The 286,467-nt window shown below is 48.3% G+C and overlaps 6 protein-coding genes and 3 long non-coding RNA genes across 25 annotated transcripts in view; 5 read left to right on the top strand and 4 right to left on the bottom strand.

Annotated features, from left to right (window-relative positions):
- LOC123652266 overlaps positions 1 to 18,361 on the top strand; it is a 29,875-nt gene extending 11,514 nt beyond the window's left edge. The window contains exon 2 of the long non-coding RNA XR_006741497.1: positions 17,982 to 18,361. This is a non-coding gene — a long non-coding RNA (uncharacterized LOC123652266). The remainder of the gene's footprint in view (positions 1 to 17,981) is intronic.
- Positions 2,096 to 3,329, bottom strand: LOC123652265. The gene is made up of 2 exons (XR_006741496.1): positions 2,932 to 3,329; positions 2,096 to 2,901 (listed from the first exon to the last, which is right to left on the bottom strand). It is a non-coding gene; the product is annotated as an uncharacterized LOC123652265 (long non-coding RNA).
- Positions 18,350 to 41,254, bottom strand: LOC123652264. Of its 2 annotated transcripts, XR_006741495.1 has the most exons (6): positions 40,862 to 40,972; positions 26,706 to 26,764; positions 25,428 to 25,598; positions 22,175 to 22,393; positions 20,854 to 21,430; positions 18,350 to 18,457 (listed from the first exon to the last, which is right to left on the bottom strand). XR_006741495.1 is itself a non-coding variant. In XM_045581025.1 (5 exons), exons 1-5 carry the CDS (start codon positions 41,020 to 41,022, stop codon positions 18,395 to 18,397), a joined length of 663 nt encoding a protein of 220 aa, XP_045436981.1. In that variant the 5' UTR covers positions 41,023 to 41,254; the 3' UTR covers positions 18,350 to 18,394. The 2 variants fall into 2 exon arrangements, 1 of the variants encoding a protein (XP_045436981.1); XM_045581025.1 differs by lacking the exon at positions 25,428 to 25,598 and having other exon boundaries at positions 20,854 to 21,014; positions 40,862 to 41,254.
- Positions 41,255 to 59,915: 18,661 nt separating this feature from the next.
- On the top strand, positions 59,916 to 85,173 carry GPR173 (G protein-coupled receptor 173). Its single transcript, XM_036436180.2, has 2 exons — positions 59,916 to 60,870; positions 81,692 to 85,173. The coding sequence occupies exon 2, from the start codon at positions 81,777 to 81,779 to the stop codon at positions 82,908 to 82,910; it is 1,134 nt and encodes a 377-aa protein (XP_036292073.1). The 5' UTR covers positions 59,916 to 60,870; positions 81,692 to 81,776; the 3' UTR covers positions 82,911 to 85,173.
- On the top strand, positions 78,968 to 92,561 carry TSPYL2 (TSPY like 2). Its single transcript, XM_045581023.1, has 8 exons — positions 78,968 to 78,972; positions 87,092 to 87,976; positions 89,042 to 89,119; positions 89,228 to 89,339; positions 89,424 to 89,557; positions 89,668 to 89,765; positions 90,042 to 90,656; positions 91,864 to 92,561. The coding sequence occupies exons 2-8, from the start codon at positions 87,149 to 87,151 to the stop codon at positions 92,015 to 92,017; spliced, it is 2,019 nt and encodes a 672-aa protein (XP_045436979.1). The 5' UTR covers positions 78,968 to 78,972; positions 87,092 to 87,148; the 3' UTR covers positions 92,018 to 92,561.
- A 6,417-nt stretch (positions 92,562 to 98,978) lies between these two features.
- LOC118717929 lies at positions 98,979 to 108,367 on the top strand. Its single transcript, XR_004987661.2, has 3 exons — positions 98,979 to 99,109; positions 99,227 to 99,300; positions 108,231 to 108,367. It is a non-coding gene; the product is annotated as an uncharacterized LOC118717929 (long non-coding RNA).
- A 604-nt stretch (positions 108,368 to 108,971) lies between these two features.
- KANTR (KANTR integral membrane protein) lies at positions 108,972 to 109,202 on the top strand. Its single transcript, XM_045581024.1, has one exon. It carries the CDS (start codon positions 108,972 to 108,974, stop codon positions 109,200 to 109,202), a length of 231 nt encoding a protein of 76 aa, XP_045436980.1.
- A 20,613-nt stretch (positions 109,203 to 129,815) lies between these two features.
- On the bottom strand, positions 129,816 to 163,569 carry KDM5C (lysine demethylase 5C). 10 transcript variants are annotated; one of them, XM_045581021.1, is made up of 27 exons: positions 162,925 to 163,568; positions 158,898 to 158,975; positions 155,969 to 156,091; positions 155,485 to 155,655; positions 154,828 to 154,962; positions 153,671 to 153,794; positions 153,386 to 153,588; positions 152,015 to 152,173; positions 149,920 to 150,039; positions 149,630 to 149,788; positions 148,957 to 149,138; positions 148,702 to 148,864; positions 140,309 to 140,428; positions 140,002 to 140,196; positions 137,295 to 137,476; positions 137,080 to 137,204; positions 136,794 to 136,954; positions 136,030 to 136,137; positions 135,097 to 135,455; positions 134,440 to 134,578; positions 133,668 to 133,847; positions 133,405 to 133,542; positions 132,650 to 133,252; positions 132,289 to 132,364; positions 131,956 to 132,155; positions 131,783 to 131,851; positions 129,816 to 130,658 (listed from the first exon to the last, which is right to left on the bottom strand). In XM_045581021.1, the coding sequence occupies exons 1-27, from the start codon at positions 163,072 to 163,074 to the stop codon at positions 130,653 to 130,655; spliced, it is 4,428 nt and encodes a 1,475-aa protein (XP_045436977.1). In that variant the 5' UTR covers positions 163,075 to 163,568; the 3' UTR covers positions 129,816 to 130,652. The 10 variants fall into 10 exon arrangements, with proteins under 10 accessions (XP_045436977.1, XP_045436978.1, XP_045436976.1 ...); XM_045581022.1 differs by lacking the exon at positions 131,783 to 131,851 and having other exon boundaries at positions 162,925 to 163,569; XM_045581020.1 differs by having other exon boundaries at positions 129,816 to 131,851; positions 162,925 to 163,567.
- A 7,114-nt stretch (positions 163,570 to 170,683) lies between these two features.
- Positions 170,684 to 259,118, bottom strand: IQSEC2 (IQ motif and Sec7 domain ArfGEF 2). Of its 7 annotated transcripts, XM_036436163.2 has the most exons (16): positions 258,133 to 259,118; positions 229,518 to 229,547; positions 215,213 to 215,308; positions 192,328 to 192,589; positions 190,598 to 190,999; positions 187,333 to 188,228; positions 185,856 to 186,017; positions 185,263 to 185,385; positions 183,510 to 183,676; positions 180,522 to 180,661; positions 179,021 to 179,146; positions 176,493 to 176,592; positions 175,758 to 175,919; positions 174,039 to 174,212; positions 173,487 to 173,536; positions 170,684 to 172,892 (listed from the first exon to the last, which is right to left on the bottom strand). In XM_036436163.2, the coding sequence occupies exons 1-16, from the start codon at positions 258,840 to 258,842 to the stop codon at positions 171,927 to 171,929; spliced, it is 4,566 nt and encodes a 1,521-aa protein (XP_036292056.1). In that variant the 5' UTR covers positions 258,843 to 259,118; the 3' UTR covers positions 170,684 to 171,926. The 7 variants fall into 7 exon arrangements, with proteins under 7 accessions (XP_036292056.1, XP_036292057.1, XP_036292058.1 ...); XM_036436164.2 differs by lacking the exon at positions 215,213 to 215,308 and having other exon boundaries at positions 258,133 to 259,117; XM_036436165.2 differs by lacking the exons at positions 229,518 to 229,547; positions 258,133 to 259,118 and adding an exon at positions 217,119 to 217,433.
- Between the last annotated feature and the right edge of the window lie 27,349 nt (positions 259,119 to 286,467).

Below are 286,467 nucleotides of genomic sequence, written 5' to 3'. Positions count from 1 at the left end.
ATCTATAATAATAATTGCATATGAACTATTTCTCAAAATTTTTTTTAAAGAAAAGGAACAGAAGATTGCTAGCATGGATGTGCAGAACAGTGTAGCCTCGTGCACTGTTGGTGGGAATGTATATTGGTACAGTCACTATAAAAACATTATGTGGGATGAACCAAAAATTATATATAGAAGTACCTTATTATACAGCACTTCTATTTGTGGGAATATATGCAGAAATAAAAACAAAGAAAAAGACAACAAAATCTTGAAAAGGTATGTGCACACGCATGTTCATAGCATTATCTTTTAGAATAGCCAAGATAAGCAAGCAACCTAAGTTTCCACTGATGGATGAGTGGCCAAAATCTGTAACACACATACACACATACACACACTCACAATGGAATATTATTCAGCCATTAAAATGAAGAAATCCTGCCATTTGCAACTATATAAATGAACCTTGAAGGCATTCTGCTAAGGGAAATACTTCAGAGGAGAAGAAATCCTGTATGATTTCACTTATATGTGGGTTCTTAAACAAAGAAAAGCCCTAGAAAAGGAGCTCAGACTTGTGGTTGCCAGAGGCAGAGGTGGGGGAAAGGGAAATTGGAGGTGATCACAAGGTGGAAACTTGCGTTATAAGATAAAAAAGGACCAGGGAAATAATGTACACCAGATTACTGCAGCCAGCACTGCTGTTCAATACATAGCAAGGCTGTTCAGGGAATAAATCCTAAGGATGTTCACCACAGGGAGAACATTCTTTTTTCTATATGTTCTCTATTGCAATATTTTGTGAGCAGAGAAGACGGATGCTAGGTAAACCTACTGTGGCAACCATTTCACAGCGTCTGTAAACCACGCCATCATGCTGTGCTCTGTCAAACTACAGTGCTGTGTGCTAGTTTTTTCTCAGTGAAGCCAAGGGGAAAGCAGTGTTCTCAGTACACATTTTTGGAGGAAATGAGCACCTATGAATTTCTTTCAGGTCCCTTTCTTTGAAAACCCTGGATTGTTTCCTCATGCTGGGACGATACTGTGTGAATGACTTCCGACATGGCTCTCCCCCTTCCATGGAGGACTGGATTGTGAGCAATAACCATGTCAGGCCATGCTGTGGAAGTCCCCCAGGTTCTCTGTCCTCCTCCCAGAGAGTCTTTCATTTGCTCCTGGAGTTGGGGGCAGGGAGGCATCCTGCAGAGCAGTGTGCAGCCTGGAGTGTCTGGCTGACCTTTGGGGCCTCTGTGAAGACCCCTGAGGCCCTGACTGTGTGCCTCAGTTTCCACAGGTGTCCAACGAGGGCGGGGACAGCATCTGCTTCCCGGGGGGTGGAGGTGGCCAGCATCTACTCCCCAACAGGGCATGGCTAGCAGTTGCAGAGATCATTGCACCGCTGCCGAGGCTGTTGCCAGTATGCACTGCGATGCGGGCAGCCGGCACAGCGTGCTCAGGCAAAAGCCCACGTGTGACAGAGGCGCTCTGTGAGGGACACACAGCAGTGACCTCCGCTGGCCACGTCTGCTTCGTGGGCAGAAGACTCAATGTGACCTGGAGGGGAATCGACGAGGAAGACATACATGAGGAACGCACATGGATACCGTCCTCAAAGACTGTCCCACGGAACGTGGAAGGTGTGTGTTTGTGCATGCATGTTTAACCGCCTCGGACTGTTTAGTGTAGATACTGGGAAGCAGAGCTCTGGACTGAAGTGTGAACACGGAACAGGCTCGGTGCGCGCTGTGGAAACACAGATCCACTGGCTTGCCCCCCAATCCCGTGAGGAGTCTTGTGTCTTCACACTCACACCAGCACCTACTGGTGTTGTGAAAATACGCAGCACATTTCCTGTGACAGTTGTATGCACAGAAAGAGACCCCATTCTGTCATACATGGTGCCAATCCTTTTCCTGGTGTCATTGTTGTGTGTGTGGTTTGTTGTTGTTTGCCTTTTGGTTATGCCTGTGGCTGTCAGATGCGCGGATACATGCATTTTATGTGGTCAGATCTACAGGGTCACCTGTTCCCCCTGCGTGGCCTCACTCTTCGGTACAAATCTGACCAGCCCTTCCTAACCTGCCTGTGCTGCTGTTTTCATCCCTATGTCTTCTAATTCCATCCCCGGCCCAACTCCCTACTCAGGGAGGACCCAAAGCAAACGAAGGTTCACATCAGAGGGTCTCTCCTCCCAGGCCCAGTGGGCCTTCTCTCCGGGTGACGGGCCACTGGCACTAGTACCCGCAGGCGCTCCTCTCTAACCTTCTCCCTCCACCGTGGCTCTGGCTTCTCTCACCTAAATGTTCCACCGCCGGTTCCGACTCAGAAGGTCGCCAAGCAGGGACATTATTTAAACTCCACACAGAGGCCGAGTTTACCAAGAAAGAACTGGCCGCCATGGAACAGAACGCGTCTGCAGAACAGATGGCAGGGGCGAGGGTTGGAGGGCTGGGCCAGGGCAGGTGAGAGAGGGCTTGACTCCAAAGAAGGAGGTGCTGACAAGGCTCCCAGGACAGAGGTGGATTCCCCCGACCAGGCTTGTCCCACCATTGGGTTTGGCACACGAGGCCTGCACGAAAGCCACTCGTGTGGGGTCTTCTCCCAACTGGCCTGGCCCACGGGAGGCCCACCGCTCCCTGAGCCTGTCCGGTGGGGGCTGGAGTTTACAAATCCCACAGAGATGAGATGACCCCTCACACCCCCCTCCACTATTTCCCTCGGGGTGTAAAGGAAATTCCTCAGATGGGAGTCACTGGATGTACAGTAGGAAGTTGTAACCCACCCGCCATCCTGCCGACATTCCTTCTGTAATGTGGCTGGTAGATAACCAGCGTGTTTGTGTAAGGACCCTGGGAACTGACTTGAAAACACGCAGAGTGTGGCCTTCAGCCTCCCAGTTCCCAGAGACCTGCTGACCTCCAGCCCAGGGGCCTGCATGGTGAGGACCAGCATGACGCACTCCAGACCACCCTGGACAGGTCTCCAGATGCTTATCGGCGTGTTTCGTGCTGGTCTCCACGTACAGCCCTGCCCTGGTGTCCTTGTTCTGCCTTCCTCTCTCTCCTTGTAAATTCTCTGCCTGCTCTGAGCTGGTCACGGGGGAAGGGCTCTGAGACAAGAGGCTCTTCCCAGGAGGCCCACCCGACATGGACCCTTTTGCTTTCTCACCAGCATCTGTCGCATGAGCTCACATAGCCACGGTCAGACGATGGGACTTTAAGAAATGCGAATGGCCCTGACGAGTTTGGCTCAGTGGATAGAGCGTCAGTCTGTGGACTGAAGGGTCCCGGGTTCGATTCCAGTCAAGGGCATGTACCTTGGTTGCGGGCACATCCCCAGTAGGGGTTGTGCAGGAGGCAGCTGATTGATGTTCCTAATTCTCTATCCCTTTTCCTTCCTTTGTAAATAAAATAAAATAAAATAAAAATCAACGAAATATATATTTTTAAAAAGAAATGCAAATGCGATGGGCAAATGCTGACGAAAAGGGCCAAATGAAAAAATACAACACCAAGTTTAAAACCCTTTGTGTGTGACAAACAAGTTCTAGGGAAAAGTGGCTTATACAGATATGGAGAAACGGACCAGGAAAATAAAATAAAATTGGAAAGCATCTCCCAGTATTCCCTGAGCAGGTCTGAGTGCTGGTTCTGCTCTGGGTGCTTAGGGCAGAGGGCAGCTGCCTGCTTTGCCACCCGTGCTCTCACCACGGATGCCCTCACCACAGACACCCCTGCTCTCACCACGGACCCCCTGTCCTCACCACAGACACCCCTGCTCTCACCACGGACCCCCTGTCCTCACCACAGACACCCCTGCTCTCACCACGGACCCCCTGTCCTCACCACAGACACCCCTGCTCTCACCGCGGACCCCCTGCTCTCACACACAGAGGGTGCTGCTTCTGGTCCACAGGGCACTGCGCCTTCCACCTCAGACTCACACACCCTCAGCATCCGCAGTGCGCCTTGCCGCCCTTATTCCTCAGTCACATAACTAACAGAGCGACTTTCCAAAAGGTACACCGGGGTGTGCCAACGGGAGGGGAAGTCCTGATGCAAAAGGACCCTCACTGCATTTAAAACACACCTGGTGTCTGACGAAGCCCCTCTAAGAAATTGCCCACAAAATACTGTTCATGGTCAGTATTGGAGGATGGGACCCTGGGCTGAATAACTATTATATTTTATCCTTCTCACTCCAGTGTTCCACAGTGAGGTGTGAGTGACGGCCATAACGGAATCATCAATAGTGATAAAAGCGCAATGTGTGAACCAATCAAAGGACCGACAGCAGAACAGCCACCCGGAAGGCCTTCCCTACGACCACACCATGACACACACTGGCCTGCCCAGCCAAGGCGGGTGCGATGCGATTGGCCAGGGAAGCCCTAACCAGTTTGGCTCAGTGGATGGAGCGTCAGACTGAAGGGTCCCAGGCTTGATTCCAGTCAAGGGCATGTACCTTGGTTGTGGGCACATTCCCGGTGTGGAGGGCAGGAAGGCGTGCAGGAGGCAGCTGATTGATGTTTCTCTCTCAGTGATGTTCCTAGCTCTCTATCCCTCTCCATCTCCCTTCCTTTCTGTAAAAAATCAATAAAAATATATTGAAAACAAAGAAGATTGGCTGGGGCCCTGGCATTGCTTCACCATTGCCCTCAGAGGGAGGCCCCGGCCACCAGGCAGCTGTGCTGTGGTGTGCAAGGCTGGCCAGCCATTGCCTTGCAGAGGGAGGCTGAGGCCTGCCAGGGGATCGCACCCCATGCCTGTGGCCCACAGGGGCAGCTCGCAGATAACAAGCCATGGCAGCAGCGGGGGCGGGGCCGGCTGCTGGCAGCCTGGGGAAGGAAGGCCCAGATAGGCCCTGATGGCTGGCCAGGCCTAGGGCCCCTACCCGAGGGCTCCTGGATTGCAGAGGGCCCAGGCCGGACTGAGGGACCTGCCCCCATGCAGGAATCCCGTGCACTGGGCCTGCAGCACATACATAAAGGCCCATAAAACCCACAAGGAGTTGGGGAAAGCCAGTGAGGACCTGCTGCAGAGAAGCAGAAGTAAGTGCTGCTGAACACCCTGGCAGCAGCTGAGAGGAAAAGGCGATCTGGCCGAAACCGGTTTGGTTTTGTGGATAGAGTGTCAGCCGGTGGACTGAAAGGTCCCAGGTTAGATTCCAGTCAAGGGCATGTCATTGGTTGCGGGCACATCCCCAGTTGGGGGGTGTGCAGGTGGCAGCTGGTGGATGTTTCTCTCTCATCGATGTTTCTAACTCTCTAGCCGTCTCCCTTCTTCTCTGTAAAAAATTAATGAAATATATATATTTTTTTAAAAGAGAAGGCGGTCTGGAAGGCAAAGTGCTGAGGTGTGTGGATGAGTTTTCACCTGTGGAGCCCTGAGGCAGCAATGAAGTGCAGGGGGTCTCTAAGGCAGCTGAGGCTGCTGGGACAGGGAAAGTACCTTACAATTCAGAGAGGACTCGGGTCACTTTTTTCAGGCACAAAGGGCGGGGGAGAGGAGGCCCCGTGTGCAGCACGATGCGCCACTGCCCTCTGCTGTCCGGAGAAACTGAAGTTAGCTTTGTAACCACTTATGCCCAGCCAGGTCTAACCGCCCCGCCCTCCCAATATCCCCTCACTGCCCCTGCCCCGCTTCAGGTGTCAAACGCGCAGGTGAGAGATATCAGTAAATTGGAAAGAACCTGCCCACAAAGCCCCAAGCAGACTACTTCCCTAGTGCAGTTCTCGGAACCGCAGTAACAGGGCTTAGAAGTCCAGGGGAATCAGGTAAGTTGCTAACAGGACCTCGTGCTGTGCTCAGATGGCCGGGTTTGGGGCGTGAGAGCAGGAGCCCAGTGAGGTCGCTGCCAGAGGCTGCTGGAGGTTTGGTCTCAGACCAGGATGAGGAATGGGAGCAGATCAGGAGGAAGAATGGGAGCAGGAGTGAGGACCCAGTGCTCCCTGAAACCCCTGGTCCTCCGCCCTCACTAAAGCATCCCCTCTGAGGCCCGGGCCACGTCTGGAGCACTGTCTGTGCTCAGGCCCCTCAGGGTCTTAGGGGTGTCTGCTGCCTGCATTGGGGGCGCGCTCTCTTGTTTGGGGAACAATGATGAACGCACTGAAAAGCAAACAGCCTCGCTTCTAACACCTGATTCCTAGGAAGCCACGTGCAGGCTCTGTAGACTCCCCCGGGTTCCTCTCCCTTCCTGCTCAGTGAGGGTCCCGGAGGGAGGAGGGCGGTACGTGCAGGAGGAGGGGTGGTATGAGCAGGGGAAGACATGGCAGCCGGGGCACAGGTGAGGCTGGCTGCAGTCAGGGCAGGTGTGCTCGGTGCGGCAGAGACCGTCAGGGCAACAGCCTGGGCGATGGATTTTGGAACCTGTGAGAAGTCACCTCACTGCTGCCGTCTTCTCCACTGAATGGAAGAGGGTGCCGGGGAGTGAGGTAGTCATGGAGGTTGCAAGAGGGTGACAGTGAGAGGCAGTGGTCTCCTGTGAGAGTTGACTCTGTGGTACAGAAGAGCTGTCATTGCTAGGGACAGGGGAGCAGGAGGAGGATGGCGAGGGCATTGGTTAACTGTCCTGCACATGAGGCGGTGGGGAGATTGCCTTTGTTGGGTCACAGCACCTGGGCATCACTGTTCAGTTCCCTCCGCCCAAAGTTCCCACGCAGTCTACAGGGAAACCTCGACTGGCAGGGACCTCACCCGCATTTCCTGCGCGTGCGCACAACTGGCCAATCAGTGCGCGGCGCCTCCGGGAGCTTCCGGTTCGGGCCAAGGGACTTCCTGTCTTTGTTCCTATGGCTCCTAGGGCGGGACTAGGAAAGAGGCCTTGTGGGGGCTGCTGCACTATAGCCCCTTGGCGTGTGCTGTGACTGATTGTGATGTGGCCGTAGTCCGGTTCTGGTTCAGTCACGTGTCCCCCGGCTCTGAGCAGGGAAGTCACGGAAATGACCTTTTCACTGTGTGTTTGCTCCCGTTCTGTTTCTCTGGCCAGCAGGTGGCAGTGTTGTTCCATGCATCCGAGCTGCTCACCTCCTCCCCCTCCCTTCCTGCTTAGAAAAAATGGTAGGGCACGCTTTCTGCATTAAATGGTGCTTTGTTTCAGAGACTGCGCAGTGCAGCCCTATCCTTGGGGGGAAGGGGGGGAAAGGTGCTTTTTCTCCTACCCTAGGGATGTTTGGGGGGAAATTTTGCTATTCGAGGTGTCTGATATTACGCTCCCTATGTGTTATGCTAGGATTTTTATGTTATCACGATTTATATTTAAGTCTTTTATATATTTTGAGTTTATTCTTGTGTTTTGTAAATTGGTGGCTTAGTTTCTTTTTCTTTTTTTTCTTTTTTGCCTGGACCCGCCCACTTTCCCCAACACCAAATGCTGAATAGATTGTCTTAGTCCCTTGTATGCGCTTTCCTCTGTTAAATATTAATTAACCATAATGCCTTGGGTCGACCTCTGGGTTCTCTGTTCTGTTCCACGATCTATATGCCATATAATTGCCCATGGACACAGATAATAAGATGGTCAGTTTGGAATGCCAGTAGGAGGGGCAATGGGGAAATAAAGTAATACTCTCAACAATAAAGATTGAGGGAGGGGGGCAAAAAAATCAATAAAATATATTAAAAAAATAAAAAATAAATATAAATAAATAAATAAATAAAATTATTAGATTAAAAAAAACAATAAAGATTGAAATAAGTATCAACTGATGAAAGCTCTTCAGGTTTTCCATGACTTCCCCTTTTCCAGGAGGAGACAATGTAGATTAATTAAAATAAATCCCAGTTTTCCTTGCTTCAAGCTCTGTCCCCTTAAACTTTTATTCTCTTCCTAGTTTTATCTTTTGTTTTTAGTTCCTATAACCCTCAAAATGTAAAAAACAACAAGGCCAGAAAAACTTCTCTTGCTGTAGCCCAGTGGTCAGCCAACTGCAGCTCATGAGCCACATGCGGCTCTTTGGCCCCTTGAGTTTTAGCAAAGGCCAGCTTAGGAGTACCCTAATTAAGTTAATAACAATGTACCTACCTATATAGTTTGTTTAAAAATTTTGGCTCTCAAAAGAAATTTCAATCATTGTACTGTTGATATTTGGCTCTGTTGACTAATGAGTTTGCTGACCACTGATCTAGCCAATTTGGCTCAGTAGATAGTCTGTGGACTGAATAGTCCCTGATTCAATTCTGGTCAAGGGTAATGGTTTTGAGAGTACATGCCCAGGTTGAAGGCTCGATGCCCAGTGTGGGGCGTGCAGGAGGCAGCCAATCAATTATTCCTTCTTGTCATTTATGTTTCTATCTTCCTCTCTCTAGCTCTCTGAAATCAATAAAAATATATTTTTTGAAAAAAAGAATTTCCCTACATTCTTAGATTAAAAACAAAGGATGTCTGTGCCAAAATAATAAAACCACACATGCCATTAGTTAACAAGTATAGGAAAAATTATGACTTGCTCTTTGGAAATGATATTTTGTAGAAGATTCAAGGAGCAAAAAAAAAAAAAAAAAAAAAAAAGGACTGAATTTCTATAGTTTCATTTTTTAGTAATTCTGCAGTCATTGTACTTATAATAGGTACAGAGTAGTCTTTTGAATAAGATGGCAAAAATACATTTACTTTAAAAAGATGGAAGTTTTTCTTTCAGATAATCTTTTCATTACTATAAGAACAGGTATAGCACCCTAACCAGTTTGGCTCAGTGCACAGAGTGTTGACCTGCAGATTGAAGGGTCCCAGGTTCGATTCCTGTCAAGGGCATGTACCTTGGTTGCAGGCATATCCCTAGTGGGCAGTTTGGAATGCCAGTAGGTGGAATGCACACACTAGTGGGGTGTGTGCAGGAGGCAACTGATTGATGTTTCTCTCTCATTGATGTTTCTTCTTTAAAAAAATATATTTTTGCTGATTTTTTTTACAGAGATGAGGGGAGAGGGATTGAGAGTTAGAAACAAAGAAATAGTGACAGAAAACTTCCCCCATCTGGGGAAAGAAATAGACTTACAAGTTCTGGAAGTGCACAGAACCCCAAACAAAAGGAATCCAAAGAGGACCACACCAAGACACATCATAATTAAAATTCCAAGAGCAAAAGACAAAGAGAGAATATTAAAAGCAGCAAGAGAAAAGCAGGTAGTTACCTATAAAGGAGCACCCATACGATTGTCAGCTGATTTCTCAACAGAAACCATGCAGGCCAGCGGGAATGGCAAGAAATATTCAAGGTGATTAATAACAAGAACCTACAGTCAAAATTACTCTACCCTGCAAAGCTATCACTCAGAATCAAAGGCCAGATAAAGAGCTTTACAAATAATAATTAAGAAAAGCTAAAGGAGTTCATCACTGCCAAAGCAGAATTATATGAATTGCTGAAGATGGTTCTTTAGGAAGAGGAAGAAGATAAAGATAAAAATTATGAACAACAAATATGTAACTATCAACAAGTGAATCTAAAATCCAAAGGATTTAAAAAACCTGATGAACAATATTAACTGGTGAATATAATAGAATCAGAGATATGGGAGGGGAGTGGACTGACGATTCTCAGGGAAAAAGGGAGTGGGGGTACGGGAAGAGACTGAACATAAACTGTGCACCTATGGATGAGGACAATGGAGGGTCGGGAAAGGGTAGAGGGTGGGGTGGGAACCTGGTGGAGGATAGCAATGGAGGGGGGAAAAAAGAGGAACATTTGTAATAATATGATCAATAAAGATTTATTTTTAAAAAATATAGGTTTCTGGTTAAAAGAGAGAAAGAGACAGAGAGAGAGAGAGAGAGAGAGAGAGAGAGAGAGAGAGAGAGAGAGAGAGAGAGTTAGAAACATTGACTGGGATGTGCCCGCAACCAAGGTGCATACCCTTGACCAGAATCAAACCTGGGACCCATCAGTCTGCAGACTGATGCTCTATCCACTGAGCCAAACCGGTTAGGGCTCTTTTTAAAAATTATATATATATATTTTTTAATTTCAGAGAAGAAAGGGGAGGGAGAGATAGAAATGTCAATGATGAGAGAGATGCTCCCTATTGGGGACCGAGCCCACAACCTGGCATGTGCCCTTGACCAGAGTTGACCCCAGGACCCTTCAGTCTGCAGGCTGACACTCTATCCACTGAGCCAAACTGTCTAAAGCTCATCGATGTTTCTGACTCTCCCTTTCCCTTCCTCTGAAAAAAAAAAAATCAGTAAAATATATTAGAAAAAATAAGAACATGTATAGTAACTTGGCAGTGTTGGGAACCTTAGCTTTGAATTTATTTTTTATTTTTAAAATATATTTTTATTGATTTCAGAGAGGAAGGGAAAGGGAGGGAGGGAGGGAGGGAGAGAGAGAGAGAGAGAGAGAGAGAGAGAGAGAGAGAGAGAGAGAGAGAGAAACATCAATGATGAGAGAGAATCATTGATCACCTGCCTCCTGCACACCCCCCACTGGGGATTGAGCCCACAAACTCGGCATGTACCCTCGACTGGAATGGAACTTGGGACCCTTCAATCCACAGGCCAATGCTCTATCCCCTAAGCCAAATGAGTTCATTTTTAGTGTGTGGTGGTCCTGAGGATGGCCCAGTCTATTCATATTTATCATTTCATTCCTCTCCATGCTCCCTTTCCTGTCTGTGGACTGAGCACAAAGGAAATCTGAGAGACCATGTAGACCTCAGGATATCAAACTCTGTCAATGCAAATTAACCCTTTCCTGGAATGAATTCCCATACTTGACTCTCCTTAAAACTGTGGAAAAAGCAGGCCCAGAAAAGAGAGGCTTAGAGAGAATCATTAGGGAAGGCTGGTAGAACCCGAACTTGGAGGGAGTTCTCTGGAGCCCCACCCCAAGGCCCTCCAGGAGAACTACAGGAAGAAAATATTAGGGAAGAACTGCATGTCCAGTGAAAGGAAGCTTCTGTGGGAAAGAAGTTGTCAGTATAAATGCATTCAGATTATTTGTGTACATTGGTCTGTAAAATGAAACTTTGGTTAAAAAAATCATATGATTTTCTTCAGTTATGGGAGGCCTGCCAAAGCAGCATTAGCAGGACTTGGGGAGAGACAGACCTTTGCAGTCAGATCAGGCTAGCCCAGTGGTCGGCAAACTCATTAGTCAACAGAGCCAACTATCAATAGTACATCGATTGAAATTCCTTTGGAGAGCCACATTTTTTAAACTTAAACTTCTTCTAACACCACTTCTTCAACATAGACTCACCCAGGCTGTGGTCTTTTGTGGAAGAGCCACACTCAAGGGGCCAAAGATCCGTGTGTGGCTCGACAGCCGCGGTTTGCCGACCATGGGGCTAGCTTCATACACACTGCCCACTGCCAGGTGACCATGTTCCCAATCCCAATAGCATGTCATTCATTGGGCCCATAAATAAGAATTCCCTGTATTCTTTATGCACCCAGACATTCATTACATGACCCAAACCAACCCTCTAAGGTGGCCGACTAGGCTGACTAGTTTTTATTTTTATTTGTTTTAAAAATATATTTTATTGATTTTTTTCATAGAGAGGAAGGGAAAGGGCTAGAGAGCTAGAAACATCCATGAGAGAGAAACACCGACCAGCTGCCTCCTACACAGCCCCTACTGGGGATGTGTCCACAACCAATGTATATGCCCTTGACCAGAATCGAGCCTAGGACTCTTCAGTCTGCAGACCAATGCACTATCCACTGAGCCAAACTGGCTTCGGCAAGGCTGGCTAGTTTTTAAACACTGCACCAAATCACTTAAGGATGCGTTGTAGGACAAAAGTTCTATGAAGTGGCCGAAACTGGTTTGGATCAGTGGATAGAACGTCGGCCTGCGGACTGAAAGATTCCAGGTTCGATTCCTGTCAAGGGCATGTACCTTGGTTGCGGGCACATCCCTGGTGGGGGCTGTGCAGAAGGCACCTGGTGAATGTTTCTCTCTCATCGATGTTTCTAGCTCTCTATCCCTCTCCCTTCCTCTCTGTAAAAAAAATAAAATAAAAGAGAAACCAAGATGGTGGCATAGGGTAGACATGCAAATGCAGCCTACCACAACAAATTTGAATTTAGAACTGGAAAACAGGGGAGGCATTGCCCTGAAGTACTGGACGGCTAGCTGAGAGGAGGCTCTGCCATCTGGGAAGGAGAGAGAAGGCAGGCTGACCCTTAGAAACTGAAGGTACAGAGAACTGTGCACGCGAAAAGGTGCTGGCTTAATCCTGGCACACGGAGAGGAAGGGCCTAGATTGCTGCTGGCATACTCCTGGCACATGAAGAGGCCAGGCCGGGCTGAGTTTGCTACTGGCTTACTCCAGGCATGCGGAGAGGGCGGACAGCTAACGCGTGGCTGGTTTTCTTGTTAGGAAAACAGAACCACCCTATCGCTCTGATAGACGGCCCCAGACAGGGAGAGGACAGACTGTCAGGCAGTGGGCAGAGATCTCTTGGAGATGTGTGAAGCCAGAGGCCATTACTGCGGGGTTTGGGGAGGAGCCAATGGGAAAACAAAGCTTGTCTGCACCACCCCGAGACTCCGTCCCATCCAAGCTGAGCACAGAAGCTCTCCCAGAGGCTGGCTTTCTCTAAGGAGGGACTGGCCAGAATCCAAAGCTTGTCTGCGCCTTTACCAAAGAGGTGTGTGAGCCTGTACCAAGCTGGTGAGACTCACCGTGAACAGGACTTTTCTAAGGTGAGACTGATAGGGAACCAAAGATTGCCTGCGCCACCCCAAGACTCCGCCCCATCCAAGCGGAGTACAGAAGCCCTCCTAGCTGAGACACTGCTGATCCTAACAGCCAATTGGCTTGGAAATCAACGTTTCCCAGTGATAAGCAAGGCTTAACAACAAGACTGCACACACAGCTCACAAAGGGCTACACCAAGACTGTCTGCCACAGGTAACTGGGAAGGCTGTGCTACTGGGCTCTACCAGAACACCTAGCACACACAGCTATTCCATCAAATCAGGGAAACAACTAAAATGCAGACAAGAGGCAGGACACAAAGGAAGAAGATGGAGGAAAAAAAAAAAGAATGGACATGAGTTCAAAACCACTGTTATAAGGCTTTTCAATAATATCCTAAAAAAGGCCGATAAAATAAATGAGACCTATGAGGATATGAAAAGGGAGCAACTAGAAATAATAAGGGATCAACTAGAAATAAAAAGGGATTAACTAGAAATAAAGAAAACATTGTCTAAAATAAAAAATATTACACAGAGTCCTAAAAACAGACTGGAAGATCACAAGAATCAATACAAAGATTTAGAACACGAAGAGCCATAGGACACTCCTCTACAAAAGCAAGAAAATAAGAGAATCCAGAAAGTTGAAGATAGTGTAAGAGACCTCTGGGACAATTTCAAGCGAACCAACATCAGAATTATGGGGATCCCAGAAGAAAAGAGAGAGCAAAATACTGAAAGAATACTGGAAGAAATAGTGACAGAAAATTTCCCCCACCTGGGGAAAGAAATAGACTTACAAGTCCAGGAAGTCTGCAGAACCCCAAACAAAAGGAATTCAAAGAGGACCACACCAAGGCACATCATAATTAAAATCCCAAGAGCAAAAGACAAAGAGAGAATATCAAAAGCAGCAAGAGAAAAGCAGGTAATTACCTATAAAGGAGCACCCATATGATTGTCAGCTGATTTCTCAACAGAAACCATGCAGGCCAGATGAGAATGGCAAGAAATATTCAAAATGATGAATAGCAAGAACCTACAGCCAAAAATACTCTACCCAAAGCTATCACTCAGAATTGAAGGCCAGATAAAGAGCTTCACAAATAAAAAAAAAGCTAAAGGAGTTCATCACCACCAAACCAGAATTATATGAATTGCTGAAGGTGGTTCTTTAGGAAGAGGAAGAAGATAAAGATAAAAATTATGAACAACAAATACGTAACTATCAACAAGTGAAACTAAAAACCATGGCAATTAAAAAATCTGATAAACAATATTAACTGGTGAATATAATAGAATCAGAAGTATGGAAGGGGAGTGGACTGAGGATTCTTGGGGAAAAGGGGAGTGGGGGTGCGGGAAGAGACTGAACAAAAAATGTGCACCTATGGATGAGGACAATGGGTGATGGGGAAAGGACAGAGGTTGGGGTGGGAACCCGGTGGAGGGGAGCAATTGAGGGGGGGGGAGAGGAACACATTTCTAATAATCTGAACAATAAAGATTTTTAAAAAATATTTTTATTGATTTTGTACAGAGAGGAAGGGAGAGAGATAGAGAGCTAGAAACATCGACGAGAGAGAGAGTCATCGACCTGCTGCCTCTTGCACACCCCCAACCGGGGATATGCCTGCAACCAAGGTACATGCCATTGACCGGAATCAAACCCGGGACCTTTCAGTCCCCAAGCTGACGCTCTATCCATTGAGCCAAACCGGTCTCGGCTGAACAATAAAGATTTATTAAAAATTTTTTTTAAAAAATTAAAAAATCAATAAAATATATATTTTTAAAAAGAGTGCAGCCCAGCTGCACTACAGCCCCTGCTCTCACACACGGACTGTGCTGCTTCTGGATCATAGTTCACTGCATCTTCAACTTCAGACTTACACACATTTTCAGTAGTTTGCAGTATATCTCCCTTATTTTTTCAGTAATAAAACTAAAAATCTACAAATGACTTTCCGAAAGAAATAACTGAGTTTAAAAAGAGGAGGCTGAAGTCCTGATGCAAAATGAGCCTCAATATATTTAAATTTCTCCTTGTGTTTGATGAGCAATCTCTAAGAAATTGATCACAAAACACTGTTAATGGTCAATATTGGGAGATGGGACTGTGGTTTGAATTACTTTATTTTTATTATGTTTCCTAAACACTTCCTAGTGAGGTTTGAGTGACTCATTATTGAACACTATATTGAAAAAGGCCCATAAAACCTAAAGAAAGTTGGAGAGTCCTAACTGGTTTGGCTCAGGGTTCAATTCTGGTCAAGGCATGTACATTGGTTGCGGGCACATCCTCAGCTGATCATGTTTCTCACTCCCTATCCCTCTCCCTTCCTCTCTTTAAACAACCAATAAATAAATAAATAAATAAATAAACAAACAAACCAGTAAGTAAGTAAATAAATAAATAAATATTTAAAAAAGCAAGTTGGGGAAAGCCCGTGACTATGGCCTTCTGGGGAGCATGAATACAAATTGCTAAGTAACCTAGGAAGGACTTTGCTAAGGAACCTAGGAAGGACCTTGGTAGAAGAGTCCATTTGAAAACGACGTGTTTCTGTTCACAGAGGGAACTGCGCCCTGGCCACTGAAGGAACAATTGGGCCCCAAGAGCTGCCTGGTTCTCTCGGTGTGGGAAGACAGTGCAGACGGAAAGGGCTGCTGGCCAGAGAAACGGGGTGGGTGGGGGGGGGGGGACGACGACATTGCGGAGGAACAGCCGTGGTTTCCGCCCAGGGCCGGGGAGCCAGAGGGACCAGGCCCGGGAAGGCTGACTGGGTCGCGAGGAGGGTCCTTAATGGAGGGACCGCGGAAAAACTCGGGGGAAGTGGCCCTCGGAACCCTAAACTCGGAGACCTATATCCTAAACACAGAGAGCAGCGGAACAGGCGCACAGGAATGACGTAAGAGCCCGTTCTGCGCGTTCATTGGTGAGTTCTGGGCATGCGTACTGACGCGCAGTGAGGTTTCTGCCAGCTTCTCTGCCAGCACCTGTTGGAGTTCAGTCTGGATCCAGCTGCAAACTATCAGCTGGGGGACCGGGCAGGCGTTTGGAGATTCCTGTGGCCCTGGCCGCTGCTCCGCCCACCAGGAGGCTTGTCCCCGTGCCTGGCGGCACCCTACCGCCGCCCCAGCTTGTGACACACTGGTCTCCCGTGGCCCTCGGTCCTCTCAGCCCTCACCCTCAGAACCCCCTGGGACCTCAGGGCACAGGAGCCCGGCATGGACAACCTGGGGCCCCGCTGCCCTTCAGAAGCGCTCCCGCCGCCCAGCCGAGCATCTCCCTGCCCAAGGTCATGCCCGGGTTCCAGGAAGCTCAGGGCCCTCCATGATGTCCTTTCTAGCATTCCCCTCTCCTACCACTTCAACACCCTCCCCTGGAGGTCTAGCGCCTTCCCTTCCTCCAATGCATCTGCTTAGACAGCCCTGACCCTCTCTGGTGTCTCCGTGCAGAGCCCACAGCCTCCTCCGCCTTCCACCGGGCCTCTTCTCACCCAGCCCACCCCGGTACACATTCGCCCCAACACAACTCTCCTGCTTCCTTCACCACCCTTCCTGCTCTCCTCTGTACTCCATAGGGACACAGCCCTGCTTGTACCTGAGCATCGATGAGAAAAATACAAACCTTAGTGAACTGTTTATCTCACTGCGTAACCAGCGGGCATTGCCTCTCACGTTCCCTCGCATTCTGCCTACACCACTACCTTCCTCACTAGCAGTCCTGCTCCATCCCAGTGACCTCCCCTACGACTGCCAGCCATACACAGGTGCCATGAGGTCGAGCTTCTCAGTGTTTCCCAAACCCTGTGGACCTGTTATTTCGGTGACCCTGTCTGCTTCCCCTGAGCACACTGCTCCGGAGTGCAGCAAGACCACCTGTGCTCGGGGTCTGTGCCTCGCACCTGCACAGGGACTTTGCTCCTGGACTTATGAGTCGTCTCCTAGTGTCACCTGCTCTTTGCTCACTGGACTATCCCACACCCAATGGGGGAATCCCAACCTCTGTCCCACGCGTCATTTTGCAGCTTTTCATTTCAAAGCCAACTGCTTTCCTGAGACCATTTACACCCTCTTCAATACCACTCCTTTTGCCCATCATTCCACTGTAACCGTCTACTCAAGGCCACCGCTAATTCTCATAGTTTCTGACCCACAATCCCATTATCGTACTCACCTCAGGAAACTCATCAGTCGGTCACATTGGCCACCTGGGACCACTGCATTCTTGGTCATTCTGTTGTGTTTAGTGTTTTTGAGGGGAGGGTTATGTGGCCACGGTGCTCACATTGTCTGGGACAAGGCAGACATTGCACAGTATGCCACTGACCTGACAGCGCGTGTGAAGTCTTCAGTCAGCATGACAGACAATCCCCAGAGGAGAGTGTCCATTGCAGTCCCAGGAGCACGGCCCACAGAAGCAGAGACGGGGAAGGAGCACAGCTCAGACAAGGGAGGTGAGTCAAGACGCAGAGAGGCTCCACGTAAATGGACCCAGAAGGCGTTGTGCTCAGAGAAATAAGTCAGAGAAAGACAACTACCTCGGACTGCACTCACATACGGAATCGAAAGCACAACACACATGAAAAAGCAAAGCAGAAACAGACTCAGACACAGAGAACAAGATGGATGGCTGCCAAGGAGGGGGGGGTGGGACTGGGTGAAGAAGGGAAGGGACTGAGAAGTACAAATTAGTCGTTAGAGTCATGGGACTGTACTGTACAGCACAGGGATTATACTTCAAAATGCTGTAATGAGTGTGTGTGGTGCCAGGAAGGTGCTGGAGATTGGGGAGAACACTTTGTCAAGTACATGATTGTCTGACAGCTAGGCCAGTGGTCAGCAAACTCATTAGTCAACAGAGCCAAATAACAACACTACAAGGATTGAAATTTCTTTTGAGAGCCAGATTTTTAAACTTAAAATTCTTCTAATCCCACTTCTTCAAAATAGACTCGCCCAGGTCGTGGTATTTTGTGTAAGAGCCACACTCAAGGGGCCAAAGAGCCACATGTGGCTTGTGAGCTGCAGTTTGCCAACCACGACACTAGGTGGCAGACCTGCGACTATACCAAGCCATACTGAATGTGAACTGTGAGGAAAAACAAATGTAAAGAGGTGTCCTTCCCACAGAGACCACCTGGGGCGCCGTGAGCCACAGAGGTGCGTCCTGGTTCCCCTTCCCCATCATCACAGACTCACAGGCACACAGGCTCCTTCCCCATGTGGGAGGAAGGGAGGTGTGGAGGAGAGACCCGAGAGCGAGCATTCTCACTGAGGTTCCTGAGCATCTGTACACCCGGACCACTCCCATTCTGCATGTTAGCTCAGCCAGCAGGTCAGAAGCAAGGGCCGGGGCCTTTGTCCCTCACACACCTGTTCAGAGGCGGCACTGCTGGTGAAGACCAGCACAGCCGGGCAGAACACACAGACCAAAGGGCCGGTGCCCTCAGAGCAGCACCTGTGAGTCTGGGTTGTCAGCACGCCTGCCCCAGCCTGCCCACGGGCTGCCCTGAGCCCACCTCGCAGTCGGTGCCCTGAGAGAGGAGACCTGGGGGCCTGGCCTCCTCCTGCCTCTGACCAGGACAGCTTGTAGCCTGCCATAGACGGATCCTAAAACAGATCCCAGCCAGAGGAGAGGCCGCACAGACTCACCGAGGGCAGGAGCTGGTGAGGGTGCCACCGAGGGCAGCCCGGCCTCCTGCAGGCCGTCCCGGCTTCCACAGGCCACGCTGGGCTCCTTCTCTTCCATCACGCCAAGGCGGCGTCCTGGAGCTGGGCTGCAGAGCCGGGTTCTGAGCCAGGAAAGGGAGCCTGGGGAAGGCGCATACAGTCAGCCTCTTGTAGGAAGAAAGCACGGTTTCCCTCCTCATTCCTCGTTGGGTGAACCGTGCCCCGTCTTCCCTGAGCGGAGGTCCCTGGGAGCAGGGCCCGCAGAAGCAGAGATGTGGGAGGACCGCCAGAGCTGCACACAGACCCAGAGCGACTCCCAGGAGGTCCTGCCCAGCCCGCTGTCCTGGGGGAACCTGTTATGCAAGGGGACCTGCCCCCGGTCCCTCCACATCCCGGCCCGAGCCCAGGCCCTGCCTTTGGTCCGGGGAGAGCAGCCACCGAGCCCTCCCAGTGACTGACAGGGCAGGTCCCAGGGCTCCTTCTGGGCAACTCAGGTGCCCCCCGGCCCCCAGAGTGCGTTCCCACAGAGGAGCGCCCACAGAGTCCTGCCCGGAGCGCCCACGGAGTCCTGCCCGGCCACCAAGTGAATGCCACAAACTGTGCCTGTGGCAGCTTCCTGTCCCTGGGATCCTGTGGTTCTCGCAGCTCAAAAAACCGTCCCCTCTACCCTGTCCCCTGCTTAAGGGGACAGGGGTCTGAGGCCCTGGAGTCTTTCAGCTGGAAAGCAGGGACGTGTCCCAAAGAAGCTGTGGAACCCTGCTCTCTCTGCCTGGAGGCTGAGGGCCCATGTGTAGGAAGGGCTGGGGTCTTCCGTTTTCAGTCGCAGTCCACCTCATCCCCCGCCCCCATGTGTCTCAGCTCTTCCTACCGCCCTCAGCTCCCAAACGGGGAAGAAGCCTGGGAAGAACACGGCTCCTGCAGATTCCTGAGTTCTTAGGGTGCCGGCTGTGGCCAGGTAGCAATGGCGAACACTCAGGGACTGGACCCTGTGCCCCCAAACCTAAGAGCTCCTGCCAGTTACCCCGGGTGGCCTGGGCCTGTGGCCTCAGGAAGATGCTGCAGCCTCGCCTCATGTTTCTGCTGCACTCTGGCCAGCCACCAGGCCGCTGTGAGGTCTGTGAGGAGATGCCCGCCGGGACCTGACTCACAGGGAGCTCCTCTCTGCTGCCCCAGGGCGCCCTCTGGTCCTCGTCTCAGGGCCCCGAGCACAGCCTCCTCACCCGCAGGTGGGAGTGACCGGGCCAGTCTCATGCGCAGGCCCGAGACTGACAGACGCTCTACATCACCCGCAATCAGGTCCCAGGCCGGGCAAACCTGCCCAGCTCTCCTGGCTCCCTGCGCCGCTCTGGTCCTGAAACTGGGAATGTCTTTGAGAAGCCCTTCTGTCTGAACTCGGTGGCCACTCAGGCCCATGACGCCAGCTGCCGCCATCACCCCAACCCAAGCCCTGGACCCCCTGCCCCCATCACCGGCCGGCTGTCTGGTCCTCCGTATAAGAGCTTCCCTCTCACGCACCTGTGCCCAAACTGTCCAGTTCTCTCCCCTTGCTGGCTAACCCAGTCTTGGTCTCCCTGATGGACGATGGCAGCTTTCACTTGGAAGCTGCTGTCACTCTCCCCACAGAGCCCCATGGGCACAGCGGTGAGGCCGGGAGCAGGAGGGACATGGTGTCTTCCCGCAGACCCAGAGCTGCCTGAACCCTGCTGTGCACGCCTCACCTTCACCCCCCTCCCCCAGGCCCCTCCAATGTCTCCTTCACAGTCTCCCCTGCACCGCCTCAGGGTCTCAGGGCCTGGGACTGCGTCCTGTGCTCTCGCCTCTTGTCAGGGGGACACACCCTCACAGCGCGTCCCTCAGTGCACCCCCCTCTGCGTCTATGGCCAGGTCTTGGTTCCCTGAAGCCAAGCTTCTGGGGAGTGTAGGCTCCAGGAGCCGTGTGTTTGCTCACCTCTCATCTCCTCAGCGTCCCCCACCTGGGAGCAGGCCCTTGTAACTTTTCCAAGGCATTCATGTTGCCAAACCAAGTACCCAAGGCTGCCTCGGACACAGTAGGCACTTTCTATCCTCACAGCGCTCTCCTTTCTCATCGTCCTCCCCCTGCCCCCATTTGTTTCCATCTGCACCCCGAGTGCTGACAGCCTGTTGCATCACCAAGCCTACCTGAGGGGTCTCCATGGGACCGCAGCGCCCCTCAGGCCGAGACCTGTGGCACCTCCCTCAGATGGCGCCCAAGCCCCGCCATTCTACCAGTGGCCCCAAACCAGAGTTCCCTGTCTCATGGGCCGCCCTGCCATGTACCCGTCCTTACACCTCAGTCCTAGGGGCACCACTCGGTGTGAGCCCACTCCCCCATGCCTCCCTGGCCCTGCTCTGGAAAGGCCAAACCAGGGTCCCGTGTTCCCACAGGCTGTGCAAATGCCCCGTGAGGGCTCCCTCTTCCCAGTCACGGACAAGACTCTGTCCTGGTTGGGCCGGCCCTGCAGGAAGCACAAGGAGAACCTGCACCTGTAGCGTTCCTGACGCACCCAGATGCTCACCTTCTCCAGGAGCTGACACTGTTTGACCTCCAGGGAGCAGGACGCAGAAGCAGTGCCCCTCGGGGCTGGAGGAGAAGATTGGCTGTGACGTGTCCATGGCTGTGCCTGGAACAAGCTCGGCTCACCTTCCGTTTTCAGCATCAACGTCTGACCTACTTGGTCTGTCCCAGAGAAGAGCACGCATGAACGTAAAAACATCGGGACAATGAAACATGACAATGCCACTCAGCGATGTGAGAAGCCCGAGAGCTGGTCCTGCCACATGGACGGGCATCGTCTCAGCTTGTGGCGGCCATTCCCACAGAACCCTGTGCTCCGCCCCAGACGTGCTCTGCACACGGCCTCACACACGGTTAAAGCGACTAAGCTCAGGGGCCGTGACAGGGGACAGATGCAGTACACAGGTCCTCGGGCCACGTCGGAGGTCCGCTCCTACCGCACGACGCAAACGATTGTCGCTGCAAGTGGGAACCCAACTGCATAGGCGCCTACGTCACTCACGTGGAGCGCACACACAGCAGGAATGAAGTGGAACAGTAAAAAAATTAAAAGAAAGGTAGCAATTCCTGACCTTTACCTGTGGGAAATAAATAATAAAAAACATAAAGAACATATGTACATATGTCGAAATGAAGCAACTTTTTAAAAATAAGTAAACTAGAGGCCCAGGTCATGAAAATTCACGCACTGTGAGGGGGCGGGTCCCTTAGTCTGGCTTGCCTCCTCTCTCAGTCCAGGAGACCCCCATCACACCTCTGCTGCTGCCACTGCCAGCAGGATAGGCTTCAGCCAGCCCTGGGTAGCTGGGCAGCCGCCATCTGAGCCTTGCCTGTGCCTCGGACTGGCCCTAGGTGGCTGGGCAGCTGCCATCCACAGCCAGCCATGGGCTGCTTAGGAGCTGAGGGGACTAGGGGAATCCAGAGGTAGGTGTGTGGAGCAGTGCACCTGCCACCCTGTGGGGCTGGGTGCTGCTATAATATATTGTGGCTGTGGGCACCGCCATCTTTGAGAGTGTGGCAGTCCATTAGAATATGCCGTCCTTATCCGCTGCGAGTGCCATGATCTTTGAGGGCGGGTCATCAATTAGCATATTCCCTCCTTATTGGCTGTGGGCGCCACCACGTCTGCAGCGGTGTGAGGGTCAATTAGCACATTCTCCCCTTTACTAGATAGGACGGGAGATGCCGAAGTAACCTCAAAATGACGCAGGTGCTCCCACGAAATCTGAGGACTGCCTGTCTGTCTGCTAAGCGAGTGCAAGGTGCTATCCTCACAGTTTTGGTCAGGACCACAAGTACAGGCGGCTTTAACACACACGTACCTGGACCGTGGCTTCCTCCTTCCGCGTGCGGCTGAGCTTCAGGAGGAGCACCGCCTTCTTCCGCAGGACGGGTCTCCCATCTCCAGGCCAGGCCTCCTCCCCCGTGCCGGTGGGCTGTGGGCCAGCAGCAGGTCAGGAGGGCAGGTCTTCGGAAGGACTCCCCGTTCCAGGCCAGGCCTCCTCCGGGAGGATGGCCTTCTCCACAGCAGCAGTCTGGGCCTTCAGGGGAGGGAGGCACCAAGGCTCCTGCAGGGGCCCAGCCCAGACCTGCCGACTCAGCCTCAGGGCGGGAGGGGGCACCAGCACCTGTTCTTTTGTTTCTGTATTTTTGAGCTGTATACGTTACGTATTTTTTTATTGTGTAAGTGTTAAAACAGAGGATCCGACAGGGGAGGCACCGCTGTGGAGGGGAAGCCTGAGTGCCCAGTGCCTCCCCTGTCCCGGGTTCAAATCCGACCCCTGACAGAGCAGCCATGCCTGCTGACTCTGTGTGATGTGTCCTGCCTTTGGACACTTGTCCGTGCACATTGCTTACCCTGCCCTCACACCCGGAACCGCCGCTGGGACTGAGGGTGCTCACTGACCACCCTGCCCTCACACCCGGAACCGCCGCTGGGACTGACGGAGCACACTGACTACCCTGCCCCCACACCCGGAACTGCTGCTGGGACTGTGGAGGGTGCCCACTGACTGCCCTCCCTTCGAACCCAGAACCACTGCTAAGGGTGAGGAGGGTGCACACTGACTGCCCTGCCCTCGAACCCCGAACCGCTGCTAAGAGTGAGGAGGGTGCACACTGACTGCCCTGCCCTCAAACCCGAAACAGCTGCTGGGAGTGAGGAGGGTGCACACTGACTACCCTGCCCTTGAACCCGGAACCACTGCTGGGACTGTGGAGGGTGCACACTGACTGCCTTCCCTTCGAACCCAGAACCGCCGCTGGGAGTGAGGAGAGTGCACACTGACTACCCTGCCCTCGAACCTGGAACCGCCTCTGGGACTGAGGAGGGTGCACATTGGACTGAGGAGGGTGCACACTGACTACCCTGCCCTCAAACCCCGAACTGCCGCTGGGACACAGGGTGCTCACTGACTACCCTGCCCTCGAACCCAGAACCGCCGCTGGGACTGAGGGTGCTCACTGACCACCCTGCCCTCGAACCCGGAACCGCCTCTGGTACTGAGGAGGTGCTGTGCCATGCGGTGTCCTGGCTGCCCCACACCCGGCGGCAGAGCAGGGAGAAGGCCCGGCTGGCGGGAAGGGGCAGCGCATCCCCCTCGGTGCAGGCGGGGGCAGTGCGCTGGGTGAGGGGAACGCGCCCTCCCTCGGTGAAGGGGACGGAGCCCTCCCCTGGGTGAGGGGGACAGCGCCCTCCCTCGGTGAAGGGGACGGAGCCCTCCCCTGGGTGAGGGGGACGCGCCCTCCCTCGGTGAAGGGGACGGAGCCCTCCCCTGGGTGAGGGGGACGCGCCCTCCCTCGGTGAAGGGGACGGGGCCCTCCCCTGGGTGAGGGGAACGCGCCCTCCTCGTTGTCTGAGCGCCTTCCTGTGTCATAGGAGCTGAGGCTAAGGGCAGTGGTTGCCAGGGAGACGGGAGCTGGGCCTGCGGGCGGCGTGAGGAACAGGAAAGCCCGGAGTGGACTGTCAGACGTGGGCAGGACAGTGGAGCCTGCCTGGGCTGGAACTGCGAGCTGCCCACCACGTCCACCCGAGGGCGCTGCGCAGGGACACACAGCCACACACAGGGGCACCAGCCGCACACAGGGGCACCAGGCACACACAGGGGCACCAGGCACACACAGGGACACCAGGCACACACAGGGGCACCAGCCGCACACAGGGGCACCAGGCACACACAGGGGCACCAGGCACACACGGGCACCAGCCGCACACAGGGAAACCAGCCACACACGGAGACACCAGCCGCACACAGGGGCACCAGCCGCACACACAGGGGCACCAGGCACACACAGGGGCACCAGCCGCACACAGGGGCACCAGCCACACACAGGGGCACCAGCCACACACAGGGGCACCAGGCACACACAGGGGCACCAGGCACACACAGGGACACCAGGCACACACAGGGGCACCAGGCACACACAGGGACACCAGGCACACACAGGGGCACCAGGCACACACAGGGGCACCAGGCACACACAGGGACACCAGGCACACACAGGGGCACCAGGCACACACAGGGACACCAGGCACACACAGGGGCACCAGGCACACACAGGGACACCAGGCACACACAGGGGCACCAGGCACACACAGGGACACCAGGCACACACAGGGGCACCAGGCACACACAGGGGCACCAGGCACACACAGGGACACCAGGCACACACAGGGGCACCAGCCGCACACACAGGGGCACCAGGCACACACAGGGACACCAGGCACACACAGGGGCACCAGCCGCACACACAGGGACACCAGGCACACACAGGGGCACCAGGCACACACAGGGGCACCAGGCACACACAGGGGCACCAGCCGCACACACACAGGGGCACCAGGCACACACAGGGGCACCAGGCACACACAGGGGCACCAGGCACACACAGGGGCACCAGCCGCACACACACAGGGGCACCAGGCACACACACAGGGGCACCAGGCACACACAGGGGCACCAGGCACACACAGGGGCACCAGCCGCACACAGGGGCACCAGGCACACACAGGGGCACCAGGCACACACACAGGGACACCAGGCACACACAGGGGCACCAGGCACACACAGGGGCACCAGGCACACACAGGGACACCAGGCACACACAGGGGCACCAGGCACACACAGGGGCACCAGGCACACACAGGGGCACCAGCCGCACACACACAGGGGCACCAGGCACACACACAGGGGCACCAGGCACACACAGGGGCACCAGGCACACACAGGGGCACCAGCCGCACACAGGGGCACCAGGCACACACAGGGGCACCAGGCACACACAGGGGCACCAGGCACACACAGGGGCACCAGGCACACACAGGGACACCAGGCACACACAGGGGCACCAGGCACACACAGGGGCACCAGGCACACACAGGGGCACCAGGCACACACAGGGACAGCAGCCACAGGCAGGCACACCAGGCACACACAGGGACAGCAGCCGCACACAGGGGCACCAGGCACACACAGGGACACCAGGCACACACAGGGACAGCAGCCGCACACAGGGGCACCAGGCACACACAGGGACACCAGGCACATGCACGGAGCGGGCAGGCTGCACTCGCACCTGCTTCCTCCTGGCTCTGCACGGGCCGCCTCTGTGGAGCATCGAGGCCTGCAGGAGGCAGGGGTGTGGACAGCACACAGGGCACGGAAGAGGCAGGCAGGGGTCCTTGTCAGGAAAGCAATGGCTGCCCTCGGCCTCCACGGGGGCACATGTGCAGGCACTGGTAACCACCTATGGGGGGCCTGACCGTTAGTGGGCAGTCAGGGCCTGGAGGACATGTGAGGGGCTGTGCCCCTCCCCTCGCTCCAGCTGCTGACCATCTCCACCCCCACGGAGACCTGTGCTCCTGGACATTTCCTCTGCCCACAGACCCATGCTCCTGGGCACCGCAGCCCCCTCCCTGACCGCCCAGCTGGCCGCTGCCCCCGGTTTCCGTCTCCAGATGGACGGACTCTGGGCAGTGGAAACGCTGGCTCGTGTGTGAGGTCACCCGCTCTCCCCAGCATTTCCCGCCCCGGTGCCCTGAGGTCCGGCCTGGAGCCTGACCCGCTGCATGTGTCTGCACATCACAGCTCTGGCCCCTCGGCTGTCCCATGGACCGTCCGCCGTCTCACACGTGGCCCCGGGTCTGCTGTGCCCACCGTGGGTGCGAGGACAGGCCATTAGGTGTGGAGACAAAGGGGTGTCTGCTGACTCCCCGTTCCCCCTGCGGGCCCCTTCCTTCTCTGTGCGCCCCCGTGGGGACAGGTCGGTCGGAGCACCCCCTCAGCCAGCCCCTGGCACCTCCCCAACCCTGGTCATTCCAGCCGTGGTCTCCTGCCCCCCAGCCTCTCAGGGCCCAGGAGGCGCTGTCCATCACCGACTGGGTGTCAGGTCTCCTCTCCCTGCCCACAGCCAGCGAGCATGCAGGGAGGGGCGGACACCTGCAGAGGGCACACGGGGATGTGGCTGGCAGGACAGCTGGCGTGGCTGCCCGCGTGAGGCCATCCCTCTCTGAGCCCTGCCAGCTGGGCCTGGGCCGCCTTCTCCACAGTGTGGCCTGCCCTCCCGCCTCAGAATCCTGCTCCGATGGGCCTTGGGGAAGGAGGGAGTCGGCGGGCAAAGGGCAGCGTGGCCACACTGTGTGCTCCCAGGAAAGACTCCCCGACAGAGAAACGCCATGGTGGCCCGGCTCGTCACCCCACCCCCAATGGCCAGGCGGAAGGCAGCCTGCTGTTCAGGAGGGACAAGCCCGGCTGCCTGACCCCCTCCCCTGGGGCCGTGGGACCAGCTGGCCGGGCCCGGGGCCCCCGCCCTCTGCTCTGCTGCGATCAGAGCCTCAGGATCCAATGACCGTACCTGCCCGCCAGCCTCTTCCGTCTGCAGACGCGGGCGTGTGTGCACGGCTCTGGGCCCACCTGCAAGCACACGGGCAGAAAGCAGAGTTCATTTTCACTCAGCGAACAGGGGCCCCTCCCCATTAGGATCAGGTGGGGGGTGGGGGATAGATTTAATCATTCATGCCTCCTGACACAGAAGGCATTCTGTCCAAACCCCGACGCTTAGTGCCTCCATGACACTTAGTGCCTCCATGACACTTAGTACCTCCATGACGCTTAGTGCATCCATGACGCTTAGTACCTCCATGACACTTAGTGCCTCCATGACATGCAGTACCTCCATGACGTGCAGTACCTCCATGACACTTAGTACCTCTATGACGCTTAGTACCTCCATGACGCTTACTGCCTCCATGACACTTAGTACCTCCATGACGCTTAGTGCATCCATGACGCTTAGTACCTCCATGACGCTTAGTGCCTCCATGACATGCAGTACCTCCATGACGGGCAGTACCTCCATGACACTTACTACCTCTATGACGCTTACTACCTCCATGACGCTTAGTGCCTCCATGACGCTTAGTGCCTCCATTGCAGCAGGCAGGCAGCTGCTGTTCCCCTGCACCCACCCGGGCACCCGGCAAGAAGCAAGAAGGCGTCCACCTGCTCCTTTGATACACTGGGATCTGCCGCTCTGGGACTTCAAGGTGGTGGTCACAGACCTGACCAAGAACCAGCCAGTGTGGGTGAAGAAACCTCAGTTTTATAGTTAGCTTCCTTTAACTTTAGTTTCATTGGGTCCCAGGAGGAAGTTATCCATCTGAACTCCCCCTAAGCAGTGGTCGGCAAACTGCGGCTCGCAAGCCACATACGTCTCCTAAGCTGCGGTTTGCTGCTCAGTTGACTGATGAGTTTGCTGACCACTGGGATAGGGGCTTACTCACAAGGAACAACAACAGCCTGTAATTATTGGAATTGAGAGTCTAGGTCAGTGGTCAGCAAACTCAGTCGTAAACAGAGCCGCAGCTTGCCGACCACTGTCCTAGGGGCAATGCCACTCAGTGGCAGGGAGCAGGGAACCTGTCCCTGCATGTGGGTCCCGTTCATAATGGCGCACAGAAAGACCAACGGTGAACCCCACACCCCTCTCCACACTGCCTTTTCACTGTCTCTTTATTGTTAAAAGTATTGCAAGTGGCCGAAACCGGTTTGGCTCAGTGGTAGAGCGTCGGTCTGCAGACAGAAGGGTCCCAGGTTCGATTCCAGTCAGGGGCATGTACATTGGTTGCGGGCACAGCCCCGGTAGGGGGTGTGCAAGAGGCAGCTGGTCGATGTTTCTCTCTCATCGACATTTCTAGCTCTCTATCTCTCTCCCTTCCTTCTCTCTGTAAAATATCAATAAAATATATTTTAAAAAAAGTATTGCAGGTGCCCCTCCCCCTTTTCCCCATGGACCCCTCCCCACTCCTGGCGATCCCCAGGCCTTCACCCCACTTTATCTGTGTCCCTGGTTTATGCGTATTTTCATATAAGTTCTTTGGTTGATCTCTCCCCCTTCTTCCCTCCGAGGATCGGCAGTCTGCTCCATGCGTCCATGTCTCTGGATGTATTTTGTATGTCAGTTTATTTTGTTCATTGGATTCCACACATGCGTGAGATCATGTGATACTTGTCTTTCTCTGACTGGCTTATTTCACTCAGCATGATGCTCTCCAGGTCCCTCCATGATGTCTCAAGGGTAAGAGACCCTTCTTTTTACTGCTGCACAGTATGCCACAGTGTAAATGTACCAAAGCTTTTTTAAATCCATTCATCTTCTGATGGGCACCTAGGCTGTTTCCAGATCTTAGCTATTGTAAATTGTGCCGCTATGAACACAGGGTACATATATCCTTTCTGATAGGTGTTTCAGGATTCTTAGGATATATTCCTAAAGTGGGATCTCTGGGTCCAATGGCAGTTCCGTTTTTAACTTTTTTTAAAAAATAAATCTTTATTGTTCAGATTATTACAAATGTTCCTCTTTCCCTCCCCATCAATTTCTCCCTTCCACCAGGTTCCCACCCCCACCCTCTGCCCTTTCCCCAACCCCCATTATCCTCATCCATAGGTACACAGTTTTTGTTCAGGCTCTTCCCGCACCCCCACTCCCCTTTTCCTGAGAATCATCAGTCCACTCCCCTTCCACACCTCTGATTCTATTATATTCACCAGTTAATATTGTTCATCAGGTTTTTTAATTCCCTTGACTTTTAGTTTCACTTGTTGATAATTACGTATTTGTTGATCATAATTTTTATCTTTATCTTCTTCCTCTTCCTAAAGAACCCCCTTCAGCAATTCATATAATTCTGCTTTGGCAGTGATGAACTCCTTTAGCTTTTTTTAAAATTATTATTTGTAAAGCTCTTTATCTGGTCTTCATTCTGAGTGACAGCTTTGCTGGGTAGAGTATTTTTGGCTGTAGGTTCTTGCTATTCATCACCTTGAATATCTTTTGCCATTCCCGTCTGGCCTGCATGGTTTTCTGTTGAGAAATCAGCTGACAATCATATGGGTGCTCCTTTATAGGTAACTACCTGCTTTTCTCTTGCTGCTTTTAATATTCTCTCTTTGTCTTTTGCTCTTGGAATTTTAATTATGATATGTCCTGGTGTGGTCCTCTTTGGATTCCTTTTGTTTGGGGTTCTGTGAGCTTCCTGGACGTGTGAGTCTATTTCTTTCACCACGTGGGGAAGTTTTCTGTCACTATTTCTTCCAGTATTCTTTTGGTATCTTGCTCTCTCTCTTCTTCTGGGACCCCCATAATTCTGATGTTGGTTCTTTGAAATTGTCCCAGAGGTTTCTTACACTATCTTCAATTTTCTGGATTCTCTTATCATTTTGCTTCTGTGCAGGAGTGTCCTCTGGCTCTTTGTGTTCTAAATCTTTGACTTGATTCTTGTGATCTTCCATTCTGTTTTTTAGGACTCTGTGTAATATTTTTTATTTCAGACAATGTTTTCTAGTTGATCTCTTTTCATATCCTCATAGGTCTCGTTTATTTTATCGGCCTTTTCTAGGAAATTCTTAAAAAACCTTATAAGCGCAGTTTTGAACTCTATATCCAGTCTTTTCTTTTCCTCCATTTCCTTTGTTTGTGATCTATTTCCTTGTCTCGGCATTTTCACAACTTCCCTGAGTTGGTAGGGTGGCTTTGTGTGCTAAGGTGTCCTATATGGTTTAGTGAGTCAGCCTCCCAGTTACCTGAGGTGGACAGTCTTGGTGTGCCCTTTGTGGGCTGTGTGCACAGTCTTGCTAAGCCTTGCTTGTTGTTGGTATCACTGGAAAGCATTGATCTCCAAGCCAATTAGCTATGAGGATCAGAAGTGTCTCAGCTAGGAGGGTTTCTGTATTCCCCTTGAATGGGGCAGAGTCTCGGGGTGGCACAGACAAGCCTTGGTGAATCCCGCAAGATTGGTTGCAGGCATGCGCACCTCTTTGGTATAGGCACAGACAAGCTTTGGATTCCTGTCTGTCCCTCCCTAGGAGAGTCCTATTAGCGGCAAACGAGAAAGCTAGCCACTGGAAGGGCTTCTGTGCTCCGCTTGGATGGGCTGGAGTCTCTGGGTGGTGCAGACAAGCTTTGGTCAGCCCGTCCCTATGAGGGTCTGGTTTCTGAGTCCCACAGTAATGGCCGCTGGCTTCACACACCTCCGAGAGATCTCTGCCCACTGCTTCCGTTTTTTAACTTTTTGAGGAAATTCCACCGTTTTGTGTAGTGCTTGGACCAGGGTTCCTGTTTCTCCACCTCCTCACCAGCACTTGTCGTTTGCTGGTTATTGATGGTAGCCAATTTGGCAGGCTGAGGTGGTACCTCACTATTGTTTTAGTTGCATCTCTGACGATTAGTGATGCTGAGCATTTCTGCATGAGTCTCTCGGCCATTTCCATGGTCTCTTTGGAGAAGTGTGTACTCAGGTGCTCTGCACATTTTTTTATGGTTTTTGTCTTCCTTTCATTGAATTATATGTGAACTTTATATAGTTTGGAAATTGGCCCCTTATCAGATGTATCACTGGCAAATATGTTCTCCCATACAACGTGCTCACAGTGATTTTGGTCCCGGTTTCTTTGCTGTGCAGAAGCTCTTTATTTAGACGCAGTCAGTCCCATTTGTTTGTTTTCCCAGGTTTCTCTTGCCCAGTGGATTGTAGCAGTGAAAACACTGCCAAGTGAAGTGTCTGATAGGATTGCGGTCTATGCTTTCTCCAAGGATTTTTATGGTTTCTCGTCTTATATGCAAGTGCTCTGTCCACTTTGAGTGAACTCTTGTGTGTGTGTAAGCTGGTGGTCTAGCTTATTTTTTGCACGTGGCCGTCCAGTTTCCCCTCATCATTTCTCTGAGAGATTCGTGAGACCAATCTCATATTGGCACACGTGCCTGCGAGCAGGCCCAGGGCTGCTGCTTGGAGGCCGTTGATGCAGTGGCTCCACAGGCACGGGCATGGCCAGGGCCCTCACACTGCAGACATTTCCGTCCCAGGAGAGCACGTAGGGGGAGACAGAGCCCGGCGTGAAGTGACCGCTGCATCACGGAGCGCTGACTCAGGAGCTGAGCACCAGGGCTGCACAGCCTCCCGGCCTCCGAATGCTGAGGGCATCCCGTTCCTGGCAGACGGTCAGGTCCCTCCTGGGGTCCTGCAGCGCTCCTGCTGAAAGGGTTTCAGTCACAAGCTGGATGAGTGAGTCCTTCGCCCACTGCTTCCGGTTCGGCCCCAAAAGCAGCCCGCCCGGCATTGGTCAGGTGAGGCGCCATGGTCAGCTGTCCTTCAACCGCCGTTCGAGGAGCCTCTGGAACATTCTTCTGCTCTCCTGCCCCCCTCCAGGTGGTGCTTGTCCTCCCCCTGCTGCTGCCGGACAGCCCTATGGCAGCGGGCCGTGCCGTCTGGGACCCAGGCTGAGCCCCAGCCCACAGGGCCCGCAGGAGGCTTTCCCGGGAGGGAGGAGGTGGGGCCCCCTTCCTCTCCTGAGGCAGCCCACCACCATCCGCCCCGGGACCGGCAGTGCCCACAGTCACGCCTAAATCGAACCCGATCTCCACCACCTGAGGACGAGGCTCTGGCTTCCCCCTGAGCCCGATACGTGGGCGGGAGCACCGTGTCTCCATCTCAGGGTCCGAGAAAGCGTTCTTGCTCCGAGGGGATGCTGACCCTTTCTCGGCCCTCTTGCAGGGCGTCCCCCCCTGTGCTGCTGCTGGAGCAGTCCCTCTGGCAGGTGGGCAGGCAGGGGCGCCAGGACTGGGGCCCCTCACTGAGCCCCCTCACTGAGCCTCCTCACTGAGCCCCCATTGGCAGTTCCGAGGCAGGAGGAGGCTGCCGAGACTCGCGGGAAGCTCTTCTGGCCATCGGGGAAGATGTCGGCATCCTCGCCAAGCTGCGTCCTGGAGCGGACCCAGGAGGCCTGGTCCCTGCTCTCAGCTCCGGGCGCCCTCGGGTCTGGACAGGAAGGCGAAGAAGGTTCTCAAAGGCCCGACGAGCCCAGACTGCACCACAGGTGGTGAAGGAAGAAAGCAAGCCAGCACTGTTCACCCTCCCTTCCGCCCGTGTTTCCAAGCTGTACGTGGGGAGAATAGCGAGCCCAACCCCGGATCCTCCTGCGTGTTACCCGGGATAACACACCTCACCACCTCCCGACACTGATGGCTCCCGGGCAGGGGTCTAGAAAAGCGTCCAGCACTTATCCAGATGGGACCTGGAAAGCCCAAGGGCGGGCATGGAAATGCCCTGCGGACTTGTTACAGACTGTTCCCAGCCACAATGAAAAAATATATATATTTTATTAATTTTCCACAGAGAGGAAGGGAGAGGAATAGAGAGATAGAAACATTGATCAGCTGCCTGCTGCACACCCCCTACTGGGGATGTGCCTGCAACCAAGGTACATGCCCTTGACCGGAATTAAACCTGGGACCCTTGACGCAACAGGCCAATGCTCTATCCACTGAGCCAAACCGGTTTTGGTTCCCAGCCACAATGTTAACAGCAATCAGTGTGACTAACAGGTGTTCTCCTTGTAAGCACCCCAGACTTTCAAAAAGTAGACTTCTATTAGTTCTAAGTATTTTCACCATGCTGGCACACCCTGGTATTAAAAAAAAAATAGTCTTTTATTGATTTCAGAGGAAGGGAGGGGGAGAGAGAGAAACTTCAATGATGAGAGAAAATCATGGGTCGGACGCCTCCTGCAGGCCCCCCTCCCACTGGGGATTGAGCCCACAATGCAGGCATGTGCCCTGACAGGGTCGTGACCTCCTGGGCTATAGGTTGATGTTCAATGCTTGAGCTATGTTGGCAGGCCTGACCCACCCTTTTAATGTTAACCTACATCCTAATTGGTTGTTCGTATAGGTTGGTCAAGACTATGGGAATAAAAATGTACTGTAGCACAAATTTATTTTAGTAAAAATAAGAACAGAAATGAATGACATTTCTAGCAGAACAAATGAACTCAATTACATCAGAACTGGTTCTTTGAAAGGATAAATAAACCTCTAGTTGGTGAGAGGGAAACAAGTTACCAGTAGGAGGAATGAAATTGTGGTTTTTCTACCAGACCAACAAATATATCCAACTCTACATATACAAAAACAACAACTTAGAGCGAGTGACTCATTTATGCGAAACCGTAAACTACGAAAACTCCCGGGTGAAATAGTGTGCACTGTCCAACATCTTTTACAGAAATCTAAGCGGTAAAGTCCTTTGGAAAAGGTCCAGAGTCAGTACCAGACACAGCAATGCATATTTTTCAAATGGCACATCATTCCGAATAGCGTGGAGCCATCTCTCCCCATCACAGTCCACATCCCACCCCAAGTGACGCGTCCCTTTGTCCAGGGTACCCATGCTGTACGCACGACCCCCACCTGCTGGTCACTTGGCAACTCAGTTACGAGATGGGCCCTGGAGGCCGCCCACGGCTGTGCTGAAGTAATGCTACGTTACCGACAACCAGTTCTCCATGCACTCATGGGGAACGAGGGCACAGACGCGTTAAGGAACGCGCTCAGTGTCGCCCAGCGGGCTGTGTGGAGCCACGGGCCTGTGTGTGCGACCTTCACTGTGCTGTGGGTTTATTCCATCAAGGCTCAGAGCAAAGGGCCACGCAAAGGGTTTCCATTCATGGCAAACGGAACACAGACTGACTGCACAGTCCATAGACAGCGGATGGCATCGGAAATCCTTTAGGTGAAAGCTGGACAGGACGGGAACCTGGGCCCTTTGTGGAAGTGCCGCTCTGAGAGCCTCCTTCGTGCAGCTGACAGCACGGCCGCCGCTGGCCTGAGTGTCCTGCCTCGGGCTCGAGCATCGGAGAGGCCCAGACGGTGGTCACTCTCCACCCTCACGCCGGACAGGGAAGCCTGGAGCAGGACAAGACCGTGGCCCGTCCCACTCGTTCCCAGACGAGCTGTGCACATAGTGGGAATGGGGGAGCGGGAAAATGCGCACCCCGCGATCCACACCAGGGACGCCACCACGTGTGGCCACCACATGCCCTAGAGACGGCGAGGTCTTACCCTGCCAGGAAGCTCTGAGAACATCATTAAATCCTCTGGTAGCCAGCAGTCTCTAATGTACCGAGTCTTCCCGGTGAGAACACGGCCGAGGAGACCAACCGGAAGCCTCCGAGGCAGAGAACATAAGGAACACGAGAGCCGAGGGCAAGGCAGCGGTCTTTAATGTACCGAGTCCTTCCCGTGAGAACACGGTTGAGGAGACCATCAGAAGCCTTGAGGCAGAGAACATAAGGAACCTGAGAGCTGACAGCAGGGCAGGGGACCTTTGAGGAGACATCACCACCCCACTGGCCTTCCTCCTGAAGGAAGGTGCACTTTATCTCTTATGCATTCTCTGCACGGCCGGCGGATGGAGGTAGGCACAGAAGGTTCAATTTAGACCCCAGACTGGCACAGGCTTTTCTCCCGGAACAGGGAAGACCCACGGAGTGAGATTAGGGAACCCATTATCCCCATCCTCTCAGCCTCAACCAGGAGTTCAACCAGCAGGCAGGCTGGCCAACCACCCCTGTCCCCTCCCCCTTGCCAGACCCCACATATGCACGAATTCATGCACTGGGCCTCTAATTAATATATATCTTTTCCACACACACACACACACACACACACACTCAGTGAGTGACCAGATTATTGTGTTCTCTGAACGTATAATAATTTGGCCACTCAGTGTACATTGAAAGTAGCTAAGACAGTGGACCTTAAATGTTATCATCACACAGAAAATGCTAATTATGTGAGGGGATGGAGATGTTAACACACCTTATTGTGGTCATCATTTCTTGATATAAATGTGTATCAAATCATCATGCTGTACACTCTAAACTTACACATGGTAAATGTTAATAACTCAAAATTGAATAAAACAAAATTGCCCCCACCCTGTCAAGTGGCCATCCCTTCCAGCCAGCTGTGTGCCCTCTGACATCTCCTCATCATTCTTTGACTTTACTCTTATTGTAAATATTGGCACCACACGTTGAGCCAGATTCTTTCATCCTCTCAGTCCCACAGCGCTGGCACCAATTATTTAGTGCAGAATCGTATTTAGAAGCCAGTACCTGGGGGGAAACACCAAGATGGCAGTATAGGTAAACACCTCAACTTGCTGCCTCGAACAACCACTTCAAAACTACAACTAAAAGACAAAACCGATACCATCCAAAACACAGGAAGGCTGGCTGAGTGGAAATTCTACAACTAGAAGGGAGGAGAAAAGCACACTGACACTCAGGAAGTACGGAAGTAAAGTGCAGAGGTACGGAGGCGTGCACATGGAAAGGGCTGGCAACTGAGTAGTTGTCCTTTTCAATCAGGAGGGAGACAAAAGCTCCCGACTGCTCTGAACTCCAGTTCTGGGTGAGTCTCTGGGGACCCAGACTCATATGGGGAGAAATTGGACTGTTTGGCATTGGTTGAAACTTGAGGGTAGCTTTTTCTCAGAGGTGCTTGCAGTGATAACCATGGGATACTGAGACCCAGGCCTCTTAGGGCAGGGCTGACGGGAAGCCATTGCTGTTTGCTCCATCCTGTTGATTCCCTGAGACCTGCCCACCCAAGCTGTGTGCAGAGGCCTTTGCATATGAATGGCTTGGCCCTTTGCAGTCTCTAAAATTATCTCACAAACTGCTGCTGGGTCAGAAAGACCCAGAACATCCAAAAGAAGTCCCAAGGCCCCACAGCAGCTTGCATTGCTTCACAGTTGGGCCTCAAGTGGGCACCTCCAAACCCCAAACAAAGAAGAGGAATCTGTAGATCTATCCTTATCTCCAGCTGGGTGACCTCAGACAGAGGCTAAATTAGCACCTCCTTGGAGATCCAAGAGCCAGTGTACCCAGTTGTCAGAGTGGGACCATACAGATTACAACTCCTCACATCCATTGGGACACACTCAGGGGGCAGACTCAGTGAGCACTAAAAACCCACTTAAGCAAGTCTTGTCTCATAAGGGTGCCTCCAACAAAGAAAATCTCCCATAGTAGACACAATTGATCTTCACAACCAATTGGCCTGGAGGTCAATTCCTCCAAGTGATACCAACAATGATCAAGGCTTAACTATAAGACTATGCACGCAGCCTACAAAGGGGTTCACCAAGAGTGTCCACCTCAGGTAACTGGGGAGGCTGAGCCACTGGGCCCTATAGGACACCTAGCACACAAAGCCACTCTATCAATACAAGGAAGCAGCCAAAATACAGAGAAAAAGATACAGGTCACAAATGACAGAAATGGAGGAAAGCAAATGACTGGACATAGAGTTCAAAAACCACGGTTATAAGGTTTTTCAATAATTTTTTAGAAACTGCTGATAAATTTAGTGAGACCCTTGAGGATATGAAAAAGGATCAAGTAGAAATTAAGCATACACTGACTGAAATAAAGAATAATATACAGCCAAAACTTGTTTGGCTCAGTGGATAGAGCGTTGGCCTGTGGACTGAAAGGTCCCAGGTTCGATTCCGGTCAAGGGCGCGTACCTTGGTTGTGGGCACATTCCCAGTAGGGGGTGTGCAAGAGGCAGCTGATCCATGTTTCTCTCACATCGATGTTTCTCTCTGTCTCTCTCCATTCCTCTCTGTAAGAAATCAATAAAAAGTATATAAAAAGAATAATATACAGAGATCCAACAGCAGAGTAAGGATTGCAAGAATCAAGTCAACAATTCGAAATACAAAGAAGCAAAAAACACCCAACCTGAAAACAAAAAGAACAAAGAATCCAAAAATCTGAGGATAGTGTAAGGAGCCTCTGGGACAACTTCAAGCGTACCAACATCTGAATAATGGGCGTACCAGAAGAGAGAGAGCAAGATACTGAAAACCTATTTGAAGAAATAATTACAGAAAAGTTCTCCCACCTGGTGAAAGAAATAGACTTACAAGTCCAGGAAGTTCACAGAACCCCAAACAAAAGGAATCCAAAGAGGACCACACCAAGACACATCAGAATTAAAATGCTAAGGGCAAAGACAAAGAGAATCTTAAAAGCAAGAAGAGAAAAACAGTTAGTTACCTACACGGGAGCACCCATATGACTATCAGGTGATTTCTCAGCAGAAACTATGCAGGTCAGAAAGGAGAGGCAAGAAATATTCAAAGTGATGAACAGCAAGAACCTACAACCAAGATTACTCTACCCAGCAAAGCTATCATTCAGAATTTAAGGTCAGATAAAGAGCTTCACAGATAAGAAAAAGCTAAAGAAGTTCATCACCACCAAACCAGTATTATATGAAATGCTGAAAGGTATTCTGTAAGAAGAGGAAAAAGAAGAAAAAGGTAAAGATAAAAATTATGAACAACAAATACACATCTATCAACAAGTGAATTTAAAAATCAAGTGAATAAAAAATCTGATGAACAGAATAAACTGTTTTTTAAAAATATATATTTTATTGATTTTGTACAGAGAGGAAGGGAGAGAGATAGAGTTAGAAACATCGATGAGAGAGAGTCATCGATCAGCTGCCTCTTGCACAACCCCTACTGGGGATATGCCCACAACCAAGGTACATGCCCTTGACCGGAATCGAACCCGGGACCCTTCAGTTCCCAAGCCGACGCTCTATCCATTGAGCCAAACCGGTCTCGGCATAAACTGTTGAATATAATAGAATCAGGGGCATAGAAATGGAGTGGGCTGAGAATTCTTGGGGGGAAAGGGGTGTGGGAGGTGCAGGAAGAGACTGAACAAAAATCGTACACCTATGGATCTATGGATTAAGACGGTGGGCGGGGGTAAAGGCAGAGGGTAGGGTGGGAACTGGGTGAAGGGGAGATATAGGGTGGAAAAGAGGAACAATTGTAATAATCTGAACAATAAAGATTTATTAAAAATGAATAAATAAATGAGAAAAAAAAAGAAATAGAAGCCAGGACCTGGGGCTAGGTATACTACTGCCATTGGAATGTTGCTGTAACCAACAGTACTGGAATGTACGTATGTACACAATTGCACTCACACAAACTTATGCATCATATCTATCACCTTTCTCTTGCATACATGTGCACACACACTGAAAACGAGGAGTTACATTGAGGCCTCTGATTGCAGCACAACACTGCCAAGTTTGCTTCATTCCCCCACTGGAAACTCCCCTTTCTAAAGCAGAGTCATGGCTCCCATTGCCCCTGTACATTCCCCGAGGTAATGGGTCACGATGTTTATGAGCCAGCCCTTCCCACAGAGAGCCCTCCTCACACGCTGACGGTGCCGAAGCATCCCCTGCACTGGACCTCCTCCACCCCCAGCACTGCATCCCGGAGCCAGCTTGCCTTCCAGTGCCCAGCCCTAAGGGCAATCCTCCTCCGCCTGGGCAAATCCAGGTGCTGGGCTCTGGCCCCCCAAGGTGCAACCCCGCTCTGCTGCACCTGTGATGGCAGCTGCAGGACAGAATTGCTCTGGTCCAAAAGGGAAGGGACGTGGGACAAAGAGAAGGGGAGTGGAAAAGGTGAACAAAGCTTAGGACAATCAGTTACTCAAGGAGAATCGGCCCAAGCATGGCAGCACTGGGAAGCCCCTGTCCTTTTTCTCACTGGTCCCCAGCTGCCCTTTCCTGCCCCTCTCCTCTGCCCTCTCCTCTCTCATCCACAACTTTCTCCCCTCCATGGAGCCGAAAAAGGCTATCCTGGGTGTGATTCCTCACTATCATTCGCATAAGCCGCTCGGCTGACCTTCAGAGTGATGGTGTTCTCCCTGAAGCTCTGGCCCTCAAACCCTCTGCCTCTCTTGCTGGACTTGAATGTTTCCCTCCTCTTTTAGCAATTTCAGGTGTGAGCAGGAGAGCACGCTCACAGCCACTTTTTTTTTAATTGATTTTTTTACAGAGAGGAAGAGAGAGGGATAGTTAGAAACATCGATGAGAGAGAATCATCAATCAGCTGCCTCTTGCACACCCCCTACTGGGGATATGCCTGCAACCAAGGTATATGCCCTTGACCGGAATCGAACCTGGGACCTTTCAGTCCACAGGCCGATGCTCTATCCACTGAGCCAAACTGGTTTCGGCCACAGCCACTTCTTGGAGCCTCAGGTCCTTGGTCTGGAGGATGAGCGTCACCACAACCCCCTCACGGGCTGGAGGAGGAACAGAGATTGCAACACCAGGCACCTCCCAGGAGCGCCGTGTGATAACCCAGCGGTGAGGGCTTGACCAGCGACACAGGACTCCTGGACCTGTAGGAACACGCCGCGTGCATTCCCCCTCAGCACTGTTGCCCTTGCTGTTCCTTGTGCCTGGCCTGCTCTTCCCTCAGGCCATCTACGGCCTCTCCCTCCCTCCCGCCCAGTCTCTGCCCCATCAGCAGCCCCTTTCCAGAGAGACCTTCCCCATCACCCCGAGAAAATGCTCTTCCCCCTCACCTGGCTTTTCCTTCTCCTTAACACTCCTCACTCTTACAGATGTTACAGACTTACCGACTGACTCCGTGAAATCAGAGACTTTGCCAATTATTCTCCCATTGGACCCCCAACTCCCAGAACAGGGCCTGGGCACCTTGGCGGGGCTCCGAAGTCGGACTGTGACCCGGGCTCTGACCCACATCGCTCTGGTAGGGCACTGGGCTCACTGTATTGATTATGATCCATGTCGAGGCTCAGGAGACAAGGGACTTGCCCAAGGACTCACAGCCAGGCCTTGGGGCTCCAGGCTTCGGAATCACAGCCGCCAGGTTCCAACACCCTCAGTTCCTGGACAGAGACCTCCCTCACAACCAAAAAGAACAAAGACTGAACCGGGAACCGGAGCCAGAGACTCGTACAGCTCACTGAACACAACCCACAGCGGATTCCAAAACTCTGTCCAAGAGCTCACAGCTGGAGGCACAGACTCCCCCACAGAGCAGGGACCGTGCCCACTGGGACAATCCGTCCCCGAAAAACCAACGTCCTCAGCCCGGGAACCTACACTGCGGACACTGCACGTCCTAGAGACAGCTCCCAAAGCACGCAGACACCCCCTCCCCTTAATACCAGGACGGCACAAGCAGAAGGCAGAAGTGCAAACACCGCAGAAACACCACATGACCTTCAGATCGTGCCCCCAGACGGACCACAGGACACAGACCCCAAACAGCTCAGGGTCTGCACACCTTAAGGTGAAACCTCTCCACCCACAACCAGTTCAGGGCCGTCCCAGCTGGGGGCCCAGCCCACACCAGGCTCTGGGCCATCAGGAGCTCCAGCTCTGCTGGGAGACCTCCCACCTGGGGCTGCGCCCCCCACAGAGACCTCCCTTCCCGGCACAGATGCCCCCAGGTATTCACACACCGTGCACAGGCACACGAAGCCCAGGAGAGCTTAGCCCCTGGGAGCACCAATCCACTCCAACAGCCCCTTCCCTCAGCCCCCAAAGGCCAGGAGAGAGCACCCGCCCAGACAGCACCTGGGTGTCTCCTGCATAACGCTGATCCCAGAGGCCTGGCACCTGACCGCCCAAGTAGGCACACAGCTGTCCGAGGCCCCTCCCTGGCCCTCAGCCAGGGCATCTGCAGAACTGAAGCTGCGGTGCCCGAGGCGCCCACCAGGCTGGTGATGGAGCGGAGGCGAACCGAGGCCGCAGGGACAGCCCGTCCCCTCAGGCACCGACCCCCCCCCCCTCCCCCCTCCGCTGCTGACCTGGCGGCCACGTAGGCCAAGCGTGGACAGCGGCGTTGCGGGTGCAGCTGCACACAGTCCAGCTCTGACAAGCACGGCCCTCGCGCCCAGGCCTCACCCTCAGCTCCGGCGCTGCGACCCCTCGGGCGGGCGGCAGGCGGACCCCCAGCGGACCTGGGCATCGAGCAGAGGCCCAGACCAGGTCCAGCCGCGGCCGGCCGCGCCCTGGAAGGGCTTCCAGCCTCAGGCTGGCGGAGGCCAATCAGCGCCCAGCACGGCCCGGCCCGCCCTCGGCGCTGGGAAGCAATCGCTCACCCAGTAGCCGCCCGGCTGGACGGCTGGACGTGACGGCGTCAGACCCAGGGGTGGAGCTCGGGAGGAGAAAACGAGGGGCGCAGCCTCAGACCAGGTAGCGCCCCGAGTGGTTGGTCCTGCCTCTGAGCCCAGAAGGAACGCTCCCCTCTGGCGCCCCTTGGTGGTGGGAACCGGGAAAGCTCCTCGATGCAGATGCTCATGGACCACTAAGCTGGGCAGTCATGATGAGAACCCACAGTCCGCTGTAGTCCTGCACTCTTCAAGAAGTCTGCGGAACTGAACTTTACCTCCCGCAGCGGGCAATAGCATAACAGGGGCGGGACCAGCGTTCCCTGTGAGCTGGGCATTGAGAGGGCTTGTGCCTCCCTGGGGATGCAGAATAGATGGGGGGGGGGGGGGAAGGAAAGGGGGGCTGGTGCAGCCAAAGTCCCCCAAGGGGCAGGACAGCTAGAGCTCCTGACTGGGCCAGAAGCCTGGTGAGGGGCAGGCCTCGTCCTTAACTGTTAGTGATAGGTGAGACGGACAGAAGGACCACAGGACAGCAGGATCTTTGGTTTTGTTAGGGAAGGGGCCATCTCCCAGAGGCCCCAAGGACACTATTGGTGAGGTAGGACAAAGGCTTTGTCACCATTTTGTCACCCCTGAACATGTTCGCTAGAGGAAACCTTGACATGTCTAGTTATGCCTCTTGCCACAACTTTGCATTTATTTGGTCATTCTCTCATTCATTTGTTCACCAAAGGAGAGCTTCATGCTCAATCAAAGACAGAAAGCATGTGTTTGAGCAGAAAGAGCTGCCACCCCGGACATGCGGATCTAGGTAGCGACCCAAACCGCACTCTGAAAGAACAAAGGAAGTTGGGGTTTACAAAGCAAACCACACAAAGTGTAATTCTTTTTTCAATTTATTTTATTTTTTTCAATTAAATTATTATCTGTGTATGTATTTTAACATTGTCCCCCCTCCCATACATCCCCTCCCTCCCCAGAGTTTGGTGTCCATTGGTTGTACTTATATTCATGTATACAAGTCCTTCGGTTGATTTCTTATCTCCCCTAGATCTCCCTACCCTCCCCGCTTTAATTTGACAGTCTGCTTGTTGCTTTACTGTCTTTATATCTGTCTTTTGGTTCATCAATTTATAATGTTCTTTAATATCCATAAATGAGTGAGGTTATGTGGTGTTTCTCTTTCATTGATTGGCTTATTTCACTCAGCATGATGTTCTCCAATTCCATCCAGGTTGCTGCAAATGATGAGAATTTCTTCTTTTTTATGGCAGCATAGTATTCCATTGTGTAGATGTACCATAGTTTTTGGATCCAATCATCTGCTGATGGGCACCTAGGCTGTTTCCAAATCCTAGCTATTGTAGATTGTGCTGCTATGAACATAGGGGTGCACATATCCTTTCTGATTGGTGTTTCTAGTTTCTTGGGATATATTCCTAGGAGTGGGATTACTGGGTCAAATGGGAGTTCCATTTTCAGTTTTTTGAGGAAACTCCACACTGTTCTCCACAGTGGTTGCACCAGTCTGCATTCCCACCAGCAGTGCACGAGGGTTCCTTTTTCTCCGCAACCTCGCCAACACTTGTGGTTTGTTGATTTGTTGATGCTGGCTATTCTGACAGGTGTGAGATGGTACCGCATTGTTGTTTTGATTTGCATCTCTCACAAAGTGTAATTCTTTCATGCAAATGAACCCTAGCTGGCTAAGTTAGCAAAGCTGCTTCGTCACAATATGCACATGAAGAAGGCACCAACTACAAGAAGGAGGCACTGCCCATGTGTGTTCTTACAGAGGTTGTTCAGCATCAGGTTAGCACCTTCACTGCAGCTCTGAGGCCCGGGGTGTGCATGAGGCTCGCTTCCCTGTTAGGCTCCAACTCTATTTTCAGTGACTTTCTTAGCAATGCTCCTTCCATGTCATTTATTTTCCATCTTCACATTCATTCTCTCCAGCTTCTGTCAGGCACTATAATGGGAGTTAGGAATCGAGCTGTGAGGAAAGAGAAAGAACCTGCCGAAACCTGTTTGGCTCAGTGGTAGAGCGTCAGCCTGCGGACTGAAAGGTCCCAGGTTCGATTCCGGTCAAGGGCATGTACCTTGGTTTCCGGCACATCCCCAGTAGGGGGTGTGCAAGAGGCAGCTGATCAATGTTTCTCTCTCATCGATGTTTCTAACTCTCTATCCCTCTCTCTTCCTCTGTGTAAAAAATCAATTAAAAATATTTTTTTTTTTAAAGAGAAAGAAATTGACCCCCCCCTCTCCCTGGAGCTGTCATTCTGTTAGAACAGAAAGCAGAAAAATGCAAGCCACTTGTCAGGTGTTGTTAATGGTTATGATAAAAATTAAATGGGAGAGGAGCGTTTCTAGAGAGCATGGCCCAGAAAAGTTTCTCTAAGATGGTGACATTTGAGCTAACACCTAGAGGAGAGCATCCCAGACGGAGGTCAGGGCCAGTGGGGAAGTGGGAGTGGAACTCAGGCTAAGGTGTGTGAGGTGGGGGCTGGTGTGGCTGAGACCGCATGATGAAGGGAGAGGTAGAAGTTGAGGTCAGAGAGGTGATGGGGACAGGACGCATAGGGGCTTCTGGGCCACGTGAGGACTTGGACGGACTCTGAGTGAGCCATGGGAGGCCAGTGGCTCAGGTCACTGATGTATGGGGAGGAGCTCCCAGTTTGTTCCAAGGAAGAGCCCTACCCCCAGCCCCTTTCACCTGAACACATCTTCCCCGGATGGCCCTTGAGGCCACAGGGCTCCTTCAGTCATAGGTGTCACATGTCTCCCCACAGGGTCTACAGGCTGCCCCCAGGAACAGAGACTCAAATCTCAGCTCAGAAAGGCTGTGAGGGCAATGACAAGGAACCTTTGATCTGTACTGTGTGGGTGAGAGGCCTGGGGTGCCGCAGTCCCCACTGTCTGCAGTCACCACCACGTCCCTGTAGGCAGGGCAGGTTCAGTCCAGGGATGGGGGCTCTGAGGCTGAGTGGTTCTGAGAGTGGCTGATTCCTGGGATAGGCCATGGTTTGGCCAACTCTGCCCTCCTCTGGAGTTTTGCATCCTGCCCCGTAGCTGCGGTCAGCGGGTGGACCGCCCAGAGCGGGGTTGAATTCCTATTCTTCTTGGTCCTATGGCCAAACCCTTGTCCTGGCCACTGACTCCCCTTTTATTCAAATCTGACGTAGATGAAGGTGGTTGAAATGGGAGGGGAGCGGCCCCTCGGGGAAGTCAGGAAAAGGGTGTCGAGTATGGCCCGAACAGGGGCCTGGGGTACAGCATTATCCCCACTTCTGTCAAACGTTTTGTTAAAAAATGAATGGAGCCGGGACCGATTTGGCTCAGTGGATAGAGCCTCAGCCTGCAGACTGAATGATCCCGGGTTTGATTCCTGTCAGGAGCATGTACCTTGGTTGTGGGCACGTCCCCAGTAGGGGATGTGCAGGAGGCAGCTGATCGATGATTCTCTCTCATCGACGTTTCTAGCTCTCTGTCCCTCTCTCTTCCTCTCTGTAAAAAAAATCAATAAAATATATTTTTTAAAAATGAATGGAGCTACAGTGGGCTGTGAAATAACTTCAAGTAGCCTAATATACATTGAAGTTGCTGAAGGGAGGTGGACAAAAAATATTTACAGAATCCTGAGTGGTGTGGCTCAGTTCGTTGGGCATCATTTGTTGCACTAAAAGGCTGCTGGTTTTATTCCTAGTCAGGGCACATGCCCTGCTTGTGGGCTCCATCCCAGGTAGGGGGTGTGCAGGAGGCAGTCCATTGATGTTTCACTCTCACATTGATGTTTCTCTCTCTCTCCCTTCCCTCTCTCTCAAAATCTATAAGCTCTTTAAAATATCTACAGAAATTCTTTTTCAAATTTAATGCAAACTGTAAACCCACATGCATGAAGCTCAGTGATTCCCAAGGATAAAAAAACAAAATCAAAGCTCATTAAAATGAAAATGTTTAAAAGCTGCAAACACACACACACACACACACACACACACACACACACTCACAGAGACAGAGAAAAATTTAAAAGCAGCCAAAGTGGAGGCCGGGGGAGGACTCATTATGTAAGGTGGAACAAAGATAAAATGTAACAGAAATAATGGGAACTAGAAAACAGTGAAGTAGCATCATTAATGTTGTGCAAGAAAAGAATTGTCAAACAAAAATTGAAAACTGACATTAAATAAGTTTTAATAACGAAGTTTTCGAAATACAAAGGCTCAAAGAATTCATCAGCAAGCCTGCATGATAAAAAAAAAAAAAAAAAGGTTTTCAAAGTCCTTAAGACAGAATGAAAATGATATCATATGGAAATTAGGACTTGTACCAAGAAAGAAAAAGCACCAGAAATGATAAACATGTGTGTAAATATAAAGCATCCTATTTATGTTTTATTGAATTTATTGGGGTGACATCGGTTAATGAAGTTCTATAGGTTTCAGGTGTACAACTCTAGAATACATCACCTGTATATTGTATTGTGTGTTCACCACCCCAAGTCAAATCTTACACCAGCATTTATCCCCCCTTTACTCTTTTCAACCCCCCCTTCCCTCCTTCCCTCTGGCGATCACCATGCTGTTTGTGTCTGAATTGTTGGGGTGGTTGTTGTGTTTCGTTTTGTTTTGCTTAATCCATTCACCTTTTCACACAGTTTTCCAACCTCCCTCCCCTCTGACAGCTGCCAGTCTGTTCTCTTTATCTCTGAGTCTCTTTTGTTCATTACTTTATTTTTGTTCACTAGATTCCACATATAAGTGAAATCAGATAGTACTTGTCTTTCTCAGACTGGCTTATTTCACTTAACATAATGTTCTCTAGGTCCATCCATGCTGTCACAAAAGATAAGATTTCCTTCTTTAAAAGTTGACAGTACTTTAAGCCTAAAATAATTATATATTGTGGGGTTTATAACATACATAAAAGGAAAAAGTAAAATGGAATTATACAGTTTAAAATTCTTATACTCTAGCCCTGGCCATCGTGGCTCAGTGCTTAGTCAGCCTGCACACTAGAGCAGCGTTTTTCAACCGCTGTTCCGCGGCACACTAGTGTGCCGCGAGATGTTGCCTGGTGTGCCGTAGGTGCAGACAAGACAAGAATTTTATAATTTTTCACTATTTTGTTTACTTAATATTTCATAATAAAGTAATTATAAAATACTTTCTTTGTGTTTATTTGATTCCTATTCAAGAGAATTACTTTATATATAGTCAATATAGGCACAGAGTTAAATTTTTTAACATTTTCTAATGGTGGTGTGCCTCGTGATTTTTTTCATGAAACAAGTGTGCCTTTGCCCAAAAAAGGTTGAAAAACACTGCACTAGAGGGTGGAGGGTTAGATTCCTGATCAAGGCCATGTGCCTAGGTTGCAGGTCTGATCCTGGCCTCCAGGTGGGGCATATGTGGGAGGCAGCCAGCCAATGGATGTATCTCTGTCACATCAATGTTTCTCTATCTAGCTCTCATTCTCTCTCTTTCTCTTTCTTTCTCTCCTCCCTCTCCTCCTTCTTTTTATCTCCCCTCCCCTCCCTTCCACTCCAAAATCAACAGAAAAATTTCCTCACTCCTCAGGTGAGGATAAAATAAAATAAAATTCATATGCTTTATTCAAAGTGGTATAATATTACTTAAAATATATTGTGATAAATTGTAGACATATGTTATATATGAACCAAATAAAAGGAATGAAAACATTCTTTAGTTTTATTGAGGTATAACTGATAAATGAAATTGTAGTGTATTTAAATTACATACACAATGTTATGATTTGACATAAATGTACATGGTAAAAGTGATCCCACCATGTCATCCAGCACCTCACATCTTAACTCTGTTTTTTGTGAGAATAGCCAAATCCCACTCTCTTAACAAATTCAATTATAGATCCTTAGACCTTATTCACCTCATGACTGAAAGTTTATACCCTTTCTTTTAAAATATATATATTTTATTGATTTTTTACTGAAAGTAAGAGAGAGGGATAGAGAGTTAGAAACATTGATGAGAGAGAATCATTGATCAGAAGTCTCCTGCACATCCCCTTACTGGGGATATGCCCACAACCAAGGTACATGCCCTTGACCGGAATCGAACCTGGGACCTTTCAGTCCGCAGGCTGATGCTCCATCCACTGAACCAAACCGGTTTCGGCTGAAAATTTATACCCTTTCCATTTTCCCCACTCCAGCCTCTCCCATTTCCCCCACTCCAGCCCCACCTCTTGGCAGCCACCATTCTACTCTCTGATTTTAGGTTCCACATAAAGTGATGCCACACATAATGGCCTCCAAGTTCATCCATGTTGTCACAAATAGCAGAACTTCCTTTTTAAGGCTGAATATTTCAGTGTGTGTGTGTGTGTGTGTGTGTGTGTGTGTGTGTGATATACATCACATTTCCAATTTCCTTTATTCATTCATCTTTTGGCACACACTTAAGTTGTTTCAATACCTTGACCACTGTGAATAATGCTGCAATAAACAGAGGAGTACAGATATCTCTCTAAGATAGTGATTTAATTTCCTTTGGATATATATGCAGAAATGGGACTGCTGAATGATATAATAGTTCTGTTGTTGATTTCTTTAGGAATCTCCATGCTGTTTTCCATAGTGGCTGTACCAGTTTATATTCCCATCAACACTGTACAAAGATGTTGCCTTCTTACATCCTCTCTAGCATTTGTTATATATAGTCATCCTAATAGGATGAGGTAATATCTTATTATGGTTTTGATTTGCATTTCCCTGATGATTAGTGATATTGAATATCTTTGAAAAACCTACAGCCAGCATCATACACTATGGAAGGAAGACTGAATGCTTTCTCTTTATGATTAACCATAAAGTAAGAATGTCTAACCCCACTGCTCTTCAACAATGTACTGGAGGTTCTAACCCTTCCACTATGGTAAGAAAAAGAAATAAACAGCATTCAGATTGCAAAGGAATAAGTAAATGCTGCCTTTTTCACATATAACTCTATTTTCTATAGAAAATCTTAAGAAATCTGTAAAAATCCTACCAAACAAGTATAACAAGCTTACAAAATAAAAGTCTATATTCAAAGTAAACTTCATTTCTATATACTTGCAATTAGAATTTGATTAACCAATGTCACCCCAATTTAATAAAAAGGTTAAAAAATTATAATTATTCTTGAAAAGTGAATATATGTACTAGAGGCCCAGTACATGAATTTGTGCATGGGTGAGGTTCCTAAGCCTGGCTGGTATCAGGGCCAATTGGGCCCTGCTGGTGGGGGTGGGCATGAAGGGATGGTGTGGAGGGACTGCTGGAGGTTGGCCAGCTTGGGAGAGGGATGGGACACGGGAGGTTGGCCGCTGGCCCCCCACGGAGGGAGCTGGCCCTCAGCCCCCCTGGGAAAAGGGACATGTCTGCTGCCACCCATCCCCAGTTCCCTGTCCTAGTCCGGGGCCTGCAGGTTCCAGTGGGGTTGGATGAGGAGGCGACAGTAGCCAGGCTGGGCGCAGAAGGAACGGACACCAGACACCAATGCCACGTATTCTATTTTACCATTAAAATGTTTTTATAAATACATATATTTCAGTACATATTTGTAAAGAAAATAGTACAAAAGCAAAGTGCAATAAAGTATCTGCATTCATTATCTTTTGTGTAAGAAAGAAGTAGAAATTTAAAATATTTATGTTCATTCGTGCAATAAGAAACACAGTATGGGTAAACTAGAAATGAGTGAGATTTACTATCAACAGAGGATGGGGAGAAAAGGTTTAGAGAATGAGAATGGGGTATAGGGAGTGGGCAAATGACTCTTCTCTGGGTATAATTTTTATATAGTTTTGACTTTTAAAATCATGTTGATGTTTTACATAATCAGTCAATCAACAAGGATGGAGGAAGAACTAAATGGAATACAAACAAAATAAATGAGACTATTTCAAATGAATAACATTATACTGAAGGGGAAAAAACAAAAAGGACTATAAACAAATACTAAATCCTAGTTAGTGCCCTTATTTTTCACAGTGGTATGGGCCGGCAGTTCTGAAACTACTGAATGTATATCCTAATATTGAACAAATAAGTAAATATATTGTGGATAATGATAATCTGATTTCTCACGGTCAGAGAAGGGAAAGGGGGAAGGCTAGAATGAACCTTGTGGTTTGGGATTAGAATTGGAGTACCAGTATGAACTCATTTTTAAGATGATACAGAGATTAGGTAGATGACAGACAGATAGATAGATAGACAGACAGACAGACAGACAGATAGATAGATAATGTGTGTATATGTGTATGTAGAAATGTATATAAGCGCCCTAACCAGTTTTCTCAGTGGATAGAACATCGGCTTGTGGACTGAAAGGTCCCTGGTTTGATTCCGGTCAAGGGCGTACACCTTGGTTGCGAACACATCCCCAATAGGAGGTTTGCAGGAGGCAGCTGATTGATGTTCCTCTCTCATCGATGTTTCTAACTCTCTATCCCTCTCTCTTCCTCCCTGTAAAAAATCAATAAAATATATATATTTTTAAAAAGAAATGCATATAAACTTTGCCCACCGAGGTTGCCTAAAAACAATGACTTCCTGGTTGGAGCATTTGAACACACCTAGTGCCTATATCTTGGTATCTCTACCAAAAGGAACCAAGGCTGGATTCTTAGAGAAATGGCTGATTCCAGAGCTGGGACAGGAAACGTACAAGATGAACCTGGAGCCCTAACCAGTATGGCTCAGTGGATAGATCGTTGGCCTGTGGACTCAAGGGTCCCAGGTTCAATTCCGATCAAGGGCATGTACCTTGGTTGCAGGCACATGCCCAGTGGGGAGTGTGCAGGAGGCAGATGATCAATGTTTCTAACTCTCTATCCTCCTCCCTTCCTGTCTGTAAAAAATCAATTAAAAATATTTTTTTAAAAAGAACCTGGAATAACTCACTGTTCCAGAAAGTAAGGAAGTGCTCAGAGAATGGTGGGCATATGGAAAGGACACAAAAGCGAGCTTGAAAGACTCCATTTGTGAAATTCTGGGACAATTTTGGCATCGAAATAAGTAATGAGTGTAGCAGTTTATAACCCATTAAATAAAGGAAGAATCCACAAACCCACATGACAAAACTAAATATATAAATGAATGAATAAATAAATGGAGGAGAAGAGAAAGCGCTTCTTTATTGCAGATGAAGTAACGTAGAAGGAATAATGGAATTAGAAAATCACCACTTGGCAATCACCAACAGAATAATTGCTTCAGTCGAGTGCAGTGGGATTGGGCGAGAGAGAAGGCAAGCTATGGCTTGTTATTCCACACACTTCTGTGTCATTCAGGCATCTTGCAATGTGCATGCTTTCATGCATTACTTGTGTAATTAAAAATATGTTTATTCTTTTGACATGCTGAGGGACAAGTGTTTGTCACTGTCAGTGCTCACTGCAAGATAGAGGGAGATAGATAACTTGCACTGAAGCGACACCCAGGAGCACTGTCTCCTGAGAGACAGAGATAAGAGCAGCAGCCCTAATTAACTGTAATGCCGAAAAACACACTAGAACATGGTGATAAGTGGAATTGCTCTTGCCTGAGTACCTTAGCACAGTGCTGGGAACATAATAAGCACTCGATAGACGCTTGCGGAAAGTATAAAACAGCATATCCAGTCCACTAACTCTGAGTCAGAAAGGGAGAATGCAAAGTATAAGTATTATGTAGAAGTATATATAGCCCTAGCCGGTTTTGCTCAATGGATAGAGCACCGGCCTGCGGACACAAGGGTCCCAGGTACAATTCCTGTCAAAGGTACGTACCTCTGTTGCAGGCTCCTCCCCGGCCCGGGTCCTGGTTGGGGCTTGTGCGGGAGGCAACCCATTGATGTGAGAGACACATTGATATTTTTCTCTGTCTTCCCCTCTCTCTAAAAATCAATGGAAACATATCCTCAGGTAAGGATTTAAAAAAACAAAAATTAAACAAAAATCCATGAGTTCATAATGACACCAAGAACAAGAAGAACCTCATTTGAAACTTTAGACCCATAGAGCATCAATTTAATCCTCTAATATTGGCATCTGTAATGACAGCATTATATCTTTACCTTGTCTTCCCGGTGTGAATTGTATTTTGGATAGCCTGAATTGATGAAGGAAAGCTTTTACTTACATAAGAATTCTGGTTAATAAATGTAGGAAAGTGATAAAAATTTTAGAAAAATTACTACTTTGCAAGTCCTAATAAAATAACTGATTCAGGAAATAATCATCAATAGATGAAAGGTATATGGGGAAATTTTCCATGAAGGGATCAGGAAATTATCACCGTAACACAGTGATGAATCTTAACATCATTAAAAACAGAACCGCCGAAACCGGTTTGGCTCAGTGGAGAGAGCGTCGGCCTTCGGACTGAAAGGTCCCAGGTTCGATTCTGGTCAAGGGCATGTACCTTGGTTGCAGGCACATCCCCGGTAGGGGGTGTGCAAGAGGCAGCTGATCAATGATTCTCTCTCATCGATGTTTCTGGGTCTCTATCCCTCTCTCTTCCTCTCTGTAAAAAATCAATAAAAATATATTTAAAAAACACACACACACACAACAGAACCACAAGATATTATATGCTTCCTGGTGTGATGAAATAGGAAGGTCACAGCACCACCTTTGAAGTGTTCTTGAAAAATACATACAATACATACACATGTCCACACATAAATAAATAAATAAATAAATAAATAAATAAATAACTTGAATGCAATAGAGTCCTCAGCACTAACTTCCATATCCAGGAAAGATGGGGAGTAAAGAACATGTTAAATGATACAAGGGAGCAAACAGACAAATTCAGGAGATGAGTTCTTGCATAACTGCAACAAGTCAAGGGCATGACACCAAAACTGAGAAGAAAGGACCTGCTCTAGATTAAGGGACCCTTAACAGACATCAAACAATGCAATATACACACACACACACACACACACACACATATATATATATATATCCCGTTGCAGAAAGATTCCTGCAAACGGCAGCCCCGCCCTCGCTTTCCCTCTGGCAGCCACCTTCGCTTTCTGCTTTTCCGCCCTCTTCCTTTTATGCTGTCTTCAATCTTCACTCCTCTCTCAGCTTATGCAAATTAACCACCATCTTTGTTGGGCTGATTTGCATACTCACTCTGATTGGCTGTGGGCATAGCGAATGTATGGTCAATTAGCATTTTCATATGTGTGTGTGTGTGTGTGTGTGTGTGTGTGTGTGTAAAAAGGACATTTATCAATAATTATGAGGACAACTGGGTAATTGTGGACTTGCTTATTATTAAACATTACCAAGGACATTATTAGACATAATAATGCTTAAGTGTAATGTCATAGTGGCTTTATTAAATTACTAGAGGCCCAATGCACAAAAATCTGTGCAAGAGTAGGCCTTCCTTCCCTGGTTGCCGGCACCAGCTTCATTCTGGCACCAGGGACCTGGGCTTCCCTTCTCCAGCCGCTGGCAGGCACTTGGGACCCAGACTGGCTTCCCTCCGGCCACAGCTTCATAAGGAAGGAAGTCCAGAATGATGTCTGGAAGACGTCTGGTCTAATTAGCATATTATTATTTTTTTATTATAGATGTTCTTTTTAAGAAATGCATGTTTAATTATATAGGAACACAATATGGTGACTGGGATTTGCTTTGAAATACTGCAACAAAAGGAAAAATGGAATTGATGAAACAAACATGGTGGAATCTTATTTCTTGTCCAATCATGGTGGTGGTGGATGTGTTTGTTCATGCTACTACTCTCTGCTTTGTGTGTTTGAAATGTTCATAATAAAAAAAATAGTTTGTTGAGAGAATGACAGGGCCGACTAAGAAAAATTCCAGAATAAGTTGGAAAGAAGCATTTTTATTCAAGCTTAAAGTAAAAGCCTTGTTTAGATTCAGTAACTAGGACAGTTAAACATGGGTGAGAAGTGTACTAAACATTCTCAGCTGTTGAGACACCAATCTGGGACATGCATTATGATCGAAATGTAGTCTTTTGTTTTGTTTTTTAAATAAAAGAATATTTAATCTGACGAAACCGGTTTGGCTCAGTGGATAGAGCGTTGGCCTGCGGATGAAAGGTCCCAGGTTCGATTCTGGTCAAGGGCATGTACCTTGGTTGCAGGCACATCCTCAGTAGGGGGTGTGCAAGAGGCAGCTGATCGATGATGATTCTCTCTCATCGATGTTTTTAACTCTCTATCCCTCTCTCTTCTTCTCTGTAAAAAAATCAATAAAAATATTTAAAAAAGAATATTTAATCTATGAGCTTCTGGATATTGTTAACACCTATTTCTTGAGCTTGTGACAGCAGAGAATTGTAACCCACCCAGCCATCTTTTGATATTTTTTCTGCAAATGCTTACTGAGAGTAATACGAAGCTTGTAGATAAACAGCATTTTGTATAAGAATCCTAGGAATTAACTTTGGAAAATACAGACTCTGACCTTTAGTCATCCCAGCTCTAAGAGAATTGCTGATCTTCAACCATAAAACCAGAATGTCAAAGACCAGGATGATGCATAGCAGACCACCACTTGAGATCCTTATCAGAAAGGATTGTGCTGGCCTGCACATAGAGAACCTCTCAACCCCTCCCCTTGATTTCTTTGTTCTGTTTTCCCTCTCCCTTCTCATAAAATCCTCTGTCTGCACCAACATGTGGAGAGGAGCTTTTGGACAAGAGTTCCCCATTCCTCGGGTGTCCAACATTTGAAGAAATCTCTTTCCTTTTTCTCTAGCATCTGTCTCATGAGTTTGGTTTTTGTGGTGGCAGGCAGCTGAACTTGTGTTCCAGTTACAAGCTGGACAGTGGTTACATGGGTATATAGTTTATTTGTGAATTATTTGTGAATCTGCATGTATAAAACTTATGCACATTTCTATCTGTATATTACATTTCACACTTGAAAATGTTCTGTTTTTTTTTTGTTTGTTTTGTTTTTTTTTAAGACTAATTGAATGCTAAAACGTGGCACTCTTTCTCCCAATGCAGTGCAACCTGGACTGGTTAAGTAGAACACAGTAGCCTCACAAAGGTGGTGCAGTACTGTCATTTCAGAGAAAGAAACAGGAAGAAATAAGGAACTTTTAAAATCCTCTAAATGGGCTCATCTCCCCACTGTACAGGGGGGTAAATAGAGGGGCAGAGGCAAAAGGGAACCAAGGATTTCCCATTTCTAGAATGTTGGTTCAAAATAAGGGACTGCCCTAGCTAGTTTGGCTCAGTGGATAGAGCGTCTGCCTGTGGACTGAAGGGTCCCGGGTTCGATTCCAGTCAAGGGCACATGCCTGGGTTGCGGGCTTGATCCCCAGTGGTGGTGGTGGGCATGCAGGAGGCAGCCGATCAATGATTCTCTCTCATCATTGATGTTTCTATCTCTCTCCCTCTCTCTTCCTCTCTGAAATCAATACAAAATATATTAAAAACAAAAACAAAATAAGGGACTGTGGCTACAAATGCACGACTCAGTTTCCCCCCTCTCCTCCTGCTGCAGCTCTGCCTATTGGTTTCATTGTGCATATCTCATAGAGACAAGCCTTTTCCCAGAACCCTTTCTTCCTCCTGTCAAGAGAAGAAGCTTGCTTCAGAGAGGAGGGTGGGGTGAACGGCTTGAGTCTAGCTGGCCTCTGCTGCCCTCCCTTCCTCATTGCTACTCCTTGCCATCCCAAGGTTCTCACCAGAGCAATCCTTTCTCCCAGGAGCTTTAGAAGGACGTGGGTTGGAAGCTAACTGAGGGTAAACCAAGAATAACAGGAGTCTCAACTATAGAAAAATAGCCTGAGATCCTGAGCCTGTCATTTAGGGTCTGGCCTGCACCGGAGGAGCGTGCCTCCCTCAGGCCACAACAAATTGCCAGAAACATCTGGCTTTCTGGAACCCTCACCCCACCCCCAAGCTTTTGTATGAGCTGTTTCACTCACGTAGGCATCATTTTTATTTAATCAAGATGTGCCTGGTACTCATTATATGGCTTGACATTATTATGAACACTTTACAAAGATTACCTCATATATCCTCACAGCTCTCTACTGTAAGCACTATTATGACCTCATTTAATAGAGAAGGAACTTGAGTGGAAAGGAGAGGAAGAGGGATGGATTAAAAACCAAAGCAACCTGGAGCCAGAGTCCATGTTCTTAACCATTACACTGCATTGCCTCTTAAACATCTTGCAATTCCCTCCCACTTCCCCCTACCTCTGCCCACATGGCCCCTGAATCCCTAAGCTCCCACAGCTCCCAGTTGCCACTTTTGCCTCCCGTTAGGATGAAACAATTTACTTATTTGACATTTTCATTAAAACATTTTTTTTCTTGCAGTATAATACACACAAAGAAAAGTACACCAGGCCTAAGCGCACAGCTCTCAATGAATTGTTACTAAGTAACCACCTGTTGAAATGATAGCATCATTTTCCTCCAACTCCCTGGAAATTTTTGTGCAAAATTAGAAAATCAGTGTTATCTTTTTCTTTAAATATTTTGTAGAATGCACCATTGACAGCCTCTAGCCCAGTGGTTCTCAGCCTTCCTAATGCCGCAACCCTTTAATACAGTTCCTCACGTTGTGGTGACCCCCAACCATAAAATTATTTTGGATGCTACTTCATAACTGTCATTTTGCTATTGTTATGCATCATAATGTAAAGATCTGATATGCAGGATGTCTTAGGCAACCCTTTTGAAAGGGTCATTTGACCCCTGAAGGGGTTGCGACCCACAGATTAAGCACCGCTGCTCTAGTGGTTTCCTTGTGGAAAACTTTTTAATTATAAATTCAACAACTTAATAGTTATAGGACCGTTCTGATTTAAATTTTCTTATGTTTTAGTGAATTACATTCTCCCCATTTTATCAAAATTTTCAAAAATCAAGAAACAGAACATTTCCGGCATTCTGGAAAGTCTCTTAGACCTTCTACTCAGACCCCAATGACAATTCTGATGTGTATCACCCTAGATTAGTTTTACCTGGTCTAGAAATTTACCTCAGTGGAAATATATAGTATGTGCTCTTCTGTGTCTGGTTTATCTTGCTCAGTACAATATTTATGGAATTCATCCTTATGGTTGTATGTGGTTGTGAGGCATTTCTCCTAGTCAATGTTTAGTATTCCACTATGTAACTATACCAAAACTTATTTAGCATTCTTCTGTTGATAGCATTTGGGTCATTTCCAGTTTGGACTATTACAAACAATGCTTTTATGAACATTATTGCATATGTTTTGATAGGCATAGCTTTCTGTTGGGCATATACCTAGGAGTAGGACTGCTGGGTTATGAGGCGTATATATGGTCACCTTTTGTAGATATAGCTGAACAGCTCCCAAAAGGTTATATCAGCCGAAACCGGTTTGGCTCAGTGGTAAAGCGTCAGCCTGCGGACTAAAAGGTCCCAGGTTCGATTCCGGTCAAGGGCATGTACATTGGTTGCGGGCATATCCCCGGTAGGGGATGTGCAAGAGGCAGCTGGTCAATGTTTCTCTCTCATGGACATTTCTAGCTCTCTATCTCTCTCCCTTCCTCTCTGTAAGAAAAATCAATAAAACATATTAAAAAAAAAAAGGTTATATCAATTTATAATCTCGCCGAAGCCGGTTTTGCTCAGTGGATAGAGCGTCGGTCTGAGGACTGAAGGGTCCCAGGTTTGATTCCTGTCAAGGGCATGTACCTTGGTTGCAGGCACATCCCCAGTAGGGAGTGTGCAGGAGGCGGCTGATCGATGATTCTCTTTCATCGTTGTTTCTGGCTCTCTATCCCTCTCTCTTCCTCTCTGTAAAAAAACCAATAAAATATATATTTTTAAAATTTATAATCTCATCAGCATTGTATGAGAGTTCCAACCACTCCACATTCTCACCCACATTCAGCATTATCTTTTCCTTTTTAGTCACTCTAGTGAGTGTGATTTTATATCATATTTCATTGCCTACAAATGAAGTTGAATGTTTATATCTTCCTTTCTAATCATCATATCTTTAAGTTATTTTTCTTGCTTTAGTGCACTAGCCAGGACTTCTAGTATAATTTAAATAAAAGTCATTATAGTGGGCATCCTGGCCTCATTTCCAATCTTAAATGAAAAGCATTCAACATTTACCCACTAAATATGATATTTGCTATAGGGGTTTTTTTTGTAGATAATGTATGTTACATTAAGGACTTTCCCATATATTTATTGCAAGTTTAAGTTTGCTAATTTTTTTTGTCATGATGCGTTTTTTGCACCTGTTGATCGCATAATTTTTCTCCAACTCCCTGGAAAATTTTGTGCAAAATTAGAAAATTGGTGTTATCTTTTTCTTTAAATATTTTGTAGAGTGCACCATTGACAGCCTCTGGATGTTTCTTTGTGGAAAACTTTTTAATATAAATTCAATAATAACTTAATAGTTATAGGACTGTTCTGATTTTTTTTCTTATGTTTTAGTGAATTGCATTTCCCCCATTTTATCAAAAAAATTTAAAATATATATATTTTATTGATTTTTTACAGAGAGGAAGGGAGAGAGATAGAGAGCTAGAAATGTCCATGAGAGAGAAACACCGACCAGCTGCCTCTTGCACACCCCCCACCGGAGATGTGCCCACAACCAATGTACATGCCCTTGACCGGAATCGAACCCGGGACCTTTCAGTCCACAGACCGACGCTCTATCCACTGAGCCAAACAGGTTTCGGCCATTTTATCAAAATTTTCAAAATGGAAGGTATAAAGTTTTTCTTAATACTGTCTTCATGTATTTTAATGTATCTGTGACCTGTATCGCAGTATCCCTGTAGTGTTTCTCATACTAGTTATGTGCTTTCTACATATTTTTTTTTCTGGATCAGTCTCAGGCATTTATCTTTTTTTTCTTTTTTTCTTTTTTCAAAGAAAAACATTTAGCTTTGCTGAGTCTCTCTGCTATAGTTCTGTTTTTCTGTTTCATTGATTTCTGTTCTTATCTCTGATATTTTTTCTCCTCTACTTTTTTTAAGTTTAATTTGTTGTTTCTAACTTCTTGAGATGGATTTTCATATAAAAAATAATGTAGAGCCCAGCCAGTGTGGCTTGAACATCGTCCCATGCACCGAAAGGTTCTCAGTTTGATTCCTGGTCAGGGTACATGACTGGGTTGCAGGCTCAATCCCCAATAGAGGGCGTGCGTGAGGCAACCAATCACTAATTCTCTCTCATAGATATTTCTTCTTCTTCTTCTTTTTTTTTTTTTAAATATATTTTATTGATTTTTTACAGAGAGGAAGGGAGAGAGAAATAGAGAGCTAGAAACATCGATGAGAGAGAAACATCGACCAGGTGCCTCTTGCACACTCCCTACTGGGGATGTGCCCGCAACCAATGTACATGCCCTTGACCGGAATCGAACCTGGGACCCTTCAGTCCGCAGACTGACGCTCTACCACTGAGCCAAACCGGCTTCGGCTCTCATCGATATTTCTATCTCTCCCTCTCCCTTACTCTCTATCTAAAAATCGATAAAAACATATATATTTTTAAATAATAATATATAAGTATAAGCCTATAAATGTCTCTCTAAGCACAGCCGGAGGAGTATCCACAGGCTTTCAGACATAATATTTTGATTAACTGCCAATTCAAAATAAATGTTAATTTCCATTGTGAATTTATCTTGGACTCATTGGTTTCCCCCCTCCTCCAAGTATGGTGTCCAAACTTCAGTGGGCATAAACGCTACTACCTGAGGACCTTGTCAAAATAGGGTTTTATCCCAAACCTGCTAGATGAGTACCTCTAGGAGGTAGGCCTGGGGACCTCCAAGGGATTTAGATGCAGTTGGGCTGCAGGACCACAGTTGGGTAGCAAAGCAGGGTTTCTGTTTGTCAGTAACCACCTTGGAGCCTAGCATAAAGCATGTTTAAAAAGTGGGTGAACCAATGGGTGGGGGGAGAAAGGAAGTAAAATTGCTTATATTGAGAGAATTGGGATTCTTGAAAGCTATTAGGGGATCCACTGTGGCATCATTTGGTCCCAATTTAGTCCATTCAGGTCGGAAATATTTTCCTTGTCTTCAAATCTCTGCCTACCAGGCTGTCTCTTCACCTGCCCCGTTCTGCTGTCCTGGAGCATGGACTTAGGTACGGGTGCCAAGAAGGTAAGGGTGGCACCGGAGATTTCCTGAGAGGGGTTGTACAGAGCTGGGCAGCATTCCCTGCCCTGCCCACCCCACCCCACCCCCACCCCCAGCCCACCTGCAGGTCTTGGCTGGGAAAATGCCCATAGAACCCATTCTAAATAAGGTTACCCACCCCACCTCTCAGAGCTCTCAGCATCCCTCCCATCCCCACGCCTTTGGAAAACTTCCACACCCCAACCCCAGAACCCCACCCCTGTCTCCTCTGCACTTGTAGGCCCGAGAGAGTTCCTCAGTTCCTCTCTCATCAGCCTCTTAGGTACCTCTCCCCACCTCCACGCATGCCTCTCTCGAGCATCTCAGAAAAGCCCAGTCTGACTTCCCCAGCCAGCTATTGTCCTGGCAGCACAGCCACCACGCCAGCATCCCCACCCAGTCGGCCAGCCAGCCAGCAGGCTGCTCCCGGCCTCCCCAGCCCCCCCCCCCCCCACTCCCCGCCCCGCCCCAGGGAGGACCAGGCTGGCGGCTGGGAGTCTCCCTGTCGGCTCAGCCTCCCTCCTTCCCTCCTTCTCTCTCCTTGCCTCCCTCCCTCCTCCCTACTCCGCCCGCCCCTGAGGTAGGGACCTTGCAAATCGAGGAGAGGGGGGACGGACAGCCAGAATGGGGTCCAGCTGAGGGCCCTGGGCTCCCGGTTGATGCTCTATTCAGGCTGAGTGTCCCGGAATCCTAGAACCTGGATTTGTGGGCGCCGCGGTGGTTCCCGGACCTGGAGGGTCCCTCCGGCAGGCCCGTGGTGCCCCCGTTTTGCATCAGGACCCCCCCTCGGATGCTCTGAGCCACCCTCCTCAACCCGGATCTGAAACCCGGGACACAGCTCTCAGGCCAGCCTCTCTCTCCACCCCAACCCCCTTTCTGGCGTCCATCCCCTCCCCAACACCACCTTTGCTGCTGCCTCTGGCTGTGGACCTGCACCTCTTCCCCATCCCCGCCAGGCCCAGGGAGCAGGGGGAACCTGGATGAGAGCCCCCTCAACCTGGGGCTCTCCCAGGCCATGGCCCAAGTGCTCCCAGGGAGGAGCCCCGGACCCTGAGCATCTGCTAGAGGCTTGGCAGAGGCTCCGCGGGGACTGTGTCTTCTGAGGACAAAAGGCGGCGGCCAGCAGGCAGACAGGGGGGGTTGGGGGGGGGCGGAGGGACCGGCAGCCAGACGGGCAGACGGGCAGCAGGGGCCAGCGCTGGCCCCCTCCCAGCTTGGCGGTGGCATGAAGATGGGGGTGGGAGTGTGCAGTGGGGGAAGCACCTGCCCGGACCCCCACCTGCCAGCTAGCTGGGCACCCCAAGGCTGTGTGTTGCCCACCTGGTGTTCCCCAACACCCCCAGCCCTGCTCAGTGCACCCCGCCGGTGCCTGCTTCCCCTGATGTCTGCGATTTAGACCAGCCCAGCTGTATCCACGGCAACAGAAGCAGGAGTGTCAGTGGCCGCCAGATCACGGAGGGTCCCACAATGTGGCCTGGGATGTGATTTATCCTGGGCGAGACAGCTTGAGCTCCCTCCCTGGATTCCAAGACAGCCCTGCTGAGAGGAGCCCAGGTAAGTAGTCAGCATCCTTCCACCAAGGATGGGGGCTGGGTCTTCTCTTCTGTCTCCCCACACAGATTTCGGAGTCTCCATCACTGCATGCTCTCTGTCTCTCTCTCTGTCTCTAGTCTCTCTCTCTCTCTATCTTTCTGCTCCATCATAAGGGCTACTTGGACACCCAAGCCTGGAGATTCCTCTAGCCATCCTCATCTTTCCCAATCCCAAATGTCCCATGAGAAAGGGTACCACCACCTGTTTCCCCCGCACGGGGTCCATTATCATCATGGTCGCATTCGGACAAGAAGCTGTGCTAACATTTCCTTGTGTGCTAGCTGTGGAAGGCATGCCTGGGAGCCGGTGGTGCTTTCCTCACAATGCCTGCACCCTGAGCAGCTCAGCCTCCTGCAGCTGCTGCCTCTCCCTCTCCCTCCTCTTCTACTCTCCTCCAGCTTCCGTGGCCTGCATGCAGGGTGTGTGTCTGTGTGAGCAGGCAAGTGGGTAGACATGATAGAGAAGCTGCTCCCAGCCTAGATCACCCCCCACTCCTTTTCTACTTCTCTCCCTCCGTCCATTCCTTCCTTCCCTTTCCCCCCTGTTTCTCCCCACAGGTAGTAGACTTTTGCTCACTCACTACCGAAAATATTGCTGCGATTCCCAAGATAGGGGGAGGAAGCCACACTGTAGGGCTAAAAGGAAGGTGAGGTGGGGGTGGGGAGCATTTCCAGGCCCTAGGCTGTCTGATGGCTCTGTGGGCACAAGGACCACACCACACATCCACCTGCAGGGGCCAGACACAGGGTGGTTGTCCCCACAGGGCGGACCCCAGCCTCCATCACAAGGCTGTCTGTCTTTGTTTCAGACATGCATGTTGTGTCTGGGACCCCAAGATCTGATAGCCTTGTGCATGGTGACCAGTGTTCTCTATGTCTGGAGGGGCAAGAAAGCCTGGTACATGGAGAGTATGGATTCTCCAGGGGGCACTTCCCCAAACTGCAACTTTAGTGAAAGCGCACCCCTTATTAAACCCCAGCTTTCCCATCTGACAATGAGACTGGTAATCCTTCCATCATGGGTGTGTGCAGTGACTAACTGAGTTGGTGCATGGAAAGAAAAGATGTGTATAGAAGTGGCTCTGAAACATTGCCAGCAAAGCTCATAGTCAATACTGTTGCTGATTATTCATGATTACTGTTGTTATTGATTGTTCAGGGGAGACACTGACACCTCTTCTCCAGGGTCTTGGTAGAGATCTGGAGAGGGCAGCAGGTAGGCATATGGGGAGTAGTAGAGTGGAGGCAGATCAGCTTGTTATAGCTCCTCATTTGTAGGGAGTGATCAGTGGTGGCTGTGGGCAAAGCTTTTTGCCTCCTGTCCCCACCCCATTCCAGGTTCCTTTTTTCTTGCACATGCCCTGTCCCCTGTCTTTGCATAAACACACACACACACACACACACACACACACACACAGGCTTGAGCTGCCCCCTCCCCGCTATGATCTAGCAGAGGCCTGGCTTGCAGCCTGCAGCATTCCTGGCCCTGGTGATGTATGCGTCTCCCTGTTGAGGGGAGACTTGGCAAGAGTTTGGCCTGTGGTCAGTGGTTGGCATGGCCTATAGACAAGGCTGAAGCTTCTGAGATCTCAGGGCTTTGGGTAGAGCTGGGGTGTGGCCCATGCAGCAGTCAGACCTGTGGGGGATGAGACCCAGAGAGTTGCTAACCTAGAGCCTGGGCTGGGGAAACAGTGGGATCTTCTGGCTGGTTTTCTGGGTGTGGAGATGTGGGGGAACACTGGGTGGTGGCTGGAGAAGGGTCCTCAAGGCTGGGGAGGAGGAGGATGGGAAAGCCTGAGGCCCAGAAAATGCCCTAGGTGGGGGCAGGGAAGGGTGGGGCTTTGAGGTCTAGAGTAGACTTTTCTGAAGATGCATTTGGTGCAGAAGGGAAAGGACCCAGCTTGCGGTCCAGAGGCATCTGGCCCTCAGTGTGGGTGTGTATGTGCAACTGAAAATATGGCTGTGTGCAGTCTGTTAGTGTTTGTGTGTCTATTCATGAGCACTGTGAATGTGTATGAGTCTGTATCTGTGAGCAGGCCACGTGAAGGTGTGTGCAATTGTGTGCATGTTTGGGTAGGCTTGTGTGTGTGTGTATAGGGGAATGGGTATGACTTTGCATGTCTGTCTGGGTAAGCAAATGGGCATGTTTCATTCTGAGTCTGGATGAGGGCGTGTTGCTCTGAGTCAATAAGCCTGTTGAATGTCTGGTTGTATGTGTGTGGCATCAATTTGTCTTTGAGTGTGCGTGTGTGAGTGTGAGGGTTTCAGAATGCCTGGGACTACATGTCCAAACAGGTGAATGCCTAGTTGTATCTGATTGTGTTTATCTGTATGTGCCCATGTGTGCATATGTGTGTAGGTGCATCTAAATGGTATGTTTGTGAGTGTAAGGCATGTGTATATGTCCATGCATGTATGGTTGGATATGTGTGTGCTTCTATATGGGTGTGTCTGCCATGTATATGTATGAGTAGGCCTCATATGTATGTATGTGAATATCCATGTGGATTCTCCAATATTTTTAATTGTATATATGTCTATGGGCATGCTTTAGTACATTTTGTTTGTAGACAGCTCTATGGGTTTACATCTGATTGGGGAGATGTTAGTGTAGATGGCCACATTAGTATAATGAGAGCTAATTGTGTGGGTAAGGGAGAGTGTGTGAATACATGTTTTGTGCATGGAAATATATTTTGTTTGTGCACATTTGACTATATATATGTGTGGGTAGGGCTGGGGGAGGTGTACACCTGTATGTATATGCACAAAAGACTGTGTGCAAGGTGAATAGATGAATTTGTATATATGTCTCATTGTTTGTGGGTACGCTGTTATGTGAGAATGCATGTCTGATTGTGGTATGCTTGAATAACTACATTTCATAACACTTGAGTGCACATGTCTCATGTTTTGTTTGACTTTCTAAGTGTAAATGTGGATATGTGACTGACTGTATATATGTGTCTATGTTAGTACGTGTGAGCATGTGGCTGTGTGTGCATTTGAGTGAATATTTTGTACATTAAATATTTTCTGTGTCCATGCACGTTTCCTGTGTCCATACACATCTAAGTATATGCATGTGTGTGAATATGCCTGTGTGTGTACCTAGCTGAATGTACAAATATGTGAATGTACCAGTTTTCACAGTTCTATTTGCATATGTGTGTTGTGCTTATATACCATCATTTGTTCTAGAATATATGTTTTGGAACAGTGTAAATGAATGTGTGTCCATGTCACTATTGGCCTATAAGTGTGTTTGTGTGTATGAGGACGACTTAGCATGTGTGTGTCGTGATGAGTGTCACCAATTCTTCTTTTGCAGATGTACAAGTATGTGTGAATATGTGATTGTTCTTCCCTGTGTGCAAGTGTGTGGACATACCTTTGTGTCCAAGTCTATCTGGAAAAGTGTAAATGAATCTTCTTTTGTTTACATACTTCTCATATGGATGTATGAACATGTGGGACCATACACGGTGTGCACATCTGTTATTTTTGTGTGTTTTTTAAGTATATTTAGGTCTCCATGTCTGATTGTGTACATAGAGAAATGAATGCTGTACAAGTTTGTGTGCATGTGGATATGCTCACAGGTGTACATGTGGATATGCTCAGTTGTGTGTATAAGTCTATGTGTGTTAGAATGTTTGTATATGAATACATCATCTCATTGACAAGCATGTACACACCTGGGTATTTATATGTGTAAGTACACTCATGCATGAATGTGTGTGAATATACTTGTCTATATAAATGATTTTCACAAAGAGCACCCAAATTGTGCCATCCAGGTAGAAATCTAGATGTGAATGTGAATGTGTATGTATAAGTGAAAGTATATCTGGGGAAAGCAGGGAGGCAGAAGGAGAGGAAGAGAGAAAGTATTTGCATTGTGTGTATGTAAGAGAGCCTTGGGGTTTCTGGTTAGAGTGTATATGTGTGATATTTGAGTATACAGGTATACCCCGCTTTCCAAATGTTCTCATTAAGCCATTTTCCTTTCATGCAAGACCTATTTTAGTAAGGTAATAGCTTTTATCATAAAAGCAAAGTGGCATAACACAAACTTTCAGAAAGTGGGAGGTACTTCTGACTTTACACCATTTTTGGCTTACAAAAGGTTTCATAGGAATGCTCTAGTTTTGGATAGAGGGGAAACCTTTATTTGGGAAGGATGAGTGTGCGTGTGGATGTACATAAATGGTGTGTTTGTGAGGTACTATGAGAGTATCAGCCTATTTGGGTAGAGTATTATATGACTAAGAGATAGGGTGTGGCTGGGTGGGAACATGTGTAAGGATGTGTATATTTGTGGGGTACGTGAGGATGGATGTATCTGGATGATGCAAGAGAGAGTGGGAGTAGCTGAATGATGTGTATGTGGATATATCTGTGTTGTATGTGTAAGAAGATGTGGGTATTTCTGGGTAGAATATGTGTATGAGAGAGTATGGGTGTAACAGGATGGGAAATTCAAGTGAGAGCATACCTGGATGGTGTGTAGGTGGGTGAGAGCACAAGTGTAGCTAGGCAATGGAAAAGTGTATGATGTAGTATATCTAGAAGGTGGATGTGTGTTAGAGAGAGAATTTGGGCACATCTTGGTGAGGATGGGGGCGTATGTGAATGTGTATATAATTGGAGGGTACTATGGATGGTGTGTGGGGGTGTATTGAGAGAATATGGGTGTAACTGCATTGTGTGTATGGACTATGAGTATTCTAGATGATGGTGATTAAGAGGAGGAGGAGGATCTGGATTGTGTGTATGTGTAAGAGAGTAGGTGTTTCTGAGTGTGGTGGGGGTCTGAGAGCACAGATGTGTTTGGTAGGAGGAGTGTGTGAGTGTATCTGGATGGGGTGTAAGTGTTTGGGTTTAATTGGGTTGGAGTGAGTGTGGGTATACTGGGGTGTGAGTGGGTGTATCTGGGGTGTGAGTGGATGATGGGGGGGTACATCTGAGCTATGTGTGAGATAGTATGTGGGTGTGTTTTGAGGGAACGTGCTTGAATGTGAGTGTATCTGGATGACAGGTGGTTGAGAACACAGGTATGTTTGGGTGGCAGAGTGTTTGCTAAGGTAATGTACATGGCTTGCTGTGAGAGCTTTGATTTTGTATCTGGGTGTGTATGTACTTGGGTATGTATGTGAGTGTGTGTATAACTGGATGGTGTGTGTGAAAGAGAGTTTGAGGGCATATCTGGGTGGGAAGCTTGTGTTTGGAGTGTGTGTGGGTGGCATTGAGGGGTTGAGAGTGTTGGATGTATCTAGGCAGTGGAGTGTCTGGAGAGGTGCACCTGGATGGCATGTATGAGAGTTGGATGTATCTCAGTGGGATGTGTGTGTGAATGCAGATGTATCTAGACTAGGGGTGTCAAACTCAATCAGAGAAGGGGCCAAAATCTAAAATCCAGCCTAAAGCGCGGGCCGAATGGTTTACTGAACAGTCATAAACTGTCATTGTGATGGAAACGCAGCGGAGTGCAGTGATGACAGCGCGGTGCGGGCCACATTGCAAGGCCTGGTGGGACGGATTTGGCCCGCGGGCCTTGTGTTTGACACATGTGATCTAGACAGTGGGATGTATCTAGATGATGTGTGTGGGGAGTGATTATATCTCAATGGTCCATATGGGAGGAATCTGGATGGTGTGTGAGAGGGTGGATGGATCTGGGTAGAGCCATATGACTGGAGCTGTGTTTGGGGAGGGGTGAGAGAAAGACAGACAGAAACAGAGAGACAACGAAAGAGCCAGAGAAAGAGCATGAGAAAGTCTGGATGTATAGGGATAGGATTTGTGTGTGAGTAGGTGTTTCTGGATTATATGTAGGTGGGTATTTGTGTGTGGATTTATTTGGGTTGGGAATTTGTGAATGTGAGTATCTGGGTGGGGTGTGTATAAGTGTAGTGTCTTTGAATGGCGTGTTTCTCATTTTGGGTGTGTCTTTATTTTTTTTATTTTTTTACAGAGAGGAAGGGAGAGGGATAGAGAGTTAGAAACATCGATGAGAGAGAAACATTGATCAGCTGCCTCTTTCACATCCCGCAACCAAGGTACATGCCCTTGACTGGAATTGAACCTGGGACCCTTCAGTTCACAGGCTGACATTCTATCCACTGAGCCAAACCAGTTTCGGCTGGGTGTGTCTTGATAATGTCTGTAAGAGATTGTAGGTGTGCTTGGGGCAGATATGAGGGCTCTGGGTTGGGGGGAGCATGCAAGTGTATCTTAATGTTGTATGTGAGAGTGTGGATATACTGAGTTTGGAGTTTGTTTAAGTGTGGCTGTATCTGGGTGGAGTGCCTGTACCTAGGTGTATTTGAGGTGTGTATGTGTATAAGAGTGGGTATGTTGAGATGGGATGTGTGCAAGAGTGTAGCTGTGTCAGTGTTGAGTGTGTGTGTGAAAGGGAGTGCATGTGAATAGTGTGTGTGAGAAAGAGAATGTGCACCTAGCTGGATCAGGGTGTATGAGATGGGTATATTTAAACAGGATGTGTGGGGTTCTCTCTGGATGGCGTACAAGAAAGAGATCAGGTTATCTGGGAATGTGAAAGAGAGTGTATAGCTAAATCTGTGCAGGGTGTGTGAGTGTGAGCATAACTAGGTCAGGGGGTGTGCTTGTGAGCAAATATGGTTAGTTTGTATAAGAGTTTGGTGTATTTGGGTGGGGAAGTACCTGAGGATGCAGGTGTATCTGTATGTGAGTGTGGACTTATCTGGATGCTGTGTGGGTGGTATATCTGGGTGTTTTGTGTGTTTGATAGTATGGGAGTGTGTGTGTGTGTGTGTGTGTGTGTGTGTGTGCATCTTTCCTAAGGCATCTATACCTCTGCTGGAGTGTTAGTGACCACATACATGTGTATGTGTGTACATCTGTACCTGAGCATGTTGGTACATGGCTTGTGTGTGCACATGCTTATACTAGGATGGTGTGTGTATATGTGCGTGAGGTGAATGCATTTCTTCACAAGAATAAGTTGAATCTGCAAGGTCTCTGGAGCCAGACTCTGGGTTTGAATCCTAGTTCTGCCATTTTTTAGCTGTGCAGCTTTGGGCAAGTCACCGAACCTCAACTAAGCTCCAGTTTCTTATTTGTAAGTAAGGGTAATAATACAGCCTGTCTCCAAGGGGGAGGATTGGGTGTGTTAATATTTGAAAAGTGCTTAGGACAATGCCTGGCACATAACGAGTCCTCTGTGCCAAATAAGGTGTTATCCTGTGCTGTAATTATTACATGTGCTGATGTGTAAGTAACATTATGTGTCCACCTGGGAGTGTGAATGGGATTGTTTCTGTGTGTACATTTGCTACATCTGAATCAATGTGCATCTATGACAGAATGAGCAGATCCTGTGTATATATGAGTGTTTGTACATAAAACTAGGTTTGTATTTTATGTGTCCCAGTGTGTGTTTACAACTGTGGATGTATGAGGAAGGAAGTGTGTGTCTAGTAGGATAATGGCAGGGGTCAGTGCACAGACATCTGGTGTATGAGTGCACATACCTGTATTTGTGGCAGTGTTGTGTCCATGTGAGTGCAGGTGTTACCTTCATTGCTGATGTGCCTGCATATGTGTGTGTGTATGTATGAGAGTATCTTTTGATCTGAATATGTAAACACGTTTGTAGTGGTTAGGATGTAAATGTGTACTTGTGAATCTCTGTTGTGTCTGTAAATGTAAGAATATTGGTATCCATGCTTATATGTGATGATGTAGGGTGTGTGTGTGTGTGTGTGTGTGTGTGTGTGTGTGTAAAAGATTTGTGCCTATCTGGCCATGTGATAGGATACGTATATCTGTGTTGTGTGAATGTATGTGTAGGTGTGAATGGGTGTGTGCATCAGAGTGTTTGTTCCTTTCTGTGTTTATAAGCATCAGTGGCTCAGTGGGTGTAAATGCATGAGTCTGCACTGCTCCCCATGCCTTCCTGCTTCTGTGTATGTAGCAGTAAGCCTTAGCAATGTGCATGTATGTGCAAGTATGTCTGTACTGTGCACATATGTGCCAGGGCTGATTTTTATACTGTGTTGTGTGTATGTGTGGGAGGGCAGGGTTTGTATAAGAGAGTGGGTTTTAATCCTTTAGTGTAAGAGCATAAGGTGGAGAAAAGCCTGGATCTGGAGGATGTGAGTAGGACTTGCCTGTGTCTGAATGTCGGTTCTATGCATTCATGACTGCGTTTGACAGCGTGTGGGTCCATACGATTTGATTTGTAGGTGTATGTGTCTGCATGTGTGTCCATGTGAATGGTGACCGTGTCTCTGCCTAGGCCTATATTTCTATGGAAGGGTGTAAGTATGTGCGAGCACTTCACTGCACTTATCAGCTCATATAAGTCTGAATGGGAATGCAAATTTGAATCTCCATGTGTGTATGTGCCTGTGTACATGTATCTAGCTGTGTATGCTAGTGTGTCTATGCAATGTGACTCGATGTAATGTGCTGGGGCATTAGTAACCCACCACACAGAGAAGGTGAAATATGTGTATGGCACACTGGAGTGAACTGAAGAGGATTTAATTTAGGGGTACTGGGGTTTGATGAAAAGAAAATCCTAACATTTTCTTGATATTGTACAAATTGGTAAGAAAAACAAAAATGTAAAGTTTTAGGGAATTTACAAAATTTGATTACAACTTTGAAATTTTCTCATAGAACACTTGCCTCACTTCTGGAACTATAACTTTAAAAAAATATATATATTTTATTGATTTTTCACAGAGAGGAAGGGAGAGGGATAGAGAGCTAGAAACGTCAACGAAAGAGAAACATCGACCAGCTGCCTCCTGCACACCCCCTACCGGAAATGTGCTCGCTACCAGTGTACATGTCCTTGACCGGAATCAAACCTGGGACCCTTCAATCCGCAGACCGACACTCTATCCACTGAGCCAAACCGGTTTTGGCTGGAACTATAACTTTTTTATTCCCTCATGCAAATTAGTAATGGTCAACATTCTTCTGAGACTTTGGTCATGATGGCCATGATTGATTTTATGGCCATTTAAAATTCATTTATGGTCATTTTTATCGTGACTGGTAAATCACTTGGTACTGAGCATAAATCTTCTACATCAAGTTATTTTGTTTCTTGGTAAACACACACACACACACACACACACACACACACACACACCAAATAAATTAAAATGACCAGTTTTGACATGGATATAAGCTTCCATCATGGCCTGCCATTCCTTGGAAGGCATATTGTTGAAGGTAAGATTCATTCCATGGAGGATGCTCAGGCACAATTTGCCCCAATGCCCTCAATAATTAGCCTGAATGTCTGAAACATAGATGCATAGTTCCGCAAGTCAGCAAAGTTCACCTCAAAGGCATGAGCTTTCGAGTCATCAAGTACCATTTTTGAAGCAGCAGATGTAGTTTCTAGTGTTGAATATGGCTGATGATACCAATCTTTCCAGAGAAATAGAACAATTGTTTGTTCGTGCCTCCTCTTTTCACCTCCCTTTGATAACTCACTTGTTCTTGCCATGGCCAGGCAGAGACCTAGGTTTTATGCCTGAAATAGCTACATGATCCCTTCTATCTCTTGGTAGTTACCAACAACAGGAAACTGCTTTACATTAAGCAGGTGGCAGCAAATGGTCAAATAGTATTTTTCCTTCCTCCCTCCCTCCCTCCCTTCCTCCCTCCCTCCCCCCCCCTCCCCCCCCCTCTTTCTTTCTTTTTCTATTTTTTGAATAGTATGTTTTTAATTAGTAAAACTTTATCATCAAAAAGCAACTTTGGATAATTCATAGTCTTTGAATTTTGTGCTTCAAAGGGATCCTTCTTTAAATCTAATGTCTTTTTCTTTTCTTTCAGTCAAATGTAATGTTGAAATTTCTTGCAATGAATGCTCATAAGTTTTGAATCCAACAGAAAATTTTCATTTTGAGTATTTAAAAAATAATCATGAAGCTTTCCCCCTAAGTAGACACAGACATTACTCCACTCATCTTAATAAGTCGTTTTTTAGTATTCAGCTTCTAATGCTAACTAACCATCACCCAGGGAGCCATACTTGATCTTACTGCTTCTAAGTTGAAGTTTAGCTTCAAATCCATAAACCTTGTCATTGTACTTAAAAAAAAAAAAGCAACCTTGTCAGTACACCTTTACATATTTTTTAGCATCATAAAAATTTTTATATAATTTTATTCATGTGCTCAAAAAGCCATTTGTTTAAACCAGTAAGCAATCTGCAAAAGGATAATCGTTCACAAAAAAATGCTGAAACTTCTTTTGGCTCATAAATCTTTTACCAAATCCTTACACACTTAGGTTTAAAGTAGGGGTGTCGAACTCAATCAGAGAAGGGGCCAAAATCTAAAATCCAGCCTAAATCACGGGCCGAATGGTTTACTGAACAGTCATAAACTGTCATTGTGATGGAAACGCAGCGGAGTGCAGTGATGACAGCGCGATGCGGGCCACATTGCAAGGCCTGGCGGGACGGATTTGGCCCGAGGGCCTTGTGTTTGACACATGTGGTTTAAAGCAATAGAGAAGGATGTACTGATCCCACTGCTTCACAGAAAGCTGACATGCAGGTGGGTGGTGCTTTGAATTTAATTAAATTCACCTCGTATCATTTGCAGTGGACATTAAACCTATAGGCAACTTTTAAAAAATATATACACTGAGTGGCCAGATTATTATGTACTCAGTGTACATCCTATGTAATAAAAGGCTAATATGCAAATTGTCCCCTGGACCAGGAGTTCAACCAGCAGGCAGGCTGGATAGCCACCCATGTCCCCTCCCCCTGGCCAGGCTAGCCGTACCCTACCCATGCACAAATTCATGCACTGGGCCTGTAAAACACACACACACACACACACACACACACACACACACACACACACACTGAGTGGCCAGGCTATTATAAGTTCAGAGATAATTATAATCTGGCCACTCAGTGTATATTTCTATTGATTTCAGAGAGGAAGGGAGAGGGAAAGAGAGAGAGAGAAACATCAATGATGAGAGAGAATCACTGATTGACTGTCTCCTGCACACACTCCACCAGGGATCAAGCCTGCAATGCAGGCATGTATCCATACCGGGAATCGAACCCTAACCTCCTGATTCAAAGGTCGACGTTCAACCACTGACCCACACCTGCGGGCTACAGGCAAGCTTTATAAGGTAAGGGCTCCTCGGTGAATGAATCTTGGTGTTTTCAGAACAAATTCCAGACATAAACTTCCTGCCATCACAAAAACAGCACCAGTCCACAGACTTATGCAGTTCCCACAATCTTTCAAAATATGTATCACTTTGAATATTTCAACTTTAGTTTTCTCAATGGTTTTTGCATTTCTCTTCAGGGTTTCTAACTAATTCTATGAACCAAGACAGTTAATTAACATCCAGAGAAGCATCAATGTAAAATGAAAATTCTTTGATTCAATAGTCTTCTGGGTTAATGTCATCTTGATGTCCTTTGACCTGTCCACACTATCTCCTAATAGCAATAATTGACAGTAGCCCCTTTCCTATTTTTACCTCCTGGGTTTCAAATATAGTGTAGACAATTTCCTGGCAGACTGCTAACGTGTGATTCTACTAAGAGGGGCATCTTAGGTTTACTTGTTAATCATGTAACCCTGTCACTAGCTGGTTGAGCTCTATCTAAAAATGTTCTAATCCATCTCATACACTGAGTGGCCAGATTATGATGATCTCTGAACGCATAATAATTTGGCCACTCAGTGTATATCCCATATAATAAAAGGCTAATATGCAAATTGCCCCCTCAACTTGCATATTAGCCTTTTATTATATAGGATTCGACCATCAGGCTGGCCGGCCAACCATCCATGTCCCCTCCCCCTGGCCAGGCTGGCCGGACCCCACCCATGCATGAATTCATGCACTGGGCCTCTAATATACATACTTACATACAGACATACAAGTGGCCAGATTATAATGCGTTCAAAGATCATAATAATCGCCACTCAGTGTCAATGAGCCTGGTTTCTTAATTTGCACTTCCAGTTGCTTTAAGAAGTCTAGATCTTTCTCTGTGTGTTAATGTTCTGTGGTCAGTTGACCAACATAGCCTACTGAGAAATGGGGTTTCTTTTGATAACTTTTCCACACAAATCAGACATTTAGGCTGAGAAAGAAAGGACTAATTGCAAATTTGAGACAATCTTCAGTAGATTGTTTCAATTAGGGACATCCCGAATTTTTTTGGGATGGGAAATTCCTGTGTTTGTCCTATGAGTCTCCTGATTTTCCAGCTTTACTAAAAAAGTCCACCACGATGGGGGGGAGGAAATCTTAACAATTAAATTTACTTGAATATAAAACATTGACAAGCCCCAGCTGGTTTGACTCAGTGGCTAGAGCATTGGCCTGCAGACTGAAGGATCTTGGGTTTGATTCCCAGTCAAGGGCATGTACCTCAGCTGCAGGCTTGATCCCGGTCCAGTCAGGCCACATGAGAGAGGCAACCAATCCATGTGTTTCTCTCACTTTGATGTCTCTGTCTGTCTGTCTCTCCCCTTCCCTTCGACTCTCTCTAAAAATATATAAAATAAAATATTGAAGGGGTCAGCCGAGCTTTAGGACTTCTGAAAACTGAGTTTTTCAATAAACAAATTTTAGGTCTTCCGCAGTCTTCAGAAAGCATCACTCTGAAACAGCCATAAAAGCCTAGCTTTCCCTTTAATGAATCAATTCCATTCAGTTACAGTCAGGCTTCATTCATTCACTGACAAATGTTTTTACCTAAAAACAAAAGATCATAACGAATTAAGAAATCCCACCAAGAATCAGATTTGGCTACTTGTTAGTATTAAAAGCCAATAGCAAGTAAACGAATACTCTAAGAAATAATAAAAACTTGTATTATTTTAATGTTTTTAAACGTGTTCCTTTAGAAATACTAAAATGCTTATGAATGAAATGGTATAATAGATATGCTTCAGAATATTCTGTAAGTAGAGGCAGTGTGTGAGGTTATTGGTGAATCTGGGTGATAGGTGAACTGAGGTTCATTACAGGATTCTTTCTACTTTTTTTTCTTCTTTCAAATGTTCTAGAATAGGGGTGTCGAACTCAATCAGAGAAGGGGCCAAAATCTAAAATCCAGCCTAAATCGCGGGCCGAATGGTTTACTGAACAGTCATAAACTGTCATTGTGATGGAAACGCAGCGGAGTGCAGTGATGACAGCGCGGTGCGGGCCACATTGCAAGGCCTGGCGGGACGGATTTGGCCCGAGGGCCTTGTGTTTGACACATGTGTTCTAGAAGAACACAGTTTCTTTTATAACAAAGCAATGGTGAAGGAAATTACCAAGCTAATTATATTCCTCTTAGGAAAACTTAATACCATATAATAGTAATAACAGCAACAATCACACAACCCTTGTATTTCTGTAGGAAAAAGAGTTGTGAAACAATAAAAACGAGATCAAATGAAAAGAAAACAAACATATATACACTTAGGGGGAAACCTCACAGAAGATGAACGAGAGCCCCATCTTGTTCTGGCCTGCTGCTGTGGCAAGTACCCACCAGCCTGGCAGATCTGCTAATGTTTCCACTTGTGTGTGCAGGGTTTGGCTTGTCTACACATGTGCAGGACTACCTCTTGGTTTATACCTGTTGCAGGATATGTATATCATGTAAGTGTATTTGTATTAGGAGCAAGTTTGTGTGTGCACACATGTCTGTGAGTCTGATTGTATACATGGGCAGTTTTTCTCTTTGTGTTTGTGTGTATGTGTGTCAAGTGCATGTGAGTATGGTGGCCTGTGTAAGTGACTTTGAAGTTGAATGTGAATGTGTGTAATAGTGGTTGTATATGTGATGATATAGGTATGCCACTGTTTGCATACTTGTGTTGCAGGAGCTTGTCTGAATATGTGAGAAGATTTGAATAATCAGGTATATTGATACAAAGGGGATGTATGAGTCTATGTGTGACAGTGAGTAGGTTTAAATGTGTGTATCTGTCAGAATTTGAGAGTTCACGTGTGTGTGTGTGTGTGTGTGTGTGTGTGTGTATTGGGGGTTTATAATTGTGGGTTTATGAACCATTGCACAAGTATACGTGTGAGTGTGTCTGACTGTGTTTGTAATTCTCAGCCCTCCTATACCCAACACCCTCTTTTATGTAACATTTTGCAATGCCCCTTTACTATCTGTAATGAAGTTCTTAAATAATATAATCTTTCTCCACATATAATTTCAAAACAAAATCCACGTAGTATTTTATACAATAGTCATATTGCATTAACTCTAGTACATATAAATAAGAAATACAAGGAAAGTGGTTTATAAGAAAATAATTTGTATTTCAGTGTGTAAGTGCTTGGCCATAACCCTCCCCAGGAGATTCGATGAAGTAGTTAGGGGCATCTTACACTGATTACTTGGATTGAGGAGAAGGGGGAAATCAGAAGCTGCCCTTTGCAGAAACTGCAGGAAAATGACAGGCAGAGGCTTAGGGCTGAGATTTTTCTGAAATAGTGAACAGCTCAAGGAAAGTGCTCCACAAAACAGAATATAGTCACCTGTGAACTTAGCCCCACTCCTAAGTATAGTAAATTCCCGCTTAACATTCATCAATGGGTTCTTTTTTTAGTAAACATATTTTATTGATTTTTTTACAGAGAGGAAGAGAGAGGGATAGAGAACTAGAAACATTGATGAGAGGGAAACATTGACCAGCTGACTCCTGCACACTCCCTACTGGGGATGCGCCCGCAACCAATGTACATGCCCTTGACCGGAATCGAACCTGGGACCTTTCAGTCCGCAGACCGATGCTCTATCCATTGAGCTATACCGGTTTTGGCCATCAATGGGTTCTTGAAACTGTGGCAAAATGACATATAGCAAAACCAGTTTTACCACAGGCTGATTGATGTCAACAGGAGTTAAGTTCCTAAACACTAAACACATCTGATCAACATACGTCACACATATGACATTGTCACACATATGACACACATATGACACACATAAGGTTTCATTCAATGTCATATGTGTGACATTGAATGAAACCTTATTCGAGGACCTACTGTACATTAAAAATGAGGGGGATTGTGTTTCTCTCTGAAACAGAGGTAGATTCTAGGTTCGGTTCATTACAAACCCAAAGTCCCAGAGGATGCGAGACAATGTGTTGGCTGCGTGGGGCTGCCGTGCACATCACTGGATCGCCAGTATCCTTACCTGGGACCCTTAAATGCTAGAATAATACCCTATACCCTAGCATGGTGGCAATCAAAAATGCACAGACAAATTTCGAAAATGTCCTCTAGGGGGCAGTAACGCCTTCATTGAGGACGAAGCACTGGCATTTAGGCAGGGTACACAGTACCTGTGCGACTGAGGCAATGTACGTGGTACACCCTCCGTGTGTGTGTGTGTGTGTGTGTGTGTGTGTGTGTGTGTGTGTGTAGGCACAATGTCCCTATGTGTGAGCTGGTTCCTGCCCATGGGTCTCCATTGCAGTAGGCTGCGTGTCATTGTGAGTGTGCAGGTGTCTTGTGTACCTGTGTCTAAAGGCGTGTGGGCACCAGGCTGGGGCTGTGCTCAGAAGAACCCTCTCCTCGGTGATTTATACAACTGCCCCAGCTTTCCAAGCAACACCAGGGTTTTGTTCCTTTGCTGCTATTGTTTCCCCCCCTTTGTTTTCGTTTAGCATTTGCTTTTGTTTTCATTCTGGACTGTGTACACATTATCCCCCTTCTTGGTCTTAGTATGTCTCCCTGTCTCCCACTCTATCTCTGTATCTTTATTTCTGCCTCTCTCTTTCTCTGCCTCTATCTCCATCCCCTCTCTTCATCTGTCTCTCACTCCCCCACCCCATCTCTAGTTCTCTAAATCTTTCTTTGTTTCCTGGTTTTATCCCTCCCCTGCTATCTCTCTACCTCAATATCTACTTATCTCCCTCCCTCCCTCTCTACATCCCTCCATTCCTGACTCTGTTTCTGTTGTTTTTTATTCTATCTCTTTCTGTCTATGTCTGTCTCTCTCCCTCTATTTTTGTATCTCTATCATATCAGTTCCCAGGCAGGGCACATGCCTGAGTTGCAGGTTTGGTCATTCTGACCAAATGTAACCCATTGTTTCCATTTTTCTCTGTCTCTCCCACTCTTTCATTTCCTCTCTATGTACCTCTGTTTCTGTGGTCTCACTCTCCTTTTCTCTTCTTTCCCTTTCTGTTTCTATTTTTCTCTTCCTCTGTGTGTAAGGCTGTCTCCCCTTTCTTTGTCTCTGGCTCTCTCCCCCCACCTTTCGCTATCTCTGTCTCTCTCTGCTCCTATCTCTTTCTCTTCTCTCTTACTCCGTGTGTCTCTTTGAAAACTCCAGGTCTGTCTCTTTAACTTCCTACCCTGTCTCCTCTCAAGGCTAAGGTAGGTGTGTGTGTGTGTGTGTGTGTGTGTGTACACGTTTACACAGAGCCATCTGTCTGTTGACCAGTCCACAGTTCTATGGGAACTATCAGGCTTTGAGGGCCCGCTGAAAGGGACTTGTCAACCCACTTCCCCTGCGTCCCTGCCCCAGCACCTTCTTGTGGCTTATTGCCACTGGCTCTGAGATTTCCAGGTGCCATCAAACAAGCCTGGCCCCGGGGAGCTGTGGCAGGCCAGGTTGGACTGAGCTGGAAAACAGTGCAGATGGGAGACTTTTTCCTGGGAGAGGAGAGGTTAGAAAGACACCCACTCAAACTCCGCCTTCCCCAATCTCAAGCTCATCCCAGCCTCAAAAGTAACTCTGGTCTTTTCCGGTGTCTGCCTTGCCAACTTTCCTCTTGAACCTTCCCTGTTATCTTATCACACCCCACATCCTCTGCCCCAGCCAGGATTCTTCCTGTTTCCTGCCCAGAGAAGGTTTTATAGAGGTGTCATCTGAACAAAGATCCGAAGGGGGTGAGAGAGTTACTCCTGTGGATATCAGAATGATGGCTAGGCCAGATCATGTAGATGGGAGCCATAGGAGGGGCTGTGAGTAGAAGTCAGATATGCGATGACTAGGGATTCAACAGGATCCTGCTCTCCCACTCAGGCACTGCCCTGCTTTAGTTCTTTTCCTAGAATGCATCACTTTTTATTTTATTTTATTTTTAAAATATATTTTATTGATTTTTTTACAGAGAGGAAGAGAGAGGGATAGAGAGTCAGAAACATCGATGAGCTGCCCTCTGCGCACCCCCCACTGGGGACGTGCCCACAACCAAGGTACATGCCCTTGACCGGAATCGAACCTGGGACCCCTCAGTCCGCAGGCCGATGCTCCATCCAGTGAGCCAAACCGGCTTCGGCTAGAATGTATCACTTTTTAAAAATAAATATATTTTTGTTGATTTCAGGGTGGGAGAGGGAGAGAAAGATAGAAGCATCGATGATCAGAGAGAATCATAGATCGGCTGCTCTTTCAGCAAATCCCACTTGGATGCTTCCAGGCAGCCCTCCCTGAGCCGTTAGCCCATTTCTTCCCTCAGTCAATTGGAGAGTGTGAGAGTCTATACGCCCTGCCCTGGGGCGCTTTTGTTCTCATAGGCATTAAAGCAAAATTTAAACGTAAATTAAGCCCGGCCAGCGTGGCTCAGTGGTTGAACATCGACCTATGTACCAGGATGTCACTGTTCAATTCCCAGGCAGGGCACATGACTGAGTTGCAGGTTTGGTTCCCAGTATGGGATGTGCAGAAGGCCACTGCTCAATAATTCTCTCTTATCATGGATGCTTCTATATTTCTGTCCCTTCTGCTCTGAAATTAATAAAAACATATAAAGAAAATTTTAAGTAAATTAATACAGTGTGTTAAAAGAGATAAATACTAGCCTGACTGGCATTGCTCAGTGGTTGAGTGTCAACCTAGGAACCAAGAGGTCCTGGTTAGATTCCTGGTCACAGCACATGCCCTGGTTGTGATCTCGATCCTCAGCAGGGGGCGTGCAGGAGGCAGCTGATCAACAATTCTCATCATTGATGTTTCCATCTCTTTCTCCCTCTCCCACCCTGAAATCAATAAAAATATCTTTATTTTAAAAAAGAGATAAAGCCAGGACCGGTTTGGCTCACTGGATAGAGCGTCGGCCTGCGGACTGAAAGGTCCCGGGTTCGATTCCGGGCAAGGGCATGTACCTTGGTTGCGGGCACATCCCCCGTGGAGGGTGTGCAAGAGGCAGCTGATCGATGATTCTCTCTCATCGATGTTTCTAACTCTCTATCCCTCTCTCTTCCTCTCTGTGAAAAATCAATAAAATATATTTTTTTAAAAATTTTTTAAAAGAGATAAATTCTAGGGGGGAAAAAAGAACTAAAGCAGGGCAAAAGGCATGGGTGCTCTTATTTTTCACCCAGATTACTGCAAGAGCCTCCTAACTAGGCTCCCAACTTCCACACTTGTCCTCATGGTCTGTGCTCCTCATAGCAGTAACCAGGATCCTATTCAATCCCCATCGCATATCTGACCTCTGCTCACAACCCCTCCTATGGCTCCCATCTCACTCAGAATACAAGCCAAAGCTCTCGCCATGCCTACCTCATCTGGCCTAGCCATCATCTGACCACACCTCACATCACTTGCCCCTTACTCACTCTGTTCCACCCGCAGTGACCTCCTGTACCTCTTCAAATGTACCATCTGTGGTCCCACCTCAGGGCCTTTGCTCTGCTGTTCTCTCTGCCTGGACTTCTCTTCCCCCAGATACCCACAGGAGTAACTCCCTCACCCCCTTCGGATCTTTGTTCAGATGACACCTCTATAAAACCTTCCCTGTCCACCTCATCAAAAATTGCATCTCCCCTACCCCTAACACTTCCTATCCCCTTTTCCTCCTTTTTTGTTTGTAGGAATTTACCATCATCTGACTTACTATACTTCATCCATGTATTGTTTTTTAATCCAGGATGTCAGCTCCACAAGGCAGGGATCCTTTTCTCATTCACAGCTGCATCCACCATGCCTGGCATACAATAGATACTCAATAAATGGTTTCTCTCTCTCTCTCTTTTAATATATATTTTATTGATTTTTTTTTTAACAGAGAGGAAGGGAGAGAGATAGAGAGTTAGAAACATCGATGAGAGAGAAACATCCATCAGGATGTGCCCACAACCAAGACACATGCCCTTGACCGGAATCCAACCCTGGACCCTTCAGTCGGCAGACCGACACTATCCACTGAGCCAAACTGGTTTCGGCAATAAATGGTTTCTCGTAAAGAAAACATTTTATTTATGAGAGAGAGAGAGAGAGAGAGAGATTGAGATTTGTTGTTCCACTTCTGTATGTCTTCATTCGTTGCTTCTTATATAATATGTGCTGTGATTGGAAATCAAACCCGCAACCTTGGCATATTGGGATAATGCTCTAACCAACTGAGCTACCCAGCCAGGGAAATAAATGTTTTTTCAATGAAGGAATACACACAAGCATATCTACATATTTATACTCACACACTCTCTGCCTTACTTAAACTAAAAACCCAAGTCCTCAACATCACCCACAGCCCTCCACGACCTGGCCTTGGACACCTCTACGGCCTTACTTTCTACGGCCTTACTTACTTGCTGGCTCGATGCCCAGTGTGGGGTATGCAGGAAGCAGCCGATCAATGATTCTCGCCCATCATTGATGTTTCTCTCTCCCTCTCCCTTCCTCTCTGAAATCAGTAATATGTTTTAAAAAAAGGGGGGGGGCACATCAACATCCCTGCCCCACAGAAACCCACCAGCATAGCAAACCTAGAGATATGAAGTGTCCTGCCCTATTCCAACCACACTGGTTTTCGCACTGCTCCTTTAGCAGGCTAAGCACTTGCTGATATGAATAAATACACCTATTTAATGAGTGGCCACCAGTATTAACAAGAAAACAAAAACAACCAAAAGAATGAAACAGAGTAGAAACTGAGAGTATATTAGACATAGATGTGAAACTTTTGATTCAGCTGTGTGTGCACACACGTGTGTGTGTGTGTGTGTGTGTGTGTGTGTGCTGTATTGCAATGTAAAATCTTACTGTGGATGGCAATAAATACTATGGGAAGAGTCCAGCTGGCATGGCTGAGTGGTTGAGCATCAACCTATGAACCAGCAGGTCACAGTTTGCTTCCTTGTCAGGGCACATGCCTGGGTTGCTGGCTCGATGCCCAGTGTGGGGTGTGCAGGAAGCAGCCGATCAATGATTCTCGCCCATCATTGATGTTTCTCTCTCCCTCTCCCTTCCTCTCTGAAATCAGTAATATGTTTAAAAAAAAATGGGGGGGGGGGAGCCACATCAACATCCCTGCCCCACAGAAACCCACCAGCATAGCAAACCTAGAGATATGAAGTGTCCTCACTCAGCAAGGATGGGGTAGGGCCAGGGCCAGGGCCTGACACCAGCCAGGGAGTAAGCAGGTGTGGCTACACAGACACGCTAACACTGCCCCTTCTGTTTCTTCCTCACTTTTTCTTTCCATGTTTCTCCCTGTCTGTCTTGTTTCTCTCCCTCCCTCTCTTTCCCTCTCTCCCTTCTCCCTCTCTCTTCCTCTCCCCTATCTTCCTGGCCCTCTCCCTCTCTGTCCCTCTCCCTTCTTTTCCCTTTTCTGTCTCTCTTTTCATCCCCTCCATTTCTGTCTCAATTTTTTTATCCATTTCTATCTTTGTTGTCATTTTCCATCTCTCTTGCCTATCCTTTCTCACTCCTTCTCTGTGCTTCTGTGTTTTTTCCTCTCTGTCTCTCTCTTACCCTCATCTCTCTGTGTCTGTGTCTGTGTCTCTCCCACTCCCCCCACTTGCAGGTGCAGCCCAGCAGGACAACTGATGGAGTCCCCCAGAGCCCATCGAGTACCAGACTGGCTGACTCCATAGGGTTGGGAGCAGCCCATGCCCTTCATTATGGCCAACACCACTGGCGAGCCCGAGGAGGTGAGCGGTGCTCTGTCCCCACCATCAGCATCGGCCTACGTCAAGCTGGTGCTGCTGGGACTGATCATGTGCGTGAGCCTGGCGGGCAACGCCATCTTGTCCCTGCTGGTGCTCAAGGAGCGTGCCCTGCACAAGGCTCCTTACTACTTTCTCCTGGACCTGTGCCTGGCCGACGGCATCCGTTCTGCCGTCTGCTTTCCCTTTGTGCTGGCTTCCGTGCGCCACGGCTCCTCCTGGACCTTCAGCGCGCTCAGCTGCAAGATTGTGGCCTTTATGGCTGTGCTCTTTTGCTTCCATGCGGCCTTCATGCTGTTCTGCATCAGCGTCACCCGCTACATGGCCATCGCCCACCACCGCTTCTATGCCAAACGCATGACACTCTGGACATGTGCAGCCGTCATCTGCATGGCCTGGACCCTGTCTGTGGCCATGGCCTTCCCACCCGTCTTCGACGTGGGCACCTACAAGTTTATCCGCGAGGAGGACCAGTGCATCTTTGAGCATCGTTACTTCAAGGCCAATGACACGCTGGGCTTCATGCTGATGTTGGCCGTGCTCATGGCAGCCACACATGCTGTCTATGGCAAACTGCTCCTCTTTGAGTATCGTCACCGCAAGATGAAGCCGGTGCAGATGGTGCCAGCCATTAGCCAGAACTGGACATTCCATGGCCCCGGGGCCACCGGCCAGGCTGCTGCCAACTGGATCGCTGGCTTTGGCCGTGGGCCCATGCCACCAACCCTGCTGGGTATCCGGCAGAATGGGCATGCAGCCAGCCGGCGGCTGCTGGGCATGGACGAGGTCAAGGGTGAAAAGCAGCTGGGCCGCATGTTCTACGCGATCACACTGCTCTTCCTGCTCCTCTGGTCACCTTACATCGTGGCCTGCTACTGGCGAGTGTTTGTTAAAGCCTGCGCTGTGCCCCACCGTTACCTGGCCACTGCTGTTTGGATGAGCTTCGCCCAAGCTGCCGTCAACCCAATCGTCTGCTTCCTGCTCAACAAGGACCTCAAGAAGTGCCTGAGGACTCACGCCCCCTGCTGGGGCACAGGAGGTGCCCCGGCTCCCAGAGAACCCTACTGTGTCATGTGAAGCAGGCTGATAGGCAGACAGACAGGGAGAGGGTCATGGCCACTACCATGGGGCTAACAGAAACGGAGGGGTAGGGCCCCATGCAGGAGCCTTTCTTTCTGAGCTTCAGCCCCAGCCCCTGAAACCACCCGGAATCTGGGCACCTTTGCCAACACCTCCCCAGGGGTGGGGGACTGGGAAAGAGGTGTTTCTAATTCTAGGGCCTGTCTCTGCTGCCTCCTTTTCCACTTCTACAATCTCTCTTCTCTCTCTCTCTCTCTCTCTCTCTCTCTCTCTCTCTCTCTCTCTCTCTCTCTCTCTTCAGAAAAAGAAAACAAACGTGAAAGTGCAGGTTTTTCTACTATCAGCTGAGGAGTTGGGCTTTCTTGCTTTAATGTCTCTCCTTCTGACACTGTCGAGAATGGGGAAATTTGTCCTGTAAAATAGACTTCCAAGGGCTCTTCCGGCCCCCTCTGCTCCCATGCACCCTCCCCTTCCAAGTCCTCTAGCAAGGCCTGGATATTTAGGGGGAAGCTGATCTGTTGACAAGGGGGACCAAAGGGGGTGCAGGGTCCCCAGGGAGCAGGGATGTTTAATTGCTATGTCGTGTGCAATGTTGTTTTAGGCTAACTCTGGTTTCACGCCCAGTCTCCTCTTGCTACCCATGTCCAGACATCCCAAGTGTTTCTTGAGCATCTGAGAAGCCAGGAGGGGCAGGAGAAGGGCCCTCCGGATGGGCACAGGCTAGTGAAGAGCAGGATGTGAGCCGCACGCCTGGAGCTTGACAGTATTCTCTAGAGCTGCCTCCTGGATCCCCAGCCCCTAACTCTTCTTTCTAAGGGTGGAAATCCACTCCAGCTCCACGAGGGCTGATGTGGGTGCCATACAGGCAGGAGCAAGCCCCCAGGGAAGTATAGGGAGAGAGCTGAACTCCCCAGAGTAGCTGGATTTGAGAGCCTGGCATCAGAGCGGAATGCAATCCCAGAATTGTCTCCTGGGTTCATGCTACTCTCCGAAAGATGAAAATTGTTGTTGTTGTTGTTGTTTTTTTGGGGGAGGGCTTGGTATCTCATAGAGGATTTGAATCCATCCCTCTGTGACCTCTTTTTGTCCTCTCCAAGCCTCAGGGCCCTCAAGCCCTTCTGTGGTTGCCCTTGGCTTCTGGGCCCTCAGCTCCCAACTTGCCACCCTCCGCCCTTACCGCCTCCCAACGTGGAACAGACTGTAGCCACATTCACCAGGTGGGTGACCCCAAGCTTCCCTCCCAGGGCAGAGTCCACTCTGGGATCACACCAAGGACAGTTCTTGTGGCCTGGGGATCCAAGCTGGCACTCCTTTGCCTGGTCTCGCCCAGGTTCTCTGTGGGCAGGGCAGATCTGTATTTATCCACCCCCTTTTCCTTCCCTACTGAAACCCTAGTCCTAAGCCTTGACCCCAGAAGAATGGGGAGGGCACTCTAGGCAGGAGAGGCATTAATGAGCCTGGCTGTGGAGTTGTCCTGGAAAGGCAGGCCAGAGTGGCTGAGAGGCTGGGGGTGGGGAGGGTACCTGTTCTCTCAGTGATAGTGATGGGGGTGCCTTTTCTAGGGGGTGGGGTGGGGGGGCCACGGGGGTGGGGTACATAGGGTACATTCAGGAGGGTTTTCCTCCATTTCTTTTTTCTAACTGCCTGGATTCACCATTGGATTTTGTAAATGGAAAACTGAAATGAACAATGCTATATTGGATGTTTTCTCTTTCTGACTGTGTGTGCGTGTCTGTCTGTGTGCGTCTGTGTGTCCATGTGTCCTGTCTGCATGACCACATGTGGGGATGTATGAGTGAGTGAGACGGTGTGTTTGTGTGACTTTGTATGGGGAGGCACCCCTGCCTGGTACACATGCGTGAGTAAATGCCTGTATGTGGAGACATATATGGCATGCACACACACATACATGTATGCACCTAACTGAGAGGAGACAAACTACAGTATGTGCCTGCGGCAGCAGGAAGTCGAGTGGCCGGAGAGATAGAACTTGAAAAGTACATATGTATATAGCAAGAGGAAGATTCCCATCTCATCAGATCTTCCTCCCTTGGCACAGGTTCTAAACATGGCAGACGAAATACTTGAGAACCCCATTCTCTCCCCAAAGAGCCCCCAAGTAGCACTTTCAACCTCCCAAATCAGTCTCTTCTCCAAAACCCAAACAAGGTGTTCCTGAAACTGGGCCGCCATGGAGAATGGGGACTGGGAATTGGGGATCCAACTTGGGGAGAGCTGATGGGTTAGAAAATGCCCCCCACAAAGTAATGGCTTCTGGAGGGCCTGCTCGGTCTGGGATGGGAGATCTTCTGAAAGGTCTGCTTTATGCAGCTGGGGCTTTGGTAAGCTTTGGCTAAATTCAGAGTGAGGGATGTCACAGGAGGGAACCCACGCCTGGAGGTCTACCCAGCCAGACTGTTGCCTGGGCACTCAATTATTATTTATTTACTTATTCTCTCAGGTGCACAGAATTGAGTTGACCGTACTCCTCAGTTCTTGGCACGGCTATATCATCATTGATCCATGCGAAGCCCTTTGTTTATTTTGGTTTGTTCTGTCCCCTCCATCAGCCATCCCTGATCCCATCCCCCCGCCCACATAGGCACCCACTCTCGTGTATTTAACATACGTCTTTCCAAACCACCATTCATGTGTTTATTTACATATATGTGTATCTGTGAAAAAAATATATGGTATTGTTATGTGTTTTAATTTACATAAACAGTATTGTACTATAAATCTTGTTCTGTTTCTTTTTTCACTCAACATTCTGTTTTGGAGAGATCCAGCCATGTTGCTGTATGTAGATCTAATTCATTCTAGTGGTCATCTTATACACACATATCACATTTTCCTTACCCATCCCTCTGGAGATGGAGCTTTAGGTTGCTTCCAGTTCTCTACTACAAGGCTACAATGGGTAGTTTCCTCCACTTCTCTTTAAGGATATCTCATTTAGAGGAGAGGAAGCCGAAGCTCAGAGAGTCACAAAGTGGAGAAATAAACCCCTGATTTGAATCCTTACCAGAGCCAGAACCCACCACCATGCCCCATCAGAGACCTGTCCGTCTGGCAAAAATATATATATATATATTTTTCAAATACAATTAAATAATCCAGTATATACTGGGGAAAGGGAGAAGAAGGGAGGGGAAGAGGTATTGAGTCCATGGAAAAGAAAGCCCTAGAAAAACCTAGCCTACGAACTGAGTTACATGTTCATGACGCACAGATGTTACCGTTTTATTTATTTATTTTTTGTGTGCGTGATTATGTCTAGAGCCATTTTGCAGAGATGGAAAACTGCCACGTCCAAACCTGGCCTCAAATCCAAGTCCCTAGGTCTCCACTCAAGTCCCGGCTCAGGGTTAGAGCAAACCGAGCCCCCAGGGGCCTCACAGGGGCCTCAGTGGGGTCTGAGGCCTGGCAAAAGCTGGGGGCAGGGCCTGAGACCAGGCAGATTTAAGAAGTGCGTAGTTGCCTGCGGCAGGGAAAAGTGGGGGAGGGAGCGGAGGAGGGGGGGGATGGATGAAGGACAGCGAGGCTCTCCGATTTGATTTGAGCACGACGTGCTCAGCGCCTGCCTTTATTTTTTTGTTTTGATTTTTTTGATCGTCAGAACCACTGGTAACATTGATGAATACCATGACAACGGTTTCAGGGGTACGGTTTTATAATACATCCGTAGAACGTATGGCGTTCTTTACCTCAAGCCCCCCTTCCCTCCCCCCCATTCAATAAAAAATAAAAAAAGAAAAAAAGAACCACTGGTCCGTTTCCCATTGGCCGAAACGTTGGCAGGGTGAGGGAAAGGGGTTTCTTCCCCAGGCTTTTCCCTCAGCCAATCGCCCCTCAGCTTTCTCCCCGGTCGCGCGGGGGCGACAGCCCCCTGATTGGCAGAGCCGAGGGCAGCCAATGGGAACGCGTCGAGGGGGGCGGTGTTGGCAAGCAGATTGCGTGAGAGCGGGCGGTGGTCTCGCGCACGCCAGCGCCGCCTCGGCAGCGGGCAGCCAATGGCGAGGCGGGACAGGCCCCTGACGTCACGAGGGGCGGGGCCTGCGCGCCTGGCGCGGAGGGAGTAGGACGGGCGCCGCGGGAGGGGGCGCAGAGCGGAGGCGCGAGCGAGCGGAGCTGCTGGCGTCCAGGCGCGGCCGCTCCGCCTCAGGTGCGACGGGAAGCGGCGGCCTGAGGGAGAGAGAGAAGCGGTGAGCGCCGGGGCCCCGAGCGCAGTCGCCATGGACCGCCCTGACGAGGGGCCTCCCGCCAAGGCCCGCCGCCTCAGCAGCTCCGAGCCGTCTCGGGATGACGCGCCGCCGCCACCGCCACCTCCGCCGCCGCCGCCGCTCATGCGACTGCCCCTGCCTCCGCCGGAGCAGCGCCCGAGGCTCCAGGAGGAGACGGAGGCGGCACAGGTGCTGGCTGACATGAGGGGGGCGGGCTTGGGCCCCTCTCTGCCCCCGCCGACCCCCTATGTCATTCTGGAGGAGGGGGGAGTGCGCGCGTACTTCACCCTGGGCGCCGGGTGCTCCTATTGGGATACCGATTTCGAGGCGGGGTACGGGGAGGCGGCCCCTACCTCAGAGAGCCTGGAAGCATACTCTGCTGAGGAGGTGGCCGGGGGGAGCGTGGAGATTGATATTCAGGTGACGGAGCCCGAGCCCGAGCCGGAGCCTGAGACCAGCGGCTATAGCGGGCAGGCCTTCAATACCTGTAGCTTAGGGGGACGGGAGTACCAGGTGGTAAGCGGGCTGCCGGGGAAGGAAGAGGCCATTATCATAGTGGAGGATGATGAGGAGGAGGTGAAGGAGAATGTGAGGAAGAAGAGGAGGAGGAGGAGGAGGAAGCAGAGGAAGGTGAAGAAGCCCAGCGGGGAGGTCAATCCCGAGAAGCTCCAGTACATCCTGCAGGCCCTGGAGGGCATTCAGCTAGACCTGGAGGCGGTGAATATTAAGGCTGGCAAGGCCTTTCTCCGTCTCAAGCGCAAGTTCATCCAGATGCGCAGACCCTTCCTGGAGCGCAGAGACCTTATCATCCAGCACATCCCGGGCTTCTGGGTCAAAGCAGTATCCTTGATACCTAAATCCATGGGCTGCGGGGCCCATGACAGAAAGGGGGGAGGTGGGCGGGGGGAGGGAGACGGGGTGAAAGTGTGGGGGCGGGCCTCGATTGAATGACTACGTCTGGTGGAGGAGGGACGGAAGGAGGGGGGCGAGACATCAGCGAAGCTGGATTGGAGATGGGGAGGGGGGCGGGGGCGGGAGGAGGAGCCACACGACATAAAAACTGAATCACAGATGGGAAAGGGGGAAGAAGCACATAACATAAATGGATCATACATATGTAATACTACATGCAATACTGGAAAAAAAATAACTAAAAAATAGAAAGAAATGGTTCACAGGCAGTGAAAAGGGGTGGGCGGAAGAGGGGTACATAGCAGAAACATTGGACCATAGATGGTGAAGGGAGGAGGGAGGGGCACACAGAAAATAAACCCTTCAAGCCTGGGTGTCTGCTTAGATGCTATGGAGAGCCTAATCCTGGAGTTGAATGAAGGAAAGGGGAGTAAAAAAAAATCCCATTCACAACTGGTGATAACCCCATCTCTGAGGGACACACATACAGACATGCAACATGTTAGGAACATGGATTTAACATACTAATAGAATTAAATAGATACAGATCCTTGACACTCCCGTACAAAGTATTCATGATCATAGACCCTCAGTACCCAGTTTATATCATGTGAATAAAGACCCATAACAACCAGATATAGCATCATTTGGACATGGGCCTTCAGCCTCCTGACACACAATGTTTTGTGAACACAAGCCCTCAGCATCCAGAGACACATCACATGGACATAGACCCTCAGCACCCAGACACAACAAGTAAGAACCATGGCAAGGCCACCTAATACGGAGGTTTTACAAAGCATAAACACAAGCTCTCACTACATGGTATCGTGGAAATAAAGTACCCACTGTTCCACACACATCAAATGCACACAGGAGGATTTCTGCTCCAGCTTCTCTTTTGCTTTGCCCTGCCTGACCTGACTTGCTTGGCCTTCCCTCCCTCCTCTCAAAGGTTAGTCACTCCTTAACCTAAACCGCTCCCTCCCGCAGTTCCTCAACCACCCCAAAATTTCAGTCATGATCAGTCCACGCGACGAAGACATTTTCCGCTACTTGACCAACCTGCAGGTCAGGCAAAAGCCGTTTTTCCTAAGACCAGTCAAGGAATCTGGTCCTTGAAGGTGAGGTGGGGGGATGGTGGGGTGGTGATCCCATCATTACCCCCACCCTGAGCAGGTGCAGGATCTCAGACACATCTCCATGGGCTACAAAATGAAGCTGTACTTCCAGACAAACCCCTATTTCACAAATACGGTGATTGTCAAGGAGTTCCAATGCAACCGATCAGGTAAGAGACAGTCCCCAGGGCAAATCCATGGGACCCGCGACTCCCCTTGCCCAGTGCCTTCTCCACAGCTTCCTTTCTTCCCAGGCCGGCTGGTGGCTCACTCCACCCCAATCCGCTGGCACCGGGGCCAGGAACCCCAAGCTTACCTGGGCACCAACTACAGCTTCTTCAGCTGGTTCTCAAATCACAGCCTGCCAGAGGCCGACAGGATTGCTGAGGTGGGGGCCCTCCTGAGAAGGCCTTGCTGGGCTCGCCTCTAGGTGCCTGGAGCAGGCTCTGGGGCTTGTACTCACAGCTCTGTTTTCTTCTTTCTCCCCTCTTTCAACAGATTATCAAGAACGACCTGTGGGTCAACCCCGTGCGCTACTACATGATGGGAGTAGGCGGCTACAGAGCACACAGAAAGAGGCACGACAAGAGAGAAAGGTGATGGGGGTTGGAGGCTGAGAGGTGATGTTTTAGCGTCCCACAGGGTTTATAAAGCCAAAGCACCTTTAAGACACTTCAGTCCAATATGTTTTACCAGTGGCGAATGTTGCCCAGAAATGGGGTGTGATTGGCCTTAGGCTGTACAGTCAGGGGCAGAAATGGGACTCTCCCCACCCTAGCTTGAGCCTTTGTGGCCTACTGCCTCCCCAGTTACTTCCCATCTTTCAGTGTCTTATCTTGTCTCTCCCCCCCCAAACTTATATTCAACCATAGGTTTTCCCAAATTAAAAAGAGAGACAGATATGAGGTGGTGATCATGGATGACTTCGATGACTATCAGCTGATGCAAGAAATTATTGGCGATACCTCAGACAGTGATTTCATCACCGATGACAATGAGACTGTTCACGACGTCAAGATCTCTGACTTCATGGACACCACCGACTGCTTCGAGACCTCGGACAATGACTTTACTGACTTCAGTGATAGTTTCTGTGACAGTGAGAGCGTGTTTGAGTGTGAAAGCCCAGACCACCACTTCACCATCGGAAACAATGACAGCGCCTATGAGCACGTGTATGGTGGTGAGAGCTCCAGAGGTGGCGGCTATAGCAACAACTTCGACGACAGCAGCAGCGACAGCGACTTCAGAGACAATGAGACCAGCGATGATGAATTTAATGATGGCAACGAAGGCGACAATGAAGGCAGTGATGATGACGGCAATGAAGGCGACAATGAAGGCAGCGACGACGATGACAGAGACTTTGATTACTATGAGAATGTATTTGAAGAGCCTGAGAAGAGTCTGCTTCACATCAACAACCTGGGCTACTATGAAGATGAGCTACAGGACGTCTTCATAGAAGAATCATCACTGGAGGAAGAAGATGAGGAAGGTGAGCTGGACCCTCTCTTGTCCTCCCTCCTTTTTCTTTCCTCAGGGCAAAGCTGGCCAGGACCAGGGAATCGAGATGTGAGCACCGTCTGCTCTTGTGGTGAAAAGAAAAAAGCATCTGCAGCTTTCAAAGCAAGGCCAGGAACATTTAATTTACAAATCTAACAAAACCAACGAAATATGTTTCAGTTCTAGCTGATGGATAGGTAGGTTGCAAAATACAAAGAGGAGGGGGGGAAATTAAGGACTGGTAGAGAGGGAGAGGGAGAGAGAAAAGAGAGAAATAAAGCAGCAAACACATTACAATTTAGTACACTCTGTACCCAGCCCTAGCCTTCTGGGAACTCCCGGTCCTGTTTGGGGAGCCGGGAGCAAAGTGAACATTATGCTCTGTGAGCCCCAGAGGAGGGAACAGCTAATTGTACCTCAAGAATTGAGGAAGGGGAGAGCTAGAAAAGGAACTGACACATTTGAATTTGTCTTAGGGGGCTGTTCTGGGGCATTCTCAGGAAAAGCGATCACATGAACAAGGACCTGGAAGGGTGAAAAGGCATATGTTGGGCACAGTTTCCCAAATTGTCTTCTGAGGACCCTTCACCAGTTCTGAAAGCTGCTTCTCACAAAAAAAGGTTCAATGGTTGCATATGTCGGGGGAAATACTGCATACATGAATATGTTCATGTAGTCACATGTACATTAACACCTTAAAGGCTCTGAGAAGTCCTGCTGTAAGAAACCTATTTAAACTTCGTGGAACCCAGCATTTTTCAAGCTTCTTGACCACAGAAGCCATTTTTTTTCCCTCACCAAAGAATGCCTTTTGAGAAACGAGGATGGGGTTTGAGGGAAAAGATGGTATTTCAGGTAACTCCCAGGGGGACCAAGGAAGGAGGCAGCAAGTGAGTACACTCAATCTGGACATTGGCAGCTTGACTGGGGAAATTGAGGCAGTAGCTGGCCCCATTCCCTCCTGAGGGAACTGCCTGGGGATGAATAGGTTTATTCAGCTGAAGTCACACCCCGACACACACACACACTTGGCTGCTTGCTCCAAGCAGAAGTGCTTGGCAAATGGTCCCTGGCCCCCCAGACGCCCTAGTTAGGGGCTATGTTCCATTAGAAGGGACATGTACCTGCCCATCTAACCACCCTCCATTTTCTGTTTTTTTCCTTTCTCTCCCCTGTGCTGCCAGAAGATGAGGACACCGATGACGAGGAAGGAAGTGAGGAGGAGGAGGAGGAAGAAGAGGAAGAAATGGGAGAAGACTGGGACTCTGACTCTGACGTGGAGGAGGTGTTTCCGGTCCAAAACGCTTGGGCCAACCCCCGTAAGAGGGGCACCACCGGCTAAACAAATGTTTTCACCCTTGCCATTGTGGCTACTGCCTCTGTGTCCCTCTCCCCTCCCCCCATTTGCCCTCCCCCTCAGCTAGGGCCTTGAGGCTCCACATTGCACTTCTGGGGGGTGATCAAGTTCGTACACGGGTTTGAAGTTTATTTTTATGGTTTAGTAATTGCAGAGTTCTTATTTTGGGAGGAGGGAAAGGGGTCTCCCCCTTCCTATCAGCCCCCCTCCCTCGCAGGCTTCTGTGTGCTGCTACGTATTTATTGTGATGCCTTGGCCATGGCCCCTCTGCCCCCCTCCTCGTGCTGTGTGGAGTGAACACCCCTGATCCCGAAGCCGGGAGGGCTGCTGTGGCCTTGGGATGGCTGCTGCCTCCCAGTTGTCCTAAGTCTCTCTCCTCCTCACTTTGCCACCTGCTGTGCCCGCTAGCCCGCATCGGTGTCTATGCAAGGCCGCTTCGCCATTTCGGTGTTTCTGTCCCCCACCCCCAGAAGCCCTGCTCATTCCCTGTGAACCCTGTAATCCTAATAAAATTCCCAGCAAATTCAAAGTGCTGCTTTGAGTCTTTTGTTCCGCCCGGTGCCCAGTTCCCAGCAGCAGTCTCCTTTCTGTAGGCCCATCTACGCACTGGCCTCCAAGATGGAGTTGTTAGGGTGGGGGGATTTGGCGGGCAGGGGGGGGTCGAGCTCTGCGGGGACTGCAGAGCTGTGGCGTCAGGCCAATGCGGACCATTCTGACCAATGGCAGGACGAGGCTGAGGAAGCCCCTCCCTGCCCTGGCTGCTGCAGTGGCCTCAGCCAGGTATCAAACAGCTTCCCACGCCTTCCCCTCGAGCATGCGCGCAGAGAAGCTCTGCGCCCTAGAACATCCATTTATCCAGTGATTCATCTTTTAATTTATCTTGCGTCAAATCTTTCTCCGGGCCTAGTGTGAGCTGAGCGGGGGCGGAATGAGCCAGAGGAATCCATTTTTCTCACATGAAGTAGAAAAAAACATCAGTGGATAATGCAGGGGTGCTCTCTGTCTTGGGGAGGGGGTGCAGGGTCCCTGGAGCTGGGTCTGGGAGAGAAGGCAGGAAAGGATGGCTCAGGTTGAGGAGTCTGCAAAGCAAAGAGAAATTACTATGTAGCTGTCTGGTTGGGGGCAGGAGGAGTTGGGAGTTGGGGGTGTGAAAGGCAGGCTTTATCTGGGAGATGTTTTACATTTTGGGATACAGTGATTTTATTTCAGCAGACACCGGAAACAACACCCAGATTCTTTCTGTATCATAATGACAACTAATGTAACAATCAGGGTCAGTGTTCTGCAATATACTTCCAGAACTTTCCATCCAACGCCCTTATTTTGCTGGAAGGATTCAGATTTATGTTTTAGAGAATGCCCTCTCCTGGCTGCCAGCAGAATGGATTGGAGGGAGATCAGTGAATAAAGCTATAACTCAATTTGAGAGGTGTGATGGGGTGGATACAGGTTTTGTGTGTTTTTTTTTAACTTATTTTAGAAATTTTAGAGTTATAGAATTATTGCTAGGGTAAGACAGAGAGTTCCCATATATCCTACAGCTAGTTTCTGCTAGTGTTAACTTCTCACATTGGTACGGTACATCTGTCATAATTAATAAACCAGTATTAATACTGTACTGTTAACTGAAGTCTGTACTTTAGTCATATTTAATTATTTTTTACCTAATTTCCTTTGTCGGCTCCAGGATGCCACCTTACATTTAGTCATCCCTGTAGGCTTCTGTTGGATATGAACAGTTTCAAAGACTTTCCTTATTTTTAATGACCTGGAGTCATCAACATTTGAGGGGTACTGGTGAGGTATTTTATATAATTTTCTCAATTAGGATTTGTCTGATGTTTTCTTCATGATTAGAGTGGGGTTGGGGAAGGAAGACCACAGAAATAAAGTCCTGTTCTCATTGCATCATATCAAGGGTACATGCTATCAATATGCCTTATTACTGTCCATGTTAACCTTGCTGTCATGGCTGAGGTAGTGTATGTCCGGTTTCTCAGCTGTAACATTACTCCCCCTCTCCACACTGCTTTGGAAGGAAGCCGCTCAGTGTAGCTCATGCTTTGGGAATGGAGGGTTATGCTCCATCGCCTTGAGGGCCAAGTGTCTCCATAAACTAATTGGCACTGTCCCACACTAGAAATGTGTCTGTTCTATGAGAGCTTTTTAAAAAATATATTTATTTACAGAGAGGAAGGGAGAGAGATAGAGAGTTTGAAACATTGATGAGAGAGAAAGATTGATCAGCTGCCTCCTGCACACCCCCTACTGGGGATGTGCCCACAACCAAGGTACATGCCCTTGACCGGAATCGAACCTGGGACCCTTCAGTCAGCAGGTTGACGCTCTATCCACTGAGTCAAACCAGTTAGGGCTATGAGAGCTTTTAAGATGCTGGAACTGACAGGCTTTATTTTTTTCCATTTTAAACAAGAAGTTTATTTAAACAAGATGCTGGCCATGAAGGGGAAACTACCTAGGATTCGTTTCTTAGAGTAATGTACCTCTACTTAAAGACAGAGTGCCCTATATGTAACAGCTATGTATAAGAAAGTTATAAAAACTGTCCTTGCCGAAACCGATTTGGCTCAGTGGATAGAGCATCAGCCTGCAGACTGGAAGGTCCCAGGTTCGATTCCAGTCAAGGGCATGTACCTTGGCTGTGGGCACATCCCCAGTAGGGGGTGTGCAGGAGGCAGCTGATGGATGATTCTCTCTCATTGATGTTTCTAACTCTCTATTCCCCTCTCTTCCTCTCTGTAAAAAATCAATAATATATATATATATATTAAAAAAAAACTGTCCTTGGGTTTACTATGATAAATGAAAAACATTAAAATTCTCCAATGGAATGAGGTATGCAAGGACTTTTATGTTCTTGTTGTTGTTAAACAGTGAGAAGTAAAATAACTAACTTGAATAGGAGATAACAGCTAAATGAGCTTCCACTAAAGAAAGGGGGTATTGCCGAAACTGGTTTGGCTCAGTGGACAGAGAGTCGGCCTGTAGTCTGAAGGGTCCCGGGTTCGATTCCGGTCAAGGGCATGTGCCTTGGTTGTGGGCACATTCCCGGTGGGGGGTGTGCAGGAGGCGGCTGGTCACTGTTTCTCTCTCATCGATGTTTCTAATTCTCTATCCCTCTCTCTTCCTCTCTGTAAAAAAAAAAAATCAATAAAATATATTTAAATAAATAAATAAACAAAAATAAAAAAAAGAAAGGGGCTATTTTCACAGAACCAGTCTTCCCCCCATCTCATTTCCATCTGCTGTCAATCAAAACATACCACTGGCCATTTAGTTTAACATGCAAATGCTTGTGCACATACATCAGCTACTTTATGCACAATAAAGGAGCAGGGAAGGGGGAAATGAAAGAACAGAGAACACTGTACTATAATAGTCAGGATGCAATGTATCCACACTGCAGTTTTCTAACTGAGCATGTCTTCTTGGTCTGGAGGAACAGAGTTCTGGAGGACAGTAGCAGGTTCTCTTTTTAGCAGACACCTCCTGTGTGCTGCTGGAACACGTGGATTGTATGTACCCTCATCCTCCATTTCCAGCTGTGTCTGTTTCATTGATTGGCTGCCCGTCAAATCGGAATCTGATCCGCCTCATTGACAAACCCCAGCATTCACAACAGGCTTTCATTAGTTTACTAAGTGTGTGTATCTCTTAGTGTAAACCAGTGTTTCCCAACCTTCTCTCATGATGAGAATCACCTGGTGGAGTTGTTAAAACACAGATTCCCGAATCCCAACTAAGAAGTGCTAAACTAGAGTTTTTGAGAACATATAGGTAAAATTGCATACCGAACTTAGTGCTCTGTATATAAAATCTGTCTTAGAGCACTAGTTAAGTATACAATTTTACCTATATGTTCCCAAAAATTCTAGTTTAGCACTTCTTAGTTGGGATCCGGGAATCTGTGTTTTAACAACTCCACCAGGTGATTCTCATCATGAGAGAAGGTTGGGAAACACTGCTGTAGAGGGCCTCTGTTTTCCCATCTGCAAGCTTAGGCATCTGCCCAGGAGAGGCAACCTGCCTAAGTTCTCAAGATGGAATCCAGCTGAAACCGGTTTGGCTCAGTGGATAGAGCGTCAGCCTGCAGACTGAAGGGTCCCGGGTTCGATTCCAGTCAAGGGCATATACCTTGGTTGCAGGCACATCCCCAATAGGGGGCATGCAAGAGGCAGGTGATCGATGACTCTCTCTTATCGATATTTCTAACTCTCTATCTCTCTCCCTTCCTCTCTGTAAAATATCAATAAAATATATATATATATATTTTTTTTTAAAAAAATATGGAATCCAGACCCAAAGTAGACTTCTGAAGCCTGGCCTTTGTTACACTCTTCTCTCTGATTCCTCTCTGTCTTCCTAAGGAAATCTGTAGGCCCTCATTTTGGAATTTGAGGCTCCGCTCCACCCACCCTGTCAGAGAGGGCCTCTGGCTTCAGAGGCACTATTAGGAGCCAAGTATGGGATTCTAATGTAGTTAGCCAGGGTGCTGATGCCCTGGCCTGAGCCATGGGAGGAGAGGATGTTCTTTGCCTAGAGCCGTGGTCGGCAAACTGCGGCTCGAGAGCCACTTGCGACTCTTTGGCCCTTTGAGTGTGGCTCTTCCACAAAAGACCACGGCCTGGGCGAGTCTATGTTGAAGAAGTGGCGTTAGAAGTTTAAGTTTATAAAATGTGGCTCTCCAAAGAAATGTCAATCGTTGTCCTGTTGATATTTGGCTCTGGTGACTAATGAGTTTGCCGACCACTGGTAGCGTGACATCTCATTGTTGCTTGTGCTCTCACTCCTTGGTGTATATGGTATGGCTTCAGGTCCTGCCCAATCTCGGCCTCCAAAATGAATGGACTGTTCTAGAAGGTCTTTGAGGCCACATCCAACTTCAAAGTACAGTCTTTGCTGAAGACCAGAGAATACAGGCTCCATTTGCTGGGACCCTAAACGGAAACCAGGAGGAGTTGTGGACCCAGTGGGCCCCAGGGCCTGTTCCCATGCTAAAGCTAAATGTCTTTGTGTCTTTCACAGCTCACCCCATTCCTCTGTGGCAGAGGGCTCTGCTCCTGGGCAGGAAGTAAACAATTACAGAATCTCCTGGGGCCAGACCTTTAAAATGCCACCCATTGCTGTGAGCCAAAGATTGGCAAAACTTAACCAAAACTAGATTCAGAAATATCCCTCCTTCTTAGGTCATCCAAAGGGCCAGCACTGGCTCCCTCATTTGGGGGTGTGCAGGATGGTTAGGAAGGAATCCTATTATTCATCCAGGAAACATTTATTGAGCACCTACTATATGCCTGATACTAAACTGGATGATAGATAACAAGGAGACATGACAGACTGAGTCTTTGTTCTCCTGGAGCTGAGAGTTTAAAACAAGGGTGTGTGTGTGTGTGTGTGTGTGTGTGTGTGTGTGGTTTGTTGGTTTTGTGTCCTTTACTGTAATTGTTTACTTTTATTTAAAATTTTCTTTTACTTTTTCAATTACATTTGACATACAATATTATATTAGTTTCAGGTGTGTAACCTACCGGGGATATGCCCGCAACCAATGTACATGCCCTTGACTGGAATCGAACCCGGGACCCTTCAGTCTGCAGACCGACGCTCTATCCACTGAGCCAAACGGTTTCGGCCCAATAAATCTTTTTTTAAGATTTTAAAATTGATTTTTAGAGAAAGAGGAAGTGAGAGGGAGAGAGAGAAACTTCAATGTGACAGGGAAACATCGATCAGCTGCTTCCTTCATACCCCCTACCAGAGATCAAACCCACAACTGGTCATGTGCCCAATATATCTTGTGTCCATCTGACACCATATATAGTTAATTACAATATTGTTCACTACATTTCTTATGGCCCACTCCCATCTTTCAAAAACCCAGTCCTCCACCCCCACCCCCGCAACCACTAGTCTCTCTGTGTAAGACAAGTATTCTTTTAAAAATATATATATTTTATTTATTTTTTACAGTGAGGAAGGGAGAGGGATAGAGAGTTAGAAACATCGATCAGCTGCCTCCTGCACACCTCCTACTGGGGATGTGCCCGCAACCCAGGCATGTACCCTTGACCGGAATCGAACCTAGGACCTTTCAGTCCACAGGCCGATGCTCTATCCACTGAGCCAAACCAATTAAGGTACACTCATTATGAGTGAGAGAAACCTAACTCGGAAACCCCTGCAGTGAAGGTAGAGCTATAGGAAATTTGGGGCAGTGTCATGTCTTTTAAGGGGGCAGTGGTTTATACAAAAGGACTTACAGAGTAAGATGTCACGAAGCAGGATCGCCAGGACGGTGTGGCTCAATGATTGAACATCGACCTATGGACCAGGAGGTCACAGTTAGATTCCCAGTAGGGGACGTGCAGGTGGCAGCTGATCAATGATTCTCTCTCACCATTGATGTCTCGTTCTCGCTCTCGTTCTCTCTCTCTCTCCCCCTCCCCTCTCTGAAATCAATAAAAAATATTTTTAAAAAATAATAAGAAGAAGTCAGGATCTCTGATCATTGGGTGACTGGCTCCAGGCCCCACTTTGGGCTTAGAGTAGGGGTGTCGAACTCAATCAGAGAAGGGGCCAAAATCTAAAATCCAGCCTAAATCGCGGGCGGAATGGTTTACTGAACAGTCATAAACTGTCATTGTGATGGAAACACAGCGGAGTGCAGTGATGACAGCGCGGTGCGGGCCACATTGCAAGGCCTGGCGGGACGGATTTGGCCCGCGGGCCTTGTGTTTGACACATGTGGCTTAGAGTCTGAGTGTTTCCAGCTTGGCTCATCAGCCAATCAAAGACCCCCGAAGGGGCGGGGTTTTCTTCCTCCGGGATCCGGGCCTGGGGGGAGGGAGTTACAAAAAGTGTTTCCGTCTCCAGCCAATCCCAGGGCCGACAGGAGAGTACTCCTCCAATGGGAGCCCGCGGCCGTAGGTAGCGGTGGGGCTAGCCATCCTGCTCGTGCTTCAGCCTGCGGGAGGGACACCTCCTGGGTATCCTCGAGATCCAGCTCCCGGTTCCTGGCATCTGCTCTCGCGTGGCGTGTCCGGCGGAGGGTGTCCGGTGAGAGGCTATAAGGACCGGGGTGGGCGGGGGTCTGGGGGCAGAAAGAGGCCGGGCGGGAGCGCGGGAGGGGTGGGGCCTGGGTGAGCTTTTACCTGGGCGGCCTCTCACCCCTAGGTCAGCGGGTGGCGGAGGATCCCGCAGGTGGCAGAGGGAGGGCGAGGGGCCCTGCGACCCCAGACTGCGACTAGGTGAGTACCCTGTGTAGCCCACTGCCCGTGCTCGCCTTCCCGCGCCCCCTCTTCCCCAATCTCTTGGAAAACCGTTCTGTGCAGGTCTGCAGCTCACGTGATCGTCTGCGTGCGTGTCTGTAAGTCTCCTCGCTTTCTGCCCCGCCTTTCTCTCTCGCAGTCTGTCTCTATCTCCATCTTTCTGTCTGTCTCTGTCGCTCCCTCTCTAAACAACATCCTCAACAACCCAGGCCTAGAAGGCTGAATCCTGTTATAGCTAGCCATGAGACCTTGAACCATCTGCCTCACGGCTGTGGGCCTCAGTTTTCCTCATCTGTCAAATGGGAGTCTCATAATCTCCACCTGAGCCAGTATATGTGCATCGCTTTGCCCAACACCCGGCCCCTAGGAAATATTCAATAAATGACGGTCGTGATGGAGAAGAATATTCTCACTCTTGGTCTTTGGCTTTGTTTACTCCCTGTCTTGTCTCTGCCCCTACCCTCATTGGTTTTCTCTGTTATGGTGTTTCCTCTTTCCACCTGTCTCTTTTCTATCCTTAAATGGGTTAAAGGTGCATTGTTTATAGCAATGAGGTTGGCCTAAGAGCAACTGTGAACTTAGCTGAGGGCTCTAGTCTAGTGTGTGTGTGTGTGGGGGGGGGGGGAGATGGAGCCTCTGTTCCCCAGCCTCCTGTGTTAATCAGGTAGAGACCCCAGGGTGAGGAGCAACTTAAATGAAAAAAGTGGATCTGGCCCTTTATTATTTTTTCTTTTCTTTCTTTCTTTTTTTTTTTTTTTTAAGGGGATCCTGCCTTCTTTTTATGTTTTTTTTTTTCCATGTATTTTATTGAATTTTTACAGAGAGGAAGAGAGAGGAATAGAGAGCTAAAAATGTCGATGAGAGAGAAACACCGATCAGTTGCCTCCTGAACACCCCCCACAGGGGATGTGCCCGCAACCAAGGTACATGCCCTTGATGGGAATCGAACCCGGGACCCTTCAGTCCACAGGCTGACGCTCTATCCACTGAGCCAAATGGTTAGGGCTAGGCCCTTTATTCTATATTGTGTTAGTCAGCACAAGAAGACCAAGGGTCTGCTAGTTACACCCCCATACAGCCCTTCTGCCCCCTCCCTCATACTCTTTGACCACGCCTTCTGGAACTCACCTTTAAGCATCAGCAAAATCCCCTCCATTCTCACCCGGGCTTCTGAGTAGTCTGAGTTTTCTTTCCATTCCTTAGAGGTTCTCATACCTGTTGGCCCCAGCACTCCATTTTAACTGTGTATATTTTGAAATGCCCCTTCCCTATTCTGAAATGAAGTGCATAGATAATATTATAGAATCTATCTACGCACCTCATTCCCCCAAGCCAATATAATGCCCTAACTAATAGAAATGAGAAGTAAAGGGAGAGCAATTGATAATAAAGCAGTATGTGTTGTGGTATGTAAAGCCGGGGATGTCATTCTATGAAGGAGTCATAATGAAATGGTCTTGCATTTAATGGCGCTTAAACCTGGGAATGTGACAGCTACATGTGTGTTGATTGGTGACTCAGAAACCGCAGGTAAGATGATGCAATTTTCCTAGTTGATGAGCAATTCTTCATAAAGTTCTAAACAAAACATAGCGCAGTCTTCTCTCAATTTATGTAGTTGTAGAGTGTCTGGAACAGTCAGTGTATATTAGAATCCATGATGTGGCCTTCATAAACCTCCCTGGCTTATATCCCACCTCTCTCCCCACTTGCTCTCTCTGTGCCACCCATCCTTGCCTCCTTTACGCTACCTGAACATGTTAGGCACACTTCCGCCTCAGGGGTTTGTACTGGGCCGTCACCTGTGCCTAGAATGCTTTTTTTTTGCACAAGACTCACGCCCCACTTCCTTCAGGCCTCTACTCACATGTCACTTTCTCAATGAGGCCTACCCTGACCATCCTTTTCATTTTATCTTTAAAAAAAATACATCTTTATTTCAGAGAGGAAAGGAGAGGGAGAGAGAGAAAACATCAATGATGAAAGAGAATCACTGATCGGCTGCCTCCTTCATGCCCCCCACTGGGGATCGAGCCCGCAACCCAGGCATATGCCCTTGACTGGAATCAAACCCGGGACTCTTCAGTCCGCAGGCCAACACTCCATCCACTGAGCCAAACCAGCTAGGGCTATTCTATCTTTTTTTTTTTTTTTTTTAATATGCTTTTATTGATTTGAGAGAGAGTGAGAGGGAGGAAGGGAGAGAGATAGATAGAAACATCAATGAGAGAGAAGCATCAATCAGCTGCCACCTGTATGCATGCCCCATACTGGGGATAAAGCCTGCGATCCGGCCATGAGCTCTGACAGGGAATCGAACTGAGAATCTTCATTCATGGGTCGACACTCAATCCCTGAGCCACACTAGCCGGGCCTGACCATCCTTTTTAAAATTGCAGCTCTCCACTGGCACATACCCTGATCTGTTTTTTCTCAGTGTTCCTCACCCTCTTACAGAATATAAAATTCACATTTTTATTGTCTGACTCTCCCACTCAATTGTAAGCTCTAGAAGGGTCAACATTTGTGTGCATGTGTGTGTGTGTGTGTGTGTGTGTGTGTGCCCTGACACATCCCTATTATCTTAAACAGTGCCTGGCACATAGTAGGCTCCTCAGTAAATGTGGAATGACTAAGTAAATGAATGAATAATCAGGATTTTTACTACATGGTTGTCTGGTGGGATCTTGTAAAGTTGTATGGAATGGGGTTCAATTCTTTGCTGTGTGGAGCTATCTTGTGCAGATGCTCAGCTGGTCTGTGCCCACTAAATGCCACCAGTGATCTCCAACTATCGTGACAACAAAAAATGCCCCCAGAGCCGAAACCGGTTTGGCTCAATGGATAGAGTGTTGGCCTGCTGACTGAAGGGTCTCGGGTTTGATTCCGGTCAAGGGCATGTACCTTGGTTGCGGGCACATCCCCAGTGCGGGGTGTGCAGGAGGCAGCTGATCGATGTTCCTCTCTCATCGATGTTTCTAATTTTCTATCCCTCTCCCTTCCTGTCTACAAAAAGTCTATATATATATATATATATATATATATATATATATATATATATATATATATATATATATATATTTTAATGCCGTAAACACCCCTTGATTGTCCATCCCCCATACTGCTCCCCCAGCAGCTCCACATAGCCCTCTGACCAGGAGGCCAGGAGACGGGGTCAGTGTCCTTACTCTCATTGCCCTTCCCACTTTCTTTTCCTCCTCCTTAAGCTACGTGTTTTCAATCCTCACCTGACAATATTTTTTTCCATTGATTTTTAGGGAGAGTGGAAGGGATGGTCTTCTTATTGTTGAGTTGTAAGAATTCTTTTTTAAAAACATTTTTTTATTGATTTCAGAGAGGAAGGGAAAGAGAGATAGAAACGTCAATGATTAGAGAGAACCACTGATCAGCTGCCTCCTACATGCCCCACACCCTCCCCCAACTGGGTGCCGAGTCCAGAACCAGGGCTTGTGCCTGACCAGGGATTGAACCGTGACCTTCTGCTTCATAGGTTGGTGCTTAACCACTGAGCCATGCCAGCCGGGCAAGTTGTAAGAATTCTTTATGTATTTTAGATACAAGTTCCTTATCGGATATATAAAATGCAAATCTTTTCTCTTTCTCTGGGTTGACTTTTCACCTTCTTGATGGAGTTTTTTTATGCATAAATTTTTAAGTCAAGATTATGTGTGTGTTTTTTATCCTTACCTGAGGACATGATTAGAGAGAGGAGGGAAAGAGAGAAACCTCAATATTAGAAACATCAATCAGTTGCCTTCCCTAAACTCCCCAACTGGGGATCAAACCTGAAATGCCCTGACCAGGAATTGAACCAGCAACCTTTTGGTGCACAGGATGATGATGCTCAAACAACTGAGCCACTCCGGTCAGGCCATATCTATTTTTCTTTTGTCACTTGACTTTTTCATGTCATATCTAAGGAACCAGTCAATAACCCAAGGTCACAAAGATTTATTCCTGTGTTTTCTTCCAGGAGTTATATGATTTTTTAGCTCTTACATTTAGGTTGATGAGACATTTTGAGTTGATTTTTGTGTGTGGTGAGGTAGGGGTCCAAATTTTATTCTTCTGCATGCGACTATCTAGTTGTCCCAGTACCTTTTGTTGAAAAGAGTATTCTATCCCTCATTGAATTGTCTTGGCAACCTTGTGAAAAATCAATTGGCCATAAATAATAAATTTAAAGATTCATTTCTGGACTCTGAATTCTATCCTATTGATCTGTGTCTGTCATTATGCCAGACTACACTGTGTTGATTACTATAGTTGCATAGAGTAAGTTTTGAAAACAGGAAATGTAATCTTCCACCTTTGTTCTTTTTCAAGATTGTTTTAGCTCTTTGAAGTCCCTTTCATTTCTATATGGATTTTATGATCAGTTTGCCAAGTTTCTGCAGAAATCAGCTAGAGTTTTTATAGGGATTGTGTCGAATCTATATATCAATTAGGAATCATTGCCATTGAACAGTATTGCGTCTTCCTGTTTGTGAACATGAAAAGACTTTCTATTTAGATTGTCTTTAATTTCTTTTGGAAGTGTTTTATAGTTTTCAGTACACAAGTTTTTCACTTTTGTTAAATTTATTCCTAAGTATTTTACTTTGGCTGCTATTATGAATAGGATTATTTTCTTAATTTCACTTGCTGATTACTTATTGCTAGTGTGTAGAAATATAGTTGATTTTTATTTATTGATCTTCCATTCTGCCACATTGCTGAACTTATTAGTTCAAATAGTTTTTAGTGGATTCCTGAGGATTCGCTGTATATTAGATCATGTGATCTACAAATATAGTTTTACTTTTTCTTTCCAATCTGGATGCTTTTTAAAAATAATTTTTTATTGATTTTTATTTTTTAAATATATTTTTGTTGATTTCAGAGAGGAAGGGACAGGGAGAGATATATAGAAATATCAATGATGAGAGAGAATCATTGATTGGCTGCCCTCTGCACACCCCACACTGGGGATCGAGCCTGCAACCAGGGGTGTGTGCCCTTGACCAGAATTGAACCTGGGTCACTTCAGTCCCAGCCACCGCTCTATCTGATGAGCCAAACCAGGTAGGGCTATTTATTATTATTTTTTAAATATATTTTTTATTGATTTTTAACAGAGAGGAAGAAAGAGGGATAGAGAGTTAGAAACATCAATGAGAGAGAATCATCGATCAGCTGCCTCCTGCACACCCCCTACTGGGGATATGCCTGCAACCAAGGTACATGCCCTTGACTGGAATCGAACCTGGGACCATTCAGTCCACAGGTCTACGCTCTATCCACTGAGCCAAACCGGTTTCGGCAAGGTAGGGCTATTTATTGATTTTAAAGAGTGAGGAAGGGAGAGAGAGAAGGAAAGAGGGAGGGATGGGGAGGGGGGAGGAAGAAGAGAGAGAGAGAGAGAGAGAGAGAGAGAGAGAGAGAGAGAGAGAGAGAGAGAGAGAGAGAAATTTGTTGTTCCACTTATTTAGGCATTCATTGGTTGATTCTTGCATGTGCCCTAACTGGGGATCGAGCCTGCAATCTTGGCCTATCTGGATGACACTATAACCAACTGAACTACCTGGCCAGAATGTGGGTGGGTTTTGTTTGTTTGTTTTTTTCTTGACTAATTGCCCTCCCTAGTCTTCACAGTACAGTGCTGAATGGAAGTAATGACAGCAAGTATCCTTATCTTGTTCTTGATCTTAGGGGTAATGTATTGAGTCTTTCTCTATTAAGTATGATGTTAGCTGTGGGTTTTACCTTTTACCAAGTTGAAGAAGTTCCCTTCTCGTAGTTCTCTGAGTGCTTTTGCCATGAATGGGCTTTGTCAAATGCCTTTTCTGCATCCATTGAGATGATTGTGTGGAGTTTACGCTTTATTCTATTAATATGGCGTATTACATTGATTACTTTTCAGATGATAAGCTAACCTTACATTTCTGAAATAGATCCTAATTCATCATGTTATATAATACTTTTTCTATGTTGCTGGACTTGGTTTGCTAGTATTTTCCTGAAGATTTTTACATCTGCTATATATTCATAAGGGATATTGGTCTGTAGTTTTCTTGTGATGTCTTTGGTTTTGTTGTTAGTGTAATACTGGCTGCATAGAATGAACTGGGAAGTGTTTTTTCTCTATTTTATGAGTTTGTGAAGGATTGATATTTGCCTTGTGTATGTCTTATGTCTTTTCTGTTCCATTGTTCTTTAATTCCTCTCTTCTTTTGTGTTAAGTAGATACTTTCTACCTTAACTTTTTAATTTCCTTACCAACTATATATATATTTTTAGTTACTTTCTTAGTGGTTGCTCTGAGGATTACAATTAACATCTTAATTTGAGGCATTCTACTTTGAATTAATTCTAACTTTCTTTTCTTTTATATATATATATATATATATATATATATATATATATATATATATATATATATATATATTTTATTGATCTTTTACGGAGCGGAAGAGAGAGGGATAGAGAGTTAAAAACATCGATGAGAGAGAATCATCGACCAGCTGCCTCCTGCACACCCTCTACTGGGGATGTGCCCACAACCAAGGTACATGCCCTTGACCGGAATTGAACCTGGGACCTTTCAGTCCGCAGGCTGACGCTCTATCCACTGAGCCACACCGGTTTCAGCTAATTCTAACTTACTTTCAGTGGTTTGTAAAAACCTTTGCTCCAGTATATCTCTGTTTCCTCTCCCCTCCTTTGTAGTTTTTTTTTTCATGCAAATTACTTCTTTATAGGTTGTAAACCCATCACCAAATTTTATTATTATTGCTTTATGCAGTTATCTTTTAAGATAGGACAATAAAGTGGTTTTTTAAAAAAATATATTTTATTGATTTTTCACAGAAAGGAAGAGAGAAGGATAGAGAGTTATTGTAGAAACATCGATGAGAGAATCATCCATCAGCTGCCTCCTGCACACCCCATACTGGGGATGTGCCCGCAACTAAGGTACATGCCCTTGCCCAGAATCGAACCCGGGACCTTTCAGTCCACAGGCCAACACTCCACTGAGCCAAACCGGTCCTGGCAGGAAAATAAAGTGTTTTAAAAATTATTTTTTCATACCCATGTAGTTACCTTCAAGTTACCATTTAGTGTCCTCTAATTTCAGCCTAATGCTAGCAACAAATTCTTTTAGTTTTGTTTATCTTAAGTTCTCTTTCATGTTTGAAGGACAGTTTAGTTAGATGTGGAATTCTCCTTTGACAGACCTTTTCTTTCAACATTTTGAAGATGCTGTGACACAGTCTTGTGTCCTTTGGTTTCTGATGAGAAATCAGGTACTAATGTTATTGAGGCTCTCTTATACGCAATTAAGTCATTTTCCTGTTGCTGCATTTGAGATTTTCTTTTTGTCTTTCACCAGTTTCGCTATGTATCTAGGTATGGATCTCTTTGAGTTTATTCTACTTGAGGTTGTATAGAATATTTTACATCAAATTTGTGATGTTTTGGCTCCTTTATCTTCCTCTTGTCCTTCTGAGACTCCTGTTATACTTATGTTGGTACACTGATGTAGTCTCATCGGTCTGTCAGGCTTTGTTTCTTTCTCTCCATTCTTTTTTCTTTCTGCTTTTCATAATGGATAATCTTTATTTACCTCTCATCAATTTCACCCTTCTCTTCTGCCAGCTCATACCTGTTGTAGAACCCCTCAAAATGTACTTTTCATTTCAGTAGTTATACTTTTCACTCCAGATTTTCTATTTGGTTCTTCTTTATGATTTTTATCTCTATTGATAGTCTCTATTTTATAAGACATTGTTCTCATTCTTTCCTTTAATTCTACATATATGGTTTCCTTTAGTTCTTTGAAAATGTGTATAATAGCTAATTTAAAGTCTTTGTCTATTAACTCCCAAATATTAGCCTCCTTGGGGACATGTTCTTTTGGCTGCTGTTTTCCCTGTGTATGTAATATAATTCACTGTTTCTTTGCATGTCTCACATTTGTTGTTGTTGTTGTTGTTGTTGTTGTTTGTAAAAAACTGGTCATTTTAGATACTCTAACAACTCTGGTATTAGACTCTTCCACCCTCAAAGTTTGTTGTTGTTATGGGTTGTGCATGTGTGGTGGTTGTTATTGTTTTGTTATTTTCCTTGTTGCCCTTGTGAATTCTGTATTCCCTGTATTACAGGATGTGGCAAGAGCAGGTCACAGTTATTCATATGGAAAATAATAATACACAAATAAACTTTTGCGCACTTAAAATTCTAAACCTACTTTTGCCCCACCCTGTATGTGGACCCTGAGTTCTCTGCCAACTCTTTTTAAGTTCTTGTTTTAATTATTTATTTTTTAATCTTGTCTGAGGATATGTTTAGAGAAAGGAAGGAGGAGAGAGAGAGAGAAAAAACATTGATGTCCTAGAATCTAGAGGAACATCAGTTGGTTGCCCCCCACACCTGTCCCCACTAGGGATTGAACCCACAACCCAGTTATGTGCCTTGACTGGGAGTCTTTTTTAAAAAATTAAATCTTTATTGCTCAGATTATTACAATTGTTGACTGGAAGTCTTTCCAGATTTTTAAATGAGAAATTTGAAAACTGCTTGCATAAAGTGTTTATTTTATATTAGGTTTTATGCTTGAAATGGATACACCCAAATTCTGATCAAGAATTTTTAATGATGTGTTCTTTCAAATTTTAGTAGTCACAATCAAGAAAAATTTATGCACAAATAGCTGATAAAGTATTTAAAACCAATTTTTAAAATCTTCAAAAATGTTTAACAACTGAAATGGTATCTGACAGCTTTTCTTTTTGTTTAATTGATGAATATATTGTTAAAATTTCTTGTGATAATGTGATTAGATTTCAAAACAATTGAACTCGCTCATATAAATTATTTCAAAATAATGATGAAGCTCTTATTTGCAGAACATCCATCATTGTTAGCCCCGCAGCTAGCTTGGACACCATTAAAAGGGCTCATCAGCTGCAAATGAATAAAAGTATCTGATATTCGTGAAGACAGAGTTTCAGGGCTTCTACCAGGAGCTACACTCTCTAGAAGCCCCTGCTTGGCCTTCCTGCACCCAACCCCACCCCAACTAGTCACAACTTGGCTGTGTATGGTGTTTCTTGGCAACTGGAACACAGATTCCTCCAGCAGCTCTACAAGTCCCTTGTCCTCAGTGAGCAGAAGACTACAGAAACTGTCTACTGAAGAGGCTGTCCATGTGATTGAGCTCCTCGGTCCTGCTTAATACACTTACCACAGAGCAGTAACTGAGTGCTGGATGTTACTCATTTGTTAGACCACATTTCACTAAGGGTCACCCTCTAAGGATCTCCACTGCCTTAGGTTCTACATGGACACCTTTAGGGCTGAGGGAATCAGTATCTCTTTACTTACCTGTAATCTACATATCAACTAGAAAATTTTGCCTTCTGCTATTTGTTTGCTTATTAATTTATTCATTCATTTATTTTTGGTAGAGAGTTTTAACCGCTGCTTCAGTTCCTTTAATAGAGGACTATTCAGGATTTCTTTTTCTTCCTGAGTCAGTTTTGGTAAGTTATAGTTTTCTAGGAATTGGTCTGTTTTGTCTGCATTCTCAAATTTATTGGCATCAACTTCCCTTACTTTTGATTCTCTGCTGTATATAATCTGTAGTTATGTCTCCTTTTTCATTGCTGTTATTGGTTATTTGTGCCTTCTCACTTTTTTTCATGATCAATCTCTCCAGAGGTTTGTCTATTTTATTAGTCTTTTCAAAGAACCAACTTTTGGCTTTGTTGCTTCTCTCTATTATGTCTTTGTTTTCTATTTCTTTAATTTCTGCTCTTATCTTTTTTGATCTCCTTCCTTCCACATTTTTTGGATTTATTCTGTTGTTCTTTTTCTAATTTCTTATATTGGATACTGAGCTCATTAATCTTCAGCCTTCCTTGTTTTTTGATTTGTGCATTTAAGGATATAAATTGCCCTCTAAATACTGCTTTTCTATAAGTTCAGACATGTCCTGTTTCATTATTGTTCGGTTCCGAGTACTTTAACATTTTCGTCATCATGGTTACTTCTTTGACCTGTGAGTTATACGGAAGTGTGTTTTCAAATTTCTCAGTGTTTGGTGATTTTTAAATTATATCTCTTTGTTATTGAAATCTATTTTGATTGCATTATGGTCAGAGGATGTTGTCTGTGTGATAACAATTCTGAAATTTATTGAGACTTGATTATGGCTTAGTACGTGATCAATATTTTTGAATGTTTCCTATGTGCTTTATAAGAATGTATGTTCTCTAATTGTTGATTACAGAGTTCCACATATGTCTATTATCAAGCTTGTTGTATTGTTCAAATTTTCTATATCTATACTGATTTTTTGGTGTCACTATATAGCAGTAATTGTAAGAGGTGTATTAATATTCAACTACAATGGTGGATTTGTCTATTTCTCCCTGCAGTTCTTTTTAAATTTTTTATATATTTTGAGAATATTTTATTAGGAATATTCAAATGAATAATTGTTATATATTCCTGATAAATATGTAATGACTCTCTCTATTCTTGATAATGCATTTTCCTTAAAGTCTATTTTACCTTATATTAATATAACAACACAAGCTTTTCTTCTTATTAGGATTTATGTGGCATATAATTTTCCAACCTTTCACTTTACAACATTTTCATGCTCTTATGCTTTAATTATACCTCTTGAGAATGGCATATCTCTGGACCTTTTTTCAAAAAAGGTAATCTGATGATCTCTGTTTTTTAATGGGCAAGTTTAATCTGTTTACACTTACTGTGATATATCTGGGCTTGTTTCTACCATTATACTTTTTAAAAATATATATTGTATTGATTTTCTTTACAGAGAGGAAAAAAGAGGGATAGAGAGTTAGAGGCATCAATGAGCGATTAACATCAATCAGCTGCCTCCTGCACACTCCTACTGGGGATGTGCCCACAACCAAGATACATGCCCTTGATCAGATTCAAACCTGGGACCCTTCAGTCCACAGGCCGATGCTCTATCCACTGAGCCAAACCGGTTAGGGCACCATCATACTTTTTTATTTCTGTTTCCTACCAACATCTTTTCTATGCTTTATTTTTACTTATTTATTTTGCTTGCTTTTTTAGCTTTAAGATTTATAGTGTTTGCTTTCTTATTCAATTTTTTTCCTCCCTACTGTTTGGAATTTACATTTTTCCTATTCTTTTTGTGGTTATCCTTGACATTTTACCACACATGTTTAATTCATAAGGTCTAAAGTTAAACAGTATATTAGTCTCCCTCTTCAAGAACACAGGAACCTTCAACTGTAGGCATTTCTCTCTTGTCCCGAGTTTGTTCTTTTTTTTCTAACCTCATAAATTCTACGTCATCATTAGTATTATTTTATATGCATAGTGTTTGGATTTACATGCATACATTCTTGCATCTCAGACCATCATTCTGGAGTCATTTTCCTTCATTATGAATACAGTGTTTAAATGCTCTTTTAGTACAGGTCTCTTGGTGTTAAATTGTCCCAGTCTTTGTTATATGTAAATGTAATTTTATCCTCATCTTAAAAGACAGTGTTATAGGTATTTAGAAGTCTGCTACCAGTCTAATTGCTGTTTTTGTAAGTGTTTTTGTTTTCTTATATTCTAGCTACCTTTAGGATATTCATTCTCTCTCTCTCTCTCTCTCTCTCTCTCTCTCTCTCTCTCTCTCTCTCTCTGATATACAGGGGGCTCTTCAGTATCATTCTAAAATGTTTAGGCATGTATTTCTTTTTCATTTATTCTACTTTAGAACTGCACTTGCTTTATGCCTCCGGATTTATTTTTTCATAATTTCTAGAAAATTCTCAGCCATTATTTTTTCAAATGTTTCTCTCTCCCATTATTTATGTATTTTCTTTGTCAGAATCCAGTCAGTAATATTTTTTACCTCTTCATTATATCTTCCATATCTCATGATATCTTTTTTTTTTTTTTTAATGTTTTCTGGCTTCTTATCATCCTGTACTTCATTCTGGGCAATGTCTCCAGATTTTTACCAATTAACTCTTCAACTATGTCTGATCTGCTGTGTAATCTTTCCACTGAGTTTTTTGTTTCAACAGTCGCATTATTCATTTTTATACATTCCATACATTTCACGTTCTAATTCACTCCTAATAATCTCTTGTTGCTTGCTCATCTTTGTGGTTACATCTCCCATTGTTTTAAAGATTTTTGTTCAACCAATAATCACTGTTTGCATAAGTATGACATTGTAAATATTGTTCATATCTAAACCACATAGTAACTCTGATTATATATCCTTTGTTGTGTATTTTTTTATTTTCCTAATAGTTACGTGTGTTTTTTCTTTGCCTAGTACTAATTCTTACCTGAAATTCTTTTTAAAATCCCTATCAGATGATGTCCCTCCTCTGCTCAAAAGTCTCCCATGGCTCCCAGCTCCTCAGAATAAAAGCCATAGCCCCCACCATGGCCCCAAAGTCTCGACACATCCTGGACCTCGACCCCTCTCTGACTTCATTTCCTGTCATTCTCTCCATTACTCACTCTTCTCCAGCCATGCTGGCCCACTTGCTGTTGCTCAAACTGACAAGGACCCTCCCTCTTCATTGGCTTTGTATTTGTTCTCACTGCCTGGAACATTCTTCTACCCAGATCATCTGAGGACTTGCCCACCCACATCCAGTATTCTCAAATGTTATCTCCTTAGAGAAGAATTCCCTCCCTGACCAGCGTATCTAACTTGGTCTCATTCACCAGCACTGTCTATCCCTTTATCTTACTTTTTATCTTATGTTTTTCTACCAAACACCGATCACCACCTGAAATATTTCATATTTATTTATTGTGATTAGTGTCTGTCTCTCCCAGGTAGACTGTAAGCTCCACAAAGCAGGGCCTTTCGTTTTGTTCACTGTTGTTGTATCCCTGGTGCCAAGAACAGTTCATAGTAATATTTAGTAGATGCTCAATAAATATTTGTGAAATAAACACATTCAAAGACATACCTATATGGCAGGGCTTGGGGAGGGATGGGGGTGTGGATAATACGGAATAAACAAGAAAGGGAGAAAGAAAAAAATAAAGTGTATATTCTCTTGTCTTAGGTCATCCACTCCATGACATTCATTTTTTAGTATCTGCTCTTCGCTAAGGAGAAAACAACACCATCTGTTGTCTGTTAACCCGAGGACAGAATGCTAACCCAGGTGAGCCTGCCTCACAGCACCTGTACTTAACTAACCTTGACCACGTGCTGCCACAGCTCCTGCAAGCCCTCCCTCCAAGCACAGCAGCAGCCCAGCTCCAGAGCAGACAGGCATTTCACCCCACAGAAGTGACCTGCTGTCACCTACTCTTGGGGGTTATAGGGGGTTATGGGGAGATTAGAAGAAGATAGATGGGCCCACTCCCTGTCAACCCATATTGTTACCACTGATGATGCACTGACTGGGGAGAACCACATGTTAGTTCCCTGGAATCTCGTGTGACCTCACCCCCTGACTTCCCAGAAGGGGCTCTTGTAAACCCTGCGGGAAGCTGAAGCCAGACAATGACTGAGGGGTTCTGTTCACTCGTCTCCTGAGCAGCTTCACCTAGGAGTCACTTCAGTAACCAGTGGGGGTGGGGCAGGGGGGGAGGCAGTGTGCTTGCCACTTGGGTTTTCAAAACAAAACCATGTATTGTTTAGGGATACTTACACAGGAAGCAGAACTTTCAGAGAGAGAGAGAGAGAGAGAGAGAGAGAGAGAGAGAGAGAGAGAGAGAGAGAGAGAGAGAGAGAGAGAGAGAGAGAGAGAGAGGGCATCAAGGTCAGGATAATGGTTTCCTCTGGGTCAGGGGAAGAGGTATATGAAGGGAAATAGGAGGGTTCAAAAATACTTTGTTCTAGTTCTTAGCATTGTTGGTAGATGGGCGTTTTATTATTCTTCCTTAAGCTATAAAAGTTTTAGAAACTATTCAGTGCATTTAAAATGTTAACAGAAACACAGTTTTCAAACCAAATAATATGTACAATACATAGAATCAAAGATAATCTCCATAAACACACCAGAATACCTGCCTCTGGAGGGAGAGGGTTGGAAATGGGATTGGAGAATGAGAAAATGGGATGTACGAATAAACAAATAACACACACATTCTACTTAGCAAAGATAATGATGTGACCATGGAGTACAGTTTCCTCTACCTTCTGCACCAGGATATTGAATATGATAAAGAAGATGAACCTTATTAAATCTGATTGGTCCAAAATCAATCCGTACAAAACCAAATCACATGAATACTGCAAATAGTATTATAATCAAGTAAATGGTTGCTACAGGAGGTTTTCCCAGGTGGAGGATTTTGAAGGCCCTTCTGAGTGGTCATTTCTCCAAAAGTTTCATCTGTGTTCTTTGTTCAGCATTCCTGAAAGATTTCAAATGCAGCCCTTGGCTTATCAACCCATCCTATCTAATAAGAGTAATTTGCAGATTGACCATCACTCCAACACACAAGATGGCTGCCCCCATGTGGTCAAAGATCCTGCCTCCGTGTGGATACAATATGGCCACCACAAGATGGCCAGCAGGGGAGGGCAGTTGGGAGGGACCAGGCCGGCAGAGGAGAGAAGTTGGGGGCAAACAAGCTGTTAGGGGAGCAGTTAGACATCAATCAGGCTGGCAGGGAAGTGGTTAGACTCTCGCAGGGGTCCTCAAACTTTTTAAAGTGGGGGCCAGATCACGGTCCCTCAGAGAGCTGGAGGGCCGGACTATATGAACTACTAATTCCTGCTGTAACACCTCGGCTGCGCTCACTGCCCAAAAAACCTGGCGGGCCGGATCAGACTCCTCTGCGGGCCGCATGTGGCCCGCGGGCTGTAGTTTGAAGACGCCTGGTTAGAGGGTGATCAGGCTGGCAGGCGGAAGCAGTTAGGGGCAATCAGGAAGGCAGGCAGGTGAGCAGTTGGGTGCCAGCAGTCCTGGATTGTGAGTCCATGGGATTGGGCCTAAATGGGCAGTCAGACATCCCTCGAGGGGTCCCAGATTGGAGAGGGTGCAGGCTGGGCTGAGGAACATCCCCCCACCCCTGTGCATGAGTTTCATGCACTGGGCCTCTAGTTTCACAATAAAACTTGAAAACCAATAGAGAGGTTCTCAGAGAGGAAGAGGGTCAGGGGAGGTTGAAAAGGGTAAAGGGGGTCAAATATATGGTGACAGAAAAGGACTAAACTTTGGGTGATGAGCACACAGTGCAATATACAGATGATGTATTATAATATTGTACACTTGAAGCTAATATAGTCTTATAACCAATGTCACCCCAATAAATTTAATTTTTTAAAGAAGATAAAGTAAGAGACTAAACTGGTATCCCTACAAGAGGAAAAGACCAAGCCCTCATAACTCAAAAAGAGGTATGTACCTCAAAAAGAAGTATAGTTCCATGTTGGACTGTTTCTTGGAAATTGCCTCTATGATTTAAAAGGAACATGTATGTATATCTCATGGACATGGACAATAGTTTAGTGAAGGCCAAGGGAGGGAGGGTGGAAGTGGTCAAAGGAAGGAAAACACCTACAATGTCAACATTTTAAAAATGTTTTTTAAAAAGAGTCACGTCTTCTTTTTAAAAAATTTAGTGTCTATAGTTATTACTACTTTCTCATTCTGTAGGGTTTTAAATTTTCTCTGTTTTTTTTCTTGATCACTCTTTTTAAAATATATATATTTTATTGATTTTTTACAGAGAGGCAGGGAGAGGGATAGAGAGTTAGAAACATCGATGAGAGAGAAACTTCAATCAGCTGTCTCCTGCACACCTTTACTGGGGATGTGCCTGCAACCAAGGTACATACCCTTGACTGGAATCAAACCTGGGACCTTTCAATCTGCAGGCCAATTCTCTATCCACTGCGCCAGACCAGTTAGGGCATTCTTGATCATTCTTTTCAGAGGTCTGTCTCCCTTATTAGTCTTTTCAAAGACTAGCTTTGATTTGGTTAGTTTTCACTGTTGTTTTTCTTTATAATGGTGGTGGTATAATTTGGATCATAAAAATATTAAAGGATTAGACTTAAAGAATCAAAGATGGCTGCACAGGTAAACACCTAGCTGCAGCCGCACACAACAATTCCAATAAAATACAACTAAAATATAAAATGGACATTACCCAGAACTACAGGAAAGTCGACTGACTGGAAATTCTACAACCAGAAGCAAGGAGAAAACCAGAAGGAAGCGCGGAGGAGCTGTAAAAGCCTAAGGTACGGAGACACGCGGCGCACGGAGAGAACAGAGCCGGAGAGGAGGGAGGCTGAGTGCCTGGCTGGCCTTCCCTAGCAGGAAGGAGATAAAAGCTCCAACTGTGCTGGGCCCCAGTTCTAGGCCAGACCCCGGGGACCCAGGCTCATCCATAGGGAGCTGGGCTGTAAGGTGGAACCCTGGGGGAGCGGCGAATGTAGGTCCCGGAGGCACACACATTGCGCGCAGAGAAGGGACAGTTGGCTGTGCCACAGGATTGCCCTGGTGCGAAGGAGACAGGGGCTCCAGACTTCTCTGAACGCCACCTCCAACCCTACTTCCAACTGAACTGAATCCCAGTTCCGGGCTCATTGGGGGAGAGCCTAGACTGTTTGGTAGCAGGTGAAAATCAAGGGCACCTTTCTCTCAGAGGCGCTTGCAGCGAGTACTGAAGGACCCTGGGATTACTGAGACTCATGAGCCACATAGGGTGGGGCTGACAGAAGCCAAGGCTGTAGGCTCCACCCTGAAACCCCGCCCCATCAGGGAAGCTGTGAAAATGCCGAGACATCGAAATAGCTCACAAATGAAAGAAATGGAGGACAAAAAGCGACTGGATATAGAGTTCAAATCTACGCTTATAAGGTTTTTCAAGAATTTCCTAGAAAAGATGGATAAGACCTATGAGGATATGAAAAGGGATCAACTAGAATTAATAAGGAATCAACAAGAAATGATAAGGGATCAAAAGAGATAAAGAATACATTGTCTGAAATAAAAAATATCATACAGAGTCCTAAAAACAGAATGGAAGATCACAAGAATCAAGTCAAAGATTTGGAACACAAAGAGCCAGAAGACACTCCTCTGCAGAAGCTAGAAGGCAAGAGAATCCAGAAAATTGAAGATAATGTAAGAAACCTCTGGGACAACTTCAAGCGAACCAACATCAGAATTATGGGGGACCCAGAAGATGAGAGAGAGCAAGATATCGAAAACATACTGAAAGAAATAGTGACAGAAAACTTCCTCCATCTGGTGAAAGAATTAGACTTACAAGTCCAGGAAGCACACAGAACTCCAAACAAAAGGAATTCAAAGAGGATCACACCAAGACAATTCATAATTAAAATTCCAAGAGCAAAAAACAAAGAGAGAATATTAAAAGCAGCAAGAGCAAAGCAGGTAGTTACCTATAATAAAGGAATACCTATCGATTGTCAGCTGATTTCTCAACAGAAACCATGCAGGCCAGACGGGAATGGCAAGAAATATTCAAGGTGATGAATAGTAAGAACCTACAGCCAAAGATAATCTATCCAGCAAAGCTATCACTCAGAATCGAAGGCCAGATAAAGAGCTTCACTAATAAAAGAAGTAAAAAAAAAAAGCTAAAGGAGTTCATCAACACCAAATGAGAATTATATGAATTGCTGAAGGGGGTTCTTTCAGAAGAGAAAGTAAATAAAGATAAAAATTATGAACAAGAAATACGTAACTATCAACAAGTGAATCTAAAAACCAAGGGAATTAAAAAACCTGATGAACAATATTAACTGTTGAATATAATAGAATCAGAGGTATGGAAGGGGAGTGAACTGACAATTCTTGGGGAAAAGGGGAGAGGGGGATGTGGGAAGAGACTGAACATAAACTGCACCTATGGATGAGGACAATGGGGGGTGGGGAAAGGCAGAGGGTGGGGTGGGAACCTGGTGGAGGAGAGCAATGGAGGGGGGGGGGGAAAGGAACATTTATAATAAAAAAAAATATTAAAGGATTAGAGTATCATCTGTGTATATCCCGGGTGAAAGAATAGCCATCTAAAAACTTAAAATGTTCAACTGGATTTAAAGGATTTTAAGAATGAAATAGAAATTCTGGCTAATGGGGAAGAAAACATAAATTATCCTTATCCTTTTACCTACTTGAGAGAGAAAAAAAAGCATTTCTCTTTACTAGGCAGAATCAAGACTTTGAAGAGGTCATTAATGAAAAGTCCTGATAAAATCTTAAATTAAAATGTACATTCACAGAAGATGCTCATTTTTGTATTAAAATGTGAAAATAGTTTATCTAGTTATACAAATTAAAGGCTTGCTAATTTTCCTTCACCTTCGCAGTACCTTCTTACCTCCTGCTAGGCTCTACTTATCTCCTCTGAGCTGTAGGTAGTTTTGCTCCAGCTCTGGGAGCCCAAGAACCCGGACTGAGAACATCTATATATTTATATAAAAGCCTAAGTGACCATTTGACTATCCAACCCATAGCTATGACACACAATGACCACCAGGGTTTAGATGCTCAACACAGGAGCTACCAAGGTGTGGTGATTTGGCAGCTTCAGTTCTTAGGTGATGCACCCAGAATCAGAGAGGAGAGAGCTCGATTTTGGGGTATATCACCCGAAAACCACTTTCTTGCAATCAGGACCGCTCAGGGGAATGTCAGAGAGCTAGTTTTGGCCCGACCCCTGCAGGCCAGGTCAAGGAACCCACTGGTGCAGCATCCGTGCACTGGGCCTATGTAATAAAAGCCTAATGTAATAAAAGCCTAATATGCTAAGTCCCTGTTGACTGGTCAGCCATTCAATCAAAGTGTAATATGCTAATGATATGTTAAGGCTACTCAACTGCTTGCTATGACATGCACTGACCACCAGGGGGCAGATGCTCTGAGTCTAACCGGTAGGTGAGCTTGTTGCTGGGCTCTGGCCAATCCAAACTGAGGGAGATGATCTGGACATACCCTTGAGTCCTCCAGCAGTCCCTCCCCAGCTGGCCAACCTCCTATATCCCTCCCCGGCTCCAATCATGTACCAGTGGTGCCCCTTGGCCTGGTCTGCACCCTCTTGCAATCTGGGACCCCTCAGGGGATGTTAGAGAGTCAGTTTCAGCCCGATCCTGCAAGCCAGGCCAAGGGACCCCACTGGTGCATGATTTTGTGCACTGGGCCTCTAATGTAGTAATAATAATGGCAGCTAATGTTTATTGAGAACTTAATTTATTCCAGACACTAAATGTATAATCTCATTTAATTATCTTAATAACCATCTGTGGTAAGTACTATTATTCTATTATCCTTCAATATAAAGATGAGGGAACTGAGACTGTAAGAGATTAAGTAATTTGCCAAAAACCACAGAGTGGGCAATTGATGGAGGCAGGATTTACACCCAGACAGTTCAGCAGCCCCTGAGTAGGTAGTTCTTCCTCCCCTCCCCCCGAGTACCCTTAATGTGCCCACTCCTTCTGGGTCCCTTTCGGCTCCCCTTGGAATCAGCTCTTCAGCTGCAGTGGTAGGTTTTGTTGAGGCTACCAGGGTTGTCCCAGGCCAAACTACAGGTTGACCAGGTGACCACACCAGTCACACAGCAGGGCAGCCCAGATGGTGATGCTGACCACAGTTGGGGAAAAGAGAGAGCAATGGAGGCCTCAGCCCCTGGTCCAGCCTGACCCTAAGCCTAGCCTTTTACTTACCCTCCTGTCTGGAGCTGATTATAGGACAGCACAGCAGATGCCAGGGGTCAGGGAGGTCCTTAGAAGAGAATTAGGCCCCCAAACCAGGAAAGGGCTCAATCCCAACAGTGCACCGGTAGTAGAGGAGGGGATAAAATAGCCTGAGAGGAGACTGGCCCCAAAGGCAACTTGAATCCCTCTACAGCCAGCCTCAACTCCCAACCCTCTGGACTAGTCAGTTCCTTCTGGTTAGACCAAGGCAGACTCCTGGCACTACCTCCAAGCCCCATCTAACTCTCTTCCACATTTTGCCATTATTACCTCTTCAGACCACCCATAACTCCTCTAAGTCCCTCCGCTCTCCTGCAAAGTCCAAGTCCAATCTCACTTCCTCCAGAAAGAACTTCTGGGGTCCATGTTAGGTTTCTTCATATGATCATTTGACTAGTTGGTTGATTCCCTTTTTTTCCCATTTGCCATTCTCAGGGAATCAAGCTAATGTTAAAATATATAACCTTTCGGGGGGCAAAAAAAAAAAAAATCAATAAAATATATTAAAAAAATATATATATAACCTTTGTATGTGTCTGGCAAAACATTTTGTTTGCATGTATTTGTAATATATCTAAGGTTGCTATCTTGTATATTTTCTCTTTCCTACTTGTGTGACACAGCAATATGTGCTTTTAATTTTAAAAAATTTTTAAACCTTTTGTTTTGTAATGATTTCAGACTTATAAAAAGTTACAAAACTATTCCCTACCTGGTTTGGCTCAGTGGATAGAGCGTTGGCCTGCAGACTGAAGGGTCCTGGGTTCGATTCCAGTCAGGGGCACATGCCTGGATTGCAGGCTTGATCCCCAGCAGACGGCATGCAGGAGGCAGCAGATCAATGATTCTCTCTCATCATTGATGTTTCTATCCCTTTCTCTCCCTCTCCCTTCCTCTCTGAAATCAGTTATTTAAAAAGTTACAAAACTAATATAAGGAATTCTCATATACCCTTCACCCAGCTTCCCCAAATGATACCGTTGTACATAATTATAGTACAATGATCAAAACTAAGAAATTAACATTGATATAATACTATTAATCAATCTATTAAAATTTCACCTTCATATTTATTCAGATTTCACCAGATTTTCCCCTAATGTCCTTTTTCTGTCCTAGAATCCCACATTACAATTAGTTGTCATGCCTCCTTAGTATCTTCTCATCTGTTACAGTTCCTCAGGACTGGTCAGTTATTTTGTAGAATATCCCTCAAGTGGGCTTTTCCGATGCTCTCTCATGTTTACATTTTGGCTATGCATATTGGGCAAGAAACCACAGAAGCAGTGCAATGCATTTTTATCAGTTCATCATAACAAGTTACATGATGTCTATATGTTTTATTAATGATTATGTTAACCCTCGTCACTTGGTGACGTAGTGTTGCCACTGTCAAGTTCTATTTTTACCTTTGTGATGCTCTAAATTGTGAGGAGAGAGTCAAAGTATCTAAGTAAACATCCTGTTTTTCCTCAAGCTATTACCCACTAATTTTAGCACCCACTGATGATTCATGCTTCACACAATTATTACTGTGGGTGTTTGCCAAATAGTGATTTTCTGTTTCCACCATTTCTTCTACATTTATTAGATTTTATTAGTTAGAGTTTGACTGTAATGAAGACTTTAAATTCTCCCGCATTCATTCATTCGTTTATAGCTGTATGTGCTCATGAATTCTTATTTCATTTTATGGGTATAATTTATTACATCCATTAATTATTTTGTTGCTCAAGTTGTTCCAGATTTGGCCATTGGGTGATCCTTTTAGTTGGCTCCTGTGTGCTTTTGACATGTTTCTCTCATTTTTAAGCCGTTCCTAACTCTCTGGTCCCATCCCTGGAATCATTGTTTCTCCAAAGAGGCAGCAACATGTTTAGATAGATGACTGGTGATGTTTTATACATCAGCATTATGTTTATATGTATATCAACTTTATTGAGATATACATACATCCTATATAATAAAAGGCTAATAAGCAAATAGACTGAACAATGGAACAATCAGTCGCTATGATGTGTGCTGACCACCAGGGGGTGTGAGCTGAACATGGTAGGTGTTGCCACTGCAGGATGGTGGAGCAGGTGAGTGGGGGCTCCAGACCAAGGCAGAGTGCTGGTCACTGTCGCTGTCATGGGGGAGAGCCTCTGGTGATTACTGAAAATTCTTTGCTCCTGCATACCACAGTCCCACCCGGCACTTGCACCTTTAGCCAGCGCCAGAGCCATCGCTCACACCCACTGCTGGTGTCCAGTGCTGGTCCCGAACACTTGGCACCATCAGTGGGTATTAGAGGTGGCTGCTGGCCCTGATTGCCCCTGAGGGCTTTTCCACCTCCCCATGCTCCTGAGGGGTGATCGGGGCAGCAGCCACCAATGTTCGCACCTACTGATGGCACCAGCCCCAAAATGAGGGGGGGTGAGGGGGCGCGTTGTGTGGGAGGGGCCAGGCTGGGTCATGGGCTGAGACCTGCCCCTGTGCCCACTGCAGCCTCTCGGGCCCACAGTTCCTTTCAAGGTGCATGAATTTGTGCACTGGGCCCCTAGTAGTATATATAACAGCTTTATTTAAATACAATTTATATATCCCACAAGTCACCCATTTAAAGTGTACAATTCAGTGTCTTTTAGCATATTCACAGATTGTTCAACCATTATCACAATTTAAGTTTAAAATATTTTCATCAACCTGCCTGGTGGTATAACTCAGTGGATTGTCATCCCATGCACCAAGAGGTCCCAGTTTGATTCCTGGTCAGGGTACATGCACGGGGTTATGCGGGAGGCATGTGGGAGGCAGTCTGTCGATATTTCTCTCTCTCCTCCTTTCCTCTCTTTCTAAAATTAATTTAAAAATATTTTTAAATAAAAATAAAACATTTTCATTATCCTAAAAAGGAAACCTGTACCCATTAGCAGTCACTCTCCATTTCCCTCCAGTCTCCTCCCACCCCCCAATGCCTTCCTAGGCAACCACTAATCTACTTTCTGTCTCTGTAGATTTGCCTACTCTGGACAGTCATATAAATGGAATCATATAATATGTGGTCTTTTGAGTCTGACTTCTCTCATTTAGCATAATGTTTTCAAGTTTCACATGGGTCAGTACTTCACCCCCTTTATTGCTAAATAATAGTCCATTGTATGGATTTACCACCTTTTATTTACCCATTGATCAGTTTTGGACATTTGGGCTGTTCTCACTTTTTGGATATCATGAATAATGGCAGCACTATATTGGAAGATACATTAAAGAGGCTATGTGTAGATCTTCCATCAACCTCAACTATCTCATAGCACTCCGCAGTGTGAGAGCTTCTCATTTTTCTTATCTTCTCATCAAGGATGGCCATCCAGATTGCTTCCAATTCTTTTCCATCACAGATTTTTTAATTTTTATTTTTCAATTACAGTTGATGTTACAGTATTATACTAGTTACAGGTGTGCAACCAGTGATCAGACATGTATATAACCTCCTCCCCCAGCTCCTGGTAACTTTTAAGCTACTTTCTATATACACTGAGTGGCCAGATTATTATGACCTCTGAACACATAATAATCTGGCCACTCAGTGTTTATCCTATATAATAAAAGGCTAATACGCAAATTGTCCTCTCCACCAGGAGTTCGACCAGCAGGCAGGCCGGCCAACCACCTATGTCCCCTCCCCTTGGCCAGGCTGGCTGGACCCCACCCATGCACAAATTCATGCACCGGGCCTCTAATATATATATACTGAGTGGTCAGATTATTTTAGATTCAGAAATCATAATCTGGCCACTCAGTGTATATGAAGTTGCCTATTCTAGATATTTCATATAAGTGGAATCATATATTATTTGTCCTCTCGTGTCTGGATTATTTTACTTAAAATAATGTTTTCAAAGTTTATCCACATTGTAACATGTGTCTGAACTTTATTCCTTTTCATGGCTGAATATTTCAGTATATGTATATACCATATTTTGTTTACTGATCTATTGATGAACTCGTTCCCATCTTTTGGCTATTTGTAGATAATGCTGCAATGAACATTGCTGTACAAGTATCTGTACTTGTTTTCAATTCTCTCGGGTGTATACCTAGGAGTGGAATTGCTGGTTCTTATGGTAGTTCTCTGTTTAACATTTGGGGAAACTGCCAAAATGTTTACATAGTGGGTGCACCATTTTACATTCCCATCATCAGTGTGCAAAGGTTCCAGTTTTTCACATCCTTTTCGGTGTTGTGTTGGTTGTTATTGCCATCTAGTGGTGTGAAGTGGTATCTCATTGTGGTTTTGATTTTTTATTTTCTAATAACTAATGATGTTGAGCAATTTTTCATTTTCTTGTTGGTCATTTGTATATTTTCTTTAGAGAAATGTCTTTTCAAATCTTTTGTCTATCTTTAAAATTGGGTTGTTAGTCTTTTTGTCATTAAGTTGCAGTTTTTTAAAATATATTCTGGATTGTATTAAATCCTTATTAAATACATGATTTGCAATATTTTCATCCATTCTGTGGGCTGTTTTTTTTTTTTTGTTGTTGTTGTTTTTACTTTCCTGATAATGTTTTTTGGTACACAAAGTTTTTAATTTGGTGCACTCGGTGGAATTAAGGTTAGGGTTAAGGTTAGGGTTAGGGACAGAGTTAGAGGTTAGGGTTAGGGGTAGGGTTAGATGTTAGGATTAAGGTTTGGGTTAGGGCTTAGGGTTAGGGTTAGAGCTTAGGTTTAGGGTTAGGTTTAGAGTTAGACATTAGGGTTAGAGTTTGAGGTTAGGTTTAGTGTTATGATGAAGTCCAATATATCTATTTTTTTCTTTTGTTACTTATGCTTTTGGTGTCATACTTAAGTATCTCTCACCAAATCCAAAGTCATGAAGACTTACCACTATGTTTTCTTCTAAGAGTTTTATAATAATCACATTTTGAAGATGGCAGATCTTCTAGACCAGTGGTTCTCAACCTTTTTAATGTCGTGACCCTTTAATACAGCCCAGGTTTTGGGTTTGATCCCAGTAGGGGGCGTGCAGGAGGCAGCCTATCAATAATTCTCATCATTATTATTTTTTTTTAAAGGACATTTCTTTTTCTTTTTTAAAAAAATATATTTTATTGATTTTTTACAGAGAGGAAGGGAGAGAGATAGATACCTAGAAATGTCGATGAGAGAGAAACATCGACCAGCTGCCTCTTGCACACCCCACTGGGGATGTGCCTGCAACCAAGGTACATGCCCTTGACTGGAATTGAACCCGGAACCTTTCAGTCTGCAGACCGACACTCTACCACTGAGCCAAGCCGGTTTCGGCTCTCTCTCATCTTTAATGTTTCTTTCTCTCTCCCCACTCTTCCTTCCTCTCTAAAATCAATCTATAATAATAAAAGCATAATATGCAAATCGACTGGCTGAAAAGCAAGATGACCATCCAGATGATCACGCTATGACACGGCCTGATGCCAGGCCATCCAAGGCAGGTGCGATGTGATTGGTCGGGGGTGTGGGGTGCCATTGCCCCACGATTGCCCCACAGAGAGAGGCTCAGGCCACCAATCAGTAGGGCAATCAGTGGGGAGGGGGGCTCCGTGATCGCCCCAAAGAGGGAGGCCCAGCCACCTTCTGTGGGGTGACCAATGGGGGGGGCAGGCCACTGACCGGCGGGCTGTAGCAGGTGGGCAGGGCCTACCTCTTTTTTTTTTTTTTTTTTTTTAAATATTTTGATTGTTTACTGAAAGGAAAGAGAGGGATAGAGAGTTAGAAACATCGATGAGAGAGAATCATCCATCAGCTGCCTCTTGCACACCGCCTTCTGAAGATGTGCCCGCAACCAAGGTACATGCCCTTGACCAGAATCGAACCTGGGACCTTTCAGTCCACAGGTCGACGCTCTATCCACTGAGCCAAACCGGTTTCGACAGGGCCTACCTCTTTAGGGCAATTGATTGTGAGGCTCCCAGACTGTGAGAGGGCACAGGCCAGGCTGAGGGACCGCCCCCCATCCCCCAGCCGAGTGCACAAATTTTGTACACCAGGCCTCTACTAAAAATATATTTAAGAAAGAAAGATACCGCTGAAACCAGTTTGGCTCAGCGGTAGAGCGTCAGTCTGCATACTGAAAGGTCCCAGGTTTGATTCTGGCCAGAGGCATGTACATTGGTTGCGGGCACATCCCCGATAGGGGGTGTGCAAGAGGCAGCTGGTCGATGTTTCTCTGTCATCGATGTTTCTAGCTCTCTATGTTTCTCCCTTCCTCCCTGTAAGAAAATCAATAAAATATATTTTAAAAAAAAAGAAAGAAAGAAAGAAAGAAAAAGATACCGAGGGTGGAACCAAGAGCCCAGAAAGCAGAGCCAAGAGCCATGGAGAATCATCCCCAGCTTTGAAACCTAATCAAGGAACATCATTTGCCAGATTGGGTTTCTGAATTGCTATAGACCAGCGACTCCTTTGTGTCTCCCATTTCCCACCTTTTAAACTGGAATGCCTATAGCAGCTATCCTGTGCCTGTTCCATCATTGTATGCTGTGTGTGTTTGGGACAGCTACGTTTTCTAAGTTTCATAGATCTACAGATGGAGAAAAATAGTACAGGAACCACACTTAAGGAATACACCCAAGGAGCCTTGTTCACCCCTGAGATTCTGGACTTTGAGGCAGTGCTGGAATAGAATGAGACTTACTGACCTTGGGAAGGGGTGGATGCAGTTTGCACATGGAAGGAACATGAATCCTTGGGGGGTCAGAGAATGAACTATAGTAGTCAGTTTCCAAATTGGCCCCCGGTGATCCTCAACACCTGGTATTCACAGCCATGTGTAATCAATCCCCTCCCCTTGAATGTGCTCTGGAGCTAGTGAGTCGCTTCTAATGAGTAGAATATTGCAAAAGTGGTGGGATTTCAATGCGATTGGTCCACTGTCCTGGACCACTGGGGTCCACGGGGCTGCGGCAGAGCTGGAGTGGACAGAGGGACTGGGCCTTCCAGAACGACTGCCCAGGTGAGTCCTTGTGGGTTTTTGGCCCTCCATGTCACCCCGTGCTTCCTCGCACAGCACTTCTCTGTGGAACGAGCCTGTTCCCCTTTGTTTCTTGTGCTACAGGGAAACAGCGCCTGATCCAGGGAAATAGGAGCCCAATGGGGTAGAACAGATGGGGGCAGGCCAGCCACAGTGCGCCTAGAAAGGTTAAGATTAGGGTTAGAGGTTAGGGTTAGGTGTAGGGTTAGAGGTTAGGGTTAGGGTTAGAACTTAGGTTTAGGGTTAGACATTAGGGTTAGAGTTCGAGATTAGGTTTAGTGTTAGAGTTTAGGTTAGGGTTAGGATTAGGGTTAGGGTTAGGGTTAGAGCACATGTGTCAAACACAAGGCCCGCGGGCCAAATCCGTCCCGCCAGGCCTTGCAATGTGGCCCGCACCGCGCTGTCATCACTGCACTCCGCTGCGTTTCCATCACAATGACAGTTTATGACTGTTCAGTAAACCATTCGGCCCGCGATTTAGGCTGGATTTTAGATTTTGGCCCCTTCTCTGATTGAGTTCGACACCCCTAGGTTAGAGCTTAGCGTTAGGGTTCAGGTTAGAGCTTAGGGTTAGGGTTACAGCTTAGAGTTAGGGTCAGCGTTCGAGGTTAGAGGTCAGGATTAGGGTTAGAGTTTAGGCTTAGCATTAGGGTTAGGTAGAGCTTAGATGCACAATTCACTTTCCCCTCCCCCCTCTCCTCTTTCTCTCTCCTCACTTGGTCTGATGAAGCGAGCAGCCATGCTCTCTGGTGCCTTATGGAAAGGTCCACTTTATAAGAAAACTTAGGGTGACCTCCCACCAACAGCTAGAAAGAACTGAGGTTATCCGTCCAACAATCCGTAAGGAACTGAATTCTGGGAGAGGCCGGGTAAGCTGGAAGCAGATCCTTTCCCAGTCAAGCCTTGAGATACACAACTGCAGCACAGCTGACATGTTGATGACAGAATGTGAGAAACCCTGAGATAGAAACGCAGCTGCGTTGTGCCCAGATTTGTGACCTACAGGAACTGTGGGATACTCATTGTTTTGTGCCACTAAGGTTCTGGAATAATGTGTTACACAGCAGTACATAAGGAGGATAGGCCGGCATGGAGGTTATGCCCAAATTCAACAATACGGACTTTGGCCTAACAAGGCCCACCTGACGATAGCACCAGAGTAGCCACCTGCCGCAGCAGAGAGCAGCAGGAGCGCAGCTGTGAGTGATTTCCTGTTTTTCAAGGAGTCTGTTTCCTGCATGTCTGACAGGAACTTCATCAAATATGTCACGTGGAAATTGGCACCCAGGAGGGCTTCACAAGGGGCTGTTCCCTTCCCTTTCCTGAAATCGGAGTGTCCCAGGAGCAGGGACTCTGCAGGGACTCTGTCCTTCTCCCTCCCAACCCCTCTTCAATCACGACAATCTCAGGACCCCAGGACCCCAGTGACCATAGACTTTAGACCCTATGCCCCACTCCCATGGGGTAGCACCCTTACCAATGAGCTTTATGCAACAGAGTTCACATGCACAGTGTGGGGTTCCAATTGCTCTGGTCTGCCCCTTCTTTTTAAATTTTTATTTATTTAAGTATTTTTATTGATTTTTTTTTTTTTTTTTTTTTACAGAGGAAGGGAGAGGGACAGCTGCCTCCTGCAGACCATCTACCGGGGATGTGCCCGCCACCAAGGTACATGCCCTTGACTGGAATCGAACTCGGGACCCTTAAGTCCGCAGGCCGATGCTCTATCCACTGAGCCAAACCCGTTAGAGCTGGTCTGCCCCTTCTTAGCCCAGACTCTGCAGGCCCCCGACTGGAAGTGGGGACCTTGCTTTCCCTTTAGCAGCTCTCACTTTGGGGAGCTTGGGGATGGGAGAGACAGACCTGTTAATCCTAGTGTTTCAGATGCCACAAGACAGTGGAGGCATTAGGTAGGGGAAAGGTAGGAGATGGTTGGGCCTGAGAGAAGGCTTTGGGGTTAGTCGTTATAAGTGATCTCTCTCTCTCTCTCTCCCTCTTATAAATCTTTATTGTTCGGATTATTACAATTGTTTCTCCCCCCCCCCCCATAGCTCCTCTCCACTTGGTCCCTACCCCACCCTTTACCCTTACCTCCCCTTTTCCTCCCCTCCGCTGTCCTCACCCATAGGTGTATGATTTTTGTCCAGTCTCTTCTCGTACCCCCCAGACACCCCTTTCCCCCTGAGAATTATCATCAATCCCCTCCCATTCTATGCGCCTGATTCTATTATATTCACCAGTTTATTCTGTTCCTCAGATTTTTAATTCACTTGACTTTTAGATTCACTTGTCGATTTTAGAGAGAAAAATCAATTGGTTGCCTCCTATACGTGCCCTGACTGGGGATCGAACCCGCAAACTTCTGGTGTGCAGGATGATGCTTCAGCCAACTGAGCCAAACGGCCAGGGCTGGAAGGGGTCACATTTGATCTGGGTTTTGCACGATGGGGGCTAGGGCCTCTCCTGCAGGGCTCATGAGGTGCATATCCCGAGGCGAGGGCAGTGTTAGGTGGGAAAGGCTGGAAACTGCTGAGGGCTGGGCCCATACCCAGTAGTGCTCCAGCCAGGAACTACCCCAGGTTGTAGGCGCCCTCTTCCTCCCGTCAGGCCACTTCTGGTCCCTGTCTCAGCTCTCACGCCTGTCTCTTCTGAAGTCATCTCCTCCAACCCCCTTTTCAGATTCAATCCCATATAGGTGGGCAAAAGAGCAGCCTTTTCCTCTGAACTGGGGTCTGGGGTCAAACTGGGTCCAGGACACAACTGTCCAGGGGTCCCTGCCTCCCTTACTTGTCCAGCCCAGGGCCCCCCAATTAGATGGAGGCAGCCCTGAGCCCAGCCCTCCCATCAATCAAAGCTGCCAGAAGAGAGTGCTTTCACACCAGGTTCCCATCAGCAGACAGGTGGAGTGGAGAGCTCACTGAGCATTCCTACGAGGAAGGCCAGAGTGGCAGTGCTGGGCTCCCGGGCTAGGCAGGCATCCATCTTTAGCTAATCAGGGGTCTTCAAACTACGGCCCGCGGGCCACATGCGGCCCGCAGAGGAGTCTGATCCGGCCCGCCAGGTTTTTTGGGCAGTGAGCGCAGCCGAGGTGTTACAGTAGGAATTAGTAGTTCATATAGTCCGGCCCTCCAGCTCTCTGAGGGACCGTGATCTGGCCCCCACTTTAAAAAGTTTGAGGACCTCTGTAAGCCCTAGGTGCAGTGCCCCGCCCCCACGGAATTATACAGCCATGATGGAAGCAGGCCTGACGGGAAGCTCGTGGGCTGATCCACTGCTCCGGCTTCCTCTTCTGTATCCTCATGGGCAGAGTTGACACAGGGTATTCAGGACCAAAGTGGTTCTTGCCTTTCGAGGGACAAGGACCCCCTTTATAAAAGGGATGCAAGCTTAGAGAGAAACATCAATTGGTTGCCTCCTATATGTGTCCTGACTGGGGATCAAATCCGCAGCCTTCTGGTGTGCAGGATGATGCTTCAGCCAACTGAGCCAAACGGCCAGGGCTGGAAGGGGTCACATTTGATCTGGGTCTTGCATGACAGGGACTGGGGCCTCTCCTAAGAAGACATGCATGCAAAGCCCCACATAAACATGCAAACACCCTCCCGTGATGATCCCTGACCCAGCCCACCACCTTCACTTTTGGGGCCCAGAAAAGGAAAACATCTTGGCGCGCCCCCCCCCCCCCCCCCCCGGCCCAATAAAGACGCCATCAGTAGATTCGGCTCGAACATGCAGAGTGAAAGAAGAGTCACAACGGATCACATGTTGTATGATTCCATTTATATAAAATGTTCAAAATAGGCAAATCCATAGATATTACTGGTGGCCTAGGAAGGGGAAACCAGGGGAGGGATGGATGCCCAAGGAGTGTGGAATTCCTTTTCAGAATGATGAAACAATTCTAAAATCTCTTGCGATGACGGTTGCACAACTGGAATGTAAGCCACTGAACTGTCAAGTTTAAGTGGGTGAACTGCACAGTACGTAAATCACATTGCAATAAAGCTGTTTTTTCAAAAGTGCATTCAAGGCTGCAAATGACCACACATCTGAGCTTTAGTCCCATTCAAGGGCAGAAGGAACCCTTGAGGGCGGAGAGAAAGCAGGGCAGGGCCCCTGACTGGCGTATGGATTGGCCAGGAAGCATTCCAGAAAGAATGAGATTATATATATATAACCTTGGTCTTCAGGGCAATGAAGCATCACGGACAGTTTTAAGCAGTAGAGTGACACGATGAGATCTGCGCTTTAGCGACATCCCTCTGATCTACTGAATTGTACATTGAAAGCAGGTACACTTTAGGGTGCGTAAAGACCTCAAGAAAGCCAAAAAATCACTCTGGGGCTCAGGGGGGCAGATAGCGGCGGGAGTTAAGCGAGAGGCGCGGGGCCGCCTGCAGGGGGTGGGGACACTGGCTTGGGGATGAGGGGAGACTCGGCTGTCCTGCCTCCAGGTAAGGAGAACCTGGTGGAACTCGGTTCCAGAGCCTGCCAGCCAGCCCGGCAGCCGCTCCACTGACGGGCGATGGAGGACTCACTGTTCTCCCCTCCGAAGAGAAACGCACTTCAGAAACATGTTTCCAAAAAACGTTGCTAAGGGTTTTATTTCTAACGAGAGGAAAATAATAAAATAAAATTAAGATAGGCTTCGGCTGGAACCAGGTTGCGTGTTTTGCTTTTTTGTTTGCTTTTGAACAAATTAATTACACACCAACGGTCTTGTTTCATTACAACAGGAACCCAGGAGGAGGAAAGGAGACGGGGTGGGGCGGGGTGGGGCGGGACGGGGAGGGGAGGGGAGGGGAGGGGAGGGGAGGGGAGGGAAGGGAAGGGAAGGGCCAGTGGCTGTGAGGACAAGCACCAAAAGCTTTCTTCAGATTGCGGAGCCCTGGGGGCTCCCGCCGAATCATTTAAAAGACTGAGCACAGCTGTGTGGTTTCCTCCTCCTGGGTGGGTCGGTCAGGGGAGGGGGGAGAAGGGGGGAAGGCGAGGGGAGAGTGAGGAAGGGCAAGGGGAGAGTGAGGGGGAGGGAGGTTAGTGTAGCCTGGCCTGGCCAGGGCTGGAACTGGGGTGAGGGAGAGGAGAGTCCCCCAGTTTGCATATGCACTGGCCTTGTCTCTGGAATGGTGCTGGCCCAGCCTCAGCCACCCCCGGTCCCCCTGCCCGTCCATCTGTCCATCTGCCTCAGGTGTCTGGGAATGCTGGTTAGAGGCTACCAGGGAGGGGGACTCCAGGGGCCGGCCCCCAGGAGCTGAGGTCTGAACAATACCTTGGAGTCAGAATATAAAAGTCAAGGGACTCGGGGGTGGGCTGGGGTGGGGGGTGGCCATCCCCCCTACTCGCCCACCTCCCAAGAAGCAGGCTTGATGGTCAGAAAGAGGATCCTTGAGGCCAAGGGGGGTCTCTGTCGGGGTCTGTGCCAGGCTCAGCCACTGTCACGACTGTTGCTGAGGCGGCTGCTGCGGGCAGGGCACGGGCAGCCGTGGAGTCAGAGTGGAGAAAGGGGCGGAGGGGCCCGAACTGGCCCCTGGGGCCGACTCCAAGCCATTCTGGTTCTCTCGGGTGCTGGGGCTGCCAGTGGCGGGCAGGGGTTGGGGAGGACCCTCAGCCCCCGTCTCCTCCTCCAGCTCCTCCTCCTCCTGGGCCTCCTCGGCCTCTGGCCCTGAGCTCCGGACCCTCTTTGGCTCTAGCTCCTCTCGGGCTGGGTCATCACCCTCCCCACCCCGATCCACCTTCCGCCGCCGCCGCCTCTCCAACGCCCGGCCCCGGCCCCGGCTCCCATGGCGCTCTGCCTTCTCCAGCTGTGGTCACAGATGGGCGGAAAGAGGTGTGGGCCAGTGGTCAGGCCTGGGCTCCCTGGCTGCCGGGCCTGACCTCCTGGCCCTGCCCCCAGCCCCGTCCTCACCTCCAGAAGCGTGCAGACCCGCTGCAGGTCTGGAGGCCGCCCGGCCTGCAGCAGCTGCCAGATGCTGTGGTTCTCGTCCAGGGTCACCTCCAGCAGGTCGCCCTCCAGCATGAGCTCCTCCAGGGGCGCCCGGGTTGCCTCGGGCAGCTCCAGCACGGGGCCGGTCAGCTGTGGCAACAGCGAGGAGAGCAGCTCCAGGTCTGGGTGGGTGTGGAGACAGGCTGGGTTAGAGGCTGCCCCTGCCCGCCGCCCCCCCCCCGCCGCCCCGGAGCCCAGGACCACGTGGTTCAGCCTGCCGACGTGCAGTGCCCGCCTGGCCGCCTCTGCACCTACCTCTCTTACCTGAGCCTTCCCCCGCGGCTACCTTCTCGGGGCTGGTCACGCTGTCTCCGTTCTCCAGCCCCTGGGCCTGGCAGGGAGGGTGAGAGCGGGGAGTGGTAACTGGAGATCCAGACTCGGTTCTTCCCCACAACCCGACACTTGGGATCCCCCCCCCTCGCCCCTCTTCTTGGAGTGGAAGGGCAGACACGGGCTGCCAGCAGGGAACAGTCCAGGAATCGGGACAGAATATAAAACGGGGCAGACGGGGCGGGCGAAAGGGGGTGGAAGGTCAGAGATCAGGCCCAGGGCTGCAGCCCACGTAGGGGCGGGGCTGGCAAAAGGAATCGGGACCACAGCCGGGCTGGCAGCTCACCTTAGGCATATCCTTGCCGCTGCCTTCTCTGAGAGGGTCAGAGGCAGGGGCTGAAGGGAGGAGGATGGGGGGCTCCGGGGACCTGGGTTCAGCCTGTAGCCGCTGGCGCAGGTCCGTCAGCCGTCCCATCAGGGCGGAAACGTCCTCAGAGGCCAGAGCCTGCCTGGCGCGGCCCTGCCAGCTGATGGCCCGCTCCGTGAGGCACTGCAGGGCCTCACCCTCGGGCAGCCGCACGGGCAGTCTCTGCAGGGCCACCAGCAGGGCCAGGATGGTCTCCAGGCGCGGCCGGCGGGAGCGCATACACAGCGGGCACAAGAACTTGGTGTCCCACTCCCACCAGGCCAGCAGCGGGGAGGAGGGGGGGCTGGGCCTCAGGGAGTTGAGGAGGCGAGGTACCGACACGCACCGCCCGTGGAACCAGTCCTGACACAAGTCACACCGCAGGGCGCCCGCCCCGGCTGGCACCTGCCCGCACACGCAGAGGGAGCTGGCCGAGGCGGCCGAGGTCAACGCCGCCAGGGGACTGGGCTTGGCCGAGTTGGCGCGTCGCAGCCGCAGGATGCCCTCCTTCTCCTTCTGCTCCCCCTCCTTGAAGGCCACGATCTGCAGCGCCAGGCCCAGGACGGGGGAGAGCAGGTCAGCAGCCCTTCCCTTGCCTGATGCCATGAACACCCCCCCAGCTGGGCGAACTATGTCCAGGGCACAGGTGGTCTGCCCGTGGCCCCCGCTCTCCCCACCCGGCCCCAGCCCCTTACCACGGAGCCCGGGTCCCTGAGGTCCTGCGCAGACAGCCCCAGCAGCTCGGTGTCAGACTTGTACAAGCCCAGCTCCTTCTCCATCCACCGGCTGCGCTTGGTGCTGTCCGAGCCGGCGTCTGCACATGGGCAGAGCACCTGAGGCAGGCAGAGGGGGCGTGATGGGCTTCCCCTGCCCCCCCTTCCGCCCCAGAACTCCCCCAACCCCCCCATGTCCTCCCGCCAGCCAGGCCGGAGGGGGGAAGCGGGGCCGGGCCCCTCACCTCCAGCAGCGTGTAGCAGGAATTCTTCTTGAGGAAAGTCTTGGAGGCCTTCTCCCGCCAGGAGTGTGCCGTCAGCACCTGCAGCTCCAGCTGCCTCAGCTCCTCCAAGCCCACCGGCAGGTCCCGGCCCACAGCCACCAGGCCCTCCAGGTCATCCAGGCAGGGGTAGTGGTCACCGTTCTGGGACAGGGGCGAGACAGAGCTCAGCTCAGCGTGCCCACAGCTGCGGATGCTGCCCTGTGCCCGGCCTGAGCCAGGAAGACAGAGCGGACTTCGCAGTTGGAGGCAGAATAAAACAGGGCTCGTCCTGAGACAACTGTACCCACGTGGCTCTCCCCCGAAACTCCTACAGCCACTGGCTCAGCCCCCACATACCCAGCCCGCCCCCAGGCCCACCAGTGCTTTTATCATGCTTTGCCTCTTCTCCTCGCCCAGCTCCCACCATTCCCACCCTCATCAGCCTCTTCTCTTCTCGCAAGCCCTCTTCAGGCTGCTCACTGAGCACCTTTAGCCTCTTCCCAAAGTGCCAGCTGCTCCCCTCTCTGGCTGAGCCGACCCCACCCGCAGCCCAATGTATAGCCACTCTCCTGCTTGGCTTGAAGGCCGGGGGAGGGGGGGAGGGGGGAGGGGGAGAGGGAGAGGGAGAGGGAGAGGGAGAGGGAGAGGGAGAGGGAGGGGGAGAGGGAGAGGGAGGGGGAGAGGAGGGGAGGGGGAGGGGAGAGGGAGGGGGAGGGGGAGGGGGAGGGGGAGGGGGAGGGGGCAGGGTCCTCACTTGGATCTCATCCACATCAGCAATCCAGGCCCGGGCCTTAGCAAGAGCCTCCTTGAGAGCCTGGATGTTGGGCAGGTGAACAGGGATGTTTTCTGCCTCGTAGATTATGGCCTCAAGTGTGGCTGGTGGATGCTTCTGCCTGAAGGTAGGGAAGAGAGAGGCCTCAGGCGGGGATGGTCTGTCTGACCGGAAGCCCAGCCTGACCACCAGAAACAGCGGCGGGAGCCCCTGGGGCCCCCGCGTGGGCCTACTCGCATGTATGATGCCTGCGGGTAGCTGCCAGTCACTGCCGGCGGGGCCTGCACACACAGCCTGGGCTGTGCCTTGTCAGGCTGCCGTGTGTGTGATGTTTTCCTACCAATGTGTGTCTGTCTGCCTGTTGATGCTTGTGCTCGTGTGCACCGTCAGCCTGCAGAGGCACTCCTCTGTACATGCGACTGTCCACCTCTGCTTCCCCACAAGACTATCTGCCTCTATGTGTATACGGAGGTTTGTTCTTTTAAATCAGATAGAGAACGAAAAGGGAAGGAGAGTCAATACACCCACACAGGAGCCTGGCACCAAGGCCACCCACAGGCACCTTCAGCTTCTCTAACAACTTCGAAGGCGGGGAAGGGCAGAGGGGGGACGAGGCTGGTCCCAGCACCGGACACTCACCTGGCCTCCAGGCAGAGGTGGGCCTTCTCCTCCCAGCGCTCGGCGATGGTCAGCAGCTCCTGCAGCTCGGCCCGGGCCTTATCCACGGCAGGGCTGGGGGCGACGCTGGCACCCGCCAGCAGCAGTCCCCGCATGACAGCCAGGGTGCCCCTCCGGGCTGGGGGGGCCAGCGTGCGCTTCACCTCGTCCAGCCATCGCGCCTGCTCCACCTGCTGCTGGAGCTCCTGGGCCTCGGGCACCTCCACCCCCAGCTGCCGCCCCCTCTCCAGCAGGGCCTGCAGGAGCGCGGGGCTGGGTGGCAGGGAGGCCAGGGCCTCGCACACCTCAGCCTGGTAGGCCTCCACCTGCTCCAGGACACCCTGCGGGACACAGAGGAGGAGCACAGCCTTCAGCTGGTGCCACCTGTAGTGCCGGGAGGACAACCTAGCATGGGCTGGGCTCCCCCAAGACACTGGTCCCTGACACTCACTGCCCATTTGAATGCCCTCGGGGGGGGGGGAATGTGTTTAAAATGCAGGTTCCTGGGCTCCGCCCCAAGATTTGTAATCGGGGCTGGGGAGGAGTCTCTGCTTATTTAAGTCCCCAGAGGGCTCTGAGGTACAGCACCAGGACCCCTTTCTCGCTCGGTTATGCTTGGCCCTCTCACAAGCCCCTCCCTTCACACCAGTGCCCATGGCTCTCTCTAGCCCACTCTCTGCCTTCCTGAACTTGACTCCGCTCCCCAGGCTCACAAACACCCTCGTACTTCCTCCTTGTCCTCTTACACCTCCACCAGGAAACCTGCCCTTGGCTTTGCAGCCTGCCCCTCACGCCCCAGCTCTAAGAGGCAGCCACAGGAGCTCCAGCCTCTGACCTCCCGTTATTTTCTCACGCGGCCCAGGCCCCCCAACCCGCCCGGGCATTCGGCGGCACCCCAAGACCACCTCTGCTTACCCTGACGTCCCCAATCTGGTGCATGGCACACGGCAGGTTGCTCATCTGGTCCAGGAAGGCCCGGAGCTCGGCCAAGGTCATCTGGACATCGGCTACCCTGTGGGGACTGCGAGGTTTCACATGTGGGGTTTCACGTCCCCTCCTTCCGCGTCTGTGCGGAGACCTGACACTTGTCCTCCAACCCCCCACCTGGATCTCTCAGGCTTCAGCTTGCCCGGGGGAGGGGGTTCTCAGATACAAACGCATTCATGGGACGAGAACACGCGCTGCCTTAGCTTCTAAAGTGGAGATAACGGTACCACCCTCACTAGGCTGTTCTCAGGGTTAACAACGATGAGAGGAATATAGGATATATTTGGGAAGGCGGTGCTTACAAATTCACTGATGGTCTCAGGAGCTGGACTTTTCAATACATCCTCCACTGGGAGCTGTCAGGCTTATGCTTCAAGATTCCTCTAACCCTTCAAGACCCCCCTAACCCTCCCACAGGCCCTCCCTGCCCACACGTCCCCTCGGCCTGTCTGAGATCTCCCCCAGGTGTTGAAAAAAAGGAACATTTCGAGCTTTCTTGGGACCAAGATCCTCTTCGGTCTACAATTCTAATTGCATGGTCTCTCTGCCCCCCTCTCCCCCCCTCCCCCGCCCCATCACCTCCCAGGCCACCTCAAACTTGTCAGTTGCCTGCTGCCGCCTGCCCAGTGGCACTCAGAGTCCGTTCCTCAAAGTTCTCTTCCCAGGTGCCACGCGCGCCCAACACCCCGCGATGCCATGCCATACCCAGCTTCCTGGCCGCTGACCAGGCCCAGCGCCCGGGACACGCAGGCCTCGGCCTCGCTCAGGCAGTTCTTGAGTCGCTGCAGCAGCTCGCTGCTTGGGAACCTCCGCTCGCGGGCCTCGGACTCTAGGGCTCGGAGCTCCTCCAGGCCTGGGGAGAGAGTGAGAGCGGCAAGGAGCGGGCGGCACTGAGTGCAGGCAGAGCGAGAGGGCGGGCACAGAAGAAAAGGGAGTAGAACTTGCCTGTGGAGTCCCTCCGACCCCCCCATCACTCACTGCGCTTCCGCCCATCCTCCACCTCCAGGGCCACTCGCACTTTGTTGGCCCAGGTGTCAAAGGACTCAGCCCGAACCTTCAGCTTATGTAGCATGGCAGGGAGCTCATCCAAGGTGTAGCGATACCTGGAGGAAGAGGGCAGAGAAGAGCACCTCTCGCCCCGCTCTGCGTCTCCCTCCTCGGCCCCCTTCCTCCAGGTAGGCCCCCCGGCTCACCGCAGGTACTGCCGGCTACTGGAGCACTTGCAGAGGTCATTGATGTGGGAAAGGCAGACAAGGCCGTCGGGGCAGTCGTAGCAGGCCAGGGCTGATAGGAAGCACGTGGTCTTACACTTGATGCACTGGCGCTCATCATCCGGGAGCAGCTCGAAAGCTTCTCGCTCAGCTTCAGTGATGCCCTGGGGGCAGTTCGACCCACGAATATTATATGGAACCAGAACAGGGCCCCCATGTCAGCCACCACTGAGCCCTGTGCTGGAAGCCAAGCTATGCCGAGAGCTGGGGGGAGGGAGCACCCTACCCTGCCTCTGTGAAGTCTAGACTCTCACAGCTGGGGGAACCAGAGGGCCGAGGGGAAGATCAGTGGGGTGCAATGAGCATCAGCTATAAGGGCCTTTTGGGTGGGGGAACATCAGGAAAGGGGTAACCAAGGCACAGAGAGGTGGCTCGGCATGGGAGGAGGAAGGAGAAAGGCCGTGCCCTGGGGAGCGAGGCTGGCTTCCAGTCACTCAGCGCCCACTATGCTCCAGGTGCTATGCTGGCTGCTTAGCAGGCAGGACTCACTGCGTGCACATACAAAAGTCTCAGAAATAAAACCTGTGCCCGTCTCCACTCTTTAAAGATATAATTTTTATTTAAACAACATGGCTTCCAAACCTAATAAGCAATGACTTCATCTGTTGCTCAGATGAAGAAAAAGCAATCCATTCCAAAATATGGAGGACAAGCTGGCTTTGTGGGAGGAAATGAAAGATAATTGTCATTATGGGCAATTTTAGGGGTTTTAAAGGGACATTTGGATTCTTAACAGCTTTTAATCTTCTATTTCTTTAGCACCTAATCTTTACATAAAATATGATGTCCAGTGCATATTACAAATCCCACTTGGCCACTTATTAGCTGTGTTATCTTGAATAAATTATTTAAACCTATTAAGTTTTAGTTTTCTTATCTTATAAAATGGAGCTAATGATAAGAGCCTCATTAGGTTGTTAAGAGGATTAACAAAGATAAAAGTAACTAATGACTTAGAAAAGTATCTTAACACTTAGAATAAGTGGAACCATATAAGAGCCAAATAGCCAAAGCAATCTTGTGAAACAAGAACAAAGCTGGAGGTAACAGTTCCTGATTTTAAACTATACTACAAGGCTATAGTAATCAAAACAGCATGGTACTGACATAAAAAACAGACACATGGATCAATGAAACAGAATTGAGTGCCCTGAAATAAACCCCTACAGATATACTGTCAACTAATATTTTTGACAAGGGAGCCCAGACTGTTCAAGGGGGAAGGGATAGTCTCTTCAATAAATGGTGCTGGGAATAGTAGATAATCACATGCAACAGAATGAAACTGGACCCTATCTTACACCACTCACAAAAAAGTAACTTGAAATAGATTAAAGTCATAAACAGAAGACCTAAAACCATAAAACTCCTAGAAGAAAACAAAATGAAAAGCCAGCATACGGAATGAGAGAAAATATTTGTAAACCATACATCTGATAAAGGATTAATATTCAAAATATACAAAGATATAAATATACAACTCAATGACAAAAAACAAACAATTCAACTGGGAAGTGTGGCACTTTAAGGCAGCTAAACTACACTCATCTACACACACAACTGACACATGCATGAGAAATCTATTCGACGAGGACTACCCTCCACTTGGTGATTTCACCTCAGTGTGAGCTATTAAACCATCTGAATGTAATAAAATGGCATTTCCTAAATAGTGTTCCATATTTCAACCATTTTCTTCATGTGTTAATATTACCAATAATAGCAGCTGCTACACCGCAAATGCTACAGATGCTATTACTACAGATGCTTTGACATAAATCACCTTACTCATGCTTTACCACCTTGTAAATTAAGTGTTTTTCTCCATTTTACAGAGTGGGAAAGTGAGACTATGAGAGGTTAAGTGACTTGAAAAGGTCATCCAGCCGATCCGCATATGCCAGCCTTCCTTGCTGGGTTATTTAAATAATAATGAAGAGCAGCTATACTAGCGCCTGCTATGGCTCAGTTATTTAATATACATCAATCTATACAGCTTTCACAAAGGTAAGCACTGAGCCGGTGTGGCTCATTGGTTGAGTGCTGACCCATGAACTGAGAGGTTGCTGGTTTAAATCATCCCCCCACCCACCGCGTCCTCCCCTCCCTCAGGGCGCATGCCTGGGGTTGTGGGCTCAATCCTCAGTAGAGGGTATGCAGGAGGCAGCCGATCAATGATTCTCTCTCATCATTGTTTCTCTCTCTTCCTTCCTCTCTCTGAAATCAATAAAAACATTCTATATAATAAAAGGCTAATATGCAAATCGACCAAACAGTGGAATAACCAGTCACTATGACGTGCACTGACCACCAGGGGGCAGATGCTCAATGCAGGAGCTGCCACCTGGTGGTCAGTGCGCTCCAGGGGGAGTGCCGCTCAGCCAGAAGCCCTGAGCCAGGGAGGCTCAAGGCTGGTGAGTGCAGCAGCAGTGGTGGGAGGCTCTCCCACCTCTGCAGCAGCACTAGGGCCTAACCATCAGTCAGGCGTCCTTCAAGGGCTCTGGGACTGCGAAGGGGCACAGATGGCACTGAGGGCCCCCCAAGCGCATAAATTTCACGCGCTGGGCCTCTAGTTCAAAACTCTGCCACGCCCCGGTGTCTGCTCCAGGGCACTGTCCCCATCACTCACTTTCTCCAGCAGAGCCTTGCGCAGACGCCGCTCCTCCTGAACCATGATGAACATCTCCTTATGCACGGCTGCTGCCAGGTTCAGGTCCAGCTTCTCTGGGCAGGCAGCCATCTTGCATATGAGCTCCTCATGGGAGAAGACACAGTATCTGCGGAGCCGGCGGTAGTGTTCAATGCACTGGCGCCCAGCCGGCAGCTGCGGACAGGTTCAAAGTGGAGTTTGGCTAAGCGTGGAGACCGCGGTGCCTCAGTTTCCCCGTAACCCTCCTCCTGCTGCTCCCTTCCAGCCTACCACCCTTCGGACTCACCCAGTCAGCAGTGCAAAAGTTGACGGCCTCGGCAAAATTGTAGCCTTGGTTGAAGCCACTGTGGTAAGCGCGAGGGAAGGTAATGACGAACTCTCCTGCGCACTGGTTCGTGCGGACAACCTGAGGAAGGAAGGCCAGAGTCACTGAGAGAGAGGTTTTCCCTGTCTGCAGAAACCTGATCTCCGTGCAGGGTACTTTGGAGACCAAGGAAAGCCTCGGGGAACAGTCTGACAACAGATTCCCCAGGCCCTCACCCGCTGGGAGGACTGACCATTCGTCTCTGGGCTCTCAAGGTTTTGTATTGACAGGTGACAGGAAAATTGGAGTCAAAAGAAAGAATTGTACACACCAAAATATTTCAAGCTCAGCAGTAGTTTTTAAAAAAATTTAAAATCTCACCTTTCATTAAGCTAGTCAAGGTTTTTTCATTAATTATTATCAGTCATAGGTGCAGCTTCAAGAGTCAGATAGTTCTTCGACGTCCATTATAAAACCAGCAGACCCTGCCATGCTCCTCCCCAGAGCCAACTACCTCACCTCTTCTTATTCTGGCATTTACTTTAATACTGAACGACATGCCTCTAGAGGGGTGTCAAACTCAATCAGAAGAGGGGCCAAAATCTAAAATCCAGCCTAAATCGCGGGCCGAATGGTTTACTGAACAGTCATAAACTGTCATTGTGATGGAAACGCAGTGGAGTGCAGTGATGACAGCGCGGTGCGGGCCACATTGCAAGGCCTGGCGGGACGGATTTGGCCCGCGGGCCTTGTGTTTGACACGTGCTCTAGACTATAAACAGCCTACATCTCAATTTGCTGAATTTTCTCCCCACGTATCAGTAATTTAATCCCTAGCTTTTGGACAAGTGTCCAACTCTGCTATCAGTTTTCACATTTCTGTAGTCTCTCATGGAGACTTATGATCTGTTCCAGTCTGGACCAGCTGTCCTTCCTGGATTATCACTCTCCTGTGAAGGATCACCTGTGTTCCCAGACCCCGAGGTTTCCTCTTTCTTGGGTTTTGGTTTATTCCTTTGCTGTGCTGGAGCACATTCTCTTCTCTAGCTTACTGAGAAATGACGGGAAGAGCTTTTTTAAAAAATTGCATATAGAATCCTAAATTGAAAATCATTTGAAGGCTTGGCTCTAGTCTTCCAGATTCCAGTGTTACTTTTGAAAAGTCTGGTGCCATTCTGGTCCCTAATGCTTTGACTTAAACCCGTTTTCTCTCTCAGAAAGCTTGTAGGGCTTTTCTGGTCCCAGAGTTTAATACGAAAATCCACCAAATATACCTTGGTGTGGGTCCGTTTTCATTCACGTACTGGGTAGGCCCTTTGATTCCAAAAACTCAGTCGTTCAGTTCAGGGACATTTTCTTCAATGATTTCATTAACAGTTTGATCCTTTCAGTTTTTCTGTATTTTCTTTTCAGAACTCCTATTATTTAATTATTAAGCCTCCTAAAATTCTGTAATTCTCTCTACATTTTTCCTACTTTTTTTTTTCTGGGAGATTTCCTTAACTATTCATCTTCTAACATTTTTTTATTTAAAATTTTTTTTCAGCCGTCTCCTTCCTGCCTCTCCAGCCGACAGTATGGCGGCCCACCCAGCTCCCAGCTTAAAATCTATCTCTGTGTCTTCTCTATTTCTAATATTTCTCAATCCCTGGCCGCCTCCACTTAGAACTGGTTTGTTCATCTCTTTCCGTGCAGAACGCGGAAAAAGGAGATCCCCACCACGTCTGGCCCCCGCCGCACCAGGCCCCCGAATTCTGGCACCCAACGTGGGCCCAAAGAGGCAATAAGAGAAGGAGCAATGCAGCCAATTCAGGTGCCAGAGTGTTACGTCCGTCACCACAAGTGCCGAGAGAGGCTCCTGTGTTCCTTCACTCAAAAGGACCAAGAGTTGCCCGATGACAGCAAAGGGGAAGAAGAAAACGGAAAGATACACAAGGGACTGAGGTGCCAACATGGGGTCATCTGAAGAAAACGACTAAGTGCAGCAGATTGTGGAAAAGCAAGAAATGGAAGCTACTTTTCAACCATGTTCCTGCTCATGTTAGTGTCTGTAAGCTGCCAGTATTCTGCAAGGGCTCTGAGTAAATATACGCCAGCAGCAAAAGAGACTTTCTTTCATTGGGTAGCTAAAAATGTTAATATGTCCACAGTTCTGATTTCTCATATTGTTGTTTTGCATTGGCATTGTTTTGTTATTATTTAATAGCCAGAGTTTTGCTCTTGACATTCAAGTTTTGAAAATGAAAAAAAAATAAAAATTTTTTCAGTTTGTAGTAGAATTTTAATTTCCAAGAGCTCTTTTTTGTTCTCTGTATCCTCTTTTAAAATAGTAATTGTCCTTATTTCGTTTGCAATATATCCTCATCCCTAAAGTTACTAATTATGTTTATTTTCTTTACCTTTTTAAAGTTTACTTCTCCCTGCCTATGCTGTTTCTCTAAGTTGCTTTTTTCCTATTTGGTTCCATTTTGTTTTCTACAGTTTCCTTGATTGTGTGTTAATTTGTGGCTACTTCTATTTAAGAGTAAGAAATGGAAAAAAAAAAAAAAAAAACGAATCAAAACTCTGAAAACATAGTTGTTAAGTTTGTCAACTGTGAGCTTCACTGTAGGGTGATCTGGCTGAGCCATTTACTCTGTTTCCCCGAAAATTAGACAGTGTCTTATATTAATTTTTTCTCCCAAAGTTGCGCTAGGTCTTATTTTCAGGGGATGTCTTATCTTTCCATGCGCTAGGTCTTATTTTCGGAGGATGTCTTATTTTCGGGGAAACACGGTAGTTTGGGAAACTCTAGGTCTTTCCTTTTGGGCCAGATTCTTGAAGGCAAAAAGTGTGACTGTCACTGTTCTGAGAGCCAAGTAGAGGATTATGGCTGGGAACCTCGGCATGCAGGCTGTATTCAATAAGACTTATCATTTTCACTGTACCTCCACCCTCAACTGTACATAGAACATCTCAATCCAGAGATCTTCTATTTTAACCTCTTCAAAATTAAATTTCCAGTCTGTTGCTGGAGTGAGGAAGGTTGTATTTCCAGTTGCGCAGAATGGAAGGATATATCACAGCTTCTTATATAGACATGAACCAATCCTTATTTTCACCTCATTCTCTTTATTCCCAGAATACCTGGTGATGTCAATTATCAAACTTTTGGGGGATTGTGAGGTATAAATCAGGTTGGTTCTTAGATATACCAGTTCCGACTTAAGAATGAATTTTCTCATTTTCTAGTTTCAATCATTTTGTTTATCATTGTCTTCTTCTCTTGTTTTTCCACGTTGTTTTTTTTGTTTTTGTTTTTTACCTTAAATAAAAACCCTCTGTGCTATTTTAGTGGAGTTTCAGTATAGAATGGAAGTATCCATCTTTATGTTTAATTCACCATCTTTACCGAGAAGTCTCATAATGTTTTCTAAGATGAATATTCAATGCTGATAAAGACAAAGTGAAATAGGTACAGTGTCAATGAGGGGACAAATAACCTCTAATCTTTAGAAAGCAAAACTGCTAATATTAAAAACCTAAGATATTTATATCCTTCAATCCAACGATTCCTCTGCTAGGATTCTAGATTCATGTGGAGAGAATATATATCCTAACAATACTGAATCTACCCATTAGTGAAAACACCTATATGTTTATTCAGGTCACGCATCAAGCCCCTTCCCCCCCATCCAATACATTTTCTTCTCAAATCTATCCTTACTTAGAGGCAACATTAGCATTTCTGGCCTGTATTATAGCACTGGGCCCCATTACCAACCACTAGATTTTTCCAAAAAATGCCAATCTGACCCTACCGAGAAACCCTCATTTGAATCCCTATGTCCACGTGAGAAAGCCATGGCCAGACAGGCAAACTTCCCCTTCCTTCCAGTCTTTCTTTTGTGCCTTTGTGACCGCCTTCCTAAGGACCCAGTCCATTGTTCTTTTGTAGCACCTCCAACTTTTTATTCCTACTTGTTACTCACCTCCACCCATCTGTGCATACCCATAGGGAGGGACTGGTTTATCTACCTTCAGGGTAATGACTGGAGGGAGTTCTAGCAATATCTGTTGAATGATCTAGTTCCAGCCCTATTTTTAAAGATGTGAAAAACTGCCGAAACCGGTTTGGCTCAATGGATAGAGCGTCGGCTTGGGGACTGAAGGGTCCCGGGTTCGATTCCGGTCAAGGGCATGTACCTTGGTTGTGGGCATATCCCTGGTGGGCAGTGTGCAAGAGGCAGCTAATCGATGACTCTCTCTCATCGATGTTTCTAACTCTCTCTCCCCCTTCCTTTCTGTACAAAATCAATAAAATATATTTTTTTAAAAAATAAAGATGTGAAAAACTGAGTCCCAGAGAAGTCTCAAATAGCAGAGCCAAAAATAGAACCTAACGCTCCCGACTCTCTGTATCAACCTACCCTCTCGTTTTGGCAATGTCCATCAACTGGTGAATGGTAAGCAAAACATGGTATACCCTAAACTGGAAAATTATCTGTAAAATAAAAGCCTAAGCGATAGTTACAGTGGAACAACCAGAAAGACTGGTCGCACCGAAACCAGTTTGGCTCAGTGGATAGAGAGTCAGCCTGAGGACAGAAAGGTCCCAGGATCGATTCCGGTCAAGGGCATGTACCTTGGTTGTGGGCACATCCCCAGTGGGGGGTGTGCAGGAGGCAGATGATCGATGATTCTCTCTCAGAGTTTCTAACTCTCTATCCCTCTCTCTTCCTCTCTGTAAAAAATCAATAAAATATATATTAAAAAAAAAAAAGAGAGACTGGTCGCTATGACATGCACTGACCACCAGGGGGCAGACACTCGATGCAGGAGCTGCCCCCTGGTGGTCAGTGTGCTCCCACAGGGGAAGTACTCTTAGCCATGGCTGGGAAGCGCAGCAGCAGTGGTGGGAGCCTCTCCTCCCTCCCAGCAGCACTAAGGATGTCCGGCTGCCGGCTTAGGTAAGGAGCTAAGGGTCCTGGACTGCGAGAGGGCACAGATCCGGCTGTGCGGAATGCGCGCGCCCCGCCCCCCCCCCCCCCCCCGCATGAATTTTATGCACCGGCCCTCTAGTTCCATTATAAAAAGAAAAGTTCTGACACAGGCTATAATATGAACTTTGAAAATATTATGCTAAGTGAAAAAAGCCAGACACAAAAGACCACATATTATATTTATATGAACTGTCTACAAAAGGCAAATCGGTAGAAATAGAAGGCAGATCAGTGGTTGTCTGGGACTAGGGGTTAGAATGGAGACTGAAAAAGGGCCTGGGCATGAAGTTCCTTTCTGGGGTGAGAAAAATGTTCGAAAACTGGATTGGGGTGATGGTGTAACACAACTCTGTAAATTTGCTCAAATGTTCACTTAAAATGTGTGAATTTTTGGTAGGTAAATTGTACTGCAAGAAAGCTATTTTTTAATATATTTTATTGATTTTTTACAGAGAGGAAGGGAGAGAGATAGAGAGTTAGAAACATCCATGAAAGAGAGTCATGAGAGAGAGTCATCAATCAGCTGCCTCTTGCACACCCCCCCACTGGGGATATGCCCGCAACCAAGGTATATGCCCTTGACCGGAATCGAACCCGGGACCTTTCAGTCCCCAAGCCGACGCTCTATCCACTTAGCCAAACCGGTTTCGGCAAGAAAGCTATTTTTTAAAAAGATGGTATTTTTTATTGATTGATTGATTTTTAGAGAGAGAGGACGGGAAGGGGAGAGAAACATCGATGTGAGAGTGTAACATCGATTGGCTGCCTCCTACTACCGCGGATGAGCCTGCAACCCAGGCATGTGTCCTGATCAGAAAGTGAACTGGTGACCTTTTGGTGAACTGGATGAGGCCCAACCAACTGAGCCATACCAGCCAGGGCAAGACTTGTTCTTTTTAAAAAGGTGGTTATAAAAAGTTCATAGTAAGGAAGCAAAAATTATTCTAGTCCTGCACTGTCCAAGATAATACCAGCCACATATGCTCTTTTAAGTTATGTAGTAGCCACATTAAAAAGTAAAACAGATGCAATAATTTCAATATGTTTTATTTAACTTAATATAGCTGCAATATTATCATTTCAATGTGTAACTGGTATACAAAGGTATTAGTGAGATATTGTTTTGTACTAAGTCTTGAAATCCAGAGTGAAAAACTTTCAGCACATTACAGTTAGAACTAGTCATGCTTCCAGTGCTCAGTAGCCCCATATGGCTAGGAGCTACCAAACTGGACAGTGCCATTCTAGGTCATTAGACTTACAAAAGAAATTATAAAATCTACACTTATTATTGCTATGCCAAAATTTACATAGAAAAAACAAGATGGAGACATAAAATGTGAAGGAAATAAGGATGGCCTCTCTTTACACTTTTTTGGGAAGAGGGCATGTTTCTTTTATAATGAAAATAATAGTTATACTATATATATCTATAAAAAGAAATGGCCTTTTCTCACCAAAGAGGAAGGAGGGGGAAGGCTAAAGATAGCTCTGGGGGAGCTCCAACTGGCTACACTGCAGCCTGCCAACACAAGAATAGGAAAACCACAGATGCTTTGGATTGAGGGATACTGCCATGAGCAAGGAAAATGCTGGGGGAGCAGAGAGCACAGACTTAAAGGTCTGTGAGAAAGTTTTTAAAAAAGAGGTAAGAAATAAACAGCTACTTATATATGAATCTTTTTTTTAAAGACTTCTTTAATTGACTTTTTTTTTAGAGGGGAAAGAAGAGGGAAAGAGAGAAACATCGATGTGCGAACACATCAAATGGCTACCTCGTGCACCCTATCAGGACTGAGTCCACAACTGAGGCATGTGCTCTGACCAGGAATCAAATCAGCAACCTTTTGGTGCAAGGGAAGATACACAATCCACTGACCAACACCGGCCAGAGCTATATATGTATCTTGGCTGTCTGAATCCTGGAGAATCCACCTCTACTTTTATAATTGTCCTTGACATAGTAGGCCAGGTTTGAGGAAAGGTCAGACCCAATGTCTAGTTGTGAAGAGAACTGGAAGGCCTTTGATCAACTGCACATCTCAACTCCAGTAACTCTTACATGGGGTGAGGTGGAGGCGGAAGAGGATACGCCACCTCTAAGCAGAGGAAGGTTGCCTGAACTGTTGTAGAACGCTTCCTCTAATTCCCTAGATATCTCAATCCTTGGTTTAAGACCACTCCAATGTATAATAAAAAATGTTACTCAAAGGGCATGAAGTACATCAAAACAAGGTGAAGGCAAAAAGAAATTGGGTGAAAACCACTGCCCCAGTCCAAAGCCCTACTTACTGCACTGATATCCAGGGATCTCAAGGAGACTTTGATTCAATATATACTGATTGCCTACCATACCCCATGCATTAGATTAAGTGGCAAGGCGGGTAAGGGTGGGGAAGAGAAGAGAGAAGGGAGAAGGGAGTATAGGATAAAACCCAAAGCAAAGGTGGTGAATGTACTAATCCCTGTTCCTACAGGACTGTTCATCAGGCTGTTTTAAGATCCACACCAGAAAACCAGCTGATGCCAATTAATTCTGGACATTCCCAGGGATCTAGTCTCTTATAGGTAAGCCAGGCTTACACCTAGCAAAACGTCTGATAGGAGAGGAGAGGCCCACAGGATAGTATAAGCCAGGACTCTGGGTTCAACTTCTTTTTCTTTTAATGTTGAAAGATATTAGCCACTTTTTTTAAAAAAAGGTTACCTTACACCCCAGCTTTATTGAGATATAAAACAAAATATAAAAATTTTTTTTTATATTTTACCCAATATAAAACATTGTGTAAGTTTAAGGTGCACAACATATCGATTTGATAAGACATATATTGCAAAATAATTGCCACCACTGAACCTCAGACCTGGTAAATAAGTAAAAAGACCTACCCAAGGGCTACTACAGTATGGAAAGTACGGCAGAGAACTGCTAGCTGTGCCCTGATATTCTCTCACCTTCCTTCATAGTAGCACGACCTCCAAATGTAGCTGGTATGTAACCATCTAGAACAAAAATCGCATTTCCCAGTTTTCCCTGCAGCTACAGGTGGCCATGTGACTAAGTTGTGACTAACAGGAAATGCACAGAAATTATGTCTGCCCTTAAAAGTAAAGTGACCTATCTTGCCCTGTCCTCCCTCTTCCCTCTTGCCCTGGCTGGAATGCAGATGTGATAAGAAGCCATCCCTAAGGTGTTGCCCTCAAAAACGTGGCCCGGAAGGCTCACCATCACATTGTGTATCTGCACGTTTTCATTTTTGGTCCTATGAGAACCGTCAGACCGATAGCCCGATGAAGATACAACAGGACTGAGAAAGGGGGAGGGGGAGATTCCAGACAAGGACCACCACCACCACAGAGGACACTGCTACACCATTCCCACCCCTGGACACTCACCGGCACGCCATGGGACATGAGGGTATTGGGGTTCATGAGGGTGACAAGCTGGTGGAGGAGGTCAGGCTGGCTATCAAACAGCTCAGGTGTCAGCTTCTTCATCACCTCCTCTAAGTGTTCCGCTGCGAGCGAGGGTACCCCATACCACGTCTTCGGTTCACCCCTATCCGATTGGAAAGGGATAGAGAGAGTGGTCACGTCCATGGTCCTGAGGGCGTCCAGCCTGCTTTCCCGGGTCCCCGGCTCCCCACTCACCAGTGGAGGTAGTTAATGGAGTAGCTCCAGTGATCCTCAATGTGCCAGCAAAAAGCTGAGAAGACCATGCCTACATAGAGCCAGGGCACCTTCATGCCGGAGATGTCTGCGTTGATGTGGCACAGTACGGACTGCTCCAGCACTGGCATCACATTCAGGTTCCAGCCACTGGTGGCGTACTCCTGTCAGGTGAAGTATTTGTGGGAAGGGGATGAGGGAGATGACAAGGAACTGAGATCTTCAGCCCAGAGAATGCTACTTTTGAGGTCACAGACCTTCTGGAAACATCTAAGAAATAGCATAGGTCTTCTCCTACAAGTTAGAAGCCCCCGCTCTGAAGTAAAAGGCACCCTCCCTTGATGCAGGATCTGGACCTCATCTTTTTCGGCACATGCAATCTACTCCCTGAGCTTTTTATGAACAAGCCAGGCACCCATGTCACACATCTTCCCATCTGATTCTTATAACAGATGTGTAATGTAGATACTATCCCCATTCCTCGGACAAGGAATCAGCCAATCTCATGACTAGAGATGCCATGCCAGTCACCAGGTTATGATCTTTCCACACATCTCATCTCACGTAAACCCCTCAGAGCCACCGGGTCTTTCCAAGACACCGAAGGGCTTGCCTAAGCCCAGAGCTCACGTATACCCATGAGTCATCCACTCACCTCCTCCTCAGGGGTTAGGTGACGCTTACTGTCGCTGACAGGGAAACCGCTGCCAAATTCTTTGGAATGGATGTCAGCCCCATACTCAACCGTCACGTCTTCCTCAATGCTGTTCACCAGCCGCCAGAACTCCTTCTCCACGAGTTCTGTAGGTACCATCTGGGGAGCAGGAGGAGCGAATGACCGGGGCCCGTCATATCCTAGCCCCACTGGCCCGGGAGAGTGAAGGCCGTCACACGCCAGCACCCATGACCCTAGCCCTGACACTGGCCCCGCCCTCCGTCACCTACGTGCACGGGCATGTTGAAGTAATCGGCTTTAAAGGAGTCGGCCATCTCGCCAAAGCTCTGCAGGGTGTACTCCCGGGTGGCCTGCTCAAAGCCGAAGGCTTCAGGGGGACGCTTACACTCCTGAAACCCAAAGGAGAGCATGTCACCGAGGGAGGGGCAGAGAGGTGGAGAAGTCTCCAGATCGGAGCTGGAATAGGGCAGAGGCAGGGAGGGAGAACAGCCCTGGATCTGCACCCAAGGCTCCCGCGGCAGCTTCGTTGAACAGCTCCGCCTTTCCTCCTAGCACTGCAGCTCAACGAGCCTTCTCACTCCTCACCTGCTCACTGCCGCACTTCTGCTCCTCTCCTGCTTGAGTGCTTTACTATCGAATATCTAAACCATGGGCTCTGACCTCAATATGCTATCTATGTCTTCTGCCACTATTTTTTCTCTCTCGAGCTAAAATATGGGTTTAGCCCAGCCCGCATGGCTCAGTGATTGAGTGTTGACCTAGGAACCAGGAGGTCATGGTTGGATTCCCAGTCAGGGCACGTGCCAGGGTTGCGGGCTCGATCCCCAGTGGGGGGCGTGCAGGAGACAACGGATCAGTGATTCTCATCACTGATGTTTCTGTCTCTCCCTCTTCCTTCCTCTCTGAGATCAATATAAATATTTTTAAATAAATAAATAAATAAATAAAATCCACGTTTATACAGCATGTTTAGGAAAGCTTTTTTTAATGCCCAGATTGGAACTAAAGGCCTGGGAAATGAGCGGTGAATATTCTAGTAGCTTGGAGGACGGAAAACAAAGGCACTAGCTTTCACAGTGCCAAAACCTACACTGTTCTGTCCTTTAGGTTTTCTTAGAAGACTGGATGCCAGTCGGCCTCACTGTGTACCTAGTCCTGGTTTTAGAGGCCTGTGTATGCCAGACCCAGACACATACTCTTCTCGCCTCTGAGGAGTGCGTGTCAGTCTGGCCCACTGGCCCACAACCACTGACGGAGCCAAGCGGAGCTGAGAATCTTGGCCGCCTGGGATACTGTTGGTATCCAAACTCCTCCCACAGGGATCTCCCCCGCTACCGAGGCCATTCATTCCGCACTGCCCTGGCCTCCTCCGTCGTCTGGGTGTGCGCGTGTGCATGTGCGTGTGTACGTGCGCTTGCACACCTGGTCTCTGCGACCTCAGTTGAGTCCCTGCGATAAGGCTAGAGAGACGATCAGCATCTGCTCTCCAGACAGCCAGAGAGAAATGCGAGGAGCAGAGAATTTGGATGAGGGGAGGAAGCTCGTGGAACAGACCTGGTGGGCCTTTTATACTGCTTGGCCTTCATTGCTCTCCTTCCTGCCCCCCTTGCACTGGGTACCTTCTCCCCATACACTCCTGCTTTGGCATTTTTGACATCTACTCCCCAGTCTAGAAGTCCTGCCCACCTTTTCTACTGAAAGTCGTATCACTGCAAATTGATTGTATTATCACAACAGAAGGAAAACGAATATTATACCCATATCATGGGCCCCCTATAAGATAAACAAATCATACCTATGAATGAATAATACAGAAAAATGATTAAAAGTAACATAAAAATATACAGTAAGTTCCCCAATGCAACGACAAAAAGATGAGAGGAAAATATACCAGCCTATTAGCAATGGTTGTGTCTAAGTGATGAAATGATAGGTAATTTGTCTATTTTCCACGCTTTCTAAAAGAACAAAAGAATAAAATGCTTGGAAATCAAAAGAACAATTTTTGCTTCATGCTCGTCTTCCATATGTCAATCCTGACATCTACCCTTAGTCATTTCCTCTCTTCAGAAGTTCTACGCCTCCGAGTTTCTAACACACAATTTAGCATTTGATTACATGCCATTACATACAATCTGTCTAATGAGGACTCTCCCCACGTGGCCTGGGAGCTCCCGGAAGACACGAGCGAAAGCTGTCCCCACCTCCTCATTTTCCCAAAGCTCTGCCCAGCCTAGCCCCCTCCCCAGGGACCCGAATCAGAAGCCTGTGGCACAGCTAGGACGCTGCTCACAATAAAGCCAGGTGAAGGCAGGCAAAGCTACCCGAGGAGGCAGGCGTGGGCTGCGGCTGGGAGGGCCTTACCGCCATGACACACTTTGGGCACCGCCAGACGCCCTTGGGAATCTCGGGCAGAGGCGGCAGCAGGCAGAAGATGTGGTAGTTGTCATCACAGCCGTCACACAGCAGCAGTTTGTCGTCCTCATCCCCTCGGGAGCACATCCGACATACATACGACTCAATCTGCCGGGGGAGGGAGGCAGCAGTTCAGCCACCTAAGCCCTGTCCGGCCTTCATACAGCGGACTCCTCCAGAAGGGCCCCGGGTCCGGCAGTCTCCATCAGAAAGCTGCACTGCACCCTAGCCGGTGTGGCTCAGTGGAGGGAACACTGGCCCGCGCACTGAAGGGTCTTAGGTTTGATTCTGGTCAAGGGGAATCGGCTGGAGCCGATATGTGTGTGTGTGTGTGTGTGGGGGGAGGCAACCAATTGGTGTCTCTCTCTCACACTGATGTGTCTTCCCCACCCCCACCCCTTCCACTCTTGCTAAAAATAGAAAAGCTGCAGCGCTCGCTAGCTGGATCCCTCACGGCCCTGTACAGGCAGTCATGCCCAGCCTGCAGTTCAACTGTACGCATGCGCCACCTCCCCGCCTCCACTGGTCAGGTAGTGAAAGCAGAGCCTTTCTCATTCAATCCCCCCGCCCCCTTTTTTCATTCAATCAACACTTGTGTGTTCGCCAGTAAGGCGGACTCTGCAGGTCAGTGATGCATATGACATGGCATCTGCCCTCTAGAGGCATGCAGTACCCGAGAGATACGGGTTCATAAAAATTCAAGGGCAAAAAAGAAACAAAAAAACCAACAAAAATAAAAATTCAAGGGCAGTGCAGAAACTGCCAAGAGCGGCCCACAGAAGGGACTGTGGGAGCTGGAGGAGGAAGCACTCCAATCAGCTAGAGATAAGGAGGCACTTCGCTGAAAAGGCAACACCTCAAACCGAAACTCGAAAGCCAGCTGCAGCGGGCAGAGTGCAGGGGACATTTTCCAGGCGGGAGAATCGGTATATGTGCCACGGATGGGAAAGGAGACAGCACGGTGTGTCGGGGGGGAAAAAGGAACACGCCTACGAGTGGTTTGGTGTGGCTGTACCAGAGGGAGGGAGCAGCACTGGGGAACGAGGCTAGACGTCAGCAGGGACTGGCTCACGCACGGGAATGAGCTTAGCCTCTGGACCCTTTCTGTGCTGCATGCTGACAGTATTTGATCACCTTTACTGGTTCCTGTTCCTGTTCCTGTGAGTTGGCTCTATTTCCCCAATTAAGTGAGCAACCTAAAGGCAGGGCCCACCACACCCGCGCTTCTGCTTGGTGCAACCGGGGCCAGCGCCATGTTAGGGAAATGCTTGTTGCCGGGACAAGAAGCAAAGCGTTAGGAAGCCAGGGCCGGGTCCTTACAAACTGGGCATTGCTGTGGTTCCTCCGCAGCCTCATAGTCATTTTGGTGCAGGGCTCTGGGCTGTGACTCAGCTCCTCCTTGCTCTCCAGGTAGGTCTTGGGTGAGGCCGGCTCCACCTTCATGTCCCCGCCCGACTCCTCCTTTACCACTACAGTCGGGGGACAGTCAGGCCCTTCCTTATCTGGGAGAGAGCAGAGCAGCTCTGAGGAACGGATGTGAGCAATCAGGCCCTACCTTCTCTCCCAGGGGAGGCCGTCCTTCACACTGCCCCTGGGAGGCCTCACCTTTCTTCCGCAGAGTCTTGTCCTTGGCCATGAGGCCCAGGCCCATCATCTTGGGGCCTGCCCCATAGATCTGCAGCTTCTTCAGCTCCGGGTTCTTTTCGATGTCTTCTTCTGTGGGTTCCGGCTGGAAGGAGGAAGGAAATGAATCAAGAATGCCCCATCCTAACAGAATAATGGCTTAGAGCAGCGGTTGTCAACTGGTGGCCCTCGGACCACCGCTGGTCCATGAGGTCCGAAAGGTTAGCGACCGCTGGCTTAGAGGATACATCATCTGAGCTTATGCCAGGGGCTGAAGCATGGGCAGGCTGGGGCACGAGTTCAGAGCTGCTTGTTGGAGACAGGGGTTAAGTGAGCTCTCCCCTCAGCCCTCTCTTGGAAATGAATTAACATAGGACCCCAATTTCCCCACCTCTAAAATTGAGAATGTTAATGTCTACCTTAAAGTTACAAGGTTTGGGGATTACATAAAGAAAGAAATCTAGCCGAAACCGGTTTGGCTCAGTGGATAGAGGGTCGGCCTGCAGACTGAAAGGTGTCAGGTTCAATTCCGGTCAAGGGCATGTACCTTGGTTGCGGGCACATCCCCAGTGGGGGATGTGCAAGAGGCAGCTGATCAATGATTCTCTCTCATCGATGTTTCTAACTCTCTATCCCTCTCTCTTCCTCTCTGTAAAAAATCAATAAAATATATTAAAAATAAGAAAAGAAATCTAATGTGTCTGGCACTACCAATAAATGGCAGTGACTAATATGATTCTAAAGTATGTGCCTTGGTGAGTCCAGGGACAGTGTCTCTTGTTCTTTGTTGTATTCCCAGTGCCGAGAAGAACACCTGGCATATAAGCTTCAGCCTGGAGCTGGGATACAGATATAAGGAGAAAGAAACTCTGCCCCTATGAGCGGAGTGACTCAGGCAAAGAACCAAGAAGGGCAGAAATAGAAAAGATACTGTCTGAACAGATCGAGCCCCAACTCAGAAGCTCAGCGGAGAGGGGAGGGAAAAGCAAGAGTGAATTCAAAGAGAGACACACGACTGCTCAGAACCGGAGAACTGAGAGAAGGGCCAGTGGAACAGGGACCAGAGGCGTGGCCAGGGGAAAGGAGAGGCCTCTCTCCGCTCCAGAGCCCTGACCCCTGACCGGAAGGGAAGTACTCACGTCAGGCTGCAGTCTCTTGGCCCGCCGGCCATAGCTGTTGAACTTGGAAGGCTGCACAGACTGTCGCAGGGGGATGCTGTGGGGTTTGTACTCTTTGTCCTTCTCCTCATTATCAAATGGGCGTGTGTTGCACTGCTGGCGAGAAGGAAGGGGGAGAGGTCAGGGCACGGGGTCCCAGCCCTCAACAGCAAGGATTTCCTCTGCCCTTACCCAGTGGCAACCGATGCTGTGGTTGCACCTCCCTGACCCGCGTGCGAGGCCCTGCTCCGCTGGTGTTTACCACGGGCACCAGCATACCCTCTGGGAATTCTTTTCATTCTTTGCTTATGCTTTTCTTCCTTCTAGCCACCTCCCCACAACCATCTCCCCAACGAAATCAGACTCCATCTTTGCCCAGACCTCTCCAGCCCCAAAGATCTCTCCCTCCTCTGAATTCCGATATCTGTTAAAACCTTGTCACATAACAGAGAGCAGGCTGGCCATGTGGATAACTCCAGGACCTTGACCCTGGGCAGTGTGGCTAGAACGGGCGCCGCTGGAAAAGAGTGGAGTCTAGCTTCTTGGTCTCTAGTCCACTGAACCAGTTGCGTTAAGAGCGAGTGTGACAATCTGGGTCTGAGGGGGAAGCCTCCTTCCACCCCGGCCTGGCATCCTTACCACCAGGTTGGCTCCAGACTGGTACATCTCATAGGGGTAAACGATGCGTTCATAGTGGGAGCGTAGCAGGGAGCCAATGTTTTTGCCTGGTGGGTAGTTGAGGCGCTGGGCCACCCGGGCCCACCGACGGTCCTTGCAAATGGCTTCATAGCCACCTTCCTCCACCACGATCTGCAGGGACAAGCAGGGAGGGGCGTGGAGGTGCTGTGTGTATGTACATGAGCGAGCAGGCCCGCAGGAAGGGCGAGGAGGACAACTCCAGCCCCTCACGGCGTCGGGGGCTACCCCTCCTCCTACCACCACCACGAAGACTCAAATTGCGGCAAGAGGTGCCCAGAAGTTCTGCTGATAGCTTATGTGTTACCAGGCTGTGCCCCTTCCAATGCAGCCTACAGGTCCAATATCCAAGCCAAGGGAGGCCCCAGAACACCAAGGATATTGAGGTGTGGGGTAAGGAGGGAGTCTGAGAAAAACCTGTTCTTACTTTGCTGAGGCTGTAGAGGTCCAAGATCCGCCGTTCCACATTGGGAATCTTCAAGGAGGAGCCCTGGATTTCCCAGAATTTGGCAATCTGGTCCAAGTAGTTCAGTTTCACTCTCGTCTGGGCCTGGAAAAGAAATGGCTCAAAGAGGCTGACCCTTCACTTGACTCCTGTCTTCTGGCCTCATCTTAGAGGAGGGAGGGGACAGAGAAGCCCACTACCCAGGGCCCAGTGGGTTTCAAACTCTAAGCACTGGTGAGCCTACCACTCTCTCATCTCTGCCACCTTCTAGTCCATAGGCTAAGCCCCAGGTCCCAAAACGGAGAGGGATGGGTCACGTCAGCCAAAGCTTTACATACACTCTTTCTCAATGTCCTTGACAGGGCTGGATGAGTAGCATCCTCTCTTCTACAGAGAACCCGCGTCCTCTAATCACACAGCAGGTACCAAGAGATTGTAATGCCAGTATGATGCCAAAGCACTCTTAATACAGTGGTTCCCAACATGGGACACAATGGAGATTTTTAAGGGGGGGCAATTCGAGAATGAGTTATTAAGAGTGAATTTTTTTGCATTTCTTATGGTTCTAGGGGCCTCATATAGAGTATCTACACTAATAAAATAGAAATATGCAAATTGACCATCACTGCGCAACGCCACCAGCCAATCAGGAGTATGCAAATTAACCTGACAAACATGGTGGTGGCCCTGCCACTCCGGGCCTCTGGGCAGCATGCATGCAGGCATGGAGTGGCCGGGCTGCACAGGATGCCTGCTATGATGGGGAGGGCGCTATAGGAGCGGCACTCCGAGAAGGCGGTGGCCAGAGCCAAGGTCTGGGTCCAGGAGGAACACCGGTGCCGGCAGCCAGAGGAAGGAAGGTCTATTACATGAATCTTCGTGAAATGGGCCTCTGGTATAAATATATAGTGATATACTTATGCATTTCAGTTCTCTATTATGTTTTGAAACTTTATTTGCTATTTTTTCATATCATTTCATATTATTCTTTTTAAACTATTTCATAGTGATTTCTTCCTCAGTACTTCAACTACCCTTTCGTTCTTTTATTTTTCCTCTTTCATGGACGCCATTGCTTTGGAAGCTTGTTTAGACCAAGTTAATGGCCTTTTAGGCCTCCTCCATGTAAATAGGAGTTTTCTGTTGTTGTTAATCCTCGCTTAAGGATACTTTTCCATTGCTTTTTAGGGAGAGTGGGAAAGGGAAAGATGGAGAGAAACATCGATGTGAGAGAAACACATCGATTGGTTGCTTCCTGCATGCGCCCCAACAAGGGCCTGGGCCAGGAAGGGGCCTGCAACCAAGGTATGTGCCCTTGACCAGAATTGAACCTGGGACCCTTTGGTCTGCAGGCCGACACTCTATCCACTGAGCCAAACTGGCCAGGGCAGGAGTTCTCTGGAGGGGCAGGGGAGCAGGCATCAGGATTTTAGAGATGTTTAGGCAGGGCATGGCCAAAAAAAGGTTGGGAACCACTGCTCCAATATGTAATGTGATAAACACCACTACATCAGAAATCATATTGGAATATATAAATGTATCAATACTCTGTATGTTACTTTAATCTTATATAATGCTGCAATGTCATATTTACTAAGAGAGTGAGGTATCAATGTCAAATAAAACTTTCAGCTTTTCCTTTGCTACTAATTTGCTAAACAGCCTTGAGCAAATCAATTTTACTCTCCGGATCCCTATCTTCTGATTTTAAAAGGGGAATAAAATAAGTGCCGAGTCCATTCACCCCAGAACGATGGACTTATGAGAGGAACAATGAGGCCTTCTGGAAACTCTAGAATTTCATCTAAGTTCCAGGCATGTTCAGAGAATGAAGGCTCCGAAAGAGCAACTGAGCACCATGAAACTTGTTCCATGGCAGCTTAAGGGTCAGAGTGCACGCCAGAGACAGAAAGGCCTAAAGAACCAAGAGATGCCCGGCCAGTATGGTTGAGTGTCGATCTATAAACCAGGAGGTCGTAGTTTGACAACTGACAACTGTTCAGGGCACATGCCCGAGTCACAGGCTCATTCCCCGGAGGGAAGCGTGCAGGAGGCAGCCGATCGATGTCTGTCTGTCTGTCTGTCTGTCTCTCTCTCTCTCTCCCAAATCAATAAAAACATATTTTTAAAAAATGTTATCTGGGCCAAAATGTCAATAGAGCCAAGGTTGAGGAACCATGGTCTAGAAAACAAGGGTCTAGGTCATGGGTATTCAGTTGGGTCTAATATCCCCAGGACATTTAATAAGGCCTATGGATACACAATAATGAAGGAGAGGGGAGGTAGCATATTTCTCACCTCTGTCCTCCATGGGCGACTCCAGGATCTTACCTGGAACTGGCTTCAGGGCAACCATTCTCATTTATCTTTGAACAGTCCCAAGCCCTTAGTGGAAAACCTCACCTACCATGCAAAGGGCCTGGACTTCCTGAACAGAGCAAAAGGCAGAGGGAAAAGACTTCCTGCCTGACCCACTGCCCCAATCTGTACCCACTCTAGCCTCCACACAGACAAGTTTCTGTGTTGTTCCCACCCACCGCCTCATCAAGCACCATGGAAGGAGAGCATGAAGCACGGGGCTGTGAATGGATTGGATAACGAAACCACATTTCAGCTGTCCAAGCAAGAAAGGGTCTCAGCCAGCCCCACTCTTCCCTTCTGTTGAGCCAGGTAGGGGAAGGGATTGGCAGGGGAACTCGGAAGTAGCAAACCCTTATGAGAAGGGGGATATCCCCAGCCTTTGGGCCACCAGATCAGAAATGCCCAATGCCCATGTTCTTGATTATATTCCAAGCCCTAAAGCTTCCGCCGTGCAACTTCCCAGGAGAGAAAAGAAAAGCCGTATCTGAGCCAGAGGAGGCACGAGGGAAGAGGAGCAGAGCTAGGTATCCCTTCTGCCAACCCCACTCACCTCTAGTTCATTCAGCCTCTGGATGCGGGGAGTGAATCTGAAGTTGTCCACTTCTACCGCAAAGGGCGGCTGCCAGTCCTGAGGGGGCACAGAGGGGAAAGGGGGTTGGGTTATTCCAACAAGACCAGAGGGCACTGAAAGCAGCTCAACACCCCGTTCGCACCTTCCCAGACCTTTCAACCTGCAAGCACCTACCCCACTAGCAGGGCCGTGGTAGCCCCTAAAGTTCATACTTTGCACATACATGCACAGGCCATGGGAAACTTCTCCCAGTCCCTGCTAACAGTGTAGTGTGCCAGGATTTCAAGAAATAGATGGAGCCCAAAACAGTTGACCCCAAACTGTCCCTATATCCACATGAACCCTTCACCCCCTAGGAACGTGCTCTAGGCCACTCCGTCTGAAAGTACTAGAAAGCACACAGGATTCACAGTCAGAAGGCCTCGGTTCATATTCCAGCCCCACTTACTTACTAGCTATAGGACTTGCCTTTCCTGTCCATGTTTTCCCATCTGTAAGGCAGGAATGTGAACTCTTGCCCCAGCTTCCTCACAAGACCAATATGGCAAATTAAACTGGTTTTCAAATGGAAATGTTCTTCAAAGGTGCCATGACGATGTGACCTCTAAGGCTGACGCCGCCACCGAGGACACATGCAGGGTAGATCAGTCCTGATTAGATCGGCCCTGATTCGGGCAGGATTTAAGGTCTGGGCTTTAATGTCTGTTCTCTCGGTTTCAAGGGCCTGAGACAGGCACTGCAAGGCACAGGGAGAAGAATGTGCTTCGCTCACCTAGAAGGTTCCTTGGTTCCTCTACCAAACACCTGCCGGGTCCAGGCACAGGCAGGGGAGGAAGCCCAGGGTGAGAGAGGGTGTCAGGGCAGGGATGCCCAACTATGGTGGCTAGGTGTGGGAGGTGTCAGGGCAAAGGGAAGCCAGAGAAAGATCATAAAAGTGGGGAAGGCTCTGCCCTGCCAAGTTGGGGCTTGCTGTGTCCTGCCCCAAAAGTGGCTTCGGACAACCCTCTCCTCATGCCCTCCCATGCTGTCCTCTCCTCCTCAAAGCCCTGGCTCCTGCTGGGGTGGTGAAAAGAACCCGGAGGAGCCTAGACCAATGCCCTCCTTTTAGGAATGGCAAAGAAATGTGATTTCTCCAAAATCACGTGCTGCGTTTGTGGTTGAAGCAAGACTAGAACCCGTGTCTTCTGACTGCCAGTCCAAGGACCTTCGCACTCCACCAGCCTACCAGCACTCATATACACATGCCTACATATGGAAGTGGGGAGAGGGACAGTAAAAGAACAGAAAAGGGGTCAGGAGCCTCCTACTTGCATCCACACATACTCTCCCCAACTCCCCAAGCAGGCAGCAAACACTGGGGCTCAGTAAAGCAGGGGCAAAAAAGTAATTAAATAAAATTTAAAAAGAGGCTGAAATCAGTTTGGCTCAGCGGTAGAGCGTCGGTCTGCGGACTGAAAGGTCCCGGGTTCGATTCTGGCCAAGGGCATGTACGTTGGTTGCAGGCACATCCCCGGTAGGGGGTGTGCAAGAGGCAGCTGGTCGATGTTTCTCTGTCATCGATGTTTCTAGCTCTCTAGCTCTCTCCCTTCCTCTGTGTAAGAAAATCAATAAAATATATATTTTTTTAAAAATTAAAAAGAGGCTAAAATGTTAGGGCTCAAGCCCAGATAAACTCCCATGCCCTCGCGCTTCCCATCAGCAGGGCATTCCCCTCCACGGAGGTCACCCAGGTAGAAAGGTGCTCAGAGCCCCCGCTCCAGGCACCCTTCTTCCTGCGGAGTGAGTTCTAGATCAGAAAAAGCACCACCAAGCAAGCTGACAGGAAATGGCAGAACCGAAATTCTAGAGCAAGAGCTGTGGGGGAGGCCCAGCAATCCTCTCTGCCTGGCTTTGCCTGGGACCTAAGAGCTAGCTCCCCACTCTGCCTGCAGCCCCCACACTCCCGTATGCCAAGCACCCGTATGTCAGTGTCATCAGGATGGCGCTAAAAGGGCTGGCTCCAGTCAGCAGTGCCCTTTCAAGCTCCCCTGGGTACCCACACTCTCCTCCACCCCATCTTCCCCCAAAGCAGTGGCTGCCTGTCTAGCAATTCAGAGCCCAGATCAGCCCTCCCCAGGCAAACCTTCCTTCCCGGCGCCCGCCCACCTGCACACAGGTTCCCACCCTGGGCCCAAGCACCACTGGAGTGAATGCTTCGAATTCCAGCCAGAAGGCTTGGCTGCCTAGAGATAGCCTAGGAGCAGCCCTAGGGGAAGGAAAACAAAAACAAATAAACAAATAAACAAACCAAACCGAGAGTCGGTCTCCTGGATTGGAGAGAAGCACACAGTGGAGGTTCAGGAGAGAAACATGACAAAGGACACCTCCATGTCACACACACACACTAGGGACAGGTCACTTTCCCCCTTCCTACTCTCCCCCCTGCCCCCCCCAAGAAAGGATAACAACTCGTGCTCAAGGCCAGGCTGCCCAGATCAATCCAAGACAGAAAAATGGAAATCCAGGCCTCAGCTACCCCCTGCGTCAGACATTGCCTCCACGAGGCTGCCCAACACTCCCGCTTCTCCTTTCTGCTAGCCTCCTTGACCTTTCCCTCCTCGTGGCCACTCCCTCGCCATGGACAAGGATACCTCAGAGATCTGTGGCCCGGCTCCAACAAGGAAGAAATGCGTTTACCCAACACCTCCCAGAGGATCCATTTGAAACCAGCCTAGATCTGTGGCACCGCACCAGAAAACGCCAGAGCTGAATAAGGAGGCCTGTGGTGCCCTCCTCAGGTGGCAGCGCGACTTCCCAAGCCGTCTCAGCCCGAGACACCTACTCAAAAACACCCTATTCCAGACCAGCTCAATGCCTGCCCTCAGGATCCCGAGGGCTGGCTGAACACACACATCATCATTTCTCCACCATGCCAGACTAGCCCGGCCCTCGGGGGCCTTCTCCTGGCCTGAAGCCAGGCCCAGGAGCAATGATATGCCCTTTGTCGCTGACCTCTGGGAATCGAATGTTCCAAAGGGGGCAGGCTTCCATCGCTCCATTCTGTGTGCGAGTCCAAGAATACCCTATCCTCTGGGGCCTCTCACATCCTGGGACTCAGCAGAGTAGAAATCCTCTGAGAGGGACCCATACCCCACCCCCAAGCCGACTGGTCCAAGCCTCGCCATAGAAGTCACGTACAGGGAGGGGTGACGTGCAGGAAAGGCCCGGATGGTGTTGTCAACTAGGAGAAGGCGACGATTCCCTGAATCCACCTCAGGGGAGCCAGCCAGAGCCCCCTCCCCCCCAGGAGGCCGATTCCTGCCTGGACTACCAGGCTGGGATATGATCATGCATGGCTTTGCCTGGCTGGGTGTGAGTACATGAGTCAACTCACACAGGAGCAAACCAATGACTACATCAAACACCTTCGCAGGCGCAGTAATTACCACTTGGGTAGCGCCTACCGCACAGAGACGCTATCTAGTTTAATTGAATTTCTGAAATAACGACTCATCGGCCTCCTTTCCCAGGCTTGGGGTTGATGATGTTACTTGGCCAAGGTCACACAGCTGGGAAGCTGCGGAGGGGGGCTTTGAACTTGGGGCTGCCTCCTTTCAGACCTGCCATCTTCCCACTACGACACACGGCCTGCCCGAGGAGAAGTGATGACAGTAGACGGCAGGAAGGCCTCATTCCGAGCAGCCTTGGCCTGCGTGGTCCGGGGCAACGAAAAGATGTGCGTGTGCCTCCCCGTGAACCCTCCCGGCCGCCTCGGCATCCCTGCCTGGCCCCTGACCAGGGTGATCCCCAAAAGGCGAGCCGGGAGTGGGTGTGGGTTTCTGGGCCCAGGTCACTGGGGGCCTCTGGCCCCCGCATCCTTTCTCCCACCCGCGCCGCATCCACCCCGGTCCCAGCCACCCCATTTCTCCACGGCTCCGGCTGCCCCGCGCCCCAAGACGCCCCCGCCGCCTACCCTAGTTTCTCATCCCCGGCCACGCCGCCGGGGACCCCGGACCCCGAGCCTTACCGCGGGTGGGCGGATCTTGCAGATGCCGGACTTCTCGGCGATGGGCCTGATTTTCGCGATGTAGCCCAGAGGGTCTCGGAACTCGGCCCAGCTAGGTTCGAACACCGGGCACTCCGGCGGCGGGAGGAAATCGTCAGACCCCGGCTCCATGGCGGACCCTAGGACTGGGGGGGCTCGGGCGGCCCTTAAGGACTCATGGCGGATGCCGCTGATGGAAACCGAGGCACGGCTCGGGGACTAGGCCCTAAGCGGGGCAGCCGCCGCCCGCCGGGGGCCGAGGGGGCGTGTTGAGTGCGGCGCTCCGAGAGGCAAAGGCCGGCCCTCCTGCCGCCGCCTCTCAATGCGGCTCCGTTCCCCCCAAACTCTGCTGCTGCGCCCCAACTCCCGCAGCCTTCACCACCTCAGTTACCTCCCAGCCGCCGCGGCCTTCGCCGCCGCCGCCGCCATCTTGGTTTGTCAGCGTCCTCCCACCTTCCCACACCACAACAAACCGTATCCCTCCGCGGGGTGTCCCTCCGAGCCCCGTAGGTCTGGGGTGGGGCCGAGCCCTGGGAAGCCTTCAACCCGTGAGGACCAAGCAGGATCGGCGGGCGTGGGCTCCCTAGTTGGAAGCGGCAACTCAAAAGTAGCCCCCAGACTGAGATCAAATAGTTCTTCCCAGCGGCGGAGGAGCACGATTGTAATTAACTTGCCGGATCCTTTTTCCGGATGGACCAGCGGTGCACGTTTAAAGGCCAGTGGTGCGCATGCGCGGTATGAGGACAGACCGGAAGAGGAGCAGGGGTTGGTGGGCGGTAGGCTGAAACTTACACCCCCTCCTTCGATGACCTCAGCCCTGGAGGGAGCCCCGCCCCAACATTCTTGGTCTATACGTGTGAGCCATAGCGAGCGACCCCTTTTGCTAGTCTGCAGTTTGGGGCAAGATGTAAGGAGCCCCCAGCTGTAGGTACTGATACCTCGAGCTCTGAAGGAAGGAAGGAAGGCAGGAGGCTGCTCACTCCCTAGGGGTTATGGATTTTTAGACTCCCGAGACCCAATGGAAGGAAGGAAATATTTATTTCATCCAAGGTTATGCATCGAGTCCTCTCTAAGATGGGGCTTCCATTCTTATCCCCCACCTTGAGTCATTGTCAGCATTTTCATGAACACTTTCCACTGTTCTGTATGCTCTTTTATTGTGTGCACACGTGTGGTATGTACTTACGCCTACAAAATAAGCCTGTTTATATTTTGACTTGGATATTTAGCAACAGCATATTTATCCCCTATCAGCCCCTCTCATCTGAAACACTGTGCATTTGTGAGCCTACAGTGGACTTACAAAACATCTGCGTACATGGATTGTATTTATGGTGTATAGCTCCTGTCGTATGCATTTGAATACCTAGTGTGTGTACATCTCCTATTATGTACATGTTCATGGAGCAGTTTCTGAATAGGTTTATTGTAACTACTTCAAATGAGTGCTTTGCCTATACGTAGGCATCTACTGATCTACTGCAGTTGAGGATCATCTTTGTTGTCCAACAGTTGTGGGCCTGCTGCATACAGTTTGAACATCTGCTGTGCACATATCAGAGTACTTGTATACATGGTAATTAAGTGCTTATTTTTTCCTCCAGTCAGACTCAACTCCTTAAGGCAAGGGACAATGTTGCCTTATACATTCTTAACACTTGCCATGGTAAGCAATAAATTAATGTTGAGTAAACGAAAGAAAAATAAATATATATTTTTGAGCAATCTTATAAACTCTTTGCAAACATTTTGTGTATACTGTGTTAAGCATCTGCTATACGGTTGAATATGTTTGAAGGGGGTGTCATTCCCTTCACTGAGTTAATTGTTCATAATCACATACCACGTCCCAGTTATGCACATCATTCTGCCTGCTTCAGGATTGAGCTCAGGACAGCTTATCTGCAGGAGTAAGGCACACTGGTAGGAGCTCACACTCTAGGGTCAGACAAGGCCAACCACTTCTGGTCCCACCAGCTCTGCCATTTCCTAATTATGTGACCTCGAGCAAGTCCTAACTTGTGAACCAAATGAGGATTACAATACCTACCTTTCAGAACTATTGTACAGTACCTGGCTCATAGAAAGGCTCTTGGTATGTGTTAACTTAATTTTATTTCTGAAAGTCAACAACTAATATGTCAAATCTCTTTAAGAATTTCTTTTGTCCCAGGCACTGTGCCTAGTGATTTCATATATTTATCACCTGAATCCTTATATTACCTTGAGTGTTTAAAATCTTTATCCTCACTTGGCTTGTGAAGAGAGTTGTCCCAATTCATACAAATAGTAAGTGACATATTTCTAGTTTTCTAGGTGTCAAGAGAAACCTCAGCCCCTTTCCTCCAGGTGAAGGACCCAAATGAATAACTGTCTGGATGAGAAATAGAAAGCTAGAGGAAATGATGCTAATAACAGCAAAATCACTAGCCTCTCCTATGTGTAAGTATCGAACAGCACACATAGCTCTTTCATACCAATTATTTCCCTTAATCTTTGCAACAGTCTTGGGGAAGATCTACGTCAGTTGACCCATTTTGTAGATGAGGAACCATGTTCCAGAAAGATTGAACAATTTGCCCACTGTTGCACAGGAAGTTGTCAACTCCTGGTCAAATGCTCTTCCTGTCATTTGCTCTCACTAGAAATACAATAGAACTGGGCAAGAGAAAGGTGAAGAGAATGAAGAAGGTAGGAGAATATGCCAAATCCTAGGCTGAAGGAAGTTCAGCCTTTTCATCTGGAGGCAGCTCAGTGAAGGACAAAGAGCATCAATCAGGAGTTGGAAGACCAGGTTTGATCCAGTTCATTCATTCATAAATACTTATTAAATTCCTACCATGCACCAGGCATTTTTCTGGGCCCTGGAAATATAATGGTGGCCAGGGCAGTCATGGTCCCTGCTTTCCTGAAGCTGATAATCACCCACTGAGACCTGCCAAGTACCTCACCTCCCTGAGCCTTGACTTTCGTATTTATCCAATGAGGGGCTATAATTCCCTCATCACAGGGTAGTTATGAAGATTAGAGATAATGATGACTGCCATTCATCAAGGGCCAGGTGCTATGAAATAGGTGTTGTTATCCGTGTTTTACTGATGAGGAGACTGAAGCTCTGGGAAGTATAAACGTACCCAAGTCACATGGCTAGTAAGTGGCAGAGCCTGAATTCAAACCGAAGTCTAACTGCCATATGATTCTGCCTGTAAAAGTCTCAACACTCACAGTAAGGTGTTCATGGAATGGGAACTGGGAAGCTCACCTTGCAACAGTCTTGGGAAATATATGAAATATATGTCAGTTTATCCATTTTGTAGATGAAGAATCATATCCCAGAAACATTGAACCCCCTGAGAGAGCCTGTGATTAGAAGGATCGGTGGGCTCTTGACCACACTCACTCTTTCCATGTTTTCTGATGAACTGGATGAGTGTGATGTTGTGCCTCCCTTTTTCGAGTTGTAAAATAAGGTCGCTTCCACTTCTGAAGTAGGTGTCAGCTGTGAGTTCTGACTCTAAAAAGAGTTCTGGAATCCATCCCATCCCGCCATGTCATTTTCTTATCGTCTACCCCTGTGAGAGTCATTTACTATCTCTAGCCTATATTAAAAGAGCCTCCTCAAGCTTATCAAGGTGTCTGTGTGAACTCATATATCTATATATAAACTCTCTCTCTCTTTCTCTCCATATATATATATATGCAGAGATGTATATTATGTGCTTAATACATACATAACGCAATAAAAATATACATTTAACATGACAATTTTAAATGAATTATAATAGTAGGTCATAGCTCATTGAATAAAATAAAAATCCATAACTCCACACTGATATAAATAAATAAAAATGAGGGAAAACTCTTTCTTAAAGGAATGATGGAGTCAAAAAATCATCAATAGATGCTCAAACTTTTTCAAATAAAAAAAGCCAACTCTTAAAGCGGCTATAATACCTAGTGCCCAAATATTGGTTCCTAAGTGCCATTCTTAATCCAAAGAACCCGGACTTCTTGGAAAAAAATGACTGATGCCAGGGTTGGAGCAGGGAAAGTACAAGGCGGGCCTGGAACATCTTCTGGTGCCAGAAAACAGCAAGTGTTCGAGGAAAGAGGAGACTTTGCCAAAAGGACACAGGCGCCAGCTCGGAGCACCTCTGGATGGCCAAACCTGGGACATATGAGCATCAAAATAAAGAATGACAGTAATGGGTTATATATAACCCATTGAGTAAAATAGGCAACCACGAGTCCATGAGGCTATAAATAAATCGATGTAGAAGAGGGCAGTGTTCTGTTACAGTCGAAAGCCAACTAATACAAGTTAAAAGAATTTTTGAAAATCACTATGTGGCTACCTGAAGAATCATCCGTGAATGCTAAAGCTGGTGAGTGAAAGTTTGAGGAGTAATAGGGTATTTACATTGTTTTTAATACATCTCTCCACCAGACACTCATCAATGACGAAGGTGAAAACGATGACTTGGAGACACTATGTTGCCCAATGTATTCCTTGATCTTACTTTAGCTCCTACTGAGGCTCCAAGTGAGAAAACCTGTGGTAACAGAGGAATGAAGATACATGGACTGCTCACCTCTGTGCCTTCATCCCCTGACCTGCCCTCTCCTGTTCCTTTCTCATTGCACTGATACATTGTAGATTCCCACACTTCCATGCCTTTTCATATGCTGCTCCCTCTGACAAATGCCCTTCTTTCCCAGGCCAATTCCTACTCATCCTTCAAAATTCATTGAAAGGGGCAGTTCCAGAAACACTTCCCTCACCCACCTTACCCCACCCCAAGTTGGGTTTTCCCCTTCTTTGTGCCCTTGTGCATGCTGTGCTCACGTCTGGGCCTGTATTTATTATATTGTATTGACATAGCCCCATTGGGGTATCCACTCCTCAAGGTCTTGTCCCGTACTGTCCCCGTTATGGTAGCCACTACCCACGTGTGGCTATTTAAATTTAAATGTAAAAATTTGATTCCTCAGTGGTACTAGCCACATTTTAAGTAGCCACATGTGCCTAGGGGTTACTGTATTGGACAATTAAAGGGCATTTCCACCATCACAGAAAGACCTATTGGACAGCACTGGTCTAGGACAAAGGTAAGAACTCTGTGAGATTCTAGGACCTTTGTCCTTTGTTATGTGTTGTCCCTCCCCATTCACATCCCTAAAGAGACTGGCAGTAGAACTCTTCAGAGGAGCTGAACTACCCCTCCACACTCTGATTGGTAAGCCTCCAGGGGAGCGTGTGAAGAAGGGGCAGGGACAGCCCAGTGTTGGGACTATAATGAGGAGGGGAGGAGGAGAACATCAGAAAGAGCTGAAGGAAACAGGAGAATGTTCCAAAGGGGCCCCAAAGCTTGGGGCACAGGAACATCCATCAATAACTCAACCAAAGACAACTTACTCTAATATTTAGCATAGAAAGAACTAGTCATTCAAATTAACCATATTTTAGTGTCATCTGTGCTGTACCAAGCATTTGCTAGGCAATGCTCTGGACAGAGATCATTCAAATCAGTGTCACTCCTGAGCCACTTGTAGTTTTTTTTTGGGATAGATGGCACATTCTGTGAGAGATGGGTCCCTTAAGCCCATCTTAAAGGAGTGAGAAAAACATCATCAGAGATGTTGGGGAGAGCATGCCTGTCAGGGGGAAAGGCACAGGTAAAGTATAATTAACCCTTGAACAATGTGAAGGAGAGGGGTAAGGGTGCTGACCCACTGTAGATCAGAAATCCACATAGAAATGGACCCATGCAGTTCAAACCTGTGTTGTTCAATGGCCAACTGTACTGAATTTGGAAATTACAGACCTTTCCAGGGAGCAGTGAGTGGATATCCATCCACAATGTGGGCAAGGAATGAGAGCTAGGACTCCAGAGATGGGCTGGGGCCACATGATGGAGAACCTCCAACATCAAGACAAGTTTACACTTCTTTCTGTAGGTGGTCGAAAACAGCTTACTGTGTGTCTGGCAGGAAGTGGGCACTTCACATGTGTCTATTAATAATTGCTCTGAAAAATTATTGTCCCTATGTTACAGGGGAAACATCAAGCTTTGAGTGTCTGGGTAGGTGACTTGCCAAACGCAAAACAGTCAAGCCTGCGACTGAGCCAGGATTTGGGTGCTAAAACTGAGTGTTGGGAAGGCAAAACCAGCACGAAACTGAAGGTAGGAGAAGAGGGGCATGACCAAAGGCAGTGCAGCTTGGTCTACCAGGAAAGAAACAAAAAAGTGCTGGTTGGACTTAATTCCTGACCCTTTGGGTCTAAGCTCTTCAAACGCTTAGGTCTGGTCGTCCCGGAAGCATCAAATGCTTAAATGGTCCCAGCTGCAGGTTTTGCTTAAATGTGCATATGAGGAAGAACACATTGATTCAAGATGCTAAAGAGTAGCCCAGGTATTGTTCAGTGGTTGAGCGTTAACCCATGAACCAGGAGGACATAGTTGGATTCCCAGTCAGGGCACATTCCCAGACTTGATCCCCAGTGGGGGCTTGCAGGAGGCAGCTGTTTGATGATTCTCTCATTGATGTTTATATCCCTCTCTCCCTCTCCCTGAAACCAATAAAAACATATACACTGAGTGGCCAGATTATGATGATCTCTGAACACATAATAATCTGGTCACTCAGTGTATATCCTATAGAATAAAAGGCTAATATGTAAATTGTCCCCTCCACCAGGAATTCCACCAGCAGGCAGGCCGGCCAACCCCCCATGTCCCCTCCCCCTGGCCAGGGTAGCTGGACCACATCCATGCACAAATTCATGCATCAGACCTCTAATGTATGTATGTATAATATGTATGTGTACACACACACACACACACACACACACACACACACACACACACTTAATGGCCAGATTATTATGCGTTCAGAAATCATAATAATCTGGCCACTCAGAGTGTGTGTGTGTGTGTGTGTGTGTGTGTCCATTCAAACCAGGCCTTCTTAAAAGGCCATTCCAGACTCTAAAAAGGCACCAAAAAATATTTCCTGACTGCTGCTTCCGGGAGCCTGCTAACCTCATTCCTCCTGAGCTCTGCTGAGGCCAGGACATAACCAGTGGTGCTGGAAACTCCATTTCATAGGGAGGCTGTCTGGGGGACTGTTTTATAGCCTTGGGAAATATCCTTTGCTTGCCCGAGCCTGTCTCCTCTTCTGTAAACTAAAGGGAGTCCTGCTATTTGTTATCTCACATCCTAAGTATATACACAGAGCTCTTATAATGCGTCTAGCGCCTGGCTTCCTGGCCCAAGTCCCTACCCCCCCTCCAGAACAGAAATGTAGGCAGCTGTGGGGAGGGGGGAGGATCCAGGGCAAAGCCAGACCAGCCACAGGAAGGGCGAGTACAGATGCCACAAGAGAAGGAAGTACCCAGCCTGGGAACGGAAGAGAGGGGAACTCGCTTGCTGAGCTCCATGCTTGACATCTGTTACTTCTGTGTTACATCACCCCAAGTTTTCAACTGAGACAACCATTCAGAGAGGGTATCTTTCCCAAGAACACATACCCAGCAAGGAAACCCCCCAGAATTTGAACCAGATCAACTCCACGGCCCAGACTCTTGCTACCTCTCACACAGACTGTTAACGACATAGGAAAACCTCCCTCACCCCCATCTCCCACCCAATGGAAGCACCTCACCCAGGCTACGTACGGCCTCTCTTTCCTGGGCTGCACCGTGGGGGAGGGGGCGTAAGGAGGAGGCAGAGGCGGGAGGTGAGCACAAGGTCTTTTATGAGGCATCAAATATACATTCTTATATACAAGGAGGAAAAAAGACAATGCCTAAACCCCAGCTCCTGTCCATACAGCCCCTCCCGCTGCTGCCCTCCCCTGGCCCCAGGCTCCACGGTCCCTGGCCCTTCAGCCAGCCAGGCCTGTCTGTCTACTGTAGCCCATGGTGGAGAGGGGGGGAGCAAGGGAGGGGCTGTGAAAGGAGCTGGGACTGCAGGGCAAGAAGAGGAGCTGGAGTTTGTAAAAAATATATTTATAATAAATAAACAGGGCTGGAAAGGAGCTGGAGAGGCAGCGGAGGGCTTTGATGGACAGGACTCGGGCATCCTGGCTCCCAGCCCCCACTCTGATGGCTTCCATCTCTGCCTCAGGAGGGACATCTTGGGCTCACGGTGGCCCCCTGGGAGCCTCTCCCCAGGGCTGATGCTAGGCGCTCCGTCCCAGCGAGGTGTGTGTGGGTCATATCTGTAAAGTGCACTGTCTTCGGTTGTAGGTGGGAGAGGTGGGAGGGAATGGGGGGGCATGCAATGTGGGTGAGGGAGGGCAGCGCCCTTCTCATCCCAGACCTGAGCCCCCCGCCCAACCTGTCTGGACTTTGATCAGGAGAACGACGTTGCAAGGTCCTGAAGCTGAGTCTGGGTTGGGGCACAGACTGGCTCTGGACAGGAAGCACTGCCCCGTTGGGTGGGGGGCAGCATTGGGGGCCCACCCCCCTAGTGTGCGGACAGTCCATGTCCTCCGGTAGGGCGGGCAGGGTCACATGGAAATGTGGAGCCAGGCCCTGAGGTCAGAGAGGGGGCCAAGCACCGAGGCTTGGTCCCAACTCTACAGAGATCCCTCTGAACCCGACACCTGGCCCTCCCTCCCAGCCAGGAAGCTCACACTGGTGGGAGGGGTGAGGTCACCCAGCTAGACCTGGGGGAGGAGGGAAGAGGGAGGACAAGGAGAGGAAAAGGAGGACGAGGATCTCCAAAGGTTCCTCAACACTCCCCAGAGCTCAAGCCACGTCCAGGCTTCAAGTGGCCAAGATCCTCGAATCCGGAAGGACACTCCATGGCGACCGTTGGGGGTTAGAGGAGGGGTCCCAAGGCGGGGAGGAAGTGGGGAGGAGGACATTTCTGTGTGTTGGTGTATTTTAGAAAAACTGGGGGAGCAGAGAGGGTGCAAGGCCCCTCTCCTATGGATTCCCCGGCCCTCCCTGGGCCCCAGCTCCCTCTCTCCATGCATCAGACCACGGTGCTGATCCGACTTGGTTTGGCCTTAGGGTTTGCAGAGGGTTGGCTGGCCGTGCCAGGGGGCCCAGAGGCGTGCAGGGGGCCATGGGGTGAGGTGGGCGGCAGGGGTGAGTGCGGGGTGTGGGGGGAAGGAGGGGGCAGGGGTGGGTAGGAGGGGTGCGGTGGGATGGGCGAGTGTGGTGACAATGGCGACTGCGGGTGGTGCGGGTGGGAGTAGGAGCCCCCTGGCTGCCGGGATCCGGGGCCCCCGGAGGCCCCTGCTGCTGGCATCATCTGTGGGTGGTGGCTGAAGATGAAGTGCTTGGGGCCCTGCTTGTGGGCTGGCGGGTGCTGGGGGGCAGGACTGTACAGGGGCAACGGAGACGTGGGCTGGTGCAGGGGGTGGCGGCCATGGGGAGCAAACTGGGGGTGTCCTCCAGCGCCCCGCCTGGGAGCTCTGCCTGGCCGGCCCAACGTGTAGTGTTGGGGGCCTGGGACTGGGCCGTGGGCGTGGAAATGGCGATGCGGCCCCACCGGCGGGGCTGAGGCTGGAGGTGGCGGGATGGAGCCCAGTTGAGGCAGGGGTGGGGGCTGCTGAGGAGGAGGGGGCAGAGGGGGCTGCTGGGGCGGAAGGTAGGGCGGCGGGGCGGGGCCTGGTCCTTGGCAATACTGGGCATGCAGGGCCTGGAGCTTGGACTGCCCATCGGGCAGCACCCCCATGCTCCCGTGGCTGTGGCCATGGTGGTGGTGGTGGTGGTGGTGGTGGGTGGAAGAAGCAGATGAAGAGGAGGCAGAGGCCTGGCCTGTTGGCGGCGGTGGCATCTGGAAGGGCCCCTTGCCCCGCTTGCTTCCAAAGAGGGAGCCCAGGAAGGATGAGGAGTTGGAGACGGGTCTCTGGCTCTTGTACTCCTCTGGCGGCGGGGGTGGGGGCGGAGGTGGCATCCTCTGGTGAGGGCGCGGACTGCTAATAACGGACCCCTGGAAGGGGGAGGGGGGCGAGTCAGGCCAGCCTAGATGCCCTCAATCCCCAACCCTAACGTTTCCCTGGGCCCTGAGGGCTGGAGCTGGGGAGACAGGAAGCCCCGCAGCATCATGGGAAGCGATCACATGACAGTCCTGTCCTTGTTGCCTGCAGCGCCCCTATCGGTGCATCACTCCCACTCTCTCCTCTGAGCCTCCGTTGGGAGAGGGAGTGAGCAGTGAGCGGCCCCCCATCTCACCCCCCTTTTGCAGGCGGAGACAAGGTTAGGCCCAGAGAGACAGACACTGGCTCAGGCTCCAAGAGCAGGACTTGAGGTAAGAGCTCCTCGAGGCCCAACTCCAAGGGCCTCGCTAGAGGCGGCCCAGAGGTGGAGAGGGGGGCCCGGGAGAGCGGGAGACAGACTGAGAGACAGGCAGAGTGAGGACAGACAAAGCTGAGGACAGATGGAGAGAGTGGCTGGCTGGGAGAGGCAGCCGCAGGGTTCCCAGCAGGGAAGGGGGAGCAACAGGGCCCCTCCTCCTCCGGGGTGCAGGGGTGCACGCGGGGCAGGGCTCATGCAGAGGACGAGTCGGGCGGGAGCTGGCACTTACTTCGATGGTGCTGTCCAGCGATCCCACGCTGTTACGCCGCCCCCGCTTCCCTGCACCCACAAGCAAGGAGCCCAGCGTCAGAGTGGCAACCCCCCCCTCTCCACCCTGCTGGGCTCCTGAGCTGGGCACCGGGCCTGGGCCCCTCCCGGGGACAGACACCCCTAGTCCCTTTCCCCTGTTGAAGAGGGGTGGGGTGGGGAAGAGGAGAGGAGGAGAAGGAGGAGCAGAAGGAGGAAGACATGGAGGAGGAGGAGAGGTGGTGCCAGAGAAAGAGAAGAGGAGAGAGAGGAGAGGTGGAGCGGCAGAGAGGGGCTAAGACTGTGGCCCCGCTTCACACGCCCTGGCCCGAACCCTGGGCTCCACCTGCTCTGACCTGGCCCCCAGGCCCCAAGGCCCCCGGGCCCCCTGCAGCGCAGCACCCAGGGCTCTGGATGGAGGCAGGGGGCGTGCATGTGTGGCGGGTGCAGGCAAGGCTGGCGGTCAGTTAAAGGAGGCCAAAAGGACTCCGGGTCCCGCGGCTCCCCAGCCAGGGCAGGGCCCCCGGACACTTGCCTGCGTCTGAGAGGTCTCGCAGGGAACTGCTGAGTGCACCCCGCTTGAGCCCATCGCCTGCGCCATAGGTGTCCTCCAGGCTGCTGCGGGCCAGCGTGCCGTTCACGGAGTCCTTGGCCCCGCCGGGCTGGGAGGCGTTAGGCCGCATCATACCTTTCTGCTTCTCCAGTTCCGCTGGGTGGCAGGGGGGACACAGCAATCCAACATCAGCAACAGGAGGGAGAGGCCACCTGACCTCCCCCCGGTCCCACAACCCTCAGCTCCACCTCCCAAGCCCCTTGCAGCGCTCAGTCTCCAGTCCTGTCTTGCGCTGTCTCCTCTGGCTTGGTCTTCCCTTCCTCCTCCTCCTCTTGCCCTTCCTGCTTTTCCTTGCCCCTGCCCACTCTCAGTTTGGTCTCCTAAACCAGCCTTGCCCTTCCAAACAGAGCTTCCCAATGGCTGGTTCTCAAGAGGGGCACAAAGGCCCTTCTAGATGCTGGCAAAGGGCAACCGTTCCAGAGTCCACTCAGTTCTCAGATACATTACAGAGGGTTCTGGAAGGACAGGGGCAGGAAATGGGACAGGAATCGTGCCCTAGTGTGCCCCCACACATGTCCCTCATCTCTCTCGATCCTCACAAGAGTTCCAGGGTAAATGTTATCATCCACAGTTTCAGAGGAAGAAACTGAGAATCTGAGTAGCCTCAGAGCTTGGCCAGGGCCATACAGCTGGAAATGGAGGAGCCAATATTCTGAGAGCAGGTCTGCCTGAGTCCAGAGCGTGTGCTCTTCGGCCTGCTTATACCCCTGCCCCCTGCGGAGGTCATGTAGCCTTCTATCCCCTCACCTCATCTTGGTACAAGCATCCCTCTCCCTGAATGTCCCGGGGTCTCAAGGATCTGGGCACATACTTAGGTTGTGTGTTCTATCCCCAGTCAGGGTGCGTATGGGAGGTAATTAATCAATGTTTCTCTCTCTACATCAATGTTTCTTTCTCTCTCTCTCTCTCTCTCTCTCTCTCTCTCTCTCTCTCTCTCTCTCTCTCTCTCTCTCTCTCTCTCCTTAACACCATGCTACTTAACTAACTGCTTAGTCTGGAGGAGAAAAAGCTTGGGCGGCATTGAGAAGAATGAGATGCAATCACTATTTCCCATTATATACAATCAAAATGATTTGGTGTGGTCGCTGGGACTTGGGGGATGGGACACTGGGACTCAGCTGAGGAACTACATGTGAGGACAGGAGAGGAAAGGCTAGGAAGGAGACTAACATTGGCTGGTCACCTAGGATGTTCAACACTAGTGTCCTACTAGCACGGAGGACACTACGTCAAATTTTATCTCATTGAATCTCCCCTACTCTGCTCATTATCCCAATTCACGTAGGAAGAAATTGGGACTCAGAGAGTCAAAGGATTTGCTCCAGCTTACCCAGATAATAAGTAGCATACCTGGGATGCGAAACTAGTGTCCTGCCTCTAATAACCTGATTCTTCCCCCGATGCCTTTCATTAGAAAGAAGAGTTGATAATTAGAGCTTGGAATAATAATCAGAACTTGACAGATAATGAGCCCCTTGTCACTGAAGGTATCCAAGCAGAGGCTGAAGGGTTCCTGGAATGAGGGTGGGAAGGTTAGGCAAGCTAACCCTCAATCCTGAGATTTTTCAGAGGACAGGATGCTTGGTGTCGAGAGGGCACCATATCAGGATGGGAGATAGGTGACATGGTGGGGCTACTCACACTCCACGCGGTATTTTTCCATCTCCTGCACCTCAGCAATGGACTCGCGCAGGTCAGATGTAAAGCGCAGCCTATCCTGGAGGCTGGGGGCGTTGAAAATGATGAGGACTTTTCGCTCCCCACCAGGTACTGCAGACAGCAACTTGATTCCAAACTGGTAATCTGCGGGGCAAGGGGAAATGGGGCCCCTCTGTCAAGACTGAAGCAAGATGGCTCAATTGCAATATCAAATATGCAAAATGATATTTCTAATGTCCAACTCTGATTGAGCCTCTTCTCTGCTCAAGCATCTTCACTGGCTCCCCTTGGTCCCCAAAGTCCCCAAGAACCTCCTGGGAGTCATGGCCATGTTCCTCCCTCTACTCTGGGATGTAAGGGCAAACTGAACTCTAGCTGCCCTCTAGAATCCTTCCTTTGTTCCTCTACCTCTACTGACATTGTTTCTTCTGCCTAGAAGGCCACCCAATGAAGTTCCTCTGGCTCAGTCCTTCAGAGTGCAGCATTATCGCCATCTCCTCAGCCCCCCAGAACACATACACACTGCGGACCATGAGCTCCCCAGGGCACAGACCCAAGTCATACTCCACCTTGGCCGGCCCTACATCCCAGAACCAAGTAGTTGACTTCAGCCCAGTTATAAAGGACTCCCCAAACTGGAGGTCGGAATGAAGGAAGGATGAGCATGGGGGACATGGCATAGACTCTTGGGATGAAGGGATCCAAGGAGGGACTCACATGAATTCTGGAAGAGCTGCATGTGCATTTCCACGAGGGGAAAAGACTGACGGAAGCTGTACGTCACCAAGATCTTCTTCTTCTGGAAAATTTTGGTGACCTTTGGTAGGGATGGGAAAAAGACAAGAGGCAGGGGTTTGGGGTGGGGGATTTCCAAATGGCACCTATTTCTCATAACCTCCCTCCCCTCCCACTGCCACTGATAGACATCTCCACACAAACACACATGCCTACAAATTGGGGAGAACTGAAGCTAGAGGAGCACAGCAGGAGAGACAGGAGAAAATGCAACTTCCTGATGTAATGACGATGTACAAACAGGTGTTTACAGTTTCACAGGAAGTAACTGAATGCTACTCCCCCCAGGAAGCCTGTCCTAACATTCCACACACATCCACCCCCACCTCCCAGAGTGCTTGATGGTTCAGTGCCTTTCACCATCATCAGGCTTGAGGACAGCACTCTGAGTGTGTGATCGCCCCCTGCTGGACCAGAAGCACCAAGAGGGAAGAGACTGGTTTTCATGTATTTCACCCACCCACAGGCCCCAGCACCCAATGTACACAGTTAACATCTCCCTCTCAACAACCCAAGGTCTTTATCAAGTACTTGGGCACTCTGGCCTCAACCGACACAGGCTGTGAATGCCTCACCCAGTCTCAAGCAGAGCAATCTGCACTTTGTGTTTAAAAGCAAATTATTTGGCTCTGGCCTGGTGGCTCAGTCATTTGGAGCAAAGGTTGCAGTTTCAATTCCTGGTCAGAGCACATAACTAGGTGGGGGTTCTATGCCCAGTTGGGGTGTGTATGGGAGGCAACCAATCTCTCTCTCTCTCCCTCTCCCTCTCCCTCTCCCTCTCCTTCTCCCTCTATCTCTAAAATCAAGAAAGACATATCCTCAGGTAAGGATTAAAATTTTTTTAAGGTAATTATTTGATTTCAGGAGAGTTACAGTATACAGTTAGGCAAAATATTCTTTTAGTCCTTCAGATTGTGAACTCCCTAAGAACAAGGTAGCGTGGGGCTGGACATACACAAGGATCAGTGTGTTATAGATACTGAAACATTGACTCAACCACTGTATGGGCCAAGAGCTCCTCTGGGCTAGGCTATTCCATCCTCGACCTCTTATTTCCTCCTTAGGACAGCCATATGAGATGGGGAGTAGCCCCATTTCACAGAATAGGAAACTAAAGCTCAGAGAGGGCACTGGAGGGGCTTCATCTAAAGCAGTGACTCTCTTGCCAAAACCAGTTTGGCTCAGTGGTAGAGCGTAGGTCTGCGGACTGAAAGGTCCCAGGCTTGATTCTGGTCAAGGGCATGTACCTTGGTTGTGGGCACATCCCCAGTAAGGGGTGTGCAAGAGGCAGCTGGTCGATGTTTCTCTCTCATCGACGTTTCTAATTCTCTATCCCTCTCTCCTCCTCTCTGTAAAAAATCAATAAAATATATTTTAAAAAATAAAAAATAAAGCATCGAATCTCAACTGGGAGCGACTTTGCCCCCGCCCAGGGGACATTTAACAATGTCTGAAGACATTTTTGGTTGAAGAAATGCCATAGACACCTAGTTGATAGAGACCAAATGCTGCTAAATATTCTATTGTACAATGCACAGAACAGCCCCACCACAATGAATTACCGGCCCCAAATGTCAATAGAACCAAAGTTGAGAGACCCTGCTTTGAGGGAGAGAGATTCCAGGGGGACAAGTCACTGTCCTCAAATCCCTGAGCAGAGGGACACCTTTTCCCTGTGATCCCAACGGTGAGTGATGATCGCTGGAGGAAACCCACACAAGCAGGGGCCATGCAGGAAGCCAGTTCCTGCCGTGCGCGAGAGGCTGGACGGGAGACCCTGAAATTCCCTTCCCACCTGCAGAGTCCTCAGAGTCCCAGCTCTGAAACATGCATATGGACACTGGCGATAAGCTTGGTTTTAAAAAGCATAAGCAGCCGGCACCGGTTTGGCTCAGTGGATAGAGCGTCGGCCTGCGGACTGAAGGATCCGGGTTCGATTCCAGTCAAGGGCATGTATCTTGGTTGCGGGCACATTCCCAGTAGTGGGTGTGCAGGAGGCAGCTGGTCGATGATTCTCTCTCGTCGACGTTTCTAACTCTCTATCCCTCTCTCTTCCTCTCTGTAAAAAATCAATAAAAAAAAAAATGTATATTAAAAAGCATAAGCATCCTGGCCACCCAAAGGTTCCAGACAGAACCCAGGGTCACAGGTTCACCTCCCTCCACCTAACCCCCCAGGCTACCGAGGCGGCCCAGGACATTTCCCACCACTTCCCAGGCTGGAAGCCTCTCATCTCCAATGTCCGTCACATTTTCTGCCCCCAAGTGGCTATATTACTTCCAAAAGGATCCAGGAGGTAAAGGAAGGGCAGGGGTGGCCTATACCTGTCCAAGACCGCACAGATCACATGGCAGAACACCTCACCCACCGTATCGCCACCACAGTGTTAACGTGGTTCACACGGGCCCAGCTCACCACCTCCTCTCCATCGCCTCTCACAGCCCTCTTACCACAAGGAGGTCATTGAAGAGGAAGACCTCCCGCTGATGCAACCCTAGCCTCTGGGGGCGGTTTGGGTCTGGCACCTCATAGAGCTGGCAGCAGCAAACCAGTCGGCGATGAGGAAGAGACAGTACCTAGATAATTATGGAAAAATAGATGTCAGGCCCTAGCCGGTTTGGCAGCTGATCAATGATTTTCTCTCATCATTGATGTTTCTATCTCTCCCTCTCCCTTCCTCTCTGAAATCAATAAAATATATTTAAAAAGAAAAGAAAAGAAAAGAAAAAGAAATAGGGCCCTAGCTGATTTGGCTCAGTGGACAGAGTGCCAGCCTGCGGACTAAAGGGTCCCGGGTTCGATTCTGGTCAAGGGCATGTGCCTGGCTTGTGAGCTCGGGCCTCAGTAGGAGGCCTGCAGGAGGCAGAGGATCAATGATTCATCATTGATGGTTTTTTTTCCTCTTGCCCTTCTTCTCTGAAATTAATAAAAATATATTTAAAAAAAGAAATAGGTGTCAACCCAGTCAGTGTGGCTCAGTGGTTGAGCATCCACCTATGAACCACCCGGTCACAGCTGGATTCCCGGTGAAGGCATATGCCTGGGTTGTGGGCTCCATCCCTAATAGGGGGCATGCATGCAGGAGGCAGCCGATCCATGACTCTCTCTCATCGATGTTTCTATCTCTCTATTCCTCCTCCTTCCAGTCTCTCAAATCAATAAAAGCATTTAAAAAAGAAGAAAGAAAGAAAGAAAGAAAGAAAGAAAGAAAGAAAGAAAGAAAGAAAGAAAAAGAAAGAAGTCGGTGTCAGCAAGACCAGCACGGCAGCTTCAGGCACCTTAACATTGAACCGCAAGAGGATGTTTGCCTCTGATACTTATCATTGCCACTCAGACACAATGAGCCTAAGAAACGAAGGCCTGGGCTTGTCTGCTGCCTTGCCTTTGTCCTGGTAGCTCCCTGTCTGGAATGCCTTTCCTGCCCAGCTTATATGGCCACATTCCACTCTTCCAATGTCATCTTTTCCAAGAGGCCATTCCTGCTCTCCATGGACTGAAAATGACCTCTCCCTCCCTTGTCTGATACCCCCGCCCCGGCTCTGTAAGAGCTCCCAAGGGTAGAGACCACATCTGATTCATAGCTGCATCCCTGGTGCCCAGTGAAATGCTGGGCTCAGTGGAAAGCATCCGTCAATGTTTGTTGACTAAGAGACTAGAGTATGTTCTTGGTTATCAACGATTGGCTTGGCTCCTCACTTGGGATGGACAGGCAAAAAGGCGGGAAGGATGCTAAGATTTATACAGCACCTCACTGTGTACCTTGCAGTGTGCTAGATGCATTGCCATAAAGGTGTCACTCAGTGTGTACCGGGACCCCCGAGGAACACATTCCACCCGCTCTACTCAGCAAGTGAGGTGGGCATAGGGCTCAAGACAGGGACACTGACTTACCGCTTGGTGGCAGAGGCCGACCCAAACCCTGTCCCCTCTGAAGTTTCACAAATCACTTACTGGTTTCTTGCCCACAATCATGCGCTCCACAGCCTGCACTTGGGACACGTGGTCATCATTGGTCCGAAGTTCACGCCCCTGGATTCGCTGGTAGATACCCACCAGGAGGTCTCGAGGGATGTCTTCACCATTGTCAACCCCTGGTTGGGGGCGAATAACAAAGATACATGGCATAAATGTGGGGCGTGGGTGGCAGGGGTTCTCCACAGCACCCCACACACAGGCCTGGGTCATAACAACAGCCAGGTCTAGAAGGAGTGGGAGCCCTTGACCCCCCTAGTCCCGCCCCCCCGCCCCCCCCGTCAGCATCGGCCACAAGTGACACCCTTCAATCAGATAACCAGTTGCTCCCCGCCCCTGCCAGCGTGGGGATTTCATCTAAACTCAGATTATACTGTGATTAAGACAATTAGGAGCTTTTTTGCCTTTCTAACTAGCAAAAATAACGTTAAGTAATATCCAGTGTTAGTAAGAGTGCAAAGAAACGGGCACGTGTATTAACATAACTATTTTGGAAGGTAATTTGGCAAGAGCATAAATATTCAGTGATTCCTCTTGTAGGAATCTGCCCTAAGGAATTACTCAGAAATCTGTACAAGGCATATGTACAAGCGCTACTGAGGGGGAAATTTTTAAATAAACTACGTTCTAACAATAGAGGAACAGCTAAAGAGAGCTGAGTATATCTGTTTAATCAAATAATATGTAGCTATTAAAAACGGGATGTTTACAACAAGCATGAGAAAATTACTGTAGCAAGTTAAGTGAAAAGAACAGGAAACACTGTGTATATAATCTTTACCTTATCAAAAGTTACATAAACGTAGGAAAAAAGATGAGACTACCCTAAAATAACAACCATGGTTGCCTTCAGGGGGCAAAATTTGGGGTGATTAATGTTCTAATTTTCTCTGTATCCCAAAGTTCTGTAATGAGCAGGTATTCATTTATTTATTTACTTAATAGGTGGAGGGGGAGAACTATAATACATATAAGCATACACATACACACATACATACATATAAACACACACATATGGAGAAAGAGGGGGGGGAGGCAAATGAATAAAATGAATGTATGAATGAACGAATGAATGAATGAATGAATGACTAATGGAGGCTTCTGGGAGACAGCTCCAGATGGCCTCTGGTCTGTCTTGCTCCTCCCGTTCACCATCCTTCTCCACTCCTGATTGTCTACTGAGCAAACCCACTCACTCTTCTCTCTAAACCTGTTGGAGAAAATGCTTTCTCATTTGGAAACACCATGCCTCTTCCTTGGACAGGTGCTAAAGGAACACCCTTCCTCACCCTGCCTTTTGACTTCCGCTGTCAGAGTGATTAAGCTCAGAGACTGTGCAAACACCAGAAGGTCAGCAAATTTGTCTTGTCTGCTTGTTTTTCCACAATCCTGTTGCCCTCTTTCGTTTGTGTTTCAATAATCCTAACATATGAGCCATTTCTAGGAGGCTGCCCTTTGGTGAGAGGCAGGGCCTGACATCAATACAATAAACCAAGACAAAAGGTCAAGATAAAACCTTTCATCTGGCACGCAAGGCCCTTGTATATTGGTTCCAACTGACCTTTCCAACTGGATCATCGATCCCATCTCGATGATTCTCCAGGCAACTTTCGATTTTCCTACTCCGGTGCATTTGTTATTCTTATTGCCAGGTAAGTCTAGGCCTATTTTATCTGTGTCTTCAAGGTCCACCTTAAAATGAATACTCCAGCAAGCGCTCTGGAGGCGAGCTCTCCCTCTGAGCTCTGAGCTCTGTCCTTTTACCCTGCCCGACATCATGGTCTGACATCACCATTCGCTTTCTTCCTGTGTCGTGTCTCTGGTACTATAAGTCAGTCTTTCCCACAAACAGGGAGCTCTCTTGGAGCAGGGACTGTGGCAGAAGCCCTTCCACTGTCCTTAGCACCCATCATAGAGCACCTGGCACCCATGAGGCACTTGGTTAGTGTCAACTTACTGGCTGACTGGTTGAGTTAAAAAATAAATGCATAGCCTGGCCAGTGGCTCAGCAGTTGAGCGTCGACCTATGAACCAGGAGGTCAGAGTTCGCTTCCCAGTCAGGGCACATGCCCGGGTTGCAGGCTCGATCCCCAGTAGGGTGCATGCAGGAGGCAGCTGATCAATGATTCTCTCTCATTATTGATGTTTCTATGTCTCTCTCCCTCTCCCTTTCTTTTTTTTTTTTCCCCCCAATATATTTTATTGATTTTTTTTACAAAGAGGAAAGGAAAGGAATACAGAGTTAGAAACATCAATGTGAGAGAATCATCGACCAGCTGCCTCCTGCACACCCCCTACTGGGATGTGCCCGCAACCAAGGTCCATGCCCTTGACCGGAATCGAACCTGGGACCTTTCAGTCCACAGTCCAATGCTCTATCCACTGAGCCAAACCGGTTTCAGCTCTCTCTCCCTTTCTTTGAAAGAAAACAAATCTATAATAATAAAAGCATAATATGCTAATTAGACAGGACAGCTGAAAGACCTTCCGGATGACCTTCCAATGAAGCCAGAGTTGTGAGGACCAAGGCAACGCCGCGGCTGCAAGAGCCGAGCCCCCTGCACGAATTCATGCATCGGCCTCCAGTTTAAAAAATAAAAGCATTAAAGAAAGGGTACTAAAATAAATTAGTATTTATGGGCATAAATAAAGAAGAGAGAAAAAGATTGAATGATGAGTGAATGGACACATGAATGAATGGGTGAACCAGTATAAGGCCTGTAAGAGTCAGGGCTTTTCTCTCTTTTGTTTAGAATCTGCTCAGTCAATATTCAGTGTGGGAATGAGTAGATGGCCAACCGACCGAATGAATGAATAAATGAATGCCCAGGAACATCAGCCTTAGTAGAAAGTGAGAGCATCACAGGTTAATTTCCAAGGAACCTTTCTCATCCCACCCTCCCATCCTGCCCAGTTTCCCTTCCCAGGGGAAGGACAGGAAAAGCTGACAGGGAGGTCTGGGGTCACCTCTTAGGTTCTTGATGAAGTCATCTAGTTTCATCTTGCGTTCAGCCTTGACGCTGGGACTGTACATGTCAGTGTTGAGGAGGATGATGGCAAAAGCGAGGATGAAGATGGTGTCTGGGTTCCGAAACTGGCGCACGAGGGCTGGGTTACACACACAGTACCGCTGGCTGCAGGGCAGGAGGGACCAGGGTCAGGCACCAGTAATCTCCACCTACCCACCATCCTCCCAGCCTGGCACCACCAACCCTCTCCTTTGACAAGTGCCCTGTTTCCCCGAAAATAAGACAGTGTCTTATATTAATTTTTTCTCCCAAAGTTGCGCTAGGTCTTATTTTCGGAGGATGTCTTATTTTCGGGGAAACACGGTACTCCCAAACCCTTTGGGTGTATTCTTTTTCTTCAGAGTTTCCTTAAGACTAGCATGTCAAACTCACAATCACTACCTTTTACTGAACTCTACAGATCACCTCTCAGCTTCATACATAAATACTCTACAGAGGGTCTATGTCTTATGTAGTCCTATCACAGTCATGCAAGGTAGCTATTAGCAGCCCCATTTTACAGATGAAGTGACTGAGACCCCCAGTGGTAAGGTACCTTGCCCAAAGTAATAGAGCTGGTAAATGGGGAAGCCAGGATGAAAATCTAAATTTTTCTGACTGCAAAGAAAACATTCTCCATTATAGGAAACAAGTTCTCAGCAACATTCGTTCTCCTCTAAATACCCGCAAAGTGGTGGGGCCAGGATTTATACCCAGGTCTGCCTGATCCCCGCAGCATTCATAGTAGACAATAAAAGTTAAGGGTCACGGCGAAACCAGTTTGGCTCAGTGGATAGAGCGTCGGCCTGTCGACTGAAGGGTCCAAGGTTCTATTCCGGTCAAGGGCATGTACCTTGGTTGTGGGCACATCCCCAATAGGGGATGTGCAGGAGGCAGCTAATAGATGATTCTCTCTCATCGATGTTTCTAACTCTCTATCCCTCTCTCTTTCTCTCTGTAAAAAATCAATAAAAATATATTTGAAAAAAAAAAAGTTAAGGGTCATGCCCTGGCTGGTGTGACTTGGTTGGTTGAAGTGTTGTCCTGTTGTCTCAGGTTCGATTCCCGGTCAGGGCATGTACCCAGGTTGTGGGTTACATTTCAGTAGGGGACAATACAGAAGGCAACCAATTGATGTTTCTCACCTCTCTCTCTCTCTCTCTCTCTCTCCTCCCCTTCCTCTCTCTAAAATAAATAAAAACATATCTTTGGTAAGGATTAAAAAAAGAGTTAAGGGACATGGAGTCAAGACACACTGAAGTTCAAATGTTGATTCCACTGCGTATTCACTGTATGACTCTGGGCAAGTTATTTAACCTCTCTAAACTACTAGTTTCTCATCTGCAAAACAGAAATAATAATAGAAACACCCACCTTATAGGGTTGGTGTGAGCATTCGGCGAAATAATAATGTAAAGTGCCCAGCTCAGCACCTGATACCAGGTAAGAGCTCAACAAACACTAGCTATTGTTGCTGACTTAGTGGTGAGGATCAGAGATAATGTGCATAAAGCATCCAGCTTGACAGATGCCAAGCTCAATACTTTATGCACATTATCTCTGATCCTCACCACTTACCTGCCTCACAAGATAAAATTTGTAATTGCCATTTTCTGATGAGGAAAGTATGAAGCTGAGAGAGTGATCTGTAGACACACTATGCTGCCCCCCGAAATAGAGAAAGGTAGCTTATTAGTGGGAAACAGGCGCACCTGAAGGCTTCAATGAGTCGCTCCACTTTCTGAGCCTCGCCCTGAACCCGGATATGGGATTGGAACTTCCGGAGCGCATCATCCAAGTCCATGGAGGAGAAGTCCATCTCATCCACCACACAGCTGAGGAACAAGGAGGGGGTTGGCACTCTCAGTTCCTCTGCACAAAACCTCTGACCCACCCGGACCTGCTCAAATGGACCAACTCCTCCATTGAGAGACGTCCACAAAATATGGACCCATGGCCCAAGAAGTACAGATGAGGGCGGAATGTTTGAAACTGAATCCACACAGAAAATGAGGTCCAGACATCACATGTGGCTACTAAGAGTCCTTTCCATGACGCACTCATTTCAGAGATGGGAAAACTGAGGCCCAGAGGCCATAGGAAAAGCGTGCCTTACCTGGGGCTACCCAGAAGCCTTTAGGAATAGGACCAAGAGAGATCAGAGGGTTGGTGCAGAGGGTTATGGGAGCAGGAAGGCCTATTCATCTCGTTTTGCAAGTTTGAGCAAAGGAAAGGCTGCCCCCTCCCTCCAGCCCTCCTTTTCCAGAAATCCCTGGCCCAGCCTGCCCCATGCCAGGGTCCTCACTCCAATACGTCTCTGTTGAACTGCTTCTGCCGGTTCCCTAGGAATTCCCCTATCATCTGCCGGCTGAGGCCTTTCCGTTCCAGGATGAAGTGAGCCACTCCCACTGGTGTGTCTGACAGGAAGCCCCGCTCAATCAGGTACTGGATGCCCTTCTCTGGCTTCCTGCAGAAAGAAGGGAAGTAGATGAGATGACCGTCCACCTAGAACTTGGCTCTTGATGCCATTGCTTGAACTAATTTTGGGCCCAATCATGACCTCGGAGAACCAAGGAAGTCAAATACATAATTTGGTCCAATCCCTTCAGAAAACTGAGGTCACTTTCCCATTCCACAGTTTCAAAATTCCAAGGCATCCTCAACCCAACTTCCTCCTCCACTGGAGCCACACTACAATGGAAAGAAAATTAAGGTTTAGTGAGAGCCTGCTCTACCCCAGGAGCTTTGCTATTCCCAGCAGGCACTGAGGAGTCCTGGAAGAGGGCCTGAGCTCCAGGCTAAGCCCTCCTTCCCAAGGCCCGGGCTCAGGCCCACCTGTATAGGCATCACCCAGCCTTTGAGCATTTCCATAGACAAGGTGTTTCCTACTTCTCACTGGACCAACTCTGGGTCTGAGCTACCCCATATTCAGAATCTCGGAGCCCTAAGACATCATGAGGCTAAAATTTGGAAGAGACTTTGGCGTGACAGGAGTCTCACACCTATCACTAACCACGCATGACTGGGGACAATTCCCTTTGCTTCTTCAAGCTTTAGCTCCTTTTCTAAAAATATAGGGACACTCCCACCCAGATTGCCGAGTTATTCTGAGAACTAAATATAGGTGGCAGTGTCTGATAGGCTACCCATGTAAGGCATTTATTTTCTATTTTCAAATCAAATGTCGCACTCACACCCCACTCCTAAGCACCAGGCCCGGGCCCAGGTATCTAGAATGAGCTTGGTCCTGGTTACTGGCTAGTCCAGCCTTCCATTCTGCCCTCCAGTACCACAAATATACACACCCGGCTAGTCGATGGTTGGAAACACCAAAGCCCAAAGAAGGAAGCCACCTGGCCCAGAGCTACAGTGAGTCTGGCTAAAATCAGGATAAGAGTCCAAGGCTCCTGTTTCTCAGAGCAGGTCTCTCTACGTACCACATTGGCTCCCCACCAAATAGGGGAGGCTGGGGACCCCAAGTTCAGAATCCATTCTATAGATAGCCAACTGGGGCCCAGAGAGGGGAGCATCTGACCCAAGATCACACAGCCAGTTAGAGGCAGTGCTAGGACTAGAAATGCCTCTGATGGGGTGTGTTGGGGGACTCTCTCCTCTGCCACCCTGTTGTCAATCCCCTTCAGTAAACAGCTGGGGAGAAACACCACCCACAAAATGTGAAGCTGGCAGAAGCACATTGCTGCTTGGAGGTCAGCCCCAGGGATTCAAAGTGCCTCATGGCAGGGTGGAAAGGGGCAGGGGGGGCAGGAATGAGAAGCACATACTTATTGAAGAGGTTGAGGCCAATTCTGTAATGCCGCCTCTGCACCACGTCATTGTTGAAGGCTGGTGAGTCCCAGCTGTGCCTCGTCTCTCGCTGGTAAGTCTGCTTGCACAGGCTGGTGGCTGGAGGCTCCCTCAGGCTGTCCCTCGAAGAGGAGCCAGAGCTGCAGTTGATGGTCTCATTGGAATTGCTGGAGCTCTCAAGGCTCTCGTTATCGCCACCATCAGAGTTCTCGCCTGCCGCCTCGCACTTCCCCAACCTCCGAGCCCCAGCCACACCACTGGGCCCAGTGCTACTGTTGGGGGCTGGTGGCAGGGGCCCTGGTGGGGCTGGGGCTGGGCCCTCTGGGGCTGGGTAGTGGCGGTGTGGGATTGGGGCCCTGCCTGGTGGGCCTTTGTGCTTTAGGGTCCCATGGGGGCTGCAGCCATCGGCCTCATATACCAGCTGGCGGTGGACAGAGCCGCGATCTGAGCGGTCACTCAGGTCCACAGAGCTGTCACTAGGAGGCTCAATGGTGAGCAGGGGAAGGTGAGCGGCCCGCAGCCGGAAATCCCGACACTCCAAGCACCCAGGCCCCCTTCGAGGGCCTTCCTCACGGCTCCCATCTTCCCGGGTCCCTGGTGGCCCTGGTGGAGGAACTGGTGGGTGAGGGGCTGGTGCCCAGAACTCAGGCCGGCTCTGGGGTGGGGGCTCTGCGCTGGGAAGTCGTTCAGGGGATGGAGGGGGAATTGGGTCATCCAGATAGAGGGGAAGGTCACTGAAGGATGTGGCTGAGCTGTCCTCTTGCTGTTCCTTCGACTCTCGCTTCTCCAGCTGGGCTGACCCTGTCTCCTCAGACATGGGCCCCGATGGGTGGCAGTTCAGGGCCTCGTCAATGGATTCAGCCAGAGACTTGACCTGTGTTTGGAGAAAAGGGGAGGAGACACAAAAAGGGAAAGGAAGGGAAGATGAAGGGAAGGTTGGCGGGATGAAAGAAGGGCGGGAATGAGGGAGGAAAGGAAGGGAATAGGGGGAACTTCCTGGTGGGTCAGACAAGAAAAGGGGTTCCCCTCCCCCCTCCAAAGGTTCTCTGCAGTATATGAAACAATCCCAGGGAGCCATTGTGAGCTCACAGGAGCTGGGGCTCATGCCCATAAGCTCCCCTCTCAGATATTCCAATACCTCCTCAATGTCCATGTAGACCCAAGTCAAATGCCACCTACTCCCATTCAACCCACATTTCTGCCTCTGTCATCCCCTGGGTGGACCAAATCCCCAGCTTCCTCTGGCCTTTCAGAGCCCTCTGTCTCCTTCTACACTAGGAAACCCACAAAACTTAGCCTTGAGAAGCCAGACCGTGGCTGGTAACTCTACCTCCCTGTAGTATTCAACTTCTCACCTGGCCCCCAATGATTCCTGCCTCCTAGTATTCACACCCTTGTGTACCACACTGTCCCTGGGGTTGGTCTGTGGGACTGATAGCATATGGCAGAAGTGATGAGAGTCACTTCCGAGATTAGGTTATGAAAGACTACAGCTTCTGTCCTGAGCATGTTCGCTTGCTGTGCTTTCTCTCCCTCAGACCCTTTGCTCTGCAGAAGTCACGGGCAGTCCTATGGAGAGGCCCACGTAGTGAGCACCTGAACCCTCCTGCCAACAGCCAAGGGAGTGAGCTTAGAAGCAGACCTCTCATCCCCAGTCAAGTCTTCTGAGATCTTGACCTTACCCTAAGCTTGATTACAGCCTATGAGAGACCCTGAGTCATTTATTATGCAGCAAAAAGTAACTAATACACTTCTCCATCAGACTTGGATAACACTGGGCCTAGGACTGGTTCTTTGATCTCCCTATCAAACTATGAACCTCTTCCCTCTATTCCCCCTTAAAGGATGGGTCCAGGCCCAGTTTCTGTCTTTCTAACTCAGCTCAACATATTTCTTGACACAGAAGAGATGTTCAATTAATGTTTGTTGTATGAGTGAATAGATGAGTGATTTAGATTTTTCTTTAATAGTTCTTTCTTTCCCCTCTACCCACCCCACCCAACACCATCCCCTTTGCTAGCTCCAGAGAGGCATACCCAGGCTGATGGCATGGACACATCACAGAGGTTAGAGCAAAGTGGTTTCTTCTTTTCTAAAGCTCCATTCGTTCATTAAACAATTTACCTTCTTGGTTTTTTTTAGGAAGGAAACTAACACGGACTTCATAGCTACCACAAACTAGGTGTTTCTGTATACATCACTAGATGAACTGAATCTCTGAAACAACTCTAAAAGGAAAGATTTACCTGTTTCATTTGTCATGTTTCAGTGAGGTTAGACAGTTTGCCCAAAGCCCCACAGCTGGGAAATGGCAGAGCTGGAATGTGCACCTGAACAGCTGTGCTGACGTACCCAAGCCTAGAATGACATCCCACTGCCCTCAGTGCCTGCTATATTCCTACCCTTTCAGGCTTTTGCTGATGCAATGCCTGTGCAAGCAACACCCTGCCAACTAGCTCTAACTTGCTCAGTCTTATTTGTCTGTTTTCTCCAAGAACCTTTCTCAAAGTTTCTTCTCCCTCTTCTGGGTTCCCATGGTACTAGATGGGATCCTTTCTCATGGCTCCGAGCACACTCTATTTCTGAAGACAGTCGTGTGCCCTGCATCGGCCATTAGATCCTCAAGAGCTAATGGCTGGGATATCTTTGCGAACAAGGACCCTGGTGGTTCGGCTGTCTCCCTCCTGGCACCCGGCACGGAGCCTGGCCCAAGCTAGTGTGACGTAAGTGAAAGGGCGTGGGTTTTGGAACCAGACAGAGCTGACTTCCAATCCAGATTGGAAAAGTCACTCCACCTCTTAGGGTTCCAGAGCCTCAGTGGCCTCCTTTGTAAAGTTGGATCAAGTTCTTATGTGTTCTATAAACCCAGATTTTTAACTTGATCCACTATCTAATTAAGGCCTAACCAACAGGTGACGAGCGCCTACTGTGTGTGCCCATCTCACAGATCATTATGAAGCGCACACAGTAGGCTCTCATCCCCTGTTTGTTAGGCCTTAATTAGATAGCGGATCAAGTTCTTATGTGTTCTATAAGCCCAGATTTTTAACTTGCTTGTTTTGACAATATAATTTCTTGTCTTGCCAATTCGTTCCCGTTGTCCTCACAGTCCCTACTCATGGTAGCTAGCGGTTCTTAAATGCTTGTTGGGTCACGTGTTTCAGTTTGTAGTACAGGTCAAAGGTCCGAGGATGAGCCTGAGCAGAGGGATGGGGAGGAAGGGCCCTTTTCAGGGATGCTGACCTGTTTGGAGAAGGAGTCCTCCAGCTCTGTGATGTCATTGGAAAACTCTCCAGATGTGGTGACGGAGCTTCCTCCACCATCGACGCCCCCTCCACAGGAGCCCGCATACGGGAGGCCCCGTTCGAGCAGGTGGCTCCGGGCACCAGCCATGGCACCCTCGTCCAGCGAGGCAGGCTTGCCCTCGAAGTACGCAGGGTTCTGGGCCTTCTCGTACTCCTCAAAGGAGAACTGCATCCGCATGTTGGAAAGGATGATCCGTCTGGACATGCGGCTCTCCGAGGCTGAGCTGCGGAGCCGCTCAAAGTTCTTGTTCATGCGGTACTGGCGGAAGGCCGTCTGGATGGTCCTGGCAGCCCGACGGCTCAAGAAGGAGCCCCCGTACTTCCTCTCTAGCATTTCCACCTGCAGGGGAGGGTCGAGGAGAAGAGGGTCAGACTCATAAAAGTCTCACGTCCCTGGACCTCAACCACACCACCACTGAGACACAGCTAACTACCGCATGCTCAAGTATTCTTCCACTCTAATCTCAGATACTGCTTGTCACATGGGACTGGGTTGTGGTTTTCTTTTATTATTTATAAGAAGTAGCTAGTATTCCCAAAAAGTTAGGAAAAAAAACAGAGAAGCCAAAAAAGGAAGGAAGGATGGAGGGGAAGGAAGGAAGGAAAGGAGAGGGAGGGAGGGAGAGAGGGATGGAGAGAAAGGGAAGCAAGAAAGAAAGAGGAAGGGGAGGGAAGGGAAGGGGAAGGGAGGGGAGGAGAGGGAGAAGGGATTAAGCAAAAAGCGAAAACAAAAAACTCATAGACTCAGACAACAGCATGGTGTTCACCAGAGGGAAAGGGTGGGGGAGATAGAAGAGGGTAAAGGAGGGATTAAGGGAGATGAAGGAGACTTGACTTGGGGTGGTGAACACATAATATAGTACACAGGTGATGTATTGCAGAATTGTACACTTGAAACACATAATTTTATTAACCAGAGTCACTTCAATAAAAATGAAAGAAAGAAAGAAAGAAAGAAAGAAAGAAGGAAAGAAAGAAATTAAGAAAGAAAGATTGAGAGCAGGAAGGAGATGGAGGAAGAGAGAGAAAAAGGAGAAGAGAGAGGGTGGACATGGAGGGAGAGAGGGAGGGAAGGAAAAGAGGGAGGGAGGGAGGGAAGGGAGGAAGGAAGGAAGGAAGGAAGGAAGGAAGGAAGGAAGGAAGGAAGGAAGGAAGGGAGGAAGGAAGGAAGGAAGGAAAGTAGGTTGGCTCACTTAGTCCCAACACCTAGGCATGACAACAATTAAAATTTTGGTATGTGTCCTTCCAGTTTGTTCTTTTTTTCCTATATGTAGTATTTTTGTACCCTTCCCTTTAGCCAAGCAATATCTTGTGTAGTATATGTGATATATTGTAGCATATTCTCCTGAAATTGTCAATTTAAGTGTGTGCTTCTCCCATCAGACAGAGATCTTTGAGACCTGGATCTAGGTCCCATTCAGTTTTACATCCCCAGCGCGCAGCCGGGAGCTGAAGCAGTGTCTGCTGAGGGAGAGGATGCCTGGGGAAGAGGTGGTGAGTGAGCCCCCAATGGGGTGAAGGGTCTTGGAGCCAGTCTTCTCCCCCTCCAGTCTCACTCCCCCTCTATACGTATGGCCCTCAAGGGCCACCTCCCAACCCCTCCCCCCCTTGGTTCCCTCACAACCTCATTCCTCCTCCCATTCCCAAGCAGAGCCGTGTCCTCTGTACCTTTTTGTCCTGCAGGTCCGTGGAGAGTTCGTAGCTGTCGGACAGGGCCTTGTTGCGCTTGATCTCTTCCTCCTCCTGCTTCCTCAAGGCCACACTGGCTGGCTGGAGGCGAGCCCGCTGAGCCCAGGGAAGGCCCACCCCAGCAGGGGGACCCCCCATATGGCTGCTGCTGGAGGGCAGCTGGCTCAGACGGTAGGGGGGTTGGCTCCCAGGACTATCGACCGCTGTGCTCAGGTCACTGCCTGGGGCATCACCCTCCACACTGTGGGATTAGATAAGATAAGCCAGGATGTGGGAACAAAGGATGCCTGCTGGGCCAGACTGAGTGTGCGGACCAAATCCCTTCCGCAGCCCCATCCCCCTCGGCTTCTTCCCTGATACAGGGACCCCCAACACTTAAAGGCCAGAAAGCAGCCCTACCTGCCCCCAAGCTAGACAGTCCTTCCTGCCCCTCTCTGCCCTCAGGGTCCCTTTCCTTCAGGCCCCCTCGCCATCACAGCCCTGACCTTATTCCATTTCAGCCCCACCCATTCACAGCTCTATCTCCAAGGGCCCTCTCCCCTCAAAGGCCCTATCCCTGCTCTCAGCTCCATCCTCCGACTCCTTTCTCTTGGGGTGTGGTCTTCTCAGTTTTGTCCGCCCCTCACTGCCTGGTCCCCTCATGGCCACGTCCCCCCACAGACTTTTTAACCAGCCTTGTTTCTTCCTGGCCTTGTCCCCACAAGCCCCCCCTTTTTTTCTAATAATCCTATCCTAACAGCTCCACCTCCAAATCCACCTTGATGGGCCATTTCCCTTAGAGCTCCCCTCCCCCAGACCTCTTCCCCTCACAGGTCTGCCCCCCACAGTGTGTGTTGTGCCCGCACGCACGAGCCAAGGTCTCCCTCCCAGTCTGACTCCCAGCACCACCCCAGATCAGCCCTGTCCCAGCCCCAGGCCCACTCCTGGCATCCGGGTATCCACGATCTCCAGACTCTCCCCTCTCCACCCCGCCCCGCCCCGCCCCCTGGAGCCTCACCCCTGCCCTTAGAGGCCTGGACGGGGCCCGGCCAGTTCCCAGGGCTCCCTGGCTGCCAGGGCACAGGGCTCAGTGACAGTGGGCGTCGCTTCCCATGCAGCATCCTCACAGGTAAAGAGCTGCCCTGCAGGGCAGCTTCCTTTTTCTCCTCATGGCCTTCTCTGCTCAGCTGGGGGAGGGACACAGGGGTCTCAAGGCAGAAGAATGGCAGGAGCTAGGCACTGGGCCTTGCCTGCCCTGGTTACCCAGAGCTGTTGTTCCACCAGACCTGCTTCCATGGTGCCATGACAACCAGGCTGCCAGGGAACCCAGGCGGCGACAGAGCCCAGAGCCCAGAGCCCAGAGGACAGGCGAGGAGCCACGGAGGTTGGCCAACAGGGGAGAGAATTAAGAGCAAGATCTGGTGAGAACTGGAGAGGACTGTGGTTGGGGGGAATGGGTGTGGCTGGGCCCAGGTGATGGTCTGATTTGGGCAAGCACAGGGTCCAGAGGGCTTTTGGCTGGTGGAAGGGTTAAGGGACCACTCCCCAGCCCCTACTTGGCAAAGGCAGAGGAGAGCCTTTGGGTGTGGTGGGCTCCCTACCAGCCAGGAGCTAGAGCTGCAGCAGGCAGGCCTGAGAGACCCGCAGAGGAGCACTTTGGGCTGGGTGCTGGGCTCCGTGGGGAAGCTGCACCCACGAGGCCAGGTCCCGGCTGCAGGGGCTTAGCTCCACCCACTGCTCATCTTCCTCTCTCCCAAGCATGAGCCTGCAGCCTACTAGGAGCCAGGTGGAAACAAACTGGGGCGCTGCCTTTTATCCCAAATTCTCTCTCCTCCTGGACCTCAGGGGCCTGGTAAGTTTCCCTCCAGGAGTCAGACTCCGCCCAACCCCTGGCCCCCACCCCAGGCATCTAAGATGCTCCTTCCCTCCCCCTTGGGACTGCAGAATCTTGCCCACCACATCTCAAACCCCTGTCTCCCGGTACACAACCCCAGCTCAATTCTGAAATTCCGATAAACTGTCTCCTATGTTCATGAGCCATCCATAGCTCCCACAAGAGACAGCCCAAGTTCCTTATCGTGGCGTTTGAGTTTTCTCCCAAGGTAACAGCTAATGCTTAGAGAGCTCGGAGCATGCTCAGCCAGTGTTCTTACCACTTCACATTTGATAATGTTTCCTCTTCCAAACAACCCTATGAAATGGGCATTGTTATTTGTCTTCATGTTACACATCAAGGAACCGAGGCCCAGAAACATATGTATGATCACGCGTGGCTATTTATGACAGAGCCAGGATCCCAGTCCAGGCAGTCTGACTCCAGAGCTCACTCTTCAACATTAAGCCATGCAGGGTTGGTTGCCAGTCTCCTACCCCGGCCACCCCTCCCTCCAGCCTGGCCCGGATCCTGTTTCTCCCCAATACCCTTCTGCTTTCCACCGCCAAAGGTGCACATACAGTACCTTTCACCTGGAATGCAGTCCCTATCATCTCCGCCATCTGCCATCTGAGAAATCCCCCCACAACCCAGTTCCATCAAGATTCGGGTCATATGCCACCACCAAGAAGCCCTCCCAGAGACAGGAGCCATGCCTGATCCTGTTCTGAGCGCCCCCTTTTTAAAGGCGCAGGTTAGCTTTGGCAAAGCGTGGCAGCTAGTTGTGGTCATGACTCCCGGAATCCCAGCCCAAGAAGAGAATTTGATAATCTCCTAAGGGACACAGAGTACAAGGCCTGGAGAGAGTAGGTGCTCAATAAAAACGTCCAGAGTAAGGGTGTCAATGAATGAGCTCTGGTAGGCTTATTAGCTGAGAGGACAGGTAAGGCCTTTCACGTAAATTTTTTGCTTGTTAACCCTCCCCCGAGGATATTTTTCCATTGATTTTTAGAGAGAGTGGAAGGGACGGGGAGAGATAGAAACACCGATGGAAAAGAGACAAATCCATTGGTTGCTCCCGCATGTGCCTGATCAAGGCTCAAGGGTGGGGGATTGAGCCCGCAACCAGTATGTGCCCTTGACCGGAATCCAACCCAGGACCCTTCAGTCCGTGAGCCAACACTATATCCACCGAGTCAAACCAGCTAGGGCCTCTCACCTATACTTTGACCACAGCGTCTAATCCTTTCTCCATCCTGTGGCCAGAGAGATAGCTTTCCCAGGTACAAATCTGACTATTGCTCTCCCACTAAAACGCTTCCATGTCTCCTCATGACTCAACCAGAAAACAATGACCGAGCACTCTCTCTGTGCCAGGCACAGTGCTGGGGGCTGCGAATGTAACAGCGAACAAGACGCAGAAGATCTGTTCTCTCGGAGAGCTGACGCTGTAGCGGGAGAAGCAGACTATAAATATATACTATCATTTCAGGTAGAGATGAGTGCTAGGAAGGAAGCTGCTGTTTTAGATGTGGTGGCCGGGGAAGGTCTTTTTGAAGAAACAGCCTATCAGCAGAGCCCTGATGGAAGTGAGAGAGTGAGCTGTGAGGTTATCCGAAGCCAGAGCAGTGCAGACAGACGGCAGAACCAGTGCAAAGGCCCTGAGGTAGAACTGTGCCTGGCATGATTGATGGAGGAACAGTGCAGCTGGAGCAGAGTGACAGTGAAGAAAGTGATAGGATAGGGGTGTCGAACTCAAACAGAGAAGGGGCCAAAATCTAAAATCCAGCCTAAATCGCAGGCCGAATGGTTTACTGAACAGTCATAAACTGTCATTGTGATGGAAACGCAGCGGAGTGCAGTGATAACAGCGTGGTGCGGGCCACATTGCAAGGCCTGGCGGGACGGATTTGGCCCGAGGGCCTTGTGTTTGACACATGTGTGATAGGAGGTAAGATCAGAGAGGTAACAAGGGGCCAAATCATGAGGGCATTGAGCCCATAATAGAGACTGACTTTTTGTTGCCATTACTCCTCCCCTGGGGATATTTTTTTCATTCATTTTTTATTTTTAAAAATATTTTTACTGATTTCAGAGAGGAAGGGAGAGGAAGCAAGATAGAAATATCAATGATGAGAATCATCAACTGGCTGCCTCCTCCATGCTCCACACTGGGGATTGAGCCCACAACCTGGGCATGTGCCCTGACCAGGAAACAAACCATGACCTCTTGGTTCATAGTTCAACGCTCAACAATGCCAGCCAGAGTGCATTGATTTTTTTTTTTTTTTTTTGAGAGCATGGAAGGGAGGGAGAGAGACAGACAGACAGAGAGGAAGAAACATCCATGTGAGAGACGTATCCATCTCCTGCACACATCCCCATGGGATCAAACCTGCAACCCAGGTACATGCCCTTGACTTGGAATTGAACCCACAACCCTTCAGTGTGCGGGCTGATGCTCTATCCGCTGAGGCAATAAAGGCTGGTTTTTGCTCTGATTGAGATGAGCGGAGGAGGAACATGATCTAACAGGTGTTTCAGGAATTATCACCCATGGGACCATCTCCAACTTCTTCACCATCGCCACGGAATGGCTCTCCTGACCCGATCTCTGTCTCTTATGCCCACTGCCCCCAATACCCCAATCTGGCAACCTTCTGCCCATCCTCCAACATTTAGCTCAGGCCTGCCCTTTCATGCCTGCCTGCTCCCTCCACACAGGATGGCTTACAGGCCCCTTCTCTGAGCTGCCATAGGGCCTTCTGGTCACCACGATCCTTAAAACAAGGGCATTAGTCAGTTCATTGAAGCCTCGCAACTTACTGAGGCAGCACCATTTTACAGATGAGGGCACTGAGGCTCAGAGAGGTGATGTAAACGGGCTCAAGGTCACACAGCTATTAAGTGAGAAAGTCAGGGTGCGAATCTAGGGCCCAGACTATCTTTCTTTCTTTCTTTTTTTTAAATTTCAGAGAGAGGAAGGGAAAGAGGAATAGAAACAACAGTTGTCTCATCTACCAGCTGCCCCTTGCACAGCCTGCAACCTGGGCATGCGCCCTGACTGGGAACCAAATGTGACTTCCTGGTGCATAGATTGACGCTAAACCTCTAAGCCACAACGGTTGAGCCCAGGCTGTGTTTTCATGGCATCTTGCTGTCTCTCCCCACTTCTAGCTCAGTGCTGCCCTCGACTCTCCACTCGTGGGCAATTACCCCCTTGGGAGCTCCACACCCTCCTTTGGTTGCAGAGGGAATGGTGGCAGAGAGGTCGGGCTGTCAGCTTGGGCTCCCCCTAGAGGGCATGGCAAAAAGGACAATGCTTGGGGGCATTGCTCTCAGAGATAGCTGATCAGATGGAAAATCTCTCTCTCTCTCTCTCTCTCTCTCTCTCTCTCTCTCTCTCTCTCTCTCTCTCTCTCTCTCTCTCATACACACACACACCTGCACCCCATGTGCACTCTCTGCTGGGCTATTCTGTGGGGGAACTGAGAGCATCTTCTGCATCGGGGGAAATAAGCCACGTTACACAAATAACCACAGCCCAAAGCTGAGCGTTCTCAGGGCTGGCGAACAGAGGAAGTGCTGGGCGAGCTCAGGAGAAAGATTCCTTCTGCTTGGGGGTGGCTGCGCAGAATAAAAATAAACTCGCACTTACAGCGCACCTTCCCTATGTCAAGCATTTTCTGCACATTATTTAATCTGCAAGGCAAACGTGAGGGAAGAATTGGGATCCCTAGGCTGAATGTGCGCAAAAAGGCCCCGAATGCGGAAGTGACTGCCAAAGGTCTCAGCAAGTGGTAGAACAGGGACTCCATGCCCAGAGCCCTGTTAGTTCCTCTGCAGCCTGAAGGCCTCCGTGGGAGGAAGCTATTGAATGGGGTCTTGGCTAAGGAGAGGTGATAGAGATGAGGCGTGAAAGACCTTGTGAGTCAAGGCACTAAGATGGGGAGAAACGGGGCAGGACGTTCTGTATGGATTCATGGTAGCCTGCTCTGAATGGGAGGTCTCTCTCCCTCCTTCCCTTTATTGGCACTGCCCGGAGCCAGGCAGCCAGCAGGCGATGGGATCAGGATGCAGTTGCCATGGAAATGAATGGGGGCTGTTGCTATAGATACCATAAGATGAGGGCAAGAGGAAGCCAGGGATGCTGAAGACTATCCCCATGACAACTTGGGCTGGAAGGGGGGGACCGGAAGTGAGAGATGAGAAAACAGGAGGAGGAGGTCAGTGTACCTAGAGGAGGCCTAGCGCTGGGCTCGGGAGGAAGACTTCTGCAAACCGTTTCTGGGCCCAGTCCCAGCAACACAAGGGATCCCAGACCTGAGGCCAGCCTGGCTTGGCCCAAGGGCTGGCAGGAAAGAAGGAAGCCTGGCTAGAGAGTGGCAAACACAGGCTGGCAAGCACACAGACCTGGGTTTGAATCCCAGCTTCGCTTCTCTGTAGCCCTAAAAATAATCGTTACCATGTACTGAGTAGCTACTTTTTGCTAGGCCTAGCAACCCTGCAAGGTCTGGGTTGTTCTCCTGATGGGAATAACACGGATGAGGAAACTGAGGTACCGAGAAATGAAGGAGCTTACCCACAGTCTCAAAGCTCAGCAGTGGTGGAGCCAGGAATCATGTCAAGGCTCCTGCTCTTACCATCACGCACTGAGTAGGCCCCCCCCCCAAGATGGAATCCTGCATTTCCCAGCTTCCACTGCCTTCCCACAGGGGCATGCGGAGGCCCAGAGGCTGGGAAATATTTGTGGAGTGCATGAGTGAGGAAGCAACCCAGGAGGAACCAGGAAAGCCTGAGGTGAGAAGGCAGGAGTGCCAGCTTCGAGAGCAATGGCTCATGGGTTGGGCTGGCTGAGGGTAGAAGGTTCACATTGGGATGGACTTTAGGAACCTGACAATCCCACAGATGCAAAACGAGGTCCCAACACGCAAAGTGGCTTGCCCAGGGTGGCACAGGATGAGAACCTAAGTCCCCTATCTGCATGAGGGGAAATAAACCATGTTACACAGATAACCCCAAAACCAAGTCACCCCCCCCCTTTTTTTTTTTTTTTGCTTTTTAGCTGAATCTGTCCAGTCTCCCCCTCCCCAACCTTTAAGCTCCTAAAGTAGGCAACAGCAGGCTACTTACACCTCCTAGGCATCGAGTGATGGGCACCGCCATGTCTGTGCTCATGCTCTTCCTTGGTTTCTTCCACTGGGGGTGCCCTCCCTCTCCCCTTTACCTGCAGACCCCATTGGACTGGGGAAGCTCATCTGCATCTTGCAGCACCCTGTGCAGGCGAGCCCTCCTGAGAAGTTGGTTCTGACTCAGTATCTGACAGAGTCAGCCACTTCCCGCCCTATATCCAGTGTACTCATGTCACCATGTCCTCATCTCCAGCTAACTTGTGATTATCTATTGAAGTGTCCACCACCATCCTGCTCCTCTTTCCCAAGGGCCCTGGCTTGTGTGAGTCATCTCTGTGGATCCTCCAGGCCCAGGCCTAGCACACAGCAAGCAGCCATCTTGGTACCCTAAGAGCACAGGTGGTAGTCAAGTGTGTCCGTGTGACCATCCTGCCTGATGACTATCCCTCTCGAAGCCACAGCCCACTATGCACAAAAGCCACCCACATCCAGTCTTGTAGTTCTCTCCATCAGGCACAGAAAGTTGCCTCCTCACACAAATGACCTCACACACTCAGAATTCCTCACACCCAGCCTCACATAATCACACCCCCTCAGATATATACCAGTGCGCAGTCTCTCACTCCTGTTAGACCTGCAAAGACATGCACACATATGCACAGGCACATACATTTCCATCACAACTGATAGAATCCTGCCCCCTTTCCACAGCACAGGACCTCAGCCAATTCAGTTGCCTACAAAGGAGTCTACACCGTACCTCCCAAGCTGGCCATCTGACCCTGACTTGCCTCTTCTCTTCATTTAGTTGGTCCCTTGGCCCCCTTACTTCCTTCTGTCTTCAATCAAATGTTCTCTCACGTCTCAGACGTGGGTCACCTAGACCCACATGCCCTGGAGAGTCAGTCAAACAAAGCAATCGACACACCATTCCCCAAAACAACGCTAAAGCTCTCCACCAAGCTTTTGTCCATTCTGTTTCTCTCTTCTATAATGCCTTCTCACTCTTCAAACTCTTCCCAGCCTTCCACTGTTGTCCCTCCTTCTCCAGCAAGCTCTCTTGGACACCACCCCTCAGCCCACCTTGATATTTCTCTTCTCTTTGGGCCAAGAACATATTTAGCTCATTACTGAAGCCATATATGCTCAATCATTTCAACCCTTCATAGCCTGCCTATTTTCCCAAAAGATTTCTCATCTCCTCTGGGAGATAGAGAACTTATGGAGAACACAGCCACTGTCTTTTGATCCCTCTCAGTACTTAGCTTGAAGCCTTGCACACAATAGGTAGAAGAATAAATAAGGGAGAGAGGAAGAGAGGGAGGGAAGAAATAAATGAGAGTATGAATGAATAAATGAGTAGATGAGTTGAGTGACTGAGTGAAGCAACGAGTGAGAGAATGAGGTGAGCCTCTGGAAAAACTATGGGATCAATATGATCAAGATGCTGAAGGGAAGGAGGAAAGAAAGGAGAGGAGGGATTCTCATCTGGGCTTTAATCAAAACAGGAGCCACCAATCACTGCACACTTGCCCAGCCATGCACCAGACCCCATGCTGGGCTCCTTGTGTTTTCTTGCTGATCTGCATGACAACCCAGAGAGGTATATTCTCACAGTACTCAGGAGGGAAATGAAGCACAAGAAGAAAAATCCTTGCTCCAGTTTACACAGAGAATAAGCAGCAGAACCAGAGGTAAAATCAGATACATCTACTGCCAAAGTCCCTGAAAGGGAAAGTCTTGGGGTGTGTGCCCATTTGGGATTCTCCTGGATTTGCTCCTAACATACACACATGATAGAATATGTAGGTCCTATAGCCCATAAAGGACACCTTTCATGCTCCTGCCGACAGCCTCCAGGAATTCTTAGAACCAGCTTCTGGCAGATGCATAAACATTTAGGATCATTGCATCTGGAGAAAATGGCTTCCCCTCAGATCCAGAGATCCCTAAAACTGTAGAATCAAAATCTTGAGAGTACAGAATCAAGGACTCTTAACATCTCAGAATATTTAAATCCCACCATCAGACATTTTTTGAAATGTCAGAATCATGAAATCTTAAAACCACAGGAGAGTGGAGAATCCAAAATTACTGTAGAAATAGAAACTACGAGATTGCAAGAAATGTATCACTGAATGATCATGTCTTCGATGCACACTTTCTTATCATTGTGGCATCTCAGATTGACAGAATGTCAGAGCTGGAGAAGGCCTTGGAGGTCCGCTGGTCAAACCTCCCTCCTCCTTTTACACATGAGGAAATTAGGTAGCAGCGAGGCCAAGTGACTCGTCCAAGTTGGCCAGCTCACACGTCCTCAGGCTGAAAGAGCTGGAGAAGGCAATAGGCTTGCATGTGGTGAGAACACCACACCATTCATTCCTGATTAGGGTGTTGACAATACCTCAAATTAAACCCTATTCTCTCTCCCAGCCACTGTTCCCAGCCCTGGATAAGAAAGCAGGCAAGGCCCTGGTGAGGATAGGGAGAGGGAAGCAGGGGTGGGGTGGAACATACATCAGACAGAGAGAAGAGATCAGCTTTTATTGATGGAAATTCCTTTGTACACAGCAACACCCATTCTGAAAGGCCTTTTCCTCCTGATCATATTTACAGAGCACTATGGGAGTGGCAGGGGGCATGGGACAAAGCCCTCAAGCAGTGGAAGAGATGGCAGCAATGGCCACAGCAAGGGAGAGCGACGGGGAACTTGGCAGGTTGGGGCCTGCCCCCGTCTGGTCCTCTGAGCCCTAGGCACCCTGCATCTCTGCTTGTGCTCACAGAGGACAGAGGTAGGTCCTTGGGATGTCATTTGGAGACCTCTCCAGGAGTGGCAGGCTCCAGGGTGCCTGGGAAGTGGGGTGCAGGTGTGGGAGGGTCCAGGTTCCAAGCTCCAAGCTCTGCTGCTCCCACATTTTAGTCAGATCTAAGGCTCCAGCCTTTATAATTGGGGGGGGGGGGCTGGAGTCCAGGGGAGACAGCAGTGGGGGGTAGAAATTCCAAGAAGGAGGTGGGGGAGGGAAGGGGCACTATGCTTGCCCATCTGGTTCTTGAAGCAGGAATGGGGTCCCATGGGGGATGCGGGGAAGGGGGAAGGGTTAAGGCTTTTGCTTCTGCATAGAAAATGGCCCTTGTCCTCTCAGTTACCGAGAGGAGGGACTGCTGCACTCGGAGGCTGGACAGCAGAACTGATGAGCGTCTTCCTCTTCCTCTTCCTCAGTCTCCTCCTCCTCCTCTTCCCTGGGACCAGGAAGGGCAGGGTAGAGGCCACAGGCGGCGGGTGACAGAGAGAGGCAGAGGCATTAGTTTGCAGAGCAGGGGAGATACATGAAGGGCTGGAACCAGGGAGGTGGGGCAGTGATGGAGGTCAGAATGGGGAGGGAGGCCAGCCAGACTGTGCGTGGCCGGCCACACCCTCGTAGGGCTCGGTCTGGGGTTTTAGGAAGAGTATACAAACTCCACTGCAGACCAGACTGGCACCCAACTTTCATTTGAATATACACAGTAGCAATTTGCCCTCTGGAGCAATTTGCAGTACTTCACCTCATTTACCCCGCCCTCCCTTCCCTCTAGGGCAGGCGTCTTCAAACTACGGCCCCGCGGGCCACATGCGGCCCGCAGAGGAGTCTGATCCGGCCCGCCAGGTGTTTTGGGCAGTGAGCGCAGCCGAGGTGTTACAGTAGGAATTAGTAGTTCATATAGTCCGGCCCTCCAGCTCTCTGAGGGACCGTGATCTGGCCCCCACTTTAAAAAGTTTGAGGACACCTGCTCTAGGGCCTTTGGTGAGTTTGGCACTAGCTCCAGAAATCCACCCTGCCCCTGAAGGACAAAGATTTGCATTTCCGGAAGGCTTGGGAAATGGAGTGTGTGAAGCTCACAGCTTTGAATGCAAACAGACCTGGGTTCCCATGCCAGCTCCAGGCTATGTCCCCAAGGCATATTATCACCCCTCTTGGAGCCTCAGTTTTCTCATCTGTAAAAAAAATGGGGCTCACAGGCCAACCCCACTGGGCTGTGGAAAGGACTGGAACACACGTCAAGTGCCTGGCCAAGAAGAGCAATGGGGATGTACGTGGTGGTGGCGGTGGTGGTGGTTATTCACTGCTCATGAGCTGAATGTAATTCCCAGGGTGGCCATTTGCACCCACACACAAGTGCCACAGAGGCAGGGAGGAGTCACTGCAGGAATAGACGCCTGTCCTGAGAGCACTGCGGAGTTGTCCCAGGGGCCAGTCTGCATGTGGCAGTCACTGGAGCTGCGCTACAGTTTCCAGGGGAGGGTGGACAGACAGTAGGGCTAGGGGCCCGGGCTGTGGGACCAGGTGCCTTGGGGGTGAAAAGCCTGATCTGCAGAGAGCCCACGAAACAGCATTCCTCCACTCCTGGACTCCTTGGCTCGGGAGAGGCAGTAGGTATGGAATCCAGGAAATTGGAGGACTGGGAAGAGGTGGAAGGAAAGAGGATAGGCAAGGGAAGGCACTGCTGTCCATCTCACAGACAGACAAACACACACACACACACACACACACACACACACACACGCAAGCACGCTCACACTCACACGCAGCACGCTGACACGCACACATGCGCACGCAGGCACGCTTGCACACACACCCTCCTCGTAGTCAGAATTCCCTCTGACACATTGTTCCACAGAGCCCCTGAGTCAACAGAATCACATGAATTAGGGCTCAAGTCCCGAGCAAGTAGCTGCCCCTTTCTGAGTCTCTCATTCCTCATCTATAAAAGGAGAAGCAGGCTCCACATCTCCCAAGACTGTCATGAGGAACAAATAATCTTCTAGGCCTTCTGCTCACTTCCCTCCTATCCAGGCCAGGCCCCTGTAACCCTTCACCCTGACACGGCAGCCATTTCCTGGTTTCTCCTTCCTACCCTCTTGGACCACATTAGCCTTCCTGAAGCCCACCTTTGAATCTCTTCTGCTCAGACACGCACTTTGGCTCCCAACTCCTTGGACTTTAGAGTCAGACTGACCTGAGTTTTCATTACCAGGTCACCACCTTCTAGCTGGATGAACTTGGGTCTATTTCTTCACTTCTCTAGGACTTATTTTCCTTGTCTGCAAAATGAGGAAATAGCTATTCCTCAGGGCTTGGTGGGATTAAATAAACTCAAGTATGTAAAGCACCTACCACAGGGTGGGTCTGGTGCTTCATACATGGTAACTTATTATTACTTGTCATTATCAATGACATCAATGTTATCCTGCTCACTCATGCCAAGCCTTCATCAAACTAGCTTGTTCATGATTTCATCAGCATGTCCAGCCGCTTCACACCTCTATGCCTTTGCTAATTCTATTTCTTTCTTCTGCCCAGATCTTTACCTATTGAAATCCCATCTGAACTTCATGGCCCAGCTCAAATGCTGCTTCCTGTAGGAAGCCCTCCTGACTTTCAAGCAAAAGTATTCTTTGCTTCCTCCTAGCTCCAGCATCCATGCCCTTGGCCAGGAATCCCCATTTATTGCTTTGAACTTTCCTGAAGCATTTCTTTCACCAATTCTCTCAATGCCCTTGTATTTCCCTCGCCCCACTATCACCACCACCTCTGCTTTCCTTCCCTATGCTATTTAAGGCCAGTCCCTCCACCTGGGCTCTGGAACCCACCCCTGCTACCTCCTCCACAGCAATCATCCCCTCTCCCTTCTGTATTTCAACCTCTCCCTCTCGGTGCCTCCTTCCTACCAACATTTATAGAAGCTCAAGTCTCTCCCATCTGGGAATAAAAAACCCTCTATCTGCCCCCACATCTCCCTCTAGCACTTACTGCCCCTCGCTCCTCTTCACAGCTAAACTTCTTGAGAAATTTGTCTACACTGGCCATCTCCACTTCAGTACCTCCCACAAGCTCTTCAACCCACTGCAATCTGCCTCATGCGCCCACCGCGCCATGGAAACTGCTCTCAGGAAGGTCGCCCAGGACCTCCTAGTGGTGAAAGCCAACAGACTCTCTTCCACCCTCATCTTACTTCCCCAACTGTAACATTTGCCACTCTTTAACAAGCCCCTCCAGTGTACAGAGGGCTCTTTCCTTCCTCTGCTTCAGTGAGCCTACTCCCTGCTGGTTTTCCTCCTACTTCTCTGCCCACCCCAGCTCTTCTTCCTCTCCCCGTTCCTTATGTGTTAGTACCTCTTACCCAGCTCTGTTCTGGTGCTGTTCTCTTTCATTCCACACTCTGTCACTGATCTCATTCCATTGCATAACTTCAGGTATCGCTGAGGACCCCTGCAGCTCTCTCTCTGGCATGGTCTCTCTCCTGGGTCCCAGACCCATCTTGCCTAGGGTTTGCTGGAAGCTCCACCAGGTTGGCCCTTAGAGCTCACCTCTAACTCACCATCTTCCCACCGCAAATATACCTTCCTGCATTTCCCATCTTACCAAAGGCACCACCATTCATCCAGTTGCCCAAGCCCAGAACACACCTGGGAGTCACCCTAGATTCTTCCTGCTCCCTTAGCAATTCCAGTGACCAAATCCTGTTTATTCTACCTGCTCAATAGATCCCAAAAGCTATAAATACATCACCTGCCCTCTACCGCCTCATTTTCTACTCTTCTTGCTCCTTGTTCCCTCTGCAATCATATTGGTCTCTCTAATGCAGCGTTTTTCAACCGCTGTTCCGCGAGATGTTGCCTGGTGTGCCGTAGGTGCAGACAAGACAAGAATTTTATAATTTTTCACTATTTTGTTTACTTAATATTTCATAATAAAGTAATTATAAAATACTTTCTTTGTGTTTATTTGATTCCTATTCAAGAGAATTACTTTATATATAGTCAATATAGGCACAGAGTTAAATTTTTTAACATTTTCTAATGGTGGTGTGCCTCGTGATTTTTTTCATGAAACAAGTGTGCCTTTGCCCAAAAAAGGTTGAAAAACACTGCTCTAATGTATCTCCAACATAATGAGCGCACTTGCCTCAGGGCTTTTGCACTGATATTCCTCCCCAAAATAGGTGTGGCACCAGACACAGCCTATATATATTAGTTGTTTACTTATGAATTATCTGTCTCACCCACTGTAAGATCTATCAAGACAGGCATCTGTTTTGTTCAGTGCTATCTCCCTAATCCCCAGCACAGTGCCTGGGACTCAAAAAATATTTGTCCAGTGGATGAATGCATTGCCAGGTCTGAACACTAGCACTTCCTGTGACCTCCACCCTTGGTCATCTCCACCTCCCACCTTCACCTATTATCTTTTTAGTCTTTAACTCCGGTCCTCTCTTCTTCCCAATCACCTCTCAAATCCACCTCCTCTGCTCCCTTCCCATTGTCACTACCTTAGCTTACCTCTCTCTTGGATTACTACAACAGCCTCCACCCTAGTTTCCCTTCATTCTAAAGTGCTCATTTGATCGTGTCATGTTCCCTGCTCATGGCTCTCCAGCTGCCTACCACCAAAAAGAAGCCTGGATTCCCCAGACAGCTGTTTGAAGCATGTCTAATCTTGACACACGCCAATGTTTAGTTTCTCCATTTCTTACCTCCAGGTCTTTGTTTACATGCTCAGAGCATCCTCTCCCACTTCTACCTCTCACAATCTTTATGAACGTCAAATGACTGGCTCAGACACTAGTTTCTTGAGAAAATTCACAAACCAGATTTAATTCCTCTCCAAAATCCATAGGGAAGTGTCTCCAATGTCCCTCAGGATCTCCAAGCATCAGGAGTAGGATGGAAGGTAGTAGTTACATCTGGGACCAAAGACGTTTGGGGCTGGGCTAGCACTAATAGGGGTTCCCTTTTCCTCCTGCACTATTACCCTGGACTCTGCCCCCCTGGACCTCTGCTAACACCATCCTTGACTCCTCTCTTTCCTCAACTTCTATTGGTGCTATTTCATTAATAACTCTCAAAGGATTTAGATTCCCTAATTTGCAGTTAAAATGCTTCTATGTGTATGGTGCCCATGGAGAAGTGCAACAGCAGCCCTGCTCAAATCCATTTTTCTACGCTAACACTCCAGTTTGGGTCTTCCAGCTGGCCTCCATGCACAGAATCCATTTTTCATACTGCGAATGTGATGTTTCTAAATGACAAATGTTACTAAATTCCTCTCCTATTTATAAGCCATGCACATGACAGTTCGTCACCAGAAACACTGATTCTTAACCTTTTGGGAGAAACACAAACCCTTTATGCATTTAATGAAAGTCATTAACCATCTCCCTGAAAAAAAAAAAAAAATACACAGAGGTATACACACACAACATTTTTCATTCCGTTTCAGGAGGCTCATGGGCCATTTGAAGCCCCTCTGGGGTCCACATGCTCCAGGTTAAGAACCTCCGGCTCTACCCAGTAACAGCCAGGTACTTTTGTATATGCTGTTCCTTCTGCCTGGACTGTTCTTCCACACTTCACCCTTTTGTCCCTAGCTAACTCTTACATATCCTCTGAGGCTTAGCTCTTAGGCTGAGTGCACCTGTATCAGACCTAGCCGGGGCCAGATCCCTTCCTCTGGGTTTCCGCTGCCCTCTGTGCTCTCCTCTCTTACAGCTTTTCTCAGTCTCCCCAACTGACTGGGAACTTGTGGATGGCAAGAACCATTGCCCAGCACGGCCTGCAGCCACAGCAGAACGCCATAAGTGTCCACTGAAATGAATACTAACAACTGCTACACTGTTTTGAGTACCCATTGTGTGCTAGGCACTCAGTGAGGGGAGTTCTAGTTATAATCTCATCTACTCTTCAATAAATAAACCCCATGATGTTGGCGGTATTGTGAACTTTTTAACAGATAAGGAGGTAGGCTAAGAGATGTGAAGTGAGTGGTTCAGCTAGTGAGTGACAGAGTTGGGATTGAAATGGAGATGTGTTGGCGCCAATGCAAGTATTGCTCCACCATGCCTCCCTGCCCGGGACTGTGAGATTGAGAGATGGCACCAGCAAAGAAAAAACCAAAACAGAAAACACCAGCCCAGCTGGCGTGGCTCAATAGTTGAGCATCAACCTATGAACCAGGAGGTCACAGTTCTATTCCCAGTTGGGCATATGCCAGGGTTGAGGGCTGGATTCCCAGTAAGGGGTGTGCCGGAGGCAGCCAATCAATGATTCTCTTTCATGGCTGATGTTTCTATCTCTCTCTCCCTCTCCTTTCCTCTCTAAAATCAGTAAAAATATATTAAAACAACAACAACAACAACAACAAAACAGGACCAAGACCTCAGGCCAGAATGCCCTGCCTGGGCTCCATTTCCCAGAGCCACCTATTTTGACTTTCCCTCCTGTGTCACCTTCATGCAAGGCCAGGGACCTGGTTCTTCCTTCTTTCCGTACAATCCCCTCCATCCATGGACTACTTTCAGCCTCATCCCAGAGCCCCAGTATGGCCAGGCCATCCCTTTTCTCCAGAACCATCCACAGACACTACAGACTTTAGATCCCATCTAATCCAATGCTACACACTTGACCATGAGGAAAACAAAACACAGATAGTCACTGCCCTTCAAGAATTGATAGTCACCCAGGAGTTTTACTTTTATCATCTCCAATCAGCCCTGAGAGATAACTTAGACATTATCCTCATTACACAGACAGGAAACAGAGGCTCAGATGTTAAATGTCTTGCCCCAAGTCATCGAGTTGATAAGTGGCCAAACTTGGACTTGAAAAAAGGTACTGACTCAACCATTGTTCCCCCATTAGGTCATCCCAAAAGTGGGCAACTATTTCTGGCAAGGATGGGGGAAGAAGGAAAACTATTACTATTTCAACACTCAATATACATGTCCCCTCCTGTAGAATATACAATAGAAAGATTAGGTGCTCTCCTCTGGCAGCCATCTAAGCCTACTTCTGTCCCATCCCAAACCATACTCCACTGTCATTGTCTGTGCGTCTCTCTCCCTTCTAAAACTTGAACTCCCCAATGGTAGAACTAGATACAGTTCACTCTCATATCCAACCAAGGTTCAGCACAAGGCCTAACCAAGGGCAGGCAGGACAAACGTTTGTTGAATGAATGAGGTGGTCTTTCAGCTAGTTATTAAAAAGAGAAGCAAGATCTGAACAGTGGATACAGGAAAAAGATGTAGAGGAGAAGGGAAATGAGTTAGTAAAAACAAGGAAATGGCACCAAAGAAATAGGCCAATGCTTTTGAAATTGTGACAGGGTGCGTTTTCCTTACAAGAATGGGAGCATACTATAAACCCTGTTCTGCAACTTGCTTTTTTCATATAATAATAAGTCTTCGAGATCTTTCCATGCCAGTGTATTGAGATAAATCTTTTTCTTTTGATTTGCTACAGAGTAATCCATAGTATGGATGGATCATGAAGGAAAAGCTGTTCCTTAGTGATAGATGTACAGGTAGTTTTAATTTTTCGCTATTACAAACAATGCTGCAATGAATATCTTTGCACATGTCTGGAAGTAGTTTTGAATGACAAATTCCTAAACATTGAATTGCTGGGCCAAAGAAATGAACATTTTGTTTAAAATGTAGATAAGAAGTTATTTCTGTTGCTTTAACATTTTTACAGACGAAATACAAATAGAGTATTCCTGCTAATGTAATCCTGTTTTTATCATGAGAAGCATTACGTCATGCAAGCTTTTCATTAAGAGCTGGTTGAGCCCAGTCGGTGTAGCTCAGTGGTTGAGCGTTTTCCCATGAACCAAGAGGTCACAGTGCAATTTCTGGTCAGGACACATGCCTGGGTTGCAGCTCACTCCCCAGGGGCAGTCGGGGGAGGGGCGTGCTGTCTCATCATAGATGTTTCTATCTTTCCTTCTCCCTTCCTCTCTCGAAATCAATAGAAAAACATTAAAAAAACAAGAGCTGGTTGAGAATGCTATCCTATAAGGATATATGATAAAGGATGACTTAGATTTGCAGTTGGAATTGAGGTATTTCAGGAAAGCTAGTCAAATTGGGGTCCATACAGTAGTAAAACATTAGAGAAATGTAGCTTTAAAACATGGTTCCTAGCTTGGAAGTACTAGTATATGACATTTAAGATTCTGGTAGCAACTAATAAAATTGTCCCATTAAAACAATGGTACCAATTTGTACTCCAATCAAGGTGAGAGGTTCTGTTTCCTCACATCCCTTTCAATATTTTAAGTTTTAGTCCTTCCAAATTGATGCTTCATTGTTGTTTTAGTTACATATTTTTTTTGGCTTTAGTAAGCTTGAGCATTCTTTCTCATTCATTAGCTATTGTCTATTTCTTCCCTGAATTTTCAAATCATGTTATTTCTCCATTTTAAATGGGTTCTACACCTTTTTTCCTTTTTTCTTTTTAAATAGGATGCAATCTCTTTATTTATTTTTTAAAAATATATTTTATTGATTTTTTTTACAGAGAGGGAGAGGGATAGAGAGCTAGAAACATTTATGAGAGAGAAACACTGACCAACTGCCTTCTGCACACCCCATACTGGGGATGTGTCTCAACCAAGGTTCATGCCCTTGACCAGAATCGAACCCGGGACCCTTGAGTCCGCAGGCCGATGCTCTATCCACTGAGCCAAAGCAGTGAGGGCTTCCTTTTTTCTTACTGATTTCCAGGAGACAATATAGATACAAACAGAGATAGGAACCTTTGCCTGATATCTATGTAACTAATACTTTCTCCTAGCCTGTTGTTTATGTTTCCACTTTGTATATAGTAGGGGTGTCGAACTCAATCAGAGAAGGGGCCAAAATCTAAAATCCAGCGTAAATCACGGGCCGAATGGTTTACTGAACAGTCATAAACTGTCATTGTGATGGAAACATAGCGGAGTGCAGTGATGACAGCGTGGTTCGGGCCACATTGCAAGGCCTGGCGGGACGGATTTGGCCCGAGGGCCTTGTGTTTGACACATGTGGTATACAGCATCCTTCTCCACACAGGAGTTCTTAACCTTAATGTAGTTGAAATTACTGCTCTTCACTTTATGGCTTATGGGTTTTTAAGTCATGCTCAGAAAAGCTTTTCTACTCTAATACTAAATATTCTGATAGATCTGAGAGGGAAATATGGGGGGGGGGACAAGGGAAGAAATTAACCTAAGAATTTATATGCATATTATGCATATATGCATAGCCCAGGGACACAAACAATAGTACAGTGAATGCCTAGGGTGAGGGGGTGGGGTGGGGGCCGGGTGGAGTTAACAATAAAAATAAAGTTTTTAAAAAGAACACATGGAGGCAAAAATTAAAATCCCTACATTGACAAAAATGTGAAAAAAAAAAAATCTGGGTTTTCCTTTGGCAGTTTTACAGCTTTATTTTTTTGTATTTGTTTATGTATGAGGTAAGGGTTTAATTTAATTTTTTCCAAGTGGTAGCCAATAATCCCATCCCATTTACTGACTCATCTCACTGATTTGAAATGTGTTCTTTATCCTAAATTAAATTCCCATACGAACATTTAGATTTGTTTCTAAACTCTCTATTTTGTTCCATTTATGTATTCTTCTGTTTTTGTGATGATTTCTAATTATTGCAGTTTTATGGTAAATTTTTTGTATCAACTAGGGCAAGTCCCCCCCTTATTGTTCTTTTAAAAAACTTTTCTTATTAATTCATGGGCATTTACTCTTCCAAATGAACTTCAAAATCCAATTGCCCAATTCTCAAAGAAAATACCACTGAAATTTGAATGAGAAATGCATAGAACCTTTTGACCAAATTGGGGGGGATGTCATTTTTACCTTGTTGAATCTTCCCAACCAGAAATAGGACAGTACTCTTGATTTATTCAAGTTCCTTACAGCCTTTGATGAAATTTTATAGTTGTTTTGTGTGTGTGTGTGTGTGTGTGTGTGTGTGTGAACTTTTATAGTTTTCTATAGAAAACTTTCACTTTTCTTGTAAATTCTAGGGATTTTATAATTTTTTTGTTATTGTGAATGAAATCTTTTTCTATTATGTCTTCTAATTAGTTATTGCTAGCATTCAGAGAAGTTATTTAGGTGTATGTTTTCCTGTATCTACCCATCTCACCGAATTTCCCTATTAGTTGTATAATTTTTTGCTTTATTCTGTTTATCTAAGTTGACACCCATATGATCTTCAAATCACGCTAACTCTGACTGTTTCTAATATTTATACCACTTATTTCTTTTTTTTTAAATCCCATTGGTTTAACTTCCAGAAAAACAATGGCTAATGACAGTGATAGCAGTCATCCTTATTTTGTTCCGGAATTTAATGGAAATTTACCTAGTACTTCCCTGTTACATTTGATGATTGTCTTTGGTTTCTGACAAAAATTCTTTACCAAGTTCAGGAAGTTTTAATTGATTCCTAGCTTACTGTACTAGTTATCTATTACTGTGTAACAAATTACCCCAATGCAGCAAGATAACTAAGACACTAGGAGTTTTTAAATCAAGAATGAATATGTAGGTCAATGGGGGGAAAAAGGAGACATGTGTAGCACTTTAATCAATAAAGAATGAATGAATGAATGAATGAATGAATGAATGAATATGTAATTTTACCAGATGATTTTTTCCCCTAGCATTTATGGAAATAGTTATATGATCTTTCTCTTGAATCTATTAATGCAATTAATTACAATAACATCTTTCCCAATGTTGAACAATCCCTGCACTACTGGGACAAGCCTTCCTTTGTCATGACACATTCATCTTTTAATACACTGATGGATTCAGTTTGATAATTAAAATATTTGTTACTCTATTTTTAAAAAAATAGATTTTACTGATTTTTTACAGAGAGGAAGAGAGAGGGATAGAGAGTTAGAAACATCGATGAAAGAGAATCATTGATCAGCTGCCTCTTACACACCCCCTACTGGGGATGTGCCTGCAACCAAGGTATATGCCCTTGACCGGAATCGAACCTGGGACCCTTTAGTCCACAGGCCGACACTCTATCCACTGAGCCAAACTGGTTTTGGCTATTTGTTACTCTATTATAATAATATGTGAGATTAGACTATAGTTTTCCTCTTTTTGCCTAAACCTGTACAATTATACTAGCTTTTTAAAAAATATATATATTTTATTGATTTTTTACAGAGAGGAGGGATGAGGGATAGAGAATTAGAAACATTGATGAGAGAGAAACATGGATTAGCTGCCTCCTGCATACTCCCTACTGGGGATGTGCCTGCAACCAAGGTACATGCCCTTGATGGGAATCAACCTGGGACCCTTCAGTCTATAGGCCAACACTATCCACTGAGTCAAATTGGTTCAGGCTATACTAACCTTCTGTTTATTTTTATTTTATTTTTTTATTATTTTTATATCCTATATAATAAAAGCCTAATATGCTGTGTCTGGTCGATCAGTAGGCTATTCAACCAATCAAAGCATAATATGCTAAGGCCGCTCAACTGCTCACTATGACGTGCACTGACCACTAGGGGTCAGACAGTCAACTGGTTGACCAGTCACTATGATGTTCACTGACCACCAGGGGGCAGATGCTCTGACTTGTAGGCTAGCTTGCTGCTGGGGTCCGGCGGGACTGAGCAAGATGGGCCAGACATGCTCTGGAGCCTTCCTGCAGTCCGTCTCTGGCTGGCCAACCTCCCATGTCCCTCCTGGGCCCCGAATGTGCACCTGCACCGGTGGGGTCCCTCAGCTTGGCCTGCACCCCTCACAATCTGGGACCCCTCGGGGGATATCGAAGAGCCAGTTTCTGCCTGATCCCACAGGCCAGGCTGAGGGATCCCACTGGTGCACGAATTCATGCACTGGGCCTCTAGTGTGTGTGTGTGTGTGTGTGTACACACTAGCCTTCTGGAATGAACTGGGAAGCTGTCAATCTTTTCCTATTATCATTGAATCATTCAAGATTCTATAGAACTTCCATACCAATTGGGCCTGATATTATTTCTGAGGAGAAAACTTTTTGGCCGCCTTTTAAACTTATTCTATTCTGCTCAGGTTTTCTGCCACTTCTTAAAGTCATTTGGTAATTTATATTTTCCTACAATACCACCATTTCATCTAGATTTTCACATTTACTGGCATAAAATTATACAAAGCATTTTCTTATGACATGCATTGCCTCCTCAGAATCTGTGGTTAAATTGCTTTTATCATAGATTATTTTATGTTTTCTTGCCAGAGGACAATTTGTCCAGTTTACTGGCCTTTTCAAAACCTACCTCTTAGTCAATCAAATCTTTTGTTTTCTATTTCACTAATTTCTGGCTTTTATCTACAGTAATTATTTTATTCTGCTTTCACTTGGCTGTTCTTTTTCTACATTCTTGAGTGGAATAATTAGTTCACTCAATTTAAACTGTCTTGTTCTCTGGTAAAAGCATTTAAGACCACACATTTTCCTCTGGGAAGCCCATAGGCATATTCCATAGGCCTTGATATACAGTATTCTCATTGGCATTTATCCTAAATAGTCCATAAATTCACCTCTTCTTTCCTCTTTAACATAATTATTTTTAAACTTTCAAATGGGCCTAGCCTTTTGCCATAGCTATTAATATCTCATTTTATTGCATTATAATTAGAAAATGTAAAATGTGTTTTCCAATTAACTTGGAAAGAATGTTCTCCCAAGGTGTGGGCAGATTGTTCCCTCTGCCTAAATACCCTTCCCTGTCTTATCCAAATGGCAAACTCTTACTCATCCTTTGAAAACAGCTCAAGTGTTCTATATTCTAGGGCCGAACACTCCTGCTTTTGGTGACAGGTATCTGGGGAAGAAATTTGAAGGCAGGACAAACGATAAACAGGTGCTCAATGTCCTCTTTGGTCTCCTAGCCTGGTATCCCAATCATTCTCCTCACGCGCTCTGCCACCCATGCCACAGTCACTCCAGGGGCTAGCGGGAGACAAGGGGAGGGGGTGGCAATGTGTTTGCCTATTGGTCTGCACCGGTGAAGGATTGGGGGAGGGGTGGGTCTAGCTCTTACCTGCTCTCTGCCAGCCTGCCTGAGGGGGTAAGCTTCATGGAGTCAAGAACCTGAGTAGGGCAGCAATACTGGTGTAGAGTATGAGACGCTGTGGACCTGAGAGACAGCGAGAGACAGAGAAAGAGAGACAGAGAGAGACAGGGAGGGTGAGGGAGAGGCAGGGTGGGAATGGGGACAGTGAGGTGAGCGAGCGGGCGGGGGAGGGGGAAAGGGAAGATGAGAGGCATGGGGGATGGAGGATAGGGGATGGAAGAGGAGGGGTGCGAGGCAGGGAGGCAAGAAGGAGGAAAGGAGGGAGGAAACGGAGAAAGGGAAGGAAAGAAGGAAGGAAGGAAGGAAGGAAGGAAGGAAGGAAGGAAGGAAGGAAGGAAGGAAGGAAGGAAGGAAGAAAAAAAGAAAAAACCACAAAGTCAAGAAAGAGAGGACGGCACTCGAACCACAAACAGAACACAACGACAACAGGGGGCAGCAGAGACAAAGGAGCCGGGCTGGGCCTCCCGTGTTCCAGGTGACTCCGTGGGGGCCTTGGCCACGGAGACGCTGGCACACCACAGCAGAAAGGGGGAAGGGAGCCCTCCTCACACCAGACGCCACACGAGTAGGGAAGAGGGGGAGGAGGAGGGGGGATGAAAGAGAAAGGCAAAATATGTAGGGGTCTCCCCCTTAAATGGGGTACTCCTCACAGTAAGGGGGGGGGGGGGTGGAGAGAAGAGCAGCGCTGGGTCCAGAGGAGGGAGGGCCCAGGCCGGGTGGGTGGAGGAAACACTGTGGGAGAGGGAGAGAGACAGCCAGAAACTGAGAGACAAGGAAAGGGTCAGACAGAACTGGAGAAAGACAGAGAAAGAGGAAGACAGAGAAAGGGCGAGACAAAGGACACAGAGAGAAGACAGGAAGAGGCAGAGAGTGCCAGAGGAGAGGAGAGGAGAGGGCCGAGGAGAGCTGACAAGGTCTCAGTGGTCTTGGTGACAGGATGGGCCTAGGGGGTGAGCGGGCGAGTGGGGCCCAGCTAGCCAGAGGACAGGCTCGTTCCAAGGAGCAGAAGTCTTAGCTTCCTAGGCCACTGCTGCACCCCCAGTCCCCGGCAGGGCCCACGCTCCGCCCCCCAGCACTGTGTCCCCACCCCTACAGCAGGGTCCGAAGGCCCCTCTGCCTCCTGCTTCCCATGATTAAAGTCCAGAGAATGAAAAGGGAGGAGTGGCAGCGGGGTGGTGAGGCTGAGGGGCTGGCTCCGCCCCTACCCAGCGCGGGGCAGATGCTGGTAGTGGAGCTGGCCCTTCCTGGTCAGCCCCTGCCTCCCATAAGCCCCTGGAGGCTGCCTGTGGTCAGGGCCCGGCATTCAAGAGCCCAAATAAAGGCCTGAGAATGTGGCTGCAGGCTAGGCCAGCTGCCCACTATATCACTTGCTGCACACTGGAGGATACCCAAGTCTCAGAACCTTGGAATCTGAGACGCTTCTTATCAGAGACTCTGAATCATCGTCAGCGCCAGAATGACAGTGTGCCAGTCACTTGCCCAAGTCCTCGGCCCCTTATCTCCTTAATCCCGAGACTCAGAGACTCTTTGGCTGCTGGAATGTTGATATCAACGAATCTCAGCAGCTATCTGGAGCCCTGCAGTGCTGGGCCAGGCTAGCACCCGGGACCAGCTACCAATCACACCCCTCCTGGCCACAGACTGCCCTGCGTGGGCCTCCAGGGTCCTTACGGTGCTGGGCCCCCTGATGTCTGCAGGCTTGCCCACTGGAGCTGGCTTCCTCCCCCAGGCCAAAGGCCTCCAAGAGTCCAAGAGGAGAGCCAGGAACCAGGAAGCCAGAGGCTGCTGAATCAGCAGCCCAGCGACCAGGTCCAGGCCCGAGCAGGAAGGGAGGGGGTCAGGCTGCAGGGGTTGCGGGGACCCGGGTTCCTACCTGCTGCTCCTCCCGGGGGGCTCCATGGATCCGGACCTGTCCGGAGGGCAGGCCCCCTGGCCCTGGGCGGTGCCTCCACCGTGTCACCAAACCCTCCTCCCCAGCCCTTCCCTAGAAGGAGGAACCAGAGAGGCGGGGCCAGGCCAGCTGGGCTGTAGGCCAGGCTGCAACTGGAAACTTTGCTCTTTCCCTTGCTTCCCCGGGGGGTTTAGGAAGTCCTGGTAAGAGGAAGCTGGTGTGTGAGCCCACAGTGGCTCCGAGGGGCCAAACCCCAGGCTGGGCTCCCTCTGTGCACCTCCACCCAAGCACCCTGTCAAGTATGTGTCAACAGGACTGGTCTGAAGAGAAAATGGAGATGGCAGCAGGGCACAGGTCACACAGCCAGGAAGTGGCACGTCCCCAAGATCAGGACCTGGTCTGGCTATTTCCAAACCTGGACTCTGTCCCCTCAGCCGTATGGCTGCCTTGTGAACACAACCACCTTTCCATAGAGGCCTTTGCACACACCGTCGTCCTGAGCACGGCTAAGGAGACCATTTGGTTGCTCTGGGATGCTCCGGATCCCGTAAAATTCAAAGCACTCGTTTTGGGAAATCAGACCGGCCCTGGCCAATATTCCCGAGCCCTGCAATGAGTCCTCATCCATTCAGTGTTGTTTTCTGCACTGGCTGAGAGAAAAGCTCCCTGCAGAGGACAAACATCAGAAGAAATGCCCTTCCCAATCAAGAGGCTGTTTTTCTAAGGAAGTGGCCCCACCTGGTCTTACTGAAAGGGAAACTGAGGCCTGGGGAGGGGAAAAAAGAGCCTCACTGACATTCCCACAGCTGGGCAGACTTGAACTGAGGCCCCGACTCCCCAATTACCTGCCACAGAATGGGTGGGGCTGGCCAAAGGGGAGAATGTGGAGGATTTAAAGGATGCGGGCTCCAGAGCAGCACCCCAGATCCAGCTCAGAGCGTCCCTGTCCTTTCACGGCCCCGGAGCCGAGGCCCCTGGCTGTTCTGAGCAGAAGGCAGCCCTGGGAGGGGCCAGGGGGCCAGTGATCTAGAAGGAATCAGAGCTCACAGGCAACAGGCCAGCCTTCCTGCTTCCCCGCTGGGGCAGCTGGTTCCTCTCAAGAAAGCCAAAGCCGCTGAGAGAGACAGGCCCTCCAATCCACCACAAAGTTGGCATCTATAGGCCCTTCTGGCCTCCTCTGCCCACCCTAAAGGTCCTTGGACTCTGGACTCTGGACTCAGTGCCTGTTTTTTCTTTCTCTCCTTTAGCAACGCTAGTTCCTGACGTAGCTGCACCTGGTGCCCATTTGCAGTTACTGTGCTAAGAACTGCACCTCAGGCCCAACCCTCCTCTTGGCCTGGCAGGAGCTGAGAGATGAAAATTTCAGTCCTGGCCCTAAAGCTGATGCTGTGTGACCTTGGGCAAGTCCCTTCCCCTCTCTGGTGAGGCCAAGAGCCTTCATTTTGGTGCCTGGGAGAGCCGAGTACAAATCCCAAGTCAACCTTTTTCAGGTAACCCCTCTGAGGATCAAAACAGTTTGTTCGATTGTTCGACCAGTTGCTATAACGCGCGCTGACCACCAGGGGGCAGATGCTCCAACCAGTAGGTCTGCTTGCTGCTGGGGTCCGGCTGATTAGGACTGGGCGAGAAGGGCCAGACATACCCTGGATGAATCCATGCACCAGGCTGGTTTCGGCCCAATCCCACAGGCCAGGCTGAGAGACCCCATCAGTACACGAATCCGTGCACCAGGCCTGTAGTTCATCTATAAAAGACTGCCTCCTGGGTTCTTGTGAGGATTCAGTGAGATGAATGGGCACATGAGGAAGTATCTCAGCTTGAGCCTGAGTCTGTCCCTTCTCCCAGAGAAGCCAGAGAGACTCATGGGAAGGCTGTTTGTTTTGGGGGTGGGACAAGGGCTAGGAAAATCTCTCTCTTAATCCAGGCCACTCTTGGAATTCAGACTATGTGAACATGTTAGGTAGACTCATGTGATGACCCGCCAGAGACTGAAGGGAGGAAGGAATTACGGGTGAGGACGTTGACCTGGCCACAGGGCACTGGCTAGGCCCTCATTCCCTTGTTCACAGAGCCTGCGGACCAGGCACTGGGCTTGGGGTTAGACAAGCAGTGACTAAGGGTAGTCCATGTCCTGATCTCATGGAGCTTATATTCGAGTGAGAGGAAACAGATGTTCAACAACTAATAGAGTTAAGATGGGCAAAAGCGGAGATAGCAGGAGAGAAGGCTCCAGGCAGAGGAAATAACTTGGGCAAAGGACCTGAGCGGGTATTTCTAGGAACTTCCGAGAGGCCAAAGGGGCTGAATGGAAAAAGCTGAGAGAAGAGAGGTGAGCCTAGAGATGTGGGCGGGGGCCAGTCATACAAGAGGCCACAATAATGTTTTAGTAGCTGGATGACAAATATTAATGCGTAACAGCATGTTTCCAGGGAGCGTATAGCTTTCATCAGATCCGGATGGGTTTGTGATCTCAAAAGAGGAGGGAAGCTCTTTCTAGAAGTCCATTCACAAGTGCAACTGCAAGGCATTCTAGAATCTTCTGTGAGCTGGCCCCTACCTCTCCCATCTCCAGCTAGTCTCAGCCTTCCCCCATCTTCACCCTGTGCACCACCCAGAAAGGAGTGCTTGCAATTGTCAGTCACTCTGCTGTCAGCCTATCTTTGCCTGCGCCTTCCATCCACTCAAAAGGTCCTTCCCCACCACCCCGCCCCACTGCCACCACCCTACCTCTTTAGCTCCCCCTTGTTCTCAGAGGTTGTGGTCCTCTGGGAAACTGCTCTGACCCCTCCCCTGTGTCCTTCCCACCCTGTACTTCTCTCGGCACTGTCTGTTGTGTCCCCATCGTTCAACACAGGGCACCCAATCACACAAGTCAGTAAGATGCTGGTAGCAGACACAATCCACAGAGATGGAGGCTGCAAGATGGGCCTGTGGACACTAGAGGGCGCTGTGGCCTCTAGAATCCAGGCCTGAAGCCGGCCAGGCGGGCTCCAGGGCCTGGTATGCAAACTTCCTGTCTCCAAGAACCCTAAAGCATGGAAACTGCTCTTGGGTCCTGGAGCTCCTCAGCTCTGCGTCTCACTGACCAGGGTCCCTGCTCCAGCCCCCTTTCCACACCACTTGTCAGGACAGGGCCATCCTATGCACACACAGCCTTTGTAATTCACAAGTGCAATGCCGAGTGCCCCTCCCACAGCCCTAGCATACGTTTTGTTTTGTTTTTTTTTGTTCTGTCTGCAACACTGGCCACTTCACCTACACCCCCGCCCCCCCCCCCCACACACACACACAGCTCAGCTGGCTAACTTCTACTCATCTTCCAATTTCCAGCTTAGATGTCAGCTGGGAGAAACCGCCCTGTCCCTCAGGCTGGGTTGGCTATATTTCCGAGGTGCTCCCACAGCATCCTGCACTTCCCTGTAATTGTCTGTAATAGTCTGTTTCCTTCCCTGTTTCCCTACAAGACAGCGCGTTTCCTCAGAGGAGGCTCTGGACTCTGTTATTACTCATCATTGTGACCAACTGCGTTCAATTTAGCACATTAGTGCCTGGCACATCATCCCTAAGTGAATGATTGAATGAATGGACGGATGGATGAATGGATGGATGGCCTCTGACAAGTGACTTTACCTCTCCAGTTTTCTTTTGTTTGCAATTAGTGAAGCGGCTGTGATCACCACAACTTAGTAGGGCGGCCAGGACGATGAAAGATAGTATGTGTTGAGTGCTAACAGTGCCTGATACATAGTAGACATTTTGGAAATAAAAAAAAAATAGTTAATATTTGAAATAGTGAAAAAAGGGAGGGAAGGAGACTCTGCTTGGAGCTGGGGATGATCTCACCCACTCGGGTTTACCATTTACATGGGAAAGATGGTTTTAACAATAATAAGAAAAGTATCTTTTTTATGTTTTTTGTTTTCATAATTTGTTTCGTTCTTTATTATTACTATTGGTATTCATTTCAGAGAGGAAGGGAGAGAGAAAGAGAGAGAAAAACATCAATGATGAGGATCATTGATTGACTGCTTCCTGCATGCCCCACATTGGGGTTTGAGCCCAAAACCCGGGCATGTGTTCTGACCAGGAATCAAACTGTGACCTCCTGGTTCTTAGGATGATGCTCAACCACTGAGCCACACCAGCTGGGTGAACAGTATCATTTTTACTGTTTTATTAGAAATAACGACAGCATCTGCTATGTGACAGACCGGAAACAGGAGGCTCCCAAGGAGGAAGTGCGCAGCCTCTAGCCTCAGCCAGAGAATTCGAGGCCAGGGCTGAGGTCAGAGCTGCAGGCATTGCCCCGGCGTCTGGAGACCAGTCATTACAGGCACCACTGGTTCCAAACTCTTTACTCATAGGTGAAAACTTGTCTAGGGGGTCATTAATTCCCTCTGTAATTAATGCAAAAACTGCAGGGTTTGTATTCATGGAAAACTAAGCTCAAGCATCAAGCTGATAATATTGATAATGTGTGCTTGTAATTACATACTGCAGGTGACTATAAATTCAGTCACTGCACTAATAAAACGTAAAAATTCCTCAAGCAACCAAGAACTTGGTAGCAGCTGTACCATGGGTAACATTATGCCCATCATTTTGAGGCTATGAAAGTCACCACCTACTGGGAGCAATGGTAATAAGGAGAGTTTTTTTGTGTGTGTGAAACAGGGTGTTTGGATGCAAAAGCATGAGATTTGAAAGCATAGTGAGCAAAGATCTATTTGCGTTACAGTAGGAACCAAAACCCTGATGAATGGGCAATCTTATATTGCGGGTGGGTCTCTGAGCTGATTGCTACTCCGGCTCCAAACTCACTGGGGACACAGGAAAGCTGTGGTCACTGTAGAAGACCAAGCATCAAGCATTTGATCTCTCTCCGCTTACCCACTTCAGAGAGGACTGACTCCCACCTACAGCCCCTTGCCACCTCGTGTGGCCATAGGCTAGACAGAATGCTGTGGTCATGTGGGGGTGGACCCTGAAGCCAGAAGGTTGTGTGTGAAAGCAGAGGAAGCCAGATCAGAGAGAGGAGCCAGTGACAAAGAGATGACAGGGACCAGGCAAGCCATGAGAGGTGAGAGCCAAGACATAGGCCCCAGAGAGAGAGAGAGAGAGAGAGAGAGAGAGAGAGAGAGAGAGAGAGAGAGAAGGAAGAAGAAGAAAAAGAAGGAGAAGGAGGAGGAGGAGGAGAAGGAGAAGGAGAAGGAGAAGGAGAAGGAGAAGGAGAAGGAGAAGGAGAAGAAGAAAGAAAGAAAGAAAGAAAGAAAGAAAGAAAGAAAGAAAGAAAGAAAGAAAGAAAGAAAGAAAGAAAGAAAGGAGAGAGACCGACACAGAGAAAGAGGGCACACAATCTTGGTCCTTTGGTCCTTGACTTCTTGGTCCCACTTCCGGCTGGCGTGTGGCCAGGCTATGCTTCATACACTGTTTTTAGATTCCATGCGATGTGGCCTGGCAAGAAGTCCCCCTACCCTTCATTCTTGACTGAGTCTGAGTGGATTTCTGCTCCCCGAAACAAAATGTACCCTGGCTAAAAGAAGGGAAAATTGGGCATGTAAGTGCAGAGCTTGCACAGGCAAAAAACGAATAAAGAACACTGATGGCCCGGCCAGTGTGGCTCAGTGGTAGAGCACTGACCTATGAACCAGGAGGTCACAGTTCGATTCCCGGTCAGGGCACATGCCCAGGTTCTGGGCTCTATCCCCAGTGTGAGGCTTGTAGGAGGCAGCCGATCAATGACTCACTCCCTCGCATTATTGATGTTTCTATCTCTCTTCCTCTCTAAAATAAATAAAAATATATGTTTAAAAAGAACACTTATGTAGGGAGGGGTGAATGCAATGATAAAGCAGTTGTGTTTGTTCCCCTAATGCTCCCTCATTTCCTGACACTTTCTGCCACGGACAACCGCTGAAGCCACATATGCACCCATTGACATCCAGTGGCACACAGAAACAAAGGCAGCGACAACCAGATATGTTTCTATGTGGACACCCGGACATGCATGGCCATGCTAGCATGCGGCACTGCCACTTCGGTCTTCACAGCACACAGACAGGACCGGCTGGCCAGCAGAGAGCACCCACATGCATGAACCCAGAGGCAGGGAGCTCCCCCATGCATGAACGCAGGGGCAGGGAGCTCCCACATGCATGAAAGCAGAGGCACGGAGCTCCCCCATGCATGAACACAGAGGCAGGGAGCACCCACATGCATGAACCCAGAGGCAGGGAGCTCCCCCATGCATGAACACAGGTGCAGGGATCTCCCACATGCATGAATGCAGAGGCAGGGAGCTCCCACATGCATGAACGCATGGAGCAAGGAGCTCCCACATGCATGAACACAGGGGCAGAGAGCTCCCACATGCATGAATGCAGGGGCAGGGAGCTCCCACATGCATGATCACAGGAGCAGGGAGTACCCACATGCATGATCACAGGGGCAGGGAGCACCCACATGCATGAATCCAGTAGCGCTGCCCAAAAGGCTGGGGCCAGGAGTGGAGGTTTGCCTGGGTGCTGCGCAGCCTCCTTCCCTCCCCAACTACCAAGTGACTCATCCGCAGGGCTGCTAATTAAAGCCAGGACAGAGGGGACAGAGTGAGGGGAGGGGAAGAGAGAGGTTTATTTTGGTGCCAACCAGGCACACAGCCAGCTTAGGGGTCACCCACTTCCTGGAGCTGGGCCAGGCGGGGGCACAGGAATGCAGACAGGAAGAGGGGCCCTCTTACCCTTCTTGTCTCTTGTGAGCTTCCTGGAAAGGCACCTTCTTTGGGAAAATCACCCAACTTTCCCACCTCTCTCCTCTGTCCCACTGTCAGATTCCAACTCTGCCCCCTCCAGACTCTCATCCTTACAGCGTGTTCTCCTGGGCACATACTACTGTTGGGGCTCATCTGTGTTTGCACCCCAATCTGGAAACCCCCCCCCCCTTCTCTCTTGCCCCAAGGATCCCACAACACAGGCCTGATACATAGGGGATGCTCTGCAGGGCTTCTGGAATATTCCTGGGTTGACCCCACTATAGCACAGTGTGGTCGCTGCAGCTCTGGATTCCTATTCTAGTCCTACCACCACGGGGAGAATCAGTTTAGTCGGTTTCCTCATTTGTAAAATGACAAGAACATATGCCCGTAGGACTGTTGTGAGGATTCAATGAGAGAATAGGTGAAGTACCTAGCATGGCGCCCAGCACAGCCTTAGCCATCACCTAGAAAGTGCTGTTGCTGTCACCCACCTCAGGCCCAGGGGGAGGCCGACCAGGGGGGCGGGGGTGGGGGAAGCACTTACAGAGCCACATGCCAGGCCTGGCTCCATCACACAGCGCCCAGAGAAGCGCAGACAAGTCACAAGCTCTCAGGGCACTGTCATGTAGAATGGGATCTGCGATATGACACCATCGATCTACTGTAAAGGCTTGCGCCTGTCAAGTGTCCCGCGTGGAGCCCCGCTCCTTGAAGCGGCTTGATGAGCTGCAGCCCTGATTGCTAGGGATAGCAGCGGGAGCTCAGACCTTAGGAGGCAAAGCAGCCCAGGAGGGAGGAGGCGGGCGGGGAGGGCTTCCCAGAATGGGCAGGACAGGAGCTGGGCCCCAGAGCACATCGGGCGGGCGGGGCTGTCAGTGACAAGATTCCAGGCAAAGGAAGCGATGGGAAGGGACAGCTGGACGGGCGGGCACCCAGGCAGCAGCCAACAGCAGGCAGCTGGGGAGAAGGCAGTGCCGCTCTGGGCACTGGCGGTGTCTTGCACTTGTGAATGTGTGAGGTCTCAGCCACTCCAGATTCCCAGAAGGTCAATCCAAGGAAGAATCTGAGAGATGATCTAATCCCAAGTCCCACTGGACAGATGGGGGCACTGAGGCCCGGAGTGGGAGGCCTCCTCTGGGAGTGGAGCCAGCCATGGCTGCTCCTCCCACCTCTCCTCCCTGAGGTTGCAGCGGCTCCTGTTGCCATGGGGACATCCCAGCTCCAAGGGTATCAGCAGCTCCCCTCCCCCTCCCTCCTTCCTTAGCAACAGGCCACCTCCTCCAGCTCTCCATCTTGCGTGCCTAGCAACCCCAGCCTGGTCCCTGGGCCCCCCCCCCCCCCCACTCACTCCCAATTCCAGTCTGACCCTAACTGTAGAGGTAGCGCCTCCAGGCCTGGGACCCCTCCTGCCTGCCCCTCTGTTGTCAAGTTCTACACTCCACCTTTTTTCTTATTCAGCACTGACAGTGGATTAAGTTAGGCCCGTGGTTGGCAAACTGCGGCTCATGAGCCACATGCAGCTCTTTGGCTCCTTGAGTGTAGCTCTTCCACAAAAGACCACGGCCTGGGTGGGTCTATGTTGAAGAAGTGGCATTAGAAGAAGTTTAAGTTTAGAAAATGTGGCTCTCCAAAGAAATGTCAGTCGTTGTACTGTTGATATTTGGCTCTGTGGATGAATGAGTTTGCTGACCACTGGGCTAGGAGAAGGCAGAGGGCACTCCAATGTGTTAACCACTGTTTGGTGCTGAGCATCACTTTACTGTAAGTTTTCTCATCACCCAAGGAAGTCAGAATCATTATCCTCATTTCACCGACGAGGAGACAAATAAGGATCAGAGAAGCTAAGTGGCTTCACCAAGAACACACAGCAGGAAAGCAGGCTCTGCTGAGAGCTAGCTTTGGGAACTTGAGCCATTGCCAGTCCTTCTCCGGACCTTGGCTTAAGGTGCCAGCAGTCTGACAACTTCTCACCGACCTGCAGGAAGCCCAGGCACCTTCTATCAGCTGTTCAGCTCTAATTAGACAGACTCCACACTTCCTCTGGCATTCGGTGCTTGGAAGCCCTCAGGCCTGGGCTTTGCCATGGGTGGGGGTGGGGGTGTGTTTTCAATCCACCAATGATGTTCATTCCTTGCTGTTCTACTTCCAACACAGCCTCAGCCTAATCCCTCTTGGTGTTCCTGCCACCCTCCTAACCTTTCCCCTCCACACGCACACACTCTTCGTTGGAGGAGGGCGCTGGGTTCCAAGGGTTGAACAGAGTTGTCCAAAGTCACATATCTAGCCCTGGCACATCTGCTCAGTGGTTACAGCGTCAGCCTGCAGACCGAAGGGTCACCGGTTTGATTCCTGATCAAGGGCACATACCTCGGTTGCAGGCTCTATCCCAGGACCCCGTGTGTGTGTAGGGGGCACATGTGGGAGGCAACCCATCGATGTGTCTCTCTCACATCGATGTTTCTCTCTCCCCCTTCCTCCCTCTCTCAAAACAAGCAAACAAAACAAAATCAATGGAAAAAATAGCCTTGGGTGCAGATTAAAAAAAAAAAAAATGAAGTCACATTCTTATAAAGTGGCCTAACCATAAATGGAGCTCTTTGCTTCCCTGGCTTTGCAGGGGGAGCCCACCCTCTCCGGCTCCTTCCCTGGCTCCTGGCGACAGAAGGCATCTGGGACCCAGCTCTGCCCAGTGTTCTGATCGTGAACATTTGAGCCTTCCCTGCCCAGATCTGTTTTAGCCCAACTGACTGCCACCATCTGTAAGTCCACCCTCACTTCCCTGTGCATGCTGGTTCCAGTGCAAGCAATGCCCTCCATATGCAGAGTCTGCGTGTCCATCCTCCACAGCCCAGCTTAGATGCCACCTTCTCCCAGAAGCCATCCCTGACCCATAACTGGAGTTCAAGAATTTACATGCAGGCCAAGCCAGTGTGGCTCAGTGGTTGAGCGTCAACCTATAACCAGGAGGTCTCAGTTCAGTTCCCAGTCAGGGCACATGCCCAGGTTGCGGGCTCCATCCCCAGTGTGGGGCGTGCAGAAGGCAGCCAATCAATGATTCTCTCTCATCACTGATGTTTCTATCTCTCTCTCCCCTGCCCCTCTCTCTTTCTCTCTCTCTCTCTCTCCTTCTCTCTTCCTCTCTGAAATCAATAAACATATATTTTTTTAAAAATTGACATGCAGGTACTGAGAGCATCCTCAGACAGCCCACCTAGCCCTGGCTCCCACTGTGTTTGCATCATCTTGCCCACAAATGCTGTCTCAGGTCCCTTCGACAACCTAGGTTTGACCCTTGCTTCTCCAATTGCTGGGTTCTCAAGGGCCCTGTAGCTTCCTCGACTGTGGGCCCCAATGCAGACACTGGCTTTGCAACCAGACAGCCCAGCGTGTGAGTCAGAATGATGCCTTCTGGCGCCATTGCTCTTCTTTCCTTGGGCACCAGACCCTCTCGGGAATCTCATCTGTAAATCAGGGATGCTAATCCATGCCTAATAGGACTGCTGTGAGCATGAAATAAGAACATGTTCAGATTTCTGAGTATGCGAGGAGCAAATGATAACTGCTATTATTCCTAATATTAGGAGGAGGCTGAGGAGGATTACTATGATCTGCAAGGCTTCCCACAGCTCCCATGGGGACGCCGTGGGCCGGGCTCTGGGCTGTGTGCCAGGCAGACCTGGGTTTGAATCCAGGCTCGGCCAAATATTAGTGGCGTGTCTTTGGGCAAACCAGGCTGAGCCACTGTTGCCTCAACTGTAAAACAATGATGATAAGGCCAGCCCAGGTTCCGCCTACAGTGTCACTGGGAGGATCAAACAAAAGAAAGTCGGTGACAACCTCAGTAAACTGTAAAGACCCAACTTATATCACCATATGGCTTATGATTATGATAATTACTGAACACCCTGAGCTCCAGGTCACGGGAACTCCCCTGCTGGGAAGAACACAGAGGGAGAGACACTCTCAATCTGTCCCTCAATAAGTAGCAAGCACAGCAACAGGAAGGAAACTCAAACTGCCTTTCTCTAAACCCACAGTGGGACAGTGGGACCAGGTCCTTTTTTGAGACCAGAGTCTTCCTAAATACTAGAACATCCTAGCTGGTGTGGCTCAGAGGTTGAGCGTTGACCGATGAACCAGGAGCTCACGGTTCAATTTCCGGTCACGGCACATGCCCAGGTTGTGGGCTCGATCCCGTGTGGGGCCTGCAGGAGGCAGCTGATCAATGGTTCTCTCTCATCATGGATGTTTCTATCTCTCTCCCCCTTACCCTTCCTCTCTGAAGCCAATACAAATATCTTTAAAAAATAATAACAAATGCTAGGATAGCCTATGCCCATGGCATATCCTTCGCTGCGTGCACTGCAGGGACTAACTGTGTCTTGTCATGTTCACTGCGTGGACATCACATTCCCCTTGATTTCCTGATGGCCCAAGTGTTGTCCCATTCCACAGCCCCGGCCTTGGCCTTGGGCATCAGTGTTCTCCAACACCCCCCCCCCCCCCGCCCCAATCCTCTGCTCTGCCTGGGATGCTAAGGCACAGTATATCTTTCTGTACCTCTGTCTGTACGCTAGGCAACTCTGCCCTCTCCCGCGTCCACTGCCTGGATGCCAGGGCCTGGGCCGCTGCATATGGTTGGACAAGCTGTGCCCTGCACAAGGGTTCACGGCCAAGAGGGCATGAGTGGGAGCTGAATCCAACCTGTGCTCTGCTCATTGAGCCGGAAACCCTGGTGATGGGCTCAAGTAGCCCCGTGGAAAGAGAACATTCCTCCAACTGACCCACTCAGTGGATTCTACTCTTCCCAAAGGTTATGTACATGCTGGTCACAGCCTTGACTGGGATCTGCCCATCCCATACCTCTGTCATCCGGGCCCATCTCGTCTCAGAGGCCCACCTCATCACTCACTACCTGAATGCTAAGACTAACGAGCCCTCCTTTGAAACCCCTATCATTCCCACTTAGCCTCTTCCCTTCACACTTGTCTTCATGAAGTTTCTGATGGTTTAAGGCCTGGGAATTGCACAAATATCCCTTATCTCTAACCCAGTTTTACTCCCACCTACTGAAGTGGCAGATTTATCACACCCTGAAAACTTACTGAAACTCGCAAACCTTTTTAGCAAGCGCACACATACATACACAAAATGTGCGCTTGTCACCATAACGTAGATTTCTAATATGTAGAATGTGTCACATCAAAAGTCCATCCAAATCCCACTAACTCAGGGCTAGAGTTGTTCAGGGTGGGGCATGAAAGCCAGACCAGGGAAGCCCCACATTTACTGTGCCCCCTTCTCCGGGGAGGAGAAGATTGAAAAGGTCCCAGAGCCAGAGCTGAACTCTCTGCAGGTTAACTTTCCCATCTGGGCAGCTCCCATTAACCCCTTGGGTGTTCAGCCCAGCCCCGAATCAGCTAGGGTTAGAAAGACTGGGGAACAATTTCAACCCCCTCCCCATATCTGCCAGCCCCCCACCCCACCCCACAGCACCCCTAATACCAACTGGACAAAACCCTTGGAGTTGGCCCCCACTTCTGTCCATGGATCCCGAAGTAACAAACCGAAAGCCCCACCCCAGTCCCTGTCCCATCTCCCAATCACTATTAGAGAAAGGAGGTACTGACCTGACTGTTCTGGAATTCTCACCATCCGATCTGAAAGAGAAGCAGAGAAAGAGAAATGACAGTCAGCATAGGCTCTCACCTCTTCTCCCTCTGCCCTATGTAGTGTCCTTGAAGGCTAACATGCATCATGAAAATGAAGAGTAAGGTATTTCAGGGAGAGCAAAGAGCCGGTGCAAAGGGTTGAGATGGCAAAGGGCCTGGCCAGTTGTTGGGTCAGGGAGGACAGTGTGGCTGGGGTGGAGAGAGTGAGGGGAAGAATGGTTGGAGGTGAGGTCAAAGAGATGCCAGGGACCACCCAGCTGGCATGGCTCAGTGGTTGAGCATCAACCTATGAACCAGATCATGGGTTTTGTTTGTTTTTGTTTTGTTTTTAATATATTTTTATTGATTTCAGAGAGGAAGGGAGAAGGAGAGAGAGAAATAGAAACATGAGAAACATCAATGATGAGAGAGAATCACTGATCTGCTGCCTCCTACATGCTCCCCGCTGGGGACTGAGCCCACAACCCAGGCATCTGCCCTTGACCAGAACTGAACCCGGGACCCTTCTGTCTGCAGGCTGACACTATCCACTGAGCCAAACCAGTTAGGGCAGGTCATGGTTTGATTCCCAGAAAGGGCACAGGCCCTGATTGTGGGCTCTATCCCGTGTGTGTGTGTGTGTGTGTGTGTGTGTGTGTGTGTGCGCGTGCGCAGGAGGCAGCTACTCAATGATTCTCTCTCATCATTGATGTTTCTATTTCTCTCTCCCTCTCCTTTCCTCTCTGAAATCAATAAAAACACATATTTTAAAAAAGAGATGTCATAAGCCAACCATGCGAGGCCTTCCTCAGAAATGGCTGATTGGCAGCTGCAGCTGTGGGCAGGGGCATAGTCCAAGCTTTGAACAACAGACTGAGCCTCAGATATCAGCTCTGCCACTTACCAGTCCTTCCCCTCTCGGAATCTGAGCCTCAGTCTCCCCACTTGTAACACGAGGCCAAGTCTCACAGGGCTGTTGGGATGATTAAGCCCTTTAGAACCCAGCAGACAAATGCCAGGTATTATTAACAACATAGAAAAGGCTTTGCCAATTGCTTGGTCCAACCTGCTTATTTTCCAGAGGAAGAGAACAAGGCTGAGAGGGTGAGTCAGCCACTGAGCTCCTTTCTACTACATTGGTCTGCCTTCTTCATTGTGAGGCCCCCTCAGAGGCAACGGAAGGGCGACAAAAGAGAATGGAGTGGGGACAGCTTTCAGGGAAATGAGGGGATGAGTGAAATCTGAGCCACACCCTTCCGCTGCTCCTCCTTGCCTGTGTGCAGGGGAAGGAGGCTAGGAAGGAATATAGCGTGTTAATGCGTTGGGGGCGGGGAAGGGCAGGAAGAAAGACCAGGGAACTTGGAAAAAGTGGGATGCTGTGGGAAGTGCCTTCTTCATCCCCTATTGTCTTCTTTCTCCTTCTTTACCGCCTCCCCCAACCATGACACACTGCAGAAGGGACAGAGATGAACACATTGCAGGCTGTCCTCAGGTGAGACAACCATGATGCAATCTCAAGTGGGGGGAGCGACAGCTATGCTGAGTATAAAATGAGAGAGCCTGGCCAGCATGGCTCCATGGTTGAGTGTTGACCTATGAACGAAGAGGTCATGGTTTGATTCTGGTCAAGGGCACATGCTCGGGTTGCGGGTTTGATCCTCAGGAAGAGGCTTGCAAGAGGCAGCCAATCGATGATTCTCTCTCATTATGGATGGATCTATCTATCTATCTATCTATCTATGATCTATCATCTATCTATCTCCCCCTTCCTCTCTGAAATAAATAAAAGATATATATTAAAAAATAAATAAAATGAGAAAGGGACCCACAGGAAGCAGGTAGACCTCAGAAGGGAATATCTGTTGGGAGAGTGAATGGCACACCACCCAGCGAGGTGAGGCAGACAAGCATCCGGGTGCCGGAGCTCAGACAGTGGGTGAATTCAGTACTTCATTCCGCTACTGACTAGTACCAGCTACATGATCCTGGGGAAGGCACTCCCTCTGTCCAGCCTCAGCTTTTTCACTTGTGAAATGGGGGTGGGATGCTAAGAATCACGCCCCTTATGGGTAGAGCTGTGAGGGTTGGCCTAGCACAGTGCCGGATACAGGGTGCTTGACCATAGGTCAAACCTTTATCTTTTTAAAAAAAAAAAAGTTTTATTGATTTTTTACAGAGAGGAAGAGAGAGGGACAGAGAGCTAGAAACATCGATGAGAAACATCGATCAGCTGCCTCCTGCACACCCCCCACCGGGGATGTGCCCACAACCAAGGTACATGCCCTTGACCGGAATCGAACCTGGGACCCTTGAGTCTGCAGGCTGACGCTCTATCCACTGAGCCAAACCGGTTTCGGCAAACCTTTAGCTTTTGCTGCCTCCTGAAGGGATGGAGGGCCAGGACCCCAGAGCACTTTTCACACTAAAACTTTCCATCTGACTCTGCAGCAACAAGATTGCTTCTGAGCCCTGGTCCAATTATTTGCATGTATCAGGTGACTCCCCAGCTACCAACAGAATGGAAGCCAAGCCCCTCAGCCTCTGTCCCTAACATTAAACCTCTGCTTCAGGCAGGCCAGTCTCCTCACTATCCCACCCCAACCCCAAACCTCAACACACACTTACGCAGTCCACTGTAACTAGGTCCTGACCCGGAAATACAAACCCTCAAGGAGCTCACAGACTGGGCCCCTGCCCCAATCTATTTTAGAGCAAGGTAGGCACTCATCTCCACTCACGTGGGAGCCATCACTCAGCACCTACTGCATACCAGGCAGGATGCCTGTCTCTTTTTGTACATGATCTCCTTTGATCCTGCAAAATGGGACTTACCCATCCAGTTTTAAGATGATGACACTGAGACTAAGAGAAGTTGAAATGATTCATTCCACGTCACACAAGGAAGAGGAGCTTGGTCTGAACCCCAAAGCTTGTGTGCTTACCACCAGGCTCCACTGTACCGGTAGCTCAGGGCTGGGCAATTGCATGCAGTTAGGTTGGCTTTCTTTATCCTGGTAAACCAATGTCAAGACAGACCCTCTCCAGAGCCCTTTCTTCTGAGAGATGTTAGTCCTCAGCATGGCAGCTAGGGGGAGCAAAAGATCTCCGTTCCAGCAGTGACGCAGAGTGAATTAGTCAATTCTCACTGTGAACTGATTTTTACTAGTTTGAGGGTATATGGTGCCCTATGACCCTCAATGTGGGGTGCTTCCACACCAGGGGAACATCAACAGGAGAGAAACACATCGATTGGTTGCCTCTTGCAGGAGCCCGACCAGGGCCTGTGCTGGGGAGGAGTCTGCAACCAAGGTACATGCCCTTGACCAGAATCAAACCAGAGACCCATCAGTCCGCAGGCCCATGCTCTACCCACTGAGCCAAACTGGCTAGGGCTGGGCTGCCATTCTTTTCGGGGGCAGCACAGACTCATAGAAAGAATGCTGGGTTCTATTATGGCTTCCTTCCCTAACTGGCAGCCTCCGCAGACTTGGACAAGTCACCTGCTCTCTGGACCTTGGTTTCTCATCTACAAAACAATGGGGCTGTGTTAGTTGAGTTCTGAACCATTTTCAGGATCTAAAACATTCAGTTTCTTCAGAATCCCAAAGTTCTTTCTTTTATCAACCATGGTCAGCTGTGTACATAAAGAAGCAAAGACTTAGGTAGCAAGCCTCCCTTTTCAATCCACATCAGGAGAAATGGATTTCTCCTGCTGGTCCCACAGTCTCCTCTAAACTAACATATTAAAGCCTATGAGTATAGTGACCATATTATCTGAACCAAAAACTCAGGCATGTAACCTGACCAAGGATTTTGGTGTTGCTGCATCCAGGTACAAGGGACAATCTGGAAGATGGAAGAATAAATGTCAAATATAGAAAGTTCCCTAACCTTTTGGGAGCTTATGGGGATGACAAGGGCAGAATGTAGGCCCTCAATATTCATATTAGGGTTTCTGTCCTCACCTCCTGACTGGATTCCCTGTCTCTGGTTTTTGATCCTCTAAGCAATTTATCAATAGCATCTGGAGAAACGTTAAGGCTCTCTGGAATTAGATAAATAAGGTTGTCCTCTGAGAACTAAACTATTTATTTTTAAAAACCATAAAATGCATCAGAAACAAGATATTCAAAGTTACCTGAAACAAACAGACTGGTCTGGCCAGTGTGTCTCAGTGGTTGAGTGTCAACCTATGAACCAGGAGGTCACAGTTCCATTCCCAGTCAGGGCACAGGCCCAGGTTGCAGGCTCGGTCCCCAGTGTGGGGTGTGCAGGAGGCAGCTGACCAATGATTCTCTCATCTTTGATCTCTCTCCTCTCCTCTCCTCTCCTCTCCTCTCCTCTCCTCTCCTCTCCTCTCCTCTCCTCTCCTCTCCTCTCCTCTCCTCTCCTCTCCTCTCCTCTCCTCTCCTCTTCTCTCTCTCTCTCTCTCTCTCTCTCTCTCTCTCTCTCTCTCTCTCTCTCCTTCCTCTATGAAGTCAATAAAAACATTCTTTTTTAAAGAAACAGACTGGAGACTGGTCCTCAAGTCAGGATTTGAGTAACATGTCTTAAAAAAAACATGAAAGGAAATTGGACACCAATGATAGATTTTTTTTAAAAGGCAACTGTGAACAGGGCACCTCCCAGAAGTGTCCCGAGGAGAAAGAGGCGGGTAGACTGACCCCGGAATCATGTAAATCTCTCCAAAAGCTGAGATCCAGTCCTGGGGACAGCCAGGCACCTCCTCTCCTAAACATCATTTATCTAACTGCAAGTCTCTTCAGTGGACGGCTCCTTTCTCTAAAGCGCAAACCAGTTGATAGGATTCTTCCGCTTCTGTCATTCAGTAATTTTCCCATCATCATTACTGCTGGTCAAGCCCAGGCTCTCCAAAGCTCTAAATCTCACTCTGCCCTTCCATCTGCTTTTAAAAAGATGTATTTTTATTGATTTCAGAGAGGAAGCGGGGGAGAGAAACATCAATGATGAGAGAGAATCACTGACTGCATCCTACATGCCTCACACTGGATGGAGATCACACCCACAACCTGGGCACATGCTCTGACAGGGAATCCAACCGTGACCTCCTGGTTCACAGGTTGATGCTCAACCACTGAGTCACACAGGATGGGCTACTTTTTTTTTAAAGCACATTTGGTACTTGCTACTTGGAACACTCTTGGCCCTCTCTATGGTCTTCAAAATTGTTTTCAATTTTATTAGTGACATGTGAAATAGCTTGAAAAGTCAAATTGTAAAAGGATCTTAAAAATAATGGCCTTTTTGTCGACTATTTTAGTTATTTTTTCCTGAATTTGTGTTCATATTTCTAAAGTAGATGCTGATACTGCTAATCTGTGTTTGATTTTTTGTCCTTTGAAATTTTTATTTTTACCCAAGTAATACATGTATATATTGGGTCTAGTAATAATTAATGTCGTTTTTAACATTCGTTTAAAATCTTGCTTGGCGTTGACTTGTATTGACATAACCTTCAAACACGTGGTATCTACAGAACGTGTGAAGTGCAATTAACAAGTTTTGCTTGAAAAAGTTTGTGTTTGGTTTGGTTTTTGTTGCAAAACTAGGGCTAAGAAGATGGCGGATGAAGAGCATATTCGGCACTGCATGCTTTATGAGTTCCAATTAGGAAGAAAAGCAAGTGAGGCTGCAAAAAACATCTGTAGTGCTCTTGGTCAAGATGCAGTTAACGCCAGAAAATGCCAGCGTTGGTTTGAGAAATTTCGCGAGGGAAATTTTTCGTTAGATGACAAGAGTGGTCGAGGCCGTGTGTCCAATTTTGATCAAGAAGCTCTTCAAGCTCTTTTGGTGCAAAATCCTCAAATTACCCAACAAGAGCTTGCGACAACTTTAAATTGTTCACAAAAAACAATTTCCAATCAATTGCGTGCACTTGGCAAAGTCCAAAAGTTTGGAAAATGGGTTTCTCATGAGTTGACCGACAACAACCGTAATCAAAGAGTCACAATTTGCAGTTCGCTCCTCTCTCGTCAAAACCGTTTGCCGTTTTTAGAGCAAATTGTTACTGGAGATGAAAAATGGGTGCTGTATGTTAATTTGAAAAGGCGGCCTCAATGGTTGGACAAAAATGAGGCTCCGCAGCCCACGCCAAAACCTGACTTGCATGCGAAAAAAGTGATGTTGTGTGTTTGGTGGAATTTTAAAGGAATTATTCATTATGAACTTTTACCATCTAACCAAACCATTACAAGTGCAGTGTATAGTGCCCAATTGGAAAGGTTAGCCCAAGCTTTAAGAGAAAAAGAACCCGCGCTGATTAATCGGAAGGGCGTAATTCTTCACCACGATAACGCACAACCGCATACTCCAAGAATCACTGCTGAAAAACTGCGCCAGTTGGAATGGGAAGTTCTCCTTCAACCTGCATATTCTCCTGATATTGCCCCTTCTGATTACCATTTGTTTCATTCTTTGCAAAACTTTCTTCTTGGTGGTTGCGGGCATATCCCTGGTGGGGGGTGTGCAAGAGGCAGCTGGTCGATGACTCTCTCTCTCATTGATGTTTCTGGCTCTCTATCTCTCTCCCTTCCTCTCTGTACAAAATCAATAAAAATATATATTAAAAAATAAATAAATAAATAAATAAATAAATAAAAACTTTCTTCTTGGAAAAAAATTTAATAATGAAGAATGCCTCAAAAATGCATTGACCGAATTTTTTGCATCAAAATCACAAGAATTTTACAACAGAGGGATTAAAATGCTTCCTGAGCGTTGGGCACAAGTAGTAGAAAACAACAGCAACTATATTGTTGATTAAATTTTGTTGTATTGTTTAAATAAATTCGATTTAGAAAAGTATTAGAAAACGACATTAATTATTACTAGACCTAATAGATTTCCCATCACACTGTATTTCAAGGATTATAACAAAAAAAACAAGCAAACACAAATTCCCCACTCTACCCGTCCTCCCCTAACTCCCACTCTCAGAGATAGTTTTCAAGTCTTTTAACTGCTTTTTGGCTATTTACCTCCTCATTTCTAAAGAACGCACGCATACTTCAATTTCATGATTTAGTTTTTAGTTTTATGTATTATGTATGGAATTCCTACTATTCAGGGAGAGGATACAGCTCTCTTATACACACTTCCACCCCCAGCCCCCAGTTTTCATGTAGGCGTACACATCCTCTTCTCTCAGTCTACCACTATAGTCATATCACCAAGTTTTGGTTAAATCAATATTAGTGGTTTTCATTATTATGACAGCCTTGATACTAATAGTGGATAAATAATATCAGATACTATAATTACATTTCCTTTGCCATACAATTTTTCCCCCTAGTGTTGATTACTATTATTATTGTTGCTGTTATTATTATTGCTTGCATAGTTTTCCTCATATATATGATCAATTCTCCCCAAACTATCACCCGTGCAATTCTCCTCTCAATATGTTTTTAAAAATATATATTTTATTGATTTTTCACAGAGAGGAAGAGAGAGGGATAGAGAGTTAGAAACATCGATGAGACAGAATCATCCACCAGCTGCCTCTTGCACACCCCCTACTGGGGATGTGCCCGCAATCAAGGTACATGCCCTTGATGAGAATCGAACCTGGGACCTTTCAGTCCGCAGGCCGACACTCTATCCACTGAGCCAAACTGGTTTCGGCTGGAACTCCTATTGTTGGATGTTGACATTCCTCAATTGATCCTCCATTTTTTTTATCTTTTCTTTTCTGTTGTCCATCTCTTCGTCTTGTCATTCTGCTTCCTAGGACATTTCTTTACCTTTTATTTTCTAGTCCTTCTGTTGAAATATTTATTTGGCTTTCACCATCTTTTATTTCCCAGGTGTCTTCTCCTCCTTTCATTACCTCTGTTCCTTCCAAGTTCTTTGGTTATGTTTCTTTGCTTGCTTGCTTTTTTGGTCATTCTTGCAGGTTGACTATCTTCCTCAAATAGCCTGTACTAGCTGATCATCTGGCTACCTAAGGTTTGGGATTTGTTTTGTTTTTTTTAATTGTTTTACTGAGGTTTCATTTACATGAAATGAAGTAAACCTATTTTAAGGGTCCTTGGCTGGTGATCCTTGGTGATAAGTTCCCGTGACACTAACAAGCTGATGGGAATTTCTGTATGTAGATGGCGCTTGCCAGGTGATAGGCTTCACTACAGTGTTACTAAGCTGCAAACCTGTTCTTTTTGTTGGAAGACTGCAAAATGTCTTCTTTTGGAGGCCTTTATCTGGGGCCTTAGAGAAACCTCCTTTGTCTTATTGTGTGGTCCTGACTTTGTTGTCCTGGAAGTGGAGGAGGAAGTTGGGGACCCACTGTTTTAGGGTGCAGATCCCTTTGCTTGCAGCCCTGTTTCACCCTTTCCTCCATTGGGCCTGGTGATCCCAAACCCAGAGCCTCTTACCAGTAACTTAAATTTCTTCAAAGAATCAACCTTTAGCTATAGATTAGGGGGTGCATCCCTGACTAAATAGGGTTGGGAAGGGCCAAGAGAGACTGTCAACAGATTTTCAATATTCTCCGTTTTCAGTTCCACTCTTCACCCTGCCTTGTGGTTCATAACATCTCTGAATCCCGAGCATTTATTGGGCTTTCTGGATGTAACAGTTTACTTCTGATTAGCATTTCCAAACTTATGTGTTTCTACCTTTTTTATTCCTTTACTCGTATTTCAGTAGCATTTGGGGAAGCAACAGAGATATATGTATTCAATTTGTTGTGTTTAACAGGAAGTTCTCCTTCTTATTCCAGCCAATTGCTACTCTTCCTCCAGGGAGCTTGTCTTAATGTCCCTCGGCTGGACGAGGAGACCTTCCTCTGACCTCCCATGGGATCCTCTGCTTGACTCTATCACAGCTCTGATCAAACTCTTCTCAACGTGTCCATTTCCATGCCTGACTCTCCCTGCAGACTCTCCCTGCTGGCCTGGGGCTGTGTCTTAGTCATGTCCACATCCCCAGTTCCCAGCATCTGGTCCACAGTGGTATAGAGCAAATATGAGGTGATGAGATTAGTGAATAAATGAAGGACTGTAAGAATGAATCAGAACAGCCAGAGGGACTACCTAGAAAGGGAAATAAGCTGAATGCAATTGTTCCTCCATAAGGCCAGTTCCCTAAAATTTGTAAGTCCTTGAAAATCTGTATTTGCAAAGATGCTCACTGTAGCCCGATTTAAATTAGTTTAAAAAAAAAAACACAAAAAACGAGCTCAGCTTCTACAGTCTATATTCAGAGGCTGGTTAAGTACATATGCTATATCCTTGCCATTAAAAATGATGTAATTAAAAACAATTGCTTATGAAGAAATTGAGGTGACAAAGAGAAATGCTCAAACAAAAAAGCAGGAATCTTTTTTTTTCTCAAATGCTGAATCATTTCAACTGTATGAAAAGAATGCGGAGAACAAGGGAAATGTTCAGAGTGGCTGCCTTTGTGTGTTGTAATGATGGGTAATGGTTTTCTCCTCTACTTTTCCAAGATTGTAACATTTTTCTAATGGAAGAATACATTAAATTATAATTTTGAAAAGCTCTTAAAAAAAAAGGAAGGTAACTATCCTGAGAGTGCTATGAACAAAAATGACTGTGAAGGGGACCTGAGGGTATGGGTACACATTTAGCAGTGCTTGCTGGGAAGGCTCAGTTCTTCGCTGGCCCATGACACACCACCCCCTCCTCACTGCAAAGCGGGACCTATCGCAGGAAGCTAAAAGGAGCTCACGGAGCCCAGCCTAGGGCAAGTCACACTGTCATAGGCTATCCTGGGAAACAGAGGCCCCTACACTGGACCCCATACTTTAGAGGCCCTCCTCCATGAGGTAAAGGGTCTGTGGGGTCAAAGGGAATACGTCCATTAGGATCTTTGGCCCTCTCTCTTCCAGACTGCACTCCAGGTACCCGGGACCCCAGAATTGCCTGTCTATAGTTCTTTAGCTTACTTGTAGGAATTGTATGGTCTTACTATCCAGGCCCATATGCTAGACCTAATGGGTGGCAAGTGGAAGGAGAAATAGATGGGGTTTGGATGTGGCCTAAGGTGTCCATACACATTTCTTTCTTTTAAAAAAAAAATATATTTTATTGATTTTTCACAGAGAAGAAGAGAGAGGGCTAGAGAGCTAGAAACTGATGAGAGACAAACATCGATCAGCTGCCTCCTGCACACCCCCCACCGGGAATGTGTCCACAACCAAGGTACATGCCCTTGACCGGAATCGAACCTGGGACCCTTCAGTACGCAGGCCGGCGCTCTATCCACTGAGCCAAACCAGTTCCGGCTCCATACACAGTTCAAAGTTCCACATGAACCACAGGTGGGAAGAGAAGGGTGAAGAACCAAGGACCTCAACTGTACCTTGCCTGGTACTAAGAAATACAGAGGCAAGGAAGTCCATGGATCCCTCCGAAGCCTCAGGGATTGTAGAAGGGCCTAGTCTTGAGTGGCGGACAGATTTGTGTTCAAATCAATGTATTTGCTGTGCAACTGTGGATGAGTCCATTCCCCTCTCTGAACCTCAGTGTCCCCAACTATAATATAATAATACCAGCTTCACAGAGCTGCTGTGAGGCTTGCTGGGAGCACAATGGTTTAGTGGTTGTGAGTTCAGGCGTTGGGTCAGACAGGCTGGGTTTCAATCCCAGCTCTGCCCCTCCTAACTATGTGCTTTACATCTCTAAGGCACAGTTTGTTCGTCAATATAATAGAAGTAATAAAACCACTAATCCGATAAAGTTGTTGAAAGGATTATGGTTGTAATGAATATGTAATAACATTGGAAAATGCTTAAATGAGAAAAGGCTGCTTAATAATGGTCTGGTGAATACTGACTGTGGTGGAGTTGACTGGGCTTCTGCACTCCCCACCCCCTACCCAGCCTTATTTGTCTCCATAGCACTTACCGCTATTTGACATATTTTGCATCTTCTTGTTTGTTTCTTGTCTGCCCTTGCCCCCTGCATTCACACACTAGAATGTCTGCTCCCCAGGGCAGAGGTTTTGTTGATTTTGTTCACTGTATCCAGTGCCTGGAACAGTGTGAAGATGTTCTTCAGCTCTCTGCCATGTAGACAGGGGCACAAAGGCATTCTTGGCTAAGAGAACAGCTGGGACGTAGGCACGGAAGCATAAAGAAGTCCACTATGATTAGGGAAACCTAGACAGATCAGTACAACTGGAGTGCAAGGTCATGAAGGGAACAGAGTGGCTAGAAAGGTGTGTGTGGGCCAAAACCGGTTTGGCTCAGTGGATAGAGCGTTAGCCTGCGGACTGAAAGGTCCCAGGTTCGATTCCGGTCAAGGGCATGTACCTTGGTTGTGGGCACATCCCCAGTAGGGGGTGTGCAGGAGGCAGCTGATTGATGATTCTCTCTCATTGATGTTTCTATCCCTCTCCCTTCTTCTCTGTAAAAAAAAATCAATAAAATATATATATAAAAAAAAGAAAGGAGGGAAGGAAGGAAGGAAGGAAGGAAGGAAGGAAGGAAGGAAGGAAGGAAGGAAGGAAGGAAGGTGCGTATGGCTGTGGTCTGACCCGAAGGTGCACACAAGAGCTCTTTCCTGGACCATAACTGGTGTGGAGACCTACTCATGGTGGCCAGGAAGTGGAAAAGCACTGGAGGAGAAGCAAAGCTGCTCCCAAGTTCAAGTGCCACCTAAATCACAGCCATGTGGAAGGTGAAAGTAAAAACCTTTCTAAAGGGCCCCTCTGAATCAGGAATTAGACCTAGAAATGACAAGTAGGCAGGAAGTGAAGTCAGGTGGATGACGTAATGGTGACAGGCAAGAAAATCTTATAAAGATTTATTAAAAGGGAAGAGTAACTAGATGAACCACAGGACAAATCAATAAGCTTATTGGATAATGTAACTGCCTTCAGCAACGGATCCACACATCAAGGCCGAGATGGTGGTGGGGATGCAAAATGAAGGCAGCGGTTGTTTCTGCTATTGGTTAGTTTTTTGCTTCCTTTTTCTTTCTTTCTATTCCCCCCCCCCCCCAATTTAAAACCTGTAATTCTTTTTTTTAAAATATATTTTATTGATTTTTTACAGAGAGGAAGGGAGAGAGATAGAGAGCTAAAATGTCGATGAGAGAGAAACATCAACCAGTTGCCTCCTGCACACCCCCTACCGGGGATGTGCCCGCAACCAAGGCACATGCCCTTGACCGGAATCGAACCAGGGACCTTTCAGTCCGCAGACCGACGCTCTACCACTGAGCCAAACCGGTTTTGGCTAAAACCTGTAATTCTTGATTTTCCATATATCAAAAGAAGAAACCAACATCTATGGAAAATCTAATATGTATTAAGCACTTTGTGTCTATAATCTCCTCTTACTTTTGTCAACCAAAATACATAGACATATTCATCTCAATTTTATGGATAAGGATACCATTTTTCTCAGATGTCAATCAGAATATAATGGACTCATGATTATGACTCAAAAGCTTTTTGCTTCTGATTACTCTTCTTGTAGTGCTTGTTACCACAACTCAGAGGCCAAGTTCAGGGATGGAAAGGCTGGTGGTGATGATGATAATGATTGCTTCATATTTCAAAGGGCAGATCTTTCTGGCAGTTTAAAAATTTCTCTTTCAGGAAATAAAGACGCAAGTACCACTTCAAATTTTCCTTTTAAAGACAAGAAAGACAGGCAGAGACTACAGCGAAGAGAGCCTTCAACACCAGGCAAGAGTGTGAACTAGTAATTGCTGGGGAGCCTTTGGGGGGCTCAGTCCAAGGGGTGATAAGGCCAAATGCTGTCTCCTTTAACCCCAACTCCTTTCAATCGCCGAAGCAGGCTTTATTTGGTCCTTGGCATATCCTGCCTTCTAATAACCCAAAAGAATTAAGTGACTATTTATTAAGCACCCACAATGGTCCTAGGCTTGTTTTATGTTCAAAACAGCTGTGCAAGATAGTAATTTTTTAAAAAAAAATGTATTTTTATTGATTTCAGAGAGGAAGGGAGAGGTAGAAACATCAATGATGAGAGAGAATCATGGATCGGCTGCCTCCTGCACCCCCCCCCTCTGGGGATCAAGCCCACATCCCGGGCCTGTGCCCTGATGGAGAATTGAACCGTGACCTCCTGATTCATACATAGGTCGACGCTCAACCACTGAACCACACTGGCAGGGCTGTGCAAGGTAGTTATTCTTCTTCACGCTGTATAACTGTGAAAACTGAGGCTCAGAGTAGCAATGGGATCTACCTAGAGTCACAGAGCTAATATGTTGTGCAGCTGAGATTCAAGTCTGGGTTTCTGTCTGACTCCAAAGCCAATGCTTTTAACAGCACTTCATCTCCCATATAAGCCCGTGAGCTTGGCCTCTTTCCCTCCACTTCCCCCCTCCATATAGTGCAACCCAAGCCCCCCGCCCACCCCTGTACCATGAGCATTCAGGGAGTGTGTCTGGAAGAGATAATCACTCAGGACGGAAGAGGAGAGCAGGAGAAGGACAAGGTGGAGTTAGGCACAGGTACTGCAGCGCAGCGCAGCACAGTGACAGAGAGAGAACGGGAGGATTGAACTGGCTTTCCAGCCGTCCCTTCTTGCCTCCCTCTGCTGGAGGAAGAGGGATGGAGGCTCAGCCATGATGGGAGAGAGTGGGCGGAAGGGGGAGCAGCTAGAGCAGCCTGCTGCTGCAGAAGCCTCAGCGCAGCCTCAAACCCCCCTCCTCTGCACTGGGGGCCCATCTCTGGCCCACCTGCTCCCCATTGCCTGAGGAAGGCGGCTGGGCTGCTCTCCAGGCACCCACCCGCATCCTGCCAAAGCACAGCTCACAGCAGACCCATCACAGCAAGGGCATCCTGAAAGTGAGTGGCTGCGCCAGGGGAGGCAGCTGCGAGGCAGTGGTAAGGCAGGGGTCAGAATGCAGATCTCCAGTCCCTCAGTTGAGGAATATATATTTACTTATTGATATCAGAGAGGAAAGGAGAGGGAGAGAGAGCTAGAAACATCAACGATGAGAGAGAATCATCCATCGGCTGCCTCCTGCTTGCCCCACACTGGGGACCGAGTCTGCAACCCAAGCATGTGCCCTGACTAGGAATCGAACCGTAAGCTCCTGGTTCATGGGTTCATGCTCAACCACTGAGCCACACTGGCTGGGCAGTTGGAAACTCGCTTGACTGCATAGTCTAGACAGCTGAAAAGGAAAAAGGGGTGCTTCAAAGGCTGCCATGGGAATGCTCACAACAGGGCTGGAGCCAGGGGCAACACATGCCAAAATGAGGCCATCCAGAGTTGGGTATTTGGAGGGGGGGGGGGGGTTACTAATCATTTCCATCCTCAATCTGGTTTGAGGAAACCAACTATTCTTAAAAGTAGTTTCCTAGCCAGTTTTGCTCAGTAGTTAGAGCGTTGATCTAAGCACTGAAGAGTTGTGGGTTTGATTTCTGGTCAAGGGCATGTATCTGGGTTTCAGGTTCTGTCATGCAGGAGGCAACCAATCAATGTCTCTTGCACAGCAATGTTTCTCTCTGTGTGTCTCTCCCCGTCCCTTCCATGCTCACTAAAATCAATGGAGAAGCCCTAACCGGTTTGGCTCAGTGGACAGAGTGTTGGCCTGCAGGCTGAAGGGCCCCAGGTTCGATTCCGGGCAAGGGCATGTACCTTGGTTGCAGGCACATCCCCAGTAGGGGGTGTGCAGGAGGCAGCTGATCGATGTTTCTCTCTCATCGTTGTTTCTAACTCTCTATCCTTTTCCCCTCCTCTCTGTAAAAAATCAATAAAATATATTTAAAAATAAAATAAATGGAAAAATATCCTCGGGTGAGGATTAACCACCCCCAAAAAAAAAAGGAGTTTTAGCTTGATTTGGACCTCAAGAGCACACGTTTTTATATCTTCCCTCTTCCCCAGGATCTCTAGCATGAAAGTGAAGGAATAAAGGAATAAAATAAGGTACAAACTCATACCAGTGAAGCAGATGTAAGAGAGAGGGTGATGACAATAGGTGAGAAATTTCCACCAATTTCTGGAAGCAAAAAACAACAGGAAGCGTTCACAGTGGCAGGAGAGCCAGGGACACCCCTCAGAGAGCAGCCAAGGAGGGAGCCAGTCAGGTCACCAGAGGCCCAGAGACGGAGACGGGAGGTCTGAGGGAAGGGCTGAAAATGGGGGTGATCTGAAGGCAAATACATGAAATTTCCCCACCCCATTCCCTACGACCCCCACCTGCCCACAGCAGAGACCTCTGGCACTCACCCTTAGACAAAATATCAGGGCTTCTGGTTAAAGAAATTAAACTATCTGGGATGGATTACAGCACCTAGGCACATGCTGATTCCCACCTCCCCCAAATAAAATGCTTTTGATTCTGTCCTTTGGGGGACACCGATTCTAACAGCCAGCTCCCTGGTGGTTCACCTGAAATAAAGCCGGTGCCCATCCAGCGCGGCTCAGTAGTCGAGCACGGTTTGATTCCTGGTCAGGGCACATGCCCAGGTTGTGGGCTCGATCCCTAGTAGGGGGTGTGCAGGAGGCAGCAGATCTATGATTCTCTCTCGTCATTGATGTTTCTCTCCCTCTCCCTTCCTCTCTGAAGTCAATAAACAATATATTTCTAAAATGAAGCCAGTGGGTGAACTCACCAGCCTTGGATAGACAGACATCTCGTTCAGACTTTTTTAATTTTATTAATAAATATATATATTTTATTGATTTTTTCCAGAGAGGAAGGGAGAGAGATAGAGAGTTAGAAACGTCAATGAGAGAGAAACATCAACCAGCTGCCTCTTGCACACCCCTTACTGGGGATGTGCCCGCAACCAATGTACATGCCCTTGACCGGAATCGAACCTGGGACCTTTCAGTCCGCAGACTGACGCTCTACCACTGAGCCAAACCGGCTTCGGCTTGTTCAGACTTTCTATGAACTCATTCATAAACTATCAAATGGAAAAGATGAGAGACAAGATGAGTGGCCTGGAGGATCCATCCAGAAGTTCCACATCCAACGAGCAGGCATTCCAGAAAGAGAAAGCAAAAACGAGGGGGAGGAAACTATTCAAGAAATTATGTAAGAAAAAATAGTGCATCAAATGGCAAGGGCTCGCTGAGTACCAGGTGGGGTGAATGACAAACAGACCTTGAGCTGAGTGCTGGTTATATAAGGCATGTTTGGCTTGTAAAAACGGACCCAACTATTCACTTGTGATGTGAGCGCTTTCCTAGATGCATATTTCACTCTGAAGTTACCAAAAAGCCCTCTCCTAAAAATCTCCAAGTCAAATGTCACCAGAAGATGTGTTATGATTATCTTATGGATTTAAGAACTCCACACAACAGTAAGCAACCAAGCAAATAGATAACAAGGAAGGAAAGGAAGGGAGGTTGGTAGGAGGGAGGCAGAAAGAAGGTTCTGGTCCAAATGGGGGGAGGGGGATAGAAAAAGCGGCATGATTGTGAGCAATTCATAGAGCATAAAAAAGGAAAATTCATTTGCTCTTGAAGCGAGAAACATTTTCCCGGGAGGACAGAGGTGTGACAGGGATCTGTGGGAAGTGATGGGCAATTACAGTACACTATTTGGTCCTGCAATGAGTACTATTGTCATAGCCATCATCACATAAACACAGTGTGTGTCGGTGGTCAGCTTTTAAAGCCAATTTGTCTAGATAAAGCACTGGAAACCTAATTATTGTTACAGCACGGAATGAAAATGTAACCAGCCTCACCGGATGCAAAACTACTGAACAGAGGCCTGGCTGGTTTTGCTAAGTGGTTAGAGCGTCAGCTAGGTCAAACCTGAAGGGTGGCAGGTTCGATTCCGGTCAAGGGCATGTACCTCGGTTGCAGGCTTGATCCCCGGCCCTGATCGGGGCCTACGCATGAGTCAACCAATCGATGTGTTTCTCTCACAATGATATTTCTTTCTCTGTCTCTGTCTCTCCCCCTCCCTTCCACTCTATCTAAAAATCAATGGGGGAAAAATAATACCCTCGGGTGAGGATTAACACAACACAATGACTGAACACAGAAAAGTGGGAGGAAAAGGGCAGAGAAGAGATGGAAGGAAGGATGGGGCTGTGATTTAATTTTGTTTATTTATTTACTTTTAAAATGATTTTTTTTTTAAATTTCAGAGAGGATGGAAGAGGGAGAGATAGAAACATCAATGATGAGAGGGAATCATTGATCAGCTGCCTCGTGCACGGCCCCCACTAGGGCTTGAGCCCACAACCCAGGCATGTGTCTTTGACTGGAATTGAACCTGCGACCCTTCACGCCACAGGCTGATGCTCTATCCACTGAGCCAAACTGGCCAGGGCTATTTATTTTTTAAAAATACATATTTTAAAAATATATTTTTATTGATTCCAGAGAGGAAGGGAGAGGGAAAAGAGATAGAAACATCAATGATATAAGAAAATCATTAATTGTCTGCCTCCTGCATGCCCCACACTGGGAATTGAGCCCAAAATCGGGGCACATGCTCTGACTGGGAATTGAACGGTGACTTCCTGGTTCCTGGGTGGATGCTCAACCACTGAGCCACACGGGCCGGGCTAATTTAAAAAACGAGTCCCTCCTCTTTCTTTGGACCTCGGTCTTTCACATGGTACATATTTAAGTGGGAGGTGACATGAGAACCTGTTCTCCAATCCATGCTTCTTTTTAAAATATATATTTTATTGATATTTTACAGAGAGGAAGGGATAGGGATAGGCTTAGAAACATCGATGAGAGAGAAACATCAATCAGGCATGCCCCCCACCAGGGATGTGCCCGCAACCAAGGTACACGCCCTTGACCAGAATCGAACCAGGGACCCTTCAGCCCGCAGGCCGACGCTCTATCCACTGAGCCACACCAGTTAGGGCTCCATGCTTCTTTTCAGAGCAGTAGCAAGGCAGGTGAGTGAAGGACTGAGTCCTCCCTAACTAACCCTTCAACTCCTCACAGGACCACAGTCATCCACGCAGATGCAGCCTCTCAGCTGCCCCAGCCTGCCCCACCCTCTGGTCCTCTTCCAGCGCTCCCACGGCCAGTCCATTCATTCGCTGTTTACACCCGTTCGTTATTTATACCCGCCTGAGTCACAAAGGATTTGAGGTGGCTTACTCCAATAACACAGATAAGAAAAGGATAGAAATTGAACTAGAAAATAAGAACCTACAAAAGGAGATCAACAAAGACACTCGAATTGTTCTTCAAATTAACCAGCAGCTGATGCAGAAAGCAAGATACAGTGGGCCGTGACAGTCTCATATTAGGAAGGAGGAAATAGACCAGTTTTCAGGAGAAGCAAATCTTTGCTGAGCACTGAATTCAATTCGGTGTCCATGGGAGATTTCATGAAGGAGAAGGAAATGAATGTTTTGTTTTGTTTTGTTTCAACTCTGTCTAATTTTAATGACATGCTATTTAAATATTTGGATGAGTTATGTCCTATAAAAAAATGAAGAATCCGCCCTGGCCGGATAGCTCAGTTGGTTGGGGCATCCTCCCATACATCAAAAGTTGTGGGTTCAAGCCCTGGTCAGGGCACATACCTAGGTTTCGGGTTCAATCCTTGGTTGGGGTGTGTACGGGAGGACATGGATCAATTATTCTCTCTCACATTGATGTTTCTCTCTCTCTGTGTCCCCCTTCCTTTCTCTTTAAAATCAATAAAGATATAACCTCAGGTGAGGATTAAAAAAACAAAACTGAAGAATCCCTGGCAATATCATGATTACGAAATGATGTATAAGAGCATACGCACCGAAACTGGTTTGGCTCAGTGGATAGAGCATCAGCCTGCAGACTGAAGGGCCCCAGGTTCGATTCCGGTCAAGGGCATGTACCTTGGTTGTGGGCACATCCCCAGTAGGGGGTGTGCAGGAGGCAGCTGATCGATGATTCTCTCTCATTGATGTCTAACTCTCCCTCTCTTCCTCTCTGTAAAAAATCAATAAAAATATATATATTTTAAAGAGAGCATACGCTTTGGCACAATCAAGGATTATTTCACTGGTTTTCTTCCCCCAGAAACAATTCTTGATTGAGCATCTGTACCAGGCAGCGCCCTTCCATGATTTTAGGTAATCCTGAGAATTGGGCATTGTTGTCCCATTTTACAAATGAGGAAACCAAGGCTCAGAGAAGGCAAAATGGCCTCGCTGAGGTCATCCAGCGGATCTGGGCAGAGCCTAGATTCTAACTTAGGTCTGTCTGTCTCCAAAGCTCATTCTGCACAGATCATCCCACGGGCCTCAAGCAGGATGACAGGCCTGGCTGTCGGGCCAGAAACTGCTTGTGAGCGGCCTCCATGACATTTAGGTGAGGCCCTTTCTGCGAGAGCAGCAGAAAGAAGGCCAGGCCTGAGCTGAAGAGATCAGACCATGGTTTCCTCACGAATCTAGCAGATCTGCTGTCTGAGGGCTGAACCAGACCAGAGAGCTTTGTCTGCTGTGGAGGCAAGAGAGCCTTTATTTCGGTGATGCCTCCTCTTCATCACTTCCTCCCCCACAGTCACCCAGCCTCCTTGAGCCCCGGATGTCTCCTCTGCACAACACAAAGATAATGACTCCCGCAACCCCCGTACGATTGCAAGGCATAAAGGAGTCCGTTTAAGGAACGAGGCTTTGATCACCGGCATTCATGTGAGAGTGGCTTTTCTAATCAGAGCTCCTCTCCCCACATGTCGAGAGGCCCTTTACAAGCCTGTTCTCTCTCCGGGCCTCGGTCTTCTCTAGAAACTGAACAGTCTAGACTGGATGGTTTCTAAGGGCCCTTCCAGCTCCAAGTTTCTTGACTCTTATGCTGGTATGATTTATTTTTATTTTTAAAAATGTATTGATTTCACAGAAGAAGGGAGAGGGATAGAGAGATAGAAACATCAATGATGAGCTCTCGCTGGTTTGGCTCGGTGGATAGACCATCAGCCTGTGGACTGAAGGGTCCCAGGTTCGATTCCAGTCAAGGGCATGTACCTTGGTTGCGGGCACATCCCCAGTGGGGGGTGTGCAGGAGGCAGATGATCGATGTTTCTCTCTCATCCATGTTTCTAACTCTATTCCTCTCTGTAAAAAAATCAATAGAAAATATTTTAAAAAGAAGAAAAAGAAACATCAATGATGAGAGAGAATGATTGACCAGCTGCTTCCTGCACACCCCCCACTGGGGACCAAGCCCACAACCTGGGCATGTGCCCTCACCGGGAATGGAACTGTGATTTGGTTCATAGTTCAGCGCTCAACCGCTGAGCCACACCAACCGGGCTTATGCTGGTGTTATTAAAACCCTTCTGGTCATGCACAGCTGCTGCTCCTCTGAGCTCCCGCTGTATTCCCCTCTGTCACAGCACTTGTCATAGTGCTGGCACTACCTTTTCCCCCCAACAGATGACCTCTACTCTCACTGCCCAAGCTCTGACCTTGTCATCTCTCACCTAGACTGTCACACGAGCCTCCTCACTGGATGCCTCCACACTATCTTCCAAACAGCCCTCTAGTGGGATGTCTCCAAAACACGCTCTCAACAGGTCACCCCATACTCTACAATGCACACCTCTTCCCTCGGCTTAAAACCCTACATTGGTTCTCAGTTTTCAATATAAAACTCCTGACACTGCTACTCAAGTGTCTCCATGATCTGGGCTGGCCAATTCTTCTGACTCTTCTCCAGATGCTCCCTGCCTCCCTGTTTGTGCTCCAGTTTGTACGAAGTTGATAAAACTACTTTTCCCACCATGACTAGTTGGCTAAGTGGTTGGAGCACCAGCCCGTGGACCAAAGGGTTGTGGGTTTGATTCCCAGTCAAGGACATGTACCTCAAGTGCAGGTTTCATCCCAGGTCCCGGTTGGGGTGCGTGTGGGAGGCAACCAGTTGATGTGTCTGTGTCTCTCTCACATCGATGTTTCTCTCTCTCTCTCCCCACCTCCTCTATCCCTTCCAACTCTCTCTCAAAAAGATCAACGGAAAAAATATCATCGGGTAAGGATTTTTTTTAAAAAGGACCCATCCCCTCTTATACCCTGCTGCTTCACCTAGGTAACTCCTACTCATCCTCTGAGCCTCGGTACAGACATCACCTCCTCTGGGAAGCCCTCCCTGACAGTCAGGATAGATGTTCCTCCTTTGGGTACCCATGCCCTCTAGCTCCCCTATGGCACAGCACACAGAGCACCCCATTTCAATCATCTGTTTCCATGGCTACCCTCTCCATCCGACTGTGAGCCCCTGAAGCCAGGAACTCCATAATGTTCACCACAGAACTCCCCGCCTGCGGTAGCATAAGGGTGTGCCACATAGTAGGCATACCAACCTCACCGGACTGCCCTCTCAGAAATGTGGTTCCTTCCCACGTGACTTCTCCCGCCTGCCCTTCCATTGCACAATTTTGCAAAGTTATTATTAGTAATAAAAGTGCCCTAACCGGTTTGACTCAGTGGATAGAGCGTCGGCCTGCGGACTGAAAGGTCCCAGGTTCGATTTCAGTCAAGGGCATGTACCTTGGTGGCGGGCACATCTCCAGTGGGAGGTGTGTTGGAGGCAGATGATCAACATTTCTCTCTCAATGATGTTTCTAATTCTCTATCCCTCTCTCTTCCTCTCTGAAAAAAAAATCAATAAAATGTATTTTAAAATAATAATAATAATAATAATAATAATAATGCCTAGACCTCCCTTTTGCAAACACATAGCATGTGTTTGCATAGAGTAAACACACACTATGTGCCGAACACTTCATAAACGTCATCCTATTTAATTCTCACAGCAAACGCCATAAGATGGGTTATTTATGAATTGGCTCGCTTATCAGATGTGTATAGTTGTTTGAGATGCCTTTCAGTTTTATAAGGAATTTGGGGGCAGAGAGAAATTAGATTCTTTTTATTACTGATACAAGGACAACAATTCTAATGTGGTCATACAGAGAAAAATACTGGTTGCATTCAAGTGAACTCAGTTTGCTGCGTTCTGGAATCCTGTAGGAAATCACAAAGGCCCCGAGATGCAATGTTATCTTTGAGGGGGGAAAAAAAGCAGAAAAATCACATAGCTACAAATAAGTGCATCTGAAATGGCACAAAACTGGTGGTAAGTGTGATAAATTTCCTCCTAAAATGTCAGAGGAATCACCCTGTCAGCGGCGTACCTCCGGCTTGTCATCTTTGTTTTGAAAAGGCAGTAATGCGACGTCGATCTTGGCTAGGTTGTTTTGATTGCTACGCTCCACCTCTAGGGGGCAGGGCAGCCTCACATATTATTTCCCATCCGTGTTCCTCAGCTTTTCTCTCCTGATCAGGAGCTTGATGGGTGTGCTAGACAGCCAGGACATTTTTGGATACATTTTTTTTTTGTAGGGGGCGACATTCATCTCACATGTCAAAAACACAGTTTTATCCCCCTTTCCTACTTGAGCAAACAGAGGCCCTGAAAGGGATTTGAAGCGCCTAGAGTCATACAGAGTCCTCCTTCCCAGCACCGCACTCGATCCGAATGCTAAGTTGCCAGACAGTTTCAGGCCCTAAGTGCGTGAGAGTGGGCTTTTCACGTGGGTGCTTGGACAGAGACCTAACCTCCCTTTTGCCAATTCCCACCAACCCACTTGCCATCCTTCTAAGGCCACTGTGAAGTGAGAGTGACCAGCAAAGGATCCTATCTCAAAAGGGGTATCTCTAAAGAGGAAATAAGTCATTTCCTCATCATGTCTTCCCTGGGACCAGTGTTTATTCTTCTTCCTGGAAATATAGCAGGATTGAGCCAGAAGGGCAGAGTCTTATTCTGACTCCGAGACACTGTGCCTGGCCCGGGGTCGGAGCCCAGTAAAAATGTCATGGAGGACGGCACAGGGGTCCCATGGAGCTCCTCTGGTCCCTTCAGAGCAGAATACCTTGGATTGGCGGTCAAGACTGCATGACATGACCATAGCATGTGTTGAAGATGTGCTCAAATGTCTCCAAAGTCCTGTCTGATTCTGTTACCCTGACATCCTACGAACTGGGAGACTGGTGATTATCAGGGGGACAGAGATCAGATCAGCTTCAGGGAGCGCGAGGAAAAAGCCACCCAGAAGCCAGAGAATTCTGAAGCTGAGTCATCTTTTTCTATAGAGGTCCTGGAGTGAGGAAAAGCAGAGGCACCTGTGGCCATTAGCGCACCAAGACTTCACCTGCCATTCATCTGTCTACTCAGCATTTATCGAGCAGCTACTACCGTGTTTCCCCGAAAATAAGACATCCTCCAAAAATTAGACCTAGTGCATGGAAAAATAAGACATCCCCCGAAAATAAGATCTAGCACATCTTTGGGAACAAAAATTAATATAAGACACTGTCTTATTTTCGGGGAAACAGGGTATGTGCTGTGCTAGGTGTTCCCAAGCCTCTAGCTCCTTCACTCATGCCCAGAGCACCTCACTTAGATACAACATGCACTCAATACAAGTCAGTTAAATCACAATCTGCAGGGACCGCGTAGTAGAGAGGACACAACATGTAAACAGATAACCATCAAGGTGTAAATAGGACAAAGTGCTCATTCCAGGGGTCACGGATAGACCAAACACCAGGAGGGACCAGCGAACAAACATGGGAGAGATGACAGCAGAACGGAGCCTGGGAGCTGGCTGGAACAGCCCAGGAGAAGGGGACGGCATGGGCAAAGACCCAGGGGCCGAAGGTTGGCTGAGGGGCTGCTCACAGAGGGGCACACGGGCCAGTCTGGCTGGAGCGCGGTCTGTGTGGAGGGCACTGCAAAGAGAGGAGAGAGAGCTGCAGGCACATCCAAAGAGGACCGTGTGCGGCCAGCAGGAGAGTTTGAACATTCCCCTGCGGGCAGAAGAGAAAGTGAAACCGTCGGAGCCCTGCGGAAAGGCTGGCCTGGCTGCACTTCAGCAGAGGCTTGGTGAAGCAAGAGCAGGAGGGGTATCTGTGAGGAGACTATCCAGGAGAGGGGGCCTGACGGGGCAGTGGTCCCACGAGCTCTGCGGGGGGAAGCCCCGAGCCTCAGCCAGTGTGATGGCTTCACACCCCGCCTGCCTGCGGGAGGCAGAGGCGAACCACAGGCTCAGGAGTCAGACGGTTGTGGGCTTCACGCAGTTGTGTAACCTCCATACAGGCATGTAACCACACCTCTCTGATCCTTGAGACCTTGTCTCAAAAATGAGGGTCCTGCTCATACCCACCCGGCAGGGACTCGCTCTGTGCAAATGAGAGAAGAGGCAGTGCTGCCTGATGGGTAAGAACACTGTCACCCGACCACCGAGGCTCCTTCTAGTTCCTTCTCAGTTCTTTCCCTTCCTCACTGAGTGACCCCGGGTAGGTTCTCCGACTTTTGGGGGCCTCGCTTTCCTCACCTGTAAAATGGATTGAATAACCATATCCACCTCAAAGGATTCGGTCGAAGACCGAATGGATTCACACGTGCAAAAAGGGCGGAGAACAAATAGTTCCTGGCACACACAGTGCATGCAGGAAGGAGATGATAACTATCATTACATAAAGCCACATAGGGTGCTACTGGCATGCAGGAGGCTGAGGCTCACTCAGCACACGCATGGCGCCTTCTCTGTGCTACGGGCCTTTACTCAGCTCCCAGCAAGCCACGGCAGGCAGCGGTGGGACAGGTCAAAGGGCAGCAGAGGGCAAGCTTACATCCGGTCTTCTTCCCACCCCTCTCAGGAGATGCCCACTCTCTTCAAAGCTCCCCCCACCCTGCACTCCTCACCATCCTCGCTATGCATATTGGTTCTGGGCACCACTGTGATGGGGGGGTCTGCCCGGAGCCCTGTCTGTCTGTCTGTCTGGGGGCTCCGAAGCGCAGAGATCCCCGTGTTGGCTCAGCCCGGGGGCCCCTCCTGCTGCGTGCACGCAGCTAAGAAATGTTTGTGGATGACAACAACCCCATTCTTGTCCCAGATCTAGACAGAGAAGGAAGATTCCTCTAATTCTCATTCAGCTTGACAATATCATTTCCTCCCACACGCGTATAATGCTCTCAACACAGTAGGGGGAAGCTAAATGGTTTTCCCTCCTGAGAGAAAGGAAAGACCCCCCCTGGGAGAAGCACCGGAGACCCCGCAGGAGAGAGGCTTCCCCAGGGCCTCTCCCAGGCCTCGCTCCTGCCCTCCCAGTGCCCCCGGCCCCTGTGGGCGGCACGGGGGGCACACTGACACCCCAGGGCCTGTGGGAGACAGCTGCGCGGTACACCAGATGTTGCTCTGGCTGTCGAGAGCACCAGGCCAGCCGGCTGGCTGCTGTCCCCAGCGTGGGCCAGCTTGTGGGTGGGCAGGGGGTGGGGGCGGAGAATGGAGAGTTCCCCCACCCCAGCCTCAGCCCACCCCCGCCTACAGCACAGCCTGAGCCGGGCCCGTGCACACAGCATAGGGAGCACAGCTGGCTTAGACTGGGGCAGCTCAACAGTGGCCCCCTGCCCAGCGCGTCTGTAAATCATCCAGGTGCCTGACCCGCAAGAGGGAGCCAGGTCAAGATCAACAAAGAAAGCAGGGGGCTCCTCTAGTCATGGGGGGGGGGGCATGCGAGGGGACAATTTCAAGGAAAACGATCTGAACACTGGTAGCGCCCCAGCAGCTCCTACAAGACAGACAGACAATCAAAGCCCTCCCGTAGGAGGGCCGGCGACCAGAAGGAGGTCGCGTCTCACGTCGCTCCCTGCTGGACTAGAAAGGCCACACCAAGAGCACAGCAGAAGGCATCCTGGCATCCGGGAACTTGTCCAGGAGAGACAGTGCAGGAGGATGTGGGAATCCTGGGGGGATGACATGGCTGGGGGTGGACCTGACAGCTGCTGTCAACTGCAGGCGAGGGAAAGTTCACGGGCTTGGGATAGTGTGACTTCTGCTGTGTCACTTCACTTCTCTGAGCCCCCAGCCGCTTCAGCTATGAAATGCGCACTGTCACACAGACACACAGGGTGGCTGGGAGGACTCAGTAAGTCCCTCGGCAGAAGGGGGGGCTCCACAAGCGGGAGCTGGGCCCGGGCCCCTCTCCCCTCTTCCTCCACCAGGGGGAGCCCGGGGACCAGGAGCGCCCAGCCTGTACCAGCATCTACCTATCCTCCCCCAATGCTGCAGCCTCTGCTGCTAAACTCCCACCCTGCCTGCCCCAGCTCCCAGCGGCAGCCTCCTCACCCACTCCGCAAGCCCAGCGCAGGCCTGGCAGGGGACTCACTGGCGGCAGCTGTGGCGGCGGCATTGGCTATGGCATCAACAGGCCCTCCAGGCACCTGGCCGGGAGGCAGAGTGGGAAGGAAGGAGGCGCAGCCGTCTTCCCTCTCCTGTCAACTCCCTCCCTCATCCCACTCAAACCCTCCAGATACCTAAGGGACTCCTGGCCCCTCCCAGCTCCTGGCCCAGCCACGTCCCGAGGCCACGAGATCCCTGTGGTTTGGAGGGGAAAAATAACAGGCGCCGAAGACAGGTGGACCTGGGTTCTAGTCCCAGCTTCATACGGAACCAGCAGCATCACCCTGAGCAAGGACTCTTCAGCTGGGAGCCTCAGTTTCCCCACCTCTAAAATGGAGCCAGTAATGCTCACCGCCTGATGTGAGGAGCAGAAGAGGAGCTGATGGGGGGGGCGGGCAGTGTTTCATATGTGGTTAGGGGACATGCAAAGAGCTAGCCAACCCCCTTTCTGGATCCAGTAGGAAACGGGAAGCCAGGAAAACCAAGGGGAACTGGGAGGGATCAAGAGGTTGGCTGGCGTGGCCAGCAGAAGCGCCGAGCTCCAGAGCAAACGGGCTGCCAGCCAGCCAGGAGCTTCAGACCTGCGTCTGCAGGATGGACACTCTGAGCATCAGAGGACTCTGGCACCGGAGGAGGCTCGGGTCTATTCGTTGGGCTGCACACCTGATTCAGGAATTGTGCTTTCTCCAGCTCCCCTTGCCCCCCAACCCCCCCTCGCCCCTCTAGAGGCAGCCTACTGCATCACCAGACAGCCAGGTTGGGACGTTCTTGCTGATTTATTCCAATGCTCCTGTCTCTGCTCCCTGGAGCCACACAGAACGCGGCTGGCCCCTCTGCCACGGGCCTGGTCACTCTAGAAAAGTCCACAGCCAGGCCTGAGGGGCAAGCACAGTGCCTGCCCAGTGTACCCCTGCAGTCACCCTCCCGTGCCCTGCCCTGAGCCCAAGACCGTGCTTGGTGGATCTAGACCCTTCCCACACGCATGCACCCAGTCCTCCGGGAATGGCCTCCTAGCAGCCCTGCCCGGGCAGGAGAGCCCCTCGCCCCTTGCCCCTCGCCCCTCGCCCCCACTTCTCTGGGACAGTTCACACCATCGCTGAGCCGAGGGTGCACTGCAGCGAAGCCCAGTCGCTGCAGCTGCTGCTCCTGGGGCCCAGCCATCTCAACCCAGCACCCCAGTCTGCTGCCTCACCACGGGGGAGTTGCAGAGAGCTGTCTCCCAGCAGATTTCCTGAGGCAGAAGGCTTCCCCACCCCCAGCCCAGCCTCCGAGAGACACTCCGCTGGTTGTGGCACATGGTAGGACCAGCTGAGCGGGGAGAGGAGGGGGAAGGCTGTCCATTCGCCGGAGGACTTCAGACTTGCTCTGTAGTGGGGCTGCATTAGTCATGGAACCCTCCGCTGGAAGCTGGAGTGGCCCTTAAAGAGCATTCAAGGCAGACCTCGCCTTTGAAAAAGACAGAAAGGAACCGAGGGGCAGAGGGAGGAAGGCACTCAGTCAAGGTCACAAAGCCAGTCAGCAGCAGGGCTGGAGGGGGAACCAGGTCTCCGAGCTCCCAGCTCCGTGCTCTTTCCCATGAGCGGAGGAGAAGGCAGGGAGCCTGGAGGGCAGCCCTGGGAGCCCTCGTGCCCTTGACTCTCAGCCTGACCGGCTTCCCGTGGCGTCTGCATGGAAGAAGGAGGCCCGGTCCGTGTCCCACCAACCCACCAGACCACACCAAGGCGTCCCGGATAGGCACACACGCAGCCCCCGGCACAGGAGCTGGCACCGATCCAGCAGGAGAGAAGCTCTGTGGACTGTCTTCCCTGGGTGGTGGAGAGGGGGTGGTCTCGGAGGCACTAGCCCAAGGCCGGGCCTCCATCTTTGCTGCCCCGGCCAGGCTGTGCGGCAGGTCCCCCCCGCACGGCCGCCTGGGCCTCCAGCAGCCATTCTGCTCCCACCTGCCTCCCGGGAAAGGATGGGGCCGGGCCGCCGGAGGAGTGGGAGCAGGCCTGCACGCAGGACCTGCACGGGAGACCCCCACAGGCAACACAACAACATGGGCAGGAAATAGAAGAAGGAAAAAAAGAAAAAAGAAAAAAGGAGGGGGGTTTTCTCTTCCTCGGGGCTCTGAGTTGGCACCTTCCCAGACAATAAACACGTCCGAGAGAAATAAATAAATAAGTGGCGAGCCATCCTCTCGCAGGGACCGGGCGGGGAGTGGGGAAGTGGAGGGGTGCTGGCTGCCGGGCTCCCGCGGGGCTCCGGTTCTGAGCATCAGGAGCCGCCGGCGCTCCTGGGGCCACGCCGGTGGCTAGACCAGGGGCGTCTGCGGCGGGAGGGGGGGGGGGGGGACCCGGCTTCTCCTAACAGGTTGGGACCGGGGAGGAGGGCATCGGGCCGGGTTCTCCCGGTACCGGCTGGCCAAGTTGGGAGAGGGAACGGGAGGGGGAGAGCCGAGGGCACCAACGCGCGTTCCTTACTTTCTCTGGAGGGTCGTGGCCGGGCTGGTGCTGGTGCTGGTGCTGTGGCCGCCGCCGGTGCCGGGACTGGAGCTCCGGGATGCGCCACGGCTCAGCTGGCCCCGCTCCCGAGGGGGCCGGGGCCCCACGCCCACCGCCGCCGCCGAGTAGCCGCCTTCCTTGTCGCGGCCCGGGTGCGCCGGCCCCGCATCCCGCCCGCCCCGCTCGCGCCCCAGGGCCGGGTTGTCGTGGTGCAGGTGGCACTGGGCCACGTCGCGCTCCCGGGCCGAGTAGCCACCGGTGTCCTGGAGCGGGTAGGAGGCGTCCCGCTCCTTGTCCCGGTACACCGCCTCCCGGTTCTGGTAGGCGCCTTCGCGGTTCGCGTAGCCCACGTCCCGGGCCGCCTGGTGGAACTGGCTCTCGCGCAGCTCGCGGTGGTGGAACTGGGTCTCCCGCAGGTTCTGGTACTGGCTCTCGCGGCCCGGGCTGTCCCGCGCGCCGTGCGGGTCCCGGTGCAGCTCCCCGCGGTGCAGCTGGCTCTCCTCCCGCAGGTCGCGGTTCTCCTGGGTGAGCTGGTCCAGCTGGCCCTCCAGCTCCTCGATGCGCCGTCTCTGCGTCTCCAGCAGCTGCTGCTGGCTCTCGATGATGTTGTTCAGCTCCAGCAGGTACTCCACCGCCCGGTTGGGGCTCTCCGAGCCCGGGCCGCCCGGGGGCCCCGACCCCGCCTCCATCCTAGCGGCCCAGGGGCAGGGGAAGGGGCAGGAGAGCCCAGTCCCTGCTCGCTCGCGGCGCCACCCTCCCCCGGGCCCAGCCGGGGGAGGGGGCCGGCGGGACGCGAGGGCGCGCACCGGGCTCGAGGGCCCGGGGGCCCGGGGGGGCCCGGGAGACAGCGCTGGGTGGTCCGACGGCACGGGGAGCGGGAGCTGAGGCTGCCGCCACCGCCACCGCCACGGCTCGGGAGGACGCGGCCCACGGCGCTCCGCCCGCTGCGGAGTCACTGCGCAGCGCGGCCGCGCGGGACCGCCCCGGCCGCCGGCCCGCCCCCCGCCCCTGCCCCCACTCTCCCGCCCGGCCCGCCCCCGCGCGCCCCACCTGCCACCGCCCGCCGCGTCCGAAGCCGGACCCGCCCCGGGCGCCCCGGCCAGCCCCATCGCGGGCCGCCGGAAATCGCTCCCTTCCACCGTCCGCGGGCCGGTGTCCTCACCCAAAGCAGTCCGAGGAAGCCCTCCCTCCCAGTCCCTTCCGATGCAGCCCGGCCCGCCAGGCCCCAGAGCCTCATCCCAAGAAGCGCCATCCCAGGCGTCCCACGGAGTCCCCATCCCCTCGGGATCTTCCAATCCCAAGTGTCAGATGCCCTCCAGCTGAGCTAGTCCTCCAACCCGAGGCAGCGCCAGGATCTCCATCTTAACCAGCCATCGCAGTTAGGATCCAAGCTCCGTGTGTGCCTTCAGCCCTCGTTTTCTGCTCTTTGGGAATGCTCTCTTCTGAGCAGCCCATCGCATCTAGGCAGGGAAACCGTGCCCATCTCTCAAGACTCAAGTGCCACCTTCCTGAGCGATTCCCCAAGCCACGGTGCTCACTCTCTCCCCTCCTGACCTCCCACTGCACTTGGTCCACGCTTTCCTCTTGGCATCTGTGTGCCAAGTGGAACTCTGCTTTGGAGTGCATTCGTCTGTGTTCTTGTTTTCAGACCTCTGCCAGCCTGAACGCCTCAAAGCCAGAAACACGTCTTCATTCATCTTGGTGAGCACGTTGGGGCAGAGGAGAAAGCATGAGTTTCACAGGCAGGCAAAACTGGATTGAAATTCCATCGTCTCCTCTCTGAACTTTCATTTCCCTATCCATAACACCTGCCTCCCCGGGGGTGGTCTTGGGAGAAGGCACGCAAAAACATTTGGCACTGAAAAGACAGCCCACGGGATGGGAGAAAGTCTGTGTGAGTGATGGAGCTGAGAAGGGCTCTGTGTCCAGATTATGTAAAGAACTCTTACATGCCAACAACAACAAAACAACCCATTTTCTTTAAATGGACAAAGGATTTGAATACACGTTTCTCCGAAGACGTTGTACACATGACCGGGAAGCAGATGGAAAGATGCCTCTCGCCATAAGCCGTCAGGGAACTGCAGCTCAGCACCGCAAGGAGCTTTCCCTGCTGCCCACCAGGTGTCTGTCTGGGTTCCTGTCGTAACTGAAAGGGAAACTTTCACCATGTCCCGAGCCCTGGCTGTTCTGCAGAGGAAGGAAGAGGTTGTCCTTACCTTCCTTGCAGCAGGAACCCACTGAGGTGGCCCCCATGTTGGCTTCCAAGTGGAAGAGTTCAGCTACACAATGAAAAGTGATAGAATTCTGAAATGAACATCCGGGAATCTTCTGCAGGCGGCTCATGAGTGCCCTTGTTGCCCCCTGAAAACCCCGCTGTCAGTGTCAAATTGTCCAGGAATACGGACCAGTAAGCTAAGCTGCTGCCACTAGGGAGATTCCTGTTGCTGGCTGCCTCATTCCTGGGACTTTCACTAATCAGATCCAGGCATCCTTCTGGGAGTTGAGACTTCCGGTGGTTAGTGATCCCAGGGCTGGCCACCAGCCTATCTCAGAGGCATCTCATGTTAACCTGTCTACCGTCCCTCTGTGTAACACAGACAGCATTACCATCCCATCCAACAACAAGGGGGCTGGCTCAGTGGGTCTGATATTGCAGATGCTGGTACAGGAAGTTCGACGCATGTGTGGAACCATCTACCATGAGCCTCCGTGGGAGGTCATGCCTGCTCTCCCACTACACTGGGAGACCCTGAAGAGAGTGGGAAAGAAGAGCAGGCAGCTGCTGAAAAGGCTGTGACCAAGGAGGCATTTCTGGGTGAATGGACTGCTCAGCTCCCGAGTTCTCTGCCTCAGCCTGAGGTCACTGAATGGGTAGGAGCCACCACTGGGTGGTCTGAAACTATTCTTCCGCAGGCTCTTAAAGGGAAAATGGAAATAAGGTTGTTGAAACATAAACATCAGATTCTTAAAACAAACACATACACATACACACACGGAGATGCCACTTCACACCCACTGTGGTAGCTAAAATAAAAAGAACACACCAGGAGAAGGATTGGCCAGCATGTGAAGAACCGGAAGCCTCATTCTTTGCTGGTGGGAATGTAAAATGGTGTGGTCAATTTGGAAAACAATTTGTAAGTGACTCAAAATGTTAAACACAGAGATACCATACGATCAAGGAATTCTATTCGTAGGCATATACCCAAGAGAAATTAAAACATGTCCACACAAAAACTTGCATATGAATGTTCATAGCGGCATTATTCATAATAGTCAACATGTGGAAACAATCAAATGTTCGTGTATTGATGAATGGGTCAATAAAGGGCGGCATATCCACACAGTGGAACATAAGTCAGCCATAAAAAGGAAAGAAGTACTGATGCATGCTAAAACATGGATGAACCTTAAAAACCTATTGCTAAAAGAGGCCCCAAAGGACACAGATTATATGATTCCCTTTATGTAAAATTCCAGAATAGGCAGATCCATAGAGACAAAAAGTAAAGTAGTGATATCCAGGGTCTGGAGCATGGGTTGGGGAAAGAGGACTGACTGCTAACGGGTATGGTGTGTTATTGTTGTTGTTGGATTTTTTTTTTAAGGAGAATGAAAATATTCTAAAATTAGATTGTGGTGATGATTGTACAGCCCCGTTAATTAAAAACCACTGAGCTGGAATATCACATGATCTCATTTATATGGAGAATCTAATGAACAAAATAAACTGATGAACAAAATAGGTCCAGAGCCATGGATGCATGGAACAGACTGACAGATCTCAGGGGAGGAGAGTGGGGGGACAGGAAGAGATTAACCAAAGAACTTATATGCATATATGCATAACCCATGGACACAATAGTGGGTTAGGGTAGAAGCTGGGTGGAGGGGGGTAGAGGGGAGAAAATGGGAGACATCTGTAATACTGTCAACAATTAAAAAACCCTGAGTTGTATATTTTTTTAAGGGAAAATTTTATGGTATGTGAATTATATCTTGATAAAGCTGGCTTTTTAAAAAGTCTTGCACAGCCCTAACTGGTTTGGCTCAGTGGATAGAGCATCAGCCTGCGGACTGAAAGATCCCAGGTTTGATTCCGGTCAAAGGCGTGTACCTTGGTTGCGGGCACATCCCCAGTAGGAGGTGTGCAGGAGACAGCTGATCAGTGTTTCTAACTCTCTATCCCTCTCCCTTCCTCTCTGTAAAAAATAAATAAAATGTATATATTTAAAAATAAAAAGTCTTACACAGACAGAGTCTAGCACATAACAGCAACCACAATAATAATAACTAACACATCTATAGTACTTACCACGTGACAGCCTAAGTCTTTACATGTTCAAACTCACAAAATCCTCAGGACAAACCAATGAGATGGCTACTGTTATTATATACCTCCACCTTACAGATGAGAAAGTCAACCCGGAAGTTGAATTGCTTGCCCAAGGTCACACCAGGGCATAGCCAGGATGCTCAGATGTTTCCTTATTACTTCTTTATACCTTTCTTCATACTTTGTATAAAATTGGTGCTCCAGAAGTGTCAAATTACTATATCCATCAAACTTCTATTCATCCAGTGAACATTTACTGAGCATTTGTTATGTTCTAGGCCAGTGGTCGGCAAACCGCGGCTCGCGAGCCACATGCAGCTCTTTGGCCCCTTGAGAGTGGCTCTTCCACAAAATACCATGGCCTGGGCAAGTCTATTTTCAAGCAGTGGCATTAGAAGTAGTTTAAGTTAAAAAAATCTGGCTCTCAAAAGAAATTTCAATCATTGTCCTGTTGATATTGGTTCTGTGGACTAATGAGTTTGCCGACCACTGTTCTAGGCAATACTTGCATTGTACCTTACCCCTGCTTCTCTGTTCAGATTCACTGTGGGGTACAGGGCAGATGGGTACAAAGTTTCATTCACAAAATATTGACTGAGTGTCTACTATGTGTCAAGCACTGTTCTAGACTCTAAGAATATAGCAATGAACAAAATAGGCAACAATCCCTAACCTCATAGAGTTCACAGGGAGGAGAGAAACAATAAATTATAGAGAGCATTTTGGATGCTGTACTGGGTTGGGTAATATCCCCTAAAACTTGATGTCCACCTGTGAATGTAATCTTACTTGGAAATAAGGTCTTTGCAGGTGTAATCAAGTTAAGGTGAGATCATATTCTATTGGCGTGGGTCCTGATTCAGTGACTGGTATCATTATAAGAAAAGGGAAATTTGGTCACAGACACATACACACACACACACACACACACACACACACACACACACACACAACACCATGTGAAGATGGAAGCAGAGATTGGAGTCTATAAGCCAAAGAAAGGAACACCAAATATTGCCAGCAACCACCTGAAGCTGAAAGAGGCAATGAAGGATTATTCCCTGGGGGGGGGGGGAGTGGGAGAGAGAGAGAGAGAGAGAGAGAGAGAGAGAGAGAGAGCGCTGAGAAAGACTACATATCTGCTGTTGTTTTAAGCCACTGGGTTTGTTGTACTTTGTTACGGCAGCCTTAGGAAGCTAACACAGATGGAGAAAAGCAGAACAGGGAGGGATGACGCAGGGCTCTGGGTGAATGAGACATAGCCTGTGCCCTCAGGGAGCTCCTAATCTATTCATACAGCTGCAACCATAAGTCGCAAATAGGACCAACAAGACAGAATGTGCAAGGTGGGCGCTGGAGTGGAGGCTCTGAGTGCTGGAATGCCTTTGTGGATGGGAAGGTATTTGAGCCGAGCTGAAGCTTTCTACAGGTGAAAATGGCAGAGCTGTGAAATGCCTGTTGAGGGGAGCCATGTCCAGTAGGACGAAAGGATCAGCCAAGAAAACAGACTGTGTATATTTAGGGAACCACATATAGTTCGGTTGAAGAGAGCACAAGAGCTCTCTCTCTCTCTCTCTCTCTCTCTCTCTCTCTCTCTCTCTCTCTCTCTCTCTCTCTGTGTGTGTGTGTGTGTGTGTGTGTAACGGATAGGAGGAGATGGGAAGACATGGCTTGATTCAGTTTGGAGGAGACTCATTGCCAAACTGAAGCATCTGGACCTTCTCTCTCTCCCTCTCTCTCAAATATATTTTTTATTGATTTTTTTACAGAAGGGAGAGGGATAGAGAGCTAGAAACATCGATGAGAGAGAAACATCGACCATCTGCCTCCTACTGGGGATGTGCCCGCAACCAATGTACATGCCCTTGACCAGAATCGAACCTGGGACCTTTCAGTCTGCAGACTGACGTTCTATCCACTGAGCCAAACCGGTTTCAGCTGGACCTTCTCTTACAATGAAAAGTCATGGGAGGTTTTTGAGCAAGAGAATAACATGGTAGGAAGGGAGGGGGTCACGTGGCTATTGTACATACTGAATAGCATGCGCTACCAGGTGAGTCTTGTACCGCTTCCTTGTTCAGCAGAGACTGGCACTATCTTCTTTTCCTGCCTACTGCCTCCCACAGGCATTTCCCAGGAGCTTCTGCCCCTGGTGTGATTGCTCCAATCCCCCTTACCCTAGAGCCCTGAAAACCGCATCTCAGCCCCACCAGCATCCAGTCAACACGAACTTGTCATGATAATGAGAGCCATGAAATATCTTCCTCAGAGGCCAAGGTGGCATCTGTTCAAATTGGTTTTTCCTTTGAATTCTCACAGATCTTCTCACAAGCAGATCTTCTGTACCTGTTAGCTGCCAGACACGAGATGGGAAAATCAAATTTATAAAAGGAAACCATTGCCCTGGTGGGTGTAGCTCAGTTGGCGGAGCGTCATCCCCTGCACCAAAAGACTGCCGGTTCGATTCCCAGTCAGGGCACATGTCCGGGTTGCAGGTTTGTTCCTCTCTCCTTCAAATCAAGAAAATCGTATTAACTAAAAGAAATAACTGGTCTTTCCTCAAAGAGTTTACAGTCCAGACTATCAGACCTGAAGTGTCCTTAGAGACAAACTTGTTTTCCTTTTTTATTTTCTTTTTAAAAGGATATAATTTTATGGATTTCAGAGAAGAAGGAAGAGGGAGAGTGATGAGAATCAGTGGTGAGACAGAACCATTGATCGGCTGCCTCCTGCAGGTCCCCCACTGGGGATTGAGCCCACAACCAGGGCATGTGCCCTGACTGGGTTGATTCCTGTGACCTCCTGGTTCATAGGTCAATGCTCAACCACTGAGCCACACCGGTCGGGCAGACTCATTTTTCAAATGAGGAGACTGAAGACTGGAGAGAAATGATTTGCACAGAATTGCTGTGTGAACTCTGGGCTATATTTTTTCACTTGGGCTATTCTCTGGGGTCTGGTGGATGAGTCTTAGGATGTAGACTTTGAAGAGTAGAATGGAAGGAAATTGACCATCTGGGAGAAGCATAGAAGGAAGGGAAAGGGAATCTCCTTTCTGTGGGGATCCCTAAGGGGATAGCAGTGCTTAAAACTGAGACAGCATTTGTCTAATTAATTAATTATCCTTCCAGCCCTCTTGCCTCTCCTGGGGACGGGCCAAGACGCAGCCGAAGTGCCTGTCAGTCTTGCACAATCTCACAGAGAGCCAGCCGAATGAGCGAGTCTGCAGTTTCGTTTTAGCAAAAAATTTTCTCTCTGAAGATGATTTGTAAGCTTGATCCTGTCAGAACAGAAAACCACATAACCCAATGTGTTTCCAATTTTGTCCTCACTGCCATAAAACGTGGAGCCAAATGCAGAGTCCAATTATACTCCAGTTCATTTTAGGTACCTGGCAACATCTCTCCGTGCTTCCTTTGCATGGGCTCTGCTCTGTTTTCTTCCACATTCTCCTCCCTAATTGTCCTTCTTTCATGCTGCAACCGATGAGCGGCCTAATATCCTCCTGAAAGCAGGCAGGATATACATCTTACATAAACTCAACTATATTTACAAATGTGAAGGGGATATGACCAATAAAGAACACCGGGAGGAACAGATGATATTTGGCCTAGGGGAGGGCAGGCTTAGGAAGACATGATTACCGGCTTCAAATATCCAATAGGCTGTCAGGGGGGTGGGAGCGATGTAGTGGAATTATTCTGCTTAGTTTCGAAGGGCACAGCCAGAATCAATGGGTGGAAATCACAGATAGAAGAAACCTCTCGCAGGCAAAGCTTAGTGATGATGGTGAGTTCGGAGGTCTTCACATAGTGGCTGGACAGCCTCCTTTGGAAGATCTGCCGCACAGGGAATGTAACACTGAATGGAAGGGTTAGAGAAGATGATTTTTAAGGACTCTCCCTGAGATATGCAAAACAGTTCTAGATGTAGAAAAGAAGGTTGGGGGTGGAGTGGGAAGAGAGGACAGGAAAGAAACAAAGGTTCATGGAATGCCGGAACATTCTAACCCAAAGCAGTGAACCCTGGCTGCTCCTGAGACTCTCAGAAAGGACAAGTGGTCCATAAGCAGAATCCAAGCCTGCATTTCCCCAGCCCTGGTCCTTGTGACTCCTACAGAGCAGCAGAAATAAAGAATCAGCTCCATTGTTCCCATTGCCTTATGACTGGCTGCCGTTCAAGGAAGCGCAGGTCCAGACTGCTAGAGGTGGGATGGGCCTTAGAGATCCCATAATCCCAACCCCTCGTTTTAGAGCTGGAGAGAAAGAGGCCCGGAGAGCGGAAGGAGCCTGTCTACTTGTCTATCTGTCAGCCACTTCACCGGACTGCGTGCTGCTGGCGAACAGCTTTACTTACCTTTCACTCCCTCAGCAAGGCCTGGCTCAGGACGCTTGCCCATGGTGGGTGCCCAGTAAGCAGTTGGAAAATTGGACTGAATTGCCCGGAAAGGCTGGAACTAGAAGCTAGGCTTTTTGACCCATAGCCCATGAAGCTTTCCATGATATAAATTAATCCAATTTAATTTATTTGGCATTTCCGTATGCCAAGCCTGGAGGTACAGCAAGAGAGGAACAAGAGGCAGGCTGTGCCCTCAAGGAGGAAACAGCTCCTCCTGGTAACCGGGCTCTTCCCATCCCGGCCCTGTGCACCTGCTGTTCCTTTGGCGCGGAAAGCTCTTTTCGCTGCCTACTCACGGCCTATTCATCCTTCAGCTCTCAGTTCAAATGTCACTTCCTCAATGGCACCTTCTTTCACTCCCAGATGAGGCAGATCTCTCTGATACAGGCTCTCAGGGAGTCCTTCCTCCCTGAATTTAGCAAGTGTGTAATTATATATTGATTTGTGCGGCTCTTTGTTTGCTCTCCTCCTGCCTCCTTCACTAGACTGTTAGCTCTACAAGGACAGATACTCTGTCTCTCATTCCCCAGTGTGGCGAGAGTCTGGTAAAAACCTGGGACATGGTGGGTAAGCAGTAAATTATTCATGTTTGTTGAATACCGAAATCAACATCCCTTTTTAAAGTTTTTTTAATTGATTTCAGAGAGGGAGGGAAATGGAGGGAGGGAGAGGGAGAGAGAGAGAGAGAGAGAGAGAGAGAGAGAGAGAGAGAGAGAGAGAGGGAGAGAGAGAGAGGGAGAGAGAGAGAGTCATTGATCGGCTGCCTCCTGTACACCCCCCCGCCGCCAGGTTCGAACCCACAACTCGGGCATGCGCCCTGACCAAAAATCTGAACCGTGACCTCTCAGTTCATAGGTGGACACTCAAACACTGAGCCACATCAGCCAGGCTAGATCAACATTCTAAAGGGTTATCTAGATAGATAAATTATAACTACAATTCAATGTGATCAGGGGTATCAGGTGACAGAGAAATCAGTTCTCTGGGAAGGAGGAAGCCACTCCTTTATCAATGGAGCTGGTCCCGCAGAATGTGTACACAGCCAGACAATCACAGGCAGAACAGCCCAGCCTTGTGAAAGTGCCTGTTGCATTCAGATAAACCAAAGCCACGTGTTAGCATCTTTCTATGTCCCCAGCTCCCTGAGGAGCAGGTCAGTTCTACCACTGTGGGACAGACTGGGCACATGAGTGCCAATTGGAGTTCTGGCACAACTGGCAAAATCAGACCACATGGGGCTGGCAAAGCCCAAAGGAAGCCCCTGATATTGGAGATCCACGGATTGCTTTGCTCTTTAGTGTTTTCTACAAGAGAAAGACTGAAGGGATTGTTTGGTGCTGGAATGAAGGGACAGTTCTGTATCTTTTGGGTGGGGTTAGACCTACTCCCAGGCATAAGAGATTATTGCCCTCTAGTGGTAATAATAATGATGATGATGATAATGATAATGATAGGTAGTGGATGTGGTCCTTGTTAGGGTGACCAACTATCCCATTCTGACCAGGATTGTTTCAGCTCTGAAGTTCTGCCTCCCAGGAGCCTCTACAGGCAAACTGGGACAGTTGGTCATCCTACCCTTTGATGGTATTCAAACTCACTCTACATAAACACAATCTTATTAGATGGCTCATAACCCCACGGCCAGAAATCAGATCTCAGGCTCCACAGACCTGTAGAGATTTAGAGATCCAGCCATGTTCCAGATGAGGAAAGAAAACCCAAGAGAAGTGAAGGAACTTCCTTGTTCAACATTACATTGTAGCCCGGCTGGTGTGGTTCAATGGTTGAGAGTCTACCTATGAACCAGGAGGTCACGGTTTGACTCCTGGCCTGGGCACATGCCCAGGTTGTGACCTCAATCCCCAGTGTGGGGTGTGCAGGAGGCAGCCGATCAATGATTCTCTCTCATCATTGATTCTATCTCTCTCCTCCCCTCCCTTCCTTTCTGAAATCAATACAAATATATATCATTTTAAAACATCACATTGCAAACCAATGGCCGAACTGGAATCTAGGTGTCTGATCTACAGTTGGTGCTCTTGGCCTCTGCCTGGTGTGCCCTCCCCTACTCCATCATTTTGTCAAGGTCCCAAATTCTCCAAGAATCTTGCCCAAACTACCCACCCCTTAACCCTTCCAGAAAGCTTCCCCCACTGAAAGCCTGAAACATTCATTTGGTATTTAGCATGTATTATAGGTACTGGGTGATTTTTTTTTTAAATCCTTTAAATGTATAACTAGGAAAAAAGGAAAGCTCTTCAGCCCCCGACCTCAAACCTCCCCACCCCCAGAGATCCTGGGGAGGAGAACAGTCTCTTGAAGAGTCTCCAGTGTGCCCATACTTTGTCCAGGGCCCCGAGGAAAGGGAATTTGGCATCGCAGAGCAAGGAAAGAAGCGAAGGAGAGGCTTTTGCAATCACCAGGTGGGATTGATTGGAGAGCCAAGAGCTGAGCAGAGGCGAGAAGGCATCCCTGCAGCCGCGAGAGGAGAGCGAGTGAGAGCCTTCCTGGTCCATGATACCACCAGGGGAAGGATCTTAGTTTTCTTGCCACCAGAATTGCAGTGTCCCTCCCTGCTCCCCTGGTCCCTGACGAGGACCCCCCAAATCAGCTCTCGCTGCTCCCCTCCACTGAGACAAATTTGCAAACTCCCACATCTCTGTGGAAACGGCAGAGAGCAGGAGAGAAGAAAAAAGGAGAAAAATCCACCCACATGCCAACAAACTGGAAAAAAAATAACCCAGGCCTTGTCTCACTCAGCTGTTGGCTTGCTGCTCCCTCCCACTGTGGCGGCTGCTCCTGCCTCCTGGACAGGGACCTAGCTCTGTGCAGCCTCCCTTCCCATCCTGAGTTAGCTTAGTCAATACCCCTCCCCGTAACCCAACTACAGGAGGAAGGGTCCTGGAGCCCAGAGGTAGGTAAGGACTGACAGAGTCACTAAATGTTTGTGGCCAACCACAAACTCACTCTCCATCACTGTCCCCAAAACCGTGCAGGGGACAGACTCCCCTCCCATCCCAGGAAAATGAGCCAAGGAGCTCTCCTGCCAGGCGACTCCTCCCTCAGATGCTGTCCTCTGCCTGCCCAGCCCATTCTCTCTGCTGTCTCTCTCTACCATTTCATTGTTAGGCTCTATTTTCAGTCTAACTCCCTCTACTTAAAACAAAACAAAACAAAACAAAACAAAACACTTTATTGATTTTTTAGAGAGAGGAAGGAAGAGAGAGAGAGGAGAGAGAGAGAGAAGAAGAAGAAGAAGAAGAAGAAGAAGAAGAAGAAGAAGAAGAAGAAGAAGGAGAAAAGAGAGAGAGACAGAGAGAGAGACAGAAAGAGAGAGAAACATAGATGTGAGAGCACAACAACCAGCTGCCTCCTGCATGACCCCTATTGGGAATTGAGCCTTCAACTGGGCAAGTGCCCTGACCCGATGCAAAGGACGATGCCCAACCAACTGAGCCACACCAGCCAGGGCACTCCCTCTACTTTTTGTGCCCTATTTTTTCTTCACCTTTTGCCCTGGAATGGGGAACCATATAATTAAAAAAAATAAAATAGGGTGTGTAGATAGGAAAGGAGGACTCTGGAAACCATCACTGTTAGAAACTGTTCAGGAAAGCTGAGATGTTTAGGTTGTGAGACAAAGGATACGGACTCAGAGGATCTTGGGAGGATGGAACTACAAAGAGCTCTTAGAGTAACTGGGCTCAGCCCTTCATTTCACAGATGAGATGAGTGACGTCCAGAGAGGGATGAACACTGGGGCTGTCACACAGAAGAGGGGACAGCTTTGGTCTGCGGGCCTCCAGGAAACAGAAGGAGGACCAGTGAGTGAAAGATATGAGAAAGAAGATTTAAGACAGTTTTGTCTCTTCCTTACAAATCCTTATTCCTGTGATGTGTGTGTGTGTTTGGGGTGTGTGTGTGTGTGTGTGTGTGTGTGTGTGTGTGTGTGTGTGTTTGGTGTGTGTGTTGTTGGTTTTTTTCTTCTCTCACTGTGCAGGATCTCCAGTTCAGTGCTGAAAAAAAGGGGCGTTAAAGGGCAAACCTGTCTTGTTACTCGTCTTAAAGGGAAAAGGTTCAGTGTTTCACCATTATATATGCTTGCTGTGGGATTTTGGAGGATGGTTTTTATCCTTTTAAGAAAGTACCCTCATATTTCCAGTGTGCTAAGAGCTTTTTTCTTTTTTTATTCACAAACAGGGGTTGCATTTTAAATGCTTCCTCAGAATCTTTTGTAATGATCATAAGTTTTTTTTCTCTTCTAGTCTGTTTTCTATGGTCAAGAATGCAGTATTTAGCTCAAGAAAAAGATGACATTTAAAAAAAAATCCAAAGAGGCATTGGCCACCTTGTGGATTAAAGTAGGCAGCTCCAGCCAAGACCGGTTTGGCTCAACGGATAGAGCATTGGCTTGGGGACTGAAAGGTCCCAGGTTCGATTCCGGTCAAGGGCATGTACCTTGGTTGTGGGCATATCCCCAGTAGGGAGTGTGCAAGAGGCAGCTGATTGATGTCTATCATCGATGTTTCTAACTCTCTATCTCTCTCCCTTCCTCTCTGTACAAAATCAATAAAATATATTTAAAAAAAAAATAAAGTAGGCAGCTCCAGTCACTGGCAATGTTCACGCACAAGTGCAGCCATCCAGTAAATGTGCATGTGCCACGCTCTGTTCTAGGTGCTGAAGATTCAGCGGCAAAGAAGGTCCCTGATCTCCTGAAGCTCCCATTTTAGAGAAAGGACGACAGACACAAACAACCAACAAATACATGAACAAGATCACTTCAAAAAATCAAAAGTGCTTTGAGCCTGGCCAGCGTGGCTCTGTGGTTGAATGTTAGCCTATGAACCAGGAGGTCACGGTTTGATTCCCAGTCAGGGCACAGGCCTTGGTTGTGGGCTCGATCCCCAGTAGGGCGTATGCAGGAGGCAGCCAATCAATGATTCTTTCTCATCATTGATGTTTCTCTCTCTCTCTCTTCCTTCTCTGTAATCAATAAAAACATATATATATATATATATATATATATATATATATATATATATATATTTTTTTTTTTTTTTTAAGTGCTTTGAAAATAAATGAAAGGTCTACGGCCATACCACCCTGAACACGCCCGATCTCGTCTGAAAATAAATGAAAGAAGACATGCAAAGGTATTATGATTGGGTGGGGTGGGGACTAAGATTAAATGGAGTAGTTAAGGAAGGTCTCTCCAGGGAATGACAGTTGAGGCCAATTGAATGACAAGAAAAAGCAGTCATTTTAGGAAGATCTAGAGTTATGTCATCTCAGACAGCAGGCCCTAGGATGGGAATGAGCTTGGTTTATTCAAAGGGCTTCAGGAAGAAGTCTGACTGAAGAGAGCAAGCGGTATTGTTATCAGATGAGGTAGGAAAGAAGTTCTGAAGCAAGACTGTGTAGGGAATGTGTCAGCCCTGGGGAAATGTTTAGATTTAAAAAAAAATAATTTTTTTTTAACTTTTATTGATTTTAGAGAGGAAGGGAGGGGGAGGGAGGGAGGGAGGGGGAGAAAGAGAGAGAGAGAGAGAGAGAGAGAGAGAGAGAGAGAGAGAGAGAGATCAATGATGAGAGAGAATCACCAATCAGCTGCCTCCTGCATGTCCCCTACTGGGGATCAAGCCCACAACCCAAGCATGTGCCCTTGACCGGAATCCATTCCAGGACCCTTCAGTCCGCAGGCCAACGTTCTATCCACTGAGCCAAGCCAGCTTGAGCAGATGTTTAGATTTTATTCAAGGTACAATGAAAAGCCATTGGGAGGTCTTAAGTTGAGAGTGACATTATCTATGATTGTTCTGTTCGATGTGTGAACAATGGATTATAGTGGGGGCAAAACTGGAAACAGGTTCACCAGTTAGGAGGTCCAGGCGAGAGACCACGATAGCTTGGGCTAAGATAGTGATGATGGAGAAAGATAAGTGGACATATTTATGATATATTTTTATCTGAACATTATCAATTCGATCTCATTGGCATTTATAGACTACTAGGAGCCCAGCGTGCAATTCAAAATCACATGGCACCGCCCACCCTCCAGTCATGGTCCTGCCCTGCCTCACTCCCTGGGCCCTGCAGCAGCTGTGTCAGCTGCTGGTCTGGCTCTGCCTCCCTCTCCAGCCCTTGAAGCAGCCGCAGCCTCTCCTGATCAGGCCCTCCCCCAGAGCAGGTGCACAGAGGCCCCTGCTGCCCCCGACACGGCGCATGCAACCTGCTCCTGCCCAGTCAACCCATTATGGCATCCCAGTTAATTAGCATATTTCTCTATTATATATATAGATACCATCCAACAACAGCAGAAAGCACATTCCTCTCAAGCTTACAGTGTACACTCACCAAAATAGACCATATTCTGGACCACAAAACACATCTTAGCAAACTTAAAAGAACAGATATCATACAAAGTGTGCTCTCAGAACACAATGTAATTAAACTGAAAATCAGTAAAAGATAATTTTCTGGGAAATCCAAAATGTTTAGAAACGGAACAACACATTTCTAAATAACATATGGGTCAAATAAGAAGTTTCAAGAGAAAATTTTAAAGATTTTGAGTGAAATAGAAATGAAAATATGATTAATCAAAATTGGTGGGTTTGTATAAAATCCTAATCTATAAAAAAAGGCCTCCTGTGACTAGTAAGAATATATATAGCAAGATTGCAGAATACAAGGTCAATACAGAAAAATCAATTGCTTTCCTATATAGCAGCAATGAATTAAAATTTGAATTTTCAGAAAGCAGTACTACTTATAATAGCTGCAATGAAATATTAGGTATAAATATAATAAAATATGTACAGGATCTAAATGTGAAAAACTATAAACCACAAATGAAATATCAAAGAAGTTCTAAATAAATGGAGAGATAATCCATGTTCATGGATAGGAAGACTGACTATAAGGTGTGGCAAAAATAGGTCTACAGTTGTGAGTATGCAAAAGTTTATTCTTATGTTATTGTTCATTAATTATTGTATTAGCTTCTATATGAACAACTATAAACCTACTTTTGCCACACTCTATAGCGTAAAAATGTCAGATCTCCCCAACCAGATGCATAGATTCAATGTAATTTCAGTCAAAACCACACCAAGATGTTTTGTAGATATAGATAAGTGGACAGATACAGACAAAGCAATTCTAAAGTTTATGTGCCAATATGTTTAAATACAGTGTAGTTATTTTCCAGCTTCCTATCTTTACACAAAAATAAAGTATTGACACTCACTAAAAAGAGTTTATGTGGAGTGTCAAAAGACCTTGCACAACCAAAATGATACTAAAGAAAAAGAATAAAGTTGGAGGATTTCCACTACCTGATTTCAAGACAGCCTCAGTACTATAAAGCTACAGTACACAAGAGAGTGGTATTGAAGAATGAATAGCTTCTGAGATCAATGGAACAGAATGGAATATATTTTGCCAACAGAACTTATTGATGGATGTACAGGATGAGGAAAAGAAAGGAATAAAAAAGACCATCTGTATGAAATAGAGGAAGATTAGGTTAGATGCCTTTTTACATTTCTTCCCAACTGTAAGTTTTAATACAGAATTTGTAAAGTCTATGATTCGTTGACATGACCCATGTCTTTCTTCTGACCCACAACAACTATACTTGGGGCTGGGGTCTCCCTACTTAATGACCCCAAACCCCTAAGCTCAGGCCCCCCACTTCCCCTTCCTTTTCTGTGGAGGGGTGTTAGGGACTCTCTGCATGTGAGAGCCAATGAGCTGTGTGAATGTTGCTTCCAGTCTTGGTTTTAAGAGACTTCAAGCTATGTGTGTCAAAGATCTGATTACCGCCAAAACTGGTTTGGCTCAGTAGTAGAGCGTTGGTCTGCAGACTGAAAAGTCCTGGGTTTGATTCCGGTCAAGGGCATGTATCTTGGTTGCGGGCACATCCCCAGTAGGGGGTGTACAAGAGGCAGCTGATCGATGATTCTCTCTCATCAATGTTTCTAACTCTCTCTATATCTCTCTTCCTCTCTGTAAAAAATCAATAAAATATATATATTTTAAAAATCTGATTACCCTATAATTAGTGTGTTAATAAAGCATGAGGGAGAAGCTGGGGCAGAGAAAGAAGAAGGGCAGGAGAATGAAGAAAAGAGAAAAGGAGAAGATGAAGAAGGAGATATGGAGGAGGGGAGAAAAAGAAGAACAGATCTATTGGCAGAAAGTGGGGAGAGGAGCAGGCCACAATGGCACACAGGAGTCCCCGGGGCAGAGTACATCCACCCTCAGCTAATGTCCTCAGCAAGATTCCTCCTTATTTTCAGCCCTAAGAGAGCAGAGAAACGGTTACATGGAGAGATAGTCCCCTGTAGTCACTACATCTGGTCAGAGTGGGAGGATAAAGAGAAATTAATGTAGTTAAAACAACAGGGCTTAACTTTTTGTTGAGTCACAGACCTATCTGAGAATGTGATAAAGCTATGGCCTACATATTTTCCCCAGAAATATGCTATTATACACAATTATACAAAATTTTGCCTACAACTTAGCATGTTCATGGATTCTCTGAAACCCTCCAGGGTTCAAGAACCCCTGTGCAGAATCTCTGAATAAGAGAATATTTAGGAAGTAAAAATCAATATGATTAGTGAATACTTTGTATGTGGTTGAGTGAGCAAAGAGGAAACCAGTATATTCTTTGTCTTTTTGTGGTAAATTAATTGACCTTATATGCATGCTGGCCTCTCTATTCTTTTCCATTGATCAATGTGTCTGTATTTATGCCAAAACCATACTGGTTTTCCTAGTTTTATGGATATATAATTGACATGCAGCACTCTATACTGTAACTTCAAGGTGTGCAGCATAATGGCTTCACATACATGTATTGCAAAAGGATTACTACAATAAGTTTAGTTAATATCCATCAGCTCATATAGTTATAAAAATTTGTGTTTTTTTCCTTGTGATAAGAACTTTTATACTCTAATACCATACTGTTTTGATTATGATAGGTTTGTAATATAGTTTGAAATCAAGAAGTGTGACTCTTCCAGCTTTATTCTTTCTCAAGATTACTTTGACAATTTACGGTCTTTTATGGTCCTAACAAATTTTTTAAGATTGTTTGCTCTATTTCTGTAAAAAATGCCATTGAAATTTTTATAGCAATTGTATTGAATCTGTTAATTCCTATTCTTTCAATCCATGAACACAGAATATCTTTCCATTTATTTGTGTCTTTTTAAATTTCTTTCATCAATGTCTTATCATTTTCCTTGTACAGATCTTTAATTTCCTTGATTAAATTTATTCCTCAGTATTCTATTCTTTTTGATGTAATTGTAAATATAATTTTCTTAATTTCTATTTCTAATAGTTCATTGTTAGTGTATAGAAATACAAGTGATTTTTGTATATTGATTTTGTATCCTGCAACTGTACACAATTTCTTGATGAGTTCTAACAGTTTTTTGGTGGATTCCTTGGAAATCTCTCTATATAATATTATGTCATCTGCAAATAGACAGACTTACTTCTTCCTTTAATATGGGTACTTTTGATTTCTTTTTCTTGCCTAATTGCTTCAGCTAGGACTTTTAGTACTATTTTAAATAAAAGTGGCAAGAGTGGGCATTCTTGTCTTGATCCTGATTTTAGAGGAAAAGCCTTCATCTTTTCACCATTGAGTACGATGTTAGCTGTGAACTTGTCATATATTGCCTTTATTAGGTTGAGGTACATTCCATTTACACCCAATTTGTTTTTATTTATGAATAAAATAGATGTTGTATTTTGTCAAATGCTTTTTCTACGTCTATTAGGATGGTCACATTTTTTAATTAATATATTTTATTGATTTTTTACAGAGAGGAAGAGAGAGTTAGAAACATTGATCAGCTGCCTCCAAGGTACATGACCATGATCGGAATTGAACCTGGGACCCTTCAGTCCGCAGGCCGACGCTCTATCCACTGAGCCAAACTGGTTTCAGCGAGGATGATCACATTTTTATCCTTCATTTTGTTAATGTGGTATGTCACGTTGATTGGTTTGTCGATGTTGAACCATCTTTACATTTCTGGAATAAATCTCACTTGATCATGTTGTATGATCCTTTTAATACTTGTATATTGTTGAATTCAGGATATTTGCCTATAATTTTTTCTTTCTTATAGTGTTCTTACCTGATTTTGACATCAGGGTAATGCTGGCCTAAGATTGGAAGTTTTACCCCCTCTTCTACTTTTTTAGAAGAGTTTGAGAAGGAATGGTATTTAATTATTTAATTATTGATTTTTTTAAATTGATTTTTCACAGAGAGGAAGGGAGAGGGACATCGATGAGAGAGAAACATTGACCAGCCGCCTCCTGCACACCCCCCATCGGGGATGTCCCAGCAACCAATGTACCTGCCCTTGACAGGAATCAAACCTGAGACCCCTCAGTCCACAGACCGACGCTCTATCCACTGAGCCAAACCAGTTTCGGTGGTATTTATTCTTTAAATATTTGGTAGAGTTCTCCAGTGAAGCCCTCTGACCCAAACTTGTCTTTGTTGAGGGGTTTTTGGTTACTAATTCAATCTTATTGGTAATTGGTCTACTCTGTTTTTCTATTTTTTTCATGATTCAGTCTTGGTAGGTTGTATGTTTCTAGGAACTTATCTATTTCTTCTAGGTTGTTCAATTTCTTGGCATAGAATTGTTCATAGTAGTCTCTCATGATCTCTTGTATTTCTGTGGTATCAATTTTGATGACTCCTCTTTTGATTCTGATTTTATTTAGATCCTCTCTTTTTCTTGGTAAGTGTAGCTTTTATTTATCTCTTCTAGTATCTTTTTTAGTCTCTACTTCCACTCTGATGTTTGCTATTTTCTTTTTCAATTTCTTTATTGATTAAGGTATCACATATTTGTCCTCAACCCCCCATTCCAATCCCCCACCTCCCTACTCATGCCCTCACCCCCCTATTGTCCTTGACCACTGGCTAGGCTCATATGTGTGCACATAAGTCCTTTTGTTGATCTCTCCCTTTTATCCCCACCCTCCCTTTGAGGTCCAACAGTCTGACCCATGGCACCTTATCTCTGGGTCTGTTCTTTTTTTTTTAAATATATTTTATTGATTTTTTACAGAGAAGAAGGGAAAGAGATAGAGAGCTAGGAACGTCGATGAGAGACATAGACCAGCTGCCTCTTGCATGCCCCCTACCAAGGATGTGCCCGCAACCGATGTACATGCTCTTGACTGGAATTGAACCTGGGACCCCTCAGTCTGAAGATGCTCTACCATTGAGCCAAACCAGTTTTGGCTCTGGGTCTGTTCTTGTTGCTATTTTCTTCTTTCTACTAACTTTGGGCTTAGCTTGGTTGTCTTTTCCTAGGTTCTTGGGGTGCAAAGTTTGGTTGTTTTATTTTAGATATTTCTTTTTTTTCTTAATGTAGGTGTTTATTGCTATGAATTTCTTTCTTAGAAGTGCTTTTGCTACATCTTATAATTTTAGTGTGTTGTACTTCCATTTTCATTTGTCTCAAGATTTTTAATTTGTTTTGATTTTTTTTTTCTTTGACCCATTGGTCTCTCAATAGCATGTTGTCTTATCTCCACACATTTGTAATTTTTTCAGTTTTCTTCTTTCAGTTGCTTTCTACTTTCATAACATTGTGGTTGGAAAAGATGCTTCGTATGATTTCAATCTTTTTACATTTATTAAAACTTGTTTTGTGGCCTAGCATATGATCTGTCCTAAGAATGTTCTGTGTTGTTATTCTTTTTTAAAAAGCCAGCTTCATTGAAGTATAATTCCATAGCATAAAATTCACCTGCTTTAAGTATACAACTCAATTAATTTTAACATATTTATAGAACTGTAAAACTATATTATTTTATATGATTATTTATAGTGTTATTCACTAAAATGAAGTTAAATTTTCATACAGTTAAATTCATCCTTATATTGTTACTTGGGGGGAAAGCAAGGGGCAGAAAAGTATATATATATAGTATATTACTCCTGGTATAAGAAAGAAGGGAATAGAAATAAATATTTATACTTGCTCATACTGGTGCAAAGAAACATGGGATGAACAAAATGTTAATAATACTGGTTACCTATAGGGCTCAAGGGGGCACAGGTAGACAGGAACAGGGTGTAAATATCTCAGTGTACATCTATTTATAATATACAGTTTTTATTTTTATAATTACATGCATTAGATTTTCTATTACTGTCATAAAATATAACCACTAACTTGGTGGCTTAGAATAACACGAATTTATTATCTTATACTTCTGGAAGTCAGAAGTCTGAAATGAGGCTTAATGGGCTAAAATCAAAGATTGTGTCCTTCTGGAGACTTTAGGGGAAAATTTAATTCCTTGCCTTTTTTTAGCTTTGAGAAGCCACCTGCATTACATAGCTCATGCTCCCTTCTCTATCCACAAGGCCAGTAGCAAAGCATCTTTAAATCTCTCTCTCTCTCTCTCTCTCTCTCTCTCTCTCTCTCTCTCTCTCTCTCTCTCTCTCTCTCATCTCTGTGTGTGGTCACATCTCCCTCTCTGATTCTGATCACCTTCCTCCCTTGCAATTGCATTGATCCTACCCATAATAACCAGGATAATCTCTCCACATCGTTTTTAGTTCATTTCTTCTTAGAAGCTCTGACTGTACCACTTATTGATGGGCATTTGAGTTGTTTCCAGCTTTTCTGTGATTATGAATAAATTATGAGTATTTTTTGAGCACTAATATTTTCATACATCTAGAATTTATTTGGGTGTAAGAAATAAGATAGAGATCCAACTTCATTTTTTTTTGCCAAGTCTCAAGCCAATTATCTCAACAGCATAAATTGCATAATACATCTTCTACCAAGGAATTAAAATATCATCTTTCAAGGCCCTAGCTTGGTATCTCAGTTGGTTAAAGCATCATCCTGATATACCAAGATTGTGCGTTTGATCGCTGGACGGGACACATACAAGAATCAACCAATAAATGCATCAGTAAAGCAGAACAACAAATTGATATTATTCTTCTCTTTCTACCTCCCTCTCTCTCTTTAAAAAATAAATAAAATTTTAAAGAAAAAATGTCTCTCAATATGTTAAATTCTCCATAGACTCCCCCCCCCCCCCCGAACTCTATAGTGTTCCATTGATCTAGTTGCCGGTTTTGAACCAGTAGTACTGTATTTTAATTCCTATAACCATACAATGTGTTTCAATAAATGATGTACTGGTTGGTACTCATCACTTCTTTTTCAGAATTGTCGTAGTTATTTCTGGATGTTTATTTATTTATATACTTTCTATGCTGATAGTTATGTTCTAAAGGGATACAATTTAGAAATTTAATGTGAATTAAAATTTATTTTTGTTGCATTAACAAATTAATTTGAAACTGTCCATCCAGGAACCAAATATGTCTCTTTATTTATTCAAATATTTTATATTCTATAGGGGAGCTTGGTAACTATAGAATGAGATTTTCAGAGTGTACAGTGGAAAGGTTACGGAGGAAGAGAGGCAGGCTAAGGTCGGCTCAAGGTAGGAAAAGCAGAGTTGTATGAAATATAAGAGAGAACAGAGGATTAGAAGAGCTTATATAAAAGGTGGGTATTGTACTAGTTATCTATTGCTGAGTAAAAGCTAAAACCACACTTAGTGTCCTAAAATATTTATTCATCTCATGTTTTTCCATGGGCTTAGCTGGGTGCAGATCCTCTGCTGGATCCTCTGTTTCAGGCTCTCTGACAAAGTCTGCAATCAAGGTGTTGGCTAGGGTTGGGTCTCATCTGAGGGTTTGATAGAGGAAGGGTCCACTTCCAAGATCAACTGGTTGCTGATTTTCAGTTCCTCAAGGACTGTTGGACTGAGAGACTCAGTTCCTTGCTTGATGCTGGCCTTCATTTGCTTGACACATGGACTTCCCTAATTAGGCAACTTACTTCATCAAAGCCAGCAAGAGAGAAAATCTAGCAATATGGAAGTCACAGTTTTATGTAGCCAAGTCCCTAAGTGACACCTTATCACTTTTTCCCCATTCTGTTGTTTAAAAGTAAGTCCCTAGGTCAACCACAGTCAAAGGGAGGGGATTACACAAGGGTGAGAATACCGAGTCAGGGATCATTGGGAATGGGGGGAGGAGGGTCATCTTAGACACAGTTATTAAGAAATGTAGGTTATGGCCTTAACTGGTTTGGCTCAATGGATAGAGCATCAGTCTGAGGACTGAAGGGTCCCAGGTTCGATTCCTGCCAAGGGGACATGCTTGGGTTGTGGGCTCAATCCCCAGTAGAGGGCGTGCAGGAAGCAGCCAATCAATGATTCTCTCTCATCACTGATGTTTCTATCTCTCTCTCCCTCTCCCTTCCTCTCTGAAATCAATTATATATATAATTTTTTTTTTAAGAAATGTAGGTTATAGTAGGTTTGGTAGCATTTGCTAACTCAAAGTTTGCCAGAGGAATAAAGCTCTCTGGGACATGGGGGTAAGGAGGGACACATGACTTTGGGTTTTCCTATAACCTAAATCAATGGCATTTTCAAGAGAATTGTGGTCTCTGTTGGAAGAGTAGACTCCAGGCTCGTTAGGCCAGGTAAATAATAACCATTTCCATATGTATAGCACTTCAGGGGTTTACAAATCCACTTTTGGAGCTATTCATTGGATTCTAATAACAATCCTATGAGGCAGCCAGGCAAGGAAATTAAGGTTCAAAGAGGCTAAGTGGCCACCTCAGGTCTCACAATTAAATGTTGGCAGAGCCCAAACCAGAGCCCCAGTCTTTAGATTCCTGGCCTATTACAACAGTGTTTTTCCCTTCAATAGTCTCTCCTACCATTTTCCTCCCTCTCTGGGTTCTTACTGTGGCTCCGTTATTAGTAGCTAGTCTGGCAGCCTCACCATACCTTCCAGAATTACTGCAGGGTCAAAGATAATGTTCATAAGGCTCCCAGCCCACTGTATGGCACACAGTAAGTTCTCACTAAACAGAAGCTATTCGCTGTTATTACTCCTTCTTCTCTACTTATCTTCAATCCTGCTCTTTCCCATGAATCTCTGTGGTACCACATCCCAAGGTGCAACTTGCTTTCAAAAGACACAAATACCCAACAACTTTTACAGGCAGAAATTGCCGATTTCCCAACAGTCCAATAAGGAGCATTTGGTTGTCAGTAGTGTATTCTTTCTACATATTAAAAAAAGGTTTGTTGCCGAAACAGGGTTGGCTCAGTGGATAGAGCATCGGCCTGCAGACTGAAAGGTCCCAGGTTCGATTCCGGTCAAGGGCATGTACCTTGGTTGTGGGCACATCCCCAGTAGGGGGTGTGAAAAAAGGCAGCTGATCGATGATTCTCTCTCATCCATGTTTCTAACTCTCTATCCCTCTCTCTTCCTCTCTGTAAAAAAATCAAAAAATATATATATATATATATTAAAAAGCTTTGTTGCCCAGCCAGAGTGGTTCAGTGGTTCAGTGCCAACCTATGAACCAGGAGGTCACAGCTTGATTTCTGTCAGGGCACATGCCCAGGTTGTGAGCTCAGTCCCCAGTAGGGGTGGGGGTAGGAGGCAGCTGATCGATGATTCTCTCTCATCAAATGATGTTTCTATCTCTCTCTCCCTTTCCCTTCCACTCTGAAATCAATAAAAATATATCTTAGAAAAAGGCTTACTATAAAAGAGTATACATGGCACTCAGGCAGCAGCCTCATACATCTCGTGTTTACCACATTTAAAAAATATATATTTTATTGATTTTTTACAGAGAGGAAGGGAGAGGAATAGAGAGTTAGAGACATCTATGAGAAAGAGACATCGATCAGCTGCCTCCTGCACACCCCCGCACTGGGGATTTGCCCGCAACCAAGGTACATGCCCTTGACCGGAATCGAACCCGGGATCTTTCAGTCCGCAGGCCGACGCTCTATCCACTAAGCCAAACCGGTTTTGGCCACATTTCTTGATCACCTCATTTTCTCTTATACTTGATTTAATTTTGTGTCATTTTATACAGTAACACACTGTATAGGTTTGTAGCCTAGGAGCAAGAGCCTATGCCATAAAGCCTAGGTATGCAGTAAGCCATACCATCTAGTTTCTGTAAGTGTGTTTTATGATGTTCCCACAACAATGAAATTACCTAACAGCACATTTCTCAGAATGTATCCCTTCACTCTATCATATAGAAAAATATATTTATGTATGCCAAATATTAATATATTATATTTATTTTTAATAGAGAGGGCCCTGCCTGGGCCTGACATTCTAGCTCTGGGTTCTCCACAGCCAAACTCCACTCTCTCTTTCAAAACATGGCCCCCATGGGTCCCTCCTGTAGCCAAGCCACTTGCACCCCAGCCACTCTTGTTCCACCCCCTGCAAGAAGACAATATCCAATTTGCACTGAGCCTTTGCTCTCCCCTTTCATTGTGGAGCCTGGCACATTTATTTAAGTCCTGCCTTTGGTGCTTATGAGGTGCCTAAACTTATGTAAATCACTTCCTTTCTAGGAGCCCCCGTTTTTTCAGAAATGAAACGGATATTAATAATTTCCACATAAAGGGACTGCTTTGAGCGTTGAAAGGTTATGAATAGGGTCCTGAGCTAATAATGAAAGAAGTTCATTAACTGTTGAAGCTCCATCCCCTGCCCCCCACACCACCAATCCGCGGATCCCCACAGCACAAGGTCATAGGACGAATTCAGAATGTGATTCCTTCCCTCTCTCTCTTCTGCCTTGACAATTGTTACTCTAAGACCCTGGTTCCAAGCATGACGCCACCATGAACCCCCACAAGCCCGTTATCCGAAGGGAAGGTTGGGAGAGGCTGGGACAGTGTGGAAAGTGCCTTGAAGTTCATCAGAGTTGGAGTCCCACCAGGACCTTCCTTAGCTTTGTGGCTTTGGCAAGAGACCTCAGCTGCCCTGTGCCTCGGGCCACTTACCTACAGCGGGAGGGAAAATCATAGCACCACCTCAGTGGGCACACCCATTTTCTATCCCTCACTGCACTCCTTCCCATCCACCTACAGGCTCTCTACTCAGCTGGCTGGGCCTTGCCCTCTGTCAGCTGACTCAAGCCACGCCTCTCCCAGAGGAACCACCAGGAGAGCAGGTAAGAACCTGCAAGACAACAACTGACTTCCAGAATGCACAAGGACAGAGCTGAACCCAAATTTCATTCTTGACTCAACCGTTCATGCACCTGAATCCATGCAACGAATGTTCGCTGACCCTTCCTCTGGGACTGGCCAGGCGCTGAGCTTTGCTGGAGACAGAGGCCCTGCCCCTAGGGGGCTTCTGATCTGACAGGAGAGGGAACCCTGGACGTGAAATCCACATGGGGCGGGGGCAGGAAGCTCTAGGGGCTGTAAGCCTAGAGGACAAGATCAAGGTAGGCTACTTGGATGAAGTGACACTTGGTGAGTTTACAAGGTTTGGGGAGTTGTGAAGGGCAGAACACCTTGCAAAGTCACCTAGACAAGAGAGAGCGGGCACACTGTTGGAACCGCTGTGGTTAGTTCAGTGGACAGAGCACAGTGTGTTTTGACCAGGTGTGGCAAGAGATGTGGTTGGAGAGGTTTGATAAGGCCGGATCTACGGGTGGCCTTAATTGCCAAACAAGGAGTAGAACTTTATCCTAGTTTGTGTGTGTGTGTGTGTGTGTGTGTGTGTGTGTGTGTGTGTGTCACAGAAGGAAGTGACACTCCTCTCACTGCTGCTGTGCAAAAGGGTAGGTTGAAGATGGCCAGTCAGGCCAGAAGCTGGGAGCCAGGAAGGGTACTTGAGGTCATTCATGTGAGGAGCGTTGAGGCTGGAATAGGGCAATGGCAGTGGATGAGGAAAGAAGCTGGATTTGAGAGACAGAAAAGGGAATCAGCTGGACTTGGTGAGGGATTGGCTAGGAGGAGAGAAGGGGAAGTTGGGCTGCACATAAGGCAGAGGAAACTATCGAACAAGTGCCCAGGGGGTGATGAAGGCAAAGGTAATGGCGGCGGCAGGGGGCAGAGGGTGGAGGGCATGGACTTTGAGTGCTGGGAAATCAGTGAGGGATAGAAGGGACAGAAGCACTATTCTGGAGGTAGACAGTTCAGGCTAAGACTGACTGTGTGACTTTAGGTTTCCACCTGATACATGGGGAGGCAAAGAATGCTAAATGTGAGGAATGAATCACATAAACGTATGCCCAGGAAGTGCTGAGCCCTGTGGGTGACTGGAAGGCAGAGACCTGTGGCAGGTGTGTTTGGTCCAGGGTAGAGGGAGGCGGGCTCTCCTTTGTGCAACAGCCCTGTCATGGCAGGAGGACCCACATCCTTGCAAAGAAAGAGGTGTGTGGGGAGGGACTATGTGACCTCAGCACATGCCTGTTGGTCTGGGGAGGGTCAGAGGCCAAGGAAGGCAAACCAGTTTTACCTGGGGAGGCCCTCCCTGGAAGTGGGCGGGAGCACTTCTCTGAGCTGTGAACCCTGGCGCCACTTCCTCAGGAAGTGCCCAGGCCTGGGAGACCTGAGGCCTCCGGGTTGTGATCTCAAGTCAGCACCCAAGCTGTTGTGTGAACCCCAGTCAGTTGAAACCCAATCTGGATCCTAGGTTTGCCAGATGAGCAGCAATCACAATAAAAGCGTGTGTATTGGTACAGAGCTGAAAGAAATGTTTCCACAAGTCCTCTCAGGTGTACTATGCTTCATCTCTATGACCCTGAGTACTTTTTAAAAAATATATTTTATTGGTTTCAGAGAGGAAGAAAGAGGGAGAAAGAGATAGAAACATCAATGATGCAGAATCATTGATCCGCTGCCTCTTGCACGCCCCCTACTGGGGATTGAACCTGCAACCTGGGCATGTGCCCTTGAAGGGAATCAAACCCAGGACCCTTCAGTCTGCAGGCTGACGCTCTATCCACTGAGCCAAACCGGCTAGGGTGACCCTGAGTACTTTTTAAAACATCTAGTCCTGTCTCTGTCCCTGACGTCCTGTGTGGTCTTAAGCCAGCTACTGGACCTCTCTGGACCTATTGTCACATCTGGAATATCAGGATACTGGGCAGGAGTCCCCAGTGATTCTCCCTGAAGGACACTCACCCTCATCTCCAGCTGAATGCTTCAGACAAATAAAAGTGACGTGCTGGTCACAGATGACCCTCACTCCAAATCTTCTGTCTTCTCCCACTGCCCTCCCCTCCTTACTGCCAGGAGCTTGCAACACTCTCACTTGCCAAACTTGTTGCTATGACAACGGTTACAAATAACTCAGATGCAGGCGAAGATTTTAACCCAAGAGCTGCTGGGCCAATCCCACTCCACACCCGACTGAAAGAACAATCTGACAGATTCTTTGAGATCAAGTCACTTCCTTGTTCACAAGCCTGCCAGGGTTCCTCGGCGTCACAAAAGTAAGTCCTGGCATCCTCGACCCTCCTGACACCTGCTTCAGATCTTTCCAATCACATTTCCTAGTTGCTGCCTTAACCAGTGATCACTCCAATTCTGAGCACCTACTGTCTGCCAAGCCCTGTATTGTATGCTTACATATGGCAGCTAAGGAAATCTTCCCAGAACTCTATCAGATAGGCATTGTCATTCCC

The sequence above is a fragment of the Pipistrellus kuhlii genome, unplaced genomic scaffold, assembly GCF_014108245.1.
Source record: "Pipistrellus kuhlii isolate mPipKuh1 unplaced genomic scaffold, mPipKuh1.p scaffold_m20_p_130, whole genome shotgun sequence".
In the NCBI taxonomy this organism is placed as follows: domain Eukaryota; kingdom Metazoa; phylum Chordata; class Mammalia; order Chiroptera; family Vespertilionidae; genus Pipistrellus; species Pipistrellus kuhlii.
The sequence above is the reverse complement of the archived record's forward strand: the minus strand, read 5'-3'. Positions and strand labels throughout refer to the sequence as shown.

Bases quoted from the DNA above. Each gene is read 5' to 3' on its own strand.
- LOC123652264 (XM_045581025.1), bottom strand. From the start codon at position 41,022: ATGCCCAGGTCCGCTGGGGGTCCGCCTGCCGCCCGCCCGAGGGGTCGC. The intron at 21,015-22,174 runs GTACGTGTGTGT...TCTCTGGGACAG, and splicing joins AGGAGGAAGCCACGGTCCAG to ACCAAGTAGGTCAGACGTTG. The intron at 18,458-20,853 runs GTGAGCATCTGG...CGCCTTCCCCAG, and splicing joins AGTGTCAGCTCCTGGAGAAG to GCTCCCTTTCCTGGCTCAGA.
- GPR173 (XM_036436180.2), top strand. From the start codon at position 81,777: ATGCCCTTCATTATGGCCAACACCACTGGCGAGCCCGAGGAGGTGAGC.
- TSPYL2 (XM_045581023.1), top strand. From the start codon at position 87,149: ATGGACCGCCCTGACGAGGGGCCTCCCGCCAAGGCCCGCCGCCTCAGC. The intron at 87,977-89,041 runs GTATCCTTGATA...TCCCTCCCGCAG, and splicing joins CGGGCTTCTGGGTCAAAGCA to TTCCTCAACCACCCCAAAAT. The intron at 90,657-91,863 runs AGATGAGGAAGG...GCTGCCAGAAGA, and splicing joins GAATCATCACTGGAGGAAGA to TGAGGACACCGATGACGAGG.
- KANTR (XM_045581024.1), top strand. From the start codon at position 108,972: ATGTCTCCTTTTTCATTGCTGTTATTGGTTATTTGTGCCTTCTCACTT.
- KDM5C (XM_045581020.1), bottom strand. From the start codon at position 163,074: ATGGAGCCGGGGTCTGACGATTTCCTCCCGCCGCCGGAGTGCCCGGTG. The intron at 149,789-149,919 runs GTAGGTGACGGA...CCTGCTCCCCAG, and splicing joins ACTTCAACATGCCCGTGCAC to ATGGTACCTACAGAACTCGT. The intron at 135,456-136,029 runs GTAAGCAGAGGT...TGTGTCCCGCAG, and splicing joins ACCAGATTGGGGACGTCAGG to GGTGTCCTGGAGCAGGTGGA.
- IQSEC2 (XM_036436163.2), bottom strand. From the start codon at position 258,842: ATGGAGGCGGGGTCGGGGCCCCCGGGCGGCCCGGGCTCGGAGAGCCCC. The intron at 188,229-190,597 runs GTCAGCATCCCT...CTCCAAACACAG, and splicing joins AGGACTCCTTCTCCAAACAG to GTCAAGTCTCTGGCTGAATC. The intron at 179,147-180,521 runs GTAAGTGATTTG...ATAATTATCTAG, and splicing joins TGATTGTGGGCAAGAAACCA to GTACTGTCTCTTCCTCATCG.